Consider the following 288,358-nt stretch of genomic DNA (forward strand, 5'->3'; position numbering starts at 1 on the left):
CAGGGTATATCCTGTGTTAACAGGATCAATTATATATACTCTGTATGTGTGTGCCGGCATGCATGAGCATATTTTCCTATGTATAAATTAAAAACATACATGTTCACGTGTAGTAGTTCATGTGTCTATATGTTTTAGTGTGTGTAAACAGCGTGGAGATTATGTCTTGTGACAGACCCAGACCAGCAGTAAGCTGTTTGAGGCCAGGCACTGGAGGTGTTGACAGGAAGCGGCAGAGGGAGAGGTAGAGGGAGAAGAATCCCAGTCCATTCGGACTGCTCTCATATGCTCTGGACAGTATAAACTAGCTGGCATTACACCCATTTCCTGTTAATGACAGAGTTGGCACTCGAATGGCGTTGTTCCTTGGCAGATTTGAAGAACCTTAGGTGTTCAGTCCTGACAGCATGCAAACACAGTGTCCTTTCGGAGTATCACTAACAGCATTATTCAAGATGCTTTACCTTTTACTTTTACTTTCAATACTTTTACTTTCAATTACTTTCAATTCGCTTTCTCAACCCTCTGAAAGAGCCTCATGGGAATATGGATACATCGCATGGGGACAAGAGTCCTCTAGTTATTCCCATGGACTCACAAGTCTATATGAATTAAGCTATTGTGCTGATGGGCTCACATGCTTTCTCCTTACTTAGCACCCATTGGCTCACTGCAATTCAATTGTGGGAAAAAATAGTCAATATGTTGCTGGGTCAATTTAAGAATGCTTGTCTTTTTGATAGCAGCCAGTGCCCCTTGGCATTTATTTTATTTTATTTTGCCTGCTGGCATAGGAAAAATACAGTGTGTCGGTTTTCTGCAAGCCCCATGGTGTGGCAAGATAGCATGATATTATTGATTGGATATCTTTAACCTAGTTCTCTAATAATCTTACCCAGAATGTGTTGCCTACTCCGGCAAGAAAGTGAGTTGATTTGGGTTGAGAACTGTGCCAGTGAGCAGGTAATCATTTTTTATTTGTCATGTACATTTTGTCCTGCTCTGAAGATATTTGGGATGTGTGTATTACTCCATTACTATGAAACTCAGCTGGTGCTCTATTGAACTTAAAAACGAGAAAACGAAGTGGAACAGCTATTTTATTTCAGACTGCCAAAACCAGTAAAACCCTACTGGCAAAGTTGACACTGAACACATGCCTACTGAGATTTAGGGTGTCCACTCAGATTGTGGACTTGGGAGCCTGTCCTCTCCTTACTCCTGAAGGCACCTTACCACAATAGCCGGGCTCACAGACTATTTCACTGCCAAGAGAAATGACTGGAGTAAATCGATCAGCATTGACCCTAAACTCACCAAAAATGATCAGCCATTTGTCTGTGGTTCCAGCCGTCCTGAACCCAATGGAATGTTCATGACTAAGCATGTTCAGAGTGAATACAAACCATCAAAATAAAACTAAAGTGAATCTGTTATTTGTATAACCAAGAAGCTATAAAAAAAAATACAATCTTATTAACAGCTGACATCATTAACAGCTCATTAACAGCTGATATTAACAACTAACATCTGTGGTAGATAAAAATATACATTTTTATTTAAAAGAGAGGATATGACCGGAATATTTCGCCCAGAAAAATGACTGAAAATTACAGATAACTAGCTTTTTAATCATGTCTATCTACATGATTACTATCTCCACTAGACAGTGATTTGCAGTTGGATCATTTATAATGATCAGCAAGGCTCTCCTATGCAGATATCTCATTAGAATCTCCCAGTATGGGAGCAATAGCTTCATACAGTATAACTACTGTACCTTCACCAATTAACCCTACTGGTTCCCTCGTTATGCTCTATGTCTTCATCCTGCCTAATTCCCTGCCTGTCAACATAGACAGGACAAATCTACTTAGCACCTTGACATACTTTACGCTAGGCTGCATACATTTTGAACCTAAAAGGCCTACTGAAAACAGAAATGAAATGCATAGACTATTGCCTCTGTGCAGCCTATACTAAGTCCGCTGTTTTTTTTCTTTGACAATCTGAAGAACAGTTTTATTGTTTAACCATTATTACAGTACAAAGGGCACTATTTTATGTGAAAACTGAAAATGCTATTATAATGGCATGATGTATGTAATTACAGGGAGGTACAAGCAAAACATGGAGTAAGTTAGGTCCATGCAATTTAATATTTGGACCACTATTAATAACTGAAGACAACAGAGAAACTTGTTGACAGAATGAATGTATTTTGTTCAGTTATCTTATATGTGGAGCAAAGTAACCAGCCTCAGAAAGAAGGTTAATGATATAACAATTTAAATGCCCTTGTCTGAAATCTCATTGGCAGAGAGACTGGCTGCAGGCTCGGGTTGCAAGGATCCAGATGTGTAGGCATCCAACAACTGGACAAAAGTGAGATGTTGAGGGAGGAGTCAAATGAAAAGGTTTGAACAAAACACGTCTCAAACAGGGTTAAAAATAAATAAATTAAACCCCGTCTCAAACGAGGTCTGGTACTATCCCTCCCCCTGTCATTGGACCGACTGCCTGCCAATTCAACACACTAGGGCGTGTATTATCCAATGCTGCTCTTCGCTGGGTGAAGTATGTTGTGATTGCAGTCCAGCTCGAGCGTGCGTGAGTCTCTGTCATGACAAGAGGCGCTCTTTCGCAGCTTTCGCGCTCTGGGAATACAAGCCTTTTTGGAAAAAATAACTAATCCTGTCTTTACGCTTCTGTAACACTGAGCTCTGTCCTGCTAGAATCAAATTATTGACAACGAAACAAGATAGCCAAAACGAAAGAAAAAGGTAAGAATTATACTACGGCACTTTCTCTTTATCAAGCGTTGATTATTTGATTCCGCTGTGTAGTGCTAGGGCAAAAACCAAAACGGGTAAGTTAGGTGGTATAAACTGGCCAAACATGTTATGAATGGTAGGACTTCCTATAAGTACATACTTAGAACCAGAATACGACATCGTTTTGTTTTAAATAGCCCAATGTCCTCTATGTAGATACTGGGGCAAACTTGTGGCACCACAAAATACTCCGAATGCGCAAGTTAAATGTAGGTGCAGCCACGGAGACAGTCGGCTACTGAAGGAGTTAGTTATTTGAATCAGCTGTTTCGTGCTAGGGCAAAACCAAAACGTGTACCCAGGAAGGGCCCCAAGACCGAAATTGGGAAACGGTGTCCTAAACCATCGGCTACAGCTCGATCATCTTTTTCAGCTAAATGCACGCGAAAAGAGCTTTTGTCAGCAAATAAATATGGCAAAAATAGTTTACTAGGAATAGTCTTCGTTTTTGGATAGGCTAAATGACTGTTGTGTCGTTGTGCAGACAGACGTCTGTTTGTATTTGTGTAGGCTATAGTTGACATAAATTAAACGAGACTTTAATGGTCTATATAATAGACCTGCAACCATACATGTCTTTCAAACACTGTTATAGAATCTCAATGGGTCATTTGAACAAAGTGAATACAAGATCGCGTTTGTAGAAAATTGTTGCCAGTTAAAGAGTAAGATGGGGACGCATAGCTGCGTGCGCCAAGATGTATCGAGTTGGGTAATTTCACAGATTTCGCAGTCCTTTGTGTGGAGTGACAAACTTGTTGTTGTGGGCCTAGATTTACCTTACCTGGTTCACCATCTTTATATTATAGAGCAATGTCTTGTCATTTTGACAGCTGCTTAATTAAAATGCGCATTTGGTGATTTTAGTTGTGGATGACTTTGAATTTTCCACAACAACTGCAGCCTGTGACCTGCTAGTTATCTGTCCTAATGCAATGAAACAAATGATGATGCCTTTGTATGTTTAGGCTGATTTAAGTTGATTCTTAAATAGTTTTATGTTTTTTGAGTTTGTGCACATATTTATAGCCTGAAAATACAGCTAGAGGCTATCAATAACAGTGATTAGAGTTACATGTTGATATTAGTTTTTTCATGCAGTATTTAATGCGTTTTGGTAAACACTAGCCAAAATAAAATAGCCAATATTGTGTCGAAGTAGCAAGAATAATGTCCATTAGTTCCGGATGGGAGGACATTGAAGGTACAGGTCTGGGTGACAGTCTGTGTGTAGCCTACAGACTTGGATTGAGACAAAAATAGGCTATATTTTTATGCTTTTTTTTAATGCTCTTTTTATGCTCTTTTTACCACACTCAGCTATGCCCAACAGAGAGAAGCTTTTAGTAGGCTTATATCTGCAATTCAAATATCTTGACAAAAGTATGGCATGAAGTACGTGTGTGTGGGTGGTGGGTTCTACTCAAATCTGGGTAAAGGATTGAAGGGAATGTGAGTCTTATTCAGTACATTTAGTAATTGCTTGCTTTTCTCAAGTCTAGCAACCTGGCCAGCAGGTAGGTTAGACAAGCTAATCTAACTTGATTGATAGCCTGAAATGGCTTGGTAGCTAGTTATGAGATTGGGAGTCTATCTAGCTGGCTAACTAAAGCCAACATTGTAGAATTGCTAGGTGGCTAGTATTCTCAATCAAATGTATTTATAAAGCCCTTTTTACATCAGCAGATATCACAAAGTGCTATACAGAACCCGAGCCTAAAACCCCAAACAGCAAGCAATGCAAATGTAGAAGCAGACAAACAACAGAACATTTTTGTTTTATTTATTCATGAAGAAGAAATCAATAGGCTACATAGCTTGATCACGTTAATTTATAAACATACCTCCTGCCCAACGCCATCAGCTAAAATCAAATCAAACGCTGTGTGTCACTCTACACTCTCCTCCTCCACTGACGATACTCCACGCACTAGAGTATAGTGGCCTGCCTTTCTTTTCTCTGTGCATTTGGGAAGGGACCACTTACTAGGGAGAATTGTGGGGGTGGGGGGGGGGTACTCTTTGCCTAGTCCAGTCAGTGTGTCCCCTCTGCAAAATAATGCTGACAGATCTTTTTATAAATAATTCTGATAAAACATGGGCTTAAAAATGAAGATGACTAATTAATTTAACATCTGAAACATCTCACAACACGACATGTGAGGGGGCACGTGCCTTTGTGCCCCCTATGGGCATGCCGCCACTGGCAGACTGCACAACTAACATAAAGACACATCTTTATTGCCGCTGTGTTTCCCCTCCATAATAGTTTTGGTGATGTGGATGTGTGATAACTGCGTCTATGTTCCAAAGTTTTAGAAGAAATGTAAATATTCATGTTAATTTGGTGCAAATCTCACCAGCTCTAGGGTATCATTATCTTACAGTACACACACGGTTGTTTTTCTCCTTTTTAAATGTTTCTTGCTGCAGATATTTTATTAAAAACAATATTCACCCCCATCTTTTACATGTTAAAAAGGAAACCAAAGTTGCAGTTGGCATCATAGTTTTTCACTGGTGCTTGTCGTTAGGGCTAAGCTACTCTGTCAGAGAAAATGACAATCCTGTTATACATTAGGTGGTTTAGATGTCATAGCCTAATCAACAAGTGGTGATATTGCTTCCCTTCAACACGAGTTGGAATATCCTACTGGTTTGTTGCTTTTTCTGGATTGATCATTTTTGAATAATATGTTTATATTATTTGTAACGCCCACCCAACCAGTATGCCCTCTCTGAACTCTTTTTTACCTTGCTCACTCTCTTTTGCTCTCTCTCTCTTTCTCATTTCCTACCTCCAGAAACACACATATCCGCTTTTTTATTACCCAACTCCATTCAATAAGTAACTCAGGTCTTGCAGGCTGGTGGGTGATGGCTGTAAATGACTGGAGCTGAGAGAGGCGAGTGTCAGCAGCCCGCTCCCTCTCCGTCGGCTCCCAAATTGCATGTTGTCCGGCTCTCATTTCAGCCCTGAAAGAGCCGGCGCTCGGTTAGCATGGCTAATGGTGCATTTAGACCACGGTGTAATTTTATTTCCTATTTCCGATGGCGCTGTAGTTTTTGTATTAAATGACGGGAGGTCTGCTGCAGGGCTGAGCTGGGCTGTGATGTGTGGATGGCTGTGTCTCCTTAATGGTCTGCGGGGTAATGAGGGCAGAAATAGGCTCTGTCCCAGGGGCCCAGAACAATTGTCCTGTGGGACGTACAGTACAGCTTACACGTCCCAGCCCACGGTCACCCCTGTGATGCAGATATTCCCTCATCCAACTCTGCTGCCTCTCCAACTGTTCCAACAGTTGGAGAACTGGCTTCAGAACTGGCCCAGACTCAAGTTACTGTACTGTTTAGAGAAGCAACTGTCTTTTGAGTCAACTGTCTTCCGCAGAAGACTGTGGTACCATTATACTATCCATAATAATATATTGAATGGTTTCAGTTAGGATCCTGATAGAGCCCAGACGCCATGGCACATATCAATTGCAGTGGTTGAATTACTGCAATCTGCCCCTTCTGTGTTGATAACTTACATTTTGAGATCAATATGACGTATATAGTATCTTTTTTTAAAACATTGTAAGTGTGGAGTATTGACAGTAACCATCTGTCTGAGGAGACTCTGAAGTACTACCTACGGCACTGGAGGGCTGCTGGAGTTTAAAAAATGGGCAGTGTGACTGTATTTGGCTTGAAGAAGCAACAGTTAATCTTCGCCTCCCACCCCCAGCATATGGGACTTTGTTTGGCCCTGCACCGGAGTGAAGCACTGGACTGTGGCACCTCATATTTCATATTGATGGTAGTTTGTTACCCATGGCAACTGGGCAGCCAATGGGGACCCCATATCTGGCTTAGGGGGGAGTGGAAAGGGGGGGGGGGAGGGTTTTGCAAGGCCTTGCAGTCTTCCACCCTCCCTGTCTGCCTACCTCGGTTCAGCGACAGGTTCCTGAACCCTGGGGAGTGAATTATTACCTGTCAGCCCCAGAGCCTCCCCATCATCCATAACGCAAGGCTGACACGGGACAGGCCTGTTACTGCTATCTGCTGAGACCACCAGGCCTTGGCCTTCAGGTCTGGCCCCTCCAATGGACAGTGGGAGAAAATCACATTTAACATGTTGCATTAAAAATGGTGGGTTGAGGAAAGCCTCGTGGCTTTGCCATGGCAGCTGAAGGGGGTCTTCAATCATTGTCCGGGACCAGTAGGGGGAATGTACTTTACTGTATTTTAGCTGTTTGCTCTTCACAATGCAGAAACTTGTTTTACTGAGTCCTCATTACATTGCTAAGCATCACTGTATTTGGTCATCATAGATTTTTCATGATTTATTGGATTTTCTAGTATTGGTTTGAATATCACCTCTTTTCATTTGTTTTTCTGTATAACTGTGTTCATTTCAGCACACCAGGACCTTGGTGCCCAAAATAAATGTCTGATTTAATTGACTGTGTTCAATATTGACACCTTTATCCTATTAGCCCCATCAGTAGCAGTCATTTAAATAGAGTCCTTAACAGGGCAGTAATTAGCTCTGATTCTAAAAACAGGCGAGTGATGGCTGCCCTCCTGTCACACCGCCGCGGTTAGCACAGTACGGGTAATTATCCCAGAGCTGATGAGTGCGTGAATTTGGGAGGAAAAAGAGCAGAGTTCAACCAAAGGGTAGAATGGGAAAAAATTAAACTGTTGCAGACCACACTCTGGACAAGTGACAGGCCTCAGTCCTCCTTTCCAGACTGGCTGTCTTCTTGTGGTTTTATAAAGCGTTTGTCAGCAGTGTTAACCCCTTGTCAAACATGGTCTTAGGCTGCTCCAGCTAACCCGCAGCAGCCACGGGCCGAGAATGCTGGGTAACTATCTCGTTAAGCGCCATGAACTGAAGTGGAAGGGTTCCAGCAATTAAAGAGGGCAATACAACCTGTGTCAGCAGATAGTATCATGTTTATGTATTCAGGTCAGTAAACGTTTCCCAACCCTTAAAGTCTTTGTATGTGAACATGTTTTCATCCTACTTTATTTGTGTTATATTAGTATGTAAATCCTGCTGTCTGAGTGGCTTGTCTATGTTTGTTTGAAGCACCTTCCCAAATCACCTAATTACAATCTGCATTTGAGTAATCCTTTTAGATTTCACTACCTTTTGTCTTCCTCAAAAGAGATTGGCCACACACACACGGCTGTTTGATTAGTGTGATGGGAAGTTTGTGCTCAGTACCCTCGGGGCTGGTAAGGGAGAAGAGTTTTGGGCAAGAAATACATCCTGTTGAGATGAAACGTTTTTTCCCTTTGATGCATATTTCATCTGAGGAGGTAGCTACTTCTTCATTTGCACATTGAGTCTCATCACTGAGGATTACTGAGCGATGACTAAGACCGTTGCCTTTTTTAAACTCACATTTAACTGCGACACCCACAATCCCCCAGAGCCCCAAATGAACCATAACAAACACAAAGGCCTATATGCAATATTCAGGCATTGAGATACCTATTGGTACTGTATGTATATAATAGTATCAGTAAACTTGAATCAAAACATTTCCCCATTGGCTTCTTAATGCAGGAAGCAATATATATTTTGCCACAATCTTGTTCCTCTACTGCTCATCTTCTCATACAATGCAAGTTAACGAAACAAGCCCTCCTGTACATTGCTGCCGGCCGCACACACATTGATTGGCGCAGTCCTAGAGGGGCTAAAGGTGCAGTGTTTTTTGTTCCAAATTATCTCTTAATCACTTCATAATGAGGGTAGCCTCCCTCCATCCTGCCTCATTGATTAGCTGCCCATGTTGAAACTGAAGCAATCCGTCCCTTCACTTCACTGAATGTTTACTTTGGATTTGCTGGTGTTTTTGCTTAGCTGTATCCAAAAACCTTATAATGGGTTTATTAAGTTGATTTTGTGTCTGGAGGCGCATTCATAGAGTTTTTGTGATCATGCAATGGATTTCACTATAGCTGAAAACCATCTAGTTCCTGCATGATTTCAAAATATGTTTTTATTTTTAGGCTAGATTTAAAGTACAAAATCAAATATACTAACCACATTCCAGGAATTTAAGTGTGGGTGTGTATTGGAACTTGTTATTCTTGGAAATCGACCCACAATTTCTTAGCATGCAGGAAAGATCTGTTCCGCAGAGAGAAAATGTGTGAGAGGAGGACATTAGTAAAAGAGGGAGAGCGAGAGACATTGGGAAATAGGCAGAGTAAGTAGGAGAATAACATCAACAAACATCCATCATTCATGCCACAAAATACATGTAATCCTTATGCATTAGGGCCCGATTCAGACTTAGGAAATGTCCGCCTTTTTTACGCACGCCTTTCCTCGGCACTTCTCAGTAGTTGTTATTCAGACTTATCTTATGCAGCTGCGTAACGGGCTTATCAGGTGTGATTCCCTTGCAGGCGCTGAATAAATTTAATTCAAGCCCTCCCACTTGCTGGCCAACAGATTTTCTTGTGGAGTTTTCATTCAATAGCGTTTTCAGTACATTTATCTAAAATCATCCCTTTAAGTACTTTAACTTTTTATTTACAAATTTCTAGACAGACTCACTAGAACATACACTGAGTGTACAAAACATTGTACATGTGTACATGCTCTTTCTGTGACAGACTGACCAGTGAATCCAGTTGAAAGCTATGATCCTTTATTTATGTCATCTGTTAAATCTACTTCAACAAAGGAGGCTTACACAAAATTTGCAGAGCAACATATGGGCTACAGCTAGTCAACTAACAGTCCAGTTCAACATTGGTGCCCAAAGACCTATAAAAGAATGCACAACTCATTGTACCTTGACACAAATGGGGTATGGAGGTCGATGACCTTACAGAGTTCCACTTCTTTCAGCAAAAAACAAAGTGGGCTAAATGGAGAACCACATGAGTACATGCATCCATCATGCAGTGTGTCAACATTGCAGGGTGGTGGTGTGATGTGAGGTGTGTTTTCATGGCACGTATTGGGCCACTTGATAACATTTGAGCCACAGGATATCTGAACGTCATTGCCAATCAGGTGCATCCCTTCATTTTTTCCCAGCACGTTAATGCCTCATGCCACAAGGCTTGTTCAGGAATGGTTCCAAGAGCATGACGGTCAATTCAGTTTACTGCAATGGCCGCCCAGTCACCAGATCTCAATCCAATAGAGCATCTGTGGGATGAGAAGGAATGATCTATTCAGAGTAGAGATCCACTACCAGCTGACTTGACACAACTGTGGAAAGCATTGTAGTCAACAGCGGTTTGATTCATCATGAATGTTTCCATGTTCAATTCATGAAATATTGGAAGGTGAGAAAAGGGTACAATAGGGGTTGAACAGCAGTCTTATCAATATACCTTAATAATCCTCACTAATCCCGGAACTGTGATGACAACGCTCCCGTCGTCATGAACCGTGCTCCAGGCTTAAATTGCTATTGTCGTGACTTTGCTTTCATTAATCTAATGACTGTTATTTATTTAATCAACTAACTACATTTTAATTGTCAACCCAGCAGTTCCCTCTTCCCCGTTGCAGGTGGGAGAGGTTCTGGTTATTGTCAACCATTGCCAGGCTGATCTGAGCCATTTGTTCCTCACAGGACACTATGTATGGTCTGTGCTCCATAATGATTCAAATAGGCTACATGTCCCAAATTATGGCACTTGTAATATGTTAGCCTAATGTAAAACACTATTGGCCCTCAGGAACAACCCCACGGACTTGACAGACAAAAGAAAGGTTAACTAACAATGTAAGGGGACGATGCAAAATGTGTCATATTTGTATGAAATGTATCAAAAATAAAACACAATCTTGATTTAAAGAAGTATTCAACCCTCTGAGTCAATACATGTTAGAATCACCTTTCGCAGCGATTACAGCTGTGAGTCTTTCTGGGTAAGTGTCTAAGAGATTTGCACACCTGGATTTGTTGTTGATCATTGCTAGACAGCAATTTTCACGACTTGCAATAGATTTTCAAGACATTTTTAAGTCAACGGTAACTAGGCCACAAAGGAGCATTCAATGTCGTCTTGGTAAGCAACTCCAGTGTATATTTGTCCATGTGTTTTAGGTTATTGTTCTGCTGAAAGGTGAATGTGTCTCCCAATGTCTGTTGGAAAGCAGACTGAACCAGGTTTTCCTCTAGGAAATGGCCTGGTTGGCTCTATTCCGTTTCTTTTTATCCTAAAAAAAACTCCTTAGTTGTTGTCAATGACAAGCATACCCATAACATGATGCTGCCACCACCATGCTTAAATATATGAAGAGTGGTATTCGCTGACGTGTTGTGTTGGATTTGCCCCAAACATAATGCATTGTATTCGGGACATTTTTTGCAGTTCTACTTTAGTGCCTTATTGCAAACAGGATACATGTTATGGAATGTTTGTTCTATACAGGCTTCCTTCTTTTCACTCTGTCATTTAGGTTAGTATTGTGGAGTAACTATGTTTTTGATCCATCCTTAGAGTTTAATGGCTATGACAGGAGAAAACTAACTGTTTTAAAGTCAGCATTGGCCTCATGGTGAAATCTCTGAGTGGTTTTCATCCTCTCCGGAAACTGAGTTAGGAAGGATGCCTGTATCTTTGTAGTGAGTGGGTGTATTGATACACCATCCAAAGTGTAATTAATAACTTAAACATGATCAAAGGGGATATTCAGTGTCTGCATTTGTATTGTTACCCATCTACCAGTAAGTCCCTTTCTTTGCGAAGCATTGGAAAACCTCCCTGGTCTTTGTGGTTGGATCTGTTTTTGAATTTCACTGCTCGACTGAGGGACCTCACTATTATCTGTATGTGTGTGGGGTACAGAGATGAGGTAGTCATTCAAAAATCATGTTAAACACTATTATTATTGTCCAGATTGTGTGACACAATCTCAATTTAATCAATTTAAAATTCAGGCTGTAACGCAACAAAATTTAGAAAAAGTCAAAGGGTGAATACTTTCTGAAGGCACTGTAGGCCTATTTCTCTGGTTATTACTGATGGTGGCTACTGATAGTGGCTAATATTTAATATGATAGAAATGGTAATAAACGTAAATGTCCGGCCATATAATTAAATAATTCTAGAGTGCATACATCAACTCGGTAGGTTCGCCGCTACTGTCAGTGTGTACGGGTTTTCATAGGCTACAGCCTCGGCTTAGGTCTCCAAATTTCAGACCCACAAATTATGAAGCCTTAGGCCTACAATTAGAAATCAGAATAACGGCAAAGCTATTTTATACTTCACTGTGGAAAAGAGTACGAAATACCTGTTATGTTGACATGTTTTTTGTTAGCAGAAATATGACTGGTTTTACATTTGTCTCCAGCGATCATAAGGTAAAACAGATTTTAAACAATTGCCATTTATATGCACAATTCCCTTATCCAAACGGATTACTCAAATAGCTCTTTAAATGTGTGAATTACAGTGCATGGAGAATAGTGTTTTTCTATTCGAACAATGAAAGATGTTGTTGCACTTGGAACCGACAGGTTGCTTGACCTTATTCATCATTTCATTTTGCGTGAAGGTGTTGGAATTATGACGAAATGAAGTCAACGTCAGAATACACCTCTGCCACAACCTTCATTTCTTTGATCTCTACCCCAAACGAATAGTGGCTGAAAAGTATGCTATTCTCATGCGTAACATTAGAATACGCATATAGAGAAAAGCGCATAAAAAGAAAATGACGTTCCCTTTTACGCACGCTTAACTTTGGTCGAAATTCCCCCCTATTAGTCTTTGTTTGTGTTCTTAAAATCTGTGGCACAGTTATTGTGTCTGTTGCCGTAAAGCAATAACTTCATGGGGAAAAAATCTATTTAGAGTTTAGCTACTGCAGAACTTATTCTCAGTCATGATCATGTTTCAAAGTAGCTTATTACAGTTTTTGGAAATTAGGATTTTTATGGGCACGACACGTGAAATGAAGCAGGAAATTAAAAACCTAAGATTGTTTTCCCGCTTAAAGCCGCTGCTTCATGCAGTAATGCCTCATCTTACCTGATTCAGGCTCTGCACGCACTCGAAAGGTGACTGGTATTCATTTACACAAAGTGTTTTGATTAAACCTCTTAGGTTTTTTTTTTTTAGAATGGTATCATGCAACTATAGAAAAATACATATATAAGTCTGTCACACATTGGTGTTAAATGACATGCATACTGCCAATTGGGTTTTTATTAGCTTGTTCAAAACCCTGCATCGAATTTCCCAACTATCCATAAATAGCTGTCTTGTTCGACCTTGTTACTGGAAACTTGGCCCGGGGTCTATCAAGACTTAGCGTGTACTGTACATATATGCACTTAGGGAAGGGATGACAATGGATCGCATTCAAGTGTCTGCTAGTCTTTGCTTTGTTTAACGTCTGTGTGTGTATATATGCATGTGTTGGTGTATGTGCTGGTTTTTACAGTGTAGGTCTACATCTCTGGGTGGTGATAATGCTATCAGTCGTTTGGTTTGGACGAGGTACAAGATTAGTTCAGCAACAGGGTTATTTTTAAACCGGTCTGTGGGGGTAGAGGTCCAGGGGGTAAGTGTCATATAATTCTACCCTGAGCACCAGGCCAGGGTGCGTACAATTGCCCCCCCCCCCCCCCCCCCCTCCTTCTCACTTCAATCATCCCATTCCACGGGTGTGCCAGTTAACCATGTGGGGACTTATCCACGCAGCTGTGTGTGTGTGTGGTGGGTATTTGTGTGTTATAACGGCTGTTACGATGTTTACCATGTGTTTCGTCTTTCACACAGATACAGTAAACATATTTGTGTTGACACACACAAACGCACTCCTACAGGTTCTCTTTCTCCTGCCCAGTGCCTCCAAGGCGGCTTCATTTGATCCTCCTTTATTGCTTTCCCACATTATCTCTCTGCCTCGACAGTCTCTCCCTGAGGGGTGATCACTGGTGACTGACGGTGTGAAAGACAACTCAAGTCTCCAACTGCAGAGCCTGATACTGCTTTAATGCCTGGTCTCAGAGAGAGGAGTGAGAGAGGAGTGAGCGATGGAGAGAGGTACAGTAAACCGGGTATATCTTTAGTCACCTAATTTGAAAGGACCCAAATAGCCAACACAGCGGAAATGACGCCTACCTCCCACTGTCACACTCTAAACATGGTTCCATTACCTACTACTATAATCACAGTCAGTGTCCGTGACCGCTAGATGGTCACAGAAAAAAGGTTCCAACAAACAGTATCTCAAGACGCTTGTTTGATTTGGAAAAAGTGCTAAGAAATGTCTGGTTAGATGTCCCACACCACCGCCATGAACTACACATCTCCCATAGTTTGTCCCATTTCGTCTTTCCTTTTTCTTATTCGGAAACACTTCTGGGTGCTAATGGAGTCGGTAATGGTGAGAGACTGGCTGAGCTCTGAGGGACATATATCGGACACTCAGGTCAGTGATTGCATTGAGGCGACCATTCACACAGAAGACCTTTTTAATTATGTTCTTTTAATTAACCAGCTAGCATTATGTCTATGTCCATTTGTCTACCCGCTCGCCTTGGCAGACTAGGCTGAAATACGCAGGCATTGTGTTCACTTGGCTTCCGAGGTCCCTGTCTCCTATATTTTCCATTCAGTCAAAACAATTTTTATCTCTTTTTAGATTAGCATGATAATACCCCACGGGGGGAGGATGGTGAGGTGTCAGCACAGGGTTGCTAATCACATTAACCCTGTGCACCGCCTGGTTATTATTATACTAAATGCACCATTGGTTAAACTAACAGTCTGAATTCCGGCATTATTCTCCAATATCAATGGGGTAAGAAAGGGGGAAGGAGCACAATGGCAAATTGTGGGCTGTGTCTTGCTCCCTGGTGTCCCACACTATTGTTCCATGGATCTTTCCCCAGGGTAATTATGCTATGCTAATACCCTCCCCTTGGTCCCCAGTTATACCAGCAGCAGGGTTGTTCAGCCTTCATGTTTAGACTGTACTGTGTCACGTTGTTGTAGATAGTGAAACTAGAGCGAAGGTAATTTAAAAAAAATTATATTAATTGTCCTCCAGTGCCAGCCCTGAAACATGAGCATATCCTGAACTGTTTCTCAGACACTCTCTGTGGGGGTTTGATGGGAAAATCATTGGCTGAGCTTGTCGCCATGGTTTCAGCATCAGGGTCAGGTGTGGGTCAGACCACCTTGAACTCCTCTGCTGGATTGATTGTGTTGGCCTTGACAGGGTTAGACCGCTGCTCCTCCCCTTGACACGAGGACTTTGTTAACCTGACACAGGCAGCACAGACAAACCCCTGTCATGGTCTGAGGAGAGCCGGGTGAGGTCAGGGGTCAGGAGTTAAGGTGGAGTTGTGGCTTGACCTGAGTACTGATTGATTTTCTTAGGGGCTATCTGGGGAAGGAGGCCATGTTAGGGGGGGATGAGGGAGGTCAAGTCATTTACCTTAACCACTGTTAAGACATAGTCATTGACATAGTCACAACATGCCTCTCCCTTCTGCTGGACTGTGTGTGTGTGCTCCTTGTGATTTCACTCTCACTGACCCACAATACTACACTGACCCACAATAATAGACAGCTGAGAGGAGGAAGGACAGTTACAGGGTACTCTGTGTGCCCGATGAACATGTTCTTGGTATTCCGTAGGAATGCTCATCTCTGTGGTCAGTTCTTTTAACATTTGATGTAGAGCTGAAAAACTCCCTTGCTAGTCTTGCATTTTCTCCTAGTGTTTTGACAATGGGATGACATGCACAAGAGAGCTCTAGGGTTTAGCTTGAACTCAACTGATGATATTTGGATGATCTTTGAATGGCAATTTGTTGCTCACATATGGATGGTTCTTGATGCATTTCTAGAGGAAGGGCTCAATTATCTGCCCAAAGTCTACATTTTAATTGACCGTTTTAAATGTCTCCTCTTCTCAAGTAATCAAAGATATCATCAACACTGTCAGAACAGAAATTCTGGCACTCTCGCTTTAAGTAGTTTGAGGTGGTCCGTGACATTGAACCGCAAACCGCTGTTACTACATATTTGCTAATATTGACTGTAACAGAAATTAGGGGAGCTTGAAACATACGCTTGATCAACGACCATTTTGGAGCCCCTGCGTTAAACCTTCAAGGGGAGGGGTTGGACAATGGGCACCACCCGCGGTGATATGGTGGTCCACAGCTGTAGATTATCCCAATGTCTTAATGCCGAGCCCTGGTCCTGATCCGGGATAATGAGCAGCTAAGTCTTCCCGCTTTAGTCTCTGTGATTAATCAAACTGCTGCCAGGTCAGTGGGGGGGGACACAGGGTTTGGAAGAAATCTGTCCTCTCCTAACCGCCATCCCTATCATTCATTTCTTCCTCCACTTGGCGAGATCTGAGATCTGTGGTTGTTGTCATTTGTGTTATTTTGCTGGTTAATGAATCTTTTCTGGTTCCTTTGGAGATGTGGTTGTGGAATCTCCTCTTTCACCGTTGAAGATCCATATTCAGAATCGATGCAGAATCGCACATGCTCATGTCAACACATGTTAACATGCAGGTGTCTGAAAAGAGTTGAATAAAGTTGCGAATAAAACAAACATCTTGTAAAATGTTTCAGCTGCCAGAGTTGTACATGATTACGTACCAAGTTGTGATTACGAGCAGTGGATTGTGTAACGGTGTTTACATGTTAACTCAGAGTTGACAGGAAGCCCAGGCTGGCCAGTTTTGTTACCTTAGCTCTGGTGGTGGAATCATTCCTCTACTCATGTTACCCAATCAGAAGAGATTATGCTAGCACCGTTATCTCAAAGCCCTCTCAGATCTTTTTTTCCTTCCAATTTACATTTCCGTTTTTTCTTTTTTTTAGGTGTTTAGCTTATGCTACTCTTATGCGTATCATACATTTAAATTGAGACAATTTTCTTATTTTTTTAAGGAAAATAAGATTGAGCTCCACATACAATGTGTTAAGAGCCTTGAAAGTTTACTGAACCCGACAGAAGCTTGCTTTTTCCCTTACTCCAGGAAAATATTTTTAGAAATTGCATTGATGAGTTGATCACAGTGCACCAATCAGATAGTATGAGCATGATCCTAACAGGTGGCTTATTGATCTGTGGTGTTGATTAAACTGTGCGACCTTCCCCCCCCTCTCCGAAGGAAAATAAAACACATAGCCCTACCCTCTAAAATACATCTACTGGACATTTGGGAGCAATTTGAAGTCTGGGACCTTTTAGTGCCTTGGAGTTAATCATGTTTTGCTGTTGAACTTGAAATGGAATTTGGTTTCCACTGCACACAAGCGTTGAATATGTTATTATTTTGTGTTCTTTCCCAGGCTGTGCTTTGAATTCTGAACTGATCCATTACAGCTCTTACAGATGGCAAGTACCATCATTCATCGATCAACATTTTGCTACAGGCCAAAAAAGAGCAAAACAATAGTATATTGGCCAGAAGCCCACGCATATCACGCAACCCACAAATAGGCTGTTATTGATACACGACAGTTTAGATTTTCTCTCTTTGTGCTCTTGGCCTTTTTCTCTCATACTGGGGGCATAGAGAAAATAGAACAAAGTACAAATGAACAGAGCTATTATAGAATTTGAGACAATAGAGGAACCGGTGTTAGCATGTGGCTGCCAGCTGGTCTGTTAAAAAATATATATATATACGTCTTTACAGGTTGAAATACCTGATGTGTTTTTGGGGAAGTAGGTCACATACCTGACCTTGACCATTTGTCACAATTAGCTTTGTCTAGAATAGATAAGGTCCTAGTGTTGGATTTAGGCCAATGGTCTCTAATCATGGTCCCAAGAATGTTCAATCGCAGATGATTTTGACCGACCAAGTTCAGTCTGACTATAAATAGCCACTGCAATGGGGGGGAAAATGCACTTTCTTGAGGCTCTGCTGAATCGACTGGCAGAAGGAATTTTCCAGAACAATGACCAGGTTAATGTGTTTCCAAAATGTTAATTGTGATTGATGGCCCTCATGTTAATCAAGGCCTTGTCCCGATTTGGGATTTCTGTAGTGTACATTTTTGTGGCCAAGGACTTGGATAACCCTCATAATATGCTATAATTCACAACATGAACCGTGCACTGCAAGAGCATGGAAATGCTCTTGCATCATTTAAAAAATTGGACCTAAATATAGGTGTCAGCCTATCCAGAGGAACAAAATCACTTGCGAAACCAACAGATTGTTCTTTTTCATTGTTTGAAAGATATCTTTGCCATATTGTCAGAGTGGAGAATTCAAAGAAAGAAATCAAAAGCTTTTTCAAACCACTCTGTGCTGAAAGGGGAACTGGCAAAGTGAAGTCTAATTCTCTTTAAACAGATTGCCAGAACAGATTGTGTTCTGAGATGCCCTGTGATTTGGCCATCTCCAACTCTCCCTAGGATTTGTCAACAGATTTTATTCATAATCTGCCCATTATAAATGTAAACTAAGTGCACTTTTGTTAACTTCCCTTTTTATGAATAGAGAAGAATCTGTAAAGAAACTTGTCCTATTCTGCTTCGTTAGTCAATGGAATTTCTCTTCTGACATCTTAATGTCACGATCGTAAAAGGGTGTGAAAAGAATCAGACGCAGAGAGAGAGCCGCTTGGGAAAAAGTATTCCTTTTACTGCTTAACAAAATATGAAGCCCGAACATACAGGGCGCAGAAAAACACTTGCAACAACCCAACATACAACGCACGTAACAAAAAACAATCCCGCACAAAACAAGGGCTGGTCAAACTCCTAAATATAGGGAAGCACATTACGTAACAAAAAAACCACAGGTGCAAATAATCAGAAAACAAAAACAGACAAACGAAAAAGGGATCGTGGCGGCTAGTAGGATGGTGACGACGACCGCCGAGCACCGCCCGAACAGGCAGGGGAGCCAACTTCGGCGGAAGTCATGACATTACCCCCCTCCTGACGCGCGGCTCCCGCAGCGCGCCGCCACCGTCCTCGAGGACGACCCGGAGGGCGAGGTGCCGGGCGATCCGGGTGGAGGCGGTGGAAATCTCTCAGAAGAGAAGGATCTAAAATGTCCCCCACCGGAACCCAGCATCTCTCCTCCAGACCGTACCCCTCCCAGTCCACGAGGTACTGTAGACCCCTCACCCGGCGTCTCAAGTCCAGAATGGCACGTACTGTGTACGCCGGGGACCCCTCGATCTCCAGAGGGGGTGGAGGGACCTCAGGCACCTCACCTTCTTGCAGGGGACCAGCCACCACCGGCCTGAGGAGAGACACATGAAACAAGGGGTTAATACGGTAATACCTAGGAAGTTGTAACCTATAACACACCTCGTTTATTCTCCTCAGGACTTTAAACGGCCCCACACACTGCGGCCCCAGCTTCCGACAGGGCAGGCGGAGAGGCAGGTTTTGGGCCGAGAGCCAGACCCTGTCCCCCGGTGTGAACACGGGGGCCTCACTGTGGTGCTGGTCAGCGCTCCTCTTCTGCCGTTGTCCTGCTAACCTCAGCGATTCCTGGACGGCTTTCCAGGTGTCCTTGGAGCGCTTTACCCAGTCCTCTACCACAGGAGCCTCGGTCTGACTCTGATGCCATGGGGCCAGGACCGGCTGGTAACCTAACAAACACTCAAACGGGGACATGTTCGTTGAGGAGTGGCGGAGGGAGTTCTGAGCGAGCTCAGCCCAAGGAACATACCTCGCCCACTCACCAGGCCGGTCCCGGCAATATGACCGCAGAAACCTGCCCACATCCTGGTTTACGCGCTCCACCTGCCCATTACTCTCGGGGTGAAAACCCGAGGTCAAGCTGACCGAGACCCCCAGTCTCTCCATAAACGCCCTCCAAACTCTGGACGTGAATTGGGGGCCCCGATCAGAAACGATGTCCTCAGGCACCCCATAGTGCCGGAAGACATGGGTAAACAAGGCTTCCGCAGTCTGCAGGGCCGTAGGGAGACCGGGCAACGGGATGAGACGGCAGGACTTAGAGAACCGATCCACAACGACCAAAATCGTAGTACTTCCCTGGGACGGGGGAAGATCGGTAAGAAAGTCCACCGATAAGTGTGTCCATGGCCGTTGTGGAACGGGGAGGGGCTGTAACTTCCCTCTAGGCAAGTGCCGAGGAGCCTTGCTCTGAGCGCACACCGAGCAGGAGGAGACATAAAATCTCACGTCCTTAGCCAACGTGGGCCACCAGTATCTTCCTCTAAGACTCCGCACTGTCCTCTCGATGCCAGGATGACCCGAGGAGGGGAGAGTATGAGCCCAACGGATTAGCTTATCTCGGACCCCCCTCGGCACGTACTGAACCCCCGCTGGACAATTTGGGGGGGTCTGCTCTAAACGTGAGGCTCTCTCTATCTCCGCGTCCACCTCCCATACCACCGGTGCCACGAGACATGAAGGTGGAATGATGAGAGTTGGCTCAACGGACCGCTCCTCGGTATCATAGAGACGGGACAGTGCGTCAGCTTTGGTGTTTTGGGAACCTGGTCGGTACGAGATGGTGAACTGAAACCGAGTGAAAAACATGGCCCATCTAGCCTGACGCGGATTTAGTCTCCTCGCCTCCCGGATGTACTCGAGATTACGATGGTCAAGTCCAGATGAGAAAAGGGTGTTTCGCCCCCTCAAGCCAATGTCTCCACACCTTCAGAGCTTTGACTATAGCTAACAACTCCCGGTCCCCCACGTCATAGTTTCGCTCCGCCGTATCGAGCTTCCTCGAAAAGAAAGCACAAGGGCGGAGCTTGGGTGGTACGCCCGAGCGCTGGGACAGCACGGCCCCAACCCCCGCCTCGGACGCGTCCACCTCCACTATGAACGCTAAAGAGGGGTCCGGATGCGCCAACACGGGCTTATTGGTGAACAGCTCCTTAAGACGACTGAAAGCTCTGTCCGCCTCTGCTGACCAACGCAAGCGCACCGGTCCTCCCCTCAGCAGTGAGGTAATGGGAGCAGCCACCTGACCAAAACCCCGGATAAACCTCCGGTAGTAATTGGCAAACCCTAAAAACCGCTGCACCTCTTTCACCGTGGTCGGAGTCGGCCAATTACGCACGGCTGTAACGCGGTCATCCTCCATCACCACCCCGTCGGTGGAAATACGATAACCCAGGAAGGAAACGGCCTGTTTGAAGAACTCACATTTCTCCGCCTTGCAATACAGGTCATGCTCCAGCAGTCGCCCAAGTACCTTACGCACCAGAGACACATGCGCCGCGCGTGTGGCAGAGTAGATCAAGATGTCATCAATGTACACTACCACCCCCTGGCCGAGCAGGTCTCGGAAAATCTCATCTACGAAGGATTGAAAGACAGCTGGAGCATTTTTCAACCCATATGGCATGACGCGGTACTCATAATGGCCAGATGTAGTACTAAATGCAGTTTTCCACTCATGTCCTCCCCGGATACGCACCAGATTATACGCACTCCTCAGGTCCAATTTTGTGAAGAAGCGTGCCCCGTGAAATGATTCCACCGCCGTAGCGATGAGAGGTAGTGGGTAACTAAACCCCACTGTGATGGAATTTAGACCTCGATAATCAATGCACGGGCGTAAACCGCCATCCTTCTTCTTCACAAAAAAGAAACTCGAGGAGACAGGTAATGCGGAGGGCCGAATGTATCCCTGTCCCAGTGATTCAGTAACATATGTTTCCATAGCCGTGACTCCTAGGAAGTGCAGCGTTCTCCAGGAGGTTTATCGCGCAGTCCCCTCCACGATGGGGTGGTAATTGGGTCGCCTTCTTTTTACTGAAGGCGATAGCCAAATCGGCGTATTCAGAGGGAATGCGCACGGTGGAAACCTGGTCTGGACTCTCCACCGTAGTCGCACCGACGGCAACTCCTATACACCTGCCTGAACACTCCTCGGACCACCCCTTAAGAGCCCCCTGTTGCCAGGAAATCACCGGGTTGTGCTGGGATAACCAGGGAATTCCCAACACCACTGGAAACGCAGGTGAGTCGATAAGGAACAGACTAATCTGCTCCTTATGACTACCCTGCGTTACCATGTCCAGTGGTACCGTGGCCTCCCTGACCATCCCTGACCCTAATGGTCGGCTATCTAAGGAGTGCACGGGGAAAGGTAGGTCTAACGACACAAGAGGAATCCCTAGTCTTAATGCGAGCCCCCGATCTATAAAATTCCCAGCTGCGCCTGAATCGACTAGCGCCTTATGCTGTAGAGAGGGAAAAAACCCGGGGAAAGAGGTTAACACATACATATGACTGACAGGAAGCTCTGGGTAAGTCTGGTGCTGACTCATCTGGGGTGATCGAGTAGTGTTCCGCCTGCCCTCCCGACTCCCAGAAGAGTTCCTCCAGCACCGGTCGGCCGTGTGCCCTCGTCGACCACAACTGGTGCAGGAGAAACCTCCTCCTCCGGCCCCCCTGGACGCTGCCCCCCCTAACTCCATAGGGATAGGAGCAGGAGGGCTAGGGGATGGAAACGACAGGACCTGTTCTGAACGTCCGCGGGCAGCCAGCAGGTTGTCGAGACGGATGGCCATGTCAATGAGTTCATCCAGCGTGAGTGTGGTGTCCCGACACGCTAGCTCCCTGCGGACGTCCTCCCTAAGGCTACATCGAAAATGGTCTATTAAGGCCCTGTCGTTCCACCCTGCTCCTGCGGCCAAGGTCCTGAACTCCAGGGCGAAGTCCTGTACGCTCCTCGTCTCCTGACGCAGGTGGAACAGCCGTTCACCCGCCGCACGACCCTCTGGTGGGTGGTCAAAAACAGCTCGGAATCGGCGGGTGAACTCAGGGTAATGATCCCTCGCCGAGTCTGGGCCATTCCACACTGCGTTGGCCCACTCGAGAGCTCGTCCAGTCAAACAGGAGACGAGGGCGCTCACGCTCTCCTCTCCGGAAGGAGTAGGACGAACGGTCACCAGGTAAAGCTCCAGCTGGAGAAGGAAACCCTGACACCCGGCCGCCGTTCCATCATACTCCCGTGGAAGCGCCAGCCGAAGAGCCCCGGAGCCGGATGTGGTAACAGGAACAGGAGGTGTTGGAGGAGGGGGTGCTGGAGATGAGGTAGAAAGGCCACTCCTCTCCCATCGATCCATCCTCTCCATCATTTGGTCCATCGCTGACCCAATTCTGTGGAGAACACTGGTGTGATGGAGGACTCGTTCCTCCATTGATGGGAGAGGAGACGCGGCTGCTCCTGCTGATTCCATATGTAGGGTGCGGGATTCTGTCACGATCGTAAAAGGGTGTGAAAAGAATCAGACGCAGAGAGAGAGCCGCTTGGGAAAAAGTATTATTTTTACTGCTTAACAAAATATGAAGCCCGAACATACAGGGTGCAGAAAAACACTTGCAACAACCCAACATACAACGCACGTAACAAAAAACAATCCCGCACAAAACAAGGGCGGGTCAAACTCCTAAATATAGGGAAGCTCATTACGTAACAAAAAAACCACAGGTGCAAATAATCAGAAAACAAAAACAGACAAAACGAAAAAGGGATCGGTGGCGGCTAGTAGGACGGTGACGACGACCGCCGAGCACCGCCCGAACAGGCAGGGGAGCCAACTTCGGCGGAAGTCGTGACACTTAAACACAGGACATTTAAAGGTATTTTTGTTTTTTTATTTTTTTGCTGCTGCTCTTGTTATTTCCAGAGTACTTTACAGTTGCATTGGTTGTTCGGGTCTTTCCTTTACTTCAATAATCATTGTTTGCCTTCCACTATAAACCTGGCTATAGTATTACGTTTTTTTAATATATTTATATATATATATACACACACACATACAGTTGAAGTCGGAAGTTTACATACACCTTAGCCAAATACATTTAAACTCAGTTTTTCACAATTCCTGACATTTAATCCGAGTAGAAATTCTGTCTTTATTTTAAGAATGTGATATGTCAGAATAATAATAGAGAGAATGATTTATTTCAGCTTTTATTTCTCTCATCACATTCCCAGTGGGTCAGAAGTTTACATACACTCAATTAGTACTTGGTAGCATTGCCTTTAAATTGTTTAACTTGGGTCAAACGTTTCGGGTAGCCTTCCACAAGCTTCCCACAATAAGTTGGGTGAAATTTGGCCCATTCCTCCTGACATAGTTATACCAACTGAGTCAGGTTTGCAGGCCTCCTTGCTCACACACGTTTTCAGTTCTGCCCACAAATTTTCTATAGGGTTGAGGTTAGGGCTTTGTGCTAGCCACTCCAATACCTTGACTTTGTTGTCCTTAAGCCATTTTGCCACAGCTTTGGAAGTATGGTTGGGGTCATTGTCCATTTGGAAGGCACATTTGCGACCAAGCTTTAACTTCCTAACTGATGTCTTGAGATGTTGCTTCAATATATCCACATAATTTTCCTTCCTCATGAAGCCATCTATTTTGTGAAGTGCACCAGTCCCTCCTGTAGCAAAACCCCCTCACAACATGATGCTGCCACCCCCGTGCTTCATGGTTGGGAATGTTTTGGAGCAGTGGCTTCTTCCTTGCTGAGCGGCCTTTCAGGTTATGTCGACTTAGGACTTGTTTTACTGTGGATATAGATACTTTTGTACCTGTTTCCTCCAGCATCTTCACAAGGTCCTTTGCTGTTGTTCTGGGATTGATTTGCACTTTTCACATCAAAGTACGTTCATCTCTAGGAGACAGAACGTGTCTCCTTCCTGAGCGGTATGACGGCTGCGGGGTTCCATGGTGTTTATACTTGCGTACTATTGTTTGTATAGATGAACGTGGTACCTTCAGGCATTTGGAAATTTCTCCCAAGGTTTGTGGAGGTCTACAATTTTTTTTTCTAAGGTCTTGATTGATTTCTTTTGATTTTCCTATGATGTCAAGCAAAGAGGTACTGAGTTTGAAGGTAGGCCATGAATTACATCCACAGGTACACCTCCAATTGACTCAGGCTAATTGACATCATTTATCAGAAGCTTCTAAAGCCATGACATCATTTTCTGGAATTTTCCAAGCTGTAAAGGCACAACTTAGTGTATGTAAACTTCTGAATTGGAATTTTGATACAGTGAAATAGTCTGTCTGTAAACAATTGTTGGAAAAATTACTTATGTCATGCACAAAGTAGATGTCCTAACCGACTTGCCACAACTATAGTTGTCTACACCGTATTTCTGATCAATTTGATATTATTTTAATGGACAAAAATATTGCATTCATTCAAAAACGAGGACATTTCTAAGTGACCCCAAACTGTTGAACAGTAGTGTATCTCTCTATCGCGCGCTCGCTCGAGAGATCTCTATCTGTGTATACTTTTTAAAATTACCTAAACCAACTGTTTGGAAATTATAGTAAGCCTTCATCATACAGTTTCTTGACTGTCCAGTTCGCTAATAATCACAGAAAAAAAATGTAGTCAGTCAGGGAGCACAGAAAGTTAAAAAAATTATGTATAGAGGACAATTGTTTGCAAATTTTGACGGCGGGGAAATAGGTTGACCGACACACAATTATTATGCAGGGTCGGTACATATCACCTTCTGATATTATTGATCTGCTGCATCTTGTTTTTATGAAATAGTCCACTCGTTAATATACTGTAATTGTGTCGGTGTTCAAAAGGAACTTTATGTAGCAGATGCTTCACTTCACTTCAACTTTATGTAGCAGAGGGATTTGATTGATGTGACATGCAGGACCTCCGAGGTGTGAAAATCTTAATTTGCTCTAAAATACGTTTTTGTATTAAAATGACCAAATAGAGCAGATGTTGTATTTCTTCCCTAGACCATTGCACATGGTGAATGTTTAACTGTAAGTCACTCTTGAATTTTCCCGTTTTAAATCATTCCTATTCTTGTTTTTGTTTAGATTGTGGATGTCGTCACTCGGGGTGGCGATCTTAACCAGCTAGTGCCAATCATCTATCCGTCTCAGCTGGCTGAATCTGTGCAGTCAAATTTGTCAAAAGTTAAGGTAAGAATGCTGTGAATTTTAATTTTAATGAGATTAATGTTGATTGGGAGTTGTAGCTCTGGCTATGAACTTTCTTCTTATTGTTTGATCTTTAATAATTCTGGATAAGAGTGGTTTGATAGGATAGGGGCAAGGTCTGCTGGCTGGAGGAACCCAGTGACAGATTGATAAATGGAAGCACTGTGAAAGGTTATTAAGCCACCTTTTTAAATTCCTGTAATGACCTATATTATTCATTAGATTTTATAAAATATTTTAATCAATCTACAGAGCTGAGTAATTTTCATGAGCAAATGTAGGGGATAACTCCTCTTCATAACTTTGAATTATCCTTGCTTTTTGTTTTTGTAGAAGTAGATTAGATGTATATTATCATGTTATGTGTTTATTAGCATGATAATAGCAGATTGAGGTATAGGCCGTGATGGAAAATGGCTTAAATTGCATGATGGCCAACCCGCCAGTTACGCGGGTATTGAAAAAACAACTGCATGGATTCCCCCATCCTGTCTGGTCTGACAGTCCCTGGTGACCATAACCATGGACAGTAGAGGACAGGGCCAAGGTGTGCTGGTGACAGGCCATCTCACAGGATGGGTCTAAACAGATGGTTGGCCATATGCAATCTAGCTGTGACCTTGGACCAATTTGAGGGTAGAACCTGTGCAAATGTTTAAAAGAAGATGTCTAAGACCCATTTTACAGTACTTTGTTATTGTTTGGTGTCTGTTAGTGAGTGATTTTACATTTATTTTACATTTTGAGGACATACAGGCATAATTATAGCAATTTCTGCACCCTCTATCGCTTAAACCGCAGCTTCTCAATAATTCCCATCTCACCTGCCACTTGACCATACAGGGCTCTCAGAGGAGATGCCCCAACCCTGGCCCAATTCAAACAGCCAGAAACAGAGTAAGAGGAGCCTGGGGAATGACTGCCACCATCAGCCCAACACTTGCCAGCCCTGCTGAGTGATTTAAGAGCGGTGAAGGGAGGGGCAGGACAAGCGCTGGATGTGCGATTGGGGACCGGGGGTGAGGTTAGAGGTGTCAGGCATATAATTGGGGTGAGGAGATCTCGGGGTAGATAGAGAGAAGCTTTATTAAGTCAGTTGAACTCCGATGAGGCCCGTCCACCTCGCTTTCCCACACACCCACACATACAGGCCAATCTTCCATTTCCACAAGAGACTCTGTTCAACAAAGACATAGAGGGCAAACTCCTCAGGCTCCTTTCAATCAGAGATAAGACAAAGACCTCATTAATCTACAAACGCTAGTGGGAAAGCTATCTATGGTCATGTGTCCCAAATGGTTGTCTGCTCCTCTGACACAGTTCCAGTTGAAAACATCTGCTTCTGTCAGATCTGTTTTAATGACTGATTAGTTAATATGCAAGCGTGTTCAGTTGTTTCAGGGCTATTTTATTTGTTTCAAAGCCAGTTTGACACGACACTTTTTCAGTGACGTTGTCAGTTGGAGGAGTGTGTTTTTATTTTCTTCACACAGTAAATGCTAGATTGTTAATGCTCGGTCATTGAAGTCCCCCCTTCGCTCAGGCTCTTATTCTGCCGTGCACTGTAGAGGCTTGTTTTCAAAGCCACTGTCAAGGAGAGGGACATTGACAGCCTGGACACAGCTCTCTTTTCCTGAGAAAATAGTTTAGACTCTGAGCAGCAAAACAAGAGAAAGTTCATGGAGAGAGGTCCCGGGCAGAATTAGCTGCCTCTCTTAGTTTCTCCCACTACAAATTGGTTTCCGAGGAACTCAAAGAGGCTGGCTCCTTGTGTTCTCTGCTTCCTTAGTAGCTTGTTAATCCCCAGCTCTGTCCGGAGGGGAAATGCTTGCACACACACTACCCCCCAAAAACGACCCCCTGTCCTCCTACCCAATCCTACAGGGATTTGCTAATCCTCTGCCTGGTCATGGTGGGGGAGATTGCTGGCTTTTCAAAGCCCGTCTCTGGCCAGACTTCAAAGTCACAGCGATACAAGACTTGAGAAAGTGGGCTCGGTGAATGAGGTCCGCTGCGAGCAAACCTGCTCCGAGAGCCACCTCAAACGTTACCTATGCACTTTCCCCAAGGCAACACAGAGAAGTTCAGTCTCGAGGTGATGGCTTTGTTGATTGGGGTACTGGGTGGGGGATAGCTGGTTCGTCAGATGTGTATGTGGAAGCCCTCTGGCCGTAACCTGTGAAACCTGACAGAAGGATGGCAGGCCAGTGACGCTATTTTTCGCAATTTGAAGAGCTGCTGCCAAATTGAAAGTGAAATGCAGGTGGGGAAAATTATATGAATAGGATGTATCGTGAGTCAGGATTTTGGCTCTGGATGTATTAATTGTGAGACATCTCACTGTTTATAATTCTACTGAATACTGCTGCTCCTTTGCCAAGAATCACTCCAATTACTACCATGTACATTCTTTTTGGGTCTTCATACCCAGTTAGATTCTCAGATAACAATTTGCTTGATTAGAGCTGCAAGGATTCGTGCCAGTTTTGTAGGATTTTCAGGGTCATTGCACTTACTATTTTTTTGTGATCAACAATAGTTTAGTTTACTGTCTTAACAAGCCTGTGATAATTTTTTTGTATGCATTTTTCAGAGTTTTCTATTCAGCATCTGTCGCCCTTTCTTATAAATAATTTAACACAATACCATACTGGTTATTTCAATTGGCATGACTAATCTTGTGGGCTTCAAATTCAAAGCATTTAAGTACAAATGTTTGTGCCCATGTGCTTGTTAGTCCGACTAAGTGGAAATCCAGTTTTCTAAAATATTTGTCCTCGTATTGTCTTCCTCTTGAGTTATTTGTCGCGTTACTTAAATGTAATCAGAAGTCTTTGTTGCTTGGATGGTTGAGAGGGCTTGCTCAATTTAAACCTTTGATTAGAATAAAGGAATGATTACAGTGAAGGAACTGCTTACTCCTGATGTTAACTTGCCTGTTCGCTTGTTTAACGAATGCAGCGTGCCCATGCAAACTGGTAATTATCTTAAGTGGACTCCCCGGGTTCCGGATTATGCGTTTTGCCTTCCCGACCAGGAAAGTGCTGGGATGTGTGGCGAGAGGGATTCAGCCCTAATGCTCTGAGACAGCTTTGCCCTGGGCTAACCCTGTGTAAGAGGTCAGCAAGGTTCAGTAGAATAATGAGGAGGTTCTGTTAACTACGGATACATAAGTATTTGTGATTTTGCAATTCATTGAGCTTATTCAATTAGCAAACCCTAGCCTATTATTTAGTGCAGATCTTTCTCTACAGATTGATGTACATACCTTTTACCTCTTTGTGATAAAAATACTTGATTCCTAGGTCAGCTTTGAAATGTCAGAAATATGACTTGAAACATCTCGATCAAATCAACATTTATTTGTCATATCCTCTGAATGCAACAGGTGTAGACCTTACCTTGACATGCTTACTTACAAGCCCTTAACTAACAATGCAGAGGCAGTTTTTTTAAGTAAGAAAATATTTGTTTAAAAAAATATCATAAACTAAAGTTTAAAAAAAAGTAACAATAACGAGGCTATATACAGGGGGGACGGGTACCGAGTCAATGTGCAGTGGTACAGGTTAGTCGAGATAATTGAGGTGATATGTACATGTAGGTAGGGGTAAAGTGACTATCCATTGATGATAATATACAGCGACTAGTGTTACTGTGCTGTATTGTGTATCAGGGCTCTACGCTTACCTTTTTAACAAGGAGTATGTGTGCGCCTAAGTTGAAAAATGTAGGAGCACACAAATACATTTAGGAGCACAATGAAAAATATTTGAAGTAACAAAATGATTTCTTTGTAGTAATGGCGCAAGCAAGACGGTCATGAATCTGCACTGTGTATTCTCAGTGGCACTCATGGGCTGCGGTATAGTGAAGTAGTCATTGCAACAATTATCATCTGGGTGATTTTAATTTTATACAATTCTAGGTGTACTGGTGCTGCAAAATATATAAATTCCAGGTCGCATAGCAAATTATTTAGGCACATATGCGAGTAAAATGGTCACACTCTAGAGCCCTGTGTTTTGGAGAGTATTCTGTCCAGGGTCCCCAAAAACAGTGCCTACCCTTTTGCGGGGTGCTGGAGAGACAGGGTGTATTGATCTGGTCCATGAGACGGATGGTTTATGTGAAAGACTGATACTGTAAGCAGCAATGGACTTGGAGATGTCTGCATAATGTGGAAGAACCAGTCTGATCAGCGATACTGCCAGGGGAGCAGGGCTCTGAGATTTACAGTGGCAGGTTGTTGTCCACTGAGCTGGGTTGTTTTTCCTCCTCCTTCATCCCTTCTTTATCTGTCAAGGGACTTCTGGGTTATTACAATGTGAAGACTGTTGGTATTTGCAGTAGATCACAAAACCCCCAATCAGAATTTCTCTTGCTTTCTCTTGGAAAAATACATGGTTTTGTCCAGTGAAGCATTTGTTAGTGTTGAGGGGTATGTTTACTGGTAATGGTATCATGCTGTGACTGCTGCAGCAGGCTACAAGTTCTATCTCATTGACTCTCATATTTAATATAATTGATGTTTATAAATTCCCTAGGTACAGCATTACATGGATTTGCTGTATTAATTACCAACGTATGTCTTCTAAATAGGTAATTGCAAGCAGTTTGCTGGAATAGAAATGCACTCTGCTTGTGTTTAATGGAGTTTATTTATATGGAAGTACTACAGGCCCATTTCATCAATAAATAGACAATAAAAGAGTTGCTTTCCCTTACTTGACCTCGCCACATTTCTTTGACTCCTCCCATTTCAGTTCCATTAGTACTTGGCTGTACATTTCAAAGACATTTCCCACGACATTTCCCAATTCCGTGTTTTAGAATGCATTTCATTATCTTGTTCCCTTTTCTACCGAACCACGACCTTGCATTTTAGCAGCCAGTTGAGTTTGTAGTGCAATCCAGAGCCTCCCATTCTTATCGCAAACCTTCCCTCCCCCACTGCCGTCTGTCTGTCCCATGATGAATGACCTCTCTATGGATGCCGACACCGGTGGATTGGACATGGTCACTAAACCTCTTGGTCCGGAGTCCCCTCCCCATACTCAATATTATCGACATGCTCATTCATAGCCCTTGCTCCCTGTGTGGGTGGGTGAAATGAGTTCATCTTCATTCCTCTTCCACCAGGACCCTCGTCCCTTCTTGCATTCAATATCCAATTCCTTCCAGATCATGTACAGTGCCTATAGAAAGTCCACACCCACTTGAAGTTTTTTCACTTTTTGTTGCATTAGAAAGTGGGATTCTTTTTTGTGTCATTGATCTACACAATACTCCATAATGTCTAATTAATAACAATTCAATCACAATAAACTTGTCATTGCACAAGTATTCACCCCTGAGCAAGGCAGTTAACCCACTGTTCCCCGGATGCTGAAGACATGGATGTCGATTTAAGGCAGCACCTCTCTGATTCAGAGGGGTTGGGTTAAATGCAGAAGACACATTTCAGTTGAATGCATTCAGTTGGACAACTGACTAGGTATCCCCTTTTCCCTTTCCTTTCCCTTCTCTTTGTTTAGGCAAGCCTAAAATGAGTTCAGAAGTGGCTTAACAAATTTCATAAGTTATGTGTTGAAAAATAGGGGTTGGCATGATTTTTGAATTATTACCCCCTTCCTCTGTCCTCCATACACACAACATCTAAGGTCCCACAGTCCGGTATTGAGTTTCAATCACAGATTCAACTACAAAGACCACAGAGCTTTCTGAAATGCTCAAAGAGAAGTGCAGTGATTGTTACATGGGTAACTAATAACAAATCAGACATAAAATATATATTTTAATTGTGGTGAAGTTAATAATTATGCTGTGGGTGATGTATTAAACCACCCAGACACGTCAAAAATGTAGTTGTCCTTCTGAACTGAGCTGCAGGACAGGAAGGAAACTGTTTGGGGATGTCACCATGAGGACGTTGGTGATTTTAAAACCGCAACCGAGTTCAATGGCTGTGATTGGAGAACTGAGGCTGGATCAACAACATTGAAGTAACTCCACATTGTAACGGCTGTCTTTCGGTGAGTTAGTAGACCAAGGCGCAGCGGGTGATGAATACATAATGCTTTATTGCAAGACGAAGAACAGACACGAAATACACTTGACTAATTTACAAAATAACAAAACGAACTAGACAGACCTAAACTACGAACTTACATGAAACGAAGAACACATGAACAGGAACGACCGAGACGAGACAGTACCGTGTGGTGCAATAAACACAGACACAGCGACAATCACCCACAAACAAACAGTGAGAACAACCTACCTTAATATGACTCTCAATTAGAGGAAAACGCAAAACACCTGCCTCTAATTAAGAGCCATACCAAGCAACCCAAAACCAACATAGAAACAGAAAACATAGACTGCCCACCCAAAACTCACGCCCTGACCATCACACACATACAAAACAACAGAAAACAGGTCAGGAACGTGACACACATAATAACCTAAATTACAGAGTGAAAAGAATACAAATATACAGAATGCAAAGGAATGTACTTTTTGGCCTAAATGCAAAGCCTTATGTTTAGGGCAAATCCAACACAACACATCACTGAGCCTCCTTATTGTCGAGCATGGTGGTGGCTGCATCATGGTCTGTGTATGCTTGACATCGACAAAGACTGGGGTGTTTTTCAGGATGAAAAGAAACAGGATGGAGCTAAGCACAGTCAAAATCATAGAGGAAAACCTGGTTCAGTTGGCTTTCCACCAGACACTGGGAGAGGAATTCACCTTTTCAGGAGGACAATAACCTAAACACAAATACAAATCTACACTGGAGTTGCTTACCTACCAAGAAGACAGTGAATGTTCCGGAGTGGCCAAGTTACAGTTTTGACTTAAATCTGCTTGAAAATCTATGGCAAGATGTCTAGCCATGATCACAAAGACTTTGACAGAGCTTGAAGAATTTGGAAAATAATAATGGGCAAGTATTGCACAATACAGGTGTGCAAAGCTCTTATGAGACTTACTCAAGAAGACTCACAGCTGCAAAAGGTGTTTCTAACATGTATTGACTTGCGGTGAATACTTATTTAATCAAGGTGATTTTCATTCATCTCAAAAAATATATATATTTATATCAGCAAAAAAAAGAAACGTCCCTTTTTCAGGACCCTGTCTTTCAAAGATAATTTGTAAAAATCCAATTAACTTTACAGATATTCATTGTAAAGGGTTTAAACACTGCTTCCCATGCTTGTTCAATGAACCATAAATAATTAATGAACATGCACCTGTGGAACGGTCGTTAAGACACTAACAGCTTACAGACGGTAGGCAATTAAGGTCACAGTTATGAAAACTTAGGACACTAAAGAGGCCTTTCTACTGACTCTGAAAAACACCAAAAGAAAGATGTCCAAGTCCCTGCTTATCTGTGTGAACGTGCCTTAGGCATGCTTCAAGGAGGCATGAGGACTGCAGATGTGGCCAGGGCAATTAATTGCAATGTCCGTACTGTGAGATGCCTAAGACCGCGCTACAGGGAGACAGGACGGACAGCTGATTGTCCTCGCGGTGGCAGACCACGTGTAACAACACCTGCACAGGATCAGTACATCCGAACATCACACCTGCGGGACAGGTACAGGATGGCAACAACAACTGCCCGAGTTACACCAGGAACGCACAATCCCTCCATCAGTGCTCAGACTGTCCGCAATAGGCTGAGAGAGGCTGGACTGAGGGCTTGTAGGTCTGTTGTAAAGGCAGGTCCTCACCAGACATCACCGGCAACAACGTCGCCTATGGACACAAACCCACCGTCGCTGGACCAGACATTGTTGGCAAAAAGTGCTCTTCACTGACGTCACGGTTTTGTCTCACCAGGGCTGATGGTCAGATTCGCATTTATCGTCAAAAGAATGAGCGTTACACCGAGGCCTGTACTCTGGAGCGGGATCGATTTGGAGGTGGAGGGTCCGTCGTGGTCTGCGGCGGTGTATCACAGCATCATCGGACTGAGCTTGTTATCATTGCAGGCAATCTCAACGCTGTGCCTTACAGGAAAGACCTCCTCCTGCCTCATGTGGTACCCTTCCTGCAGGCTCATCCTGACATGACCCTTCAGCATGACAATGCCACCAGCCATGCTGCTCGGTCTGTGCGTGATTTCCTGCAAGATGGGAATGTCAGTGTTCTGCCATGGCCAACGAAGAGCCCGGATCTCAATCCCATTGAGCACGTCTGGGACAAGTTGGATCGGAGGGTGAGGGCTAGGGCCATTCCCCCCAGAAATGTCTGGGAACTTGCAGGTGCTTTGGTGGAAGAGTGGGGTAACATCTCACAGCAAGAACTGGCAAATCTGGTGCAGTCCATGAGGAGGAGATGCACTGCAGTACTTAATGCAGCTGGTGGCCACACCAGATACTGACTGTTACTTTTGAATTTGACTCTCCCCCTTTGTTCAGGGACACATTATTTCATTTGTTAGTCACATGTTTGTTGAACTTGTTCAGTTTATGTCTCAGTTGTTGAATCTTGTCATGTTCATACAAATATTTCCACATGTTAAGTTTGCTGAAAATAAACGCTGTTGACAGTGAGAGGACATGTTTTTTTGCTGAGTTTAAAATGTATATATAATCTCCACTTTGACGTTTTGTGTAGATCGTTGACAAAATAATAACATTTACAATTACATACAAAGTGGGATTAAAATAGTAGTTATAACATAAAATGTGAAGAAATCCAAGGGGGTTGTAGACTCTATAGGCGCTGTACACTGTGTACCTACCGCTGCTACCATGCTCCACCGGCACCCTCCTTCCATATCTGCCAGGTCAAGCCTGAGAGAGGGGTTAAGCACCCTCCTTACAAGCACCTGTATGACACAGAGAGAGGAGGATGAGTGCAGACTGATGAGACGAGGACAAGGAGGACAGATGAAGAGGTGGAGGGGAAAAGGAGATTACTTCGGGCAGACCAGGGGGGTGAGGGAGGTGATAGATGCCATGTACATTGTGATGGGTATTAGGATGGAGCAACCTGCAACACCTTACACACACACACACACACACACACACACACACACACACACACACACACACACACACACACACACACACACACACACACACACACACACACACACACACACACACACACACACACACACACACACACACACACACACACACACACACACACACAGCCTTGCTCTCTGTCAGCATATCTCTATCAATCTGTTCATCCTGTTGGTGGTTATTTTCAATCACCTGCTCCCGTGACTATGCTAGCCCTCTCATCCACTCCATTATTTATTCCCATCTTCCTTTCTTTTTCTCCTTCCTTATCTCCACTCTCTCCAGATTTTTCAATATGCCTGTGATTGGTTCACTGATGCGGTGTGCTCTCCAATCTCATCCCTATTCATAGTCTTCTGAACACATCTCTTTCCCCTGCCCCCCCCCCCCCCCCCCTCCCTCTGCATCCCTCCAACACTTATGTCTTTGTTTAAGACATTTTGTTTGGCTTTATAGTCACTTTTACTTATTCGATTAACTTCCCTCCAGTAGCTCGTTGACATTGCATCACAAGCGAAAGGCTTTGTGAGCTCTTTAGCACCAGCCACAGTGTACCGTTCACTCTCCATAATTACTGCTGAAACAAGCAGCTCGGAAGTTATGCTGCCTACTGACAATCTCCCAGCCTTTATCACCCACCGCTAAGGCTTTCTTTCACTGTGTGGCTGCCATGATTACCTTGCAGATCAGAGTATGTAAGTGAGGTGCACTATGTAAGCAGGGTTTTTCACACTTCTGAAGGAAATTACTTCCAAAATGGCACCATACCTAATTTCCTCCAAACACAAAAGGGTTTCAATTGCAGCAAGCTCAAAACTGGAAAGCCACCATCTGGGTTTCCATGGAGATTCTCCACTCTCTGTGTTCTAAGTGGAGAACTTCAATTCCATTACTCTCAGATTGCCCTGTCAAGCACACTTTTGCAGAGGTTTTGTTCGGTCTTCGACTCCTGGCCTCCAGCGCATGAGGCTATAGAACATGGGATCAAGCTGTCAAGAGTTGGCCATTGGGCAGAGCAGGTAGACGGGGGACACTTTCCCCAAGGTTATCTGATTCCCAGTAATGATCGCCTGCATTTTTTTCGGAGAAATGTCGCTTGTGCTTATTCCATAGAATGGGTATTGGCATTTTATTTATTTTGTGAGAAATGTCACCTTCTTCCAAAAAACAAAAAAGTTGTTTAGCTTAGACCAGTGAAACAATTAGCCACAGCCATTCCTCAGTCTTTATGGCTTTGTGGCCCGCGTTTGTGCTTCAGTGTGTTGTGAAATAGCTGTTCTTGATCGGTCAGGGTGTCTGCATCCAGCTGTTGAATGGGTGGAACTCATTGAACAACTAAAAAGAAAAGAGGGTGGAACTGCTGATGGAGAACGCCCAACAACAGCAAGTGGAAACAGGTGTCGCTACCTGCTTGCAGGCACCTGTCCTGGGGTGGAGGAGACCAACCAGTTCTCAGAAAAACTAGCTAAATGATGACACCAACACACAGATGTGTGTGACTCATTGAGAGGAGTTCCCTACACTCAATGTTTTGCCCTTCCCAGTGTCTCTTAGAGAGGGTGAAGAGGTTGAGAAATCGATAACACTGGTCTACTGCGGATGCAGGACTCTTCACTCCTCCATCTCAAAACACTTCCCGCCAACCCTGGCTACAATGCAGTGGTGAACGGTGTATAGATTGGATCGGGAGAACAGAACATAGCTCAGCTAGTGGTTCTGCTACAGATCTCAGATTTTTTTTCCTTTATTTCCAGTCAAATGTTTGAATGCACCTTTCACGTGGGAGTTCCAAATATCGCTGACGGTCGCCCCAGTGTGAGTTTTTTTCTTTTTATGCGGATGATGTCAGAATGCACAAACTGTTCCAACATGTGATTGTTATGCAGCAGGACAGTTAACCCGCACTGCCATCAAACCAAGGCACACTGCCTGCTAATTATCTATGGGCTATGTTTCAACTTGTCAATATCAAATTATTTTCTAAAAGCTTTTATTTTCTAACAGTTTGAATTGAGGTGTGTTCCGCCTCATTATAGTTCAGGTGGGTCTAATGCTGATTGGTTAAAAGTGCATTCCAGCTGGTGTCTATTTGACAAGTTACGACCTGCTAAATCTATGACGTTAAAATGCCTATTTACTCTGTTCCATCTGACTGCGCAATCCACTGTTTGTCAGCACAGGCAGGGAAGTTATAAACTTGATCTTCACTATAAAAAGCATCTAGACATTCTCACATTTCTTTGAGACTAACATTTAGTTTTCAACAGTGTAGATTTGTATAAACCTTGCTGGCTGTCTCTCTGGCATTTGCAACATTGTTTCAATATTCTAATTTGATCTCCTGCTGTCCCATGGTAATGAACGTGTAGGGGTCGGGAGTCAGGATGAGAGAGGGGCAGGCATCTTTCTCAGCCAGTCGAAATCGTGAATCAGCTGGTGTCATTTTTATGTGTGTATATATATATATATACAAAGAAATGTCAATTGAAAAAAAGATAAACAAAATAAAGTGCAGCTAGTTTGCAGTCTTTCCAGCTTCAGTTTGAAGTGATTGTGTTAGCTGTGTTGTTGGCTAGCTCCTCTGAACAGCAGTGTCCTAACGAGAGAGCACATTTTCTATGCCAGGCGAAATCGTGCCTCATTAGCTCATTGTTGTGGATCTATCCAAATAAATGTCACTAGAAAAAAGCTTAAACAAATGCAGCTCCTGTTATTCTGGCTGCACTGTTTGACGTGACTGTAAGTTAGTTGTAGTTGGCTAGCTAGCAAGCAAGGCATAAGAATGTTGCCAGCCAGTATGGCAATGGACCATTTGGAATGAATGACTGGGTTGCGTCCATACATACAGAACAAAAAGACTGAACGACTGGGTCACGTCTCTGGCAACCGAACCTATAGAATGAACGACCAGCCGGCTTGGGTAGCAACCCTAGTTTTGTTTCGGGACTATATATTGTGCAAGGATGAAATAGTATGAATAAATTCATCAAAAGAACGTTTTTAATGAAAATATGTCAATCATTATTTTAATATGTTTGTAACCAGTTGTATAAAAGTGATAATGCCCTCGAAGCTGGTGTTTGGAGGATATATTTGTTCGGTTTGCCGGCCCTCAACATTGTTTCGGGCCTAACAACACCAGTGCCAATATCTTCCAAACACCGGCTTCTTTGGCATTAGCACTTAATTCATTCATATAGAAGTAGCCCATTTCACTGTTACGTACAATTGAGGCATTACTGAGATGGACAAACTTCTCTCTTCAAGAGCCCAAGCACATCCTAGTGTTTACCCAGATCAAGTATGCAGACATTTGCATATTTCCATTCAGGACAGAACATTTTCCCCCTGGCACCCGCATGACCTTCATTGTTGTTTTCCTCACTAATGATATCTTTGGACATGTGTGCGTTCCTATCAAAGTAAGTGCCTTATTACGTTATCATTATAGTTTGTATATCATGTTGTTTCTACTGTAGCACACCGTATTTATTTATGGAGCATAATGCATTTACTGTTGTATTCACATGTTTTCAAGTACTGGTGGCAAATCATGCATTCCGGTTCTTGCATTCTTGTACACTTTTTTTAAGGTTGTACTGATTTATGATGAGCTAATGCTAAGCTATTTGCTAGCTATGTGTGGCACCATGTTTGGTGACATTAAACAATGCATTCAGGTTGTCACGTAAACGTCTGTCAGACTAAAGATGTTATAACAAAATGAGGTGAAGGGATAGTTCACTCGTCTTTCGAGTAAACTTCCCTAAGGGAATAAGTGATCACACCCACTTCAACATGCATACTGCAAACAAACCCAACTCATATTGCCACCTCGTATCTTTGGTTGACGTGATAAAAACAAACATGGCGGCGCGCACAAACTACCCGTTGTCAGATTACTTTCGACTTTTAGAAAGTGTTTTACTCAATTATTTCGATCACTAGTAAGCTCACCCGTGTTGTGATGAATTGTAAATAGTAATTCCTATTAACTAATTCATATTATGGTTTCTGTCAGGTGAGAGTTAGCTAAATATAACCGCTTGTGTTAAGTCACTCTTCCCTCAGCGCTAGGACTGATGTGGCCTACATCTTCTGGTTTGGATGAGAATTGTGTTATGCCGTCACTACTTCTGTGAATGTCTGAACATTGCATCCCAAAATAAACTGCTCACATTGAGGACATAACATTGTAAAGACTGTGTTTGTGCAAAAATGTTTCTGTGAAAAAAAAAAAAGTGTGGTCAGCTCAAATTCTGACTGTTGCGTCAATCGTAACTGGACGTTCTAAAGAGGTGTTCTTATTACACTGGTTTGAGCGTACGCTGCAGGGATCACTGTAGAATGATCACACCTGTGTGTTTGTACATATCAAAGGGGTAAAACCAGAGCTTTGAAACGCACACAAGATACAGTAAAAAAAATGGATTGGACTGGGCCTGTGTTCCATAGGTTCCCAGAAGTCAGCGGGATGAAAAACACAGTTTCACCCTCTCCCCCTTTTCTCCGTCTCTCTTTCTCTCATGTCATTTTCTTTCTCTCCTGGTGTGTTCCTCTCCTCCCTTTTTAAAATGGTAATGCTGCGGGAACATGTTAGAGCACCCTGGCCGAGAGTTGACTCTACTCCTAAAAGCTTTCCTTTATGGGCGCTCACGCAGGGTTTCCAAGGCATTGGCCGCCATTTGCTGGGAATCTGGTCTCTGCTAAATCATTTTAGCGATGGCTCCAGGTTTTCACCACAACACCCAGGGTCTATGATTATTGTTATTGCAGTAATGAAGTGAAGGCTGAATAAAAACATGTGCACGGTGTTGTCCTCTCTGTGCACTCACCCCCATTTAGGAGAATCCAGATAAGCCATGAATCTTATTCAGCTGATGTCTATGCAGCTTTCTGCTGGTATTGCCTTGACTAATGCCCAAACCATGACGAATGAAGTTGATGCAATTTTCTGTGGAGTAATATAAACAGCTTGAATCCTTGGATGACTCTTCCTTGTGGGTTCTGGATGGACTTTGGCAAAAGCCAACCATTTTGAGCTCTCAAGTCTGGTCCCCTGAGGTAATTGGGTGGTGGCTTAAAATTTGCACACACACAAAAACAGAGAGGAGGGAATAACTAATTTGCATGTAAATACACTCACATGTCTTATACACCCACACACCTTCTAAAAAATACTAAGAGAAGCAAAGAATAATCCTAGCATTACAAGAAAACAATCACACACTAATGTGGAGGGAGGACATCTTTTGAGGCTTGCTCTATTTGTGATTCATGCCCATTTGAGTGTGTTTCATTCTCTATTAAACACACACACACACACACAGATGAGGCAATGGCCATTGGCGCTGCTGGCGAGAGTACAGTTGAAACTGCTGACTGTCTGGCCCATGCACTGTCAGTGACCCTAATTGATATCCTAGACTTTTTCTTCAGATAACACTGATCTGAATTCCCAGACCTTTCCAGGCCTCATGTCTTGGCAAAAATGCTCAGAGTAAACATTTCACCCTATGGTTGTTTTCACTGGTTGACGATTGAGTGAGTGTGCGTGCCGGAGTCCTGCTGGGGGTGCGTGCGTCAGTTGATTGCCCCGTGTGGACTTTGTGTGTATGTATGTGTGTATGCCGTCTTGGATTCTGCCAAATATTTTGAGTAACAAGCAAATGCAATGTGTTTAAAGACCAGGCCCTTACTTTCTCTTGCTATTCTATCTGTGGTGCTTTTCCCAGTTTTCCTGAAATAATCCTCCACTCCATGAACTGTTTAAAAGGCAGCCAAACATCAAAAGATATCCACTTGAAGCATGTCAGCCCCAGGTTGGCAGCTCTCTGAAATGATCTCCTCTTGTCCTAACCCTCTCATTACCCTCTTACAATCCTCCTCAGCACAAGAGCTTTGTGTGTTTCACTAATTTCAGCCATATTTCAATAATTAATGCGAAGGTTTAAGCAGCACTACTGCCGCATATTTCATTTATATGAATTCATTTTCCGGTGGGGCAGTCCATGGGGACGCAGGCTGGTTTGTCATGAAAGGGGCTCTATGTGACGGCTGATTTGTGCCACATATGCTGTTAAACCTCAGCCTGCTCTCCCATGGCGACGCGGCTCCTGCGCCGGTGTGTCACCACTACTGTATTTAAACACCGCTCCCCCGCGGGCTCCAGACTTGTGATCAAAAAGCCCAGCACGGCACCAAGCCTGAGATCCCCCCCCCCCCCCCTCCCTCTCTCCATCTTTTTTTATATTCAACAGTCATTACGGGTGCATAAATAAGTAATGCAGGATCAATCAGAAAGAACTTGGCCTGGAGGGAAGCTCAGGGACTGTATAATGGAGTTATTTGAATAAGGTGGCTTTGTTTTTTGGGGGCCTCATCAGAAAAGGGCCCCGCTTGTCCCACAATGGATCGGGCTCTTAATTGAATGCCTCCTGATGCAAATTGGTCATAATTTATGGATGGTTTGTGAAGGGACTGACAGAATTCATTTTTTACTGTAAATTGTGCTCGCAGTCTGACTCCAGAATTCAAGAGGCTGTGTTTATCGGACTCATTCACTGCTGCTCTCTCTGTTGCTCCCTCAGCGACTGTATCGGTCTCTTGGTTTTTCTTGTCTCCGACTCACTCCTCAAGCCCTTTTCTCTATCTCTCTCATTTCTTTTCTCTTCTCCCTCTATCCTCACATTGGCAGCTGCCCGTTCCCAGCCTCTAAAGCGCCAATTGACTTTTCATCGGTGTGTGTGCTGTAATTGAGTTTTAATCACCGTTTTACATCATGTTTTGATATTCAAATCAGCCATGTCAGCCAAGAGAAGGGGCTTTTCACCACGTTGCCATTCACAGAATTTGATGCTTAAAACACATTGAAGTTTGATTGCATGTTCAACATTAGCGCCCGGTTCTTGAGCGAGCCAAAACACCTGCAGACACTGTCTTTACAGGACCAGCTGAATGCCACCAAGAGCTGATTGATATGTATCTGAGATAAGGATAACTTTGTAACAGTCACTGGTTCTTGCTCATGGCTCTTTATACCAGTGTGGGCTAGGCAATGAAAAATGTATGTAAGCCAATTCGATTCAAAATTAGAACGAGTAAAATTGCGACCACCAAGTGAAGGGAACAACCCTCAAAACAGAAAATGTGTGGACTCTCTGATACAGAAGGACATTGTCTTGCATATAGAGTGGTTTTCAGCGCCTGTGGGATCCGTTTGGGTAGAGCGAAAGACGAGACCAACTTGTAGAGTCAAAAGATTCTGCTTCTGAACAGTTGGCTGGCATGTCGATGCGAGGTTGAAGCACCGGGTGATCATTCCGGATCATTCTACCACCCCCACTGAACGAATGGAAAAGTTCCCACGTTCCTCACTACTGGTGGAAGTGAGATGGAGATAAGCAGGGCTTTAGACTGAATCAAACTTAAGAAACCAAACCAGGCCTCCGCAACAACACAAACCCCTAAACAACTACCTACAACAGCAAAGTGAACTTTTGGAGACTTCTATAAACACTTGTCTTCTGTTTTCTTCTTATTTTTGTGTGCCTGGCTGGAATGGAAAACAGGTCCAATCCCTCGACATCTCCCAGCTTTGAAACCAGAACTCTACAGTCTCTTCTCAGATTATACTGCAAGCACCACATGAGGCACGGATTAGGATGCATGAGCCTCTCTCGCTCTCTCTCTCGCTCTCTCTCCCTCGCTCTCCCTCGCTCTCCCTCGCTCTCTCTTGCTCTCTCTCGCTCTCCCTCGCTCTCCCTCGCTCTCCCTCGCTCTCTCTCGCTCTCCCTCGCTCTCTCTTGCTCTCTCTGTCTCTTGTTCTCTCCCTTTCTCCCTCCCTGTTGGCTGAAAGATTGTGAGTGACGTTTAGCAAGTCTGCAGCCGTTGGGAAGGCTTTCGGAGTGGGCCCTCTCTTTTTAGCTTGTCCGTGACGGTCTCCAAACAAATTGTAACACGAAGACGAAACGCGAGCTGGCAGCCATCGTGTAAACCATTCAACTCCTCAGAGCTTCGACAGTTTTTTTTTCTTCCTTTATAAGACTCATTCCCTATCTTTCAGATTCTCCCTGTGACATTTAGTTGAGAATGTTAAAGCATTTTTTCGGTCGTGTGTATGTGTGTGAATTGCTGAGCTCCCTCTGCTGGGAGGGTTGGGAACATACTCCTGAGTAATTGATTTGACAGGCTTTTTACCTTTTGCTCCACTCCTGTAATCACTTCATGAAAAACCATGGCATACAATCTGGAATCTCACCTCTGGGATGAATTTGCTGGGATGAATTTGCTCCTTCAAAGTTTGTAAAAATAAATGGTTTCCCCACCCAAGCATTAACCATCATGACAGCTAAATTGCCCCCAGATTATTGCTATGAGTCAGTCATAGTCTTTTCACCTCTGGTAAGGAATGGTTCATTTTTCAATCTTTTTGGTGCCTGTTTGATTAATTTGGTGGGAATTTAGAGGGAGGCAATTATTATTTCAAGTAATTTTTTGCATTGCTTAATTATTCAATGAGTACCCCAAGCTACTCTTTTGATACTGTATCACTAGACATAACTCAGGAAAAGTAGAGCTATTACAAAGCAATGTCAAGGACAGAACCAGAAAATGAACGCAAATAGCCTACATATCCATGGACTGTGGTATTTTGTCATGTATCCTCCGCGACATTGCTAGTTTGGCTAGTTCATTCGCTGCATGTCAGCCCTTAGTGTTCCCCATCCATTAACGATGCTCCCTTTATCTTTGTCTCTGCCCTTCTGACGGTATGAAACCAGCTCGGTAACGAGGCCTGCCATTTAAAAGGCCGCTGCCGGCTGCATTCTTCAAGTGTCACCTCTCATTACAAACCCCTCTGATATTTGTTTCTTCTCTCCTCCCACCTTCTTCCATGGTCTCAGTTTTAAGCACTGTCTGGTCTGCAGGACACCTTTTTAGAACCTCCACTTTTAAGTTCAATGCAACAGGACATGTTTTGGTAAGGAGAGAATACGGTACATCAGAAAGGGAAGGATTTATAAAAGTGCTACTGCTGTCCATTCTTATATTCTTTCCCTTTTTTCCCCCTTTTCTTGGCTAGATCTATCTTGTTTCCGCACAATTGCACAGATTGTAATCTCATTCTGGCAAAAAAGCCCAACTTGAAATGAAGCCATACATCACAGAGTAAACAGCGGAACGGAGAGTGAGAGAGGGAGCGAGAGAGAGTGAGCTGAAAGAGCGAGGCGGACGGAAAGGCGGGGAGGGGGAGCACGAATTGCCAAGGGAAAGGTAAATAAACACTGGCATCAATCAGTTCACAGAAGTCAATCTAACTCGCCGCCATCCCCGTTCTCCTCACAAGGATGTGACATTTAAGAGAGCCATGTCCTGTTTTTCAAGGCCTAATTAAACATTCCACGTTGTGCCAAGAGACAGAGGCACCCAGTCTGCAAGTCCTTCCCCTGTAGTTGTCCATTTCCCCTAAAAGAGCATTCGGGAAACTTCCTGAAAGTACTAACCTTAACTGGCATTCCCTGAATGGCATTAGAAGGGCGATTCTGGTGCCCTCTAGCTTTTTGTGTGTGAAGACCCTTTGCGTGTTTGGCAGTGCCCTCCCATGTGCCCCATTGTGGTCAGTCTATTTGCCAGCAAGGTCAAGCAGTAGTAACTATGGTGACTGTGCTCTGAACAGCTAGAGGTTTCAGAGTCCCCAGGGAGTACCACTGAGCAATCTGAATCTGGGCGCCTAGCAGCCCTTGTTTCCTTGCAAGGACTTTTTTTAAAGGGTCATAGAGATGTAAGAAAAAGCATCTACTGACGTTAATAGAAAATACATTTTCATCTCCATATTTGCTAGTTCGGACAAAGAATGAGGTAACAGAACACTGTCTGCACTGACAAAAGCACACAATACAGGGCAAATTAGCGGTGTGGTAGCACGTTTATCCTTCTGTGCTATGCTAATTGTGTCTGCATGTGTTTTCAACAGTGACAGAAGTGAGAGAGCCTGCATATCTGACCTGCTCACTGTCCAAGGGACACTATTTATACCTACAATGAGATTACCAATAGGTTAAACAAAATGAACATTTTCAGATGCTCTACTCTCTCCCAACTGTCCGTATATCCCTTTGGCATGAATTTTGCAATAACACGGGGTATATGGGAAGCTTTAGCCTGAGAGGTCACTCAAGCAGGCTTGGAATTCTGGGCCGCTACAAAGAAAAGCCATATTCCCTGTCCTCATGGCTTGAATCAAAATGCTCGGCTTGGGTTATATGGAACAAATAGGCGCCCTCCCTGTGACTGCATGTGCTGTATTCTGCCTCGACTAGCACCTGTCTGCTTATCAGTGCGGCAGGCAGGTATTGAGCTTTTGCAGATGACAGAATTGCCGGGTTCCATCTCTGAGCCTTGAACAAAAGAATGAGACTGGAGGGGAGGGAGGGGGGGGTGTAATTTCTGTGAAAGATGGATGTCACATAGAGGCTGGAAGTAGGACAGCTCTCAGAAGGACAGTGGAGTGACAGCGCCAGGGCAGGGATGATACCAAATGGCAGACAGTTCTTTCTTAATTCGTGGGGAATACTGACCTGAGCACACCTGCACAGACATGTTTATTCATCAGTCTCCTGCACTCTGGGGTGTTGCGTCTGCAATGTTTTTCTGTTTTGATAAAGAATTAGTAGAAGTGCTTCTGATGTGGTACACCTTGAGTAAAAATCTCATCCCTCAAGTTCAGCTGTGCATCCACTTCAAATACAACCTTTACTGTTGATTAGCAGATCCTGAAACCATTGTTTTTGTTTCTATAACCGTGGATGCACACATATAGATAGATAGATGGATATATATATCTATGTGTGTATATATATCTATGTATCGTCTGTCTGCTCAGGTCTCTACTGTCTCTACTGATCAATTCCTCAGCCCATCTGTCGGCCAAGCTTACTCACAGGGCAGCGCAGTCGAGAGACGGACCCTCACGGCAGGAGTCTTCATTAAACCAATCCCTCCCTCCAACTCATCCTCCCACACTCCCCGGCCTGGCCAAAGTTAATGAGAAGATGTGATCCCCTTGAAACCCTCCCCCTCATCCCCAGCACCTTATCACCACCAACGTTTTTCTCCCACGGCTGCTTGAATCATGGCTGTAAGGGTAGTGGCTGGTTAGCCACCTCCCAGCCTTCTTTAGCTTTGTCTCATTCCTGCTGTTTACTCTGAAGGAGTGGTAAGGAGTGGTAACTGGCTGCAGGGGGTTGTGTGGGGAGAGAGCGGTGTGGATTGGTTGTTTTCTCCCAGCAAAATGGATTTGCAGTGATGGATTGCATCAGTTGAGCCCTACAGGACGCTGCCTGTAGCTGAATCATAGCTTTAAACAAATTACGTGGGCATAGCGGAGCCGTTGTGCTCCGTGCCCAAACTCAAGACCTGGCTCGTCGAGTGCACTGCCAGGGCATGCATGCCAATTACCCCTGCTGAGTTGCCAAGAACAATGAAAGAGAGAGAAAAAAATAGAGCTATTTGCTCACTTGCTGAGGCAAACACATTTCTAAAGCACCATTTGTATTCACTAAATGAGTCAAAAGAAACAGTCACGCAATGTAATGACCATGTTTTTTCATGGTAGGTTATGGACTGCATCCATAGGCCAAGCCACATGTGGAGGAAACAAAGCCTAACTGCGTAGGGCTGGCAGTTTATGGTCTGTGCTCTCCGGGATCCTTGGAATGTCACTACCCCCCCATTGAAGTGAAAATGGTGTAGGGTAGGGGTGACGGTTAGGATTTAGGGTAAGGACGCCCCAAATATCCCAGACTGCACTGACCAGCAGTTTACCCTCAGAGTTAGAGAGATGAGACTGGTAGGGTTTTTCTTACCTCACCCTGGATAGCAGGATTCACTGTAGTGTGTAGTCACACCATATTACCCTCTATCTGCCAGTGAGTATTTGGATCAGGATTCACTGTAGTGTGTAGTCACACCATATTACCCTCTATCTGCCAGTGAGTATTTGGATCAGGATTCACTGTAGTGTGTAGTCACACCATAATACCCTCTATCTGCCAGTGAGTATTTGGATCAGGATTCACTGTAGTGTGTAGTCACACCATATTACCCTCTATCTGCCAGTGAGTATTTGGATCAGGATTCACTGTAGTGTGTAGTCACACCATATTACCCTCTATCTGCCAGTGAGTATTTGGATCAGGATTCACTGTAGTGTGTAGTCACACCATATTACCCTCTATCTGCCAGTGAGTATTTGGATCAGGATTCACTGTAGTGTGTAGTCACACCATATTACCCTCTATCTGCCAGTGAGTATTTGGATCAGGATTCACTGTAGTGTGTAGTCACACCATATTACCCTCTATCTGCCAGTGAGTATTTGGATCAGGATTCACTGTAGTGTGTAGTCACACCATATTACCCTCTATCTGCCAGTGAGTATTTGGATCAGGATTCACTGTAGTGTGTAGTCACACCATATTACCCTCTATCTGCCAGTGAGTATTTGGATCAGGATTCACTGTAGTGTGTAGTCACACCATATTACCCTCTATCTGCCAGTGAGTATTTGGATCAGGATTCAGTTGCAATTGTGGCAGTCTATTTGGGGAGGGTGACAGTTCTGTGTATAGTGTGGCAATGGTAAAAAAGTGGCAGAGTTATTGGCAGATGTTGGATGGGAAAGTTCCTTGCAGTCTGGGTGGTCCTGAGGGATAAATGGGCCTCTATTACAATGACCCCCTCATCACAACCCTTGGGCGGTGTAGGCCTGTCTTTGTATAGATTGGAGGGACTGCCATAGGAATATGTAGAGAGCACAGGATCTGAGTAATCATTTGTTGTTTGTATTGTCTCATCTTTTTCTTGACCCAGAAAAATGCATACACACTTTGAGCTCAGAATGGCAGTACATAACAAGGTTAAACTCCTTTTAATAGGCCCGCCAACCCCTCCCCAACCCGAACAGGGAGGTTGAGGCAGGGCTGCATGACCCGGGCCCTTGCTTTTGGGTCTGGCGTGAATTAAGACGAATGGAACCATCCGACTGCCAGATGATGAATTGCCGTCTGCGGGAGTATCTCTCCTTTATGTAAAAGAGGCACTCGCAGACATGGCACTTTCATCAATCAGACGGGGCCCACTGTAATTTCATTACAACGGCAGAAAGAGGAGCCAGTGTGCCGATGCAGCAGACAGACTCCTTGACAGACCGCTGTTTTCCTTTTGCTGTTTGGAGACCCTCTCTGGGACTATGGCTGTGACTGGGGATGAGACACTTTCAGTTTATTTGGAGGCAAAAACTATTCGCCCCACTATCTCAGTAAGGTTATACATTGTTGCAAGTTAAAATGTCCACCCACAATTCAGTTGTATTGCTCCTACAGCGATATCTCAGTCTCAATTAAAGTGACACCTGGGTCTCACATTCACACCTTCCACAAAGCCCAGTACAGCTCCCCGACAGCGGCCCCCCATGCTTAGTCAACACTTCACAGGCTCCGGAGATGAGTTTGGCACAGAGCGCTGCCCCAAATGGAATTCCTGTGCGTTCAGGATGTGTTACATTGGGACTATATTGAAATGGCAGCAGAGGAGGTGGAACAAGCCGTGAGTGAACAGCGGAACAAGGCTAGTGTAATCTCCAGGTGAGGGAGCGCAAAAAGTAGAGCGAAAGTGTGATTCCTCCCACCTAGTTTCTCTCCACGCTTTCCAACTTCCTATTTTTTTTATACTGTTTCCCACTATTTCTCATTCGTTCTCCTCCTTTCTCCTCTCTCCCCCTCTCTCTCTGTCTGTCTCTCTGCGTGGGGTCGTTCAGTCGCGGCGGCGCTCACAGCTGGGGATCCGGAGCACTCCAGCTGTTTTGGCAGATAAGCCGCTGCCTGCCCGCCCGGCTTCCTGCCGCTCGTCAGTCGAACGGGACTCGCACTGTCACCGTTATTCACGCGGGACGGGCAGGTTTCTACTGCGATGGAGCCCCCATCGTCAACCATCGCCTAATCCACTGTCCCAGAGAGTGAGATGGCGAGAGTCCAAATCAACAGAACAGCTCCTTCTCCTGCTACACAGATAGTGACGGTAATGGAAATAATGAACTGAAAATAGAAAACCCTTGTCCACATGGCTGAAGATCCTATGCATCACAGCGATGGTATGTTCGAGGTAGCTTGTGTTGCTAAGATAGTCTTTAAACAATAGGACAGAACTTTCTGAATGATAATAATTCAGTAATTTATTTGGACGTGCTCGTACAAGTGTTGCTGTCAAATGTCAAACCAAAAGCTTGTTGCCAAAAAGCTTGTTGCCATAACTTTGCCAAAAGTTTGACACTGAGAAGGGGTGATGCTGAAACGCTGTAGTTCTATAATTTCTAAAGTTCTGACCTATTATTTTTTTAAATTGTTATTTATTATAAGGATTCAGTATCCCATAGACCAGAAAGTGGCTTGCAATTTCACAATGTCATAATATGCCATGTTGACATTCACCCCATAAATGAATGATGTGTGTTCTTATGGCAATCAAAGGGACATGATATGAGTACTCAAACAGTGTGTGCTGCAGTCAGACATTGTCTCTCAGACCCCCTTGTGTATGGAGCCTTTCAGCTCCATTATTACGCTTAATTGATTTGTTATTCCACTAATTATTGCGATATGATATCTCATTGTCACCCATGATGATTTTATCAACTCTGAAAGGTGTGACAGCTGGCAGTACTGAGACGTACAGTCCCGTAGGCGCTCGCAGCACAACATCCCTGACATACCCTGATGTGAATGGAGAATCAGGGTTTGCAGCTCCATCCAACTGGAAGGTGGCGCGTTTACAGCCGAGGGCAGAGGGCTTAGATTATATTTCTGTACCTGGAGCAGGGAACTGATTGCCTGATGAAAGCCCATGCAAAAGGTCAATAAACAGCGGCCCAGTTATTGTGTGGCAGATTGAGAAGGAAATTGTTTTGCTGTGCTGGGAGGTGTGGTCTGTGTGCGAGTGTGTGCAGCCTGGTGCCTGGCTCTTTCCGCTGTGGGTTTCTCTTGGCAGCGAGTCTTCCAGCTGACCTGTCAGTGCTAGTCAGTCTGTGGGACTGTGAAATGGCCCACCACGGGGCATACTCGGGGCCCCACAACCTCTCTAACTTTCTCCTTTTATTTCTCTTTAGCTTGCTCCCTCTCTTGCACTCTTGTTTCTCTGTCCCCCTTTCTCTTCACTAGAGGTTTAGTGTTTCCTGTTGGGATCCCGTTTGCCTAGCTTGAATACAAATCAGTCGAAAGAGAGAGACCAATTTTTCATAATGCGCTGGGAACACGCCAATAATCGGAACAGGCTATCTCAACAGACCATCTTGCTTCCAGTTTTTTGGGGCAGTGTCTGCTGTTGAAGTATCAGGTACGCGGTGAGTTTGTCAAGTTGCTTTTCTCTTTGTATGTGGGTTAGTTTGTGTTAGTACAGATTCTGCTGCAAGTCTCTTCCTCCACGTGCAATACATCCACACAAACTTTTTTGTACAGTATTCTATGTCTGTGTGTTTGTATGTTTGATCATTATGAGTGGGTGTGTGTTTGTGCAGTGCTGGCCAGCGGGACTGCAGTATTTTTCCTCCGGTGGAGCGATGGAAAGAGGCTGGTCCTTCTGGCACTCACATCAGTGGGGCCGACATTGGCAGCCACAAACCCCGAGGACTATTAGCAGACCAGAGTAGTCCTGTAGCGGGCCTGCCTGGCGGCCCGTGTCCCACTGGTTTCCATGAGTCTACTTCCAGAACACTGGCTCGTGCCAGGCCACGACATGTCAGTGTGCATGGGCACCCCTTGCCCCCTGGCCCTCACTGCATCCATTCATCCAAACAGCATGTTGACATAGAGTAGTGCGGTCATTAATGTGCACCCTCCAATGTTTTTTTTGTTTTGTTCTGAAACATTTCATGAGTAATGGTTTATAGTGGCTGTCATAAAATAATTGATTATCTTGTTTAAAAAAAATGTAATCTATGTTTTTCTGGCTCCCGAGTGGCGCAACGGTCTAAGGCACTACATCTCAGTGCTGGAGGCGTCACTACAGACCCTGGTTCGGTTCCAGGCTGTATCATAACTGGCCGTGATTGGTCCCATAGGGTGGCGCACAAATGGCCCAGCGTCGTCCGGGTTAGGGTTTGGCCGGGGTAGGCCGTCATTGTAAATAAGAATTTGTTCTTAACTGACTCTCCTAGTTAAATCAAATGAAATACAACAGCTATTGAAACACGAGGCATCTCCATATCCAAGGCTGGGGAAATGTATTTTCTGAGAAATCTCAGAGCATTTTAGTGTCGTCATGTCCTACATTGAAAACATGCTCCTTTTCCAACTGGATGTGTAACAATTTGTGTTGATTTGATTTTGAGTAAGAATTTCACTGCTCAGCAAGTCCTCTTTCTTTTAATTCTTTCTCTACTGGGTGAGAGGTTAGCCTGCCTGCGTTAATTAACCAAGCTCGGTAAAGAGACATTTTGTTATTCTGAATGTCAGCATGTGTTTTTCCTCTTTGTTTGAGCAGCTGATTTTGTTGAGGATCAGATCTCTATTTTCTTTGTTCAAATATAACTAATGAGTCAGTTATGGGGAGAGAAACATGAGCTAATCCAAACCTGCTGCCAGAACTAGAAGTCTGTCTCTGCTACAGTAACTGTTAAATTAGCAGTACATTAACCCCCAATGGATGTTTTGAAGGGATGAAGTGTATGAAGTAGCCTAATGTCTTTTTGGGACTGTAGATTAAGTTACACACACCCTTGGGTTTAGTAGAACTTCCCTTTCTAAAAGTTTTTAAAAAGATAGGTTGAGTAAATATTGAGAAAGTCCATACTAGTTATTCGTGTTTGACCTTTTTTTAAAGTCATGTTTAATTCACAAGGTGAAGGCAGTTAGAAGTTATAATCACTTAAGCAATGAATATACGAAAAGCTAGTCTGAAAAATGGTCTGTCATGCATATGAAATGCTTAAGAGAAGCTGAGTTAAAAAGTAGAGCGTTAACCTGAGTCATGAGGATGTTTTGTGTTACCTAGAGGTTGAGAATGCTGAAAAGCTCAACCTGTAAATATTTCTCTGAACCGTAATACCAACACATCACACGCATTTCATTCTACATACATTTAAAGACATTTCGTTAACGAGGAAACACAACTTTACAGTTTGTCTGAATTTAAAGTTTTTGTTTTGGAGTGTGGTTGACACCATGTTGTTACGTGGGCATGGAGCAGAATGCTCCCCCACAGGAAATGTCATGGTATACTGTGTCTTCTCAAGTAGAGTGATGAACCTAAGAGGGCTTGAAGCAAAACCAGGAAGTCAACCACTTCTCCTAACCAGAAACCAAGCTCCATAATTACAAGCCAATGTGCTCTTCCCTTTGATGTATGACTTTAGGGAAGTTGGTTGGATACCGCCCTATAGCGATAATTGTGCGGTGAGCTTACTGGTGTAAACTGGCTGTAGTGAGTCACCCAATTGAGGACGAGAGAATTGTTGTTGCTCGGGGTGAGTTCGATCCACCCAATATAAAGGGCTGTTAAATCCTCCGATATAAAACACCCTATTCATTGTCATTGTTATTGCCAGGTTTGATGGCTTTGAGATCTGAGGCAAAGCGTGATTTATTTATTTTTTCCTCAAGGAGCATGTTACATGATCCCCTTATAATCATCATCTGCGTGGAAGTAATCAAATCAAATGGTATTTGTCACATGTGCCGAATACAACAGGTTCACCTTACAGTGAAATGTTTACTTACAAGCCCTTAACCAACAATGCTTTAAGAAGTTTTAAGAAAAATATGTGTTAAATAGAAAATAAAAGTAACACATATTTAAACAGCAGCAGTAAAATAACAGTAGCGAGGCTAAACACAGGGGGTACCGGTACATAGTCAGTGTGCGGGGGCACAGGTTAGTCGAGGTAATTGAGGTAACATGTACATGTAGGTAGAGTTAAAGTGACTATGCATAGATAATAAACAGAGAGTAGCAGCAGCGTAGAAGAGGGGTCCGGGTAGCCCTTTGATTAGCTGTTCAGTCTTATGGCTTGGGCGTAGATGCAGCCAGGGTAGCCCTTTGATTAGCTGTTCAGTCTTATGGCTTGGGCGTAGATGCAGCCAGGGTAGCCCTTTGATTAGCTGTTCAGTCTTATGGCTTGGGCGTAGATGCAGCCAGGGTAGCCCTTTGATTATCTGTTCAGTCTTATGGCTTGGGCGTAGATGCAGCCAGGGTAGCCCTTTGATTATCTGTTCAGTCTTATGGCTTGGGCGTAGATGCAGCCAGGGTAGCCCTTTTGATTATCTGTTCAGTCTTATGGCTTGGGCGTACATGCAGCCAGGGTATGCATGCTCCATTCCTGGTTTCCAATCAGAGATTGAGGGATTTCAGACAATATGAAATCTCATCTGCCTCCTGGATCCCCATGATTACCAAAGAGCCTGGTGGGGAGGGAATGGGCAAATGGGAGCTTAGAGCACGGTGGTAGAAAGGACAGCGTTGACAAGGCAACTAGAGCTCATTATTTCTCGATCTATGCAGGGGCACGGCGTTCCGTTGATGGGCACCAGAGGAGAGGATGGAAGGATGGATGAGGTTACGCCCACGTCTAAAGGGCATCCAGGATATGACACGACTGGACTGTAATCCAGGATTACCTGTCCGATTCTGTCGTCTGTGTCAACGATCCACGTCAGCAGAGATAACGACACCGGCCAAGACTTTGACTCACTGTCTGAGTGTTTGTCTCTGTGATATGGCTCTGCAACATCTGCATAGCAGCGGCAGTTGGTTGTGAGTTGCACAGCAAGCCCAGACTGCACAGTGCCCAGGTTTCCACGGTGGGTCTGGGAGGATGTGTGGTATTGACACAGGTGAGGAGGCTGCTGTCTGGGTGTCTGCTGGCAGAGAGACTGGGGGTGTCTGGTTCTGAAGCATGGCAGGGTGTAATAAAGATCTACACTGTAGCTCTGTGTGTGTGAGAGGTCCTCTGAGACTTGTCTCTTGTGGTTTAGAACTACAGGTCATAATACAGTGGAATGGATTACAGAAAACCCCAAGAACAGCCCTGACTCTTATCTTTGTATAATCCACTTCCTCAATGGTGTATTGCTACAGAATAACAACTGCTATTTAAATATCATGTCTTCAGTGATGTCCTTCCACGGTAAGGCTCGATTTGGAGGTGATGTTCCTCCTGCAATGTTTACAGAGGGGCACTTAATGTGTATACACGGATTGGGGGTGGGGGTAGGAATTTGGGAGGTCTCCTTTCGGGAATTTGCACTATTTTGGTTGAGTACTGAGGCAGGCAGCGAAAGCTGAATTTTTCATTTTGTTGGTGCATACATCGCTCAGTGAGTTTAAGCAGTTTTGCGGCTTTGCCTCTAAAATTAGACACTAATAGATTTATCTACCAAAGTTGGTTCAACTCAAAAATGTCAACTTGAGCGACTTGTACTCTGTGAGGGTTGGTAAAGGTACAATAAGCTTAATTTTTCCCATTGACCGATGGATCTAGTATCTTGACAAAGATTCAGTGAGTCTAAAGTGAAGTATTCCGGTGAACTTTGAAGAGCAAGCTTTCGTAGATAGAAAGAGCACAGAATAGCTGTGGATTTGTTACCAAAATCATTGTCTCCTTCTCAAAATGTTAATGTTTTTATAATAGGCCTGCTGGTCCTTCAGGTTCAATAAGCTAGACCTGTGGGTTGGGATGGCTTATAATTGCCTGTTCATTTAGTTTTATTACGTCCCTGAGCCAATGTTCTCTCTCCATTTTGGATGTGCTATGTTGGAATTTCTCTGCGACTGTGCTATAATTATATTTAAGAAGGAAACGAGAGAGCCTAAGATGGCTATCTTAGACCCTACATTGCTACTGTTTGTCAGAATCCATGTTTACATTGGCATTTTCCAATGAAGTTGTCAAAATGACTGAAAGGAAACAAATGCATGCATGGACCCACACAGACAGGCAGGCAGCCAGGCAAAAACCAACCCTACTGTGTGCATTTCTGCACATACAAACCCACACGCATGCACTGAAATGTGCTTCTTGACTACAGCCATCACTCTAGCATTCATCACCCTCCCCTCTCAGTTCGCAGGTCATACATTTACACGGCATGTATGGCATATGTGTGTGTTTGTGTGTGTTAACGTTCTAGTGTGTGTGTACAGGATGTATGGTTTTCCAATGGAGGATAGTTGGAGGAAAGGGGGAGGGGTCTCCCCCGTATAATGTGGTCTTTAATAAAGACATAGGTTGCCAGATTGGAAGTGTCAGTGTGTTGCAGCATGCAGTCTCTCAGGGTGATTTATGACTGTGCTGCGAGGCTATTAGATTATGGGCTCCAGCTCTGCTCTGTGTGGGTGATAAGAACGGCCTACCGCCATGGGAAAACTCCCTGTTCACGCGCCTCCTTTCAGGGGGACATTGCAGTTTTTTTCACAAGGTACCATCTGAAGGAAATTGTATCTAAGCACATTTGCCTGTCTTGTGGGTGTATCAGCGTTCCCATTTAATGTTTTATCCTTTAAAAGTTTGGGGAGTCTTGCTAAGAAAGGGGAAGTAGTGAATTATTATCATCAGCACTCAAAGTATTTTATCATCACTGTCTATTTTCACCTCTTGGGTTGCTGGCTCCAATAAATGGACCATAATCAAAATAACTTCATCTACTTACATGCAATTCTGTCTAATTTTGACAAGCCGTTCTTACCTTAGAAGCAGAACAACAACCAAATCTGCAACTCTGCAGTTTCTCCATTTCACCATGGGCCTGAAAAGGGGCTGTGGGGGAGAGGGGTTAGGTCGCGAGGACAGTGCGCTGGGGTCAGAGTTTGCGCTGCAGTGTGCCGTGGCCAAAAGGCCAGTTGTCAACCCGCCGGCGAAAGAAAACAATGGGGCATCGGCTGGAGCGCCTGGGGGGGAAAGGACGAGTCAGGGTCGCTTTCAATTAGCGCAGCGGGCCATCTCTGCAGCTAGCCACAGGGGCTGGGAGGAGGTGGCGGTGAGGGGTGAGGAGAGGAGTGGGTGAAGGGGATAGGGGAGCAGGTGCAGCACAGCGCGAAAGAGAGAAAGACAGAGAGCGAGAAAGAGAGAGTTGTGCTTGTCCCCGACTGCCCAAGGAATACCGCTTTTGCCTGGAAGGAAGCAAAGGGTATGTGTGTGTGTGTGTGTGCGCTTCGAGAGTGAAATGTAGAGATAGGCTTACTGTTTGAAACCATGACAGAATCCTGACAACACCTCGTTGGGAAGAAAGCGTAATGACATCTCATACTGTCAAAAATCCTGATGAGGGTCTTCTAATGATTCATAAGACTTGAGAGGAGAAGAGCAAGGATCAGACAAAGGACCTCTTCTGTAAATCCCATTATAGTAGTCTATCACTCTGACATTCTATACTGGGGCCTTTTGTTTAGTTTTTTTTTTTACATAACCTTTATCTAACTAGGCAAGTCAGTTAAGAACAAATTCTTATTTACAATGGCCTAACCCAGACGACGCTGGGCCATTTTCCCTTCAAAATAACCTGATGAGTTTGGAAGTAGGACACTACAGTATGTTGTTTCACACACTGTACACACACTCCTGAGGGTTCTGTGCTCCAGCTGGCAGGATATGACTTGCTATGCTTTAATGTGGACGCACGCACACACACACCCACAATGATATGTGCCGGATCCATGCATAAGTGGATTAGTTTCTATTGTGGGTGTTGGCGTGTTGTAATAATTTTGGTCATACCAGCCAAAACATACAGTATACACACACAAACTACCAGTGTGCACACACAGGAGTTATTCCAACCATGATCTATGCCTGACCACCAGTTACCAAGGGCAACACGTAAGGCTGACACATACAAACACATAAGCACAGCATTGGACGCATTAATATGCACATACATGCAAACATTGCACCGTAGGGCTCTCCAGAGGGTGGTACGGTCAGCCCAACGCATCATCAGGGGAAACTCTGCCTCCCCTCCAGGACATCTACAGCAACCGGTGTCACAGGAAGGACAAGAAGATCATCAAGGTCCTTAGCCGCCTAAACCTCGCCCTGTTCACCCCGCTACCATCTAGAACCCGGAGACAGTACAGGTGCATCAAAGCTGGGACCGAGAGACTGATAGAAGCTGTTTATCTCCAGGCCATCAGACTTTTAAACAGTCACCACTAGCTGGCCTCCGCCCATTACCATGCCCTGAACCTTAGACATTGTCACAAGTCGGCTACCACCCGGTACTCTACCCTGCACCTTAGAGACTGCTGCTGTACATAGTCATTGAACACTGGTCACTTTAATAATGTTTACATATTGTTTAGCCCACTTTAAATGTACAGTATATACTGTATTTTAGTCATGGCTCATCCTATATAACTAATGTTCTATTCACATACTGTCCCAACTGTCTATACACACCATACGTACACTCTCTTGACAGTTTATTAGGTACACCCACCCCGTTCCAGAAAATGGTTAGCTCCTACAGATAGCGAGTCACGGGCCATGGCTTGCTATGTAAAGCAGGCAGACAGGCATTGAGGCATTCAGTTACTGTTCGATTAAGTGTTAGAATGGGCAAAACTAGTGACCTAAGCGACTATGAGCATGGTATGAGCGTCCTTGCCAGGTGTGCCGGTTTCAGTGTCTGAAACGGTCTCACGACAGTGTCTAGGGTTTACCGAGAATGGTGCGACAAACAAAAGCATCCAGTTAGCGGCAGTCCTGTGGGCAACAACAGCTCGTTGATGAGAGGTCGAAGGAGAATGGCAAGAATGGTGCAAGCTAACAGGCAGTTCACAAACAGGCAAGTTACAGTGCAGAACAGCATCTTGGGATGCACAATTCGTCAGTCCTTGTCACTGATGGGCTATTGCAGCAGATGACTACACTGGGTTCCACTCCTATCAGCTAAAAACAAGAGAGCCTCCAGTAGTTACGCAATCACCAACACTGGACAATTGAGGAGTGGAAAAGCATTGCTTGGTCCGACAAATCCCAGTTCCTGTTGCGTCATGCTGAGTCAGGATTTGCCGTAAGCAGCATGAGTCCATGGGCCCCATCCTTCCTGGTGTCAATGGTACAGACTGTTCGCGGGGGTGTAATGGGGTGGAGAATGTATTCCTGGCACACATTAGGTCCCTTGATACCAATTGAGTAACGTTCCCATGCCCCGAATTCAGGCTCTGGAGGTCCAACCCGGTACTAGTGTGTGTGTGTGTTTATATTTATGGATTTTAATATATCCACTGCTGTACATATCATTGTTAGTATATACAGTTAAAGTCGACGTTTACATACACCTTAGCCAAATACATTTAAACTCAGTTTTTTACAATTCCTGAAATTTAATCCTAGTAAAAATTCCCTGTTTTAGGTCAGTTAGGATCACCACTTTATTTTAAGAATGTTAAATGTCAGAATAATAGTAGACAATGATTTATTTCAGATTTGATTTCTTTCATCACATTCCCAGTGGGTCAGAAGTTTACATTCCCACAATAAGTTGGGTGAATTTTGGCTCATTCCTCCTGACAGAGCTGGTGTAACTGAGTCAGGTTTGTAGGCCTCCTTGCTCACACACGCTTTTTCAGTTCTGTCCACATATTTTCTATGGAATTGAGGTCAGGGCTTTGTGATGGCCACTTTAATACGTTGACTTTGTTTTCCTTAAGCCATTTTGCCACAACTTTATGAAGTATGCTTGGGGTCATTGTCCATTTGGAAGGCCCATTTGCGACCAAGCTTTAACTTCCTGACTGATGTCTTGAGATGTTGCTTCAAAATATACACATCATTTTCCTTCCTCATAATGCCATCTATTTTGTGAAGTGCACCAGACCCTCCTGCAGCAAAGCACCCCCACAACATGTTGCTGCCACCCCCATGCTTCATGGTTGGGATGGTGTTCTTCGGCTTGCAAGCCTCCCCCTTTTTCCTCCAAACATAACGATGGTCATTATGGCGAAACAGTTCTATTTTTTTTTCATTAGACCAGAGGACATTTCTCCAAAAAGTACAATCTTTGTCCCTATGTGCAGTTGCAAACAGTAGTCTGGCTTTTTTATGGTGGTTTTGGAGCAGTGGCATCTTCCTTGCTGAGTGGCCTTTCAGGTTATGTGGTTATAGGACTCATTTTACTGTGGATATAGATACTTTTGTACCGGTTTCCTCCAGCATCTTCACAGGTTCCTTTGCTGCTGTTCTGGGATTGATTTGCACTTTTCGCACCAAAGTATGTTCATCTCTAGGAGACAGAATGCATCTCCTTACTGAGTGGTATGACGGCTGCGTGGTCCCATGGTGTTTACTTGCGTACTATTCTTTGTACAGATGAACGTGGGTTCTTCAGGCATTTGGAAATTGCTCCCAAGGATGATACAGACTTGTGGAGGTCTGGTCTTTTTTTCCCTTTGATTTTCCTATGATGTCAAGCAAAGAGGCACTGAGTTTGAAGGTAGGCCTTGAAATACATTCACAGGTACACCTCTAATTGACTCAAATGATGTCATTTAGCCTATCAGAAGCTTCTAAAGCCAGGACATAATTTTCTGGAATTGTCCAAGCTGTTTACATAGACTAAGTTGACTTTGCCTTTAAACGTCTGACCCACTGGAATTGTGATTAAGTGAAATAATCTGTCTGTAAACAATTGTTGGGAAAATTACTTGTGTCATGCACAAAGTAGATGTCCTAACCGACTTGCCAAAACTATAGTTTGCTAACAAGAAATGTGTGGAGTGGTTGAAAAATTAGTTTTAATGACTCCAAACTAAGTGTATGTAAACTTCCGACTTCAACTGTATTGTGTAAATTCATCGGGTATACACCGAGTATACCAAACATTAAGAACACCTTCCTAATATTGAGTTGAACCCCACCCCTTTTCCCCCCCAGAACTGCCTCAATTCATTAGGTCATGAACTCTACAGGGTGTCGAAAGCGTTCACCATGTTGACTTCCCACAGTTGTCAACTTGGCTGGATGTCCTTTGGGTGGTGGACCATTCTTGATACACACAGGAAACTATTGTGTGTGAAAAACCCAGCAGTGTTGCAGTTCTTGACACAAACTGGTGCGCCTGGTACCTACTTTCATACCCCATACAAATATTTTGTCTTGCCCATTCACCCTCTGAATGGCACACACACAATCCATGTCTCAATTGTCTCACGACTAGAAAATCCTTCTTTAACCTGTCTCCTCCCCTCCATCTACACTGATTGAAGTGGATTTAACAAGTTACATTAATGAGGGATCATAGCATTCACCTGAATTCACCTAGTCAGTCTGTCATGGAAAGAGCAGGTGCTCTTAATGTTTTGTATACTCAGTGTATCTACGTATAGATTACCTTTGACATACTGTTACAGGCTATTTGGGTTGTTAATTGGATTTGGACATTTTGGACATTGGACATTTCTTATTTTTAATTTGTTTGATTATATGTGTACTTGTTTGACATTTCACTGCCTTGTTAGGCGCTAGTAAATTAAGCAGTGTTGTTGCACCCGCTATAACATCTGCTAAACTGTGTATGCGACCAATAGACTTTGATTTGTACATGTCTGCGATCAGTGCGATGGATAGGTCAATAATTAGAATCCAATACGGAAAGGCATTGACATGACTGCATGTTTTGGGCTTTGCCAATGTGGTGAATGGGCCCTTCTGGAGAATACAGATCTGTGTGCCATGGCTGTGATGAGGTTTATTAACTTTATCTCAAAGGACGGTTAGAAGATTACAGAAAGTGTTGTTCATCAGAAACAATCATTGCACATTTACCTAATCTACATCTCTGTCTTATCAAACTGTGTAGCCAGATGTCGATGGCTAAGAAGATACCTCCAAAGGAAATAGGAGGAAAGACCTAGCAAATGAAAGTAACGATATCATCAGGATGGGTGATTTGGTATACAGGGGGTTGAGTTAATTTCATTCAGCAGACACACACTGTGCAATAATGGAGAAAGCCTCTATTGAGAAGCCGCTTAATCAATTCCTCGTTTCTACCAAGTGCATGTTGCACAAATGTTCCTGTATCTCAAATGACATACCCTCTCAACCCTGGCGTCAACCAAAGAAACTGAACAGGCTACCCCAGTCTACCCAACCCCCTCAGTTTACGCTACACGTTTCATCATTCGGTATCCCTATCTCTGAATGCCAGCATGTCAAATGCACTCCCCTATCAGTTGCCAGCTAGGTCTCCAGACTATTACATTCTCCTCCCCTAAAAGACGGCAATTAATCCAATTAGTAATCAATCAGCCGTCCGGGCCCCATGTCTCCCCCAAGCTAATGGAGGATATGACAGCCGGGCCCTGCATTATTAATACCTCCATTTCAGGAGCCCAGGGGCCCCGAGGCGCCAGGGGCCATTGATCACCTCTGCAGCAGAGCGAACCAGCGCACTGCGCAATGCCTAATGGGAGATATCTGGAGGGAAGAATGATCTGAGAGATGGAGGGAGGTTGTGGAGGAGGGAGAGAGGGTTTGCAAAGACTTTTGAGGACACTGAAGGGGTTTTTTGGAAGGCGGGAGGAATTGCACATAAATGGTAGGAGGTGAAGGTTGGAAGTGGTAGAGATAGAGAAAGGAGGCAAGAGGTGAGGAGCCTGCCAGGGAAGAAGGAGGGATTTGAGGGCAGAGATGAACTGGGCAGGGGGGGGGGGGGGGGTAGTGTCTTTTCTTTAACCTGGTTTGCTTTCGCCCCTTTGCAGGTTTTACTATTATAATTTCTTCCATCCTAGCCACATGTCCTCATCTGCTTGCATGCGCCTCCCCTACTGTAAGTCAAGGTGTTTTGGTACTTCCCACGCTAACTATACCACACAGGTAAATAGTCTACCAGTCTGTCTATCCTATCCTCTATCCACCAATCATAGTGACAATAGTGGTAGGTGGATTGTTTGTTTGCATATTGCAGATCTGGACAATCATACCACATGTAAAATCATTCAAAGCTGCACCAATTTTCAATATAAGTGGAAAGAACAGTGAAGACATGAGACACGCAGCTCCCTTATTGCTCTTGTTTAGGAACAGTACAATTATCCTACCTAGATTAACCTACAACACAACATTACAATGAATAATTGCTGTATTGTTTTCAAGTGAGTACAACATTCTACTGTAGGCTGGAAACTGCAGTGAAAATATCGTTTGAATAACGGTGCCCTGTGATTTGAATATTTCATTCCATTTGGATCAGAGGGTCTACTGAACTGTTTATAAGGCATAGAAAGGTACAGTAGCAAGCATGTCTGGCTGTATTTTAAGTTGTGATACTGAGATGCGCTGTCTGTTGTGGATCATCATTCTCTCAAGTCGTGCTATTAAAATGTGGCCACATATGCTCCCAGCAGGCCCAGTTATTCAGGAAAGCTTAACACGTGGTCTACCTCCTCCGATATTCCTTACGCACGTAGAACCAATACAGCTTTAATATACCCTAAATATTTGTCATTTAACTTTTAAAATGTATTACCTTTTATGTGTGGCATAAACACAACCAGTCACAATTAGGGGACTGGACGATACCAGTATCGCGATACTTGTTAGTATCGTGGCAAGGAGACAAAACACAAAGTGGATTTAACTTCTTTATGAAATCTGCCCTAATGTTGGAAACAAATATCCCACTGGGGAAAAAACGGGTGGAATCAACGTTGTTTCCACTAGGGAAGGGCATGAGTACTCGAATGGACGTCAAAGCGCAATCTTGAACCAGAGATTATTTGGTTGAATGTGCTTTGTGGATGCCCAAAATGGCATGTGAAATTCTTGACAAAGTTCATGTGCATTTGCGGGGCACAACAAAGAAGAAACGAAGCCAAGCGTCACACAGTCCTTCTCCCTAAATTCCCTTTCCCCTCCCTGTCTCATTCGCTCAATTGTGTTCCGACTGCTCCCTAAACGCATGCGTGCTGATTGCACACACAAGCTCCTGTTAGGACTACAAAAATAAATGCCTATAAAAATGGATCTAACTAATGAAATACACAAGCTACATGCCTTGCCAAATGACAAAAGTTTTATCACAAATTCAAAATGGACTGGTTGATTGAAGTAGGAAAATACACTGAGTGTACAAAACATTTCCATGACGTAGACTGACCAGGTGAAAGCCATGATCCATTTTAGAATTGGTTAGCCTAAACATAGACAGGTTTTACACTGAAAATACACAAACCTGCTCACCAAACAGATGTCATTGCCATATGTTATCACCATGCAGTATTCAATGTGCTCATACCTTCTCTTAGCCTCTACTCTGAAAAGACACATTGTGTGCCAACAAAATCAGCAGACCTTAATTTGAGCTATTCTATGTGTCAGAGGCTGCTAAATTAGCTATTCAACACATGTTGACAGGGCCTCTGCGATGGTTTAGTGTGACTCCAAAATGGCTGCTCTGTGCCAAATGTGACCACTGTGGTCTTCTGTATGTGAAAAGGGAAATCAGTAGAGGGTATTTGTAGTTGAGCACTGACATCAATCCTGTACAGCAAACTTCTGTTTCCCATGATTGGGAACCTATGTCATTTGGCATGTAGACCAACACGCATCCACTTACCGACCCACACCGTGTGAGCGAAGGTTCGCGTCCCCCTCTTCACCACATAGGTTTAGTCACTGTGGGTCGCTATGCCAAGGAACCCACGCTAGCCTAGTTAATGTGGAGAATGCTGGGGTGGTTCTGGGTTTATAGCGTTATTCATGGGTGCATTAGACCACTGTTGGTTAGGCTCCTGAGTCACTCTGCAGTCTATAGAAGCTGCAGTCAGCTGGGTTAATAGGAGACTGATGTCCTCCATCCGCTGGGCTGTGTGAGTCAGTGAGTCAGTTCAGTGAGTGGACATACTTTAGTAATCACAGGATGTAAGGGAGAGCTCCAGGGTCACGACCTGCAATCCGCAGCCATTTGTGTGCGACCCTGTGCGCATGAATGGATGTGCGGCGGGGGCGTATTTGTGGGCACAAGACGCATCGACCACATGACATTAGTCAGCGCTGGTTGTTAGCGATGGGCACAAGACTCATCGACCACATGCCATTAGTCTGGAATGGATTGAAGGGAAATTCATCTGTCACGGGTTCCCATCACTGCAAGGGGGTTTCTTTAGGAGAGATGGTAAAGCCATGATGATACAGTTAGCTGACAAGGCCGGTTATAATTCAAACCCCCAGATGGTTCCGAAACGATGAGGCTCTGAAGCTCATAAACAAGCTTCAGTGGAATAGCCATTTGTAACACAGAGTTGTTAGCAGCACCTTTATATGAAGTACCATTAGGCTGTTAGCGTTACTATGTAACCAACAACCTTAGATGATTGACAGCTCTTTTTTTCATTAGTGTCTATATTACACATCCATTGTAGGCTGTCTTGAATATTCTAAACAATTTGAGACTATGGGGAAATGGGCTATTTAAGAAAGGGATAAGTATAGAGAAGTTCTCACACTATACTGTAGCTCCGCAGCTTCTCTGTCGCCTCACCATCTCACCGCCTCAACCCCTGTGGAGCCCCACGCATCTGGTTCTATTTAGAGCTCATCTGCTTGTGTTGTGCTGCTATGTTATGACAGTAAAGCGACTGAGGAGATTATGCTAGGAGGATGTTTGCCCCCCCCCCACACGTCTTCCTCAGTCATGGGTCAGCGGCCCGTTGCAGTATCCTGCCCAGGCTGTGCGTTGAAAAGGCAGAGGTTATTAGCCTGTGTGTTTGCCGCTCAGCTGTGCTTTTGAGTATCTCCCTCCCGTTGTTTACGTATTGGGCCATCACTGCTGCAGCGCACCGCTCATGTTGTTCGTCTCTTGTTTTTTTTTTCTCTCACAGGAAGTTTGCAGAGGATTGCAAAACTAATTGTGAAAAAATCTGAGGGGGGTTTCAACCCCCTGACCCTCCCCCAACTGCACAACCCCTCCGTACTTATCGGATAGGACCCTCTGAATTCTTCACCTCTGTTGGGAGGAACCAAAGATCGACTGGGCCATTTGACGGTGTAACCAATAACCATCCATCTGTACTGATACAGAAAGTGAGTACTGTCACCATTATTCTTCCCTCTTCATGTCTAAATTTCAGACGTAGAAACTTGGCTTGGAAAGGATCCAAGTAGTCTAACCCATGGGTTTAGATGGAGGATGATGTCAAACATGCTGGCTGTAATAAATGCTGACTCATATCTAATGGGTGTTCTATAGCTCAAAGGTCAGAGAGTGGTGTGCTATGATGCCTGCAGTTGATGTTTCAATGGCCTTCCGGATAACACCCGTAGCTGACTATGTAAGGCCTCACATCATGTAGTGATTGTTGCCCGCTGTGGAAATGAGCCCTTCAGGACTTTCATTTGAAACCTTACCTGTATAGGCCCGGCTTTGATGGACAACCGCCCTCATTGCTTTGTATAACAACACAGCTGCAATTCTGTCTCTGTCACCCTTTTCACTCCCTGGTGCCTGTATTTTCAGCCTTTTGACGGGACGAGGGTTCACATTGGACACACCTGCGTTCATACCCCTTGATGTGCATTGGCTTTGTACTGATAGCCCTCTTTTGGCCGGCTATGTATACAAACAGCACGGGCCATTGTGTAGCGTTGTGCATCAAAGTGAGTGCAAGCCAGCCACTTGCATTGTTGTCAAATATGTTAGCAGGCAAACAATGCATTAGGGTTTGGTGTGCAGGCCATGTAGAAAGAGGATATAGGTGTTGTGCTCAATTGGTCACTGGCAGAGTAGTTGGGTGTCTACAGCTGGCTCTGATATGGTTTGCCATTTTCTGCTTTTCATTAGGGCTGCCACAAACGGTAAAATGGGAAGGAACACCAGTCAGTGGGAGCATAGGCATGTAATGTGATCAGACGGAGCACTGAATGGTGAGAATTGTCACAGCAAACACTGTGTGTGTGTATATATGAGAGGACTGTGTCTCACATTGCTTTCATACCTTGTCACCCACTCATTTTGTAATAAAGCACTGTCCCCGTCCCACTGGCCTCACACACTGGCACAAATGTGTGATATTCTATTCATATCTTCCATGCATCGCTGCAAAGGTTGTTTCACTGCTTTTTCTAGTGAAAGATGGTAAGAAATAAGCTCTGATTTGTAGTGTACACTCCTTTAATACCTCGGTTGGCACCAGTTTATTGCCCTGTCCCAAACCTCACTACTCTAATTCAGCTCATATAAGACATTCATCCAACCGTTTCCATTGCCACTGGAGGGTCTTCACTGATCTGTCTGATAACTCGAAAACACTAATTCCATCCTCAAAACTGAACCCCCTTTCATCCTTAAGACTCAGTCAATCTTACCAAACACTCTAAACCCGTAGCTGATATTGATGTTTTTTTCAGGAGAAAGTCTTGCTAAGGTGCTTTGTGGTCGTAGAATCGGTATGAAAATCGAAATGTGCACAAAGATTTGCTAGCTAACTAGCGACCTGCTTTCTGGCTCAAATCAAATGTTATTGGTCACATTGAGCAGATGTTATTGCGGGTGTAAGGAAATGCTTGTGTTATTTGCTTCAACAGTGCAGAAATATTTGTAACAATTCACAACAACACACACAAATATAAAAGTAAAATAATGGAATTAAGAAATATATAAATGTTAGGACGAGCAATGTCAGTGGCATTAAATAAAATACAGTAGAATACAGCAAATACGTATGAGATGAGCCGGGCCGACTCTTTTCTATGTATACATCAATGATGTCGCTCTTGCGGCTGGTGATTCTCTGATCCACCTCTACGCAGACGACACCATTCTGTATACTTCTGGTCCTTCTTTGGACACTGTGTTACCTAACCTCCAGACGAGCTTCAATGCCATACAACTCTCTTTCCGTGGCCTCCAACTGCTCTTAAATGCAAGTAAAACTAAATGCATGCTCTTCAACCAATTGCTGCCTGCACCTGCCCGCCCGCCTAGCATCACTACTCTGGACGGTTCTGATCTAGAATATGTGGACAACTACAAATACCTAGGTGTCTGGTCAGACTGTAAACTCTCCTTCCAGGCTCATATTAAGAATCCAAAATCTAAATCTAGAATCAGCTTCCTATTTCGCAACAAAGCATTCTTCACTCATGCTACCAAACATACTCTTTTAAACTGACTATCCTACCGATCCTTGACTTAGGCGATATCATTTACAAAATAGCCTACTCAGCAAATTGGATGCAGTCTATCACAGTGCATCCGTTTTATCACCAAATCTCGTTGGCTGGCCCTAGATTCATATTTGTCACCAAACCCACTGGCTCCAGGTAATCTACAAGTCTCTGCTAGGTAAAGCCCCGCCTTATCTCAGCTCACTGGTCACCATAGCAGCACTCACCCGTAGCATGCGCTCCAGCAGGTATATCTCACTAGTCACCCCCAAAGCCAATTCCTCCTTTGGCCGCCTTTCCTTCCAGTTCTCTGCTGCCAATGACTGGAACGAATTACAAAAATCACTGAAGCTGGAGACTCATATCTCCCTCACTCAATTTAAGCATCAGCTATCAGAGCAGCTTACAGATCATTGCACCTGTACATAGCCCATCTGTAAATAGTCCATCCAACTACCACATCCCCATATTGTTATTTATTTTATTTATATATTTTTTACTCCTTTGCACCCCAATATCTCTACTTGCACATTCGTCTTCTGCACATCTATCACTCCAGTGTTTATTTGCTAAATTGTTATTATTTCGCCATTACGGCCTATTTATTGCCTTACCTCCCTACTCTTACGTCATTTGCACACACTATATAGACTTTTCTATTGTGTTATTGACTGTATGTTTGTTTATTCCATGTGTAACTCTGTGTTGGTTTTTGTTGCACTGCTTTGCTTTATCTTGGCCAGGTCGCAGTTGTAAATGAGAACTTGTTCTCAACTGGCTTACCCGGTTAAATAAAGGTGAAATAAAAATAAATGTATAAAAGCAGTATGTAAACATTATTAAAGTGACCAGTGATTCCATGTCTAGGGTTGAGTAACTGTGGGTAGCCGGCTATCTAACAGTCTGATGGCCTTGAGATAGAAATTGTTTTTCAGTCTCTTGGTCCCAGCTTTGATGCACCTGTACTGACTTTGCCTTCTGGATGATAGCGGGGTGAACAGGCCGTGGCTCGGGTGGTTGATCTTTTTGGCCTTCCTGTGACATCGCTGTAGGTGTCTTGAAGGGCAGGCAGTGTGCCCCTGGTGATGCGTTGGGCAGACCGCACCACCCTCTGGAGAGCTCTGTTGTTGCGGGCGGTGCAGTTGCCGTAACAGGCGGTGATACAGCCCGACAGAATGCTCTCAATTGCGCATCTGTAAAAGTTTGTGAGGTTCATAGGGGCCAAGCCAAATTCCTTCAGCCTCCTGAAGTTGAAGTGATGCTGTTGCGCCTTCTTCACCACGCTGTCTGTGTGGGGGCACCATTTCAGATCGTCAGTGACGTGTACGACGAGGAACTTGAAGCTTTCCACCTTCCCCACTGCGGTTCCTTTGATGTGGATAGGGGCATGCTCCCTCTGCTTTTTCCTGAAGTCCACGATCAGCTCCTTCGTTTTGTTGACGTTGAGGGGGAGGTTATTTTCCTGGTACCACTCCGCCGGGGCCCTCATCTCCTCCCTGTAGGCTGTCTCGTCATTGTTGGTAATCAGGCCTACTATGGTTGTGTCGTCTGCAAACTTGATTGAGTTGGAGGCATGTGTGGCCACGCAGTCATGGGCAAACAGGGAGTACAGGAGGGGGCTGAGCATGCACCCTTGTGGGGCCTCAGTGTTGAGGATCAGCGAAGTGGAGATGTTATTTCCTAACTTCACCACCTGGGTGCCGGCCCATCAGGAAGTCCAAGACCCAGTTGCACAGGGTGGGGTTCAGACCCAGGGCCCTGAGCTTGATGATGAGCTTGGAGGGTACTATGGTGTTGAAGGCTGAGCTATAGTCAATGAACAGCATTCTTACACAGGTATTCCTCTTGTCCAGATGGGATAGGGCAGTGTGCAGTGCAATGGCGATTGCATCGTCTGTGGATCTATTGGGGCGGTAAGCAAATTGAAGAAGTGGGTTTAGGGTGTCATATTATAATAATAATATAAGAAATAACACACACAAAAAATGAAATACTGCAAAGTTCCTTAGGAGCTAGAAGCGGAGCTAGAAGCAGAGCTGCCATGTCTGTCGGCGCCATCTTTCCAGTCTCAAATCAACCTATATGAAATTAAAGAGCTTCCAACAAGTTCACACACTCAGTGCTGAATACTCCCGTTAGCTAGTGTAGTGAAATTCTAGCTAATAGCACTAGTGAGTTTTCATGATAAGGCAGTTTCTGTTCTGCCGTGACTAGTGGGCTGAGTTCTGCAGCACAGATGACTGCTCTTTCGCGGCGTTATGGCATTGGCCAAATGTTACAAAGTAGCAAGGCACAGTGCCAGCTGTCAGTCAGACACATGCTGATTTCTCAAAACAGTCCCATAACTTTGGTGCCGTTCAACTTCATCAGCAAGCTGGCAAACTACCTACTCTAATGGCCATTCAAACAGGGTAGCACTGGTTGGCTCAGCTGATCGAGCATTGTTTGCCGTAGTAACCAGTGCATCATAGCTACGGAGAGTGTAGAATTAGCAACTAGTGTTAGGTGGTTGAGCAGAATCATGATTCTTTTTTTTATATTTTTTTTTATTTATTTTTTATCCCCTTTTCTCCCCAATTTTCGTGGTATCCAATCGCTAGTAATTACTATCTTGTCTCATCGCTACAACTCCCGTACGGGCTCGGGAGAGACTAAGGTCGAAAGTCATGCGTCCTCCGAAGCACAACCCAACCAAGCCGCACTGCTTCTTTAACACAGCGCGCCTCCAACCCGGAAGCCAGCCGCACCAATGTGTCGGAGGAAACACCGTGCACCTGGCCCCCTTGGTTAGCACGCACTGCGCCCAGCCCGCCACAGGAGTCGCTGGAGCGCGATGAGACAAGGAAATCCCTACCGGCCAAACCCTCCCTTACCCGGACGACGCTAGTCCAATTGTGCGTCGCCCCACGGACCTCCCGGTCGCGGCCGGCTGCGACAGAGCCTGGGGGCGAACCCAGAGACTCTGGTGGCGCAGTTAGCACTGCGATGCAGTGCTCTAGACCACTGCGCCACCCGGGAGGCCGAATCATGATTCTTAGAGAGGAGTTCCACGTTTGTTTAGACAGATGGCTCCTGGCAACTGTATGTCACGTTAGAATGACGCCATCTTACGTGAGAAAATCCTGGAGAGTGTTCACCTCAATTAGGTCATTCTAATTCAGTTGGGTGCGAACTAGGTTCTGACACCAGTCCAAACCAGTAGTACCTCAATAAGTGTGCTGCCAGTGCTATTTCCCCCTTCCTCCTTTCTTTGCTTCCTTTCTTCCTTCCTTCCTTGCTTCCTTTTCCCCACAGCCATCTTCCTCAATGTTAAAGGAGGGCATCGCCACACATGAATGTGCTGTGACAAATTGGCTTGGGGACAAGGCAGATGGTGACTGGGAGGGGACTGGTTGTCACGCCATTTGGTGACATAAATTGATCTCGCGGAGCGGAACTCATGCTCCGCTTGTGTAATCCTGACTTGCTAACCCCCCTGCATACACACTTTCTCATACACACCCTCCCTGCCTCCTTTACCCCCCCATTACTATCAATGATGTGTGCAGTGGATGCGCACGTAACCTGTCACAGGCTCTCTGCTCCGCTACCCTGGAAAAGAAGGGACAAGGAGGGATTTGACAGAGACGAGTCAGACTAATGGTAGGCCTAGGAGACTCAGGGGTTTACAGCAATATAGGCACTGTACATGTCACGATGTCAACAACGAGATGTTCTGTTTACACAGTTTTCGACATTTGAGCAACGAGTTTGTGTCTGAATGCCCGACGTCCCTGTGGACACTATTCAAATAAATCCAGTTCCTATGTTTCAACGCAGGTTGATGCATGTTGCTTACTTTTGATTTATGCTTCAATATTTACAGATGTAGCTTTTGTATTTTGTAACTCGACAAACTCCTGCCTCAAAGTAGTTTTTCCTCTGTTCATTGATACGATTTGCATTTATCATCTCAACCCGTAGCGTGGTGGGTGGGTGGCTGGGTTAGGATAATTGTGGGCTTTGGCTCTTTTCACCTGGAGCGTGATGGGATAACTTTCCCACGATGACTTAATATTCTGTGAACACAATGCGTTAAGCTCCGGATATTGATCCACAGATCATTGCATCCTGTGGGACTTTCCCCTGAGCATCTGTGGGATCTTCTGTGTGGGAATGCTAATGCACCCCAACCTCGGCTGGTCCTTAGAGACCATGGGAGGCAACACAGTGGAGATGAGTGAGAAAGAAACGAGCTAGGCTGGAGAAGCGTTCACAATATCTCCTCTGTGTGTTCTTCCTCTCAAGGAATTAAATAGCGACGAAGCGAAAACTTTCAACTGTGTTGTTTTCATTTTGATTGCATTTTAATGTAGGCCTATAGGGAAGATGTGGAGATGTTCATATTGAAACATATCCTCTTGTTTTATGTTCCTAACTTGTTTGATAAGATTAGTACAGAATTTCTCATGGGACTCCACATGGGACCCTGACCCCAAGTTTGGGAACAAATCCAATACAACTTATTACTGAGTACCACTCTCCATATTTTCAAACATAGTGGTGGCTGCATCATGTTATTGGTATGCTTGTAATCGTTAAGGACTGGGGAGTTTTTCATGATAAAATAGAAATGGAATGCAGCCAAGCACAGGAAAAATCCTAGAGGAAAACCTGGTTCAGTCTGCTTTCCACCAGACAGGTGGAGATGAATTCACCTTTCAGGAGGACAATAAACTAAAAGGCCATATTTTCACTGGAGTTGCTTACCAAAAAGACAATGAGTGTTCCTGAATGGCCGAGTTACAGTTTTGACTTAAATCTGCTTGAAAATCTATGGCAAGAACTTAGTGGTTGTCTAGCTCTTAGAGACCTACCCAGAAAGACTTACAGCCATAATCGCTGCCAACGGTGCTTCTACAAAGTATTTATTTAGGGGTGTGAATACTTATGTAAATTAGGTAATTCTCTATTTCATTTTCAATAACTGTGTTAAAATTAGGAAAAAAAATACTTTTTCATTATGGGTTATTGTGTGTAATTTTTGAATTCGGGCTGTAACACAACAAAATGTGGAATAAGTAAAATAACTCAGGCCCTCGGCCTGTGCCGCAAGAGGGCCGAGTTAGCCGTTTGTGAGAGTGGTGAATGTGCTGTTAAAAAGGCAGATCTGGGAGGCAAATCAGAGGGATGCAGGTGATCATAACGAACAAACCACTGTTCATAATTCCACTTGTTCGCGAAGGCAGGCGTGATTAGAATGTTCAAATAAATGATTTTAGCGTTCTGAGCTTTGATGAATGCCAGGAACAATATTTAGATGTTGACCCGTAATTTATTTTCTTTATTGTGTACAAAATATATATTTTTATTTTATTACAAAAAATTGAGGTCCAACCCTCGGTGTCCTCCATATGTAGTTACGGACATGCTCTGCTTTTGTACTTTACTGAGTTCAAAGCAACTTGGCGGCCATTTTCCTTCCACATGGAATGTTAAAGGGGCCAAATAAGTGATGCAACTTCTTCATCCAGTTAACGTTCCTCTGAAAAAATATGAACTTCACACAGCATGGACTTTTTTATGAGGTGTCCTCTCAGACACTCCAGGCTGTAGGGTTCGATCCAAACCTCACACACACACACACACACACACACACACACACACACACACACACACACACACACACACACACACACACACACACACACACACACACACACACACCCTTAAGTACTTAAGCTGTGAGGAGACAAGCAGCACTCCCTCTGTGATAACAGCTCTACTGTCAACAAGACTATCTGCAGACCTTACTCCCCCAAACCCTAGGACTCTCTCACTCCGTAAAATCTAGCCAAATGAAAGCTGCAGGCAGAAACATGTAAATAAATCCTCTCACCAAAGTGGAAGAGAAATGCCTCTACAACCACAGAATGAGTTCTACAATGTCAACAGCAAGGTTGGTTATGTATGGCCTATCTGACCTCCACTACCCTCTGTCCTACACTCTCTCCTCTTCTTCTTTCCTCCGTCCTCTCCCCACCGTCAGTTCTGGATGAGGACATCAGTCAGGTAGGAGATGCAGGTTTCCTGATTTGTGTTTTGCTATACCCCACTAAACCACCTCCCAGGGTGATTCTTTGCCAGACTCTTGGTTTGAGGTCTAAATAAATACTGAAAGTGCTCTCATTTCAGAAGGTGGCTATATGATGCTTGTTGGCTCTAAAAGTAGGAGTCCTGGTTTTGTTGCAGATTTAGAAAGTCCTAAAGCCTTTGCGATGTTTTACGTGAAACTAATGAAAGAAAATTCAGTACATTAATGAATGCAGGTTTGCCTTTAACTTTAACTATGCACTGTAAGGTAATGGGACTTGCTTGTTTTTGCCATTTGACTTAAGACATGTACTGAGCTTTCTTGGAATGTAACTTCATGAATGCAAATGTGTTCAGCTATTGAATAATGTTCACTTTGAGGGGAAAAATCAAAATTCATTTAATCATCTTAAAGTTCATATTTGCTTATTAAAATGACATCACTTTCACCCTTCAGATAACTCCTGAACAAATTCAAATTGATTTACTTGGACAGTTGGCTGTCATCCAAAATAGCTACTTTAGTTTTAATAGGAAGTCCTTTTTTAGCTTTTGGCTGTTTGCACTTGTCATCTTGACATTGCCCCGTGTCTGTGCTTTTTCAGTGCAGGGCATCGAGGTGAACCTAGAATGCTTTTAAAATCTACATAATTGGTGGGCGCACATGCATGCACACACGCACACGTGCGCGCACTGTCCTTAAAGTACAGTACATTCTGAGAGAATAGGAATTCTGATTTGATGTTGAACAGTAGAACATGAGTGTGGGTGAAGTCTTTCATCTGCCATCTGCATTATCATGTCAATATTGTCAACATTAATCCGCATCAGCCTGTTTCACACTTGACCTTTCTTTATTGACTTGACTACATACACCCTTGGCTTGGCTGCCTAAGAGGCTAGAGGAAGTTTTTTTTTTTTTTTTTTTTTGTAGCATAAGACTAACAACACAAGGAATTCAGCTACAAGTGACTTTAATTTAAGATATCTGTTCCCAAGTATTCCTATGCATAATAGAGAAACACGTGATCATATACAAATGTACGCAATGTTTGAAATGATTGTTTTCGTAAAAAATTATGCATTATATATCCACAAATGTATGTGGACACCCCTTCAAATTAGTGGATTCGGCTATTTCAGCCACACCCGTTGCTGACAGGTGTATAAAATCGAGCAAACAGCCATCTCCATAGACCAACATTGGCAGTAGAATGGCCTCACTAAAGAGACTTACAACGTGGCACCCTCATAGGATGCCACCTTTACAACAAGTCAGTTCGTTAAATGTCTGCCCTGCTAGAGTTGCCCCGGTCAACTGTAAGTGCTGTTATTCTGAAGTGGAAACATCTAGGAGCAACAACGGCTCAGCCGCAAACTGGTAGGCCACACAAACTCACAGAATGGGACCGCTGAATGCTGAAGCGCCTAGCCTGTAAAAATCGTCTGTCCTTAGTTGCAACACTCACTACCGAGTTCCAAATTGCCTCTGGAAGCAACGTCAGCACAATAACTGTTTGTCAGGAGCTTCATTACATGGGTTTCCATGGCCGAGCAGCCGCACACAAGTCTAAGACCACCATGCACAATGCCAAGCGTCAGCTGGAGTGGTGTAAAACTCGCCGCCATTGGATTCTGGAGCAGTGGAAACGCGTTCTCCGGAGTGATGATTCACGCTTCACCATCTGGCAGTCCGATAGAAGAATCTAGGTTTGGCAGATGCCAAGAGAACGCTACCTGCCTGAATGTATAGTGCCAACTGTAAAGTTTGGTGAAGGAGGAATAATGGTCTGGGGCTGTTTTTCATGTTTTGGGCTAGGTCCCTTAGCTCCACTGAAGGGAAATCTTAATGCTACAGCATTCAATGACATTCTAGATGATTCTGTGCTTCCAACTTTGTGGAAATAGTTTGGGGAAGGCCCTCCTGTTTCAGCATGACAATGCGCCCGTGCACAAAGCGAGGTCCATAGAGAAATGGTTTGTCAAGAGCGTTGTGGAAGAACTTGACTGGCCTGCACAGAGCCCTGACCTCAACCCCATCGAACACCTTTGGGATGAATTGGAACATCGACTGCGAGCCAGGCTTAATTGCCCAACATCCGTGCCCAACATCCGTGCCCGACCTCACAAATGCTCTTGTGGCTGAATGGAAGCAAGTCTCCACAGCAATGTTCCAACATCTAGTAGAATGCCTTCTCAGAAGAGTGGTGGCTGTTATGGCAGCAAAGGGGAGACCAACTCCATATTAATGCACCTCATTTTGGAATGAGATGTTCGACGAGCAGGTGTCCACATACTTTTGGTCATATAGTGTATCTGTTTGGGCTTCTTGCGGTCAATTTGCTGTCTACAAATTATTTGTATTTATTTTCCGGCCCCCCGACCATCCGCTAGTTGATGTTCCCTGGGCTTTAGGGATAGAGGACTTTCCCTCTATCGTCTGTATATTTTCTGTTTGTTAAATGCCAGCCACTAAAAGATGTAAATATAATGAGACTCCTATGGGTCACAGTAACTCACAGTTATTAACTTTTTGCTACCCAGGAATGTGTGTGATGAAGCTCAGCACTGGATGCAGGCAGCCAACCGGCTTAGAGCACGGCTGTATCAGTCCAGGACTCAAAGCTTCAGGCCTAAAGGACACAATGTGGTCCATCACTGAGCTCTGATTAAAAGTGTGCGTGTCATGGACAGGGCATTGGTGACATATGGCTGTGGAGCTTTAGCACACAGAAAAGACATCTGCACTGCCAATCCCAGGAATGAAGAAAAAATAACAGAGATTAAAGTGTATCTCTACCCGGGAGAGAGACTAAATCCATGAGCATGGCTAATTTTAGATGGCACAGGGATGTGAACGTAATGGAAGGTAGTCGTCACTATTGCTACTTCCAGACTTTAATTGACATGGAATTTCAACACAAAGGAAGCTACTTTTCTCTTTTTACTGTATGATTAGTCATTTAATAGGATAGACTCAAATGTAATTGTACCCTCTCCCAAAATAAATAATATTGCTAGTTTCTACTCTGGAAGACAATTTGAACATTAGATCATTTTTATTTGGGTTGTAACTATACCTGGGCCTTGTTAGAGATGTCAGTCTATTTCGATTGAAACTTAACTATCGTAGGGTTATGGTGTAAGAGACCTGACTTGCAAAGTCGACTTTCGCTTTACAAGGCATCACTTGCTATTTGGGGATTTTATGAACCCTAATGCCCAGGCGTAGCACTGTATGGAATGTTTTGACGGGCCCATTTAAAAGTGTGTGTGTGTATATGCACAGTTTCAAATGGATTTGATTTGGATGAATGCCAGACCACAAATTTGAAAGATTTAAGAGGGAAGAAAATGGGTGCAGTCATGAAATGAACATTTTATTGCATGTTTACACATTTTGACTTTGCGCTAATGTAGTCTGTTGGGCAGATTTGTGTAAATAAACAATACAACTATCAGAAGGAGCTGTTTTATATCACGTAGAGTTGAGTTCGCCTCAGCTTTTCATGCTTCAGTTTTCTTCAAATCATATTTCCCTTATTTTCAAAGTAATATTGACCATCCAAATAATTAGTAGCATGTTATCTTGGTCATTCAATGTAAGACCTAGGTCAGATTGAGAAGTGAACCATGAAAATGATATTTAGAAATCCATTAAAAGCTATTTTGATGCCGCCTTAATGACAACTTGAAAATCTAATATCCTGGCACACTTTATTTGGGACACCTATTTAGGAAAAGTTCATTTGTACCCCAGTACCATATTGGTTAATTTGACTCCTTAGACATCCGCAATCACCAAGTAGGGACCTGTTTATAGAGTGTCGTCTTATAGCTTTAAAAATATCTCACTCCATTTAGATTTAGCTAGTTATTTTTCTAATGTGATGATTTGTAGAGCAGATACTGCAAAGGGCATCTATATTAAAAACTCTTCTCATATCCTTCTTAGCTGTTGTGCGGAATGCGTCGCACCACTTTCTATTGGAGTACAATGCAGTCTCCATTCTAGAGGACTTTTACTATTCGAAAATAAATTCAATTCAAAACATGATGCAATTTAACATCAAGGTCAAGATAGCGGTACAGCGTCGCCACATTTCACATGAGGGGGGAAAGTCAACCTCTAAGTGAGCAAATGCGGTCGGTGATGATGAGGCAGCCCAGGAATAGTTTGACCAACCCTATCACCCGAGACAAATTAAAAGTGTCACCGACCTGTACGTGGCTGTTCTCACATTTCCTGTGATGTTCTATGATAAGCCAGCGCTGATATGAACAACTGCCAACAAAGGGCTGCCTGCCTGCCTGCCCGTTGAGCAGGGGGGAGAGGAGGCTTAGGGACGACAGGGTAACAGGACACCTCCAAGTATTGATTGGAGCAGAGCAGACGTCCAGACGACCCACAGGTCGTTCTGCGGCTGGCTGCTGCTATAGCTGTGGCTGTTTGTACCTTGAAGGGAGCATTTGAGAAACCTGACACAACACACAAAGCAAAAACACACGTTCACTTCCTATATACACTGAGTATACCAAACATTGAGAACACCTTCCTAATATTGAGTTGCACCCCGCCCCCGCTTTTGCCCTTAGAACAGCCTCAACTCGTTGGGCATGGACTCTACGTGATGTCGAAAGTGTTCCACGGGGATGCTGGCCTATGTTGACTCCAATACTTTCCATAGTTGTCAAGTTGGCTGGATGTCCTTTGGGTGGTGGACCATTCTTGATACAGACGGGAAACTTCTGAGCGTGAAAAACCCAGCAGCGTTGCAGTTCTTGACACAAACAGGTGCGCCTGGCACCTACTACCATACCCCATTCAAAGGCACTTACATCTTTTGAATTGCCCATTCGCCCCCTGAATGGGACGTGTACACAATCCATGTCTCAAGGCTTAAAAATCCTTCTTTAACCTGTCTTCTCCCCTTCATCTACACTGATTTGAATTTGATTTAACAAGTGGCATCTATAAGGGATCATAGCAGTCAGTCTGTCATGGAAAGAGCAGGTGTTGTTGTATACTCAGTGTATGTAGACACCTACAGAGCATTTCACCATGACACAGAAGGAGATTATTATCAAACTCTTTTACACACCCTCACAGTTGTACATTTGCCACACACAAAACACACGTTCCCTTCGTACACACGTCCAGCACACAACAAAACACAGACAATAGATACAGACACACACTCGGCGCGGTGTCACCACAGCCACAAGAGTAATAGCCTCCGGTTCCCTCCTGCACACAGACTAATGAGAATCTCAAATACGACAAGCAGAGTGCATTTATCACGCACTCACACTTAATGACACCATCGCCCAGGCTTAACGGCACCCATACACCACTATCTAGCCTGTTATAGATGGGCCTGTTGGTCTCCTCTCTTTTCCATTACGGCTGCCTCCTCATACCTTCCCACCAGTGGAGGCTGCTGAGAGGAGGACGGCTCATAATAATGACTTGAAAGGAGCAAATGGATTGGCATGTATTTGATACCATTCCAGTAATTCCGCTCCAGCCATTACCACGAGCCTGTCCTCCCCAATTTAAGTGCCACCAACCTCCTGTGCTTCCCAGGGCTGCTGTGGGAGAGAAGAAGTGGGTAGTGGGTGGTGGTAAGTCGGGGGGACGCTGGAAGCAACAGACAGCTTTTGTTTTTCTCCAAATCTCTCGCTCTCTCTGTTTTTCTGTCCATCTTTCATTCTCACCCTCGCCATGTGGATTTGTCTAGTCTCTCTTTGTGCCTGCCGCGTTTCGCTTTTTGACTTCAGGACAACAAATGCAGATGAGTGTTTGTGCATGGACGGAGGAGCAGCGGGAGGCTTGACAGAAAAATACTACATACAGCGCTTTGATCCACACTGTGACTGTTGTTTTGTTTGAGAGTGGGCAGCGGTCTATACAACGGCTCTCACCTCATCTCGACCCTAACGGAATGTCTGTCAAGAATGACCAGTCTGGTTTATTGTTTTCTATACATGTGAAAGAAAGGGTTGCTGCATCATACAGTATTTAGCTAGCTTGATAACTCATTGATCGTGCTTTGTGAACTGTAGTCAGTGTCTCAACTGAATGGTAGAATGGCTGGATACACAGGCTGTTTTATACTGTATGTCCATCATAAAGATCTATCTAGAAGGAGAAAATGTGTGAACACTTGACACCAGCGTCATAACATGTTATGGTATGGTCATAACTATATCATAATATGTCATAACAGCTGACATAACTTGTCATAACACTGTCATGACCCATATATTTACACCTGTTGTGACATATTGGGTTATTTTATGGCTGGTTGTGACATCTACATAAGTGTCAAAACCCACATTTATTCAATATTTTTTTCCCTGCCAAGAAGTTTTTTGTTTTTTTTAAAGTCCGTTGTTGTTGTAATGAATTATTTTGTCTATTTTTTTCCCCATCATATTTTAGATAACTTGTAGAAAATACACTTTATGACACTGTCAAGAAGCATTATGACCATTATAGTCATATGAGCCAGATAGACCTATCACGTACATGCCCTTATGTCAGTCATCAGTCAAAAAGAGGGTGTCTTGTCCTGCTCCTGAAATCTGTTTATGCATTCATCCCAGTCATCAGCAACAGAGCATTGGGCTAGGTGCATCTCTGATTTGTGCGCAATTACAATGAAAATGTTATATGGTCAATTTCTGTAAATGTTATATAACATAAACATACTGTTTTAAAGTAGGCTATGGTGTAATGGAATGTTTTGCCTTATGTAGGTGTCATAGCCAGCCATAAAATAATGCTATATATGTCACAACCGGTCTAAATATGTGTAATGACAGTGCTATGTCCATATTATGACTAGTTATGTCAGCTGTTATGACATGGTTATGGCCGTGTCATTACGTGTTATGACGCTAGATGTCAGCTAAAGTGTTACCGAAAATGATTTGAACTCTAATTAGTTGGACTTCTAAGCAACTCCGGAGCCCCTTTAACGACTTTTGGGATTTAGCCGAAAGATAAGAGCTTATCCTCCCTAAGGGCTGCAGGATCTACAGTATCTGCACTGTGATCAGAGACTCACTTTAACAGCTCAGAGACACATTTACACACACACACACACACTCTCCAACCCTCAGTCTCCATGCCCATACTTAACCTTAGTCAACAATCTGTAGACTAGAGAAAGCATTGGTGGCACCAGCTAGTAGGGCCGGAACGATACCAGCATCGTAATATTTTTTCCCATGGCAAAAATGAAAACACCAAGCAGACAAAACACTTTGGTCCTTTAAAAACCTGCTGTATGTAAAATATTGTGTGCTGTAGCTTGGGAAATGAATAAATGTGACTGGATGACAACATAATGTTTGTTTCCAACATTAGGACAGTTTTCCTGAAGAAGTTACATCCTCTTCATGTTTTGTTTCCTTGCCACGATAATAACGAGTATCGCGATACTGGTATGCCGGTCCTGCTCCTCAATGACTCCTTTCTCTTCCAGTGCACCTCTAGCTCTGGTCTAGTGCACCTCTAGCTCTGGTCTAGTGCACCTCTAGCTCTGGTCTGGGCACCTCTAGCTCTGGTCCAGTGCACCTCTAGCTCTGGTCTGGGCACCTCTAGCTCTGGTCTAGTGCACCTCTAGCTCTGGTCTAGTGCACCTCTAGCTCTGGTCTAGTGCACCTCTAGCTCTGGTCTGGGCACCTCTAGCTCTGGTCCAGTGCACCTCTAGCTCTGGTCTAGTGCACCTCTAGCTCTGGTCTAGTGCACCTCTAGCTCTGGTCTGGGCACCTCTAGCTCTGGGCTAGTGCACCTCTAGCTCTGGTCTAGTGCACCTCTAGCTCTGGTCTGGTCTAGTGCACCTCTAGCTCTGGTCTAGTGCACCTCTAGCTCTGGTCTAGTGCACCTCTAGCTCTGGTCTGGGCACCTCTAGCTCTGGTCTGGGCACCTCTAGCTCTGGTCTGGGCACCTCTAGCTCTGGTCTAGTGCACCTCTAGCTCTGGTCTAGTGCACCTCTAGCTCTGGTCTAGTGCACCTCTAGCTCTGGTCTAGTGCACCTCTAGCTCTGGTCTAGTGCACCTCTAGCTCTGGTCTGGGCACCTCTAGCTCTGGTCTGGGCACCTCTAGCTCTGGTCTGGGCACCTCTAGCTCTGGTCTGGGCACCTCTAGCTCTGGTCTGGGCACCTCTAGCTCTGGTCTAGTGCACCTCTAGCTCTGGTCTAGTGCACCTCTAGCTCTGGTCTAGTGCACCTCTAGCTCTGGTCTAGTGCACCTCTAGCTCTGGTCTAGTGCACCTCTAGCTCTGGTCTAGTGCACCTCTAGCTCTGGTCTAGTGCACCTCTAGCTCTGGTCTAGTGCACCTCTAGCTCTGGTCTAGTGCACCTCTAGCTCTGGTCTAGTGCACCTCTAGCTCTGGTCTAGTGCACCTCTAGCTCTGGTCTAGTGCACCTCTAGCTCTGGTCTAGTGCACCTCTAGCTCTGGTCTAGTGCACCTCTAGCTCTGGTCTTGGGCACCTCTAGCTCTGGTCTGGGCACCTCTAGCTCTGGTCTGGGCTAGAGTCATGAGATCCATTGTTTACTGTAATACACTATCCAGAAATAAAATATGTCCTAAAATAAAAATCACGAATAGTGTTATTCTAGTGGGCCTGTTTTGTTAGCTTTTGTTGTTTTGGCACCTTAACCTCTCAATGTTGTGTGGAGCTGTCAGTACATCTGCTGAACTGAGATTGAGTGGGATTGATTGCCTGGCTGATTCCAGATCAGTGCACTGCGAGGTCACAGACATCATCCTCATTTACAGCGACTGGTTCTTTCTCAGCACAACAGGGCTAGACTACATGTCCCCAGGACATAGTCTTGTCAGACAGGCCTGCGCTACCAACCCAAGCATTTTGATTGTACTTCAGACTGACACAATGTAGCCTTCAGCACACCGAGAAGAGCCCACTTCACATTCTGTGTATGAGCAGCCAATGTTCATGGACTTTCTTGAGCTGAGAAAGAAGTGCCACAGCAATAACATGAGATATATGGAGCAAAAAGCCCCTGGTGTCTCGGGGATGCCTCTCGATGATGTCATCAGTTGTGAGAAGGCGTTAATGATGTCCGGTTCATCCACTGAGGTCATAACCCTGAATGTAGGGATGCCCTGATAACCCTATGCTCGCTCTCGCGCTCTCCTGACTCTCCCTCAGGCAGTGTGTGATGGTGGTGTTAAGAGTGGCAGCCTGGTGGGTCTGAATGGGAAGGTGCTAGATTATGGGATGCATGTTGGGAATGGGGACTGTTTGTAGCCAAGACAATGATAAAGCGTTTAATCTCCACAGGAACAGTGAAGCACGCAGGCATGATAATACCATTACAGCGAGGAGCATTCTCCAGAACCCCTCCGCCGCTCCTCACCTGATTTATATGTCCCTTCATCAGCATCGACTTCTCAGATTGGAAAATCATTCATTTATTAAAGAGGTCGGCCATTTTGTGCGCCAGATGCTAAAGAACATACTGTTGTCACCAACCCGTCTTGCGTGCCCACTTCCTTTTTTAGAAATTATATTTCCTTGTGACAAGGATGGATCTGGTGGGTGACAGCAGTGTGATTGCGGACGCTATTTATCTTCCTTTCACAACTACTCTGTCTCTAATGTTACGCCTGAGTCCTTGACTAGGTGCTTTCTACATGTTTTGACACGTATCAGTGTGTGCTTGTCCTGCATCATAAGGGCTCTATCTATTGCTCTGACAAACATGGTACAGGTCCTTCAAACAGAATGAAAGAAATATATTGAATTGGCACAATGCACCTGAGATGAGTAAATTGAGGGGTTTGATTCATCTTCCTTCACTACCTCTAAAGTTCACTCGCAAATGAAACCTAACTCCGGAACACCGTGACACTCCAAATTCACTTCGATAATTTATGTGTCTTCCAACTTTCAGAATTGGAATGCAGAGATTGAAGTGCAAACAGTGCACCCATCTAATTGGTGCCTGGGGAGGTTCCATTTGCTAGAGAGCATAGAGAAAGATGGAGATCAAAGAGCTTTCTGTTAATAGAGATGTTGCACTCTCTCATTGTTCCCCACCTTAAATACGGAGATGGATACAAAGGCATCACGAGAGAGTCATCACAGCAGTCCTCAGCTCAAGCACCATTCAGTGCCTTAAAGAAAGGTTGCTCTCCACATGTTTTAAAACATATTATTTACTTAATTGACCCCGTTTCTAAGGGGCTCAGTCTCAATACCTCTCCTTGTAATGCCATGGTGTTGAAAGGTAGAAAGAAAATACCAAAGAACACTCCGTCTCCTTCATGAAATTGTTCCATTCGTTATGTTAGAACATTAGTTATTAAACCTAGTGTACAGTTCAAGGTTGGCCATAACCGTAAATGTTGTTTTTTTCCATTTTTCTCATCGCTCTGCAGTGAGCATAATTATTGTCCTTCAGAATCAGCCTGGCACCGATACGCTGATAGACAGGCTTTATTTCTGCACTGGCAGCAGAACGAGGGCTCGCCAAGCCAGAGAACCACCGCAGTGCCTAATCAGAGCCGTGTGATGAGGGGGATCAGCACCACACACACACACACACACACACACACACACACACACACACACACACACACACACACACACACACACACACACACACACACACACACACACACACACACACACACACACACACACACACACACACACACACACACACACACACACACCCTCTCTCACTCTCACTCTCAACGAGCCCAAATCTAATCACAGGGAGGCAGACCAGCCGCTTAGCTCGGTCACCCCGCCCATTAGCTTGCACCGCCACCCAAGGGGCCCTGGCACCAGCAGGAAGACACATCTCCACCCCGCTGCTGCTCTACTGTACCACCAAGGCTGAACTCAGGGGTCCTAAGTAATAGGAGGGTCCAGGGCTAGCCCCCCCCCCCCCCTTGGTGGTAATAAAGAGCCACTGGAGAACGCTGAGTGATCAGCAACCTGATGAGCACTTACAGTGCTGCTTATTCACCTCATCCTCTCCTCCCTTTCTACTCTCCCTCGCTTATATCGGTGTGGCGCGTTTCATCTTTCCCAGCAGGAGTGTGGAAAATAGCATCTTCATCTGGCTGCTCTCTCTCCTTTACCCGCCTCTCCTCTCCCCTCCGGGCGGTCGGCAGTTCTGGTGAAATAATGATAGGCTTCGCTGGTACTTTAGTCTACAAAGCGTAGTGGGAGGGAGCACTATCTCTGTTCCTATTGTTGAGCTGTCAGAGGAGAGGACACTGCACGACAGCAGCGCTGAGTTTGCCATATTTGTATATTGTGCATAAAAGCGAGGCTTTGAATACCGCTGACTTTGATGTTGAAGATACGTTTAGTGTGAATACTGACAGTTTTGCTATTGTTTAAACTTTAATTTAGCTCTATGACTGATGTATCTTTTTTTTGTTCTACCACCCGCATCAATACTGAAATATTAAAGCTGTTGACATACTGCATGTTATGATACAATTGTATGTCATACTGGTGAGCCTGTTATTTTTAAGCATGTACTGTGGGAGTTAAACTGTTGCTTTGTGAAATCAAACTCTCCAAATGTTAACCTTCTCAGAAGCTGTTACTCCTGCTTGCAATGCAACTCTCTTCACCTTTTGACTTGTGCCAAACAACTGCCCTCTCCAGGTTTGAGAAAGTGCACTACTGCAATTGATAAAGAGCTTCACTGCCCTTCCCAATATGACTCATCCGCAATCCCTCCACAATCCTTTCTCCACGGTGCTAGATAACCAAACACTTTCCCGCCCACCTTTAAAACACCCCTGAGGGGAATGCTTCTGAACACTGGCCGAGTCACTCTATGCACGGGATGGCTCCTGCTGTGTGCTGTTGGTTCTGGAGGCAGCCGGTTTGGAGGACTGAAATAAATATGTAAAAATAGAAACAAACACACCACACACACACACAATGACACCTCAACAAAAAAAACATAAACACAGACTCCTGTTCCCCCGCCTGGGTCTGTAGCAGCAGACTTTGAGGATCCAATTATGATGCCCTTGAGGGAATGACAGTGCTGGAGTTTCTGTCAATAGAGGTTCAGGTAGTGTTTCTCAATAACACTTTGCATTATTGATGATGGGGAGATTGAGAGAAGGAGGTAGATAACATTCAGTTTTAGTTATGAGGTGGAGACGACGGGAGGAGGGTCGAGGAGGGAGCTTGAACGACATCTGCATTTTCCTGCCAGTAGGTCTGATGAGGTGACCCGGGGTTACACTCATCTGAAGATGTCACACTAGAAACAGTAGAGGAAAATTGAGATGGATGGATGGATACTGTGGATGGATGGATACTGTAGATGGATAGACAGAGAGAGGGATTTTCCAGTGAATTACAGGGCTTGTCTGAAGATAAAAAATAAATGAAGATGAGGCAGACAAATGAAGAGGATAACCTTAGTGTGTGTCTGATCCGTCTCTCGCTTATAGCCTTTGGGGCTTTTTTCATCTCAAGTAGACACAAAGACGATGGATGACGCTCTCAGCGGATCTCCCGATCGATCGGACGACCGTCTCAGTGTCTGTGTCTCGCATAGATCCCTGTCTGAAGTCTGGCCAGCTCAACCCGCTGTGGAGCGATGCCTTACAGGTTTAGGCCCAGACTGGTGGCAGAGGCACTTTTCTCAGAGATTGATACCAGTAAACAGAAAGTAATGGGGGCCAGTTATTTTTTTTATGTATCACTGCTGGAGTGTGTTTGAGTTGTCAACATCTCTCGGTCCTTGAACATTGGTGAGATATTTCAAACCAATGTTTAGATGCTCACTTTCAGTCTCATTTTTAGAGAGCCCTCAGCCCACGGTTACTGAACCTTTGCATGGACTTTGTACAGTATCACTTCTTCCTATAGTACAACTTTAGGTGACTCTCACTGTCAACTTGATTCAGCCCAACGTCATTACTAGGGAGAGGAGCTGGTGGGGATGAGTTGGAGGCTTGATGCGCTGCCCGTGGCTGACAAACGGGCTTTAATCTGTGGGGACCCTTCCATGTGGAAGGCGTAGAGCACTCTTACATAGGGTGACAATAGATGGCCCATCTCACAGGACAACCAGTCACTTTGTCTAAACCCTATGGGCGAGGAGGCCATCACAGCATCCCTTTGGGGCAAGTTGAGTGGCAGTGATGGCAGGGAGGGTCCTGACCTCCACTGACAGACACATTTCACCCTGGATGCCATGGTGCTCCGTATCTCCGCTCCCCTCTCCCAAACTCTTTCCTCCTGCCCATGCAACTGTCAGATAAAGACTATAAGGAGAGATTCCACGACACTGCCACCATCCATTTGAAATGCAAATTCCAGAACTAAGGGACTATAGGGGCCAAAAGGAAAGCAGCCAGCCGTCATTCCCTCTTTACCCAGCATGCTAATAGGGCTTTCAGAATGTTGTCACTGAGGCCTCCCTTGAGCCGCTTTCATGTTGCTACTGCAGGGCCTCTGAAATTCCCCATCAACTTCAACTGACATGTTGTTCTTCAACAGCAAGTTTAAGTAAGTCTAGATCAAGTGTTGACTTCATTCACAGAACTTGGCCTGTCAAAGCCTGCCGATATTGCAACTCTGACACTGACATCCAACATTGTTGCACTCCTGCCCCAACTGAAAGTAGAATTCAAAGTAACTGATAAAGAAGTGTTTAAAACTACTGTGAAAGTAGTTAAACCAGCAGAGGCTATAAACGGCCTGAAACCTGCTGGGCTTGCTGGATGTGGTTGAACTTATAGAGGTGCTTTCAAAGACTCCAGTAAGTTAATTTATGAGCAACAGTGGGATGAACTCCTAGCACCACCAGCATGTTGTAGTCATCTGAAAATCACCCATAGAAATCTCCTCCGTATCCTGCGGGAGCTGTTCCCCAATTATTGTCCAATGCTCCTTGATCCCAATTCCAATTTGCCTCGGCGGCGTCTGTGTGGTTAGCCATTGGAAATCTAATTAGCGAAGTTCTTCTTTGAGGGGCTCATGTAGAGAGTTGAAAGGGCCCTCGGGCAGAAGAGGGGCTTGTTGAGAAGTAGCATCTAACACAAAGTCTACAGAAGGCGGAGAGTTGAGAATTCAGAGTGATAGGAGGAGCATCATACTTCCTGAAAACCGTATGTGCATCATCAGCTGCATACAGTGCTGCCACACTGAGCACTCTGTAGGGGAGTGGATGTCTCGAGGTAAGAGGAGAGTTGTCTGTGACTAGAAATCAGTCTCTATTCAGCAGCTAATCGTCAGCCTTGTGAATGTGCATCATGGCACAGTGTTCAGGTATCAACAGTCAGATGAACTCTCAGAGAGTAGAGTAAGGAGGATGTTGCCCAGGCTTAACAACGGAATCTTCTGTAGCGCAAGGTCACTCACAAGACACATGCCTCGGATGAGTTTTCTCCCCAAAGAAGTTGTTTTTGCACAGCAGAAAATGTATAAGGTGTTGGTCAAACTTTGTCGGAATGAAAAGAAAACTGAGTGCCATTTCCTGAGGTAACCTCAGTCTTGAATAAACAATGTGCTTCCTCAGCTATGAGTTGTGAAGTTACCCTGTCACTCTATTTAGTAACTTATAATGAGAAATTATAACAGCATCTGTCTTCTATCAACTTGTAGATTTTCACACAGAACTGCTATTGATCAATGCATGTGCTGTACTGTGTACTCCATGCACTTGGATGACTTTCTAGTTATTTATCAAGCAGAACAATGGCCATTACACAGTCATAATCATTGGATCACTGGAAGTAAACAGACCAGAGAGAAGTCACGATAGCTAGGGGATACATGGTTAGAGAGCTAAACAGGCATCGCAGTGTTCCCTTTCCCAAATGAGGTAGACACACATCCACAAAGGCCTACACACTCCGACCACACACACATTCTGCGGCAGATCATCTGGCCCCCTGTCCCTGCTCATCGCCATGGTGATGTGATAGTCCCCAGCAGAGCCCTGGGTGGGTAATGGTCCATGAAGAGCAGGGGGTAATGTAACTAATCGTGTCTGAAATGACACATGCCAGGGACATGCACCCTCATTATGTAGGCCCATGTATACTGGGGGTGGACTCATTCAATTCCTACTTCTCTGGGGCCCTGTGACGTCCCATGGCACAGAGGCGGGGGGGGGGGGGGGGGGGGGTTGGCTAGCTATCCCCCTGTTATCCAAAACAGTGAAGGGATTCGCCTCCCCCCAGTGAAACGGCAGCGGTGTTCAGTTTGTGAGGTCACAGCATATCAGAGGGGGTGGGTCTGCATTAGGATAATGCGCCTCTATTGAGTTTGTACGACAGGTGTTGGCAGAAAATAAACATCCCTGGAGCAGACAGGTGCATAAAGCGGTTGATTGAGGATGAAATTGGCATTTATTCTAATTGCGTCTTTTTATGGAACTGTGGTCCCTGGCCAAACTGAAGCTGGGTCATAAAGATAACCTTGTTAAGGTTTATGTATGAATTAAAATGGATCCTTTTAAAATATGACACCGTGGCCTCATCCACCCCTCATAAAGGCTCCCATTTTCTCATCATTAAGTTTCATTTTCACACAGTGCTGTGAAAAAGCCCTCAAACCACCAGACTGAAGACATCTCATCAAACCACAGAACCAGCACTGTGGTCTAATCCAAATGAATGTCAGATAATCAATGTGCGGCCCCAGCGGCCCTCAATTCCTTGCCCTACAAAGAGGACCAACTGCCAGTTTCTCCCAGATGGCTTGACAAGTCCAGTTCATTAAAACAAAATGATCCCACACCTCCCATCCAAAACAGAACACAGAGAGAGAGTGTGGGTCGGGATAAGCAGTGGCTTATATCCCATCGACAGCTGTCAGCTCATCAGCCTGCCTCTCCATTCACTCTGTAAAAGGCGATTTTATTAGATAAAGAAAACGGACAGCAACAAATTCCTAAAGGGTGCTGCATGGTTTACATGTTTATGGGGAGGGCGTCGTGTGTTTGACATGGCAAGGATTGGCGGGCGGTATTCAGTGTGGCGGTAGCAGCTGGACCCTGGTATCGGGTTTTAGATCATGCCCCTGTCACTATGGAAATATCCCATTGAGAAGAAGCTGAAGAATTTACGGGTTGAGGCGATTAACAACATGAACACAATAGATGCTCCACATGCAGGGCAATTTGAAGGCAGGCCCCAAATATATTTGTAAAACTACATCTTAAAAGACTGTTAAATGAAGCCATTGGCTTTATGGGGCTTGAGCATAGTGAGCCTCTGAGTTTATGTCCCTTTTGTAGCTTCCAAAGAAGTTGACTTTGTCACTGTGGAATGTCTATGCATGTCTTTTAAAGAGGCGTAAATCGGCCCCTGCTCTCGCAGTGATGCTTACCATCACATCTGTCACTCACTCGGCATGAAAGACTGGACGTGCCTCACATACAGTATGTTTCAAGTCTACATGATAGGGTTTTTTCTACCATGTCACTGTCATCAAGCCCTAGATAAAGGCCTCTTGCCAAATCTCCACCACCAGCACCCGTTTCAAAGTGAACCCCAGGACAACAGTGTATGCAGCAGATCGAAGGGACTTATTCTGGTTTATATTACATTACTGTAGCTAGGATTTAATTGGATTACGTTGGGCATTTCGTCATAGCATTTTCCACTTCCACAAGCTCCACATCCATTCCCAGCTGTGAGGCTCGTCAACGTGTGGAACTTCACAAACAGAAACCGCAACTATTCAGGGTGCTGCTGATTAACACGCCAAGAAGCTCATCCACTCAGTGCCTTTGTGTGGAAATCTGTGGAAGGTCCAGAAGCCTCAGAGGGTCTGTAGGGACAGTGTATCTGTTGGTCTGTCTTGCCTAAGCTCCTGCAGGCACTGTGCTTGTCTTGTTGTGTACTGTGCTTGTCATTTTCCTGGCTTTGTAGCCATTGGATATATACTCTGCATTTGTCGATATTTGATCTCTCCCCCATCTCCATAACCTTTGATTTTCACACTCTACATGTTTATGATCGTCGGTCTGGTCTATGCATATTCATGAGAGCAGAGAGACAGTTATGCAAATAATTTCGTAGTTTTATTGAGTTTATTTAGCATGTTTTTAACTGCAACTTTACCAAGGTTTTTTTTTATTTCAAGATCCCTCAAGCATTTGCATAATCAGTATAAATGTGAGCATACTCTTTAACTTGAGGGCATTGCTCAACCATCAGAGCATGTCCTAAGATCTTGGATCTTCAATGATAGATTCAGATTAGATGGGGTGACAGTGGTGTTTGGGGGACATGCTGTTTGGCCTGCTCAGGCAGGAAGCCACCGCATCATATCCTGTTTGCTCAAGCTGTCTACCTCCTCTGAGAAGCCGAAAAGCCTGTGAGTTAATCCATTGGGAGTAATGTCCTCATATATCGCCCAGGCAGGACACACAGGAGGCAGTAATTCATGAAGTTAACAGGAGCAGACACCGCCTCCCCTCGATTTATGACACTGTGATCATCGCTTGACCTCATCGCTAAATGCAACCGTCTCCTCTGAATCAGAATGAGGCAGCACGTTATCAATATTGATGGCAGTTCATATCTCTGTTGACTTTATTTTCGGCTCCCCATTTAAAAGCTGTGTGGCAGGATCGCATTGGTGCAGTACATCAATCTGGGCTGTGCTGAGTTGAAACCCTTAGAGGACACGCTGCCCTTATTAAGTTGGTGCCAAAACACAGGTCACAGCATTCTGGAGATTTAGTTGAACAAATACCTGCGCAATCCGCATCCATCTGTCCCGGTCTCTCATCCCTGAAATCAAGCAGATGTGGAAATTAGCATTTCGAGACAATTCAGATCTGACGCATAGCTTACCTGAGTGATTAATAATTCAGAGAGTAAACTTTGCTCAAACATGAATCGTCTGACCTTCTTACAGGAGCCACTCGTTTTTCCCATCTAGTCAAACAATTTATAGTTTATTTTTTTTGTATATTAGGTGAAAGTGGGAACCTGTCGCCTCCCCCTTGGGCCTGGTGTCTTGGTGCAGACAGAGGGGGTCGCGTTCCCCTGTGGGGGCGGTGGTTAATTGTGTGAAGTCACCTGTGAAAGACTGAATGCTGGGAGTAAATGAGCCAGGTGTCCCAGTAAGTGGCCCTTGTGGCCTCACCTCTCTCTCCGTTCCTGTCTCTCTCCCTCTCTCTCCCTCTCCCTCTGTGTTCAGGCTGCCATCACAGTTCAGCTAACACTCAATCACAATGCCGCACTGGCAGTGAGCATCGCATGCTAATGAGAGCTTAGCATCCAAACTCAAAGTTCCAACAGCTACTGTAGAACATGATGGCAGAATTATAGTGAGCATTATGAAGCCGATGCTGCTGTTGTAGTCATCCACATTAGCCTGTGACCGTTTTAACAGATATGGGTACAGCTAACTTTCGTTGTAGCTATGTTAACCTGTGTCTCACTCTCTCTCCTCTTCTAGGTGGTGGTGTGCCCGCTGTTGGCCATGCTGTTCTGGTGAGGTGTGGTAAACCCCTGCCAACATGAGGCTGGTGCCCGGGTCGCCTCGGCCCCTCCCCCTTCTGGCGGTGGTCCTGGCTCTAGCCCTCACAGCACTCTTACCTCAACTGGCCATGGCAGTCACACCCTTCCCCCAGGACCTGGAGCCAATCAGCATTGGGGGGAGAGAACGTGAGTGCAAGCCCGTCATGATGCAATGTTGCTCCTTAGTTCAGGGGGGAATGAAGTTCTGATGTACTGTTAAAGGGCAGCATCATGTCTAGTTGTATGTACACATATTTTGTCAGTTGTCTTACAGATCTATGTCAGTAATAGAATGACTTCTTCAAATACATAATTGCCACTATCGAAATAAAATGGCTATACATTTTAGCTATATGACATCATACAGCGTCTGATTGGGCCACACGTCAGTGGCACCTGATCAATAGGTGGTGTGGTCAGGAGGTCCTGACGGTTACAGTCGCCAGCCCCATCATTTATTTAAGAGGTGACAGAGACTGAGGCCTGGCGCTTTAATTGATCTATCTGGAGGAGTGGACCATTAGCATAAATAGCCACGCTAATAGATCTATATGTGGAGCCCATCTCAGGTGTAATGAGGGCCATTTGTCAGCATGTCTGTAGGTGACTGGGCGTCAGAAACCCTCACAACTCCCCAGGATGTCCATTATGTATGGTAATACATCCAGCGCCCAGCTCCACCGCCAGAATCATCTCCCTCACAGAGGCTAATTGAAGGAACTGGGTTAGTGGTTTCCATGGCGACGTGGCGGCCAAAACTTTAAAGGAAGTGAATGTGCTGAGGAGTAATTAAAGGGACGAGCGAGCGTTCGCCGGGGTGGACTTATCCCTCCTTTCTGCCCCACAGCGAATCACTGCTCCGCTTGACCCAATCACTCCGGAGTTAAAATCTTTAAACAGTCGAGCCGGACTTGCTTAGTTGGGGGAAAGATGCTTCCCCTGAGGAGATTGTAATTTCAGATAGTGTCCCATTTTAGAGGTCAAGTTGGACGGGAAGGCCTAAGCCAGAGGTGTCGATCTCATTTTTCCCAGGGGTCGCATTCGGTCTTCATCGAGGTCCGGAGGGCTGCACTGATCATTTGTTACATTTCCTTTCCGTCAAAATGTGCTAGAAATTGCTCCCTGACTGTCTAGTGATTATTAGTGAGCTGGACAATCAAGAAACTGTATGAATATAGGTCCATCTTTTGTACACAGTTTAGATTTTTTTGTCATTTCAAAGTATATTGAGTTAGTTTCTCACTCACACACACCCCAACTCAAACCACCCGCGGGCCAGATTGGACCCCTCCAACCCACAGGCCATATGTTTGATACCCCTGGCCTGAGCAGTTAATGCAGCACAACGGGAGAGAAGTTGATCTACAGGCCAGCCTCGACGGATTGATTTTTATTGATTTTTATTTAACTAGGCAACTCCGTTAAGAACAAATTCTTATTCACAATGACAGCCTACCAAAAGGCAAAAGGCCTCCTGCGGGAAAGGGGGCTGGGATAAAAAAAAAAAAAGGAAAAATAACCAAACACACATCACGACAAGAGAGACAACACTACATAAAAAGAGACCTAAGACAACACAGCATGGCAGCAACACATGACAACACAGCATGGTAGCAACACAACATGACAACAACATGGTAGCAGCACAAAACATGGTACAAACATTATTGGGCACAGACAACAGCACAAAGGGCAAGAAGGTAGAGACAACAATACATCACACAAAGCAGCCACAACTGTCAGTAAGTGTCCATGATTGAGTCTTTGAATGAAGAGATTGAGATAAAACTGTCCAGTTTAAGTGTTTGTTGCAGCTCGTTCCAGTCACTAGCTGCAGCAAACTGAAAAGACGCGACCCAGGGATGTGTGTGCTTTGGGGACCTTTAACAGAATGTGACTGGCAGAACGGGTGTTGTATGTGGAGGATGAGGGCTGCAGTAGATATCTCCGATAGGGGGGAGTGAGGCCTAAGAGGGTTTTATAAATTAGCATCAACCAGTGGGTCTTGCGACGGGTATACAGAGATGACCAGTTTACAGAGGAGCATAGAGTGCAGTGATGTGTCCTATAAGGAGCGTTGGTGGCAAATCTGATGACCAAATGGTAAAGATCATCTAGCCGCTCGAGAGAACCGCTACCTGCTGATCTATAAATTATGTCTCCATAATCTAGCATGGGTAGGATGGTCATCTGAATCAGGGTTCGTTTGGCAGCTGGGGTGAAAGAGGAGCGATTACGATAGAGGAAACCAAGTCTAGATTTAACTTTAGCCTGCAGCTTTGATATGTGCTGAGAGAAGGACAGTGTACCTTCTAGCCATACTCCCAAGTACTTGTATGAGGTGACTACCTCAAGCGCTAAACCCTCAGAGGTAGTAATCACACCTGTGGGGAGAAGGACATTCTTCTTACCAAATCACATGACCTTTGTTTTGGAGGTGTTCAGAACAAGGTTAAGGGCAGAGAAAGCTTGTTGGACACTAAGAAAGCTTTGGTGTAGAGCGTTTAACACAACATCCGGAGAGGGGCCAGCTGAGTATAAGACTGTCTCATCTGCATATAAATGGATGCGAGAGCTTCCTACTGCCTGAGCTATGTTGTTGATATAAATTGAGAAGAGCGTGGGGCCTAGGATCGAACCTTGGGGTACTCACTTGGTCACAGGCAGTGGCTGAGACAGCAGATGTTCTGACTTTATACACTGCAATCTTTGAGAGAGGTGGTTAGCAAACCAGGCCAAAGACCTCTCAGAGACACCAATACTCCTTAGCCGGCCCACAAGAATGTAATGGTCTACCGTATCAAAAGCTTCGGCCAAGTCAATAAAAATAGCAGCACAACATTGCTTAGAATCAAGGGCAATGGTAACAACATTGAGGACCTTTAAGGTTGCAGTGACACATCCATAACCTGAGCGGGAACCAGATTGCATACTAGAGATAATACTATAGACATCAAGAAAGCCAGTCAGTTGATTATTGACAAGTTTTTTCCAACACTTTTGATAAACAAGGCAAAAATAGAAATAGGCCTATAACAGTTAGGATCAGCTTGATCTCCCCTTTTTAAATAAAGGACAACCCGTGGCTGCCTTCCAAGCAATGGGAACCTCCCCAGAAAGGAGAGACAGGCTTGGCGATGATAGGGGGAGCAACCTTAAAGAAGAAAGGGTCTAAACCATCTGACCCAGATGTTTTTTGGGGGTCAAGTTTAAGGAGCTCCTTTAGCACCTTGTGACCGCCTGCAGGGAGAAACTTTGTAGGGAAAAAGAGGGAGGAGTATCAGGGCTAGTCGCATTAGAAGGGGTGGGAGATGAGGAAATGTTGGACGGGCAAGGAGGTCAAATAGGAATCGTGACTTAATGAAGTGTTGATTAAAGTGCTCAGCCATGTGCTCCTTGACAGTAACAACCACATCATCAACATTAAGGGACATGGGCAGCTGTGAGGAGGAGGGTTTATTCTCCAGGTCTTTAACCGTTTTACAGAACTTTTGGGGGTTAGACCCACAGAGAGAGAACTGCTCCTTAAAGGAACTAACTTTGGCCTTCCGGATAGCCTGAGTACACTTATTTCTCATTTGCCTGAACGTAGCCAGTCAGCCTGAGTATGCGTGTGCCGAGCCTTTCGCCAAATGCAATTCTTGAGGTGGAGTAACTCTGCAAGATCACGGTCGAACCAGGGGCTGAACCTGTTTTTTAATTCTCGTTTCCTTTATGGGGGCGGATTTGTTAATAATACCACTGAAAATATAAAAAAATAAGTTTCAAGTGTCTTCGACAGAGGGGATCAAGCTGATTCTATACCATTTTACAGAGGCCAGTTCATGAAGGAAGGCTTGCTCATTAACGTTTTTTAGCAAGCGTCTATGACAAATCAGGACAGGTCCGTTTCACTGAGCAGCCGTTACGGACACAGGCTGTAAAACAGTGACCACTACGGTCAACACACAAAACACCAGACTGATACCGATCAGGGTTATTTGTGAGGATAACATCAAGGAGAGTAGCATTTTCTGGGTGTTTGGAGTCATCCAAACACCCATGGTAATAATCTGAGAAAGATTTCGGGAGTCCCATTGCTTTAGGACTTGGTCAGGTGGTTTAAGCATGTCCCAGTTGTTGCAGTGTTTTTGTTTTGTCCAGCTCTTGTGATAAACTTAGGGTCTAGAGATGCTTCCCGCTCCCCCCTCTTAATTTGCACAGTTAAGTGTATTATCTCTAGCAGCACAGAATAGAGTCATGGGATAGCCCACATTAACAACCACCTGACAGTTAAAACAAATTGCAATCTGGGCATCTGCAGCAAATGTGGGGCAAAGGAAAAGCATACAAAATAGAAACTGAGAAAGCATACTGCAATCAGAGGGTTTTATCAAGTCAACAACCTATTTTCTCTCTCTCTCGTTCTCTCGTACTCTCTCTCTCGTTCTCTCGTACTCTCTCTCTCGTTCTCTCGTACTCTCTCTCTCTCTCTCGTACTCTCTCTCTCTCGTACTCTCTCAAACAATCTCTATTTTTGTGCTTGAATTCACCCTATTTTCAGATTCACACAATTGATTTCTTTAGTGCCTGGTTTGTCGTTATGGAGATGTTTTTTCCCAGATGAACACTGTCACTGAACTGAGCTTGCTACTCTTTCCCCCTCCCCATGCAGACTCCTACCTGTACCCAAGCTTCCAGGGCCTCATGTCGAACAACGATACAGTACGACTGGGCCTGGACTTCCAGAGGATGCTCCGGATCAACCACATGCTCTACATCGCAGCCAGGTCAGTCAACACGCCTCTCAGTATTGTTCACTTAACTTTAATGCGCTGGACTGCCTTACATTATCCCTGTATTGACAGCGCTTCATTGAATCCCTTTGTATTATTTCTGTCATTGTATCAGTCAACCGTATTGGATAGCTCCCGTTACATTCATATTGTCATACAGTAGGTTCATTATCTAAAAGGTTCCTCAGGCTCAGCAAGAAGCCATTCTACATCAATAAGCCTGCGTTAAAGAGCTGTGTGACTGACCCTAATCAATCTAATTCAGGCTAAGAACAGGCAGCTTGGGTGTGGTGTGGTGTGGTTTCAGGGCAGAGAGGAGACAGCTTCAAATGTTTTCTGACCTTTGACCTCTTACAGGGATCATGTGTTTGCTGTCAGTCTCAGCGCCTCCTCTGAGCAGATCGTCCCACAACAGGTAAGCCTTATGTTGTCTCACAAACACATCGTTTACATGAGTCATGACCTCATGGGTCATAGACTAGTGTATCATTGCAGCTGGCTGGACATAAGAGCATTATAAGAGCAACATAAGAGTGGTTCAATGGCTCCTACTTTTCTGCTCATCTTTTAAATATAGCTTATTTGTGTTGTTTTCTTCTTACTCAGCCGATCTCTTCATTCATGCAGATACAAAGTCATTTCACTTCAGACAGATATCCAATAGAAGTCATGTCGTGCACTCCTGGTTTTGAAGTGCTCTCTCTCTCCCATCTGAATCGCATTTGTCAAACATGATTGCACTTAAATAAAAATCACTTTAAGGCTTGGGTTTGTGTTTGCTTGTGCCTATCGTATTTAGATTCATTTACAGCATGAGTCATCCCTATAAGGGACCCACTCAACATCAATGAGATCTAACGTTATTGACGTATATGATTGCAGTGGAAATACATGAGAAGAATGATGTGTAGTGCAGAGAATTGTCGGAAGAGAAAGTATGTATTTTAAAGGAAGTTAGGAGAACTAAGAATATGTGCATTGCATAATACATAGTTCATTGGTCATCAGCCATATTACCAACCTGGCTTTCTCACTTTCCCATGCTTCTTATCTGTCTCAGTGAGCTCATTAGTGTGTGCCTGAGTCATAATCAAAAACATAGGGTCTGCTTCATCATGGATCTATTCCTTTTCTATGGCCCAGTTTCAGTTCTAATCCCCAGTCTCCTCACCAGACCCTTCATGATCCCCCACTCAGAGATACTGTATTTCAAAGGCCTGGATGGGTATAAGCAATAAATATCTAACTCCACCTCACTCTGCCAGAGGTCTAGGGGGAACTATTAGCATATTGCTGACGTCTATCCTATTTATCCTATCATACTGGATCTTCAATAGGGAAGTGAGAAGAGCCTTGGGGGAAACATTTCACTCCACTTTAAGGCCCAGAAGGGTAGCGGTTGAGTCTTGAGCCAAAAGGGGGACTTCACTTTAGTCTCTGGAGAAATCTTATTTCCCAGCATGCCCCATGGTGTTGATGAGTTTGTCGCTCCTGCAGGGAGGACAGCGGGGTCAGTAAATCACCCTCCCAGTCAGTCGGCAGTGGAACAGTGGATCTGCACTGGTGGGCAGTGCATTAAACCACCTTCAACCAGGCAACCTTGTTAACAAGTTGATGGATCTCTTCCTATTCACTCCACTAGCAAGGGTCACTGGGGGGTCAATGCTAGGAGATAAGGACGTCCAGGAGGACCATAGATTGTCCTGATACTAGCTATCTACTTCCCATAGGAATGCATTGCAGATTCCTTTCTGATTCCTTGATCTTCTTTTTGGTCGAATTATCCATAGAGATGTCTTGTTGTTAAGAAGTGCAGGTGGATTGTGATGGATTGTATGGGAGATGGGTTGTAAGAGGAACAATAGTCTTTAGTTGCACGCTGACAAAGTTAGACACAGCTCCTCAGGTGTTTCAGATGTTTGTCTGTCTGATTGTTTGTTTGTCAGAAGCTTTTTTTTTCATCACTGCTGTCTCCTAATAGCATTTGAATGGCTGGGTGAAAAAAGGGTCTCTTTCTTGCTCTGACAGTTGGTTGTCTGTGTGTTGCAGAAATTGACTTGGAAGACAAAGGACGTGGATAAATGCACAGTGAGGGGGAAGAACAGCGTGAGTATCTCTCTGCCTTTCTTTCTTTCTCTCTGTTTCTCGCTCTCCGACTGTCTGTTATGGGATGTGGGAGGGTAGCACTAACAATAGCATAGATTGCTTATCAAAATCAGCACCACAGGTATCTGTAGTTCCAGAACCAGTCTCTGGCACAAGCAGCGTCAGCCACCCAGAGCTCTAGTGAAACCATAGAGATCAGCACAGGGATTATGGGAATGACAAGAATAGGAACAGAAGTATGACCGAGAGGGCGTGCGTGCGCTTAGCAAAATACCAGTCAGTGCATAATAAGCTGTGCAATGACACTGCAGGTGGGGTGATAACACCAGCAGCCAGTAGTCACATTGCCGTCCTCTGAAACCCAGCTGTTTCCCTTTGACAGGATGAGTGCTACAACTACATCAAAGTTCTGGTCCCACGCAACGACGAGAAGCTATTTGCCTGCGGTACCAACGCCTTTAACCCCACCTGCCGCAACTACAAGGTAGGACACTACACCTCAGTCACCTTTCGATCTAAAGCCCCCAGCTCCATACCCAGCACTGTTCTGAAACCTAACAGATGGGGTAAATAAGATTAGTTTCAAAAATTGTTGGACCAATGTCAAAGTGCTCTTTTCCGTAGCATGGGGTGGTTTAGCGGTTAAGGGCGCTGCATTCAGGGCATATGCCTACAGGTGTTGACATCCTGAATTTCTCCTAACTTTTTGGGAGAAAAAAAGTGTCCTCTCTATCTACAGTAGAAAATCATTAAGTTGACGTTGTCGTGCACAGATAGGGCTCCAGATTGCATAACTACTTCAAATGAGTGCTGCTATCCTGGATGTTGATGGAGAAACATGTTGACTCAACCGAGGTTGGCAGCGGTCTGTTGACTGAACACAGATCCAGGATGATAATAACAGTCTTTATTTACACATCTGAGGAATAAACTGCAACCGCAGATTTGAGATCATGTCATCTTCCGAGGGACAGAGTGGGGGAAAGAGAGGGAGGGAGAGAGCGAGAGAAGGGAGGGGAGAGAGAAAACAAAACATGCCTGAAAACTAGAGTCAGAATCCCAGGGGAGCCACTACTTTAGTTCCAAAAGAACTCACGCCACCTACTCTCCATGGCTATCTGACTGCTCAAATGATTAACAACCCAAAGTGTGCGAGAGCGAGATCTCGGCTAAGTGGAAACATACAAAGGAAAATAGCGATACGTTAATCGTGACAACGGTGCGTAGATAGACTCATACTCCCCAGGATGTCTACCAATACAAAAGAAGTCTGGTTGAGCTGAGATGACATCACGGTTCTGGGCAATGATTCACGGTGTGTTTTTTGGAAGAGGGGACATAACGTCTACAGTCTGAGAAGTCCAATGGGGAGCTGGCTAAATCCATACAGACCACTGCAGAGGATTTACCTTTTCCGCCATAGACTCCCAATGGAAGACGTTGATTTACACTTTATCCAGAACAAATTCCTCTCCCTGTCCCGCTCCCTCCCGGCTCGGAAAAACCGGGAGCGATGACTACCCGGAGAACTGGGAATAGTGTGCTGAAGTGGAAATCATATCATGCAATCTGTCTGCAGCATTCCTTGGAAAGACTGAGGAGGGCAGTGGGTTCATGAGAGGTTCTGTTAGGGTGAAGGGGATTGGATTGTGGGTGTGGACGGGTGGAAGATGTTTTATTTTGCACAGAGTGCATTTTCCATGTAAATTGATCCCCACAAAACACTCTGCCCAATGAGCCAGCTGGATCAAAGACAGAGGTTGTGTGATCAGGTGGTAGCTAGACCAGGAAGTGAAAACCTGTAGCCTCTAGTCTAAATCACACTGTACTGAAGCCCCAGAACCATGGTTTAGCAGACAGATCAGAGATATAACAGTAACAGCCACAGTAGCATTGGTGGATTTGTCACTTAGAGCGTGTACCCATAGGGAACACTGAGCAATGACACAGCATTAAATATAAACACACATGTTGACGGCTGTCACTGTGTGTGTCTGTGAAGGCTGGAGTGTGCTGGAGCTGCCGAGAATGACCTCTCCTCCGGGTCGCATTCTGCCACTCCCTCCCCCCACCCCAGCGGGATTCACACGTATTGTCTGAGCTGAGGTTTACGACCTTGTTAACGGTGGTGCAGGAATAGCTGCTAAAGATCTGTGGTTAGGAGATACTGTATCCTCACAGTGCTGCCAGAGTAGCAGCCATAGCACAGGCTGACAGGAGTGTTACTCCTGACCTTTTGACTTCATTGTTTTTACAATGCAGTGTAAAACGTACTAAATAAAAGTTATCTTTATGACACGTGTTTATTTATTCATCAGGATTGACTAGAGGCTCCTTCTGTCCGTGACTTTAAGGGGTCGACTTTATAACTTGGCAGTTAGCAGAAAGTTAACCTGATATAGAACAGAACAATACTCAAGTTTGGATGAAATCGATTTTTCAGTTAGGGGGAAATATTAAACTGAACAACTGCAAACAATGACCTAGTTATTTTAGTTGAGGTTTTTCAATATAAGCTCCGTGGAGTATTTATTTTTAGTTACACTCCTATAAATAGCTTAAGGAAGTACCCTCTTCTCTTTCGTCCCTCTCTCTCCCAGATGTCTACACTGGAACAGGACGGTGAGGAGGTGGTGGGTCAGGCCCGCTGTCCCTTTGAGTCTCGCCAATCCAACGTCGGCCTCTTCGCTGGTGAGTTGCTCTGGACAGAGACAGAGAGACATGTCAGCTGGGGGCAGCAACTTGATCAGTTAACCTGCCCTCAATCTTGCCAATTTGCCAGTGACATTTAGACATAGTTCACACAGTGTTATTGAGAACAGCACATCCCCTATATCAAATGTAGCCATGAGATGAAAATACACATTGGGAGACATGGGTTTCTAGTCTTCACTGCAATTGTGTTCATATTTTAATAAAAGCACGCCTTTCTTAAATTAGTTATTTGTTCCTCTCAGGTGGCGATTTCTACTCGGCCACTATGACAGACTTCCTGGCTAGTGATGCGGTAATTTACCGTAGTCTGGGAGAGAGCAGCCCGGTGCTTCGTACCGTGAAGTACGACTCCAAATGGCTACGAGGTGAGCACCTGGCCTTGGCCTTAGGTCTTAATTTGAACCAACTTGTGAATCTTCCTCAATCTTCTCACTTTTGCATTGCCACATATCATTAAATATTTGTTTGCAGTACATTAAATATTAGAGTGGTATTTCATTCTAAATCAATGTGTGGTATCCACTTGAGTGATGTTTCCTACCAAAACACTGACTGCCTAATGCTTAACTGTTGTGAATACCAAGTAGTACAGTCAGTGTTTCATATTTCTCCCTTTTGTCTCCTCAGAGCCTCATTTCCTCCATGCCATTGAGTATGGGAACTACGTGTACTTCTTCTTCAGTGAGATTGCTGTGGAGTACACCACACTTGGCAAGGTAAGAGAGTTGTAATTCAAGGGTCTGAATATGTAAGTAAATAATATATTTTGTATTTAAAAAAATTGATAAAAATTCAGAAAAACTGTTTTCGGCTTTTCCATTATGGGGTATTGTGTGTAGATTGATGAGGATTTTTTATTTAACCCATTTTAGAATACGGCTGTAACGTAACAAAATGTGGAAAAAAGTGAAGGGGTCTGAATAGTTTTGTGCCACAAATAAGGGGTCAAATACATTTTTTTTAAATTGTAAAAGTTTCCTGATCTTTTTTTATCCCCCTCAGATATAGGACAGACACTTCAACATAAACTTCCTTTTTGATATTTTTGGGGGACTATCTGTTGTGCCATGTAGATAATCTGCTATTCAATGCGTTTGTATGGGCTAATAGCAGTAAGCCAAATTCAATTTTTCATCAAATAATTTTTGTGTATATTTCTTTGATACTTCAAGGTGTCTTAAAATTCTAAATCAAATAGCTAAATGATCCTTCGTATGACCTTAAAACAATTCCATATAGCTTAGTAGAATCCCCCCTTGTTTCAACTGTATGTGTGATATTTGCTGTCTGGAGGGGTTGAGAAGACAAAACTTCTTCTGTTGTTCACTGTAACATATGGACAATAATGTTGGATTCTTTTGGATAGGCTGCAATGTAATGTCAAATGTGAAACCATGTCATGTCATGTCACTGTGTTCTGTTACTGAATGAACACAAAAGGAATGACAATTTGTTGAAAATCCTATAAAAATCTTCTAACTAAAATCCTCTAACCCCCCCCCCCCCCCACACACACACACAATCAGGTTGTGTTCTCCAGAGTGGCTCGTGTATGTAAGAACGACAACGGAGGTTCTCCCAGGGTTCTAGAGCGTTACTGGACGTCGTTCCTCAAAGCGCGGCTCAACTGCTCGGTGCCGGGTGATTCCTTCTTCTACTTTGACGTTCTGCAGTCGCTGACCAACGTGCTGCAGATCAATCTCAGACCAGCCGTGCTGGGGGTCTTCACTACACAGGCCAACAGGTCAGCCACAGTACCAGGCAGCAACATTACAGACGACCATACAGTACATACTCATACAATGTATAATGAGGTTTTACTGTACCTCTTTTTATAGAAAATATAAATTAAAAAACAGCCAAATGCTTTCACAGAAGATAATGCTCACATTTGCAATATCATACCCCTTGATATTGCATATTTTTAAAAGCCTATTTTATAAGATTGTTGTTTAATGTCCTATACAACCTTGGGCAGCAGTCTTGAATGCTTTTATAGCTATACAATCCTTTATAACCTGGGTTAATATGGGCCTTTCCCATGACAGATGTCTCTGTTGTTTTCCTTATCAGTATCACAGGCTCAGCAGTATGTGCATTCTACATGGACGACATTGAGAAGGCTTTCAACGGGAAGTTCAAGGAGCAGAGGAACAGTGAGTCAGCCTGGACACCCGTGCCTGAGGAGCAGGTACCCAAACCCAGGTAAGACCAACACATATGAGTGGGAACTTTGACAGCCTCAGTCCAGACATATTTACTTTATTCCAGTGTTAACACTGTCAACAAAAGTTTGCATCTACAGTATTATATTCCCTCACTGTGAGTTCTTAGTAAATCTAGCCCAGTGACTTTGAAACTCCACTGACTAACTTCTGCCCCTCCTGTCTGTCTCACAGACCAGGCTGCTGTGCCGGCGACGGCTCTGCTGCTGCCTACAAGTCGTCCACGACCTTCCCCGACGACACCCTGACCTTCATCAAGAACCACCCCCTGATGGACGAGGCGGTTCCCTCCGTCAACCACCGGCCCTACTTCACACGCACAACCAGCAGGTAGCTACAGCAGCAGGGTAGCTGGAGGGATGAAAAGATGGATAGGTAAAAGGGAAAATTGATGCGTAAAAAACTTGGTCCCTCAACATGAAAAGCCCATTAAGTATAAAAGTTTGAGGCAGTCAGGATGAGGCCTTCCATAAACACCACATCAAAGATAGACCCAAAAAGGATAGGGCCTCCCCAAAATTATTGATCCAACCGGAAGGGGTCTGTGAAAAGCTGAAAAGCACATCAATTAAAGACACCGTCCGGATGTGGTCTACCAGACTAACACAGGAAATAGCGCCAGTGGCTCGTTAGAAGCCCAGCCATGTAATGGTGCTGAATGTAGAGTGGGTGTCAGAGGGCTGTCAGACAGCCACCTAGCTCGTGCCCCTGCTGTGACTTACATGGTAAAGCCAAGCCAGTCTGACAGACAACCAGGCGTCTTCACACAGCGGAGGGAGGGCTCGCTGTCTGTCTCACATCTGCCTCCAAACGTCACATCTGCTTCAGAACTCTCCCGAGACGAGCTGAACGACAGAACTTTAACGATGAATACCTCACGTTGTTGAGTCATTTAGCTAGCGTAGTGCCAGTCAGTGTGATGCTCTGAGTAAACAACATGTCGTCAACTTGTGTGGGACTGAAGGAAAGTTGAGAGCAGCTGTACAATGGTTTTTACTTACAATAGTGTCCTGCGTATTCTTACGCAGTGTTGTCACTTTGCAGTGCATGCACACACTCCGACAATAATTCACATCTTTAATTGCAGATGCTTTGTCTCTTCGGAGGTATCATCATGTTAACCCCGAACCACAACCCTGTTGTTGTGTCCACCCAGGTTCAAGTTGACCCAGCTAGCAGTGGATACGTCTGCTGGGCCCTATAAGAACCACACGGTGCTGTTCCTGGGGAGCGAGGACGGCAGGGTACTGAAGATCCTGGCCAGCACCCAGCTCAACGCCTCCTTCAGCACACAGCTACTGGAGGACATCGATGTCTACAACCCCACCAAGTCAGCCTCCCTTTCTCCGTTCTTTTACATCTACATGATGCAAACGATCCGTTTTATAATATAGTGCACTCTTCTCATAACGTTCACTTCTTATTGGTTTAGCAACAAACAGAAGTCCCTCATTTTTTTGACCGCTGTAAGAGGATGGTTATTGTATGTGATGCTTCCAAGCAGAGTCCACTGTAATAAGACAGTGATATGTGTTGTGGTGCTGTTAGTACGTGTCCTGAACAGCTTTTCAACTCCACTCTCATTTGCATACAGTCTCCCAGGGTGCTGTAGTTGTCGACATCCATCAGCATAAATTTAGGAAATAATGAGACGTGTTTGTCGTTTCCCCTTTCCTAGATGTAATGTCCGCGGAGAGGACAGACGGGTTCTGGGATTGGAGCTGGACAGGGAACATCACGCTCTGTTTGTGGCCTTCTCCGGCTGTGTGGTCCGAGTACCTCTGAGCCGCTGCAACGACTACGGCTCCTGCAAGAAGTGAGTGATACCCCGTCCATTATATAGAGCTAGTACTGCACTGTTAACAGTTGCCAAGTGTATGTTAATATTGCTGTGGAATTCCGGTTTTCATGCGTTTGCCGCTATAGAGGCTTCCTTCCCCCAGTGCTGCTATGGTGATGTGAAGTTACACATGTGTGACTTACAATCAGTCATGTTTCTATTGTGTTATTGACTGTACGTTTGTTAATACCATGTGTAAATCTGTGTTGTTTTTGTCGCACTGCTTTGCTTTATCTTGGCCAGGTCGCAGTTGTAAATGAGAACTTGTTCTCAACTGGCCTACCTGGTTAAATAAAGGTTAAATAAATAAAAATGTTGCTGCTATCGTTTATGTCAAATTGTAAATATGCTGTATGCAACAGACTATATTCAAATTATGAATCACCAAGAGTTTAGAAGCTGACGTTGTTATGAGGGCAGTGAAAAGGGCTTCCTTGCAGTCAGAGCAAACTGCTGGAGGTGATTTATTTTGTCAGGGATGTTTTTGTCGAGCTAGTATACTCGACCATCTTGTGTCCTATTTTGGGGTTGTGGAGGAATGTTCCCCCCGCCTCTACCCAACCCCCCAAGAAAAACATTTGTATTAAATTTGAACAGGGACGCGTATCCCACGTAGCATGCTAAACCCTCATTGTGAGCCTTAGAGAAGTGCTCAACAGCATTTACGCACAAATTGGAACCAGCTGATTGGCGGCAGGCCAACCCACGTCCAGGGTTTCAACGCGACGACGAGGAGAAGGATAGGGCCTGTCTCACTTTAGAGGGCTTAAAGCCCCTCCATCGCTGGATCACTCCAAAACAGCCCAGCGCACCTCAACCAGGGATTAGGGGCCCCTTAAGCCCCATGATGCTTTGCAGGGGTCAGGTGTCAGGCCCATATCCTCCTCTCCACACCCTCCCCATCTGTCTGCCTCCAAATTAGGTTTGGCTGGTTTGGTCTGTCTCTCCACCTTACTGTAGCCTCTATCTTGGCACAAAGCAAAACCGTTTTTCTATCTCTCGCTGCAGCTGCTGTTTCTATTAGGTTTCAGCAATGGATATGATTCAGACAGCAGAAACACATTGAATTAAATATATAGAGAAAAGAGATTTCGTGAAAAAGATGGCAAAGAGATATCAACAGTTGTGTGAAAGTCTCGACCCTCTGACCCACACAAAATGTTCATAACATTTTAATTTCCCCCCTTTTTTAGTTATTAAAGCACAGAAGTTACAAAAAGTTGTCACATTTGCAACTGTTTTCCCTCAGTGCAAGGTTAATGAGAACCCCCAGAATAGGTCAGCTGTAACCCCACAGACCAGGGGTGATATTCTCAGTAAAGAACAGTAAGTCAGCAAAACAGGACAAGCCACAGGTAGGGAGGTGACATCATGAATTTACACCACAGAGAGAGGAGAGACATGGTGGACCTTTCTTCCAGACAGACAGTTTCTAATGAGTGGTTCCATACAGAGCTATAGATATACACAGCTCTGGTGGTCCATAGGTGAGAGGAACACCTGTGTCTTCATCATGTCCTGACAGGCACAGAGAAAAGGAGCCAGCAGGAATGCTTCAAGTCTCCCCTACAGATAGGGGTCATTACCTTTTAACTCTGACATGTTGTCAATGCCGGTCTGGTGGAGACTCCTCCACTCTCCCTCTCTACACGGCCCTCTGTGTTGTAAACCATGTTGAGCATGACTGACCGAACTCTGTCCTCCTTTCTGGCTCCCTACATCTCTTCTACATACTGGCCTGTTAGTTGGGCTGTGTCACTGAGTCCCTGTCCAAGACTGCCTCTGGCTACCAGCCACCCAGGGGGCTCTCACCAAACACTGCTGTCTGCAGCCTCACAGACCCGACAGCCAGTCACACTACATTGACCATCTCTCATATTCATCTTTGCCTCTTTCTGAGCTCCTAGATATGAGAGTTACAAGCAGCTCACTCTGCAGTGAGCCTAGCTTGTAAATTGAAATGGCAGGTTTTTTGAAATGCAAATTGAAATGGTAGGTTTTTTTCTGTGTGGTAAAATGACACCCTGGCCTGGTCTGTTTTACTTCGTCTGGTGTGACTGTGGCCTGTGATGTTAATGAGACACTCCAGAATATGGGGGTGTTGATAGGTGAATAGATCACATGTCACTTCAGGTCATGCCTCACGAAAGAGTCTTCATTAAAATATGTATTTGGTCTCTTACTTTTTGATAGTGTTCACAAACCGAACTCTGACTGTCTGTCTGTCTCACAGGAGCTGTCTGTCCTCGAGGGACCCTTACTGCGTGTGGCAGAGGACTGGGAGCTGTGTCACGGTGGTGCCCGGATTCAGGTGAGTCACAGATGTTGCGTAAGGACCACCCCACCACGCAGCCAATTATATGACAGCAGGTTAAGAGGCCAAGTACCAAACGCATCCCTAGCCCCTACTCCTTGTTTTGTTGAGTACTATGTGTCAAATATTAGTGTTGAGTCTTCGATCAGAAAAATGTAATGTTACTGACAATTTATCAACATCAAATGGCCATAGACATGACCTTGCATGAAACATACAGTAAAGGAATGAAGTAGCAGTAACTTCCTAGTACTCTGCAAACCACATCCTTGTATGCTTTCAATAATCGATACCTAATCTGGAGTTTGACTTGCCCAGATTGTCAACGTGATGAATACGGCCTCGAAATTCTAGTAAAAACATTGGTCTGTCGTCTCCATTTCACATATAGGACGAGCATCCATCTTGTTTATTTCTAAGTGGCGGACATACATCACGTCTGCAATCACTCGGAAATGAAACCCCAGAAACCCGCTTGGAGGGGTCGTGCGTCACTTGGGGTGGGACTGAAAGGCATCGATCAAAATGACCTCAATGTAATTTACTGATCCATTCTGATGAACTGGAAGGAAGCCATTTGACACTTAGAGCTATCGACTGGCTCAGCGTCAGCGCCAAGCAGGGTGTGTGTGTGCAAACAAAAAGCCAATCAATTCCTCTGCCTGAGACTCCCTCCTGACCCACTGTCTTTCTCTTTCTGCACTGTAGCATGGAATCGAAAGTAATGCTCAGCTGGGTGGATTTCAATCATGTCGTGTGTACCTCACTGTCTTCTGAACGGAGGGAGGGAAGGAGAGAGGTAGAGGAGGAGAGGCAGTAGAACACACTATTTCACCTCCTATGTTGCCTCCTGACACTCAGGGACTGGGCTGTCACTGTTCCTCTGATTTTCAGTGTGGCCTTAAATCACTTGCTGTAGGTATTCGCCTCTGCAAACATGGGCTGTAAACTTTGTGTGGATGGGTGGACAGACATCACAGCAGAGGCAGCTGCCACTATCCTAATAGTCATATGGACTGCTTCAAATGGATTATTCTGCTGGGGGTCGACTCATTGCATATCCTGTGATTGGCCACCCATGGGTTTTATTTGCCATAGCTTCACAGCCAGAGGTTAATGGAATATTCCAAAGGTGTGTGTGTGTGTGTGTACGCGTGCATGCGGCGGTGTGTACGTGCTGGGCAGGTAATCAGAATTGGACTGAGGCTTGATTTATCACATTTTTAACCAGCGGGACAGTGCCATGCAGCAAGCCAATGGAGTGGAACCGAAGAGATTGGCAAATATTATACATGCAGTCAGTAGAGCTATTACGCTGTGCCTGCTCTGTCCACGTCAGAGCGAGAGAGTGATATGGTGTGAAATAGTCAGAACCCGAGCATGGCCATGCCTCCAGAACAGATGCAACAGCTCATAAAGGCTGTAATGGGGCTGGACCGGAGACCAACAGGGGACACATCCCCCTTTACTCTCTCCTCCCTTACTCTCTCGCTCCAGAGGTGGCATAAATTCTGCCGGCTGCTTTGGGGCGGGGGAGGGGGATTGGGGGGGGTTGAGCCAGAGGTGAATTGTTTCCATGGTTTCCTGTCTCTCTCCCCTCACTGTCAGCGCTTGGGGACGGCGTGCCAAAGAGGCCAGTCTAGGACTCTCTCCGTGTCTCTTTCTCTCAAACTCTCTCAGAATAAATAAATTAATTAATAAAACAAACAGAAAGGGAATGGAGGCATACGGTAATACTGGTTACTAGTTGTGGTCCGCATACACGGACACACAATCACGCAAAATCCCCCCAGGCCAACCTATTCACTCACAAGCAAACCCACTCTGGTGTGGTAATACAACTAATGCTATCGGCTGTCAGTGGGTCACTGCTGAGCATGGAAAGATAAGTGAAGTTATTATTTCTTAGAGTTTATTATTTCTCCCCTCTGAATTCCCTGTTGTATTTTTTCACTCTTGATTTGCTCACTGGGTCTGTATTCACTCATCTAGCCCTGCTTCTCATTTAGATGTAATTTGTTTTTGGCCGCGCCTGGAATGTCTGTTTTTGTGTAGATGTGTGTTTGATTGCCCGTGCGTGCGCGTGTGAGCGCGTGTGTTTGCATATGTGTGAATGTTCATGAGTATTTACATCTGTTCTTTTCTTTGATTGCCTGCACAGTCGATACTACGTCGTAGAAGATTCAGTGTCATTGATGTTATGTTCTGCTTGACTAAGGGGCCAGTCACTCCACTGCATCAACGCAATCACATTACTCACCAGGGGGAATGTATGATTTCTGAATGTGTACACGCCTTTGATTCATAGAAGAAAGATGAAGTGTCTAATGCACTGGAGCACAACCAAATGTAAATAAATACTAGAGTATAAGAGAAAAAGTGGAACCATGGATGCAACTGGTGGTGAAACATTATTCGTCCTCGGTGATAGCACCTCGACACATCCATTAGAATTTGGACATTAACAAAACAGTCAGCCTGTGACCTTGCAGAGACAAAAACAATGAAAAAGCTCTGACGAAGGCCGTGTGGCCGATACGTAAGCTTATTAAATATCGGTGATACTATCAAGAGCAGTGTGCGGTTTCCTTTTCCTTCATCAGAGACAAAAACAATGAAATGGTTTTCTTTTGCAGCACCATTTATTTAAGTCTTTGTCTTCAACAGAACCATTTTGGAAAGCTTGACAATGTACCCAATTAATGAAAGCGGGGGTTGTGTTTAAATGGTGAAAGAGGAATGACACATACACGCTGACAGGCCGTTTTGTCCTCTTCTGTTTTTGTTTTTCCTCAGGGGCGGATTTGAGCAGGATGTGGAGAACGGCTACCCTCACTACCCAGACAGCTGCCACGGTAAGGTGGACCAATCATCTGTTCTTAATGGCTCTCCACTAGATGCACAGAGCCATCATAAAAGCTCTTTCATAACAAGCGACGCTTATCAAGTGCATTTAATTGTCCAAAATGATACAGAAAAAGTGATTGCCATACTTGGGGAGTGATAGTACAATGAAATGCATCAGCAAGTCAGTAGAAGTTTAAGTAGCCTGTCATTTCCTAGCTGAAGAGTACCCCGGTGGGAATTTTGCTCTCAATTTTCCTTTGCAGATGGGCACGTTAAACAAGCAGTCAATTATACATTTAACTAAGCACAGTTTGAGTATTTAACCACTACTCAGACTTACACAATGTACTGTTCTGTCAATATGTCTGTTGCTTTCCCTTTTCTTCTCTAGACGTCCTGGCGACCACACGCAAGCAAAGCACTCTTGCTGATTCAGCATATGGTCAGTTGACATTTCTTTATCCTTTATTTTTAAAGCTTGTCCAAACTGTCTGAGGTTGTTAGAGAACAGGCTAACGCTAGCAAAGCCTGATAAGCAACATCTCTTATTCACATTTTTTGGACTTGTTATGCAACATGAGCAGTTCAGGAGAGTTTGTTGCGTAGAACAGCAACACCACCTCTCTCACACAAACAGCTATCTTCAACATTGGAGCTATTGTCCAAAGCTAGTCGCGGCAGCAGCACCAGCATGGATGTTTGACAGGCTAGCAGCGCCAGTGGCCAAGCTGCCCACTTCCCTTTATCAAGGAGAATCATCATCCCTGTAACGCTCCGTTACTCCCCACTGCCTACCATAGAGCAGGGAGGCTACAGAGCTCAGCGGCTGGCAGGAAGCACATTGCTAGCTCTCAGCTGAGATGTAGTCTAACGTAGCATTAATAAACAATTACTGTGGAATTATCTTTGAATTATGATAGTGACATCCCTGGGCCATGACTTAATGATTGTTGTTTTTTTGTTAGAGAGCAGAATTGTTTACTGCTCTTATTGACGTAGCTCAGTGGTTTTCGGTTAGCTGAGTTAGCCGGCTAGTTAGTTAACTAGTACCCATGGGTACTGATGGTGGCTGCTTTTCCCTAGAAGTGATAAACACAGCATTGAGACCATCTTAGTGAGAGTTGCTGGCCATTATATCTCAACAATACCATCCATCCAGGGTCCAGTCCAGCCTCTCTATCTACTTCAGAACACAAGCAATACTTAGCCTCAGACCTCCGCATTCCCACAATGCCTTTGTTCTCCGTATCCTCTCTGCTGGACTAAGTAGTGCCACTCAGTGGGCAGTGGGACTAGATGAGCAACCCCACTGGCTAATTCCGCCAGGCGATTACTCCATCCATGCCTCTGTACTCTGTTTGAAGTACTTCACACACTGCCAGACTTCAGACTCAGACTTGCAGAATGACAAAAGCCTTTGATGGGTCCAAACTGAAGATCAAGGTTTCCCCACAATAGAACACCCCACAATGTTGAACAATGCCATTCTCGCTGGTGTGCATTGGTTCCTAAGTCCTCTTCCTTACTATTCCCCAGAATGGAACAATCCCATCCCATAGAGAAAGCAGTGAGAGACAAATACACAGCAATCTGGACAATCAAATCATTCCCCATTGCATATTGTGCTTTTCTCCTTTCTTTTCTCTCTGTAAAGGAGAAAGCAATGTACACACACAATGTTGATAAATTGAACTAATAATGCAGCCCTGGAGCTGTTGTCTGGCATGCCAAGGCTGAACTCCCCCGATGTGCTGTTTTAATTTGCCTGGCGCAGATGGTGCTCTGACAGGGCACCTTATTCAGAGTGAAAACTATCAACTGGCATCGAGAGCGGGCCTTTCGCTTTCAATCTGGGCTGGCACCCTCCAGTATGCTAACATTATGGCCGGCTTATTAGCGAAACGTCCACGTCAACAGCGGCGTGCTGCACACAAGGCCTCAAGGACATCCACTGTCAGAGAATTAGGAAGACACTCATGATGGGTGTTGTGACGATGACAGTGCTTTCTTCTGCCAGGTCTCTCACAATACAGACTCGTATTGGATCCACAGACTCAGACACCACATAACCCCACAGTACCAGTACAGATCCTAATTGGATATGTTGCCATTGTCACATTTTCCATAAACATTGTCACCTTTTCCATAGACCATTCCCTATGTAGGTTAGACGGTAACTACCTGTAAAACAGTTTAGTGAAGCAGAGAACCGAAAATTGCTGTAAGTCATTACCTACCATTACCTCAGCTACTGGTATCTATTTCAACTCATCTGTCAAACTACTTAGTAAAGCAAATCGGACGTGAAAGGTAACTGTATATCAAAGTTTGTATGTGCTGGAAGAGTCATTCATGCACCAGCTGGTAGCGTCCACAACAACAGGGTTTTGCTGTGTAGAATGTACTGCAGTGCCAGGTGCAAGAGATTCCTCACTGGTTCAGTAACAAAGGTAGCAGGTTTGGAAATCTTAAGGCCGGCACTGCAGCCAAATCATGACCATATTGGCCCTGAGTGTTTTTCTCCAATGTCTCGTAATTTCTGCAACGCCTGAATGTTTTATCTATTAAGGGCATTAAACAGTGGGAAAAACGTTGGTTCTAAAGCACTGAATCATGTTGCACCTATGGAGGAGTGCTTTACGTGTAATGTATAGGCTACCTACTTTATTTATTGCAGTCATGGATTCAGTTGAATTCTCTTCAAAGCGCTCTTTATGTTAATGTCCTCATTGTCATCATCAGCTTAACAGTAATTATGACAGTAATCTTTTTTTCATGCTGGATTTACATATCTTGTTCTCCAAGATACAAAGAATCCTTCCCTTGTCATAAAACAACATTATATTTAGGTGTTTTTGTGTGCTGCATTTCCATTTCACTAACGGGTCACTTTGTTACCCCTCCCCCACATGCACAACAACAGGGAAGACCACCCCCACAACAACTGCCAGCACAACCAATCAGGTGGCCCCATTCCCTAAGGTGGCAGGTGACTCTGAAAGAGGTACAGGTCCTGATGGCGGTCCTCCAGTCCCAGTTGGGGACCAGGGGTCACCTGACTCGGAACCAATCAGTGTGGAGATGGAGGGTAAGGGGGTGGGGTGTCTGTGTCTGCTGAACTTTGACCTGCACTGGATTGCATTGATGGGCCCTGAAGCTTCACTGCACACTACTAACCAAGATGAGCACTAACACTCTAATCTCTGTGTGTAGGACACTAAACATTTAACCATATATCCACTCACTTAATGAAGCAACCATGAGTTAGAGAGGCTTAATCACTTAAATAGATACTGCATTGGATCCAATTAACCCTCAATTAACTCTTTCAAACAATGTCCTAACAAAATGACTCCTGCATGTCTCCTCTCATCTCTTACTTAGTCCATCTACTAGGGTAGCTTACTCTCCGCTCTCCAGCGGGACACACTTTAACAATCACACGACCAAGCACGTCTTCTCTTCTCACGCTGTCTAGTGCGCTGCTTCCTGAATGTCATTCCCAGATTACTCCCAATAGGAAACCAACAGGAGCTCCTAATATTCAGCAGGATGGGAAGACTGTTCGTTGATGCTATTTCTTTTAGCCCAGGCTCTCCTTGCTGCGCTCCTCTGGCGTCTTGTCAGGAGTCCATAAATCCTTGCTAGTGATGGGTTCCAATTCAGGCCAAGAGTCTCCGGCTGCAATGATGAGCCACTCAGGCTCAAATGAGAAAAGCCTGTAACAAATAAATAACCAGCAGCTGGCGAGCGTACAAGGGGAAACCGTAATAGAAACTTGGGCAACGCAATCTATTTCAGCATGGGCTAGTGTCGCCTGGCTGCCGGTTCAATCAAAAGCACGGGGACCTGGCTGATAAGGCGAGAGAGGAACTGTTCTGGAAGTAACAGCTTGGCAGTTCCAAGGAAGGCCTCTCTCTCTCTGATGCACCCACACACTCACACGTGTGTGTGTGTGTGTGTGTGTGTGTGTGTGTGTGTGTGTGTGTGTGTGTGTGTGTGTGTGTGTGTGTGTGTGTGTGTGTGTGTGTGTGTGTGTGTGTGTGTGTGTGTGTATGTATGTATGTATATATATATATATATATATATATATATATATATATATATATATATATATATATATATATATATATATATATGATGCTATTGGTTTCAGTTAAGGAACATCGTGGAAACTTCAGATGAGATGCAGTATAGGTAGAATAGGGGTCAAGAAACTCTGGTCCTGGAGGGCAGCCATGGGTGCAGGCTTTTGTTCTAGCTCAGCACCAACACAACTCATAATGTACTTCTGTAAACTGAGGTTAATTTGAGAAGAGTCTAGTTAGCTCTGATGTAAGTTTAAGGCTATCCTTGAAGCAGGTTTGAAACATCTTTGGCACAATAAGTAAACTATTTACCGCAAGCTACAGTAATAGCAATTCTGAAGCACTCTAGAATTGCATCCCAACAGCTTTTGTTTTTATTTTATGTAAGGCTTACACAGACGCAAATACAAGGTGACATGATTCATCCAGCTACGGATAGAAGCAATGTATTATATAAAGACTATGACTGACCAAAATACAAGTACAAGCACCCCTTGTGAGACCTCGCTGTTATGAACATTTCCAGCAATCATTTAGCTGTGGTTCGGCCCTATGTTTACCTCAAGGGAGAACGCCTACCTCCCTATAGTGTCAGAAAGCTTCAACCTACACGTTTACATACACACATTATTTAGACCCAGCTTTTAGACCTCACTATTGTTTGTTTTCCCAGTGTTATTTCCTGCTTAGCTTATTTTAAACAGACCTTCTCCGGGGTCGTCCGCATATTCAAATTCACCTGTTTGGGTAGGGCGGGAAAAAAACTTGCTAGCAGCTAATTTAGCCGACAAGTACAGGGAAACAACTCAATAATAGAGGCAAACAGGCAGGGCTCTGAAACTCATTGAAGCACTAGGAGAAGAGCAGAGAATGAACTCAGGCTGAACTTCTCTTTGCTGCTGAAGAGGGGTCGGTGTCCTGGTGGGACGGTGCCAGTTCCTTACTCTTATTTATATCTCAGTGGATCGAGGAATATAGACTTCCCGTCTAGCCATAAATACAACTCAACTCTCATATCACCTCTCTTCTTGATTACGACATCATAAGTCATCCTATGTCGCTAAATTCATTTTAAGATGTGCATTATAAACTCAAAAAACATGGATAATTTAGGCATATCAACAATCCTATGCAGCATCCTCCTCCAGCTGGGTGTGTACATTAAGCTATTGATCATAACCAGGAAAATGTTGCCCACCTCACTAAAGTGACTCAGTCACAGCTGTTACAGCCAATTTAGCATCACTACTTAGTCATGTGGTAATGACACTAAATAAAGGTCACTTTACCTAGATCACTGTTTCCTTTCATTCCTCTGCCCGAATTACTCGCTCTTTATGACGGCTATGATTGACATCAGGTTTGACTATGAAAACACACACTGTATAGCTCTGTACTGTACAGCTCCCCATGGGTCATATACAGTACATGCACAATACTACATCTTTCCATACGCATCAAAATGAACACCTCAAAACATGAACTCTACTGAAGTTGTTCACAACATGTTCTTGCCTGTCTGTCAACATTAGGGGCTGGTTTCCCATTCACAGATTAACCCTAGTCCTGGACAAAAAAAAGCTGATGGTGATTCTCCATTGGGCATGCTTTTAAATCCAGCACTAGGCTTAAACTGTGTCTGGGCAACTTCCTATATGTTTTCTGTCACCCTCAGGTTCAGAGTGCTTAGTGTCACCATGACATTTGTATTATCATGATAACACCATGGAGACCAGAGTGTTAGTCAACATCAGAATGTTGAGTGTCCCACAGTGTGAGTGACGTTTGGGCCCACAGTGTACAGATCCACACACGCAGTTGTCCTGACTCCTAAACCCGACCCCTTACCCCTTTCTGTCTCCCAGACCCCTGACCCCTGGGGAATAGTTCTCTATTAACCTGCTTGTTTTTCAGTTGGACTAACCCTTATCTGCCTCCTTTGTTGAATCCTCCTCGCCTTATTTTCCCCATATGACCTCTCTACCCAGTTTCAAAGCCTATGACTGAAACTGTGCTTTGTGTGTTTTTGTTGCCTACAAGCAGTTGTTTCTCTGTGGCTTTAGGCGTGGGTTTCAGGCCACTGTTTGGTAAAGCTATGGTTCTTCCAGAGCTACTTTTCTATTCAGACAGTTAATTTGTTTGTTTAGGGAGTTATGTTAGGGATTGGCTCTGGAATACAGTAGCTTTACCAGGGCCTGAATGGTGAAGGCCCTCTTTATTCTCTTTATTTTATTCCAGATGCAACTGCATGTAAAATGTGTCCCACAATGCATATGGTGCCATGCTTGATTTGATGGTGGATGATGAGGCTATCAGTACATGAACTATGTCTGTTCCAAAGCTGTTTGAAATGGAAAATGTGTCTTTGAACTGTATTATCGCTCATGTTTTGACAGATAATATCTTGGTTTTCAAAGTCAGTGTTGAGTGATGTACTGTACTGAGATATTATGGCAAATTGGTCTCTACTTGCCAGGTTCTAAGGTATTGTACGTTATTTGTAATGAGGGATACCTGGAGAAAATGGATGGCCTTCCCTTCAGTAAAATATATTTTTATCCGACCCTCTCTGAATGCTTGGAGAGAAAAAAAAAACAAGTGACCCTCCGCAATACCCCAAATAATAATTAAAATATAAAGTGGATATCAAAAAACATGCCTAGGGTTTACCCTCACTCCAAGGACAGACGAGAGTCTTAGATACTGTATGCGGTTTTAAAAACTGTTCTTCATTTCGTATGCCTCACAATGCAAAGTAGCCAGAAGGTTGTGGATTTGCAAACCACCACGGATAAGGGGGATGAAAAGATATTAATTATAATAAAAGCACTACATGAATCTATCCTCTTATTTGCGGTCTGCGAAAAACATAGCCTTTTATAATGCATTTCTATGCAATTCTACGAACATGACCAGAGACCAGCAGAATGTTTTTTATACCACAACAGAGCATGACAACGAATGAGCGCATGCTGCAGCACCGGAGGCATTTAGATATCTATTCAGGCTATTGTTTAAAAAAAGAGCATATATTGGCCTCCCGAGTGGCGTAGCGTCTAAGGCACTGCACTGCAGTGCTTGAAGCATCACTACAGCCCCGGGTTCGATCCCAGGCTGTGTCACAGCCGGCCGTGACCGGGAGACCCATGAGGCGGCGCACAATTGGCCCAGCGTCGTCCGGGTTAGGGGAGGGTTTGGCCAGCTGGGATTTCCTTGGCCCATCGTGTTCTAGCGACTCCTTGTGGTGGGCCAGGCGCCTGCAACTGGTCTCCAGTTGGACGGTGTTTCCTCCGACGCAGTGGTGAGGCTGGCTTCCGGGTTAAGCGAGCAGTGTGTCAAGAAGCATTGCGGCTTGTTTTGTAGGACGCATGGCTCTAGACCTTTGCTTCTTCCGAGTCCGTACGGGAGTTGCAGTGATGGGACAAGACTGTAACTACCAATTGGATATCACGAAAAATGGGTAAAAGTACCACAAAAAAAGAGGATAGTCTAAGTTTGGAACAGTATATTATTTTTATTTTTACCAGTTTTCAACACAAGTCTCCTCAGTGAAACCTCTTGATGCTCTACATGCATCAGCACACTTCTAATAAAATGCCATGTTCATTAGCACTATTCTTCAATTGGAGTGAACCAGTTACATTACAGCGTATCATATTACCTCGTGTGTGCATAAATCAAGCTGCATCCAATTGGTTGGGCACTGATGTGTAATATTATGCATATTCTTAATAATGAGAATACATGATTGAATTCATTCACACGATCACCCAGACCCCCTCTCGCACACACTCACACACCACACACACGAACACAGAGCGTTAACTCTGTTCATCATTACCCAAGCATCAGCTATTTGAACTGTCAAAGTACTCCGAATTTTAGTTAGCAGACTCCTGTTCGTGTCTAATTTTGAAAACACTCTCAGTGCTTGGAGTGTTGCAGCCGATGATTTGTTGTTGTGTTTTCCATGGCAGAAAATACATCTCTGGCATTAGTTGGGGTTAATGGTTGCCTGAGAAGCCTGGGGCCATTTTGACTCATTGCGGCACTATGGAATGAAGTACCCTTTAATGGAACTATTACATTCTCCCCTCAGCTGTAGAGAAACAGAAACTAATTAGGCTATTTTGGAACGTCTTTACTTGACGCAGATATAGAACTCAGGAGTCGTTTCCAGTGCTTAGCTACAGTGCCTTCAGAAAGTATTCACACCCCTTGACTTTTTCAACATTTTGTTGTGTTACAGCTTGATTTTTCAAATGTATTAAATTGAGATTTTTGGTTCTGTCAAAGTGGAATTATGTTTTTCGAAATGTTTACAAATTCATACATTTTAAAGATTTTAATCTTTAAGGACTGGGGAGTTTTTCAGGATAAAAATGAAACGGAATGGAGCTAAGCAAGGCAAAATTCTAGAGGAAACCTGGTTCAGTTTGCTTTCCACCAGACACTGGCAGATTAATTAACCTTTCAGCAGGACAATAACCTAAAACATAAGGCCAAATCTACACTAGAGTTGCTTACCAAGAAGACAGTGAATATTCCTGAGTGGCCACGCTACTGTTTTGACTTAAATCTACTTGAAAATCTATGGCAAGACCTGAAAATTGTTGTCTAGCAACGATCAACAACCAATTTGACAGTGCTTGAAGAATTATGAAAAACATTATGGGCAAGTGTTGCACAATCCAGGTGTGGAAAGCTCTTAGAGACTTACCCAGAAAGACTCACATCTGTAATCGCTGCCAAGGGTACTTCTACAAAGTATTGACTCAGGGGTGTGAATACTAAATAAATTTGATATTTCTGTTTTTCATTTTCAATACATTTTGCACACGTCTAAAAACATGTTTCCACTTTGTCATTATTGGCTATTGTGTGTAGATGGATAAGAAAAATAATACGTTTGATCCATTTTGAATTCAGGCTATAACACAACATTCAAAAGGCACTCACACATCTGAGCAATCTTTTTTGCAGGTGCATGGTAACAGTTGAACAAGATGAAGGAAAAAGGAAACCGCAGAGCTCTGACGAAGGCCGTGAGGCCGATACGTAAACTTATTAAAGATCAGTGATACTATCAAGAGCAGTGTGCGGTTTCCTTTTTCCTTCAGGCTATAACACAACACAATGTGGAATAAGTCCAACGGTATCAATACTTTCTGAAGGCACTGTACGTGTGATCTTGAGCAGTGAACTTTTCCATTGTGTCAGTAATCTTTAAAGGGGTAGTTCACTCTGAAAACAACATTGGAATTGTCCCAAAGTCAAGCTGTCTATATTCCACACCATAGTTAGGCATCAGCAATCAGGATTACCATAAACACTGTAGTATCCCAGTTCAATAATCGGTTGATGTCCAGCTTATCCAAAATCCCTGATTCTCAAGACCATCCATTTGGCCATCAACACTGCAGATGGCTAGCTGATTCTATGGTGCACATGCTGTAGAATAAAAACACAACTTGACTCTGAAACACTTTTTAGGTATGTACTGTAGTAGTTCAGTTGGAGCTAAATGAATCTGTATGATCTTATATAACTATCGGTTTTAAGCATCTCAGAGAAGGGTTAGACGTGAGTCACAGGTGAAAACCTCTGCTTTCCTTGTTTGTGTTTCACTTCTTTTGTTTTTGTTTGTTTTGGAGCCATTTAATCACCTGCTGAAATAGCACTTCACACTCCAGAATCGACACGTTCTCAACTTTGGCTCCTGGCGCAACCCATCCCCAATTAGTGACACGCAGAACAGACTCCAGGTTGCGTATAGCTTTAGCTTGGTTACATAATGCACAGCCTTGTCTATTTTTACCATTATGGATATAATCGCTCAGTGTTTCTCTCATGCAGCGCTATGAGAGCATCAAGCGGGGGCCTTCTACGTACCAAAACACAGCTGCTTCTGAGAGCGAGGCTTCAAAACCCACCAGGCTGACAATCTGTCACTCACTTTGACACATCTCTCTCTCCATCATCTTCTCCCAGCCTCCCCCTTACAATCTGTTCCCTGCACATTCTTTCTCACACTCTATTTCTGTCACTTTTTGTCCCCAGCTTTCTGCCACATTCTATTTCATTTTATTTTCTCTAGTTCTCTTGCTCATCTTTTTTTCTGTCCTGTTCCGCTCTCTCTTTTCTGTTGCCTGGCAGTTTCTTACTGAAGTTATATTTTCTCTCCCTACTGTATCTCTCTCTCTCTCTCTCTCTCTCTCTCTCTGTCTCTCATTCTCTCGAGCATGAATGTTTCCAGCTGTCCCCCCCCTCTCCCTTTCTGTCACCATTTCTCTCCTCCTTCCCTCCTGTCCATTCTCAACCATATGTGTGTTTACCTTTTAGAAGACCTGAGAGTTCCTAATGTGTGTGTGTGTTCCTGTTCTTCACGCATTACACGTATAGTAGGCCTCTGTTCAACAGAGATCATGCTGAACCCACACTTTGGCTAAAGTTAGTGTGACAACCGAGAAAAACAAACATGGAAAAACACTCAGTTATTAACATTATATAAACCATTGAGAGGAGGTTGTTATTGTTGCTTTGAGTAGCTTCAATTATCCTGCGGCACCACATATCTTTATATAACACACCTATATTTTACAAAAAAAATGTATGCAACCCCTACCACTACACAGGTGCAGGCAACTCCAATTAATGGTCACATGTTACATTAAAGCAAAGCTCTCAAACCTTTTTGTCTCACCTCTTTATCAGAGGTGTCATACAATATTGGGTCATAAAATTATTAATTGGACCCTTTTTAAAGGAATTTTCTTTCAACACTGTATTGAGGCAATGCATTATACTGTTTGCCTGCATGCTATGCCTCCTGTGTGCCATCTAGCAGCACACCAGTCTCCCACATGCCATGATTCAGTGGGTATTAATTTCACTGTGACCATGCCACCATATGTCACGCATACGGCCCGATTGAGTCATCCACCCCAGCCCCAAACGTGTTGTGACAGGTTGTGCGTGGGGTTGGAGATCTGTGTACCTCCGCTGTGCATTTCCCCACTGTGGCTCTTGACTCATAGCTCCTCGGCCATGTGGAACCCTTCAATAGTCATAGGGTCCTGGTCAGGGGGCCCAGATGAGTCACAGAACTGAGAGCTTGGAGCCACAGGGAGGTTGGGGGAATCCACACAGAGACATGGGCATCCTGACCTGTATTATTCATAAAACCCCCATACTGCCTCGGCTCACTCTGACACACTGGCCTAGGACAGATAGGATAAATGAAGCACCGCCATGCCAAATTGGATGCAGTCTATCACAGTGCCATCCGTTTTGTCACCAAAGCCCCATATACTACCCACCATTGCGACCTGTACACTCTCGTTGGCTGGCCCACGCTTCATACTCGTCGCCAAACCCACTGGCTCCAGGTCATCTATAAGTCCTTGCTAGGTAAAGCCCCGCCTTATCTCAGCTCACTGGTCACCATAGCAGCACTCACCCGTAGCATGCGCTCCAGCAGGTATATCTCACTAGTCACCCCCAAAGCCAATTCCTCCTTTGGCTGCCTTTCCTTCCAGTTCTCTGCTGCCAATGACTGGAACGAACTGCAAAAATCACTGAAACTGGAGACTTATATCTCCCTCACTAGCTTTAAGCACCAGCTGTCAGAGCAGCTCACAGATCACTGCACCTGTACATAGCCCATCTGTAAATAGCCCATCCAACTACCTCATCCCCATACTGTATTTATTTATTTATCTTGCTCCTTTGCACCCCAATATCTCTACTTGCACATTCATTTTCTGCACATCAATCACTCCAGTGTTTAATTGGTATATTGTAATCACTTCGCCACCATGGCCTATTTATTGCCTTTACCTCCCTTACCTCATTTGCACATACTGTATATATACTTTTTCTACTGTATTATTGACTGTATGTTTGTTTATTCCATGTGTAACTCTGTGTTGTTGTATGTGTCGAATTGCTTTGCTTTATTCTTGGCCAGGTCGCAGTTGTAAATGAGAACTTGTTCTCAACTAGCCTACCTGGTTAAATAAAGGTGAACATTTCATTTTTTTTACGCCATAGAAATACAATGGATATAGCACTTGAATGGATAGAACTTGCGATTTCATAGCAGAACGTCAAACATATTCTGTGAATTTAACATTATCACCAGGAGAATGTGATAGTACAGTATATTGCATCTCTCTATAGGGGAATGGCACCCAGTATTCTACTTACTGATGTAGAGCAAATGGCCCAATTGATAATGATAGAGAGCTTTGCAGTGCTCTAAAAGCCTTTACTTCCTGATAGCGCTGGGAGAGCGACAGGGAGCAGACACTTTTCCTGTAACTTTGTGACCTACATATAACTTTCCATCAACGCCAGGCAAAGAGACACTCGTGTTGGCAGTTACTTCAAGACCAAAGAACGAAGTCTTGTTTGATGCTAATTCTGCCACATCTTCTCTCTGTTTGTATTAAGAGGCTGTCAAAGAAAAACGGTAATGGTGACAAGTACCCTTTAGAGTTACTAGCAAAGTGCCAGGAGCTTCAAGGCTGATGCCTGTGCTCCTCTATTGACACTTCGAGGTTTTCCCTGTTGTGCTTTTGTTACTTTTATAGATTCATGATGAGTTTGTGCTTGAAGCTGCAGTGGAGCTTTGTTACTCATTTCTTCAACCTACAATGTATGCACTGAATACCTGTTCTCCACATACAGTATATACCTAAAGACATACTGTGTGTGTGTACTGCATACCTGTTCTCCACATACAGTATATACCTAAAGACATACTGTGTGTGTGTACTGAATACCTGTTCTCCACATACAGTATATACCTAAAGACATACTGTGTGTGTGTACTGAATACCTGTTCTCCACATACAGTATATACCTAAAGACATACTGTGTGTGTGTACTGAATACCTGTTCTCCACATACAGTATATACCTAAAGACATACTGTGTGTGTGTACTGCATACCTGTTCTCCACATACAGTATATACCTAAAGACATACTGTGTGTGTGTACTGAATACCTGTTCTCCACATACAGTATATACCTAAAGACATACTGTGTGTGTGTACTGCATACCTGTTCTCCACATAAATACCTAAAGACCAACACACACACTTGACCTAAGAGCATTTAAAAAAAATATGTATCCAAGGACATTCTGTTCTGTGTTCTGCGTGTACTGTAGATTCATGCGAGTTATTATTCACATCTCCCTTTCCCTTATAAATTAATGAATATCTTTCTTTCAAATGGTATTGGTATGCTGCCTGCATTTACCCTCACAGACTCCAGTTTCCTTATTCAGACAGAATAATGTATTGGCAACCTATTTGAACAAAACCTATTTAAAGAAATTATGAAGTGTAAGACACTGCTGTCATTGAAATTGTTGTACGAGATGTTTGATTCCACTAAACGCCTAATTGTAAATTCCCTCAGTGAAATTCCCTTCTAATCAAGTGCCCTCACTCTGTTAAAGCTGAAGCATGTGGCAGCTCTTTGTAATTTCATCGAAAGAGAAAAACCCTCGACAAGTCTCTCTTAGGCCCAATCACTTAAATCCTCCTCCTCATCATCATCTTCAACATCCCATCACCACCATTACGTCTAAAGCTGGCACTATCATTGCCCATTACTGCCTAACCTGAGCTCTCATTACGGGATGAAATTAGCCTGTTTGGAACACCTGCATTTCTGCTCCTGGGCGGCCCAAATCCCCCCCCAGGAGCAGATCCCATCCCCTCCCCCTCCCCAATTTCACAGAGACTATCATTAAGGTTGGAGAAGGGCCTGACACCACAGATGGCAGCAGCCTTTGTAAATGAGCTCTGATTGCGAGAAAGGTGGCTAGTATCACTCCTCCTGTTGAATCTCAGATGACATGAGGCAAATATAGTGGCAGGGTCACACCATCCAAGGGCGTTTTCATAGTGTTGAGATAACCTTGAGATTTTGAGGTGCTTAGTTGCGGCAATTCAGATGTTTTCCCAGACAACCATTTTAATCAGTCAGACTCTCGTTCAATTAAAGAGTGACGTATTCTATGAGCTGGTTGGTCGAGTTGGTTATTTTTGTCAAGTTCATCGCAGGTGCACTCACCCTGATCCATGCATTTGAAAGCACAGCCTGTGTGAATGACATCAGACTCCTGCCAGTGCACCCATCAATATTTAAAACCCAAACTAATTTTGGAGTTGATTTCTCAGTGACTGGGGAGCTCTTGCCCTCTGCCACTCTTTGCAGTTGGCGACGAAAGCTGAGGTTTTGGCAAGAAATACTTTATTGATTCATTAACAGAGAGGGAGGCAAGCCAAGAGGCTAGTTACAACACCTTTGCAATGCTGCTTCCCACATAGTAGAGCTTCTGTAAACACAACCTGTCTTTTCCAGCTGCTGCCTGCTTGACCTTATAGAAATTATAGTCTCTTCTAGGTCTCTTGTTTCATTACACTAAAGACCATTTTGTTCTCGCTCTCTTTTTCTGTGAAGGTGTCCGACGGCCTCCCGAGATGGAGAAGACCAACCACAGTGTCCACTACACCCTGCTGATTGCCTGTGTGCTGGTGGCCTTTGTCCTTGGAGCCTTCCTCTCAGGCTTTCTGGTCTCCTGCTACTGCAACCACACCGGCCACAAGACCAAGAGGCTGGCCAAGGACCCAGAGGCCCCCATTCCTCACGCCCTGTCCCTACGCAGCCTGGCCAAGCTCAATGGCCTGCTGGAATGCCAGAACAAGGAGGATAAGATGGAGGTGTCCTCGCCCAAGCTCTACAACTCCTTCTTCCAGAACGGGAAGGAGCATCATCAAGGAGCACCCAGACGGAACGGTGGTCACCACCCAGGGATGTCCATGGGAGACCAGGTCCACCCCCATCACCTACACCACTCTTCGGAGCTCTCGGGTCTGCCCACCCCAGACTCCACCCCTGAACTGCCCATCAAGAACATGAAGGCTTTCAAGAACCAGTGGGAGAAGAACCAGAACTGCAACAATGCCAAAGAGCCCAAGTCCCACAACATGGGACAAGGCTCCAGGCCCAGCTCAGGCCAGCTCCACCAGCAAATCTACCCCTACTCTCATAGTTTCTCCAATGGGCAAGCTCTGGCCAATGGGCATGCCGTGGTCGGTGGACCTCAGCACCTGGAGGAACGCAAGATCCACAATACCGAGCGCATGTTGGTCCAGCAGCCTTACCCCTGCTACCCACAGAAGGTGATGGAGGTCACGTCGCTGGATGAGCTGCTCAAACACATCCACGAGGCAAACGCCAGCAAGAACGCCCAGGTCATGACCTCATCCGGCCTGTCAGCCAGCGGCGGGTGCCATGGGGGTCAACTAGCCTTTGCCAACCGTGTCCAGCCGCACATCCCCGAGACGGAGTCTGCGCCTTACTACAGCTCATCCACCCTGCCCCGAGACAGCCTGACCCGCCGCATGGACGTACCTCCGGACATGCCCCCTCACCACCAGTCCACCCTGGAGCGGAGACACTCTTCCCAGAGACACTCACTGATTACCGCTGCCACTAAGATTGCCAACGGAGGGGGTGGTGGAGGGATGGTCCACCGACAGCAAAGCTTCAGCCAGCGTAACGGCCACCAGCACCAACCGCCCCCTATGCTGGCTCGAATGAACTCCACCGGCAGCGCCTGCGAGATCCACTACCCGCTCATCCCCAACGGGTACCTGACACGCCAGCAGAGCTACAACGGAGAGCAACAGGAGGATACCGGAGGATACCTCCACCGGGGGGCCATAGTCCGCCGGACCACCTCCCTCAAACCCGACGTCCCTCCCAAACCCCTCTTCATCCCTGCATCCTCTCCCGTCAACCAACAGGGAAACTTCAACTACTGAGGAGGAAGAGGAGAGGAGAACAGGACAAGAGTGACTGCGCCTCGTCCTCTCCTCTCAATGGGTGAAAAGTGAAAGACCTTTATGAGAAGACGTGCCCTGGATTATGTGGCAGCCATTCTTGCTGTCGACAAACCTTAAACAAACTTGTTATTTCCCCCTTTTTGTCCAATGAATATCTTTGTACCATATTGGTATTGCTCAGCTACTTGCTTATAGAAGGTGAGGGACTGGAGTTGGTGAAACGCGACCCCCTTATATTATGCTGCCAATGTCCTCAGTGTGGATTTACCATGCAACTTAGTTATGGAAGGGTTTGCCATCAAACATCGGACAGTTTAAGATTGAATCTAGATCTTCTTGCGATGCCTATGAAACTTGCTTTTGCTTACCTTTTTCTTATGTAGTGTTGACAAAAAGTCCTGATCCCCCTAACGTGTTTCTATATATGCATGTGTGTGTATATATATGTGTGTTTTATATCTACACCGTATATGTATACATATACATATGCAGTATATGTATCCTGTGGAGCGACATCAACAAAACTCCTTTAAAGGTAGCTCTGTCTTTTTTGCCTTACTTTGAAACTGAACCCATTATGTTGAAATACATTACTGGTTGGTGTTTGGCATCTCAAATATAAGTTCTCGAAATGAGGCAAGGCCCTGCCTGCCCCTGTTTCAGCATGGTTAGTATGTGGACTAGGGGAATAAGTAATCATTTACCATATTAACACGTTCATGGTGATTTTTGCTACTCACATTCAAAAAGAGAGCCAAGCTGGTGGATACTGACAAGCAAAGGAAACTACTCAAAGCAACTATGCTAGGTGTTTCTCTTTTTTGGAAAATGGATACCTTACTATCCTGCCAAGGCCTGAGAAACAGATGAAAGGCATTAATACAGCGGGTCTATGAAGTAGGGCCTACTACAATTCCTAAAGAATGTTTTTATCACATTGGTGCTTAGTTGATCCTCATGAATTCTAATATAATTATCATGTATCATACCCAAAGAGGACCAGACACTCAACCCCCAAAGAATCAGGATCAAGATCAGACCATCCGCCCCCAAAAAACACTCTTAACATGGTACAGACTGCAGTTATTATAATTATTAACTTTGTGGCTATTGGTTGTAAATAAAGGAATAATACTAGCCAAATGTTAATTGTATGTGTAAATGTGTGCCTTATTTAATATAGTATGTGGTATGGGGTAGGGGTAAATGCAAGGCGCCAAGATGCTATATAATAGGTGTTAGATTTTTCTTTTTTTTTATGGTCGTCGGAATGTGTCATATCTATTGTAGATTTGTATTTCTAACTAGGGTTTTTGATATCCCTGAACTGTGAGCCTGCCAGCACTGGCATACGACTACCACAGCTTGAGGCTGCATCTTTTTTGTTTGCCTCCTTTTCATGTGTTTTCACTGGGTTAGCTTTTTCTCTGATTGCTAACTTTACCTTTTGATTGTTTGTAGCATAGCAGGCTACTCAATAGATTTAAAAGGGGGACATCAGTCCCTAAGATGTTAAGATTTTTCAGGCTCTCTGATACTCCCTACATATCACTTGGGCTCAACCTCAACACTACAGGTACACCACAGGTACACCACAGGTAGCAGAAAAGATCCGAAGGGTGGGATTTAGTGTTTTTTTGTCTGATCAGAAGATGTTGAAATTGTTTTAGGTAGAAATGGAATGGACTCCCTGATCCGATGAGCGTAGACCGGAAGGGATCGGAAGCGTCTGCCGGGCATTCTCCTCAGGGAGAGAGAGGGAAAGCAGGCAGATCGGACTCAGAAATATCACTCCCTCTGGAACTCTGTTGTTGCACTTTCTGGGCTTCTTCATGGGTTGCTGGATTCATGGTCAATTATTTGAGAGAGAGAAAAAACACTTACTGTATCTGAAAATAGTATTTATGCCCTAGATTCCTGAAGCTGGTCTGACCCCAAGTTTACCCTTCACACTTGAATTCACCTTGGGACTGACCGATAGATACATGAGCCTGAACTACAACATTAGTTATAGATGGCTACATTCTTGCGTTTTAGGCAAACTAGTTTGGATGCAACACACGCTTAAGTAGAATCCTCACAGACATTATGGATCACTCCCATTACACATGAAACCAGTATTTGATTTGAATGTGACCATATCTCGTAACAGGAAAAGGGCAGCTACAGTACTTATTGGTGAGTTGAAGTGAAGTTTATTTGAGTTTGCATTGAGATTGTATGGGAAAGGGAATGGTCTATTCTACTTTTAATAGCTATTGCACAGAGTGTAAATACATTCTCTTGGGGGGGGGGGGCTCTCGTTGATTCATAATGTTTTCATTCTTTGGGTGCTTATGAATTTGGTTTCACAGAATACCATTGTATGTCTCTTATAATAGAAATAAATGAAAATACATTGCAAGTGTGTCACTGACTTTGATGTGTGTCACATTATTCTCACATAGAAGTTACCTGTTTTATTGCAAAAATATTTAACTTTATAAACCATTGTCAAGAGTAGGGTTGAATAGCGGGAACAGGTTTACCGAGACTTCCCGCCCAAACCCACTCCCCTTTCCCCGGGATAAATCACTGCGAGAACCAGTAAATTGTAATAAATAATTTCTATCAACAGCATGATGTGAAATTGAACTGTTAAATTATATCTGGCTTCTCACCGGCCTTCTCTCTGCTATCTGCATGATCAATCATCAACGCTAAGGGTTGGGACAGAGCGCATCTCAGTAGGCTATGGAGCGCAGTCCACAATGCATTATCTTATCTTGGTAACTTATTTTTGTTGTGACAGGTAGGTTTACATTTGCTGCAGCATAGCCTATGCCACAGTAGGATAATATAAGGACTGAATGCACGTCTAATTTACACATCTCCATTTTTCGGGGTTCCCTTTTTAATTGTAACAATACTTGTTTATATATTTGAAGATGCAGAGTTTTTAAGCAGCCTATCACTCTAATAGAATTGCTTTAAATCAGTGTATACTTGAGCGCTCTGTTTCCCCACTCTCCATCAATTTCATTCAACTTGCATCCCAAATAGATCATCCTGTTCAAGATTTATATATCCTTAACAAAAATATTAACGCAACATGCAACAATTTCAAAGATTCTAATGAGTTCCAAGACATTCAAGTAAATCAGCCTATTGAAATAAATGAATTACCCCCTAATCTATGGATTTCATATGACTGAGAATACAGATATGCATCTGTTGGTCGAAGATACATGTACCTCACAATTGGCCCAGCGTCGTCTGGGTTAGGGAGGGTTTAGCCGGCAGGGATATCCTTGTCTCATCGCGCACAAGCGACTCTTGTGGCGGGCCGGGCGCAGTGCACGCTGATGAGGTTGCCAGGTGTTTCCTCCGACACATTGGTGCGGCTGGCTTCCGGGTTGGATGTGCGTTGTGTCAAGAAGCAGTGCGGCTAGGTTGGGTTGTGTTTCGGAGGACGCATGGCTCTCGACCTTCGCCTCTCCCAAGTCTGTACGGGAGTTGCAGCGATGAGACAAGACTGTAACTACTACCAATTGGATACCACGAATTTGGGGAGAAAAAAGGGGGGGGAAGAAAGATACATGTACCTTTTTTTTTTTTAAAGAAGAAGAAGAAAGGATGGGCGTGGATCAGAAAATCTCATTCGTATAGAGTTGATCAGGCTGTTGATTGTGGCCGGTGGAATGTTGTCCCACTCCTCTTCAATGGCTATTGCGAAGTTGCTGGATATTGTCTGGAACTGGAACATGCTGTCATACCCGTCGCTCCACAGCATCCCAAACATGCTCAACGGGTGACATGCCTGGAGAGTATGCAGGCCATGGAAGAACTGGGACATTTTCAGCTTCCAGGAATTGTGTACAGATCCCTGAGACATGGGGCTGTGCATTATCATTCTGAAACATGAGGTGATTGCGGCAGATGAATGGCACGACAATGGGCCTCAGGATCTCTTTACGGTATCTCTGTGCATTCAAATTGCCATTGATAAATTGCAATTGTGTTCGTTGTCCGTAGCTTATGCCTGCCCATACAATAACCCCACCACCACCATGGGGCACTCTGTTCACGACGTTGACATCAGCAAACCCCTCGGCAACACGACACCATACACATGGTTTGTGGTTGTGATGCCGGTTGGACGTACTGACAAATTCACTAAAACAACGTTGGAGGTGGCTTATGGTGGAGAAATGAACATTCAATTATCTGGCAACAGCTCTGGTGGACATTCCTACAGTCAGCATGCCATTTTCATGCTCCCTCAACTTGAGGCATCTGTGGCATTGTGTTGTGTGACAAAACTGCACATTTTAGAGTGGCCTTTTATTGTCCCCAGCATAAGGTGTACCTGTGTAATAATCATGCTGTTTAATCAGCTTCTTGATATGCCATACCTGTCAGTTGGATGGATTATCTTGGCAAAGGAGAAATACTCACTAACAGGGATGTTAACAAATGTGGAAAAAGTCAAGCGGTCTGAATACTTTCCGAAGGCACTGTATATAGTTAGATTAATAGTTGTCCTAGCCTACCTTTTTCAGGTAATAAATTCAGTTTTAGCTAATGAATGAATGATGGATTATGGATAAGTTTCTCATTTATAGCCTCTTGCTCAATACACACCTGTGCTCTGCTGGCCTCTATCCTTAAACACTCCTTAGTTCTTGGAGTCCCAGGAAAAACTAGACTAGAATAGCTTGATGGATTTATTTTTATACTTTTTTTGCATTTCTTATACTACTAGACTATTCGAAGAAGAATGCAAGCTCTCGTTTGCTGAATGTTAAATACAGCAGCCTATAGAAAGAAACTAAGAGATTGCGATGGTGGTAGGCTATAGCAGTTATTTATTCACCATTAATTCTTGAAGTGAAAGAAAGCCATCTGCATTTTATTCTAGTCCTATATAATTCAAGCATGTCATAGCAATGATAAAGACAGATAAAAGTATGTAACTGTTAACTTCTTTGGGACAGGGGTCAGCATTTTCACTTTTGGATGAATAGCATGCCCAGAGTGAACTGCCTCCTACTCAGTCCCAGATGCTAATATAGGCATAGTATTATTATTATTGGATAGAGAACACTCTGAAGTTTCTAAAACTGTTTGAATGATGTCTGTGAGTATAACAGAACTCATATGGCGGGCAAAAACCGGAGAAAAAATCCAAACAGGAAGTGGGAAATCTGAGGTTTGTAGTTTTTGAACTCAGCCCCCATCGAATTCACAGTGGAATATGGGTTATGTTGCACTTCCTAAGGCTTCCACTAGATGTCAACTGTCTTAAGAACGTTGTTTCAGGCTTCTCCTGTGAAGGGGGGCCGGATGGGAGCTGTTTGACTAAGGGGTCTGCCAGCAGCCTCGCATTTCACATGAGAGGTAGCTCTCGTTCCATTGCTTTTCTACAGACAATGGAATTCTCCAGTTGGAACATTATTGAACGTTTATGATAAAAAAAACATCCTAAAGATTGATTCTATACTTAGTTTGACAAGTTTCTTCGACCTGTAATATAACTTTTTTGAACTTTTCGTCCGATTGGACCTGAACGCGCTTTTGGATTTGTTTACCAAACGCCCTAACAAAAGAAGCTATTTTTACATAAATGGACATAAATTATGAACATTATCGAACAGTCTGTTCAGCAGTCTGCATCTGGGTCTTACCTTGATTCCTGACAGCATGTCAATCTCTCCTGGCTGAAAGTGGAGGAGAGATTGACTTCATCACTACTTTTATTTATGAGAGGTATTGACATGTTGAATGCACCGAGCTGTCTGTCTAAACTACTGGCACACAGCTTGGACACCCATGCATACCCCACAAGACATGCCACAAGAGGTCTCTTCACAGACCCCAAGTCCAGAACAGACTATGAGAGGCACACAGTACTACATAGAGCCATGACTACATGGAACTCTATTCCACATCAAGTAACTGACGCCAGCAGTAAAATTAGATTTAAAAAACAGATAAAGGAACACCTTATGGAACAGCGGGGACTGTGAAGCAATAAAAACATTGGCACAGACACATGCATAGTCACACACATATGATAACATACATTCCCATGCTTACCGTGGAGAGCGGGAGTACGGGCAGACACCGTGTTATGCGGAAGAGCGTACGGTGTCTCCTGTACGTGTGCATAGCCCGGTGCGGGTTATTCCACCTCCCCGCACTGGGCGGGCTAGATTGAGCATTGAGCCAAGTGCCATGAAGCCGGCTCAACATATCTGGCCTCCAGTACGTCTCCTCGGGCCGGTGTACATGGCACCAGCCTTACGAATGGTGTCCCCGGTTCGCCTACACAGTCCAGTGCGGGTTATTCCACCTCCCCGCATTGGACGGGCTACGGGGAGCATTCAACCAGGTAAGGTTGGGCAGGCTCAGTGCTCAAGGGAGCCAGTACGCCTGCACGGTCCGGTATATCCGGCGCCACCTTCCCGCCCCAGCCCAGTACCACCAGTGCCTACACCACGCACCAGGCTTCCAGTGCGTCTCCAGAGCCCTGTTCCTCCTCCACGCACTCTCCCTGTGGTGCGTGTCTCCAGCCCAGTGCCTCCAGTTCCGGCACCACGCACCAAGCCTCCTGTGCGTCTCCAGAGCCCTGTACGCACTGTTCCTTCTCCCCGCACTCGCCCTGAGGTGCGTGCCCTCGGCCCGGTACCACCAGTGCCGGTACCACGCACCAGGCCTATAGTGCGCATCGAGAGTCCAGCGTGCCCTGTTCCTGCTCCCCGCACTAGCCTTGAGGTGTGTATCTCCAGTCCGGTACCACCAGTTCCGGCACCACGCACCAGGCCTACTGTGCGCCTCAGCAGGTCAGAGTCGGCCGTCTGCCCAACGCCACCTGCACTGCTCGTCTGCCCAGCGCCGTCTGAGCCATCTGTCTGCCCAGCTCCGTCTGAGCCATCCGTCTGCCCAGCGCCGTCTGAGCCATCCGTCTGCCCAGCGCCGTCTGAGCCATCCGTCTGCCCAGCGCCGTCTGAGCCATCCGTCTGCCCAGCGTCGTCTGAGCCATCCGTCTGCCCAGCGCCGTCTGAGCCATCCGTCTGCCCAGCGCCGTCTGAGCCATCCGTCTGCCCAGCGCCGTCTGAGCCATCCGTCTGCCCAGCGCCGTCTGAGCCATCCGTCTGCCCAGCGCCGTCTGAGCCATCCGTCTGCCCAGCGCCGTCTGAGCCATCCGTCTGCCCAGCGCCGTCTGAGCCATCCGTCTGCCCAGCGCCGTCTGAGCCATCCGTCTGCCCAGCGCCGTCTGAGCCATCCGTCTGCCCAGCGCCGTCTGAGCCATCCGTCTGCCCAGCGCCGTCTGAGCCATCCGTCTGCCCAGCGCCGTCTGAGCCATCCGTCTGCCCAGCGCCGTCTGAGCCATCTGTCTGCCCAGCGCCGTCTGAGCCATCCGTCTGCCCAGCGCCGTCTGAGCCATCCGTCTGCCCAGCGCCGTCTGAGCCATCCGTCTGCCCAGCGCCGTCTGAGCCATCCGTCTGCCCAGCGTCGTCTGAGCCATCCGTCTGCCCAGCGCCGTCTGAGCCATCCGTCTGCCCAGCGCCGTCTGAGCCATCCGTCTGCCCAGCGCCGTCTGAGCCATCCGTCTGCCCAGCGCCGTCTGAGCCATCCGTCTGCCCAGCGCCGTCTGAGCCATCCGTCTGCCCAGCGCCGTCTGAGCCATCCGTCTGCCCAGCGCCGTCTGAGCCATCCGTCTGCCCAGCGCCGTCTGAGCCATCCGTCTGCCCAGCGCCGTCTGAGCCATCCGTCTGCCCAGCGCCGTCTGAGCCATCCGTCTGCCCAGCGCCGTCTGAGCCATCCGTCTGCCCAGCGCCGTCTGAGCCATCCGTCTGCCCAGCGCCGTCTGAGCCATCCGTCTGCCCAGCGCCGTCTGAGCCATCCGTCTGCCCAGCGCCGTCTGAGCCATCCGTCTGCCCAGCGCCGTCTGAGCCATCCGTCTGCCCAGCGCCGTCTGAGCCATCCGTCTGCCCAGCGCCGTCTGAGCCATCCGTCTGCCCAGCGCCGTCTGAGCCATCCGTCTGCCCAGCGCCGTCTGAGCCGTCCGTCTGCCACGCGCCATCTGAGCCGTCCGCCAGTCAGGAGCTGCCAGAGCCGCCCGCCAGTCAGGAGCCATTAGAGCCGTCCGCCAGTCAGGAGCTGCCAGAGCCGCCAGCCAGTCAGGAGCTGCCAGAGCCGCCAGCCAGTCAGGAGCTGCCAGAGCCGCCAGCCAGTCAGGAGCTGCCAGAGCCGCCAGCCAGTCAGGAGCTGCCAGAGCCGCCAGCCAGTCAGGAGCTGCCAGAGCCGCCAGCCAGTCAGGAGCTGCCAGAGCCGCCAGCCAGTCAGGAGCTGCCAGAGCCGCCAGCCAGTCAGGAGCTGCCAGAGCCGCCAGCCAGTCAGGAGCTGCCAGAGCCGCCAGCCAGTCAGGAGCTGCCAGAGCCGCCAGCCAGTCAGGAGCTGCCAGAGCCGCCAGCCAGTCAGGAGCTGCCAGAGCCGCCAGCCAGTCAGGAGCTGCCAGAGCCGCCAGCCAGTCAGGAGCTGCCAGAGCCGCCAGCCAGTCAGGAGCTGCCAGAGCCGCCAGCCAGTCAGGAGCTGCCAGAGCCGCCAGCCAGTCAGGAGCTGCCAGAGCCGCCAGCCAGTCAGGAGCTGCCAGAGCCGCCAGCCAGTCAGGAGCTGCCAGAGCCGCCAGCCAGTCAGGAGCTGCCAGAGCCGCCAGCCAGTCAGGAGCCGCCCTCCAGTCAGGAGCCGCCCTCCAGTCAGGAGCCGCCCTCCAGTCAGGAGCCGCCCTCCAGTCATGAGCCGCCCTCCAGTCATGAGCCGCCCTCCAGTCAGGAGCCGCCCTCCAGTCAGGAGCCGCCCTCCAGTCAGGAGCCGCCCTCCAGTCATGAGCCGCCCTCCAGTCATGAGCCGCCCTCCAGTCATGAGCCGCCCTCCAGTCATGAGCCGCCCTCCAGTCAGGAGCCGCCCTCCAGTCAGGAGCCGCCCTCCAGTCAGGAGCCGCCCTCCAGTCAGGAGCCGCCCTCCAGTCAGGAGCCGCCCTCCAGTCAGGAGCCGCCCTCCAGTCATGAGCCGCCCTCCAGTCATGAGCCGCCCTCCAGTCATGAGCCGCCACCCAGTCATGAGCCGCCACCCAGTCATGAGCCGCCACCCAGTCATGAGCCGCCACCCAGTCATGAGCCGCCACCCAGTCATGAGCCGCCACCCAGTCATGAGCCGCCACCCAGTCATGAGCCGCCACCCAGTCATGAGCTGCCACCCAGTCATGAGCTGCCACCCAGTCATGAGCTGCCACCCAGTCATGAGCTGCCACCCAGTCCGGAGCTACCTCTCTGTCCTGAGCTACCTCTCTGTCCTGAGCTACCTCTCTGTCCTGAGATATCTCTCTGTCCTGAGTTGTCTCGCCTTTTTAGGAGGGGCCTTAGTGAAGGTTCCTGGACCATGGTCGGGGGCGAGGGTCGCCACTCAAAGGACGCTAAGGAGGGGGACAAAGACAGTGGTGGAGTGGTGTTCTCGTCCACCGCCGGAGCCGCCACCGTGGACAGATGCCCACCCAGACCCTCCCCTTGAGTTTTAGGGGTGCGCCCGGAGTTCGCACCTTGAGGGGGGGGGGGTTCTGTCACGTTCCTGACCTGTTTTGTATGTGTTTAGTTGGTCAGGGCGTGAGTTGGGGTGGGTATTCTATGTTGTGTGTCTAGTTCGTCTGTTTCTGTGTTCAGCCTAATGTGGTTCTCAATCAGAGACAGCTGTCAATCGTTGTCCCTGATTGAGAATCATATAAAGGTGGCTTGTTTTGTGTTGGGGATTGTGGGTGGTTGTTTCCTGTCTCTGTGTTTGTGTTCTGCACCAAATAGGACTGTTTCGGCTTTCACGTTTTGTTATTTTGCTATTGGTTAATGTTCACCGTTTATTCTGTTGATTAAACATGTTGAACACTAACTGCGCTGCATTTTGGTCCTCTCATTCATCCCAGGAAGAAAGCCGTTACACATACACATGGATTTAGTCATGTAGATATGTGGTAGTTGTGGAGTAGGGGCCTGAGGGCACACAGTGTTGTGAAATCTGTTTATGTATTGTAATGTTTTAAAATTGTATAAATTGCCTTAATTTTGCTGGACCCCAGGAAGAGTAGCTGCTGCTTTAGCAGCAGATAATGGGGATCCATAAAAAATACAAATACAAATTAAACATAAGCCCAACCTAAAACGTTACTAGCCTGCATGTGTCTGCAGGTAGCTAACCAACCAGGTTCAATGTTAGCTGGCTCTGAGGTACGAATAATATAACTACACAGATCATACGTTAGCTAGTGAGCCAGCCAGCTAACATTAGCTAGCTAACTAACAGTACACTTTGACTTAAAGAAAACGACTTAAAAGCTAGGAAGCAATGAAGCAATAGAGAAAACGAGGACTTAGGCTAATACACTCATTGCGTCAGCTTACTAATTATAAAAAAGTAAAATAGACCCTATTATATTTCAAAATCAAACTCGCCAGCCTACAATTGTAACTGCACCAGCATCGCATGTTCTCTCCCATCTTCATGCTTTGAACAAGTGTGTAATTCCAGTCCGTATAATACAATTCAGTACAGTAATACAGTCCACACTCAAAAAGAGTAGCCTACTGGAGCTTGTTTCATTTATTTACCCAAGACAGAATAGCTTCATCTATGGGCTTTTCTGTTTTCTGTTTTAACCTATATATTTTATTTTACCTTTATATAAGCAGGAAGTCACCATAGGTCATGTATTGGATGACTGCACAGTCATTTGGGCTTATTTGAGTTTGGGCTCATAAAATGTATTTAATGTAGGGCTAATAAAATGTCCGTAGTGTATGGCACTTCCGGCTTGAATTTTCATGCCAATCAAAGCTCGAATCACATCCAGACATACAGAATGTGTATGCTTTAGAATGACACTTCTGGTTTTGGCGGGAAATACCGGGTTAGCCAGAAGAAAGTGATTTATTTTAGGGATAGAAAATACCGGGAAAATATTCAACCCTAGTCAAGAGGACTGTTTACATGTGTTGATGTGACCTGGGATTGATGTCTTGGCTGTTACCTTCTCCATGTTGTTGATGAGGTACAATAATGCTGTGCTGAAAATGTTTGACTTTGGCTCCTCCTAACAAGCCTGTATTGATTAACGTACATAATTATCCTCAGTGCCTCTTGGGTAATCATGACTGCATTAGCATGGGGGTAGTGGTGGGAGGAAGTAGGGAGTCAAAAGGAACCACTCACACAGAGGTGAGGCATTAATTTATTTAATAGGAGTCTACTGCTGTGGTCAAATAAGTACAGTCGTGGCCAAAAGTTTTGAGAATGACACAAATATACATTTTCACAAAGTCTGCTGCCTCAGTTTGTATGGCAATTTGCATATACTCCAGAATGTTATGAAGAGTGATCAGATGAATTGCAATTAATTGCAAAGTCCCTCTTTGCATGCAAATGGACTGAATCCCCCAAAAACATTTCCACTGCATTTCAGCCCTGCCACAAAAGGACCAGCGGACATCATGTCAGTGATTCTCTCGTTAACACAGGTGTGAGTGTTGACGAGGACAAGGCTGGAGATCACTCTGTCATGCTGATTGAGTTCGAATAACAGACTGGAAGCTTCAAAAGGAGGGTGGTGCTTGGAATCATTGTTCTTCCTCTGTCAAACATGGTTACCTGCAAGGAAACACGTGCCGTCATCATTGCTTTGCACAAAAAGGGCTTCACAGGCAAGGATATTGCTGCCAGTAAGATTGCACCTAAATCAACCATTTATTGCATCATCAAGAAATTCAAGGAGAGCGGTTCAATTGTTGTGAAGAAGGCTTCAGGGCGCCCAAGAAAGTCCAGCAAGCACCAGGACCCTCTCCTAAAGTTGATTTAGCTGCGGGATCGGGCCACCACCAGTACAGAGCTTGCTCAGGAATGGCAGCAGGCAGGTGTGAGTGCATCTGCACGCACAGTGAGGTGAAGACTTTTGGAGGATGGCCTGGTGTCAAGAAGGGCAGCAAAGAAGCCACTTCTCTCCAGGAACAACATCAGGGACATACTGATATTCTGCAAAAGGAACAGGGATTGGACTGCTGAGGACTGGGGTGAAGTCATTTTCTCTGATGAATCCCCTTTCCGATTGTTTGGGGCATCTGGAAAAAAGCTTGTCCGGAGAAGACAAGGTGAGCGCTACCATCAGTCCTGTGTCATGCCAACAGTAAAGCATCCTGAGACCATTCATGTGTGGGGCTGCTTCTCAGCCAAGGGAGTGGGCTCACTCACAATTTTGCCTAAGAACACAGCCATGAATAAAGAATGGTCCAACACATTCTCCGAGAGCAACTTCTCCCAACCATCCAGGAACAGTTTGGTGATGAACAATGCCTTTTCCAGCATGATGGAGCACCTTGTCATAAGGCAAAAGTGATAACTAAGTGGCTCGGGGAACAAAACATCGATATTTTGGGTCCATGGCCAGGAAACTCCCCAAACCTTAATCCCATTGAGAACTTGTGGTAAATCCTCAAGAGGCGGGTGGACAAACAAAAACCCACAAATTCTGACAAACTCCAAGCATTGATTATGCAAGAATGGAGGTCTTGAATAAGAAGGGTCAACACTGCAAATATTGACTCTATCAACTTCATGTAATTGTCAATAAAAGCTTTTGATACTTATGAAATGCTTGTAATTATACTTCAGTATTCCATAGTAACCTCTGACAAAAATATCTTACGACACTGAAGCAGCAAACTTTGTGAAAATTAATATTTGTGTCATTCTCAAAACTTTTGGCCACGACTGTAGACGGCCCTTGAAATAACTTATGATGGCTTATCAGAGACGCATCACTTAAACCACTTTCTTTAATGAAAGAGCTGTCCTTTTAAATGTATAAACCTTATTTTTGTCATGTTCCTGACCTTATTTTCCTTTGTTTAACTTTGTTTAGTTGGTCAGGACGTGAGCTGGGTGGGTAGTCTATGTTATGTGTTTCTATGTTGGGTTTAATGTGTTGCCTGATATGGTTCTCAATTAGGGGCAGGTGTTTGACGTGTCCTCTGATTGAGAACCATATTAAGGTAGGCTGTTCTCACTGTTTGTTTGTGGGTGATTGTTCCTGTGTCTGTCGCACCACACGGGACTGTTTCGTGTTCGTTCGTTTGGTTAGTCTGTTCGTGCGTTCTTCGTGTTATATTGTAAGTTCTCAAGTTCAGGTCTGTCTACGTTGTTTTGTAATCTATTCAAGTGTTCTTCGTATTTTCGTCTTGTTTAAATAAATTATTTATGTCTGCATACAACGCTGCGTTTTGGTCCAATCCCTACTCCTTCTCCTCGACCGAGGAGGAGGAAGATTATGACAACCGTTACAATTTTGGTGCTTTTAACTGCAAAGCTACTTTATCTGATGCAAAGCAGGCCTACACCTGTGTGACTTGAATTCATATGGGAAGACAGTTTTTTTGTGTGTGTCTAGTCTTTGAAATGAGGTGTATGAGAAAGCCTTCTGGCCTCAAATAAAGGAATTTCACCGCTGGAAGTTCATGTGAAACAAATTTGATCAGAACACCACCTACACTTGTTCTCCTGATGAGAAAAATCAAACGCCCTGAAATAAGTCACTGTCTGGCAAATTCCAGAACTAGATTGGTCCTTCAACTTTCTACATCGAAGAAAACTAATAGAATACCGATGTAAGAAAACACCACGTATGATTGACAGAAAAATACATTTTCCAATTACCTTGCATGGTCCCACACCTCCCTTAATCCGCCTGACTGTTGACTTCACAAACCATGTATTTTTCTCCTTCTAAATAGGTTTATATGCTGTCAGCTATTCCATTGTGACCTACCTGCACCCCCTCCCCCCCAACCATCCCGCTCCCCTCAACCCACCCCCTCCCTCTCCCCTAAGAAATACAGCTCCAGTGGAATCATGGAATCGTCTTAAAATGACTTCCTATTCCCGACGTGTCCACCCTAGCGACAGCACACTGACAGCTGGCATCAGAATTCATTACATATCTCCCAACGGAACGTCTGAAAGGCTGGGCAGACGCAGTCACCATTTTTTTTACCAGCGAGACCTGTCAGTGGAATAATCACTGTCGCTGCAAAGTTGACAGGGTTTTGCCTGCAAAAAAAAAACGATGCTGTGAACATTGATCCAGGTTTCAGGACACGTGTACTGCTGCTTGTCCCTTCCTTGTATTCATACTTTTCCCTCCATCAACCTTTCTTGTGTTTTTCTGTGGCGCTTTCATATAGTCCCATTCATCACTGTCACTGGCCTTAAACAAAGAAGGTGGCCTCACTGCACCTGGCTGTCACTATACAGACCACAGCATTGCTGTTTGATAATCCAGGCAACAAATATGACCACAGAATAAAGAAATACAGCTGAGTCTTTTCCCACTGCGAACACTTGATTGAGTTGTCAACTAATGTGAATCCAGGCTTTACAGTATTTTAACACACTTTATTTGATTGCACATTATTTGATGAATGATGAATACTGTGAAAGCTCTAACATCAAAGTTCCTCGTTTTATTTTCACAGTCGGCGCATGTGTGCTTCAACTAAGAGATGTACGCCAGCCTTCTGAGGGCAAATTCAACACTATGCTTTTTCTAGAGAGTAGAATGCAAGGACTCCATTTATGAATGCCCCCAAGACTCGATGGAAACGATCTGAGGAAGCTCCTCATTAAACTGGATATTAATTTGAGCTTGTTTTATACTCCACCACCAAGGCTTTCATCTCATTTGGTGACAGAAACATCTTGCTGAAGTTGACCGTAAAGAAGTTTTCACTTAAAAGTTAGTGGCATACTATCTTCAGTCAGTATGTATCACAAGGGGATGAGGAAACCAAGGTTAGGTTTTTTTCAAGTCAGTTTTAAATTAACTTTGGTATGCTTTGAAGGGCATTAGTACACATCTGATAAGATAGTTGGTTATTGAAATGACTACTTTGGTCCAGTACCCTATGATGCTTATTATACGTTGGTCTTTGATGCAAACGTTCCTTACAGACTCTCTTAGTGCATTTAGTCAAGAAAGCTTAAAATCATAGTTAATCATGTTCCTCTTTGATAAGAGCAGGGACACATCCTCAAATATCTTGTTTTGGTCTTGTGCAATAGATCCCCCTCAGAATGATTTCCTTCTGAAAAATGGAAACATTTATTGACCAGATCATTGCTAAGCTCTGTAGAAGCTACACTCTGTGAAATAAAAATGGATGCCAGAACGATGGAAGCGCTTATAAGCCAAAAACGCTCTATCCACAAGACTAGTGTCCATAACTCAGACTCCTCACTATTTCTGCAGTATTTGTTTTTACAGGAGACCCAGTTTGGCCTCGCTCCCAGAGAGGAGTTGAGAAGGACTAGTAGGCCACAAACCGCAGTGCATTTGGAGCCTTTTAAATGGCCCATAAACACTGGTGGAGAAACACAAGGCTTCACCAGCACACAGAGACAAGCAGCCTCTAGTCTCCTTTCTACTAGGGTGAAAACCATTTCATTTTCCTGAAAATTGCAGTATGAAAAATATTAAATTTCTCTTTCATGCTCTCCTTCCTTTATTGCCTTTCATGAAAGACCCTTTCATTCTGAAAAGAATGTGGGAGAAAATTGCTGTAATAGTATTTCGTCTACACCACATGGATATTATAGGATCCATTCTGTGTTCAAAATTCATTATCGCCAACACAAATGTGTCATGCGAAGGTAATTGACAGGCATACCTATTATGGATTAAGGGTGAAATCCTATCAGGTTATAGGTCTCACGGGGTGAGGCTTTTTACACTAATACTAACCATATAGTGGCCTCTTATGGCCCCTGTTCAGCATCTGACTCTGGACCCATGCAGATCTTACAGTAGCTTGGCCAACACGATCAAACTGAACTTGTCCTCCCTTACCCTCTGTCCTCCTACCACTGCAAAGCAGTCAACCACGTACCTTCAAGTCTCCCTCTGAAATGTATTGGTTTACCAGACAGTTTCTCTGTTTCTCTTCTGTATGTTTTGTGATTGATTGTATAATTCTCTTCAGGGCTTTCTAAATTGCTTTCCTTTTTTTTCTGTCCACAATTCTGACCTCAAGGACTATTTCAACTATTGCCTAAAACAAGATCCTATTTCCTCGACCTAGAACATATAGTATATACAGTACATTTAAAATGGGCTTAGCTAAACATAGTAACTTTCCTGTAAGCTAATTTGATTCAACTTCACTGGCTTATTCATTAATCCTTTGTGAGCTAGCGATTGAGAAAGCCACAGACTGTGTGTATGTTGTTCCATGGGGAATGTGAAGAATATGCCCATATCCACAGTGCTACACTCTCTGTTCCAGCTACGTGGCCTTTACACTGTGGGGTGAGGCTTGTCGCGCTGGGCTCAGCCACAATCAGGGCTTATGTCAGTAGAGAGCTATGCTGTATGGTTGGCATGCCTGGCACGTCTGGCGCCTGTGGACCGTAGCACACCCCCAATGCTACAGTTGGTGGAGGGGGCGGGTGCCGGTTCAATCCGGCCCATTCTGGCACAGTAGAGGTCTCGACTCAGCACTTCTGACACTTTCACCCGGAGACAAGAAGCCACCTGTGCTTGTCCGTTTCTGACAAGTCTCCTCTGCCCCTCCCCTCCTTCACCACCCACTCCCCGCCCTTCGTTCCCCCTCCCAGTTCTTCCCATGTTCCATGCCTGTCTCAACCTGTTCACCCTGCACCTGTCCAGACCAGGACATCCCGCCCCAGTTACAACCCCCAACACACACCACTTGCTGGCCTCAGACCTGCCAGAGTATTGTCAGCCAACTGGAAGTCCCACAGCACAACCAGTCTAAACAGCCTTCATCCAGTCCAGTCCACACTGATACCTATCAAACAAAAACACACTCATAACACACAACCCCAACCACAGCTGCCCCGGAACCTACTCCTATATTTAGACTGTGTCCTTAGACAAACCCAAGGCTTTCTGTTGCAGGCGAGAGCGGACCAAAATCGATGATCCCGACACCAATACCACGACATCAACTATCGATGTCTTCAGGGAGGGTATGTTAACCGTCTTGCCTCGCCATGTGGTGAACACCTCCTGGTTTGACACCTTACAGGGTGATTATTTTTTGTTTGGTTGGTTCTGTGGTGCCCCATTAAAGCCTCTGTGCTGTGAATGGTCGGGGAGCATAAACAGAGAGCCAGAGGAAACAGGAAGAGACAGGTTGAGTGTTCTTATCGTGGGCCGTTAGTGGTGGTCACAGCGAGCCCCGTTATCCTAGTGCTAAACAGAGGCCGTTCTCAACTTGTCTCTGAAGATGATAGGTGCAATAAAACAGGCTCTCCCTCTGCAATGAAATCCTGAATGCAGAGATATACAGTTGAAGTCGAAAGTTTACATAAACCTTAGCCAAATACATTTAAACTCAGTTTTTCACAATTGCTGACATTTAATCCACGTAAAATTCCCAGTTAGGATGACCACTTTATTTTAAGAATGTGAAATGTCAGAATAATAGTAGAGAGAATGATTTATTTCAGCTTTTATTTCTTTCGTCACATTCCCAGTGGGTCAGAAGTTTACATACACTCAATTAGTATTGGGTAGCATTGCCTTTAAATTGTTTGACTTGGATCAAACGTTTCAGGTGGCCTTCCACAAGCTTCCCACAATAAGTTGGGTGGAATTTGGCCCATTCCTCCTGATAGAGCTGGTGTAACTGAGTCAGGTTTGTAGGCCTCCTTTCGCACATGCTTTTTCAGTTCTGCCCACAAATGATTGAGGTCAGGGCTTTGTAATGGCCACTCCAATACCTTGACTTTGTTGTTCTTAAGCCATTTTGCCACAACGTTGGAAGTATGCTTGGGGTCATTGTCCATTTGGAAGACCCATTTGCAACCAAGCTTTAACTTCCTGGCTGATGTCTTGAGATGTTGCTTCAATATATCCACATAATTTTCCTCCCTCATGATGCCATCTATTTTGTGAAGTGCACCAGTCCCTCCTGCAGCAAAGCACCCCCACAACATGATGCTGCCACCCCTGTGCTTCACGGTTGCAATGGTGTTCTTCGGCTTGCAAGCCTCCCCCTTTATCCTCCAAACATAACGATGGTCATGGCCAAACAGTTCTATTTTTGTTTCATCAGACCAGAGGACATTTCTCCAAAAAGTACAATCTTTGTCCTCATGTGCAGTTGCAAACCATAATCTGGCTTTAAATGGCGGTTTTGGAGCAGTGGCTTCTTTCTTGCTGAACGGCCTTTCAGGTTATGTCGATATAGGACTCGTTTTACTGTGGATATAGATAATTTTGTACCTGTTTCCTCCAGCATCTTCACAAGGTCGTTTGCTGTTGTTCTGGCATTGATTTGCACTTTTTGCACTTTTTCAAAGCACGTTCATCTCTAGGAGACCGAACGCGTCTCCTTCCTGAGCGGTATGACGTCTGCGTGGTCCCATGGTGTTTATACTTGCATACTATTGTTTGTACAGATGAACGTGGTACGTTCAGGCATTTGGAAATTGCTCCGAAGGATGAACCAAACATTTTTCTGAGGTCTTAGCTGATTTATTTAGATTTTCCCATGATGTCAAGCAAAGAGGCACTGAGTTTGAAGGTAGGTCTTGAAATACATACACAGGTACACCTCCAATTGACTTAAATTATGCCAATTAGCCTATCAGAAGCTTCTAAAGCCACGACAACATTTTCTGGAATTTTCTAAGCTGTTTAAAGGCACAGTCAACTTAGTGTATGTAAATTTCGGACCCACTGGAATTTTGATACAGTGAATTGTACATGAAATAATCTGTTATTAAACAATTGTTGGAAAAATTACTTGTGTCATGCTCAAAGTAGATGACCTAACAGACCAAAACTATAGTTTGTTCACAAGAAATTTGTGGAGTGGTTGAAAAATGAGTTTTCATGACTCCAACCTAAGTGTATGTAAACTTCCGACATCAACTGTACGTCCTGTCCAGCTGTGGATGATGAAGTGAAATGGATGATGAAATTGGTTTCCACTTCCAGCTCAGTGGGTTGCTTGTCTAGCAGCTATGTGGTTATAGCTCTTGAGGAATACCACCATTTCTAAATTCTTGACATAAAAAAAGGGTGGGTAGATCAACTTTACGTGAAGTTCACTGAGTTATGTAAATGACTTATGTGACTTGCAGGATGTAAAGCAAGGGAATGATATCATTATTATCCTAAAAGTTCAGATCTACAACTAACAAAGCTGAAAGCTCCTCCACCCGTGTGTGGTGATTCTGCGAGACTCAATGCTGCAAGGAGGGAAGACCCTGATAAAGCATTCAACCACTGTTCACTTTGTTCCAGTGTCTGAGAAAGGCGGTGTGACCTGGATTCTAAAGTCACTGTTGAAATGAACAAGATCAAACAGAACCGGGAGTGTAGTGTGACAATAGACCATTTTTCCACTTCCTTACACATCTTCAGGTGTTTGTACGTTGTAATTAAATTGCTTAACTCAGCAGTACGTGTACCTAACCTCACTTAACACGCCATACACTCCCTCGCTCTGCCTTTCATGACCTTTTATGCCGCCCACCGCTCATCAGCTGAATCGGCTCAAAGTCGCCCCTATTAAACTGCACTGATTACTCCTGCCTGGAAGTGGGGCTTCATTTTCCTAGCTTTACAGCCGCCCACCTGGTTATGCTGACGCCGGCGCTTTGAGGCCGACCCAACGATGGCTCACCCAGACACTCAATTAGTCCCGTAACAGCGGCACTTCCACAGAGCTAACGATTCGGAACCTCTTCCCATCCTTCCCCGAGACATGATTCCTTCTTTCTTTTTTTCCCCACACAAATTTGTTCCTTAAATTGCACAGCCTAATGGTCATTACTGTCTTTGGGAGATTGAGGAGATGACAGTTTGGAGAAATGCTGATTTTCTTTTCAGGCAGTAACATTTTAGTCTTTGTCATTTTAAATAAGTTGGGCTATTTCCGGATTCTCTACAGTTCCATCAGGTAAAAAGCCAGAGAATGAGAGAGGGGAAAGTGAAGACCAGAAACACTGCCTAAGAATTGATCATGAAACCTTATCTCATTGATTTTTAAACTTGTTTTTGTGAAGAAGGAATGTACATTGCCCATCGTGCATAGTGCAAGGCTGCTGATAAACGTGTGTATCATGTAATTACTCATTTCTCACTTTCACAAAAAAAATCAAACAAAGAAATCTGTCATTCATCTGGCAATGGATATTACATACAGTAGATTGCCCCCAAAGTACAAAAACACAAAACAAAGATGGGCAACAGAACAGAGGAATCTTTGTGTGATGAAGAATCCTCACCAATAGGGATTCTGTCTGAGAGGCCAATAGTTCCTGTTCTATTTCATTTCTGTTTTCACACCAAATGTATCTGCCCTCTACCTCGTTAATTCAAATGATGTGATACATCATAGAATTCTGTTGCGGCAATCGAAAGGTTGATTACTCATGGTAATTAACAGCAAAATATGTGTTTTAAAAGCGCTTGTGATCCCCTTATTTTACATTGTAAACAGAGCAGGATCAAGTCAAAAGCATCCAGACATTTAAGAGCTCCACATCACCACTAAAGATGAGTGTGTAGTGATTTCTACATTGATTTCTATGGAAGAGCAGCAAATATGCTGTAATAACTCAGAGAGAGAGAGAGCGTGCGAGCAAGCGATTGGGACTTTGATATTTTTAGTGGTTTACTCTACAGTTGTATACAGTGGGCCTGCTCTGCTGCAGAGCTGCCATGAGCATAGAGGCCACAACTCTCCCAGACAGTCACTTCAGGAAATTAAACACTTGTCAAACTTCCTGTACAGTACATGCAGGATATTTTCCAGGCTCAAAAGCCACTTTTAGGGCTGCTGTTGTGAATGAATCACATTTACAGAGCCATAAACTCCATGTTCGACGGGATCTAGGCACTGATCAATAAACATTTGAGATGTTTATTTACTGCTTTATACATGAATGGCGTCTGACTAAATATCTTTTTTGGATTAAGTACATGAGATGTATAATATTATACTGCCCTCTTGTGGATAGAAACGTAGCAACCATTAATCCATTTGTGACGTCCTTCCATGCCCTTATATGAGCTCTTTGATGGACAAATGCAATCTTAACTGTTGCATGAACTGTCAATAATGAATTATCTTTATTTTGACATTCGTGTTCAAGACTCAAGGGTTTACTTAACTTTTCTTCACTACACATTCAATAGACCACATGTTTATTGACAGATCAACACCATCCAACAACATAGCATATTAGTACAATACACACATGAAGTCAGTCAGACTACTGAGACATGGAGTTAGGTATGTTTCCGAATAGAATATATGTTCATCACACCTAGTCCATTCAGGCCCCAAAGCCACTAAACATCATTCTCATAAATAGACCTTTCATTAATACATTTAAATGTTACGCAAAACATTTCTCCTTGTCACTCTTGAAAATGTCTTGGGAGTGTAACGTTAGCTAAGTGGGACACGTGCATTGTAGGTATTATTCTTGGTTCAGATAAACTAATACTTAATCATGTCTGAGCAGCCCCTGACTATTACACTCCTCTCCAAATTACATTATTGAGGTTATTCCTGCCGGGATTTTTGTTTAAGAAATACAGGGATTAGATTTGTTGAAGTGAGCACAAAGCTACTAATTCATGGAAGCTGGGAAGAACACACAGATGAATCTACATGGAATGGAGAGGAACAATTGGTGTCAGACAAAGTATGTCTTAGCTGGGAATGTCTAAAGTAAAGCAAGGATTTGATTGATTGATTTCCTTATTATAATGTCACATCTTCAGGATGCCCAACCCACATGGGGTTATAAGACACTGCATCTGCAGTAGCAAAGAAAGTAATAATATACTGTATATGCACACATACATACACATTAACTATACATACAAAAGTATTGGAAATTCTAGCAACACTCGTTGATGACAGGCATATAAAATCGAGCACACAGCCGAACGGGACAGAAAGGGACCGCCAAGTGCTGAAGCGCATAAAGCGTTAAAATAGACTGTCCTCGGTTGCAACACTCACTACCAAGTTCCAATCTGCCTCTGGAAGCGTGGTCAGCACAAGAACTGAACTGTTCATCGGGAAATTCAATGCCAAGCGTAGACATGAGTGGAATAAAGCTCGCTGCCATTGGACTCTGGAGCAGTGGAAACGTGTTATCTGGAGTGATGAATCAAGCTTCTCCATCTGGCAGTCTGACGGATGAATCTGCAGATGCAAGGAGAATGCTACCGCCCGAATACATAGTGCCAACTGTAAAGTCTGGTGGAGGCGGAATAATGGTCTGGGGCTGTTGTTTATGGTTCCAGTGAAGGGAAATCTTAATGCTACAGCATGCAATGATATTCTAGACGATTCTGTGCTGACCTACTTTGTGGCAACAGTTTGGGGAAGGCCCTTTGCTATTTCAGCATGACAATGCCCCTGTGCACAAAGCGAGGTCCAAACAGAAATGGTTTGTCGAGATCGGTGTGGAAAAACTTTAGCCCTGACCTCAACCCCATCGAACACCTTTGGGAGGAATTGGAACGCTAACTGCAAGCCAGGCCTAATTGCCTAATTGCCCAACATCAGTGCCCGACCTCACTAATGCTCTTGTGGCTGAATGGAAGCAAGTCCCCACAGCAATGTTCCAACATCTAGTGGAAAGCCTTCCCAGAAGAGTGGAGACCGTTATAGCTGTGAAGAGAGGATCAACTCCATATTAATGCCCATGATTTTGGAATGAGATGTTCGACGAGCAGGTGACCATATACTTTTGGTCAGGTAGTATACATACATTCATACAAAAATAATGAAAGGAAATCAATTTTAGCCCACCAGTTTAAAAAAAAACTATTTTAATGGTTATTCTTCTGAGGCTGTGCCTGATGAATAGTTTAGGAAAATCGGGCTTTCACATGAGAGGATATGTCTGTTTTTGTCGAGTGGGCATTTGTGTGTGTGGATGTGTTTAACTATACAAGAATAGTAAACAAACAAACGTTTTGTTAGTCCCCACAAGGTCAAATGCTACTTCTAGGGGGTTTAGGGTTAGGAACTAGGTTTAGGGTTAAGGTTTTGGGTTAAGGTTACACTTAGGGTGCAGGTTAGGGTATGGTTTAGGGTTAGGAAAATAGGATTTTGAATGGGACTGAATTGTGTGTCCCCACAAGGTTAGTTGTACAAGACTGTGTGTGTGTGTGTCTCACAGGAAGTTGTTGGCACCTTTTTTTGCGCTTTGGTACTATTTTCACAAGTATGTGGTGAATTTTCTGAACTCCACACTGGTAACACTTGTTACGCAGCCAGTCCTACATTCAAAACCTTTCATTGTGCATCCATTTCATTTGTATACATCTTTGACCACACAACCATTGATTCAAAATAAAAGTTTAATGTGAAATATGAGTATATTGGTTTAATCACCAAAACAAAACATATTGATATCTTCTCAATTTAGTTTTTTTGTTAATTACAGTACATGACACTTTTTCACATTAGGCAAAACACTTGCACAGCCCATTAAAATTGACTGAACATCACATTTACATAATTTCCCTCCCATGTGTGATCAAAGGTGTCATCATTCAAGACATCTTTCACAATGTGATCAAATTAAAGAAATTAAAGAAGCAGTGTTTAGCAGGCACCATTGCATCAAGCATGTCTTGAGCATTTGGCCATAGGTTCATAGGTTCTCATCAACATCACAGTAAATGTCCTTGGGGAAAAACCTTTTGGCATGGCTAATCCAAGCCTGACTGGTCTGGATTGAAATCATTGCATCCTCAACATCCATGGCCTGAAGGAGAGTGGTACGCTCATGGGGATGGAAGTCATACGTCTTCCACCTGAATTGTAATCGTGTGTTTTATTTTACAGTATTGTACGTATGTATTGTAGTGGTCCTGTACGTGTCTCAGTTCATAAGAGCATGTCATTAGCAACACCAGAGCAGTGGTGTCACGTTCGTTCTCCTCCTCGTCTGAGGAGGAGCATGGATCGGACCAATATGCAGCGTAGGTTGAATCCATAATGATTTATTTAAAGAAAGACGAACACGAAGCACACTTAATAAATTATGAAACAACAAACGACGTAACCAGACCTGAACATAAGAACTTACAGACAACGAAGAACGCACACACGCACACACGAACGAACGAACGAAACAGTCCCGTGTGGCACAAACACTGACACAGGAACAAACACCCACAAACCACACGTGAAACCCCGGCTGCCTAAGTATGATTCTCAATCAGAGGCAGCTGTCAATCGTACCAGCCCGAACACAAATTACCAACATAGAAAAACACACATAGACAACCCACCCCAACTCACGCCCTGACCATACTAAATAAATACAAAACAAGGGAAAACAGGTCAGGAACGTGACAAGTGGGTTCGATTCCCACTGGGGTCAAATATCAAAATGTGTGGACTGTTGTCACTTTGGATAAAAGTGTCTGCTACGTAAATGGCTTATATTCCGGTATACAGTACTGTATTGGTATTGTATTAATGCACTGTAGGAGCAAGAAACACAAACATTTTGCTGCACCTGCTGTAACATCTGCTAATCTGTGTACGTGACCAATACACTTTAATTTGGTTGGATTTGTTACATGCAGTACATCTATGATCTTGTCAATATATTTTTTTGAAAACTTACTCTGAAGTAAAATCATGTCACCTTTTAGCCTATAATAGTTAATTGGAGTACATATCCTACTTTTTATATTTCTACTTTATAGACATACATTTTCATGATGTAGTTCTCAAAATCTGCGGTAGACAAACCAGTTTATATGTCAAATCTATAGGTTAACCAAAAGTTTAAGTGATCGTCAATAAAGAGCCGTCTGATTAAGTAAAATCATATCAAAAGTAATGTGAGCATTGCATTGTAAAAGGCAATTACTTTATATGAACATGTGTTGTTCATATAAATGTGAAACATGTATTTCCGAAACACTGATTAAGTTTGGTGAAAAAGTGACTAGGATTTTGTGTGTTGTTGTTCAATCAGATGTCAGCCGGGAGGGGTAGGCCTACGGCTTTGTGACTGATCAAGAGCCGTTGCTCACAGATTTTGACATCTCCAATGCAGTTACACCTCCGACACAGCCAAAACAGCTATGACACAACTGAAATATCAGCTATGTGGGTGTTGGCTTTTGCCAGTTAACGCTTGATCTAATCAAATCTAGGCCTTAGTCAATTGGAAATGTGCTTAGAGTTTTGAAACAACTGCATTTTTGATGATCTGTTTTGAGTTTTGTACTAAGAGTTGTAAAAATGTACCAAATACTTGTGAAAATTGCACCAAAGGGATTTACAAAAACTGTAATTGGGGAGGACGGGCGCATAGTAATGGCTGGAACGGAATAAATGGAATGGTATTGAACTCATCAAAAACATGTATAATACCATTCCATTCACTCGATTCCAGCCGTTATGAGCCATCCTCCCCTCAGCAGCCTCCTGTGGTTTGTGTGTGTGTGTTTCACATGAAAGGGTATGTGTGTGCACATATGCCCACTCATTTATCAGTAGAAATTTGACTTAAAAGCTCAGTAAACTATGTAGCCAACATGAAAGCATCTATCAAGGGATGGTGTGAGTGCATGTTTGGATATTGTTTCATCTGTTCTGATACCACATACCCCCTGGGTAAAATATATTTCTTATGCTCCTCTTTCAAATGTAAATTCATATGGGTTTGATTTTCGTGTGTGAACTAAAGTGTTATGGTCAAATGTACCCAGCTTCTTGAGTATATAGCTTCTTGAATGAACTATGCAAATGGTATTTGATATGAATTGTGTTCATTTCAATTCATTTCCATAAAAGAACATGAAGTGAAAATGTCTACTAATTAGGAGGGTAGCTGATCAAAGACTGTGTTTTCTGTTCTCTATTGGAAAGAAAGCAAGAAACAGTCAGCGGCTACAGAAGTGTTAACAGTGGAACTTCCATAGGAAGTTTGATTTCACAGAAGTGTGATTGACTTGGAGTTACATTGTGTTGTTTAAGTGTTCCCTTTCTTTTTTTGAGCAGTGTATAAAACAGGAACCCTTGCACCGCCTGCTGGAGGTCATTTTGCAGGGCTCTGGCAGTGCACCTCCTTGCACTAAGGCGGAGGTACCGGTCCTGCTGCTGGGTTGTTGCCCTCCTACGGCCTCCTCCACGTCTCCTTATGTACTGGCCTGTCTCCTGGTAGGGCCTCCATGCTCTGGAAACTACGCTGACAGACACAGCAAACCTTTTTGCCACAGTTTGCATTGATGTGCCATCCTGGATGAACTGCACTACCTGAGCCACTTGTGTGGGTTGTAGACTCCGTCTAATGCTACCACTAGAGTGAGAGCACCGCCTGCATTCAAAAGTGACCAAAACATCAGCCAGGAAGTATAAGAACTGAGAAGTGGTCTGTGGTCACCACCTGCAGAATCACTCCTGTTTTGGGGGGTGTCTTGCTAATTGCCTATAATTTCCACTTTTTGTTTATTCCATTTGCACAACAGCATGTGAAATTTATTTTCAATCAGTGTTGCTTCCTAAGTGGACAGTTTGATTTCACAGAAGTGTGATTGACTTGGAGTTACATTGTGTTGTTTAAGTGTTCCCTTTATTTTTTGAGCAGTGTACATTCAGCGTACGTCACCATTGTGCGCTTTAAACTGCAATGCATAAAATATCCACCAGAGAGCTCTGTGGGGCTTTGTATGCCAGGCCCATCACTGAGTTTTAGATTAGTGAACAACTTCAATGGGGATTTGGTTTTTGCAAGCAGTCTGACCCATCATTCTTAAATGTGGAAGACTAACTGCTTGACATCTGGCTCAGAGCAAATCATGCTAATTGAACACTGAGGTCAAATAACCCACTCTCTGTGACTCAAAACAGTATTGGGCTTCTTATATTATGAATCAAGTAATTCAATCACATCTCACCACTGAGGTATGTCTAATATAGCCTATTACTCACAGACCATTAATAAACTGACTTGCATGGTCATCATTGTTTATTTAGAAAAATAATTAGGATATTAGGCAATAGTTTGGTAGCCTGGACTATCAGGGGACTCGGGGAATGGGATATGAGTCAAAACCAAGATACTAGTGTGTGCAAGGTTTCTCTACATGTTTCTTCCAGCGAAGTTAAAAATATATATATATCAAAGGCCAGAATTAAGTGTTTTCTATGTGTTATATCTCTATTTATCTCTATTTATTGAGATATTCTGCACATTTTTGCAATAATTATCTAACAATAAGGTTGTGGAAGAAACAGTTATTCGTATATGTCTCAAACAGAAGCTTATCAATTTGCTATGTCATGAAATACACAGACAGAACCACACCTTGCTTTCTCTCGTGCACTTACACCTGTAAGGATGGATTACTATGGCAACAGGTTGCCACTGGCGACGAGATATTCTACTACATCGCTTTGGTGGGAGTGAGTGAGGTGGACGACAAAAGCTCTGGGTGGATGAGTAGGCAGAAATATTAACAGCTTGAAAGAAAGAGATTGAAAATGGAGAGCAGGGTATGTTTAGATAAAATGCTTGTTATTGTTTTTCTCGGAAAATACTGAAAAATATGAGGCTATTCATAAATGTATTGCCTTTGGTGCGCGCGCTGACGGAATTTCCCGCGCTCTTCTGATACAACAGGTAAGCGTCACGCCATCTTCTCGCTAGTCTAAAGTAGACCTAATACATTAATTATTTTGAATAATGTTTTGGTCATTTATTTTAGCGTTTAAATGCCATACTGCTCATTGAGTGACATAGAGAAAAACTTGCCTATTTTTGTGTATTGTCATTTTGGCACCTGCGCACAGGCGAGAGAATGCATTGAGTTTTCATTTTGATTTCCCAATGTTGCCCTGATACAATAACACACGATATCAGAAAATAATTCTAATCGTCTATAAAGTCTTATAAAACATATGAAAATAAATATTTATTTAAGGGTGTGTCCTGTTTTCTAAAAATAGCTTGTTTTCTATTATCAAAATGGTGTGGCTTGTCAGTGCGCAACACGTGCCATTCTGTTATATTATTTCAGAAGTCAGTACATCCCAGGCTTGTTTGTTATGAGATATAGCCTACAATATCCATTCTCGACCCTGTAGAATCAAGAACAAACGTATGGAACCCATCATACAATAGTACTATTCTCTCCAGATTGACTAATAAAAACATATATTTAATTGATGCTGTTCACAGCCCACCCTACAAAATGACACTAGAAGTCAGCTGTAGAATCATAAGTCATAAATCAAACCAAAACTCATTCTCTTGCCACTTTGATAGTCAACTCTGTCCATGTCTACACAGGCATGAACAATCATATTCTTTAATGTGTCAACTGCCTCCCTGATTTTTTGTGTGTAACTGAGGCTTCCATAATGCAACGACAATGCAAAATGGTCAAGTAAATGTGAGGACACTTGATTTTATATTGCCTAACAACAATCAGCAGAGTAAAATGCAGTTGCTAGACTTAATTGCTCAACAATTGTACCTTGAAGGGACAGAATTAAAGAACTGAAGAAGGTAGCCTATATCAAAAGCACTGCTTAAACATGTTCTCTTTTTTGTAGTCTAAATTATTCATTTCATCATAGTAAGACATGGTTATTAGCTTAAATTCATCAACAAGTATATTGTATTAACTAATATAGATTTACATCAGACTGAATGTTTTAAAACCGTAAACCAGACATTCATTTTGGTTCCTTTTCCTTACGCTGTGCTTACTGCCACATCACCTGTCACTTTCCTATGGCAACACAATAAGCCAGCAGGGTGAAATATCATTCTTGAGTCCTAAGTGTGATGGATTACAGGATGTTCATCCTCTGCCTGTCACAGAGAAGCAGGGTTGAAGGCTTCTCTCCCAAGAGTCACTGGCAGAGATATGTCTAGAACAACGGGCTCTTTCGTCTTCATCCTCACCATAAGCCATCACATAACACCACCGGCTTTGCCTGTCATTCCCTCCCAGGTGACGTTCTCAATCTCTGTGACAACGCTTAATGCTTACAGAACCATGAGGCCTAAATCCAGCCCAAAAGAGCCTCTTAAAGCTCACAAACGACAGAGCAAAACATTCTAAGACAATGCTGCTGCATGGAGCCTGAACTATTCAAAGCATGTAAATCTTGGTCGGGTGAATTAAGAGGTGAAAATAGACCAAATTGTTGGCACATGGGCTACTAACAGCTTATTACACACCATACACTTAGTATTACTTTCTTAGCTACAGTATACATATCTCCCTGGCATATTAAATAATTTATGCAGCAGCATACCTGACATTTTTGGACTCACCTTGTGATGTACTCACTTGAACAATTTTGTCATCAAAGTTTGGCATTCTATGGATTTATGGTGCTTTCAAGACAACTGGAAACTGGGGAAAAAATGGTTGAATCTTGTTGATGTCTGTGATCTTAAGGTTGTAGCTCTAGATAGAGGCTCAAATTCCGGATATACAATTCCGAGTTGGATGAAAGTTCAAAATATATTTTCCCAGTCGTAGCTCGTTTTACCCGAGTTCCCAGTTGTCTTGAACTCACTAAAGTCAGATTTTGCAATTCTGAGTTAACAGTTGTTTTGAGTGCAGCACAAATCTTGCTTCATTAACAGCATGGCCAATGTTAAATGTTTATCATTTTAAACTAGGAAAAGAGACCCTTAATCTTAGACTTGGGACCACACAGCCACAGCCACTCCGATGAATTGCAGGCTAATGATTGCTTTGCAGTACTTCCAGTTAGCCACTGATTCCTTCCAAACCACTCATTGTTGAATTTGCGATTTCCAACTTGTTCTGTAATGTTTATGTCCAATGGCCGATGAGCACCGATGTGTTTTATCTTTGATTTCTCTTCATTATTTCTCTTCATATGACAAGGATTTAAAAGGATTTGCCTGTAGATTGTCGACTTGATTCATGTTGATGACTGCTAGCTAATATTTTGACAGTATGATGTTGACATGATCAGTTCATTCAAAGCTACTGTATAACAAGACTTTACGTCATTTTATCTGTGGCCAATGACCTTGAGCCTTTTTGGATGGGCACTTCTAATGTAACTCTATGGCAGCACCCAAGGGGATAGAATTTTCGATGTCTACTCTTAGACTTGGCGGTGACGTAGTGTCCCCATGAGTGACAGAACACTGAGCCAATCACGGTGCAATGCTCCGTATTTTCTGCTGGCTTGCCCCACCACCACAGAAAGCACTAAGCTAGGCTGAAACACCTGCATTTTGGAGCTGCCTTACTCAAGAAAACAAAACAGAGACCATGTTTGTATGCAGCTTTATTAACTCAATGATATATTGTTAGGAATTTTGTTAATAAATAGTTAAAACAAATTCTAGCTTTAGATAAAACTATAACTAATTGAACTCTGCATGCCTGGTGAAAAGAGATTTGTGTTGTGGGTCATAAAATAAGCAGAAAGGGTCGTTAAACTATGGTTGAACTGACCCAACTTAGCCCTGAGGTGTTAGATAAGGCTGTGGGTAACTTTTTAGGTCTTCCATTATCTTGAGTTGTCTGCTAAAGTGGTAATAAATTATAGTGAGCCTTCAGGATAAATGATTATATTATGTGTCATGTGAGTGCCCTGTGAAGTTGGAATGAACTTTTGAACCTGTTTTCTATTTGTCAGGACGATGAGACTTAATTCTGTAACCTATGACGTCATATCTTGTATATAAACCTGTGTTTATGATCAAATGGCAGCGTGCTCCGAGAATAAACACTATTATCTAATTTTAATAAGACTGTATCCTGTCTATTTTATGTTAATAAGTATCTTACAAATTCTTATAAATAGACAGATTGAATTTAATTAATGAGTACATTAGAGGAATTATTTAATTCCACTAACATATATATATTTTTGCATTGTTTGCAAACTGATATGTGACACGTATTAATGCCAAAATAACATGCAAAACAGGCAAGCCCCACCTGCCTTGAATGACAGGTCGCCACTGATTATATACATTGCATTTACTCATATTTGATTTGTTTGGCTTTCTCTACAGGAGCCACCAGTGCTTCAGTATCTTCCCACTTCTGAAAGTGATTATCTAAGGAAGGCAGGAGGAGCAGTGACGAAATGGATGAGGGGTCCAGGATGGCTGAGGGGAAGGCTGCCTTTGTCTTCGTCCTCCTTCTCTTCATCGCCCTGGCTTTGCTCATCGTGCGCTGCTTCCGCATCCTGCTGGACCCATACCGCAGCATGCCCTCCTCCAACTGGACAGACCACACGGAGAAGGACACGTTTGACTACCGCATTGTCTAAGGAGGACCTAAGGAGCTCCCTCGACACTGTATTGCAGTGTTCTTCTCCGTGTGGAGAAGGAGCTCCCTTGACACTGAAGCACTGTCAAATATTGCAATGCTCGAGGAGCAACTTTGTTTATCCATTTTGCCCAAGGACCACATGCTGTATGACTGCAGGTGCCAAACCACCAGGGACACCTTTGTATTAGAGGCACCCTTCGAGCATGCATCACCTAAGACCTTTCTTTGTTTGCTCTATTGTAACATGTTATATCAATTGCTTCACCAATTACTGCAGACATAAGCAGTAATTGCCAGCCATTATTACCCTAATGACAACACATGCGAGTGATTCCATACGAAACCAGGACAAAAAAAAGGCCATAATTTTGCAGATAAAAAAATGATTTTATCCATAGAATGGTCCTTTGTAAGAAATATTGTTGACATATATTTGACATTTGTATCTAAAAGCATAATTGAGAAATTATTTATCAAAGTTGTCATATTCATGACATTTTGGCCTTTCCCAGGAGTCCTTAAATTTGCATGATGTGCAATGATGCAAGTCAAAGGAGGGCTGTGATTGGTTACATTGCCTCCAATTTCTCAATATAAAATGGTCCATAAAATTAAAACTAGCAGAGATCCCATTATGGAACTTTGATATGCCCCTAGAGTATATTATGTTCGACAATATATTGAAACATTTGGTAATTTTTTTCAATATTCATGTTTGTATTTTTAAATATTCATAAATGAATGTACAAAAATGTTATTGAAATCATAATACTACTCATATTACAGAGCAAGCGTTAAAGTTTCATATGACACCATTTTGAACCTTTTAGCATCTACAGATGAAACATTACAGAGTCTTAGGCTCAGTATTTCTCAATTGTGCTTTCCTCCAAAGGACCATTCTATGGATTAAATGTTGCGAAAATCCCTAAATCATGGTATTTTATTTGTTCGGGTTTTGTATGGAATCACTTATAAGGAACATCTTCTACCAAATGGCATCATCTAAGGTACCTGCTGTAATACCTATCAAATCTAACTCCCAAAGACACACTCCAGGCTAACTCGTTGCCACTACTATTGCATAATTTCACCACCCCATCCCCTTAACCTTTTACTGCGATGGGCTAAATTAGGGTCACACAGAGTGTTTCTTGGTAGTCTTAAACAAATCTACTTAGAAAAAATGTATACACCTCACGCACATGGTTATGGGTTTAAAAAAAATAAGACAATTTTACCAAGTCAGATATAGAGTTGAAATGTATTCAATTTTAAGTTTGCATCCCAATATTAAATTTGATATACATCACAGAATACTGAAATATAACACAACCGTTTGACATAGCAACACTGGATGTTTATTAATTATGAAAGTATGAGAAATATTAATAACATTCCACCCATGAGACCACTTTTGGTCATTTGACTGCAGGAAAGGTCTACAGGTGCTCTATGCAACAGTTCCTCCTGCAAATAGGCCTACATTTCAATTGTGTACTTGTAGTAGTAAAGGAATAAAACTCCATGTAAGAACAAGAAAAACATTTGAATGCCGTTTGAAGCTATAAAGTTGCTTGTTTGCGGCAAGGTCCTCAGTGTATACACAGTGTATCCTGTGGAATCTTTTACTTCAATTGTCCACTTTGGCCAAGGTACAAAATGCACAAACAATCAATCAAGCATTGCTGAAACAAAAATACACTTACACAGAAAAAACAAATGTAGTTACATTTATGCCAACCAGCGCCGTGTGCACTCACAAAGGCTCTCACCCTCATTGAGCTGGTTAATACTTTTTGAAATTGGAAGACAGATATTTCCTTTAACATCAGCCAGCCTATAACATACCATTGATATCCATATCTTTGTCACCCAAGTTATTTGTTTTCTTGCCATCATGGAAAGAGAGGTAGACAATGTTTCAAAGTATCCTTTAAAGAGACCTCATTGTTTTTTGGGTGGCTTCGATGTTTGATGTCAGCAGTGGGATAAGTGTTAACTATTCAATGTCTGCAATCCAAAAAATGACAAATCACTATTAATGAAAAGGATCCAGAGTCATAAATCTGAATGACCAAATAAGGTTGATTGAAATGTTTACTGTGCCATAACTTGTGCCTAATTATGAACATCTACGAAAGATTCATTCCAGTAGTTCTGTCGTAGATAGCATCTTGCTATAGTTCTATGTAATATCCTTAAAATAAAGCATATCACTGCCCACAGATGGCATGTTAGCAGTGTGCTACATCTGAACAGATTATCACACCTTGGTCTATCCCTTTATGGACAATGTCTGTGGCTCTTTATTTGGGCAACTCCTTAACTGTATGCCTTATAGAGTAGCATGTTTACAGATAGTCAATAGATGACAGAAAAATATGTTATGCACTTCAAGCAGATGTCATACACCTACCAAATGAGTGCTTTCAAACTTTGACATGTCATATTCTTGTGATAAACTGTGGCCTTTTCCTATCACAATGTATCAGTTTAGTGGTACCGTTCTGTGCACAAGTGTCTTTGCATGTTTTTGCAAAATATCCCCTCCAAGCATGTTGAGTGCTTTACGCATGTTGATGCTGCTGTTATTTAGTTGGTACAGTACAGTATTCACTGTCAATGTTTGAGCCTTCTTTTGAACATGTATTATGCTTGCCTTGAGCCTCTTTCCTTTCATAATAAAAGTAATTACGATGCATTACATTTTTAGTTTTTAGTTTTAAGAATCAAACATCAGACAAAAAGTTAAGGGGAAAAAACATAATTATTTTTTATTATGCCCTTTCCAAGCTCATGATACGGGTAAAAACGTTAACATTTTCTCTTTAACACATTCTCAGCTTGTGGCAGGGGTGGCTCGCAGCCGTCTGTATCATTTGTGTGAACCCAAGCGCTTTGTCTGGCTCTCATCAGGCCAATAGACACACCTGCTATTGCTCCAGCCGCAGGCAAGGGCTGCTCTTTCGAGCGAGACGGATCCAATACCATGCAGAATAACAATTCACTGTGACACACAAATGGGGTGCCTTGATATATATAGTTATCGTAAAGACAGACAGTGATGGGGAACCTATTTAATATTACATCTAAAAACATTTATGTACAATCAATTTGTGATAAAAAATTAAACCGCTTGTGTGAAGCAATAAGCAATTGTTATTGTGCCATTTAGTACAATGCTGTTACATATCTTTCAAAAAAGCTGTAGAGGTTTTCGGTAGTTCATATTATCTACCTTACATTTTTTCAAAATATATTTTTGATAATGTCAACACTTCTCTTTGTCTGTTTTTTAAAGATACATATACACTAACATTGGAACATGGATACAAAGCCTTTGTGTGTCTTCCTGCTAGAAGCAGGCATTCCATTCCCATATCCACACAATCTACTACAGTAATTTGAAGTTCTCTGCTCATGGTAAGGACATAAACCTGTGGGGAACAATAACTATCAATTATCAATAACTGATAAATGCACCCATTAATTACATGAGCATTTTAAAGGCACAGTGCAGTCAAAAATGATTGATGCACTTGATAAATAACAAAAAATGGTGTATAAAATAAATAATTCAAATATTGAGTTATATTGTATGCTACGTTTTTGGGGGGAATGATATGGATACTAATACAATTGCTCAGAGAAAATATTTTGTTTAACAAGTAGTGCTTAATTTGGGCAGGAGCTCACTGGAGCTGAGTACTGGCACCTCAAATGTTCTACTGCTTGAGCTCCTGTTCTTCTTATAGAATATTAGCTCAAAAGTATTGTGGCGCTCCTGCACCAAAATATAAACTGTACCGGCACCCAAAATGACTACCGGAACCAATTTCAGTCCAAGTCAAGCACTGTTAAGATGTCATATATTTTCTTCTCAAAAAGGTAGGGGTCAAAATTATTCACACCCCTATTTTCAATACCTTTCGATACCTCACCATGCGAGGATAACAGCACTGAGCCTTTTTCTAAAATGTTTTATGAGTCGGAGAACACATTGGGAGGGATCTTAGACCATTCCTTCATACAGAATTCTTTGACGGGGCTGCAGTGGAGCAGGTCGAGCGATTCAAGATCCTCGGTGTCCAAATCAGTAAAGACTTAAAATGGTCCAAACACAGTCATGTGATTTGAGGGCATGGGCTCTCAAATCCTCCAAAAGTTCTACAGCTGTACCATTGAGAGCATTTTGACTGGCTGCTTCACAGCCTGGTATGGCAATAGCACCGCCCTCGATCGCATGGCGCTACAGAGGGTGGTGCGGACAGCCCAGTACATCACTGGGGCCGAGCTGCCTGCTATCCAGGACATCTATAGTATATCAGGCGGTGTGTTAGGAAGGCCCAGAAAAGTGTTAAAGACTCCAACCCAAGCCATAGACTATTCTCTCTGCTTCCACACTGCAAGCGGTACCGGTGCATCAAGTCTGGCACCAACAGACTTGCTGGAAGATCAGGTTTTTGGTTAAAATGTCCTGGTACTGGGTAAAGATCATGATGGTGTTCACCTTAACAAGGGCCCCAGAACCAGCGGAAGCAAAATAGCCCCATAACATCAAAGATCCACCACCATATTTTACAGTAGTATGGGGTTATTTTCTGCTCGTGCATTCTCATTTCAACACCAAACCCACCATTGGTGTGCGTGGCTAAATGTTGCAATGGCCATCTGTCTCCAGACTTGAAACCCATTGAAAACCTGCGGATTGAATTGAAGAGGGCAGTCCATAAGCGTAGACGAAGGATATCAATGATCTGGAAGGATTCTGTATAGAGGAATGGTCTAAGATCCCTCCCAATGTGTTCTCCAATTTTTTTTAAAGGCTCAGTGCCGTTATCCTCGCAAGGTGAGGTATTGAAAGGTATTGAAAACGGGTGTCAATAATTTTGACCCCTACCTTTTTGAGAAAAAAAATATTACGTGTTAAACACAATCTCTTTCTGTGAGCAATTGTATTAGTATAAAATAACATAATTTCACCCCCTTTTGTTTGCATTCAATATACCTGAGTTTTTAAATTATTTATTTTATACTTTCATTTTTTGCTTATCTTTATCAAGGGTGTAAACAATTTCAGACCCCACTGTATATTTACACACTATTTGATTGGCAAATATTATGAAATTGTGAAAATTATGTTAAGGGCACTTTCAGTGTAAGAGCTGTTTGAAAGATGCATGAAATGTCAGCCTGTCAGTGGGATGGAGTTTTGGCCTTCCATGGTGACATCACCATGCGGTAAATTAGTTAATAGATCAATTAAGAAAGAGCGTTCCAAACCTCTCTGCCAATGGCAACTAACTTTCAGTTTCCCCCTCCCCATACACCATTGGCTCTTTAAGGTCTACTACGCACACTTAGCCACCTTACAAACAGTTGAAGTCGGAAGTTTACATACACTTAGGTTGGAGTCATTAAAACTCATTTTTCAACCACTCTACAAGTTTCTTGTTAACAAACTATAGTTTTGGCAAGTCGGTTAGGACATCTACTTTGTGCATGACACAAGTCGTTTTTCCAACAATTGTTTACAGACAGATTATTTCACTTATAATTCACTATATCACAATTCCAGTGGGTCAGAAGTTTACATACACTAAGTTGACTGTGCCTTTAAACAGCTTGGAAAATTCCAGAAAATGGTGTCATGGCTTTAGAAGCTTCTGATAGGCTAATTGACATCATTTGAGTCAGTTGGAGGTGTACCTGTGGATGTATTTCAAGGCCTACCTTCAAACTCAGTGCCTCTTTGCTTGACATCATGGGAAAATCAAAAGAAATCAGCCAAAAATTGTAGACCTCCACAAGTCTGGTTCATCCTTGGGAGCAATTTCCAAACACCTGAAGGTACCACGTTCATCTGTACAAACAATAGTACGCAAGTATAAACACCACAGGACCACGCAGACGTCATACCGCTCAGGAAGGAGACATGTTCTGTCTCCTAGAGATGAACGTACTTTGGTGTGAAAAGTGCAAATCAATCTCAGAACAACAGCAAAGGACCTTGTGAAGATGCTGGAGGAAACGGGTACAAAAGTATCTATATCCACAGTAAAACGAGTCCTATATCGACATAACCTGAAAGGCCGTTCAGCAAGGAAGAAGCCACTGCTCCAATACCGCCACAAAAAAGCCAGACTACTGTTTGCAACTGCACATAGGGACAAAGATTGTACTTTTTGGAGAAATGTCCTCTGGTCTGATGAAACAAAAATAGAACTGTTTGGCCATAATGACCATCGTTATGGTTGGAGGATAAAGGGGGAGGCTTGCAAGCCGAAGAAGACCATTGCAACCGTGAAGCACAGGGGTGGCAGCATCATGTTGTGGGAGTGCTTTGCTGCAGGAGGGACTGGTGCACTTCACAAAATAGATGGCATCATGAGGGATGAAAATTATGTGGATATTTTGAAGCAACATCTCAAGACATCAGTCAGGAAGTTAAAGCTTGGTTGCAAATGGGTCTTCCAAATGGACAATGACCCCAAGCATACTTCCAAAGTTGTGTAAAAATGGCTTAAGAACAACAAAGTCAAGGTATTGTAGTGGCAATCACAAAACCCTGACCTCAATCCTATAGAAATTTGTGAGCAGAACTGAAAAAGCGTGTGCGAGCAAGGAGGCCTACAAACCTGACTAAGTTACACCAGCTCTGTCAGGAGGAATGGGTCAAAATTCACCCAACTTATTGTGGGAAGCTTGTGGAAGGCTACCTGAAACGTTTGACCCAAGTTAAACAATTTAAAGGCAATGCTAGCAAATACTAATTGAGTGTATGTAAACTTCTGACAAACTGGGAATGTGACGAAATAAATAAAAATGGAAATAAATCATTCTCTCTACTATTATTCTGACATTTCACATTCTTAAAATAAAGTGGTGATCCTAACTGACCTAAAACAGAGAATTTTTACTTGGATTAAATGTCAGGAATTGTGAAAAACTGAGTTTAAATGTATTTGTCTAAGGTGTATGTAAACTTCCGACTTCAACTGTATATGCACTGACAATTTCATTCCCAAAGGGGCCGTTTTAGTTTTTCTGATGTAATCTATTCAAGTTTATTTAATGGTCTGTAAACAGTTTTCTTGGTAATGTTCCCCTGTGAGTGGGAATGGCCATGAGTAGGACTTAAAGAGGATATTGGAATTGCACAATTGATTTTGCAGTGCAGGGGAATGATTCCTCTGTTGGGGTGCAACATTTATCATACCTCCATTTACTGACAAGAGGAAGAAATGGGCGTGGAGAAAACTAGCTACAGGATACATGTCCAGTAGGTAAAAAGGGAAAATGAATCTAACCAATATCCTTTGAAAAGACTCCTGGGCCTTTAAGGTACATGCACTTTATATTACTTTTTTCTTCTAAGCTTCTTGGGTTGAAACATGGTGCACAGCTCATACCTTGACCACATAGAGACACCGATGTACTATGGTACATTGCTGAAACCATCACAGCTGTATAGAGAACAGAATAGACACTGTACATGTATAGCTAAGCACTTTTAAAAAATTGCTTGTAATTTTCCTGATTGGTCACCAGGGACATCATTGTGAAATGAATGCTATAAATAGAAGTAAAGTCGGATGAACTTATTCAGCAGTCCTCAAGAGAAAATATGAAATAAAAAAAACCTCTCAGGCTCAACGAGGCAAAAAAGAAATGCTCCATTCTAATAATTATTTACAGAAGCTATATGGTGAACCTTATACAACCAAAAGATTCATTAAAACTAGTCAGTCAGGGCTAATTCAAAACACATAAGATTTAGATTGTTTTATATTCCTGCAGGTATACACGGAGTGTACAAAACATTAGGAACACCTTAATATTGAGTTGCACCCCCCTTTTGGGGCATGGACTGTACAAGGTGTCGAAAGCGTTCCACAGGGATGCTGGCCCATGTTGACCCCAATATTTCCTACAGTTGTGTCAAGTTGGCTGGATGTCCTTTGGGTGGTGGGCCATTCTTGATACACATGGGAAACGTACTACCATGCCCAATATTTTGTCTTGACCATTCACCCTCTGAATGGGACACATAGACAATCCATGTCTCAAGGCATAAAAATCATTATTTAACCTGTTTCCTCCCGTTTATCTACACTGATTGAAGTGGCATCAAAAAGTGATCATAGCTTTCACCTGGTCAGTTTGTCATAGAAAGAGCAAGTGTTCCTAATGTTTTGCACACTCAGTGTATGTAGATGCATTGTTTGTCGATGAGCAATAGTCATATAATAAATAATCAAAAAGGACAAGTAACATGCATGGAAAGAATAACAATAAGTGCTTATTTATTGAATTCTAAAAAGACATTTGTTAAGAAAGGGGTATTCCACATAAAAAAACAATTCAACATTTTCCCATATTGACTCACTAACATTATTTTGTAGCAAAATGTTTTTTCTTTTTTTTTTATCCTAACCAAATGGAAGATAACCCCTGATAGTGTTCCTTTACGAACATTATAAAAACACATAGTAGGACATAGTGCCAAACTAACGAGTCATCAAAGAGAGCATATGTAAACAATATTTTTCTGAGAGTATTAGTTTAAACTGGACTGCAATGACAGATCAACGTCTATTGACAGACGCTGGTCTATACAGAGTGTAATGCTTTAAAATTTCAAAAAGAACAAAAATAAGAGGTTAAGAATAACATTAACTTACACATTAACTCTAAAATCTAACATTACTTGGAACAAAAAAATGAAAACCTACAGTATCTTAGTGTCTGAGTGGTCTGCAACTAAAATAGTACTAGAAGAGGATATTTAAGACTGAGATTTAAGAAAGCTGGCCAACTAGCAAAGAAACACCGATATCCCACACCTCGATCTCACCCACACATGCCCAAACACTCACACATTGAGGTACGCAAAGAACTACAACTTAGCCAGCCTTGATTCTACCATTTTAAACATGACGCTGATGACAGGAACCGGAAATCCTGTGGATTGAATATCCTATTTAGAATGTGTTGCAAACCTTATTCTTAGGAGAATGAATGCACAGTGCAATCAAACCCACATTTTAGTATTTACACTCCTATGCAAACATACCTTTTCTTACTTTCTCTAAATTCACAGAATAGTTTGTACACTGTGGAGCTATCTGCATCCTTAACTCCTCCCACATATGGCTCAGCGTTAGCTTACAAGTGCTCGCCAATGGCTTCTTCATCAAAAGTATTGCAAGTAAATCAAATAATCTCAAAACCTAGTTACAAATACAAGTACAATGTTATTGTTCTAAAATAACAAACAAGTAATAACCGTTAATATTAATATAAAAGCATAAAACAAGACATATCATGAGAGAACACCAAGAGAACAGAGGGACACTTGACTACCGCCTCCTTCCACGTCCTCGTCCCCTCCCTCTCCCCCGTTTGGGGATTGTTGTGACCTTAGTTGAAGCCTTCTCCGTTTCCTCAGTCTCATCCACTGTTATCTGTTCTCCCTCCCCTGAATCCAGTTCCTCCTCCACTTTAACCAGAATGGTTTCTTCCGGAAATGGGACGTCCTCCTCCCCTTCCACTTTGTCTTCCTCTACAACTCTCTCCTCTGTCTCACATTGTTTTTCTATTTGGACCACCTCTTCCTCTACCTCCTGGACACCTGTGCTGGTAGAACCAGTAGCATTGCTGGTATTGTTGCTCTGTTGTTGCTCTATGGCCTCCTCTAGTCGGAGGCGGTACTGCTCAGCTTCCTGCTCCTTCTGTAGGAGCTGTGTGCGGTACTCCTGGGCCTTCCGGTTGGCCTCCTGCAACTGCTTCTGGAGCTGCTCCCGACTGCTGTCCCCTGACTTCGCTTTCTGAGAACAATGGGCACATACAGTAAGAAGAGAGAAACGATTTCAGAATATTATGCCAAGCAACAAACATGGGGACCATTGCTGACCTTTTCTTTGGGTCTGGTTAGGATGGCTGCAGGCTCTATTCTCCTCTTGCGTGCTGGAGAGGGATAAGGCTCCTGTTCCACCACCTCCTCTGTGATCTGACCAGCCGGGACAGCCACCACTACAGAAACAAAACAGAAACTAATGAATGCATTCATTGTAATGTCTTGAAAAAGGCTGACATGAGCACAATGTAAACTAAATAAATATACACTCAGTGGCCAGTTTATTGGGTACACCCATCCAGTACCGGGTCGGACACCCCTTTGCCTCCAGAACAGTCTGAATTATTCAGGGAACGGATTCTATAAGTTGTGGCATTCAAATGTTGCTCAATTGGTACCAAGGGACCTATCAAGAGGCCTTTTCTTGTTTTTATCTGATAGGAGTGGAACCCGGTGTGGTCGTCTGCTGCAATAGCCCATCCGTAACAAGGATCGTCGAGTTGTGCGTTCCGAGATGCCGTTCTGCACACCATTGTTGTACTGTGCCGTTATTTGCCTGTTTGAGGCCTGCCTGTTAGCTTGCATGATTCTTCATGATTCTTCTTCTTCCATTCTCCTTCGACCAACAAGTTTTTTGCCCACAGGACTGCCACTGACTGGATGTTTATGTTTGTCGCACTATTCTCTGTAAACCCTAGATACTGTCGTGCGTGAAAAGCCCAGGAAAAGCCATTTCTGAAATACTGGAACCGGTGAGCCTGGCACCGACAATCATACCATGCTCAAAGTAGCATAGGTCACTCATTTTGCCCATTCTAACAGTAAATCATACAGTAACTGAATGCCCCGATGCCTGTCTATCTGCTTTTATAGCAAGCCACGGCCACGTTGCTCACTGTCTGTAGGAGCGAACCATTTGTGAACGGGTGATGTGCCTAATAAACTAGTCACTGAGTGTATAAATGGCTATATATGGCTGTGGTTTCCTACTTACTTTGCTGCCCCTGCATAGTGACAAAGAACTGCTGTCCAATTCCTGCAGGCTGCAGGTTGCCGTGTTGGTCCGTCACTAGGGTGATGACCCTCTGACCTCCATCGCCCACTACATGCTGAATGGCCGAGTCCACAGAATCTGCAGCGATCGCATCCTCAGATTTGCCTTTGGGAAAGATAGTTACTTACCATTGCAGTCTAAGAAATATAATACAGATCGTGTTAGCCTTAACGCACAGAGAGTTATCATAATTTTATAGAATGATATAGATCAAAGTACTATTAATTGTAACATGAGTAGCTCAGAGTAATCTGTAGTGTTATCCTCATGGTTATGCATAGACATCACTTACCTGCATTGTTACCCATGGGACCGGAGGCTTCTGCCAGGGCTGCCAGTGTTGCCAGGACTGAGGTGGTAGAGACAGATTCTCCTGGAATAATAAGACAATACAAAACCTCAATCAAGTCATCCCATTTAGAAGCGTCTTGGGTGAGGTCAGGTAGTAACTAAGGTTCCCCATTTATATCAATTATAAATGTCAGTGATTTATATTTGATTTGATATACCTCTACTTAAATTTGTACCCAACTTACTGTAACCTGTGCTCCAGTTGCCCATACCTGACTTGGCGGTGGTGTTGACGAGGTCAGAGAGGTTCACGACCCCAGCAGAGGAGATGATGAACTGGGGCTCTGGGTTCATGTTCACTTGGTTCTGCATGCCATCCTGTGTACATACACAAAACACACCTTGAAGATGTTATCTAACAAGAACAGACACAGTTCCTCCCACATACTGGGCAACAGTTCAACCTTCAGGGTCTCAACACGTGTTACATAAACCAGCGATAAGAACACATACTTGCATGTGTTTAGATGTTTTTCCCCCGTGTTCACTTCCCTTCTTATAGAAACATAAGGGCATTTTCGTGAAAATAAATGAACATCAGAGCCATATAAATACAAAACACACACACACAGTCCCTTCACCTGTAACAGTATCATGAGCTCAGTATTGCTGGTGTCCATGGCGATGTCAAAGGGCGTCTTGTCAAACTTGCTGAGGGAGTGGACGTCTGCTCCATATTTGAGCAGCAGCTCTGCCACCTCTCTGTGACCGTGCTGGGCCGCCCAGTGCAGCGCTGTCATCTTCAGCATGTCCTTAGCATTGATGTCCGCTCCGCTCTGCTAGGAGTACAGCACGCCCCCCAGTGGTGGAAAAGAGATAGGAAAGTGAGACGGGTAGCCTAGATTCCAAAATGAGGTTGGTGAACATTCAACATGAATAAAATAACATTTGTATTTCAGTCACTTTACTAAATATAGAACTGTTAAGTTTTTCATAAAAACAGCTGAATACTGTCAGCTTTGGTTGCCCTTACACTGACTAGCAGCTCCACTATATTGGAGTGGCCCTCCGTGGCCGCCATGTGGAGTGGGGTCCTGTCCACTTTGGTCCGGGCATCCCTGCTAACGCCTGCTCGAAGAAGCACCTCAGCAGTGGAGTGGTGTCCGTACTGAGCCGCTAGATGGAGCGGGGATGTCCCCAGCTAGAACACAGTTTGGTTTATGAGGACCCAGTCCCTACAACACTGTGTCTGGATTGTGTGAAAGAAGCCAGCACTGCAACATAGGTAGATTTGTGATGTACCGCAAAATATCTGAGGAACAATATCTCTGTGTTAGGCTACATGAGGTGAGTGGATGTGAGTATCCCTACAGTGAGACCCTTACCCAATCAGTGGTGAAGGGAGCTCCATTGACCATGAGGGTCCTGACATCATCATCCAGCCCTGCCCGCGCAGCCTCCAGCAGCCGCTTCCCCAGGTCAACCAGTGACATCTACTGGGAGACAGAACGAGTGCTTTTGCGTAAGCGTCAAAACAATAAGACAAACCTCTTGAGTGAATATAAGCCAGGCATTGCTAAAAAGTCTAGAGAAGGTTTTTTTCTGCCAAAATAGTATTGTTTATGCTCTGTGAAAAATGTTGCATCAATATGTTTTATTGGTGTAATATTGATGGTTGTATTGAAGGAAAAATTGCAGTACTAGGAAATATTCAGTTTTTGTAAATGGGAAGCAATCGTAGTCAGAACCCATGTGCAATTGTGGCAGCAATAGGAAACCAACTTGGCAAAAGTGAAATGTTTTATTTTGCTAAAATACAGTGTCAAGTCACAGGCTAGCTGAAGAAACACTGACTGAATGATCGCACAGTTCATTTAGCTGGGCTTGAACTTTTCTCGTTAGCTAGTAATATATCGAATAAATTAACAATCAACCCTATATGCTTTGATACTTGGTTAATGTTACGTTCCGGTGGAAGTCGAATATGAAACTACGGATGTCAAAAAAGTGGGCACCAAATCTGGCTACTTCCACATCCGCACTATTATTGCTAGCTAGCTAGTTACTAGCATTCAGAACTGAAGATGGCTTTGATTTTCACAAGACTTCAAAAGGAGCATATCCACAACACATAATCAATACCATCTTAATAGTATTTCGCGTTGGCGTTTGGGGTATTTCGCTACATTGCAAGATTGTTAGCTGTCTATCTGGCTAGCTATGTCAATGACTTAGTTTTACAAATAGCTAGCTCGTTAGCTTAACGTTAGATAACTAGCTAAATTGCAGAGCTTTTTTATACGGTTTGTTATTTAGCTACAGCTAACTATGGATTCGATTTTCAAGTGTTGCTTACCTTAGATAGTTGTTCGCTAAAAGTGTAACTCTTCTAATTTCTGCCGCCGAATGTGTGTTTATTACACTTTCGTAACTTTGCTAGACAGCTAAACAAATATCATAATATTTATATTTTTTACAGAATCAAATATGGCGGCCAGGCACACCGGAAGTGGTAATAGTATGTAGTGTGCAGCAAAAATGTTCCACAAATGTTCCCACGCTCAAACATGATGATAAAATACATTAGTATCACTTTACATAAGATATACTATTATGTCATGTAGTTATTGCCTAACCAAAAATACTGAATATAGCTAGATGTTTCAAATTCAAACCATCTAGTGAAACAACTAGTCTGATCTAATATAGTGAACTACATTTCCCATAAACATTTGCGCACTGGAATGTTCCTTCGGACGTCACGTCCCTTAGCGTCCATCGTTTCCTGTTGAAGTGTAAATGGAGACATGACACAGTTGTTTGGGGATTATAAGAAACAATATATAGTTAGAAATACACTGAATTAAAAACTGCTGAAGTGATATTTAAATTTAAGTCACTTCAACTCAGGCTCGGTGCAGTCGCTGGCCGCGATGGAGGCGGTCCCCCGTATGCCAATGATCTGGCTGGATCTGAAAGAGGCAGGGGAGTTCGAGTTCAGCCCGTCGGTGAGGCAGGTGAGATTGGTGGGGGAGTGGAGCAACAGGGCACTGCCGGGCGGTTGAGATTGGAAGTCAAGCAGACAAGGATTACGGAAGATAATCATAAGTATCGAGCACATCTAGACAGTTATTAGCCTGACGCATCAAGTAAAGGTAGTTAACTAGCTCGTATCTGGTTAGCTGTGTCAGCCATGACAATCGCCTTTGTTTACAGTTAGTTAGCTAAGTTGATAATTAGTTAGCTATTTATGTCAACATGTAGTTAATGTGTCAGATACCCCAGTCACAATAAATACATAAATTATAGTAGCTAACGAACTAGCTGTCTCGGTTTCTGTGCAGGCCTGATAGTCTAGCTAATAATGATGTCATTGTCACATGCACCCTGGACTAGTTTGCTTTGATGTAGACGCAAGTCTGGCAGGTTGGAATCCTGTATGTTCACACCTCTGTCAGTGGTCATTAAGGGGGAAAAAACATCGTAAAAAATGGCCAAGACATTCAGAAATTAGTGCTGGAATGAGTTAAAATTAGAGAACAGCAGAGTAACGTTAGGTGGAGGGTCATAGTAGAGACAGGGTTTTTTTCTGGCCATGTGATCCGGCCAGGGAAAACTCTGCCATAGTCATCATAACATACTTCTGAGGAAATTCTCCCACACACCCACTACAATTACGCCTTATGCCTTACTATCCAATCTCCTTTCTTCCTCCTCCGCCTCATGCTCCAGATATTACTAGAGAACCTTTGCCCTCTCTGGTCGTTCTTTTTTGCTGCCTTAGTCCCAGATCAATTTTCTAGCAACGTTTGTCAATGACATTCAACGAAGATTACGATTTTTATTATAGCAGTATGGCAGAATGTTTATCTGGAAAGGAAATGAAGGATAACAGTCCATGGAAAGGAAGAGAAAGAAAGCTGGGAGAGGAATGGAGAGAGAATAATAGAGTTTCTTTGTTTAGGCTAGCAGTGCAGCTGGAGTTTTGTAACAGGACAATCTTTGTCCTGTTGAAGCACAATACATATAGACAACCGTGTGTGATTTATTTGGCTACGGCTGACATAAATATATTTTGTTTAAGACAGATATTATGTTGGAGGTGTGTGTGGCTTGTAATAAGGACAAATAATGGTCTTGTTTACCTCCAGACTGTGGCTCCAGTGAGTCTGACTATAAGTGGCTGCTTATTAGAGAGGCTCATCACTGACTGGAGAATACTTACCACAGCAGGGCATGATGGGATTGCTCCAGAGCCATTTGGAGGCCGACTCCTCCCAGTCCAGCCAAAAGGGTCATAGACAACCATGACAAGGGAATGTTGATAAGATTCGGGATTCAATGTTAAGACAGATTGATCATGTATTTGTCATCCAGGTTCAAATTTAGCAGATTACATGTGATGCATGTACAGTGCATTCGGAAAGTATTCAGACCCCTTGACTTTTTCCACATTTTGTTAAGTTACAGCCTTAATTTAAAATGGATCAAATATTTTTTTTCACTCAATCTACACACAATACCCCAAAATTACAAAGCAAAAACAGGTTGACATTTTTGCTAATTTATGAAAAACTGAAATATCATATTTATATAGGTATTCAGACCCTTTACTCAGTACTTTGTTGAAGAACCTTTGGCAGCGATTACAGCCTTGAGTCTTTTGGGGTATGACTCTACATGCTTAGCACACCTGTATTTGGGGAGTTTCTCCCATTCTTCTCTACAGATCCTCTCAAGCTCTGTCGGGTTGGATGGGGAGCGTCGCTGCACAAGTATTTTTAGGTCTCTCCAGAGATGTTTGATCGGGTTCAAGTCCGGGTTCTGGCTGGGCCACTCAAGGACATTCAGAAACTTGTCTCAAAGCCACTCCTGCGTTGTCTTGGCTGTGTGCTTAGGGTTGTTGTCCTGTTGGACGGTGAACCTTCGCCCCCAGTCTGAGGTCCTGAGCGCTCTGGAGCAGGTTTTCATCAAGGATCTCTCTGTACTTTGCTCAGTTCATCTTTCCCTTGATCCTGACTAGTCTCCCAGTCCCTGTTGATGAAAAACATCCCCAGAGCATGATTCTGCCACCACCATGCTAAACCGTAGGGACGGTGCCAGGTTTCCTCCAGACGTGACGCTTGGCATTCAGGGCAAAAAGTTCAGTCTAGGTTTCATCAGACTAGAGAATCTTGTTTGTCATGGTCTGAGAGTCCTTTAGGTGCTTTTTGGCAAACTCCAAGTGGGCTGTCATGTGCCTTTTACTGAGGAGTGGCTTCCGTCTGGCCACTCTACCATAAAGGCCAGATTGTTGGAGTGCTGCAGAGATGGTTGTCTTTCTGGAAGGTTCTCCCATCTCCACAGAGGAACTCTGGAGCTGTGTCAGAGTGACCAACGGCTTCTTGGTCACCTCCCTAACCAAGGCCCTTCTCCCCTGATTTCTCAGTTTGGCCGGGCGGACAGCGTTAGAAAGAGTCTCGTGGTTTCAAACTTCTTCCATTTAAGAATGAAGGAAACAACTGTGTTCTTGGGGACCTTCAAGGCTGCAGAAAGGTTTTGGTACCCTTCCCCAGATTTGTGCCTCGACACAATCTTGTCTCAGAGCTCTCCTTACCATTCCTTCGACCTCATGGCTTGGTTTTTGCTCTAAAGTGCATTGTCAACTGTGGGACCTTACATAGACAGGTGTGTGCCTTTCCAAATCATGTCCAATCAATTTAATTTACCACAGGTGGACTCCAATCAATTTGTAGAAACATCTCAAGGATGATCAATGGAAACAGGATGCACCTAAGCTCAATTTCAAGTCTCATAGCAAAGGGTTTGAATACTTATGCAAATAAGGTATTTCTGTTTTTATTTTATACATTTGCAAAAAATTCTAAAAACCTGTTTTCGCTTTGTCATTGTAGGGTATTGTGTGTAGATTGGTGAGGAAAGTGTATTTTATTTTATTCTATTTTAGAATAAGGTTGTATTGTAATAAAATGTGGGAAAATTTAAGGGGTCTGACACTTTCCGAATGCACTGTATATATACAAAAGTATGTGGACTCCCCTTCAAATTAGTGGATTTGACTATTTCAGACATAAACAGGTGTATAAAATCGAGCACACCGCCATGCAATCTCCATAGACAAACATTGGCAATAGAATGGCTTTACTGAAGAGCTCAGTGACTTTCAACGTAGCACCGTCATAGGATGCCACCTTTCCAACAAGTCATTTTGTCATTTCTCCCCTGCTAGAGCAGCCCTGGTCAACTCTAATTGCTGATATTGTGAAGGGAAAATGTCAAGGAGCAACAACGGCTCAGTCGCGAGGTGGTAGGCCACACAAGCTCACAGAACGGGACCGCCGAGTGCTGAAGTGCGTAAAATCATTTGTCCTCAGTTGCATCACTCACTACCAAGTTCTAAACTGCCTCTGTAAGCAAAGTCAGCACACTAATGCTCTTGTGGCTGAATGGAAGCAAGTTCCCGCAGCAATGTTCCAACATCTAGTGGAAAGCCTTCCCAGAAGAGTGGATGCTGTTATAGCAGCTAAGGGGGGACCAACTCCATATTAATGGCCTTGATTTTGGAATGAGATGTTTGACGAGCAGATTTCCACATACATTTGGTCATGTAGTGTACATGAGTAAATACTATTAATATTTTGTCCACCACTAACTAGATTTGAATAAGTGTTTAATAATCTGTCTGACAAAATCTCAAAATTGATGACATCCTTCCAAAACTACACATCATTGTTTATTAAACATGTGTTTTTTTCAAAAATATTTATCTACAGTACTGCTGTGTATGTATCGTGGAGTTGGTCACCTTTGACCTCAATGCAAATAGAAACACAGTAGGGTAAATCCATTTTAAATTCAATCACTTTTTGACAGCATCCCTTTTGGTTTAAACAAAACATTCCATACATGTTTGCCCATGGAAGAGGTGGTCAGAAAGTTTTTTTTTTTTACCCGAATGCAAAAACATAAAAGATAAAACTGCTCAAAGTTTACCCATTTTGCATACCCCACCATACCATGAGACAGCCATTGTCTTCATCACTGGAAAATATAAACTGTTGAGTTTGATATCATTTAAAAGCTTACAAACAGGGTTGTCAAATTATTTCAGAATTTCTAGATATAACATAAAAACAGATTTGAACCTTTAACGTCAATTATCTAAATGCTTAAACTCAGTTTTTCTTTTCTTCATATTCACATATGTTGTAACTTAGACCCTACTTTACATCATCTGAGGTTTTTGTGTTGTGCCCGCCATCAGTTGACACAACATGCTCTTAAGTACAGGGTGAGTGTCATTTGAATCATAGAAATACAATTCATAGAATGGACCTATCCCTTCAGACCACTGCAATTTATCTGGAACAGTGGGTACACAATTGAAATTGAATACAAATTTGAACTTCTAATTTCTACCACAAAGATGGCCGCCGGTCCACCCACCATTGAATCTCAACTTAAATGGTCATGTTTATTCTATTATCTCTACTCCCCTTAAACAGGAAGCACCAGTGACTCAGGCAATAAGAAAGTGGTCAGATGAAGCAGATGCTAAGTTACAGGACTGTTTTGCTAGCACAGACTGGAATATGTTCTGGGATTCTTCCAATGGCATTGAGGAGTACACCACATCAGTCACTGGCTTCATCAATAAGTGTGTTGATGACGTCGTCCCCACAGTGACCGCACGTACATGCCCCCAACCAGAAGCCATGGATTACAGACAACATCCGCACTGAACTAAAGGGTTGAGCTGACGCGTTCAAGGAGCGGGACTCACACCCGGAAGGTTATAAGAAATCCGGCTATACCCTCCGACGAACCATCAAACAGGCAAAGCGTCAATACAGGACTAAGATTGAATCGTACTACACCGCCGGCTCCGACGCTCGTCGCATGTGGCAGGGCTTGCAAACTATTATAGACTACAAAGGGAAGCACAGCCGCGAGCTGCCCAGTACACGACAAGCTAAATTACTTCTATGCTCACTTCGAGGCAAGTAACACTGAAGCATGCATGAGAGCATCAGCTGTTCCGGACGACTGTGTGATCACGCTCTCTGCAGCCGATGTGAATAAGACCTTTAAACAGGGACAAAGTGCCAGACGGATTACCAGGATGTGCACTCCGAGCATGTGCTGACCAACCGGCAAGTGTCTTCACTGACATTTTCAACCTCTCCCTGCCTAAGTCTGTAATACACAGTGGCACAGTGATGTAATACACAAGGCACAGTGATGCCGAAACGTTGGTAAATACCCATTAAATTGCTGGGAGTTTATACATGGAGTGTGCGACTTTATTTTGATAGTCTGTAATACCAACATGTTTCAAGCAGACCACCATAGTCCCTGTGCCCAAGAACACTAAGGTAACCTGCCTAAATGACTGCCGAACCGTAGCACTCACATCTGTAGCCATGAAGTGCTTTGAAAGGCCGGTCATGGCTCACATCAACACCATTCTCCCAGAAACCCTAGACCCACTCGAATTTGCATACCGCCCCAAATGATCCACAGATGATGCAATCTCTATTGCACTCCACACTGCCCTTTCACACCTGGACAAAAGGAACACCTATGTGAGAATGCTATTAATTGACTACAGCTCAGCGTTCAACACCATAGTGCCCTCAAAGATCATCACTAAGCTAAGGACCCTGGGACTAAACACCTCCCTCTGCAACTGGATCCTGGACTTCCTGATGGTCCGCCCCCAGGTGGTAAGGGTAGGTAAACAACACATCCTCCACGCTGATCCTCAACACGGGGGCCCCTCTGGGGTGCGTGCTCAGTCCCCTGCTGTACTCCCTGTTCACTCATGACTGCATGGCTAGGCACGACTCCAACACCATCATGAAGTTTCTCCGATGACACAACAGTGGTAGGCCTGATCACCGACAACGATGAGACAGCCTATAGGGAGGAGGTCAGAGACCTTGCCGTGTGGTGCCAGGACAACAACCTCTTCAACGTGATCAAGATAAAGGAAATGATTGAGGACTACAGGAAGAGGAGGACCGAGCAAACCCCCATTCTCATCGACGGGGCTGTAGTGGAGCAGGTTGAGAGTTTCAAGTTCCTTGGTGTCCACATCACCAACAAACTATCATGGTCCAAGCACACCAAGACAGTCGTGAAGAAGGAACGACAAAACCTATTCTCCCTCAGGAGACTGAAAAGATTTGGCATGGGTCCTCAGATCCTCAAAGTTCTACAGCTGCACCATCGAGAGCATCCTGACTGGTTGCATCACTGCCTGGTATGGCAACTGCTCTGCCTCAATTACTCTGCACATTGACTCTGTACCTGTACCACCTGTATATAGCCTCACTATTGTTGTTACTGCTGCTCTTTAATTATTTAACTTTTATTTCTTATTTATTGTATTTTTTCTTAACTGCATTGTTGGTTAAGGGCTTGTAAGTAAGCATTTCACTGTAAGGTTGACTACACCTGTTGTATTTAGCGCATGTGAAAAATAAAATTTGATTTCAATAGGTTTCCATTGGAGGATTGCCAGTGTTATTTAAGACAACAGATTCCCATTCAAGTCAACACTATCTGATATTTGAACCTCCAAACATCTTTGTGGTACCATTTGAAAGTAAAAATTTGCTGAAAATGTTAGTACAATTATCAGCCAAACATGACACCCATCCTGTATTCAAGAGCATGTTGTGTCTCAACCGATGGTGGGCAACACACAAAAACCTCAGATCATGTAAAATAGGGTCTAAGTTAGAACAATTTAAGTGTTTTTAGTAATTGACATTTAAGTGGGACTGTGACTGTCTTGTAATTGTCCAGGCCAATGTACACGGTCACCGACATACATAACTGTTTGTACACTTTAACATTGCTATGCTTTTTAATAAAACCATTTTGAAACAAGTAATTACACTTTGTTATCATGGCATTTCATTATTGTTATTCAGATTATTACTTATATTAATCAACAAATTAGGAAATGCCAGGTTGGAGACAGATCTGTCACTTTCTCGTCTTGGCACAACATTAACAGAGATAGGCCAGAGAAGGATGGTGGGAGGGGCTATAGGAGGACGGGCTCATTCTAATGGCTGGAATTGAATTTTTGGAACAGTCAAACAAGGTTTCATATGTCAGACACTGTTCCATGCATACCATTCCAGACATTACAATGAGCCTGCCCTCCTATATCCTTATCCCACCAGCCTCCACTGATATGCCTACCTTGTCCTTGTCTGTTGACTTTTCTGCATATAGCTACATTTTATTTATACAGTTCCTATTTCGACGCACAAAACCATTCAAACAAATTATTCTCATAATGTCACATTAATTTGAATGGTTAAATTAAAAAAAAAAAGGTATTTGTTGACTTACTGTGTGAGGTGAAGAAAATATTACTGAGAAGCCCAGTTGGGCACTCTTCTACATTTGACATTAGCGAGAAGCAGGCCAGGTACTTCTATCGTAGGGATTCCACCGCTTCCAAATTCGCCAGGCGAAATCCCGCCCCCATTCATTTTCAATGGGAACGCGCAGAGAAATGCGCAGGGGATTGTGGGAAGGTGAGCGGTGCGAACTCTGCTAGCGGAGCGATATAAAAAGTTCAGCTCTGCTCTACTTTATGCAAATTGCACGCGGCCACCGCTGCCGCTAATCAATCAAGTGAGGAGCAGATAATCTTTCATTCATGGCAGGTAGTTCCGAGCAAGCTCAACCAAAAAAAGATGGAGGAAAGCCAATCATCGCTGCGTCTGGGATTCCAATTCTATATGATTTTGCTATGCTAGAATACAGTGACAAAATCATAAGGTACATGGCATGGAGGAGGATTGCAGAGATTGTTGAGGGTGGGTGAAGAGAGATTTACACAACAATGTGCGTGTGCTCATAAACCTCGAAACTGATCAAAGCCACCATTCGTGAAGGTGTTGAGTAAATTCAATTGTGAAATTTGCCATCCGAAGGATATAAAACGCCAGTAAGACGCATTATAAGATTGTAAATTATACACTATGCATGCATTTCCCATGTAATATGCTACTAATTGGATAATGGTATTTTAACATTATGATTATCATATTATAGTTTATGGCTCTTCATTATACTTGTGTCATGAAATTGATGATTATAGCTCACTCCCTGTAAAATACATAGGCGTACATGTACACGAATGGGTACTTTGAGTAAAGGAATTCGGGCTTTGACTTGCAAATGTTGTTGTGTAAATTTCTCTTTACCCATCATCAACATCTCTGCAATTGACCATCTGATTTAGTCTCTATTCTAAGGTAAAATTACCAACACTCCCCACACCATATTATTTTCATTTTTTACACGTTTAATTAGCCTACAAGTTGCTAGCTCCTTATTTTCATGTACAATACTGTACTTAGAATATAAGGGTTGGATTTGCACTAAACAATTTCAGGTGAGAAAAATTATGTAAAAATCTGGCTCATGGTTAGCTTCATATACATTATCTACTGGTATCATTTTCAATTGGAGAGCTCACAACTGGACAAAAAGGTCATGTTCATTTAAGAAAGCAACACAGACAAATTAGAGACGGATCCTGTTCACACCTTTATTGCAGAATTGTGATCTGTGATGAATGAACATTGACACTACTGTAGTTCATCTTGAATTATGTTTTTAAGTTAACAATTAAAACAAGTTTAAACACTTCAATGAATCAACATTGAATGAATCAAATTATAATTTCAAAAGTATAAATAATGTAACTTGTTTGTAAATGTTACAAATCTTAGTAATTAGGCTATTATTACTAAAGCATAATTTCAGGTGTACAAAAAAGTCCATACCAGAGGTGACCAACCTTGCTCCACTCTCTGATATACTGGGTGAGCATGCTTCTATTCCAGCCCAGTAATAATACACATTATTATCAACTGATTAGGTTTGGTAAGTTAAATCAGGTGTGTTAGTGCTGGGCTGAAACAGAAGCCTGCACACCCAGTGTACCTCCAGGAGAAGGATTGGCCAGTTGTAATAAGTTTGTAGCCTATATTGTGTGTAATTTTTAAATGTATTGTTGTATACAACATTTACTAACATACCATGCATTTGGAAAGTATTCAGACCCCTTGACTTTTTCCACATTTTGTTACGTTACAACCTTATTCTAAAATGGATTCAATTTAAAGAATGTCCTCAATCTACACACAATAGCCCATAATGACAAAGCGAAACCAGGGTGTTAGACATTTTTGCAAAATACAGAAATACCTTATTTACATAAGTATTCAGACCCTTTGCTATGAGACTCGAAATTGAGCTCAGGTGCATCTTGTTTCCATTGATCATCCTTGAGATGTTTCTACAACTTGATTGGAGTCCACCTTTGGTAAATTCAATAGAGCTCCGAGACAGGACTGTGTTGAGGCACAGATCTGGGGAAGGGTACCAAAACCTTTCTGCAGCATTGAAGGTCCCCAAAAACACAGTGGCCTCCATCATTCTTAAATTGAAGCAGTTTGGAACCACCAAGACTCTTCCTAGAGCTGGCCACCCGGCCAAACTGAGCAATCAGGGGAGAAAGGCCTTGGTCAGGGAGGTGACCAAGAACCCGATGGTCACTCTGACAGAGTTCTTCTGTGGAGATGGGAGAACCTTCCAGAAGACAACCATCTCTGCAGCACTCAACCAATCAGGCCTTTATGGTAGAGTGGCCAGACGGAAGCCACTCCTCAGTAAAAAACACATGACAGCCCACTTGGAGTTTGTCAAAAAGCACCAAAAGGACTCTCAGACCATGATAAACAAGGTTTTCTGGTCTGATGAAACCAAGATGGAACACTTTGGCCTGAATGCCAAGCGTCATGTCTGGAGGAAACCTGTCAACATCCCTACGGTGAAACATGGTGGTGGCAGCATCATGCTGTGGGGATGTTTTTCAGCGGCAGGGACACTAGTCAGGATCGAGGGAAAGATGAACGGAGCAAAGTACCGAGAGTTCCGTGATGAAAACCTGCTCCAGAGCGCTCAGGACTTCGGGCTGGGGCGAAGGTTCACCTTCCAGCAGGACAACAACCCTAAGCATACAGCCAATACAATGCAGGAGGGGCTTCGGGATAAGTTTCTGAGTTTCCTTGAGTGGCCCAGCCAGAGCCTGGACTTGAACCCGATCGAACATCTCTGGAGGGATCTGAAAATAGCTGTGCAGGGACGCTCCCCATCCAACCTGACAGAGCTTGAGAGGCTCTGCAGAGAAGAATGGGAGAAACTCCCCAAATACAGGTGTGCCAAGCTTGTAGCGTCATACCCAAGAAGATTCAAGGCTGTAATCGCTGCTATAAGTGCTTTAACAAAGTACCAAGTAAAGGGTCTGAATACTTATGTAAACATGATATTTCAGATTTTGCTACAATTGAGCAAAATTGAGGTCGCAGAGAGATGTTTGAGGCCGGGACCAGGAGCTGATCAAAGTCAGCCAGCAGCACGTTCCGCGACCTGTACATATTCCTGTAGATGCACTCGTTCATGGTGGTCAGCTGGCCGTTGAGGTGGATTTCCCCTTCCAGCTCCTGGGCCTCCTACCCAGTAGAGGGCTTGAGGAAGTGGTTGATGGGCCAGTCGATCACTTCCAGAGTGCCCTCTTCTGCGTAGTACTGGAGGATGGGGAAGTCCTCCCATCTCTCCCTGTTCTGGATAGTCAGGATAGTTAGAAATGTCTGGCTGAGGGCATCCTGGCTCTCGAGGTGTGTGGTGAGAGTGACGTGTGTGGCTTTGCATCCTGGTCCTTCAAGGCCGGGCATGTCTGCGGCCGCATACAGCTTTCCATAGTGGACCCTGTGCATTACGACATCGGCTGGAGCGACCTGGGGTGCCTGTCCAGAGCAGCAAAACACACAGTACAGAGACGTGGTTCGGTCTTTGTTGACCATGGCAATGATGCGCATGGCTCCCCTTCCCCTGTGGTCCTTGTATGCAGACACTATTAGATGCATTGAAACCTTGACTGGTGTTATAGTGCATTTGGCAGTGTGAACAGGGCAGCTAGAGTGGAAAGGGGGAGGAATGGAGCAAGCTTGAGTAGAGTTGGTTCTGAAAGTCACCAATGGCCCCAGACACAGGATGATCAAACAGACTTTCCCTAACTGACTCCTGGTTTGGTGCAGGTCAGTCACCGGATCTGTAGGAGTATGTGTCCCAATCAACAATCATGATGATAACACAACATTGATAACAACATCATGATTGTTATAAAGATCCTCATCATCCCTGTCATAATCAAAACATTGACAGGAATTTTATCAGCGATGCAATGAACAATCAGGCAGGGAAAATCAAGACATATGGGCTTTCAATCGTGTTAATCCATTTGGTCCACCGTCCCCAAACAACCATCTCCAGATATCTCCATGATTACCTGTCGTCTGTGGGAACCTCCACATCCTGGTCAGTCTGTGGGGCTGAAGGGGAGTCTCTCATCTCTCCGTTGTCAGAAGAGTCAGGCTCGGATCCAGACGGCACTGCTGCTCTTCATCTCAACATCTACAGGAGAATAAAGCGGGGTCTCTTGGCGACCAAATAAAACAAGAGACTAGATTTAGGCCTGGATTCTATTCATAGAGCAGCGTGCTGGGAAGCTGACGATGCAGCTTTTATAGGCATTTTCCCAGACGTTCGCCAGATCTTATTCACAGTAAAAGCTGTGCATGTTGGCTCAATCGGGAATAACCTTTGTATGTCAACCGCGCTATAACCAGAGGAGGCTGGTGGGAGGAGCTATAGGAGGCCAGGCTCATTGTAATGTCTGTAATGGATTAAATGGAACGGTATCAAACACATAAAATATATGGAAACCACATATTAGACTCTGTTCCACTATTCCATTTCAGCCATTAGAATGAGCCCATCCTCCTATATCTCCTCCCACCAGCCTTCTGTGGCTATAATGTAGATCTAACATGGACCTAACGTGGCTTTAGGCTAACAAAGACCAAAAAAATGAATTAAACACAAACTGTCTGGGAGATTCAGATTCATTTCCTTTGTCCACACAATAGGTGCAGACCTAGTCATTTTTTATTACATGGATTAATTGGATTGGATGATGGATTAATTATGAATGTCAGTGCTAAATTCATGCTGCATCCTGCTTGAACAATGAGATGGTGGGGATGCAGGGCATTGAATATTGAAGTTACTTAGGATGGCGTATAGCTCCAGAATGCTGTGGTAGCCATGCTGGTTAAGTGTGCCTTGAATTCTGAATAAATCACAGACCATGTCACCAGCAAGGCACCCCCACACCACCTTCTTCAAGGTGGGAGCCACAAATGCGGAGATCATCCGTTCACCTACTCTGCGTCTCACAAAGACACAGCGGTTGGAACCAAAAATCTCTAATTTAGACTCATCAGACCAAAGGACAGATTTTCACCTGTCTAATAGGGTTATCTTCTGTAAACCACCCCTACCATGTCACAACAAAACTGATTGGCTCAAACGTATTAAGAAGGAAAGAAATTCCACAAATGAACTTTTAACAATGCACACCTGTTAATTGAAATGCATTCCAGGTGACTACCTCATGAAGCTGGTTGAGAGAATTCCAAGAGTGTGCAGTGCTGTCATCAAGGCAAAGGGTGGCTACTTTGAAGAATCTCAAATATAACATATATTTTGATTTGTTTAACACTTTTTTGGTTACTACATGATTCCATATGTGTTGTTTCATAGTGTTGATGTCTTCACTATTATTCTACAATGTAGAAAATAGTAAAAATAAAGAAAAACCCTTGAATGAGTAGTGGTGTCCAAACGTTTGACTGGTACTGTAAATCTATTTCTGATTGAATGAATAGACCTTATTGGTTAAATAAATTTATTTGCTGAGCTCCCAATGGCCCCTCTTATCTGCTTTCCCTCTGTCCTTTCAGTTCATTCTGAAGAACTATGGGGAGAATCCAGACAGCTATAATGAACAGCTGAAGAAGCTGGAGACACTGAGACAGGTATGAACTGGGACTGAGCGAGTTGTGCTATGCAAATGTCATATGTTGTGATTTATTTGTTATGTAGGTCATATACTATACTGTACTGTCTTTCTATCATATAATAAGTAAGTGTTTGTGGCAGGGTGCGGTGAATGTGACGCGGGACTTTGAGGGCTGCAGCATTTTGAGGAAGTACTTTGGGCAGCTGCACTACCTCCAGAGCCGTGTGCCTCTGGGGCCTGGGCAGGAGGCAGCAGTACCCATCTCATGGTATGAGGCAATGAAGTACACATAGGAGCCCTATATTTACACACTTACCCATGAGATGCTTATCATACACACACTTGCTTTCATAAACTCGCAGACAGCTACGGAAAGACCGGAAGAACACAAGGTAACACTTTATTTGGATATTCCATCTGTAGATGCTCGACAGACTATCAGTAACATTTCAACTATCTACTAACCCTATCATTAACCCTCATCCTAACCCTAAACTTAACCCTAGCCCCAACCTTAACTCTTACCGTAGCCCTTATTCTAAACCCTCCCTAACTGGAACCTTAGCAAGCAGTTGCTTATCAGCAGATATCTCTAGAGCATCCACAGAGCATCTACAGATGGACAATCTGGACTATCCAAATAAAGTGTGAGCGAACACACACACACTTTCATAAGCTCTCCCTACCATATGCGTAGACACACACACCACACCCTCGGGTATGCAATACAGTGTGTCGCCAATTTCATTCTCTCTTACCAGGACAGAAATATTTTCTGGAAAAACAGTTACTATGAAACAAAGATGAATGATAGTAAAAAGGTTTGGATCACCTTAAATAATATGTTGTGCAAACTCAGTTCCATCATTCATTGAATCAGATGGCTCATTCATCACAAAACCCACTATTGCCAACTACTTTAATAATTTTTTCATTGGCAAGATTAGCAAACTTTGGCATGCCAACAACAAATTCTGAACCTACACATCATGAACGACAAGCATTGTAATTCTGTAAAGTGAGTGTGGAAGTGGTGAAACAAATATTGTTGTCTATCAACAATGACAAACCACCTGGTTCTGACAACTTGGATGGAAAATTACTGAGGATGATATTGCCACTCATATTTGCCAGAGGAAGCCTAGAGGAAAGTGTGTGTACTCAGACCTGGAGGGAAGCAAAAGTCATTCTGCTCCCCAAGAATAGCAAAGCACACTTTACTTGCTCAAACAGCTGACCAATCAGCCTGTTACCAACCCTTAGTAAACTTTTGGAAAGAATAGTGTTTGACCAGCTACAATGCTATTTCCCGGTAAACAAATGAACAGCAGATTTTCAAAACGCGTATAGGGATGGGCATTCAACATGTACGCCACTTACACAGATGACTGATGATTGGCTAACAAAATAATAAGGAATAAATAAAAAGATTGTGGGACCTGTTTTGTTGGTCTTCAGTGCAACTTTTGACATTATCTATAATAATCTGCTGCTGGAAGGCGTATGTGTAATGTAATGTTCTCTCAATTTTTTTCAGACACTGAGCAAATCTCAGGTCTGCTTAACGTGAACTTTGAACATTGTGAAAATTCTGTGCAACTTCCAGTGTGCGTTTACTGTGAACCCGGAGGCTGTACCCGCTTTAAGTTACAGTTTTAGTGGTGGCCATGTCGGCTACTGTGGCTATTTGATCATAACGTAAGCCTACCAGAGTGGCCTACCATCAAAACAATTGAGAAAATGCATCCCATAACATTTTAACGTGGAAACGGCTGTTCTATCATTCAGCCTAACTTAGCAACCAATGTGTGGTGCTCAATGTAGGCCTACATTCCATGAGACTTTTGAAAAAACATGCAGGGCTTGACATGAACCTGTTAATCCACTTGTCCTTCAGACAAGGAGGTGACTGAAAACGTTGTTGTGTTGTTTGATGCAAGAAACCACTTTACAAAATAAAATGCATGATTATTCCCATACCATTACGACAGAGAATCAGACAAATTATTCTACCCTCTGCCTATTGGCTACTTAGCTTATTCAAGCATGTCTCAAAATACAACACTGCCCCTTTAAGACATTAAAAAAAAGCTCTTTACCAGACTCACTTTTCAAAGACGTCTGGAGATGTATATGTTTTGTGCTCTTGTAAGAAGCAATCACTCCCCTATTGCTGACTACAAATGATCTATAACTGGGCTAATAACTCACTAACTAGCAAAGGATATGAACAAAATGTACACACGTGGCTACAGCAGCTCTTACTTTGACTTCAAGTTAAGTGCATCTACTCACGACCCCTCATGCTGCAAACACAGTCCAGTTCAAAGTAAATGGGAATGAGCTATTTGCATATAGGCCTACTGCAACTCTGATTGTTTATACCGCACCGGGCTAAGTAGTGTGTGTCAATGTAATAGAATCCTACTCTGGTGCGTTCTGCTGACAACAAAATCTCTTACATAGTTTGTTTTGTTTCGGTAATATTGCATTGATTCGATCACAATTGCCATGGCAAATGGATACGTTGATAGTGTTAACAGGGAAAACTCTAGAACAGTGGTCACCAACCTTGTCTGAGTCAAGATCACTGAGTCAAAATGCAAGCCGAGATCTACCGCTCAGATTTTTTTTAACATGACTTTAAAAAACGTAAGCCATTGCAACAATCAATTAATATTAGTACTGTAGCAGTGAGGTTTGTGCAGTAAGTTATAGGTCCAATACATTATCACTGCATATTGGCTTTGCTTTAATTGCCCTGCCAATGCATTGTTGTTCGGGCATTTAAAAAAAAAAATGGCATTGTAACATTTGAGGTGGGCTATATGATCACGCCGGTAATAGATCCGTTGTTGTATTACTTGTGAAGCACAGCTGGGGGGGATGGTGCCTGCATCTGATGATCAGTCTCAGCGGAGGGAGAGAGCAACAGACTGAGGATCTCGCATCTCCACATCCCTCCACTGACACTGACCAGAAGGGACACCATCTTCCATCTGGCGAAACTCGACACGCACCACATTATTTCTGCCTCATGCACAAAGTCATGTTGAACAGAAAAAGTGAAATATTCCTCGATATTAAAAAAGACCCAAGCCGCTAATAATAACAACAATGCCAGCCTATAGATACACTTTCCTACTTATTCATTACTGCTGCAGTGCTTGTTGTAGCTCTGAGTGGATAAAGGAACAACGTGCATTTTCTGGCTTATAAAAGTGTTGAATACAAAGTGTTGACAGTGCTGAGTAAGAACTTAAACATGAACTCAGTCATAAAAACAGCATCTCTTTTCTGCATTCGTTGACAGTCTCTCTAGTCATGGTTTTAAACGTTTAGAAATCTCACAGTAGCAACTTTCTGAAGCTTTCTTTTATGCCACACTACGTTACTGCAGACACGGTCATCTGAGCCATCTGATTGGCCAGCGGTAGGCCTATAGTGCACTTAATTTGCTCTCTGGGCTCGCAGGGAAGGCAGAGTTTGTACCTTCAGACACATTGACTATCCTACCGATCCTTGACTTTGGCGATGTCATTTACAAAATGGCCTCCAACACTCTACTCAGCAAATTGGATGTAGTCTATCACAGTGTCATCCGTTTCGTCACCAAAGCCCCATATACTACCAACCACTGTGACCTGTATACTCTCGTTGGCTGGCCCTCGCTTCATATTTGTCGCCAAACCCACTGGCTCCAGGTCATCTATAAGTCCTTGCTAGGTAAAGCCCCGCCTTATCTCAGCTCGCTGGTCACCATAGCAGCACCCACCCATAGCACGTGCTCCAGCAGGTATATTTCACTGGTCATCCCCAAAGCCAATTCCTCGTTTGGCCGCCTTTCCTTCCAGTTCTCTGTTGCCAATGACTGGAACCGATTGCAAAAATCACTGAACCTGGTGACTCATATCTCCCTCACTAACTTTAAGCATCAGCTTTCAGAGCAGCTTACAGATCATTGCACCTGTACATAGCCCATCTGTAAATAGCCCATCCAACTACCTCATCCCCATATTGTTGTTTATTTATATATATATATTGTTGTTCCTTTGCACCCCAGTATCTCTACTTGCACATTCATCTTCTGCACATCTATCACTCCAGTGTTTATTTGCGAAATTATAATTATTTCGCCACTACGGCCTATTTATTGCCTTACCTTCCTAATCTTACTTCATTTGCACACACTGTATATAGACTTTTCTATTTTGTTATTGACTGTACGTTTGTTTATTCCATGTGTAACTCTGTGTAGTTGTTTGTGTCACAGTGCTTTGCTTTATCTTGGCCAGGTCGCAGTTGCAAATGAGAACTTGTTCTCAACTGGCCTACCTGGTTAAATAAAGGTGAAATAAAATAAATGAAATGGTTCAAAATGGCAACAGCTCGCCTACCCGGCTCGCGGGGCAGCTGAATCGGGTGTACCTACCGCCAACAGCTCAAGACTAATACAAAAAATAGGCTTTATCGTTGGGTTTTTTACAGAAATGTTTGGCAATCGACTAGGAATGTCTTGGAGATCTACCAGTTGATGACCGCTGCTCTAGAAGGTTGAGTGGTTCAATCTCGTGCTTCTCTCTGTTGGCTGATATTTCTGTGTGGCAGTCCCGGGCTACGCGCACAGCATAGAGGGAGCATTGGTATTATGGCTTTACATCCCATGTTATATTGTGGATTGAGAGTTACCTGTATAACAGAACACAGGCCCCTTACTATTCAATCTTTACTAATGACCTGCCGCTGGCTCTGAGTTAAGCCTGTTTGTCTATGTATGCTGATGACTCAACACTATACACGTCAGCAACCACAGCAAGTGAAATCACTGCAGCGTTTACCACAGAGCTGCAGTCAGTTTCAGAGTGGGTGGCAAGAAAGCAGTTGGTCCTAAATATTTCAATACCTAAAAGCATTGTATTTGGGACAAATCATTCACTAAACCCTAAACCTCAACTAATGAACCATTTGGAAATTGAGAAAGTTGAGGAGACTAAACTGCTTGGAGTAACCCTGGATTGTAAACGGTCATGGTCAAAACATATTGACCCAACAGTAACTAAGATGGGGAGAAGTGTGTGCATAATAAAGCGCTGCTCAGCCTTCTTAACAATGCAATCATCAAGGCAGGTCCTACAGGCCCGAGACTACTGTCCAGTCGTGTGGTTAGGTGCCACAAAGAGGGACCTAGGAAAATGACATTTGGCCCAGAACAGGGCAGCACGGCTGGCTCTTAAATGTACACGGAGAGTTAACATTATGTCAGTCTCACCTGGCTCAAAGTAGAGGTCAGATTGACTTCATCACAACTTGTATTTGCGAGAAGCATTGACATGTTGAATGCACCAAGCTGTCCGTTTAAACTATTAGCACACAGCTCAGACACCCATGCATACCTCACAAGACATGCCACCAGAGGTCACTTCACAGTCCCCAAGTCCAGAACAGACTATGGGAGGCGCACAGTACTACATAGAAACATGGCTACATGGAACTCTATGCCACATCAAGTAACTCATGCAAGCAGTACAATCAGATTTTTTAAAAACTGATAAAAATACACCTTATGGAACAGCCGGGAATATGAAGACACACACACATGCACAGACAGACACACACACGATAACATACTCACTATACACATATACATGTATTTTGTGTTGTAGATATGTGGTTGTAGAGTAGTGGCCTGAGGGAAGACACTTATTAATGTGTCGTAGAAATCTGTTTTGTATTGTAATGTTTTTCAAATTGCATATAACTGCCTTAATTTTGCTGGACCCCAAGAAGAGTACCTGCTGCCTTGGCAGGAACTAATGGGGATCCATAATACATACAAATACAGACAGGCCCAAACATGTAGACACACACCACACCCTTATGAATGCAAAACAGTGTGTCAACAATTTCATTCTCTCCTATCAGGACAGAAATATTTTCTGGAAAAACAGTCACTCATGATGACATCAGCTATGAGCAAGCCTGCATCCTCTACAACCTGGGTGAGTTGAACCATTTGGTGGTGAAGTGTAAAAGTGACCTTAGATCCGCACTGAGGGCCTAACCAGCCGTCAAACAGCTATGTCCTGATTGCCATGATGTTGTCTTCTCTGTAGGTGCTCTCCACTCCATGTTGGGAGCCATGGATAACAGGGTGTCCGAAGAGGTGAGCAGAAGCAACACGTTAACCTCTCTCTCCATGACATCTCACACTGACATCCATTGTATTGCCCTCTTCTTTCTATCGCTTACATCCTCACTCCCTTCTGTCTCCCTTCCTCCCCTCTCTCTCTCCCTCTAGGGGATGAAGGTGTCATGTACACACTTCCAGTGCTCCGCGGGGGCCTTCTCCTACCTGAGGGACCACTTCAGCCACAACTTCAGCGTGGACATGAGTCACCAGATCCTTAACCTCAACATCAACCTCATGCTGGTAACTATCGCACACACACACGTGCGCACATGCATGTGTTCTCACAAGCATGAACACACACACACACACACACACACACACACACACACACACACACACTTCATTGTTATTATTTGTCTCCATTCAGGGTCAGGCTCAGGAGTGTCTCCTGGAGAAGTCCATGCTGGACAACAGGAAGAGTTTCCTTGTAGCCCGCATCAGTGCTCAGGTAAATCTCTCTCCTCTCAACACAAGACGTAGTAGCAGGGCACGATTACACCCTCTAGACCTCAGTTGCCATAGAGCGGTCGTTCTCAATAGGCATCAAACGGGGAGGGACTAACTGAACTTATCCAATAAGAAAATGCTACTTGTTTTCTGTTGCAAAACGTTTCGCTACGGTATGCCCTAATGAGTATGACCCAGGTGTGCGACTGTTCTGTTGTTGGCCTGGTCTAGGTGGTGGACTACTATAAGGAGGCGTGCAGGGCTCTGGAGAACTCTGACACGGCCTCCATGCTGGGTAAGATCCAGAAGGACTGGAAGAAACTGGTGCAAATGAAGATCTACTACTTTGCGTCCATCGCCCATGTGAGTTTGAGACAGGACTGTGAGTTGTGAGGGAGTGTATTGCGAATGTGTTCTCAATTTGGTTTACGGATACTCTTTTATTGAATAACATTATTTATTTTCAGCTGCATATGGGGAAGCAGGCTGAGGAGCAACATAAATATGGAGAGCGGGTATGTCACCTTCTTGACTACCCCTATTCCCCCTGTGTATATTCCTCTGCATACCTCTACATGCATACCAATGTCTCTCCTCATACACCTATTTTTCTAAAGCTGTGTGTTTTTGTGTTAACAGCTGGCTTACCTGCAGAGCTCCTTAGACAAACTCAGTGAAGCCATCAAGTTGGCCAAGGTACAGTCACCTTCCAATTGACTCTGTGTGTGTAACCTTTTTCATTTGGCATTCTGAAATGTATTATTTTGTATCTGTTATCAAGCTTACAATAACAAAGGAACTGTCTTTATGCTCCTTCCCCTCATCTCTCATTCTCTCTTCTTTGAGCAGGGTCAGCCGGACAGTGTGCAGGAGGCCTTGAAGTTCACCATGGATGTGATAGGGGGAAAGTAAGCAGCTATATTCATTTCTGATTGTGGGTAGGTTGGTAGAATCTTTGAGATAGGTAGACAGTCACACTCTTTTTGATCTGTCTTCTCCTTTTATTTTGCTCTTCCTTATCCCCTGTCCCTTGTAGGTTCAACTCTGCCAAGAAAGACAATGACTTCATCTACCATGAGACTGTGCCCTCGTTGGAGACTCTTGCTTCTGTCAAAGGTCACATTGAACCCTGACCTATGACCTCTCCTCACACACAACCTCTCCTGCATTTCATATACTATATTTGGATTTTCATTGTCATCATGTCCTCTCTAGGTGCCCCCCTGGTGAAGGCCTTGCCCGTGAACCCAACTGATCCCAGTGTCACAGGCCCAGACCTGTTTACCAAGCTGGTGCCCATGGCTGCCCACGAGGCCTCCTCTCTCTACAGTGAAGAGAAGGCCAAGTTGCTACGGGACATCATGGCCAAGATAGACAGCAGGAATGAGACTCTAGAGTGAGTAGGAGAGTCGGAAGGGCTGTGTGTGTATTTGTGTCGTCTCGGTACGCCTTTTACGATTTAATATAGTGACTTTGTGTGGTTACTGATCTAGCTCTGGGTTTACAGGCAGTTTATGGACTCTCTGGGTCTGGAGCCAGACTCAGTAGATAACCTGGACATGTACAGTCACATCCCCCCTGTACTGATGGAGAAGTGTGCTGCGCTCAGTGTCAGACCAGACACCGTCAAGAGCCTCATTCAGTCCATGCAGGGTGAGTGGTTGGCCTGGGACACACACATACACATGTCACACGCACACACACACACATACTCACACAGCCTTTGTTACTATCCCTATGTCTCTCTCCCTCAGTCCTGTCCGGTGTGTTCACGGACGTGGAGGCGTCTCTGAGGGAGATCCGGGATGTGCTGGAGGAGGACGAGGCCGGGGTGCGGGCGCTGCAAGAGTCGGTGGGAGGAGGCCCCGCGGCGGAGCTGCACCCTCAGGCACATGCCCAGACCCTGGCTGAGATCCGCAGGGACCTGGAGAAGTACATGGAGGCCCATGAGAAGGCCAGCTTCACCAACACAGAGCTGCACAGAGCCATGAACCTGCACATCAGTAACCTGAGGCTGCTGGGGGGACCACTGGATGCCCTGAGAGACGCCCTGCCGAGGCCCCAACTCAACCAGGGTGGGTATAGGAAAGTGGAAAAGAGTTATGGTGTCATTTGGAGTGTTTCTAAATGTGTGTGTGTGTGTGTGTGTGTGTGTGTGTGTGTGTTCCTACAGAGGAGGTGGCAGGGCTGCAGTGCATGAAGAGGATCCTGGGTAAGGTGCAGGAGATGAGGGACCAGAGGAGCACCCTGGAAAAACAGCTGCGTGACCTCATCCAGCAGGACGACATCACTTCCTCCCTTGTCACTACCGAGCGCACTGACATGAAGGTACAGGACATTGTGTGTGGGTTTGATCTTCAGGAAATACTAGACTAATGCATGCCTCTTAACACACTATATGTAACATTTGCCCCTCTCTCCCCCCTCTCTCCCTCCCTATAGAGGTTGTTTGAGGAGCAGTTGAAGAAGTATGAGCAGGTGAAGGTGTACATCGACCAGAACCTGTCTGCCCAGGAGAACATCCTCAAAGCGCTGACGGAAGCCAACGTGCAATACGCCTCGGTCCGCAAGGGCCTCGCCGAGACGGAACACAAGTGAGCAAGGGCTTGGGAAGGGCTTTAGTGGGACACCAGTACTATTGGTCAAAGGACTTTGACGCTGTTCCAGTCCAAGGCCGTAGGGACGGGGCCAATAAAGAGAATCAGAACACACAAACAAATCGGAGCAGACAAATGGAAACACTAGAAACGTAAGCATTCGCCTCATGTCATTGTTACTGAAGAATCTCACCTCTCCCTTTCTCTTCTCCTCCTTCCTTTCTCTCGCTCCAACTCTCAGGTGGAACGGCACGGTGCAGACCCTGGTGGCGTCCTACGAGGCTTACGAGGACCTGATGAAGAAGTCCCAGGAGGGGAAGGAGTTCTACGAGGACCTGGAGACCAAGTCCTCCCGCCTGCTGGAGAGAGCTAAGACTCTGTGTCAGGCCAGGGAGGAGGAGAGGAAGGCCGTGCTGGACAGGGAGACCCAGAAGAATCCCCCTTCTCGGCCCACTGCAGCCAAACCGTCCCTGGGGTCCAAGGGGGGCTCAGACGTGGACTCTGCCTGTTCTAGTCTGGAGGATGCTGAGCTAGCCCAGATCAACGCTGCTATACTGAGCCTGGGAGGAGACCTGCCTGACGAGCTCCGTAGTGTACCCCCCGACCACCCCTCCCTGCACTCTGCCCTTCGCCCGGGACCTGAGGCTTTCCTTCCTGGTGCCAATCTGGGTGGCAATGCTTCGTTACCCTGGCCAGGGGCACCTGGGGCACCGCTCTATACCCCTCAGTTTCCCCCAAACCTTCGCCCGCACCATTTCCCTGGCCCGCTCCCCGCCCAGGGTTTCCCTCGCGGACCCTTCCCTCAGCTACCCCCCCAGCAGACCCCTGTTTCTGGCTATCCTCAGCCGCAAGCCCCCCAAACTGGGGGAGTCGGGCCTGCCCGTGCCCCTTTCCGTCCCTCCACTACTACAGTAGATAGTATCCAGACCCCCATCCCCAGTTATAACTCAGCCCCACGCCACACTGTACCACCTACTGTCTCTGCAGGCTACGCTGTTCCCCCACAGATGGGTGTGTACCCACAGTACATGACCCAGCCTGGGGTGCCCATGCAAGCGCCCAGCCAGGTACCACACCAACATCCACAGCAGCAGTACCAACACCCTCCTGGGCAGCTGCCCCCTGGCTACCAGTCTGCCCCCAGGGCTATGCCCGGGCCCCGACCCCAGGCTCAGCAGGGTTACCCACAGTACATGCCCCCCCAGCACCAGCCCCGGCCGCCCATGCCCCCCCAATATCAACAACCATATCCTGGTCAGCCCCAGCCACAACCCCAGCATGGCTACCAGCCCCAGTTACCACAGGGCTATCAGCCTCAACACCCTCAGCAGGGCTACCTTCCCCAACAGCCCCAACACATGATCCCAAGGGGCCCTCACCCACAGATGCCCCCCACTTCCCAGCCCATGCCCCCTGTCTCTCAACCATACATGCAACCTGCCAACCAACAGATGCCCCCGCACCCTCATCAGCAGATGCTACCTTCCCAACAACAACAAATGCATCCCAACGCCCAGCAAATGCACCCTCATCCACAAATGCACCCTGGCCCTCATCAGCAGATGCCCCCTAACAGCCAGCCGATGCCCCCAGTTTCCCAGGCTTACCTGCCCCCCACCAGCCAGCCCATGCCCCCTGGCCTGCACCAGCAGATGCCCCCTGCTTCCCAGCCCCATCATGTCCACCTCCCTCAGGCTTACCTGCCCAGGGGCCCCCTCCCACCTCAGGGGCCCCAGATGCCCCTCCCTGGTCAACTCCCCCAACATGTCTTCCAGCCCCAGTTACCACAGGGCTACCAGCCACCTATAATGCCTCATTCAGCCCCCCAACAGTCCCAGGCTCCCCAGCCTGTAGCCCCCATGACCCCCACCATGTACGCTACTCCTTTAGGTGTGAACGGCTCTCCCGGAGCCCCACCACAGCCCACCTCTATGGGCCAACCTCGGCCTCCTCCCCAACACATGATTCCACCAACTGCTGGAGCTCCTCCAGTGGCCCTCCCACCTAACGTCATCCTTCCCTCGCCCTCACCTTCCCCTTCCCCCTCCCCAGGCCCCTCTTCCCTAGGCTTGGCCCCCCAGAGGCCCTCCCCAGCCCCCACCCCTGGCGGTCCACCCTCTCTCCCTTCCTCCTCATCCCCCTCCACCTCCCTCTTCCCGCGCCAGAACTCCATCACAGACGACCTGCTCTCCTCCAGCCCAGAGAGCCAGCCCGGCGGCCCCAAGGCCCCCGCCAACGTCCTCCAACCCACCAAGGCTGACCCTCAAGATGGGGAGCGCCGCAAGAAGAGCTCCCAGGGCGTCCGGCTGATCCAGGGCGACCCGTACCAAGCCCCCGAACGCGTAGCCCGCCTCTGCGGCGAACTCGAACGCTTCCGGTCGGCCGTGGAGTCTCTGGAGCGCCCGTCGGTGGACGAAGGTGGACTGTCGCCGCTGGATGCCCGGTGGAAGGAGCTCCAGGAGGGGCAGGAGAGGGATGCCAGGCAGCTGTCCATCGCCATCGCCCGCTGCTACACCATGAAGAACCGTCACCAGGACGTGATGCCCTACGACTGTAACCGCGTGCTGCTGCGCTCGGGCAAGGACGACTACATCAACGGCAGCTTTGTGGAGGAGCTGTCGCCCTACTGCCCGCGCCTCATCGCCACGCAGGCGCCGCTGTCGGGCACGGCCGCCGACTTCTGGCTCATGGTGTGGGAGCAGAAGGTTTCGCTGGTGGTCATGCTGGTCTCAGAGCAGGAGTTAGATAAGGTATGAACACACACTCAGGGGAGAAGGAATGGGCCGTTCTAGGGGTCGCTCATAAAGGCTTACTACCGTGGGTGGTAGATGTACCACCTGTTTGTTTGTTTTTTACCCAAGAAGGAATAAAAGGTAGGATAATTGGATAATGCAGAACTTTGATTCGATGGTTTATTTACTTCCAGACTAAACGTTTGTGAAAACACATTTATTATTTCATTGGAAGTTATCAGTCCATATTTTGATTGACACATTGTCATTTATTGAAAGAACCCCAACTCTTAGTCGGTTTCTTTACTGTGTTTCCGTAGGGAAAGGTTTTGCGCTATTTCCCGACAGAACGAGGCCAGCAGCTTGCTCAGGGACCAATCACAGTCACCCTGACTACGCAGAAGACCACGCCCACCCACGTGGAGCGAATGATTGGCCTGCAATATCGTGACCAGAGCCTCAAACGCACCGTCATACACCTACAGTTCACCTCCTGGCCTGAGCTGTGAGTCCACACAGTAACAACTGAATAACCACTGTATGCATGGAAATTAATATCTGGCTAACGAATACCATTTCACTTCTTCTCTCTCCCCCCCTCCCCCTCCCAGGGGTCTTCCTGAGAGCAAGAGCAATCTAATCTGCTTCATCCAGGAGGTTCATGGATACTACCTGCACCAGAGGCCCTTACACACACCTATTGTTGTGCACTGCAGGTAACACACACATGCTATTTTATTAAGATCACCAAACATCATGATGATTAATCAAAACCAAGTGTATGTGAGTATTGCCACTAACCCGGTCTCTCTCCATGACCTCAGCTCTGGCGTGGGGCGTACCGGCGCCCTCTGTCTGCTGTATGCAGCGGTACAGGAGCTGGAGGCAGGGAACAGCATCCCAGACCTACCTCTACTGGTCAAGAAGATGAGGCAGCAGAGGAAGAACATGTTGCAGGAGAAGGTTAGAGACACACACCTAACGAGCTCATGCTTTACAAGGGGTTTTAAATGTGCAGTCTCGTAAGAGTGACGTCACATAGGCAAGTTCTCTAGTAAAAGCTCATGTTGTCACTCTCCCAGTGCATTGAGTCCGTGTTGTTTGTTGGTGTGATGGCTCTTCAAGGTGTCTCCTCTCTCTGGTGTCTGTCCACAGCTGCACCTGAAGTTCTGTTACGAGGCTGTGCTGAAACACGCTGAGCAGGTCCTCCAGAGACGTGGCTACCTCCCTACCGCCCCCTGCAGCAAGACACCCAGCACTGCTGCCACCAAGGTGAGCCCAGTCTCTCACGGAGCCAGTTTGATCCTTTTGGCATTCAGGCTTTAGGGTCTCAGACACCTGAATGGATAGTGAGTAGTGGGGATTGAAGTCATAAATATGCTCCCATTAAAAATGTAGTTGGAAAAACAATTTTATTTGCTTCGATTTTGGTGGTACTCGATGTAAGCTAAAATTGAGAGGCCTTATAGATGGGTTAGCTGACAACGTCACAAACTATGCGCACACTTCAATGGGGCAGAAGTATATGAGTTGTGATTCTGGATGGCCAGATAGCTAGCAATAATGTCAAGAAACTGCCATGTGGGGAGTTGTTTCAGCTAGTTTTATGTTGTTCTTGATACCATGTCTTGTTTTGAGGTGTTTTGACTGATTTCATGTCAATTCTAATATGGCAAAAAATTCACTAGCTAGCTAACCAACCACTGTAACGATGTAGTTGAGAGACAACAAGTGTTCATTGTGCACATTTATGTTTTCAATAAACATTGGAGACAAAATATAGTTTACATGTTGTCAACAATCTAAGCCAACCCAGTCTGTTTTGCCCCATAGTTGTGCATGTTTCGCTGTCGTTGCTTGACAACCAACCCGTCTATGCTACACTACTACTCACTCCTGTCTAAATATTGTCTGGTTGTCTTTTCCCTGTAGCCTTACTCTCGCCAGGAGTCCCAACAGGACATAGTTCTGGGAGGTGACATGACCATCAGCTCCATTCAGGCCACCATCGCCAAACTCAGCATCCGGCCTCCCAGTGCCACTGACCCAGCCATGGACCCTGTCCTCGACATTGGCGCCCCCTCTGGTATGGAGGACCAACCCTTCATCCCCCCCACCGACCTGCCCTTGGATAGAGAGCTAGAGCCAGCCACCGCCCCCACCCGGGACCCCTCTTCCAGAGAGACCCAACCCTCCTCCCTCAGTCCCCCACTCTCCCCCCCAGAGAAGGTTCAGTCCCCACCACCCAATGGTGTGGATGCCACTGCCCCTTCCTCTCCCCCCACAGCCAATAACCATGCGGTCCCAGAGGTGACCCCTGATCCAGCCCCTCCCTCTGGCCCAGCCCCAAACTCCCTGGAGCTGCTGGCCTCTCTGACTCCTGAGGCCTTCTCCATGGAGGGTGGTGGGTGCAAGGGGAAGCACCGTGTCACTAAGCAGAGCTTCCTGCAGCCTGCCGAGGGCCAGGGCCTCCACCAGGGGCCCCGCGAGGAGGGGGGAGACGACCCCCTGAGCTGCCTAGACCCCCTCTGGAGCCTCAACAAGAACTGAAACACAGGAGCCACGATGCCCTCTTTCTTTCTCACTTCATAGCCGTGTCAAACTGACCTGTAGCCTTTAGGACTAGTTCTTCTTGATTCTCTGATTCTTAGTTAATGAACCAAAATGACTAGAATGGTGGAAACTCCAAGAATCACAACTAGAAGTGCTGAGTGGTAGGGGCTAGGGGTTGGTTTGAACCTGGGCCTTTGTCGCTTTAGGGGCCCTTCAGGGGTCATACAGTCCGCCTCCCATCACTGGTGACCTGGCTGTGCTTCTGGGACCAAATCATGGTGCACTCGTCTTTTCTTTCCTTCTCTTTGTCTGTGTTTCTACCTGTACCAGATGGGTCTGTTCTTCACTCCTTGCTTCAGAGCTGGCCACTCGGCACCACTACAATCCCGGCACGCCCTCCTAGCAGCAGTGTCTATGGTCCCCTCGTACAGCTGGTCGCTCCAGGCACGGGGTTGGCTTGGGCTCTTCATGTGGACTAAGATGATGACGGTAGTGACTGATATGGTTGCACTAAGGTGACGCAGACAGAGGCCAAAGGGTGGCGGAGGAGCTTGCAGGCGAAGGTGTCGTTATGGTAACCGCATACATGAATCGGCACGTCTTAAGATTTTTTTCTTGTCTTTCATTAACACTGTAAATATATCTTGAATAAATGTAGACTACCCTCATGTTATTACGTTGTCATGGTTTTGACTACTGTATTTAAAATACACACCCACAGCTTATGGAATGTTTGAATTGATGTATGGTTTATTTCTCAAGTGAGTATCCACTTTTCTACAAACATCACAGACTACAGACCACATGACAAGGTATCAAAGCCTCTTTATTTGGAAATTAGTACAAAGTTTTGCTCCCATGTTAAAAATAGTCCAGAACATTTGCTACCGCCACCACAGTCTGTGTACCCTAGCCAACCGAAGAAGGGAGGTGGTTCGGGCGGAGGGGGGCAGAGCAGGCCTATGATTCCACAAAAACAATATTTACACCGGTTTCTCTCTGCCCCTCCCTCCGTCAACTATTTTGTTGGACCAAAAGGAACAGATCAAGGGGACATGGGCTGTGTTCCAATTATCTTAAATGTTTCCCTTCTCATCACTACTGATAGTACAGTGGCAGAATGCTGGGAAACATATGTAAGAAAATTCCTGTTCCATAAACGTTCTAATGTTTGGAGCATAGTGCTCGCAACACCAGAGTTGTGCGGTTTAATTCCTGCATAGGCCACATATTGTGACTGAATGTGTGTGAACTGTTGCAATGGATGGGTGTCTGTTAAATAACTATCGCATCATTATTTGCAAGGAGATAAGGAAAGGCAGCTTAAAAGGACTTGGAACACAACCATATTTTACTGCCCAACTCTGGCAGCAGTTTATATCCTTCAACATTCATTCCTTAGAGACCCAAGTCATCATCATCAACCCCCCCGCCCCTCCACCACACTGCCAGAAAGAGACCATTTGGTCAGGAAGTAAAAAATAATCTTCAAATTATAAATCTACACACTAAAGCATTTACCTATTATTTACATTAAAAAACACAAAATAAATTAGAAATGTTACAATAGAACATGGATGCACAACTCCAGTCCTTCTGGGATGCCGTGTGTCTGGGTTTACCTTTGTCTTCAATTCATGTTATTGATAAACCAGCAGACACCGCAACACTTGAGGACTAAAGCTGTCCACCCCTGCATTCACAAGTCTGATGTGTGTGTTTCTATACATTATGTTTCAAAGTGCCTAGTGTGTGTGTATGTGCATTTGAGAGGGTTAAGAGTTAGTGCACAGGTTAGTGTTATATTTCTGTATGCAGAAGTTGAGTGGATTTGCTTTTCAATATCAAGCGTCACGGATCTACATTCAGCTATGGGTGTAAGTAACCAAGTACCGGTAGGCTAATGTCAAGCCCGCTACGCTCTCTTTGTATTACGTGTGTCTGCAGGCTAGGGCTACGGTCACTCAGAGCTAAGGGGCTAGAAGAAAGGTTGAGTTAGTAGAGGGGGTCCAACCTAGAGGGTTCCATCAAACTCCTCATATTCCTAGTCTGAGGCCCTCGCTGACTCCTTTGCTCACTTGAAAAGACTGGCTGGGACAAGGTGGAGTTATCACCGCATTACTGGTACACTACCCATCCTCTCCTTTTATGCCTGATAGGGTTCTGAAACTCACAAGCAGAGAATTACAGAGATAAGACCTAAAAAATAAGGGAAAGTAAAGAGACCGTTTCATTGTATTGGGAAAAACATAGGAGACAGAGAAACTCCGTTGTAAGATGTTTTTCAAGAGGAAGGCATTTAAAAAGTACCCTCAATAGAACCTTTTTGTCAGAGAACAAGACGTACAATGGTAGCATGACAATGTTACTAACGTAAAACAGTGCAATTTAATATATTCACAATCTCAAATGATCTGACATTTCTCCTGGGCCCAGTCAACATGGGAAGAGAGCAGCCAATGTAGAGCTACCACAACTTCAGATGCACATCAGAAAGTCTAGAGGTATAGAGCCTCCTACAGCTATAAGGGCTCTTAGGGGCCCAGATGGGTCCTCTTGCAGCAACAGTAGCCCTAAAATCAGAGCCCGAGGCTTGGTAAGGCAAGGAACCTCTCCCCTTCAATCTCCAACTACAAGAAAACACTTAAGCCTTTTCAGTTCGAAAATATTCATATTACAAATATCATAACCAATGTTTAAAAAAAATAAAAAATCTAACCCTACATTTATGACATCTGCACATTATAATATGCACATCTCAAATTGTTACTTTAAAATGTATCACTAATAAATACATTTCCACATAAAAACAACCCCCTCTCAAGGTGCATTTCATTACAGTAATCGTATCCAGTTATCTCGCACACACACACACACACAATAATGAAGGATTTTTGTCAGCAGTGTTTTCACCATAAAAAGGGACCGTTTCTTTCCCAGGACACAAAACACACGCATGCTAGTAACTGCTTAGCTTAGCCCAACAGCCCTCAGACCTCATGACATGAGCCTTCCACAGCTGCGCTACACTGATTGGCTGGCGTGGTATCAAACACTCCGCCAATGACAGCAGCATAGAGTGCAGTGACGGACTGATTGTTGGATGGTAACCCCTTGGGGTGTGTGTACCCCAAACCATCCAATGCTTGGATACAAACCCCCTGAGCTACTAACAAGGTCAAGGGTCATCTTTCTGGTCAGACAGACCTCACCCTGTGACAGGTTGACCACTATGTATTGCGATAGAAATGCCCTCCCACCTAATCGGGTGAAGTGCTAACGATCTAAATTAGCCAATCACGTCAACTCTTTCCAAGAAGATTGTCCAACTGTAGTGTAGGGCCAAAATGAGTTGCATTTGCATGTATCCCCATTGTCAGTACTGACCATTTCATCTACTCCTCCAGGCCACTGTGTGGAGCCTGTCCAAGTTCTGCTACTGCTCAGTCCAGCTTCTCCAGCACCGAGGGTACGTAGACCAGACTGAGCTCGGAGCCAAAGTCGCAGACGATGGCGGCGTTGTTCAGCACCACGAGCTGGCGGACCCCCTGGCCGTCGCTGCTCTGGCCCAGGTAGACCGTCTGGAGGAGGTCCCCGAAGTTCAGGTCCCAGAAGGACACACAGCCCTGGCCCCCTGTCACCAGGAGAGACTCAGAGATCACCCCCAGACTAGCACCACAGCCCACCTCCTAGGGGAGGGGGGAGAGGAAAAGAACAGGTTAGGTTTAGAGAAGGGAAAATTGGGATGGAAGCAGGCAAAGAGGCATAAAGCATAAACTATCGTTGAAAAACAGGAAACTAGTTTACACACACACACACACACACACACACACACACACACACACACACACACACACACACACACACACACACACACACACACAGAGAGAACCACCTGCTGTATGGAGTAGAGCTTGATGCCCGTGCTGCGGTCCCAGATGCAGATGAGGTCGTCGAGGCCGCTGCTGATCACGCACGATGTGGTGCACACCAGCGAGGTCACGTCGCCGCGGTGACCGTACACGTGGCTCACCCGGCTGCCCGTCAGCACATCCCACAGACAGATTGCTCCGTCCTGCCCCCCACTGGCCAGAACCATGGTCTGCAACACGACAATGACTGATACTTCACATGGGTCATATTCATTAAGTACAAACAGAAAAAAGTGGACTGCTCTGGGGAGGGACTACCTGGAGTTGTTCATTAGAAATCCACATTTTCCGTTGCAAAACGTTTTGCTACGATGTGCCCTAGTAAGGGGGGCTTACACTCAAATGGATTAATGTAAAAAAGATCAGAATTGGGCTGCCTGTGCCTTAGTGACTCATGCATACCCAGCAAGACTGGTACACAAGGTTCGGAAAAGGTGGCATTTTAGGAGCAAGGTGAGCCCATTGCTATATTGCATAACTATCCTTCTGGGGGAAATTATTCAAGGGAGCAGGTTTTGGGTTGGAATGCAGCCAGACAAGAGTTTAGCCATTGGAACACAGCTTTGTGGGACAAGGCTGTACCATCGGACTGATGGGGGGGGGGGGGGGGTACAGACTGTACCATTGACTGACCTGGTCTATGTAGATGGCAGTGATTCCCCCAGAGTGGCCCTGGAGCGTGAAGAGACAGCATGAGTCCTCCAGACGATACACCTGACACACAGGGACACACAGTAAGGTTTTAGTGTGTGTGTGTCGATTTTATTCTGTTTTAGGTTGGTGATTGATATACGCAAGTGTACACGTGTGTGTGTGTTTCTGTGTGCGTATGTGTTCTCACTCACCCTGACGGTGTGATCCTGGCTGCCCGTGACCACTCTGCCGGCAGCGGCTCGCAGCACCGTGATGGGTTTCTGGTGGGCACACTGCACCGAGCGCGTCAGCTGGCATGAGATCACATCCTCACTGCTGTAGCAGGGCGAGGGCGGTATGTTACTACGCCCGGGAGGTCCTGGCACCACACACACACACACACACACACACACACACACACACACACACACACACACACAGCCAACGTAGATAACACACTCATTACAGACGTCTACAGTTAAAATGCTCCAAAACTCGAGACGTCACAAAACGTCAAAAGTAAACATAAGTGTGTCTGTCATGAGTGTGTCACACCTTACTTGATAATTAGTTAACTACACATTTGATAGCTACCGTAGTACTGCCCGGTCAATAACGTCTCCAAGAATGACCAGGTGACTCCAGTTGTTGACATTTTACGGATCGACTTTCCAAGCGTATTAGACATACACTGAGTGTACAAAACATTAGGAACACCTTCCTAATATTGAGTTGCACCTCCTGTTGCCCTCAGAACAGCCTCAACTCGTCGGGGCATGGACTCTACAAGGTGTCGAAAGTGTTCCACAGGGATGCTGGACCATGTTGACTACAATGCTTCCCACAGTTGTGTCATGTTGGCTGGATGTCCTTTGGGTGGTGGACCATTCTTGATACACACAGGAAACTGTTAAGCAGCGTTGCAGTTCTTGACACACTCAAACCGGTGCGCCTGGCACCTACTACCATACCCCGTTCAAATGGACTTAAATATTTTGTCTTGCCCATTCACCCTCTGAATGGCACACATATACAATCAACGTCTCAATTGTCTCAAGGCTTAAAAATCCTTCTTTAACCGTTCTCCCCCCCTTCATCTACACTGATTGAAGTGGATTTAACAAGTGACATCAATAAGGGATCATAGCTTTCACCTGGATTCACCTGGTCAGTCTATGTCAAGGAAAAAGCAGGTCTCTAATGTTTTGTGCACTCGGTGTATATTGACATCATTGGGTCATTTGACAGTGTGTGTGAAGCTCACCTCTGTACTGCAGTAAGCCCAGAGGCTTGTTGATGTCGACAGTGAAGAAGTCTAGAGAGCCGTCGAGTCTGGCCGCCACGATCCTGTTGTTGAGGAAGGCCAGGGCCGTGATCCCTGAGACGCCGTCTTCATTACTGCAGCGTAACGAGCCCTCCACTGCGTCCCACAGCTAATCACATAACACATTAGTGCACCTGCCCTGGCTTTTTCTCACTTTCCCTTTGCCAATTTCTCCTACTCTGACTCTCTCTCCTCTTGCAAATATTGTTTCCTGCTTTCTCATTATGACTACCTCCTCTCTTTCCCCTTCTCATCTCATCCACTCCCTCTGCACCCATTCCGTTCTTTCTTTCTGTTCTACAAGGGAGCATCATAAAGTGTATAGTGACGGGGTAGGGGCTAGGGGGGGGGGGGGGGGGGGGGGTTAGGATTGGGTCTCACCTCCAGTTTGCCGCTGCTCCTCCCAGCAGCAATGAGGTTCCCCCGAAGCTCCATGGCCCACACGGCGCTTTCCCAGTCCGGGGTTCCCTGGCCCTGTGGAGCAGGGGGCTGGATGTACCCCAGGCTGCGTCTCCTCTGGGGGGGGGGTTCCGACGGGGCGGAGGGGGAGGGGTAGGAGGCAGTGAGGCCCGGCGACGGAGGCTCATGCTCTAGGTAGGCTCTCTCCACCAGCCCCCCGAAGTCAAAGCCATCCCTGGGCGGGGTGAGGAGGAGGTGGGAGGGGGGCTGGGAGTCGAAGTTGGTGTCGATGAGGGGGGTGAGGTCGGGTTGGTCCTCAAAGAGGGCCGGGCGTGGGGTGGTCCGCCGCCTGAGGGGGTAGACCTCATCCTCATCGAAATCCCCGCTCCCTGGTTCTGTCCCGCCTCCCAGATTCTCAGGTTCGGCCACACCCACGGCGTCCCAGCCATCCCGCTGCTCCCAGCAGCCACTGCTGCTACTCCGCCGCAGCCTGACAGAGAAACAGTTTAGTGTTCAGGGAAGGAGGCTGGATATGCATGTAGGAGAACAGGAGGGAAGACTATGTTGGAAGAAATAAAGGACATGGGAATGGGAAGAAGGGTGAACACAGACAAAAAGTTCATATTGTACATTTATTATTACAATAATACAAGTTGTACTCCGAAGAGGTGGATGGTGCCAGGCCCAAAAATATAAACATTATGCATAAATACAAGCATGAACTGTCCATAGGTGTGTGTAGGTAATCCTGTATTGGCCAAGATGACCTTGTGTACGTATGCGTGTCTTACCCATGTTTAGGAATGACAGTGAGGCAGTCTCCAGTCTGAGCGTCCCACACACGGATCTGTCCTGCCAGACAACAACTGGCCAACAGCATGCCATCACTAGCCAGACACTCTATATCCTGGGGGGGGGGGGGGGGGGCAGAGAAGCAGAGAGAAAGAGAGAGGAAGGAAGAGAGAGAGAGGAGAGATACTTGTAAATATTCATGCAAATGAACAATGGTATGTGTGTATGTGTGTGTGCCCAGTCTCTCACCATGCTGTGTCCACGCAGCAGCAGGGGGGAGATCTCGCTGATGGGTGGCGAGTAGCCGTAGTCGTCGCAGGGCAGGTCACCGCGGCGACGGCGTCCGTGGGCCACGCCGTTCTGGCCGTAGTTGCGAGGACAGAGGACCCGGTAGAGACAGAAGAGCAGCAGCACCAGCAGAACCCCTGCCGCCAGGCCCAGAGCTGCTACCCTAAAGAGAGAGAGAGGGTTAACCTGTTTGCTGCCTTCTCTATATGTGCCAATAAAGCTGGTTTGGATTGCATTGAGAGAGAGAGAGCGAGCGAGTTAGAGACAGAGAGTACCAATGACGGGGAGACCAAGTCATCTCATGGCCCGCACAGAGCATCTTACAACAGAAAGACTTGAACCTTGAGAGAGATGTGAACTTGACGCAATGGCGTACCGACATACATCCTCAGCTCGTCAGAATGACATTCCATAACATGACCGACTGTTCATTGTCCCCCCATGAGGACTTCCTGGAAAGCAGAGCCATATGGAATGGGTCCAGTGTGTCCCTCTAGTGGAGACGGTTGTAAAGGCAGAAGCCTAAAAAGCACCTGTCGTTTAGAACGAGTCACTGCCATGACGCACGGGTGTGACCAGCTCGACGTGCAATACCAGTCCTGAAACCACGGCAGAGTCTGATTGGTCCAGCACACGTCCTCTCTCACACATGCTCATGCATGGAGTCAGTGTGTACATACTGACTTTATTGTCCCCTTAGGGAAAGGTTATACCCATGTGCTGTGCACAAACTGGCTGCACATAGCACATGTTCAAGCCAATCACACCACCTCAGTGGAAGTATGCAAATGTGGACCGTTAAGAGCCAGGGACAAAATGGTTGTTTTCCCCTCACCTTATGGTTGCACTTCCACTCACACTACAACAGAAAGCAGCACTTCCATTCACACTACCACAGAAAGCAGCACTTCCATTCACACTACAACAGAAAGCAGCACTTCCATTCACACTACCACAGAAAGCAGCCTTTCCATTCACACTACAACCAAAAGCAGCCTTTCCATTCACACTACAACAGAAAGCAGCCTTTCCATTCACACTACAACAGAAAGCAGCCTTTCCATTCACACTACAACAGAAAGCAGCCTTTCCATTCACACTACAACAGAAAGCAGCCTTTCCATTCACACTACCACAGAAATCAGCCTTTCCATTCACACTACAACAGAAATCAGCCTTTCCATTCACACTACCACAGAAATCAGCCTTTCCATTCACACTACCACAGAAATCAGCCTTTCCATTCACACTACAACAGAAAGCAGCCTTTCCATTCACACTACAACAGAAAGCAGCCTTTCCATTCACACTACAACAGAAAGCAGCCTTTCCATTCACACTACCACAGAAAGCAGCCTTTCCATTCACACTACAACCAAAAGCAGCCTTTCCATTCACACTACAACCAAAAGCAGCCTTTCCATTCACACTACAACCAAAAGCAGCCTTTCCATTCACACTACAACAGAAAGCAGCCTTTCCATTCACACTACAACAGAAAGCAGCCTTTCCATTCACACTACCACAGAAAGCAGCCTTTCCATTCACACTACAACCAAAAGCAGCCTTTCCATTCACACTACAACCAAAAGCAGCCTTTCCATTCACACTACAACAGAAAGCAGCCTTTCCATTCACACTACAACAGAAAGCAGCCTTTCCATTCACACTACAACAGAAAGCAGCCTTTCCATTCACACTACAACAGAAAGCAGCCTTTCCATTCACACTACAACAGAAAGCAGCCTTTCCATTCACACTACAACAGAAAGCAGCACTTCCATTCACACTACAACAGAAAGCAGCCTTTCCATTCACACTACAACAGAAAGCAGCCTTTCCATTCACACTACAACAAAAAGCAGCCTTTCCATTCACACTACAACAGAAAGCAGCCTTTCCATTCACACTACAACAGAAAGCAGCCTTTCCATTCACACTACAACAAAAAGCAGCCTTTCCATTCACACTACAACAGAAAGCAGCCTTTCCATTCACACTACAACCAAAAGCAGCCTTTCCATTCACACTACAACAGAAAGCAGCCTTTCCATTCACACTACAACAGAAAGCAGCCTTTCCATTTGAGGCTTGAAATGATGTTAGAAACTGATCATACTAATGTAACTCCATCACCGCCAAAGGCCTAACATAATAAAATAGTGTCTAACATTGATTGGCAACCAGTTTATTTGTTTATGATTATTATAAACAGGCTGAGGGAGATTCTCTGACTGTTGTCTCTGACGGTTGTTTCTACCAAGTCTGTCCCCAAACAATTTGATTTGCTGGTTTTAAGCATTAAACGTTCAAATAGCTCTTTGCTGACTGTTGCTGGGTGCTATCGTCCTCCATCAGCACCGGCCTGTACCCTACCTGCCCTAAGCTCTCTCCTGGCCTCTTACATGCTGACCAGACCGGACACGTCGCGTGCGCAAGCGCTGAAAAATACATTTAGAAATCCATGTTATTTAATTATTACACTCACACTGCTCGCGCACGCAAATGAGCGTCTGCGTTGCCAAGGGCTAAAATAGAACTCCTTTCTATTTCTGACGCAGATTGCGCTGCAAGTCCTGCCTCTCCCATCTCATTGGTTTATAGAAGCAGGTACCCACGTGCCATCGCCTCATTGGTTATACGCACGTGGGTGATTGAAAGACGAACTGTTTTGCCGGTCATTGTGGTAATACTATGAAAGTTTAGATGCCAATCACCATATAAGTTCAAAGATGAAAAAGCCTGGAAGGAGAAGAGATGACTAGAAACGATTCGGTTGACCGTTTTATGTGTGGATTAATTGTCGGAGTAGAGGACCTTGTGCATTTCAGGTAAAATAACAACTCAATGTTTATATCCCAGGACAAATTAGCTAGCAACAGCAAGCTAGCTAAATAGGACAAATTAGCTAGCATGTGAAAGCTAGCTAGCTAAATTGCCATACATGTTTAATGCTTTTCGACCTGTCCCCAAATTAATGTAATTGGTTCAGAGTTTGCTATGATATTTTAACCTGCGTGTCGTGATTGCGTTTGGTGTGGGGGGACAAAATAAATGTGTGCACGATGGCGCACGCGCACAGCCGGTTTGAGTTCCGTGTTACACTAAGTCTGAATTTGTCCTGCTAGGTGACCTAAACTGGGACATGATTAAACCACCTGACCAAGTCCTAAAGCAATGGGACTCCCTAAATCTTTCTCAGATTATCACCAATCCCACAAGGTATGACTCCAAACACCCAGAAAATGCTACTCTCCTCAATGTTATCCTCACAAATAATCCTGATCGGTATCAGTCTGGTGTTTTCTGTAATGACCTTAGTAATCACTGTTTTACAGCCTGTGTTCGTAATGGCTGCTCAGTGAAACGACCTGTCCTGATTTGTCATAGATGCTAAAAAACTTTAATGAGCAAGCCTTTCTTCATGAACTGGCCTCTGTAAAATGGTATAGAATCAGATTGATCCCCTCTTTCGAAGACGCTCCCCCCGCCCAGTGGTATTGTTAACAAACACCCCATAAAGAAAATGAGAATTAAAAACAGGTTCAGCCCCTGGTTCGACCGTGATCTTGCAGAGTTACTCCACCTCAAGAATTGCATTTGGCCAAAGGCTCGGCACACGCATACTCAGGCTGACTGGCTATTGTTCAGGCAAATGAGAAATAAGTGCACTCAGGCTATCCGGAAGGCCAAAGTTAGTTCCTTTAAGGAGCAGTTCTCTCTCTGTGGGTCTAACCCAAAGAAGTTCTGGAAAATGGTTAAAGACCTGGAGAATAAACATCCCTGGGTCGCTCCTCTTTTCAGTTCGCTGCTGCTAGCGACTGGAACAAGCTGCAACAAACACTCAAGCTGGACAGTTTTATCTCAATCTCTTCATTCAAAGACTCAATCATGACAGTTGTGGCTGCTTTGTATGATGTATTCTTGACCTTTGTGCTGTTGACTTTGCCCAATCATTTTTGTGCTGCTACCATGTTGTGTTGCTACCATGTTGTTGTCATGCTGTGTTGCTACCATGCTGTGTTGTCATGTTTTACTGTTATGTTGTTGTCTTAGGTATCTCTTTATGTAGTGTTGTGTCTCTCTTGTTGTGATGTGTGTTTTGTCCTATATTTATATTTTTAATCCCAGGCACCCGTCCCGCAGGAGGCCTTTTGCCTTTTGGTAGGCCGAATTTGTTCTTAACTGACTTGCCTAGTTAAATAAAGGTTAAATAAAATAAAATAAAAGAGTTTCAAAGGATTCTGTCCTTGATTGGACAACCATAGAGATACGATAGAATCTACTTTATTCTGGGAGAACCATCCAGGCCCCTCCTCCTTGACCCAAAGATTCAAACGTTTTATTTTCACCTTTATTTAACCAGGTAGGCTAGTTGAGAACAAGTTCTTATTTGCAACTGCGACCCAGCCAAGATAAAGCATAGCAATTCGACACATACAACAACACAGAGTTACACGTGGAATAAACAAAACATACAGTCAATAATACAGTAGAACAAAGAAAACAAAAAGTCTATGTACAGTGAGTGCAAATGAGGTAAGATAAGAGAGTTAAGGCAATAAATAGGCCATGCTGGCGAAGTAATTACAATATAGCAATTAAACACTGGAATGGTAGATGTGCAGAAGATGAAATAGATAGATAAATAGATAAATCTCCATCTGTGCCTGGCCTGTGTTCCAGAGATGACCTTCACCACTGTGGCCTTTATCTCAGATATGAACCGTGAACACTGATCTGGGTTTCAGAGATAACCATGACCTGATGAATATGATTCAAACCTTCCACTTCCAATGAAAAACCTCCCTGGCGTTACACATCACAGTGGACACAGTTCCAAAGTTGGATCCATTTGAATATGCTATTGGTCAAGGACGTAGTATACCACAGGAAAAACACTGGTGGTCTCAAGCAACACCCTCTGCCCAATTCTGTTTGTTCTAATAGAAACATTGACGTTGGCCTGCCTGTTGCTTTGAGGAACCTTTGTCCCCTACTACCAACAAAATAGAACTAGGGAAAACACAGTTGAGAGACCGTTTCACTCACTCCCGAAACCACACCAAACACCACCCACTCCACCATGACATCGTCAACCCACGGACATCTTACGAGTAACCTGACAGCCAATCAGATGAGCCGGTAGACAGGACCAAAGTCTATGAGTCAGTGAAGGGGTTTATTTTGCATGGCCCTGTGCCCCGGGTGGGTGGGGGCACCGATGCAAAACGAACCTCGCCCAATATCCAGTCAACTCAACTATAGAGATAAGACAAAAACGATTTTCTCTTTCTTCCTACCGTTTTTGAGATAACCATCGACACGGTGACGGACTGTTTGGCAGTGTTTCGTTCACAAGGTTAGAAAGAAGAAGAAAAGAGAGGGGTGTGGGACTAGCGTTGCAAATCCTGGTTGGACCCTTCCGGATTTCCTGCTTATTCCTTCCTGATTCCGGGAATCCTCCAACCAGGATTTGGGGAAAACCATGGAATTTATTGAAAGTTTCCAGGAATTTTGCAACCCCACGTGGGACAAATGCAAACATATACTGTATGAGATGTGGGTTTGGACTGTGTGGATTATCACTGAATCTCTTGGCCTTGACGCCATAATCGTTCACTATAACATTGATCTTTCGCCTGCACAAGAGCATTAGCATGGACTTTGAAGTGGTGTGCACTGTGCATGGGTGTGTGTGTGTGTGTGTGTGTGTGTGTGTGTGTGTGTGTGTGTGTGTGTGTGTGTGTGTGTGTGTGTGTGTGTGTGTGTGTGTGTGTGTGTGTGTGTGTGTGTGTGTGTGTGTGAGTGTATTTGAAAAACATGAAGTGCATGGATTGTAGTAGGGGGAAAGTTAGTCAATCTGTAGTTTGAAGGCGTTGGAAATGGAGGTTGGTGTGTGTGAGAGTGTGTCGGTACTGACTTGTAGAGCGTGAGGTCTGCGGGCAGGTCGTTAGTTTTGAGGCTGGGCGGCGGGGGGTGGCGTGTGTCCTGGGGGTGACGCGTCTCGATGGCCTCCCGGGGGCTCAGGTGAAGCGTGACAGGAATGACAGGCAGGATGCTGATGTATCTGTGGGACAGAAAGGTAACAAAATTACATTTTATAAATTAAACAATGAATTCGACCTTTCTTCCCTTCCATAACCCAAAAGCATGGTAAGTAGGGTCAACAGTGGCACACACACCCAATAACTCATTCCAACTCCCCTGACCTACCTCTTGGCCAGAGTAATATTATAGTAGCTGAAGAGCGAGGGCCAGTGTCTGAAAGACAGCCTCCTCCAGCCCTCCTCATCCTCCGACCCCCAGCTGATCTGGGGCACCAGGGGTGGGGCCTGGGCCTGGTGGGGTACTCCTTCCCTGGGGGCCCCGTGGTGGCCCTGGGACTGGTTCTCTGGAAGCGGGGTGGGTTCAGCGGGGGCAGGGAGGACACTGAGGGTGCTGGCGGGGTCCCCTCCTGGTCCAGGGAATACCGGGGCTACTCCCAGGTGGGGGGGCAGACCCCCGGCCCCGCCCTCCCCCAGGGGGCTCTGTTCAGACACCTGGGCTGCCAGGTAGGTACGGAGGCCAGCGGGGTCCGTGTACGCCAGGATGCCAATCCAGATCACTGTACCCACCTACAATAATACAGGGATAGAGGGACATGTCAATAAATACAGATAACTACTTCAAGGAAGTACTGTAAACATTCAGAGAATCATACAGAGAAACACATACTGACAGGCGAGACAGAAGGTAACACACGCAGACACGACAGCCCAACAGGCAGACTCTCTGTGAAAAGGCCTTGAGACAGTCACCCTCAAGGCTTTTTCACACTGCATGTTCTTAGCCCAGTGCTAACTCACCCTCCTTTCACACAAGTATTTGTTAATACTGGACTAAGTGAAACTGAAGTCAGAAGATTACGGTAAATTTCCCCAATTCCCAGAAAATCCAGTTGGGAAGATTCCGAGAATCAGACGGGAATAAGCAGGAAAAATTAGGAATCTTCCAATCCTAATTTCTGAAAAGCCTGTGCATTTAGCAAAATAATCGTGCAACCCTAACTTAAACGGTCTTTTCAGGAAGTGCCTCTAGCCAGTCTCACCATGATGAAGCGCTGGGCCAGACGTGTGCGGGCCAGGAAGTAGACCACACGAAGCCTCTTGGGCAGACGCAGGTTCCTGAAGGCGGGCGTCTGCAGGGTGATGGTGTAGGGCGAGGGCCGTGGAGGAGGAGGCGCCTCCCGAGGGCGTAGGGGGCCCGGTTTGGGAGGGGGCATCCCCGCCTCGGCCGGAAGACGCCGGTTTAGATCGGCCAACTGTGTGTGTGAGAGGATAGTTTTAGGGTGCGCGGGCATGTGGGAGTGTGTAACATGTATGAGAGTACAAGTACGTGAGTACGAGTATGTGAGTACATGTGTATGGATTAGTGTTAGAGTATGCATGCATCTATGACTGTAACAGAAGAACAAGGTGGATAAAGAGAGACTGTCAATATTTTACTGAGCACTGTAGACAAAGGAAAAGACTCATGTATCAAGAGTGTGTGTTCACCTCCATGCGTCGGATGTCAATGGAAAGAACTGTGGTGAAGAAAAACATCTGAAGGAAGAAGTCAGACACCAGCCCCACCACAGCAAACAGACAGAACTCCTGGAAACACAGAGAAATAAACAGGCCGCTCATAACATACACAGTAGAAGTGTGTGTCTGCATGTTGTGTGGCAGTATGATCTACTCCGTCTATGTGAATGAAAGTGTGTGCGTACCTGTGTTCATACGCCAGTGTGTGATAGATTGGTGTGTGTGTGTGTTACCTGGATAGCGGGCACCAGGGTGAAATATCCTATGAGGATGATGCACAGCTCTGTGGCCATGTTCTTCATGATAGACCAGCTCTCATTACTAAGGCCTGGAAAGGGACAACACAATACCACATTAACAAATGCTTGGATTTCACGCACACACGTTTTGTTCTTATATCCTTGTGGGGACCTAAAATTAATTCCCATTCCAAATCCTATTTTCCCTATTCCTAAAACTTACTATAACCCTAACCCGTAACTCTAACCCCTTACACAAATTATTTTTTCATGGTACTTTTTACCCCTTTTTCTCCCCAATTTTGTGACATCCAATTGGTAGTTAAAGTCTTGTCTCATCGCTGCAACTCCCGTACGGACTCGGGCGAGTCGAAGGTTGAGAGCCACGCGTCCTCCGAAACACGACCCTGCCAATCCGCACTGCTTCTTGACACACTGCTCGTTTAACCCGGAAGCCAGCCGCACCAATGTGTCGGAGGACACGGCGTACAGCTGGCGACCGAAGTCAGCGTGCATGCGCCCGGCCCGTCACAAGGAGTCGCTAGAGCGCGATGGGACAAGGACATCCCGGGCGGCAAAACCTTCCCCTAACCCGGACGACGCTGGGCCAATTGTGGGCCGCCTCACGGGTCTCCCGGTTGCAGCCGGCTGCGGATCGAACCCATGTCTGTAGTGACGCCTCAAGCACGATGCAGTGCCTTAAACCGCTGCGCCACTCAGGAGGCCCCCTTACACTAATTCTAACCTTAAAATAGCATTTGTCCTCATGGGGACATGGGAAATGTCCCTACGAGGGAGAATTCTCCTTGCTTTTCCCATCCTCGTGGGGACTTTTGGGGATTGTAGGTCCCCACAAGGATAGAAGAACCAACCCACACACACTCTTACCCTGAGCGATGCGTAGTTTGACCTCCAGGTCAACAGGGGTGGACACCACAGACTTGGTGAGAACCAGGACGTTCTCCAGCCCTATCACCACCACCAAATAGGGGAAGATCTCACTGACAGAGAGAGACACACAAGCAGAGACAACATGATTACAAAGCTGTTGTGAATAATACTTGAGTAATAAGTGCTCTGAGTGCTCTTAGAGAGCTTATTTGTGGATCAGGTGATAGATGCAAGTTTGGATGTTAGGATGGGAGAGAGGTCAGGTTTTTCAATTTGATTGATTTGATTGTCGTCAAATTGTCGCACAAATAAAAAAACAGGTTAAAAATAGAACACGGGACATTTAGTAGACACGAGTACAGATGATGAAAGAGAGAAGGGACGATTGAAGACAGACAAGGTTTGACAGACAGTAAACCAGTGATATGCTATCATTACACGTGAAGATAAGGGTTGGAGGCCAGTACGGAACAAAACTATGCCACAGAAGATAAAGACCAAACACACGTGTTATTACTTCAACAGGCTTTATTGTATGGCCATTGTGTCAATATGCACGACAGTGGGTATGTAGGTCTGTGTGCGTGTGGACCCTGGAATCTTGATTGATGGTTGGTGAGATTTGGATGGTGTGAGATGGTCACGCCATCCTCTACATTCCAATAAGCTGGGTGTGATTGGCCAGGTACGCCACATCGATATCTATCCCCGCCCTCTTAAGAATCCCTCCTCCCCTTTGAGTCCACATTTGTTGCCATTGGTAACACAGTCCCCTGTCACTCACTGTACATTAACGTCTGCAGTCCCACAGTAATCCATACAGATCAATGAGCAGGAGAGGGTCAGGGGCTTTTAGCGTGAGAATGTGTGTGTGTGTGTCTGTGTGTTTCTTACCCTCCATTGAGTGTGGGCGTCAGGCCGAACAGGGTGCAGAGCCCCACAGACATAAGCAGAGAGCTGAGCACTGTTACCACGGCAGCCAGCGCCAAGCCCCATTTTGACTTCACCATGTCAATCTTACCTGGAGAGAGGAAGGAGTAGAGTTAGCATGGACAGAGTCTACACACACTGGGAGAAAAGAGTTAGCATGGACAGAGTCTACACACACTGGGAGGAAAGAGTTAGCGTGGACAGAGTCTACACACACTGGGAGGAAAGAGTTAACATGGACAGAGTTTACACACACTGGGAGGAAAGAGTTAACATAGACAGAGTCTACACACACTGGGAGGAAAGAGTTAGCATGGATAGAGTCTACACACACTGGGAGGAAAGAGTTAACATAGACAGAGTCTACACACACTGGGAGGAAAGAGTTAGCATGGACAGAGTCTACACACACTGGGAGGAAAGAGTTAGCATGGACAGAGTCTACACACACTGGGAGGAAAGAGTTAACATAGAGAGTCTACAGACACTGGGAGGAAAGAGTTAACATAGAGTCCTAACACCCACACTACAAAGAAGAATGTCTCTCAGCATGAGAGTTTATGCAGCTTTTAGTTTAAATGAGGTTTGTGCACAGTACATATTGCATGTGTGTGTATGTGTGTGCATGCCAGCATATTGTTGGTGTTGGCACACATTGGTGAGTCTTATCATGGTAGATTATTATGGTGGACTATAGTGTTCCTGTGTAGGAGATTATCCCTGGACTACAGGAACAGCCTTGGCTAGGACTCATTCAAACACACACACACTAATCTGGACCTTGGCTCTGTGGCCTTGACTGGGCACCTGGGAACAATATCCCAGTGAAAACGAGAGGTCCCCAAATCAAGACATCCGACTTCAGCATTTCATTTGAAACCAATTTCCCCCTACCGGCCTTAGTAATGGGACACATTACTTCAAGAAAGAAGGGACGGAAAGAAGGATGTATCTTTAACTCAATGAAACTAAGCCAACTCTTTCAGATCAGTGCAGATGAAGGGAAGCTCTTTAGACTATTGAGATGCCCCCGTGGCGCCCAGACTCCAGTCAGAGACTTACGTGTGGAGAAGTAGATGTAGGCGAACAGTATGATGTAGGTGGTGACCAGGGGGATGAGCTCGGCCATGCCTATCTCCTCCTTGAAGTGCACGTGCACCATGTGGTCCTCGCGCAGGCTGCAGTTCACCGAGGGGTGCAGCTGGCGGAGACGCGCCCGCATGCTAGACAGGAACCTGGCGTCGTAGCTGCCCAGGACCATGGTGATGGTGTAGGTGACCACCCTCTTCCTGCTGTACAGACTCACCCCTGTGTGTTTCACCGGGACGCCAAACAGCAGGTCTAAAACACACACACACACACACACACACACACACACACACACACACACACACACACACACAGAGCATGGAACAATATCAGCATTACCAGTCTGCCTGACACTATTTGGGGCCAGAGTATGGGAGCAGTGGGGAGCGTGCCCAATTTGACTGGAGCACGGAGCGAGATTCCCAAAAGGCTGGAGCGTCGGCCATCTTGCCCGCTCTAATTTCGCTCCAAAAAAGTAGCGCTCACTTCAGGAGCTCAGGGCATGTCCAGCCCACCATGCATTTGTAGTCTACTTGTGTGCTACTATAGCCCCATGCTTTAGCTACAGCCATTGAGTTCACAAAATATTTTTTATAAAGAAACTGATAAAACACACAGGTGCAAAAGTTGACTTATCAAGATGAGGACCAAGAGCAAGAGAAGGATTTGTTGATGTAGTGTCTACAACTAGAGAATCGTTGTGCAATCTGAAAAGATACGTATCCCGAAAGCATGACCGTATACTACATGCACATGCTAAAAGAAAGGAACGAGGTTTGTAGATAACTGTGTCATTGTAGTAAAGTATTTATAAACAACAAAAAATGATCCCTTAAATATTTTGGCCCAATAGGCCTGGTACATTCCCACTTTCAAGGAGCTTTCCGTTTTGATTGGGTTATTTTGCCTAAAAACCTTTAGGCCTATCTATAGAACATTTTTAAAACAACTCTACATCTCAGCTTAGCCTGGCAAGAGTGGCCAAAAGGGTGTTCAGCATCCCCAGTTGCTCTGCAAGTGTGGAGAGGATATTCTCAGCTGCTGCCCGGCTCTCCAGGCACCATCGCATGAGCCTGAAGCCACAGACTGGCGTGTATTCAAAACATTTATTAAAAGGCACTGTAGACAGACTAATAAGGCATTTTTCATTTTGTTTGTATTTAATTCTAAGTAAGTCACAGCCTAAATTCCAAATTTATAGACTATAATGATTTAATACAACTAAATGCTGTTTAAATGCTGAGCGCTTGATGTCCCTAACAGCCTGGTGTCGCATTCACAAATGCTTCACAATGTATTTCTTTGTAGGCTACAGCCTTGAAATAATTGAAATAATAGACTAAATAATTTGTTCCTTCTTAGGTTCCATGTCTGGCTCCTGACCTATTTAGTGTTAATATGCAGTTTAATATGACATGTAGCCTATTTGAAATGATGTTCACTTCTTACATTCACCTTCTCATGTTCATTCGAAAACCTTTCATTCAAATCCATATGGTTTGGTTTCAATACTTAAAAATACAATTGGTACACCATAGTGCCCTCAAAGCTCATCACTAAGCTAAGGAGCCTGGGACACAACACCGTCTGCAACTGGATCCTGGACTTCCTTATGGGCCGCCCCCAGGTGGTAAAGGCAGGTAACAACACATGTAATCCTCAACAGGAGGGCCCCTCAGGGGTGCGTGCTCAGTCCCCTCCTGTACTCCCTGTTCACCCATGACCAGGAACGACTCCAACACCATCATTAAGTTTGCAGACGACAGTGGTAGGCCTGATCACCGACGAGACAGCCTATAGGGAGGTCAGAGACCTGGCCGTGTGGTTCCAGGATAACAACCTCTCCCTCAACGTGATCAAGACAAAAGGAGATGATCGTGAACTACAAGATAAGGAGGGCCGAGCGCACTTCCATTCTCATCGATGGGGCTCTAGTGGAGCAAGTTGAGAGCTTCAAGTTCCTTGGTGTCCACATCACCAACGACTATCATGATCCAAACACACCAAGACAGTTATGAAGAGGGCACGACAACGCCTATTCAGGAGTCAGGAGACTGAAAAGATTTGGCATGTGTCCTCAGATCCTCAAAAAGTTCTACAGCTGCACCATCAAGAGCATCCTGACTGGTTGCATCACGGCCTGGTATGGCAACTGCTCGGCCTCCGACCGCAAGGCACAACAGAGGGTAGTGCATACGGCCCAGTACATCACTGGGGCCAAGCTTCATGCCATCCAGGACCTCTATACCAGGCAGTGTCAGAGGAAGGCCCTAAAAATTGCCAAAGACTCCAGCTACCCCAGTAGTAGACTGTTCTCTCTGCTACCTCATGGCAAACGGTACCGGAGCACCAAGTCTAGGTCCAAAAGGCTTCTTAACAGCTGCTACCTCCAAGTCAAATGGCTCCCCAGACTATTTGCATTGAACCCCCCACCACCACCTTTACGCTGCTGCTACTCTCTGTTTATTATCTATGCATAGTCACTTTACCTCTACCTACATGTAGATATTACCCTAATTACCTCGACTAACCTGTGCCCCCGCACATTGACTCGGTACCCCCTGTATACAGGCTGTCATTGTAAATAAGAATTTGTTCTTAAGTGACTTGCCTAGTTAAATAAAAGGTTAAATAAAATACAAATAAGTAAATATAGCCTCGCTACTGTTATTTTATTGTTGCTCCTTAATTATTTGCAAATACTTTAACACTTATTTTTCTTAAAACTGCATTGTTGGTTAAGGGCTTGTAAATAAGCATTTCACTGTAAGGTCTACATCTGTTGTATTCGGCGCATGTGACAAATACAATTTGATTTAGTAGGTCCAGGTAGTCACAAAAATAGACGGGTGTTGGTTAAATTGTGATTTTAATGAATGGAGCGAATTTGGCGCGGGTTTTTAGTGGAAAGGACATGGAGCGCAAGCCCCACTTCATTAGCGATGAGCGGCTCTGCTCACACGCTCTGGTTGGGGCTCAATGAGCATTAGCCAAAGGGATACAAAAAGATACTTCCTTTGCTCTGCCCTCCATTTACCTCACCCCTCCCTTCCCTGCCTCCCCTCTCTACCTCTCAGTGTGGCGGAGGTGTGCAGTCCTTTGGGTTCGTGCTGGTGGACGGTCTTCAGCAGGTCGGGGTCAGAGTCAAACAGCTCCCGTTGGTTCTGCCAGTAGTTGCCGGGGGAGACCAGCAGACAACCGTGCTCCGGCAGCACTGTCTGCATACGCCGTAAACCCGGCAACAGGTCCGTCACCTGCAGGCAGAGCGCCTCCAAGCTCCTGACCCCAGAACTGCAAAGAGACGAAAGGTAAGTCCGGTCAAGTCAAGGTGCATTTTAAAACGGTAGAGAAAGCTAGAGGTGGGGGAGAGACATTGGATGTGCGTATGTAGTTTCCCATACCCGTCGTTGTGTACATGGTTGCGGATCTCCTCCAGCAGGCTGAAAACGCGGCCCAGTGGGGAGCGGAACACGTCCACAGGGACCAGCGTACTGTCCCAGGGAGACACAGCTGCCTTCACCAGGACCTGCTGGATATAGGCCACCGGAGGACCCCGATACTGGAGGAACAGAAACCCATAGAGGGTTTTGAAAAACATGGCAGAGAAACGGATGAGTTAGTTATTTTACAGTCCCTTTTTCAGCTGATATTTCAAAGAACTCAATGCAATTGGTAACTACCTGGTACCAAATGGTACTTAGTGGTGTTAGGTTTATTTTTAAAGATCATGATATTACAAATGTAACATGTAAACAGTCAAGCCATGTAGGTACTGTAAGTGGGGTGATCTTTTGACCATGAGTCTTACCCAGTCAGGCCGCTCGCCGAGGTCTCCCTGGGGCTCATGGGAAGGGACGGTGTAATCTCGGACCCGTGTGGTGAACTCCACCGGTCCGGTCCCCGGCAGAGGCAGCCGCAGCAGGGGGTAACTGAGAGAGGGGGGAGAGAGCGATGACTTGGGAGAACATGGGAGTGGAGAATAAGTGACAGTGTGGTCTGAATATTAGTTACAGGCCTGAGTATTGTGAATTATTATCCCAGCACTAAAATACACACCCTCTACCAAAATGATAATTTCCTTAGAGTTAAATGTACACTGAACAGAAATAAACACAACATGCAACAATTTCAAAGATTTTACTGAGTTACAGTTCAAATAAGGAAATCAGTCAAATGAAAAAAATTCATTAGGCCCTAATCTATGGATTTCACATGACTGGGAATACAGATATGCATCTGATGGTCACAGATACCTTCAAAGAAACGGTAGGGGCGTGGATCAGAAAACCAGTCAGTATCTGGTGTGACCATTATTTGACTCATGTAGCAAGACATCTCTTTAGCATAGAGTTGATCAAGCTGTTGCAAAGTTGCTGGATATTGGCGGGAACTGGTATAAGCTGTCGTACACATCGTACACAGAGCATCCCAAACATGCTCAATGGGTGACATGTCTGGAGAGTATGCAGGCCATGGAAGAACTGGGACATTTTCAGCTTCCAGGAATTGTGTACAGATCTTTGCAGCATGGGGCTGTGCATTATCATTCTGAAAAATTAGGTGATTGCGTCAGATGAATGGCACGATAATGGGCCTCAGGATCTCGTCACGGTATCTCTGTGCATTCAAATCGCCATCAATAAAATGTGATTGTGTTCATAGTCTGTAGCTTATGCCTGCCTATACCATAACCACCATGGGGAATTCTGTTCACTATAGCAAACCACTCGCCCACACTACGCCATCTGCTGGTACAATTGAAACCAGGATTCATCCGTGAAGAGCACACTTCTCCAGCATTTTCCCACTGAAGTTGGTTGCGATGCAGTCAGGTAAAGACCTTGGTGAGGACGACGAGCACGCATATGAGCTTCCCTGAGACGGTTTCTGACAGTTTGTGCAGAAATTCTTTAGTTGCGCAAACCTACAGTTTCATCAGCTGTCCGGGTGGCTGGTCTCAGACAATCGCACAGGTGTAGGCCAATTGCACGCTCCCTCAAAACCTGAGATATCTGTGGAATTTTGTTGTGTGACAAACCTGCACATTTTAGAGTGGCTTTTTATTGTCCCCAGCACAAGGTGCACCTGTGTAATGATCATGCGGTCAATTAGCTTCTTAATATACCACACCTGTTAGGTGGATGGATTATCTTGGCAAAGGCGAAATGCTCACTAACAGGGATGTAAACAAATGTGTGCACCAAATTTGAGAGAATTTCGGTGATCTTTTATTTTAGCACATGAAACCAACACTACATGTTGCGTTTATATTGCTGTTCAGTATAATAATACATGTATGTGTATATAAGCATCCCTGAGTATGCAAGTGTGTGAATGTCTGTGTAAGAGAGAAAAAAAGAAGTCGGTGCCACTGCCTCCCCTGTCCTTTGTTGGCAGATTTAGCATTAACTAGAGACCGACCACTCGTTCCCCTAGGAAGAGGTTGGCTCTTACGAAACACACTGAGATTGACAAGATTTAGTAGACCGATACACTCGCACGTGCACGATTGCACACCCCACACACAGACACAGGAACGAACACACACACACATACTTAATGAGAAAAGGATTGAAGGGGTTTAGCGCTTAATATGTATGCCGATACCATATCCACTCATGAATGTGTGTTTGTAAAACATGAGTCTACTAATGCCCACTAATTCCACCCTAATGCAAGAGTAAGTAACTACAACCTTTCATCCCAGGTTGTCATCGTCTTCACTCAGCTATTCTCCTAGAAAGGACCACTTTCTAGGGCCCATTTGCCCTGTGAACAAACTCATTTTAAATGAGAAAAAAAACTAAGAAAACCAACAAGTGCATTAAGTTCAAGGGCGCCTCCAAAATTCATGGAAAGCTACGAGGCTACTGAGGCTAAGACAAACAGCCAGAGTGACAGTGCTGCATTCGTCTGTCTCTGTCAGGTCATTGGGTACACTTTACCACGACCGGAAATGATGATGACAGCCTGGCAATACTGTAGCAAAGGGATGAAAGTAGGTACAAATTTGGAGAACGCCAACCATGACCAGTTAAAATCTCTTACCCCTCGTGAGGAGACTACCCCACTGTGAAAGGATATAGTCCTAGCTCTGTTGCTAAGAAGTTGAAGCCCACTTCCATAGACAAATAAAAAGCATTTCAAACCTCTTGAATAATTAACTAAAGATTCCAACAGGTCATTGGGAAATTGATTTTCAGGTGAGGACAGAACACACTGAAACGTTTATGGGTGTTCTATATACTAAACACTGTCAATACTGACTCAGTATCCTGACCTGCACCACATCAAAATGTGCAGTTTGCATAGTTCCAAAGTATAGTACAATAAATCAAATATTTTTGGTCACATACACATATTTAGCAGATGTTATTGCGGGTGTAGCGAAATGCTTGTTTTTTAAAATAGTGACGTGACTGACAGTGTTACTCAGTATCTAAGTGCTTGAACACTCTTTCATCCTGTTTCTTTGGCAGCCTGTCAGGCCCGGGACCACGGGATACAGATTTCTCTTTGAGGACACTACACCCTCTCTCCCGCTCGCTCTCCCTCTCTCTCTCTCTAAGGTCACTGTACTGCCACAAAGGGCTTTTGTTTTGCAGCAGGAGCCCCCACCTCCTGGGAGGCAGATGGAGGGCCAGGAACACACAGATAGGCCTATTCTCCAGGGGTCACTTTCTCACAGCCCTCTGCTGTGTCTCTCTTTTTAACTCTGCTTCCACCCCTTTAATTCCCTGCACTCAGTGCAGCCGTCAGCCAGCCGTGCTTTTGGCACTGCACTGCTGCCTCCACGGTTCCATGCTGTACTGTATTCGTTCCATCCTGTCCTGACTTCTCATCTGTGACCTTTCAACTGTGACGGGGTTGACCTCTAATGTGGAACTCTGAGGTGGAAAAGTGTGTGTTCTGTTCCGAGTGCTGATTTATGTGTGTGGCTATGGCCGTTTCATTTAGCTGACTGGGTTTTGTAGGGCCTGCTCAATTTTTTCTCCCACCTCTGTTGTTTACCTCTATTTCCTCCATCTGCTTCTCTTCTCTTTTACTGACCTACCCTCTCACCTCTGCCCATGTGGATAAAAAAATACATACAATCCTTTCAAAACCTCCCATAAACGTGTTCAGAGAAACCAGTACAAGAACTCTCACATATAATCTCCTAAAGATGCACACGCCCATCCCCAGAACCCGCTTCCCTCATAGACACTCCCCTTCCTCAGACGTACCAGCAGGCGAGAATACTGGCGGAGGTGAAGAGGATGATGGGCACCGGATAGGAAGCGCAAAGCAGCCCATGGCGGTAAAACGCCGCCGAGATCTTCTCTCGCAGCCGCTCTCTCACCGTCATCCTGGGGGGCGGGGTCAGCTGCCGGCCATCGGGGGGGCGTGCGAGGACGGAGTGCCGTGGGGCATCCAGGGACCTAAGGAACCACAGAGACGAGAGGTGTGGGTTAATACAAACTCAGAGATACCATGGTTGGGGTCAATTCAAATGGAATGCAGTCAATTCAGGAAGTGATTTGAATTGAAAATTAACAAATGGAAACACCACCACAAGATATTTGGTCCTACCCGTCCATCCCAAGTGCAAATCTCCATTTAGCGACAACCTTACCAGATTGGCTAGGCTACATCACAGTATCTTCTACCCCCCCCCCCCCCCCACCCCCCACCCTCAGACAAACTCAGCCCTGCCACAGCATCTATCTAGCTAGTGTAGTTACTATTCCAGACAAACTCAGCTCTGTCCCAGTTGCCTTTCTTTAATCTGAAAAAGTGCCTTTCTGTCCCAGTACCTGTTCAGGGGGAAGTCTGGCTGCCTCTCACGCTCTCTCGTGCCTGTTTGGCCTAAGTCCTCTAAAAGCACCGGATTTTAAAGGTTTCACGGAGATCTCTGGCTTAAAACAACAGAGCCCTATTTCAGGCACCACAGCCAAAGTGTGACTGACTTGTTCAGCTCTACCCCCTGAGTACTCTGGAAACATTCCTGGGGGAATTTAGCCTACCTCTGGAGCGGCTTGATCTTCCACTATAAATACTCTATATACAGTAAACACAGCAGGCAGCACAACACACACATACCAACACAATGGCTAGAGGGTAAACCGACGGTTGAATTTAATCAGAGGCCTCGAGTGCCGTGACTCAACCCATTTCTACTTTGCTCTACATATTGACCTGATATCTAGCCTGTAGGTCCCATTATGCCCTGTTCGTCCATCTCCTTAGTCCTTCCCTGGTGTTGTGCAGGAAAGCGATCTCCGTCAGTGAGTTCATCTGGGATAGGAAACGCCACAACGAGGCTCACAGGTCTATGCCCCCACCCTCTCTACCTCTTTTTCCCTAGTCTCTCCATCCTGCAGCTACACGGGTGAGGCAGACTTAACGGGTAACACTGTGTACGACACATCAGGCAGACAGTCAAGTCAGTCTGCACATGACAGTGAGTTTTTTATTTTACCTTTATTTAACTAGGCAAGTCAGTTAAGAACAAATTCTTATTTTCAATGACGGCCTAGGAACAGTGGGGTAACTGCCTTGTTCAGGGGCAGAACGACAGATTTTTACCTTGTCAGCTCGGGGATTCAATCTTGCAACCTTCCGGTTACTAGCCCAATGCTCTAACCACTAGGCTACCTGCCGCCCCAGTCGTCAGTGCATACCTCAGACTATAAAGCATTTTAAGACAAAGAAAACAACTGACCCAGCCAGAAATACCAGAGACTTTATGATGCCAAGTCTTGAGACATGTGCCACTATGGATTCCAGTAGCCCAGCTCAGGGAGGGGGCAGCAGTTTACCTTCAGTAGGCCTACCTGCTTAACCACTCATACAGAAAACAATACAGCTTCTGACAAAACAGAGCATGTCATTATGTTCCAAAAGCACTTGTGCAAGAACATTAGGGACAAAAATGCCTCCCAAAACCATGAACCTCTTTTTACATAGTAGCCTGTGTGTACTACATGTTTTTCTAGTTGCAAGTTCCCAGGAAATGAAAATAAGATTTTAATTTAAATGGTGCGTACCGGTAGGCTACATTTTCCAAAAAATGTGCAGACACGCTTCCCTCAGAAACATGTTTGTTAGCTCATGGAGGAATTGGTAACAGAGTTACACAAGACTAGGCTTAAGATTTCATCATATGCTGCTCTGAAGAAGAGTGTGCCTGAAGTAAACCAAATAAATGCTTACCTCCTAACGATGCTTCCTAAAATCCCCAGTTTGAAGGCATCGCTGGATCCTATACAGTCCATTGCCATGATCCACACCTGTGTAAGGGGTCTTAAAACCCAATGTAAAAAAGCTAAGACTCCTGGCAAGTAGCAACATAAATGCAGGGATTTTAGGCTGCATTGAGAAGCAGCAAGATTGTATTTCAGCTCCCTTCTCCCATAGTAAACTGAGCACTTGCTCCTCAACTTTAATGCACCATAACTGTACAGACCATTCTTGAGTCAATGTCAGCTGGGACTAATGCCTGAAGGCTTTATTGCGACAACTCATTTACAGCCACCCATTTACAAACACACAGAGAGCAAATTGGCCCAGTCAATCAGTAACCACTATTATGTCATCGAAAATGGCCAAAACCCGGTCCAAAAACTACAATGAAAACGTTGAGTGACCCGTCACAAAGGCTTTAGTGATGAGACACAATGAACATTTCAATGGAAAATCAGTGGGCCTATGTGTATTGTGCAACAACAACAAAAAAACTCCTTAACATTCACATACTGAGTTGAATAAAATATCCGCTTTTTTTTTTGAAGAAAATTGTATGTAACGTGAATGTGTGGGCGTGTGTGGTTTGAACATGCATGAAACATACAGTAGGTGAATGAATGTGAGAAGTGTAAAAATGTGAAAGTGCACAGAATGTCAATAAGTCTATATTTGACTTTGAGATTTGAATTGACGGCAGATGGTTTTACTTCAACTAACTAAAGTTTTAAGCAAAAAAATATAAAAATACATAGTGCTTGATTGTCTTTGCGACTGCACTTGAAGAAACTTTCAAAGTTTTTAACATTTTCCATATTGACTGACCTTCATGTCTTAAAGTAATGATGGACTGTCGTTTCTCTTTGCTTATTTGAGCTGTTCTTGCCATAATATGGCCTTGGTCTTTTACCAAATAGGTGCTATCTTCTGTATACCATACCTTGTCAAGACACAACAGATTGGCTCAAACGCATTAAGAAGTTAAGAAATTCCACAAATGAACTTTTAACAAGGCACACCTGATAATTTAAATTCCATTCCAGGTGACTACCTCATGAAGCTGGTTGAGAGAATGCCAAGCATGTGCATAGCTGTCAAAGGCAAAGGGTGGCTACTTTGGAGAATCTGAAATATAAAATATATTTTGATTTGTTCAACACTTTTTTGGTTACTTCATGATTCCATGTGTTTTTTAATAGTTTGGATGTCTTCACTATTATTATACAATGTAGAAAATAGTAAAAAAATTAAGAAAAACCCTTGAATGAGTAGGTGTCCACCCCAAACTTGTTACTAGTACTGTGTACACACACACACATACATATATATATATACATACACACACACACACACACACATACAGTGGGGAGAACAAGTATTTGATACACTGCCGATTTTGCAGGCTTTCCTACTTACAAAGCATGTAGAGGTCTGTAATTTTATCATAGGTACACTTCAACTGTGAGAGACAGAATCTAAAACAAAAATCCAGAAAATCACATTGTATGATTTTTAAGTAATTAATTTGCATTTTATTATAGTTCATATAAGGAAAACAGTTAATTTAAATAAAAATGATTGGACCCTAATCTATGAATTTCACAAGACTGGGAATACGGATATGCATCTGTTGGTCAGATACACTGCATGACCAAAGTATGTGGACACCTGCTCGTCAAACATCTCATTCCAATATCATGGGCATTAATACGGAGTTGGTTCCCTCTTTGCTGCTATAACAGCCTCCACTCTTCTGGGAAGTCTTTCCACTAGATGTTGGAACATTCCTGGGGGGAGCTGGGGACTTGCTTCCATTCAGCCACAAGAGCATTAGTAAGGTCGGGCACTGAGGTTGAGCGATTAGGTCTGGCTCGCAGTCTGCCTTCTAATTCATCCCAAATGTGTTTGATGGGGTTGAGGTCAGGGCTCAGGGCTCTGTGCAGGCCAGTCAAGTTCTTCCACACCGATCTCGACAAACCATTTTTTTATGGACCTAGCTTAGTGCATTGTCATGCTGGAACAGGAATGGGCCTTCCCCAAACTGTTACCACACAGTTGGAAGCACATAATCGTTTAGAATGTCATTGTATGCTGTAGTGTTAAGATTACCCTTCACTGGAACTAAGGAGCCTAGCCCGAACCATGAAAAACAGCCCCAGACCATTATTCTTCCACCAAACGGGTGTGGCTGAAATAGCCAAATCCAGTGATGTTGAGGGGTGGCCACATGCTTTTGTATATATAGCGCACCTTTAAAAAAAAGTTATGGTGTGGATCAGAAAACTGGTCAGTATCCGGTGTAACCACCATTTGCCTCATGCAGCACAACATCTCCTTCGCATAAAGCTGTTCAGGCTGTTGATTGTGGCCTGTGGAATGTTGTGCCACTCCTCTTCAATGGCTGTGCAAAGTTACGGGATATTGGTGGGAACTGGAACGCGCTGTTGTACACCTTGATACAGACAATCCCAAACACGCTCAATGGGTGACATGTCTGGTGAGTATGCAGGCCATGGAAGAACTGGGACATTTTCAGCTTCCAGGAATTGATTACAGATCTTTGCGAAATGGGGCCGTGTATTATTAAGCTGAAACATGAGGTGATGGCAGTGGATGAATGGCACGACAATGGGCCTCAGGATCTCGTCACAGTATCTCTGTGCACTCAAATTGCCATCAATAAAATGTAAAATTGTGCTCGTTGTCTGTAACTTATGCCTGCCCATACCCCCATCGCCACCATGGGGCACTCTGTTCACGTAGACATCAGCAAACCACTCGACACCAAACATGTGGCCTGCGGTTGAGGCCGGTTGGACGTACTGCCAAATTCTCTAAAACAGAATTTCTCTGCTTATGGCAGAGAAATTAACATTAAATTCTCTGGTAACAGCTCTGGTGGACATTCCTGCTTTGATGATGATGCCAATTACACACTTCCTCAAAACTTGAGACATCTTTGGCATTGTGTTGTGTGACAAAACCTGCACATTTTAGAGTGGCCTTTGGTCCCCAGCACAATGTGCACCTGTGTAATGATCATGCTGTTTAATCATCTTATTGATATGCCACACCTGTCAGGTGGATAGATTATCTTGGCAAAGTAGAAATGCTCACTAACAGGTAAGTAAACAAATGTATGCAGAACATTTGAGAAATGTGTGCATATGGAACATTTCTGGGATTTTTTATTTCAGTTCATGAAACCAACACTTTACATGTTGCATTTATATTTTTGTTCAGTGTAGATGTGTAACTGATGTGAAATGGCTAGCTAGTTAGCGGTGGTGCACACTAATAGCCTTTCAAACGGTGACGTCACTCGCTTTGAGACCTTGAAGTAGTGGTTCCCCCCGCAGCTTTTGTGGAGCGATGGGTAACGATGCTTCGTGGGTGACTGTTGTTGATGTGTGCAGAGGGTCCCTGGTTCGCGAGGGGACGGACTAAAGTTATACTGTTACAGATGCTCTTTCAGATCTGGAGGAGGAGCTGTTCAAAACATTGAGCCTGTTTATGTGAAGAGAAGTAGATCTTACAGAGTAGGGGTTAAATTAAAAACATGAAGTGCTTGCAGCACTCCAGGACCAGGGTTGTCTAACTCTGTTCTAAAGGGTGATGCTTTGTCATTACTGTATCTGTACGATCACCGTTTCCCTCCTCTATGGCTGCTCAGATAGCACTAAGTGGGACAAAAAACACCCCTCCCCACCCAAGACAATCGCCCCTCATCCCGCTCAATAACATCCTCCTGGTCATTCTCCATGGGCAGAGAAATCCCAAATACTCAGTTACTTAATGTGTAGGTGTTGACCAATCAAATTGCATTTGGTCAACTTTAACCAACTGGTGTGGCGCAACTCTGTAACAATATAAATTCCTCAGATATTAAAATGTTAACTTTTTTTTCTTTCACAATTTGGTATCAATAACAGATACCAGTACTACTGCTAATACATAATTCAGAAACAGTCACCCTCGTCTGTGCACACAGTAGGTAAGGGTGGTGATACAACGCCGTAAATATCCCTACACGTGATCTCATTCAAATCAATTGTGTAAAAATTTGCGCAATGCTTAGATTAATAGTAATTAACTAGATGGCAGAAAACAATGTATTCACACATGCGAACAAACTTTACAGGCCTCCCGAGGGCGCGCGGTCGGCTGTCAAATGAGTCACCAGTAGCGTTAGCTTTAACAGGTGCTAACGTTACTTAGCGAGCTAACGTTAACGAACACAGGGCAACTTAACTTGAATTTACTTTCGTATTACCATATACACCTGAAACGACCAAAAACAATGTTAATCCATAATTCTGCAACATGGAACGTTGTAAAATCAGCTTCAACGCTTGAATCAAGCGTAACGTCGTTAGCTAGTTTCTACTGTTAGCAGATATGGTAAATGCTTGCTAACACATTGCTGAATGATGCCAACCAACACCAGCAACGTATCCATGACAGCAAGGAAGGGTTGTTGACCTTACGCTGATAGTAGTGCAGGCAGCTAGAAATTAGATAATCACATTAGCGTTGCCGAGTAATGCCAGTGACATCGTCTGTCAATAGCTATTAGTTAAGCGAACTTGGCTGGCTAGTTGCTACCACCAAAAACACCTAACCGCGAGTCCCGCGTTCATCCCCCTCGCAAAACCAAGAGAAGTTCTACCCTAGGTCGAAAAAATATATCTTCAACCTAGGTTATAAGCGCCTAACTTCGTTAGCTAGCTTAAAGATGATTATGGGTCGCTTTGCTAACTAATCGAGTAAATTAGCTACCTAAATTAATACACACCAAAGCTAACGTTAGCTAGTTGACTAGCTAGCTACTACGTTACACTTGCCTGGCTGAATAACTTTCTCGTGTCTTCGTCGATAGTGCTGGTCCTGCTATCGAGGAGCTAGTCGTGTACCGTCTTAACCTCCTTATTCTAGTAGCTAGGATTTAGCTAATTTAACTGGAAAAACTGACTGCATCAACAGAACCATGTCACTGTGTTTCAGCAGCAGGGTGAATTGTCGACCTCTCACCCTTTACTTCATCCAAGACAGAAAAGCATGAGGATATAGCGACACGCGCTGGATATATTACTGTAAACCATAGTATTTTACCTTCATGAACAACAACGCCCAAAAACGCATACACTGGTGTTTGTCTTAAATGTGCTGTTTATTTTTTTATTGTTTTGTATAACAAAAGTCCAACCTAGTTAGGTAAGTTCCATTGTCGCTTGAGAAATTACCTATTCACCCAGGCTTCCTATGTCAGCTTTGCAATGCATGTGTCGGGTTGGTTCTAATGCAGAAATCCAATGTTCAATTCAATACCACATCTCCAGTTCAAAACTGATCCCAACCTGTTTCATGACCATAATTCAGCACTTTGGTTGTCCTAAATTGCAAACCTCCCACATGTGTGTTGAGCCCATAGAGATAGATAGATGACTCATCTTTCTAGCTGTGCCATTACAACTCTATAACAGCATTGGCAGCTCCAGAGGCAAAATCTCAATTTTCTTCTTCACGATTGGCTGATCCCTCCTGATGACCCTGTTGGACTTGATTCCAACAGAGTCACCAGGAGGGATCAGCCAATGAAGTTGGAAGTTCCGTGAGGTTGACTATTTTAAAATGTTGGAAGCCCAATGGCCCAATAGCTGCCCATGCTAATACAGCCTTTTGGCCACTAGAGGCCTCTATCATTCTCTGGTTGACCTCAGAGAGCCATGTGACTGAGAGGTGAGGGACTGGGGGTCGACACTGGGAAGGGAGGCAGAAAGGATCCATCGAGGGCTTAAAGGACTGCACTGGATGTCCCCCTGGCGAAAAAGGAAGCCCCCTTGTCGTGGACCTTGTATTGGAAGAGTTTCTTCTGGGTCGGCCGCCTGTCACATTGTCCTCGCTTCCACCTGAAACACACACAGTACGGTTACGCTTAATGCGTTTAACAGTTCTCTTTCTCTCTTTTTTCCCCACTCTCACACAGATAATGTAATCCATCTGACTTGTCCGTGGATGTCCCTGCAGTAGCCGGTGGGGAGACCCTGTACTTGGAGTGTGAGGCTGCACTGGTGTATAAGGCCCCTCAGGAGCCACTCTGAGCGTTCATCATCACTCTCCTCTTCTTCTGCCTCACATCGCACCAACATCACCATGCTGCCCTGCAGATCAAAGAGAAAAGGGATAGTAGATAGAGGAATGTGTGTGATTATTTGAACAGAGACAGACGAACGAGACAGTGAGCTTGTGATACCGTGCGCCTCCCATGTCATACCGCTCATCCGTACACTCCACTAGCTTCCAGCCAAAGCTCGCATCCACTACAAAATCATGGTACTTGCCTACGGAGCAGCAAAAAGAACTGCCCATCTCTACCTTCAGGCTATGCTCAAACCCTACACCTTAACCCTGTAAATAGCCTGTAAATAGCCCAGCCAATCTACCTCATCCCCATACTGTATTCATTTATTTATCTTGCTCCTTTGCACCCCAGTATCTCAACTTGCACATTCATCTTCTGCACATCGTACCATTCCAGTGTTTAATTGCTATATTGTAATTACTTTGCCACCATGGCCTATTTATTGCCTTACCTCTCTTATCCTACCTCATTTGCACATGCTGTATATAGATTTTTCTACTGTATTATTGATTGTATGTTTGTTTATTCCATGTGTACCTCTGTTGTTGTATGTGTCGAACTGTTTTGCTTTATCTTGGCCAGGTCGCAGTTGAAAATGAGAACTTGTTCTCAACTAGCCTACCTGGTTAAATAAAGGTGAAACAAAATAATTTAAAACCTGAGCACTGAGCTAAATGACTAAAATGTAACTGTAAAATGTGATAGACTGTATTATCTGACCTGCAGCTCAGAGCAGACAGTGGCTCTGCAGTAATGACTGAAGTCCAGCGCTGCCCCAACACTGACCCCCAGACTCAGGACCACACTGAGGTCATCCACCAGGAGCACAGGGGGACCCCACTCCTCACCACTTCCCCCTACTGCCAACCTTACATTGTCCCGCACAAAGTCATATAGACCCTGTAGGCCAGAACTGGGGTCTCTGTGGAGGTGGGGGGGAACAGAGAGAGATGGAGAAAGATTGAGGGGGCGAGGGATGAGAGACAAAGAAAGAAAGGGGACATAGAGGGGGAGATAAATTAAGGGGGAAGAGATATTTTCAGATTCATATTATCATTAACTGCTTTGATTACATCAGAAAAAAAGATGTATGAGTGTGTCAAACAATACAGGTCGGATTCCCGGAACCAGATAAAGTCTATGATATTCTAGGACCAAAATGCACTTTCAATGGAGCTTCTGCGCTGAATGAACATGCTTTTTAGTCCAGGAGTAGGCTTGATCAGAGTCAACGCTACAGACAGGTACCTGAGGAAGTCCACTGCCCGGGTTCCTTTGCTGGACTCCCCCTGAAGCAGTACCCCCAAGGATTCCTTTAGTCCCTCTGTGAACACCAGCTGCCCTTTCTCCCTTGCCTGGGCCAAACTCACACCCTGATTAACATGGAACACAGTGAAAGAACCCATACAACAGGTAGTTAATACATCTCCATCAAGCAACAGCAAACCAAACAAAACTGTAAAGACACATTTACATGCACAGTATGTATAAGAGTGGCTAGGGGAAAGTTTAACCCAACGTTTTGGAGAATAAGTATAGTCACCAATCGTTGACTAATTGCACTGTAGTGACTGAAGGACTGCACAAGACCCAGGAAACACACCTTACAGCCCACTGTAAATCACACAAAAAAAATCTGAGCACGTCTGGCCTCACCAGATTTAACTTTTGACCACTTATGAGAGTGCATCAGAGTAGTACACAACTTGGCCCCATATGTTCCCTCTATTACTGACTGTCATTGTTTTTCACCTAACACTACAATCAACAGCAATAATAGAGGGCACGGTGTTACGCACAAGTTTCAGTCAACTAGACATCAGTCCACTCACATAAATCCTCACCTCGTAAATAAAAGGAGAGGAAATGGTGAATGAGGAAGGACGCGTCTGTCTGTTTGTCAGACACCAAGATAAACTCTCCCTGCAGAGAACAGACATAAATCCACAGATGTTAGGATTAGGCATATGGATTTAAATTGGTAACGGTTAGGGGTGAGGTTAGGGTTACCGCCTTGAAGTTGGTGGGACTAGTATTGAGAATACTGTTGAGCTCTGCAAACATCTTGAGAAGGGATGACGACTTCTCATACGAATCTTTGGAATGTCTTCTGGTGAGTTGCTATCTTATAGCTACCTAGTTAGCTAGATAAATACTAACATCGATTGATATAAATTACTTTAATAACTAGCTAGATATCTTACTTGACCAATGACTGTATATATGAACGCTTAACACTCCCAGGAAAATACATTTCGCTAACGTTAGCGCAGACTGCCGAGGGAGGCTATGAAGTTGGCTAGATTGTTGACACGAATTTTAGCGTTATCCAGGACAAACCCCAACAGCTCAAAGTATTTTTTTTGTAAATAATAACCACATTGTTTAAAACAATTCCGCATTCATCGCTATTTCATTTTCCGAATGTTTGTTGTGGGAAAAAGTAGCATGGGTGCATAATCGTAGTTTCTACTGCACAAAGAGAGGGACAATCTGAGCATGTGAAAAGCGTTTCGAATTCTTTCTTGATGAGGTTTAACGGCGGTTGGCATCCAATAAATGTTGCATTACCGCCACCTACTAGACTGGAGTACAACTCCCTTATACACTGCTCAAAAAAATAAAGGGAACACTTAAACAACACAATGTAACTCCAAGTCAATCACACTTCTGTGAAATCAAACTGTCCACTTAGGAAGCAACACTGATTGACAATAAATTTCACATGCTGTTGTGCAAATGGAATAGACAAAAGGTGGAAATTATAGGCAATTAGTAAGACACCCCCAAAAAAGGAATAGTTCTGCAGGTGGTGACCACACACCACTTCTCAGTTCCTATGCTTCCTGGCTGATGTTTTGGTCACTTTTGAATGCTGGCGGTGCTTTCACTCTAGTGGTAGCATGAGACGGAGTCTACAACCCACACAAGTGGCTCAGGTAGTGCAGTTCATCCAGGATGGCACATCAATGCGAGCTGTGGCAAAAAGGTTTGTTGTGTCTGTCAGCGTAGTGTCCAGAGCACGGAGGCGCTACCAGGAGACAGGCCAGTACATCAGGAGACGTGGAGGAGGCCGTAGGAGGGCAACAACCCAGCAGCAGGACCGCTACCTCCGCCTTTGTGCAAGGAGGTGCACTGCCAGAGCCCTGAAAAATGACCTCCAGCAGGCCACAAATGTGCATGTGTCTGCTCAAACGGTCAGAAACTTCCATTTCTCCTCCTGTCTTCAGCTCACACTACTTACACTTTTTACTATTCTTCTTTAAGGGAAGGGTTAGCTAAAATGGTTTGGGGAAGGGTTAGCTAACATGCGAGGTAGTTGCAAAGTTGCTAAAAAGTAGTAAGTTGCTAAAATGCTAAAGTTGTCCGTGATGAGATTCAAACTCGCAACCTTTGGGTTGCTAAACGTTTGCGTTATACCCATCCTCCCCTACCAACCACCCTACTTTAGTTTTTGCCTTAAGTAACCATATGTCTTATGAAACCTACAAAACATAACATATCATACTCATTTGAGTGTTGCCTATTTTCAGTTACTATGTTATGTCTAGTCTATGAAACCAGGCTGCAACTACACCTTCCTTTGTCTGATGCCCTCCTGTACACTTCTCACATCTAGGAATCTCCCTCCTACACACTGCTACAATATGACCGTAAACTTTGCACCTAAAACACCGTAATAGGTTTGGGACTAAAGCGCTCATGGTGCTTGTTACTCTAACAACCGCTAACAAGCCATACCTCTGGTTCGGGCAGCCATTCCTATGGGGGAAATGAATGCGTAAAGAATGGGGTTTTGGGGTAAACGCTGAAAATAAGGTATGTGGTTAACACAGGTTTAGGAGATCTTATAAATATATATATATCAGTCCGTTAACACAACCTTTATGAATTATGAAGCCTTTATGTGCTTGTTTAGATTACATGAATGCAAAACAAAATCTCTAAAAACTGATGAAGATTATCTCCAGTGGCGTGCAGTTTTATAAATAATCTCATGCGATTCTAACATTTGTCCATGAGGCTGAGAGAAAATGTTGCTGTTTTAAAGCTAATCTCCTGCAATTCTACACATATTGCTACATATGTCGCTGCATGTAGAAAATTCTAGGAATTTTTCAGTAATTGACACAAGCTGTCACCAATCAATCAATGTCTGGTTGTGTGTTGCTTTGTTGAGCCAGGGGAGGATGAGTTCTGTAAATCTTGATCGTACAAAACCTATTATTTGAACTCACAGACGTAAGAAGCTTGTGGGAACGTCAGCATGGAAGATCCGCCCATGGAATTATGTTTTTTTTTGTCTAAAAGACAACTGAGGAAGGTTTCGATCTATCGACCTCTGGGTTATGGGCCCAGTGCGCTTCCTCTGCGCCAATCTGCTACAAACCACTCAGATTGACCCAAACCCACAATCCATGGCTTAGAAAGAAAGTGCCTTATCCATTAGGCCACTTGGGCTTGATGACAGAAGTACAGACTGTATGAACTGAAAGAAGCAGGGAAACTGTGATCCCCTGCTCCATATGCTTCCCATGCCGTATGTGTTCGTTCTGTGGTCCTGTGGTTATGAATAGAAAAGTAATCTTTAGATAGCCACACAGAAACCCACAAGAAACAGTTCATGTTAACAGAGAAATTGTTTTACTTTATTGTATAGAAACAATTATTTAGTTTATATCATAAAAATATAAGCATTGAGTATAATTTCACAGTTATTATGGTGCATTCGAAAATAATTCACACCCCTTTACTTTTTTTTAAACGTTCCTCATCAATCTACACAAAATGACAAAGCAAAAACAGGTTTTTATAAATTTTTGGACTGAAATATACATTTACATAAGTATTCAGACCCTTTACTCAGTACTTTGTTGAAGCACCGTTAGCAGCGATTACAGCCTTGAATCTTCTTGGGTATGACGCTACAAGCATGGCGCACCTATATTTGGGGAGTTTCTCCCATTTCTTTTCTGCAAATCCTCTCAAGTTTAGTCAGGTTGGATGAGGAGCGTCGTTGCAACAGCTATTTTTAGGTCTCTCCAGAGATGTTCAATCGGGTTCTGTCTGGGCCACTCAAGGACATTCAGAGACTTGTCTCGAAACCACCCCTATATTGTCTTGGCTGTGTGCTTAGGGTCGTTGTCCTGTTGGAAGGTAAACCTTTGCCCCAGTCTGAGGTCCTGAGTGCTCTGGAGCAGGTTTTCATCAAGAATTTCTCTGTACTTTGCTCTGTTCATCTTTCCCTCGATCCTGACTATTCTCCCAGTCCCTGTCACTGAAAAACATCCCCAGCATGTTGCTGCCACCACCATGCTTCACCGTAGGGATGGTGCCAGGTTTCCTCCAGATGTGACACTTGGCATTCAGGCCAAATAGTTCAATCTTGGTTTCATCAGACCAGAGAATCTTGTTTCTCATGGTCTGAGAGTCCTTAGGTGACTTTTGTCAAACTCCAAGCATGCTGTTATGTGCCTTTTACCGAGGAGTGGCTTCCGTCTGGCCACTCTCCAATAAAGGCCTGATTGGTGGAGTGCAGGTGAGATGGTTGTCCTTCTGGAAGGTTCTCCCTTCTATACAGATTAACTCTGGAGCTCTGTCAGTGACCATCGGGTTCTTGTTCACCTCCCTAACCAAGGTCCTTCTCCCTCGATTGCTCAGTTAGAACGGGCGGCCAGATCTAGGAAGAATCTTGGTGGTTCCAAACTTCTTCCATTTAATTATGATGGAGGCCACTGTGTTCTTGGGGAACTTTAATGCTGCAGACATTTTTTGGTACCCTTCCCCCAATCTGTGCCTCGACACAATCCTGTCTCGGAGCTCTACGGACAATTCCTTCGACCTCATGGCTCGGTTTTTGGATGATCAATGGAAACAGGATGCACCTGAGCTCATACTTATGTAAATAAGGTATTTCAGTTTATTTATAATTAAGAAATTGGCAAACACTAAAAACCTGTTTTCTCTTTGTCATTATGGGGTATTGTGTGTAGATTGAGGGGGAAAACATGTTTTTTATACATTTTTGAATATGGCTGTAACATAACAAAATGTGGAAAAAGTCAAGGAGTCTGAATACTTTCCAAATGCACTGTAATGTGTTCAATATATCCATGGTGAAATAAGATTTTTGTCCTTTTAGAATGTTCAATGGTAGCTGCTCGAGCGACTGTTTGTTTTAAAATCAAGTATCCTCATTGTGTCTGAGACTACACACTTGAGTTGTCACATTCATTTGCCAGTGTTCAAGTTTGTAGCGCATTTACAGCCACTGTTACGTAACTAACTATAGTATCCACCAGATGATGTGAGGTAGTATGAAATCACGGCGACCAGTAACCTAAATAGTCTGAAATAGCTCACTCTCCCAGATCAGCGCAATGGATGAAGGAGAAGAGAAAAGAAAGGCATTTTGGACTATTGAAATACAGACCAGGATTTTTGATGAATATTTCAGCTGCACAGTTATGGAAGAATCCACCTTTTATGTTTTGCAACTCGCCAAAAACCCACTGACGATGGATAAAAAGTTCAGTATGACTCTGTCCATATGAGTATTATTTCATTGTTTGTCAGTACATTCTTTCAGTCTCCAGTTCCAGTACATTGCAACACTTTGTTTTAGCATGTATACTGTATGTCAGTATAGTCCTGTACAGTGATAGATAGAGGTGTGGCGATGTTTGACCCTAGGCTTAGGGAGTGCACACCTTGGCTGTCCGTGGTCGTGTCCTATAACCACTGGGGTCGATGGTCGGTAAGGACCGTGTACTAAGGGAGCTGTACATAGGACAGGATTGCGAAGGGGGGTACATGTCATCCTCCCACCTCAGTACCTTACCCCTGGGCCTGGCCCCTATCCGGTTGACAACAGGTGCTTTGGGCAGGGCTTTGGGCACCTTGTAGAGGTACACATCATAGTGGATCAGGGGACTGCAGGGGGGCCTTGGCTTGGCGTTTTTGGGATGGTAGAGCTCCATCTCGATGGTCACCTCGCCCTGTAAGAACACACGCACAGACACACACATACAGTACAGGGTTGGGGAGGAACTGATTACATGTAATCTCATTAAATAAAAACTGTAATGGTAATCAGTTACATTATAAGAAAAATATTCCACTCAGATTACAGATATATTTTTTAAACTAGATGATTACTTCTTGGATTGCTTTTAAATCAGAAAGGATGCAAAACAAATACATTATGACACCTTTCTGTTTACTCAATGACATTCAATTAAGCCTTGAAAAAAGGTGAAAGTTTAAATTTGTTCCACCTGAGCGAGTCTGACCACAAATCAGAGACCACTATGATAACACACTAAAATGTGTTTGATGCATCCTTTTTGTCTCTTCTAATGCCTCTTAAGGGGAAAGTAATCCAAAAGTAACTGAAAGTAATCAGATTTATGTTATTGAGTTTGGGTAATCCAAAAGTTATGTTACTGATTACAATTTTGGACAGGAGGTAACTAGTAACTGTAACGGATTACATTTAGAAAGTACTGTATCCCACCCTACACATACACACACACACACACCAGCTCATAGACACACATCTGTGTGGTTACTTATACCTAAAACGGTTTTCTACAGAATTGAAACGCCAACATAAAGTTCCTTAATAGGGCATTGGGCCACCACGAGCCAGAACAGCTTCAATGCACCTTGGCTTAGATTCCACAAACGTCTGGAACTCTATTAGAAGGATGCGACACCATTCTTCCACAAGAAATTCCATAATTTTGTGTTTTATTGATGGTGGTGGAAAACACTGTCTCAGGCGCCTCTACAGAATCTCCCATATTGGGTTTTATATATAACGCTAAGCAAGATTGGATGTGAATTGCTTAATTAACTCAGGAAGCACCTGCTTTCAATATACTTTGTATCCCTCATTTACTCAAGTGTTTCCTTTATTTTCCCAGTTACCTGTAGCGTCCAGCTCTTTACAGCTACCCTTTCCTTCTACCCCTAACCTCTATTTCAGCCATACACTGATCGACACAGGATAACACATCAGAGAAAGGCCAAACTCTGTGGTGTGAATCATTTTATCTTTTTCCCCTCCCTCCTTTCTTCAGGGAAAAGGGGGAGTAGGATTGGCCTCAGTGTGGTAACGTATGGGCACATTTCCATCAGAAAGGCTTCTCTGATGATCGTCTGCATTCCAGACGTCCTCATTAATAAACCAGAGTAATGGCAAAATGGTTCAATCAGACATAACTCACCCACACCCTGCCTTTAAGTTTCAACACTTGCTTCCCAAGCTGCTCTGTGAGCTTTTCTGCAAGTGTGTGTGTGTGTGTGCGTGCGTCCGTCCGTGACTGCACGTGCGGGCGTGCATGCTTGTCTGTGTATATATGTGTTTGCGTTGGCAAATCCTGAGGCTCCCTGTGGAATTCACACACTATCATTCCACCACATCCTCAGCCAATGACAGTGTGCGAATGAATCCAACATCCCAGCAGGCTTTGGGAGGCAGAGAAATCTTGACACGCCCTATTTGTGCCCTCTCTTCACCCCCTGCCCTCTCTCCCTACCTGAAGTGTGCCTTTCCTCTCTCCTCTCCAGATAAATGATTTGGTAAAGGTGAGCAGGAGTGCATTCATTGTCAGAACGTTGTAAAAGGGCTATAAGAACACAATGTGGTATTTAGGTCAGCTAAAGAGAGAGAGGGAGTAATGTAAGGGGGTTATGTGGAATCAGAGTGTATTTAACGTCAACATTTCATGTTTTCCTTAGATTACATTAAATCTGCATAATGCATTCTTGATTCTATGTATCTATTATACATCATTTTCTGAATCTCAGTACAACGCGATACAGTCTGGCTGTTGTGTGTGTGTGTAAGAAAGAAAGGAATAGAGAGAATGGTGAGGTCATTGAGTTGGTCCTCTCAAGCTTGGACCGTAGCGACATAATTGGTTTCCATGGCAATGGCGCCCCCTCTGTCTGAGGCTGCATTTGTAAAGACCCTCCAGCAACAGGGAGGGGAGGAGCGATAGGAGAGATAGAGGCGAGAGAGGATTGGTGGAACGATGTGAGAAAAAATCTAGAGAGAGAGTGGGAATAAACCAGAAAGAGAGGGGGAGAGGTTGATGCCAGAAAGAGATAGAGAAAGAACAAAAGGGAGCAAAACGGAAAGAGGGAGGGGTGGGCGGGTGTATGAAAATATATTTAGAAAGGGCGACCGGGCTTTAGAGGAATAGAGATAGACATCTATCTCAGTTCCCAGCTCTCTCAACCACACCATCACCTCTTGTCCTGTGGTGTGATGGACACTGTACTCTCTCTTCCCAGAGACAAGCCTGAACACACACACACACACATGCACACAGAAACACACACGCAGTCAAACCCAGAGTGGCCCCCAGGGAAAGGAGGCTTTCTGGTTGAGTCCTCAAGTGTCAATATAGTCATTGGTGTTGATGGTGAGATAACGTGGAAAATGAAAGAGATGAGGGTAGAAACATAACAGATTCATTGGAGAGTTCTTCGGTCTGCTAAAATGCCAAAGAACAATCCCTAATGTAACGGACGTCAAGCTGTTACTTAGCAAGTACCACTTTCTCCTGATTGGTCTCACACCAAGGCTCGAGCCCAGGCACAATTGAGAAGCAAGTTGTTGAGCTATAGCTCATGCAGGCTGATTGATTTTATATTCTCCGTCCATCCCAAGGACACACAAATAGTTTCAGCTTTACATATTCTTCAGTGTGTGTGTGTGTGTTTGTGCAAAGCCGTTAGGTTTTCTCCTTTGAACCATGAGTGCTATGTGTTGTCTTGCATACCGGCAACATAACAGAGACTAGGGGAGAGAAAATGTGTTAATTGCGGTTGTAGCTGCTTGCCTGCTGTTCATTCCCATAGCCAAACTTTTCCTCTGTAGTAGTTTGAATATTTCCCTGTCCCTAATGATGGGAAAGGGGTCCTCCATCCCCCATCCACCCAACCAAAGGCCCCACAGCTTAAGAAGGGCCCTACAATACCAGACTCTGTCCAATCAGTCTAGAACTCTCTCAATGATCACTCCGACAAAGGCATGGCATTGGAGAGGCCTTCTTCGAGACTCATTGAGAATGCAGGGCAAGGTATGAAAAATGATGTGTGAACGGGGAATGTAACAGAGGGTGGGTGGGTGTGTGTGTGCGTGTGTCAGAAAGAAAGAGTTATGTGTGTGTTGTCCTTCTGAATAAGGCTCTTTCTGACATGAGTGGTGAGAGAAGAGTTTTATTTTGTGTGTTTCAGCTGCAGTTCTGTGAGAAAGCAAACTACAGGATCCATGCAAGCTGTGTGTGTGTGTGCGTGTGCGTGTGCATGCGTGTGTGTGTGTGTGAGAGTACAACCTAAGGAGCTACTAAGCTGTAATAAGCCATGCAAGAGTTTGAGAGGGAAAGGGACAGTATTGTTCAGGAAAACACAGGGACAAAGGTGTCATGTTAAAAAGGTTTATTTCAACATTTGTTAGATTTTGTTCTCTGTTTTGAAGTCTGTATTCCCAAAAAAGTACAAAATAAAACAAGTACATCAAAGGATTAGAAATCACATCAATGAAAACGAAGACACAGTGTGTTGTTTCTTTTATATCAATCCAAGCATTTTTTTCATATATTTATACATACTCACTTAATTAGTCAGACAAACATCGAAACCTCTCAGTAACTTTTATATTTTTTACAATGTTTAACTTCTTTTTTTAAACTCCATATGATTTTTTTCTTTTTACAAAATACACCAATGCAGGCAGGGGAATTATGAGTGTATATGTGAGTGTGTGTATGTACATATATATGTGTGTGTCTGTTTGTGTTTTCTGGTGTGTGTATGTGCGTGCGGGCAGGGGGTAAGGGGGAGCAGAGTGACAGCAACGAAGGGGCAAGGCAGCGAGGCAGGGGGGCGTGATTGGGCGTAAGGGGTCGCTATAGGCGGTGGCAGGTCGGGGAGGAGTTTCAGCTGGGGTGGCGGTTTTTTTTTTTCACCCAGCGGCGTTGCCCGCTTGGTGGCAGTGTTGCCGTGTTGTAGACGGTGGTTGGCTGGTGGTAGCAGTTGTAGGCGTGGTGGCTAGGATAGAGAGCAGGACTGGAGCTCTCATCCCAACCCAGGCTTCTACATCATGTTGTTCTGCAGTGAGTTTACCTCAGAGGAGTTCTCCTCGCCCAGTACCTTGTGGTTCTCGTGTTTGGGGGTCAGGGAGTTGTGGATGTTCAGGGAGTCGTCCTCCTTGGGCACCGGGGCCTTCACGGGGTCCTCCAGCTTGTTCTGGGCATTAGGATCATCCTGCCAGGGACGGACGGACAGATGGACGGAGGGAGGAGAAAACACGGTTAGGCCCACCCAGTCAGACCCCCAAAACTGTTATAAACCAAACCCTCCCTCTAGTCGCCCATGTGGTCTTTTGTTGCATCCTGTTATTGGGACTGTCACAGCATTAGCCAATAGATGGCCTTCAACCTCTGAAAATATCAATTTATAGCCCCTTATAGACAGACCACTGCTATTGCATATGTCATTCCCCTTAAAGAGACGAGAATATTTGAAATATCACCCTAACATCTCAAGATATTAGAGCCTCTAACTCCACCTCTTCCCACCCCTCTCCCCTCCATCCCTCTCTTTAATCCGATTTAATATATTGTTTGGATATAAATATCCCAAAATCCCATATTATCCTCACACTACCTGACTAGCCGTCAACGTAAGAGAGCTGTGAGGAAGCTAACCGTTTAAAAAAGACCCATTGTACAGTGGCCGTGGCTACCCAATTGTTTCAACATCATGCTCTCTTTGCACATTTGTTTTGGTTGAAGGGACATAGAGGTGATTGGAGAGCTGTATGAGCGACTCCCTCCCACCCGTCATAACCCACCAACAAGCACCCCATCCAGGCCAACCAGGAAGCGCATGCATATCCACATGCAAGACCCCCAGAGAATCCAGAATCCCCCTCCCCCCACACTCATCCAGCCCCCATTCACCTCACCTCCAGCCACCCTTCACCTCACCTCTCCTAATGCCCTTATTGGCATTAAACACATTGTCTGTGGAACCACCTTCATACATACCTACAGCTGGAGCTGGAAAAACAATGCATTAGGAGACACCTCTGTTTCACTTCAATTCATCCTTTTGGCTGCATTTAATTAAGGTCAAGAAAAATTATGGATTGGCATTCATTTGAATCTGTTTTTCCCAGCCTGTTATCCTCATTAATATTGCATAGCTTCATCGACCCTGCTGTGCGGAGGTAGAAGTGTCTGTCTGTGCTCAAGCTGACTGACAAACACACGCATGCATACACACATACATACAAACACGCGCATATACACACATGTGCACACACACACACACACACACACGCAAGCACACACACAGGCACGCGCACACGCACACTGCAGACCCTGAGGGCTGTGCCATTACGAAACAGAGCTGAATGTTTGTTATTCAATGGCACACAAAAGGGATGGCGAGAGCATTTACCCATTGGCTGATGGCCTAGATAGTAACTTCGGGCAGGACGTGGGGATACGTCACTTCCATGGTTACAGGATAAGGGCCATCTTTCCTTCCGTCAGCGTGAAACTGGAAAATGTGTTGTTGTTTGCTGTTTTTCATTGTATTGGGGAACGAGGGTGAGAGGGACTTTGCGGGGAGTTTTTGGAACAGAGATATACGGGGTGTTGAGATGAAGATGAAACATGGACAGATCTTTGTATCCTTCCTGCTGTGTGTGTGTGTGTGTGTGTGTGTGTGTTCAGAGTTGATGTGAGTGTGTCTGGATCTGCATCTTTGTGTGCATGATATAAAACGTGTGTGTGTATCTGTGTATGCGTAGTGGAGGAAGGACACGAAGAGGGGGGGACAGGACTGAGTCAAACGATTTGTTACAGATAGATAGAGAGCCTCGATGCTCTTCACTGGCATGGCACAGTACAGTATGGCTCAGCACAGCACAGCAAAGCACAGCCTACAGGGCAGGACTGGACAATAGGGACACCGGTACTGTACATCCCAGCCTTTATTCCACAGCACAGGACTGGCAGTATTATGAAAACATGTCACTATGTGTCAGTCTAACCCTATCATAATCAATTTAATATTAATTCAATCAATACAGAGCACATGAACATATACATGTATTAATGAGTCTAAATATAGACTTTTACTTCATCATTATACTTTTGTCAATTGACAGAGTTTGAATGGAATTGACACAAGCCATAGTTAAATATATACTGTAAACCAGCATGGTCCATAAAAGGACAGGTATTAATGTTGATAGGAGATTAAGGGTAAACGGATACAATCCACCCTACTCAGTCCATGTAATGCTAAAAAATAAAGAAACTATTCTCCCTACAACAATATTTCACTTTCCAGTTGTATTATCTGTGTTTCTGCATATATTATAGTGTTTTTATGCATGTTGGAGTGTGTACAGTTTCTGACCGTGTGTTTATCTGAAGAGAGAGAATCTGTCTAGCGAGATTTCTCTGGTTTGAGTCTCCTGCAGTGTTTTCTCTGCTGCTAAGAACTCATGTGGGAAGGGTCGATATCCCCTTTCTGAAGGACACTACAAGGACAAAAGCGTACTGTTACTGGACTGCTACAACGTTTATCTCTGTGCCATTTAACCCAGATAAAAGTGTACATTTCCTATTTTAAATTCTGTTTATTTCGCAGTTATTTTTAAGAGCCCACAATATGTAAAGATATGGATCATGTCTAAAATCAGCATTTACTCGAATCCGGAAATGATCCATTAAGGTGTAACTTAATTTATTTTTGACTTTAGATCAGCACTTAGGAGTAACAGCACTAGGTTCTGACTAGCCAAGTTTGGGGCTGTGGATTGGTCCGTTGAGTTGAGAGAGGGTGACTGACAGGGTCACAGTACAATGAGAGCCGTTTAAGGGAGAGGGGGGCGGGCCATCTGAGGGGGTTTATCTTACCTCACTGTCGGGCTCCTCTTTGGTCTTACACTCCCAGGTGTATCTGCTCATGGTTTTCTAGGGGGGGGGGGGGCAGGAGGAGAGGGTTATACTCCTCAAAGATACATAACATCCTCAAACAGAGAGAGCGAGAGAGAGAGATTGTGATAGAGACAGAGGGAGGGAGACAGATAGAGAGAGTGACAGAGAAAGAGATAGTTGGATAGAAACCAAGAGAGTTGGCGGTAGAGAGAGAGAATGAAAAAGCAGAGAGAGAAGACCTACTAAGGGGAACTTCCTAAGGATGATATCTGATATTCCCAGCTCACATTGAGAGGTAGAGACTGTCTTGCCCATATAAGGACGCTGAAGGATTTGTCTCAGTAACTATGGTGCTTTGTGGCCTTGACATTACCATAGTAAATGTTGGATGAAATATTTCTGAGGGTACCGTGTTGACATAGAAACACAAGGGTTTTAGTTCATGAACTAGACGGAGGGATTTGAGGTATTGGTATTATTAGTTGATGTTTTCTGAGCTTTTTTAGTAAGACGTATGTTTCTATGGTGTTGGCTGTTCTCTGCAGATGAATCTACATAGTATTTGAATGGACCTTTTCTCCAGATACTCTGTACTGGTGCTCTAAAATCGACTCGTATGGATAGAGAGATGTACTAACACACTGACTGTCGACCTGTGGATCTAAACTGCAAACCCAGGTTGAGACTCAAAGAGCAGACCTGTTTCCGAGATCAGAAGATGTCTGGAAGATGGGGGTGTCGTATGGTGTTTTATTTGGTTGTGGATGGTATCGGGTTGTGGTTATGGTTACGGTTAGTAGTGTTCTGATAGGTGATTGTGCTAACTGTCTCATGTTATGAAGCACTGCAATAAGATGCCCCCCAAGTTGTCACTATATTATATTCACAGAAACATTATCGCAATTACCCAGAAGGAAGAATAACGCAAAATAAACTAACTACAAACAAACACAAAAACGAGCAAAAGAAATCTAAGGGAAGCAATTTGCTTGTGGCTATACCATGTATGACGACCAGAACTATTTGATGAGTTGTGAGACTGTGGCGCCACATCTTATGTCGTAGCACTACTTCTACTCATGCTGCTACGACCGTGTTAGCGCTATGCTACCCCATGCTTCCGTTAGTTGTGCATCTAGGTCTATGCTCTCCCCCGCCACCTACAGGCAGCAGGGGGATGTTGCATCTCAGGTGTTTATCCTGACTTAATACCCCAGCCACCTTGCACACATCTCGCACACCATCCCCTACCAACCTGATAAGAACCCCATAAACAAAATACATTTCATGCCCCCAGATTCCCCGCCCCCCCCCCCCCAAAGCCCTATTATCGACCAATCAAGAGACCTTCTTCACTTTTCCAACCTATCCAGCCCAAGTCAGGATAAACGAGTGCAACGGACGGACAGAGATGCGGAGGCAGAGCGACGGACAGGCTGCTGCAGTGGCTGACATGGCCACCAGGGGGGGCCACCATGTGAGCGATAGAGCAGGCATGCAGTGACATACCGATGCACAGGTGATTAAAGGGAGAGCAGATCAGGGATAGATGGGGTGGAGGGGGTTACAGTGAGGGCTATAGGAGTTCTCTCTTGGTCAAGTCTTAGCCCGGACAAAACTGACCACACCACCGGGTCAGGCAGATGTATAGGTAAGATCAACTTATTTCCTTGCTCCATCTTTCACATTGATAAGCATTTCGCTACACTCACAATAGCATCTGCTAACCGTGTGTATGTGTATGTGACCAATACAATTTGATTTGATCTGCAGTGTGTGTGCATGCGTGTATGTGTTACCTTCAAGTACGATCAATAGCTAACAAAAAAACGGACAATGAGGCAATACACAGTAAAGACTTTACGGCCACGTTGTTGCCATGGTAACAGTGTTGCCTCAGTAACCGGGTGCAGTACTATGCCTGCCTATCTGGCTGTAGACTTGTCCCATAGCGAGAGAGAACGCCCCCACTGTAACACCCCGCTTTGTAACCCCGGAGAGGTGACACTCAAGCCCATGCGGAGGAGGGAAGGAAGAAAAGGGTGAGAGAGAGACGAGAACCACGTTACCTGACAGATAATGTTATCATAGTAAGCCAAAGCACGGGCATGAGGGACGTTAGGAGGGGTGTCGCACAGTTTCCTTACATTTGGGTGGGAGCCCTCAGCGATGGTGGACAGGGAGAAATTATCATTGTGCTGCTCCGATGGAGGCCGGTACTTACTGCTGGGAAGAGGAGGAGGACAGGGAGGGGACCAGAGACGAGAGGAAGGGAGGACAGGGAGGGGACCAGAGACGAGAGGAAGGGAGGACAGGGAGGGGACCAGAGACGAGAGGAAGGGAGGACAGGGAGGGGACCAGAGACGAGAGGAAGGGAGGACAGGGAGGGGACCAGAGGAAGGGAGGACAGGGAGGGGACCAGAGACGAGAGGAAGGGAGGACAGGGAGGGGACCAGAGACGAGAGGAAGGGAGGACAGGGAGGGGACCAGAGGAAGGGAGGACAGGGAGGGGACCAGAGGAAGGGAGGACAGGGAGGGGACCAGAGGAAGGGATGACAGGGAGGGGACCAGAGACGAGAGGACAGGGAGGGGACCAGAGATGAGAGGAAGGGAGGACAGGGAGGGGACCAGAGACGAGAGGAAGGGAGGACAGGGAGGGGACCAGAGGAAGGGAGGACAGGGAGGGGACCAGAGACGGGAGGACAGGGAGGGGACCAGAGACGAGAGGACAGGGAGGGGACCAGAGATGAGAGGAAGGGAGGACAGGGAGGGGACCAGAGACGAGAGGAAGGGAGGACAGGGAGGGGACCAGAGACGAGAGGAAGGGAGGACAGGGAGGGGACCAGAGACGAGAGGAAGGGAGGACAGTGAGGGGACCAGAGACGAGAGGAAGGGAGGACAGGGAGGGGACCAGAGGAAGGGAGGACAGGGAGGGGACCAGAGGAAGGGAGGACAGGGAGGGGACCAGAGGAAGGGAGAACAGGGAGGGGACCAGAGACGGGAGAACAGGGAGGGGACCAGAGACGGGAGAACAGGGAGGGGACCAGAGACGGGAGGACAGGGAGGGGACCAGAGGAAGGGAGGACAGGGAGGGGACCAGAGACGGGAGGACAGGGAGGAGGGAGAACAGGTAAAAGAGGATTAAATGAGGAGGAAAGTAGGAGGGTCACATTGTGGAGGAAAAGGAGTGTGTCGATGAGGAGGGGGAAAATGGAAAAAGAGGGATTCAGTGAGAGGTGGAGAGAAGAGAAAAAGAGAGATGAAAGGAGAATAGGGAGGGCAAAATCAGGATTCACGCACGAGGGGAAAGTATGTGAAAACGTGGGGTAGAGGAGGTAGAGGAGGAAGGAGGGAGAGAAAAAGCAAGAGAGAGCAGCGTTAGTTACAATATAGTGCAAGTGTAAGACTTCAGTTTGCAGATGACAGGGAGACAGATACCCTCGGTGATGCAACAAATCAGCTGTGAATCAAAACTAGACTACAGCTATGGCCACTTTGACACCCAATCCTGGGTTGCATTCAATAGGGTACACTGTATAGCCAAATGTTTTGCAACTGAAAACGAAAATAAAGGTTACTTTCCAAACAGACAACAATGACTCACCATTGAAGCACTGTGATTCACTTTGTGTAACCAAGTAAAAACTTGGAGAAACTTGATATCCAAAACAGACTCCCCAAACAGTCATTTGTCATTTTGTGTTATTCCAGAAACATCTGCTGGCTGGAAAGAGTTTCTCTGTCTCTTCTCGATCTCCTTCTCTCCCTCTCCTCATCATATCCACAGTTAAACATCCTCTGAACTAGACCCATCAGTACAGCCCCAGCACTTCCTACTACTGTCTGATTGAGATGCTGCTCCAACATTTATATTGAATTATTGAATTCTGTTTTTATGACAGGCCAATCAAAGCTCAAGTAATGAGGAGGGAGAGTGTGCTAGAGAGATGGAGTAGAGAAATAAATAAATAAATAAATAAATAGGGAGACAGAAAGAAGTTGACAATATTGATTATAATTATTTTAATTATGTTAGTATTGTAAATCTCCAAAGTAAGCTTTGGCAATATGTACATTGTTACGTCATGCCAATAAAGCAAATTTAATTGAATTGAAAGGAGGACACTGCAGGGCTTGGATACTGATCGTGTGTGTGCTATTTATGTCCATAATTGAGAGAGAGAGAGTAAAGTGTGTGTGGCATGAGAAGTGTGGTTTCTAAGCCGGGGTACAGGGGAAACGGACTAAAGCCAGGATGTGTCAGTTTTAATCTGCCACTTCAGCCAGAACACACACACCCTCCTCTCTGCAAGATAACGCAACCTGCATCTCTCTCTCTGTCCTCTGCCATTCACTTTCTGCCACTCTAGTCACCCCTCTCGCTTTCTCTCTTTCCCTCTCTCAATCCCTACTATTTTTACTTCCCTTTCTCCCCCGTCCTCCCATTCATGACCTCTCTCTTTCCCCACCTTCCCCAGCACCTCCCTCCCCCCGTCTCTCTCTCACTCCATCTTTTTCTCTGCCTCTCTCTGACAGGGAAGCAGACCCCATCTTGACTGTGGCACATACACTGTGCAGCCCACTGCAATTATCTGCAGCAGATGGAGGGAGAGAGCGGTGGGCGCTTCAGGTATACATGAGCCTCATCAGCAGTGCCCTATTCACGCGTGCACATGCACACACTCTTTCTCCCTCCAACAGCATGTCCTTCCAACAACAACTGAGTTTTTCTCTTGCTAAAATCTCTTTCCTATTCCTGCCCTCCCTCTGCTCACCATCCTCTACACATTTCCACTCTCTCTCCTTCACTCCTCCGCCCCTGTGTTTTCCTCTGTTCCATTCTGCTCTCTTCTACTCCACTTCTGTTTCTCCTTCCTCCTCTTTGATTTTTGGCTAATCACTTGATGAGGCTGTGGTGTCTCTCCCATCCCCCCCCCACCCCCCCCCCCCCCCCCCCTTCCTCACACACACACCCCTCAGGTCGCACAGCTGTATGTAGGTCAACTTCGCCTCCCCTCCCCTCTCATACACTCCTGATCAGACTGCCCTACTTTCAGCTGGAGCCAGAGTAGCAATGACATCACTGTTTTCAGCTAGCACCGCGCGCTAGCCATCAGCACGCTATCCCCCGCACTGACTGCTCCACTTTTCTTCTTCTTCATCATCATCATAATGCTAACATCATCATCCTCAGCTAAGAAATGTGCATTGCTAATGGAAGCATCCACACTCATCCACCCTCCTACATGACTTCCCTGTTGCTAGGCAAAACGACAGGCGGAGGCACAGCCGCATCTCATACCGCACTCGTTCCAGCTATCCTCATCCCGTTCTCTTTCAATGCAAACTCAATCCCTCCCTTTTCTCTCTCTCTCTGCTTCTCTCTTCTCTCTTTCTGCGTTTCCTCTCATCTATCTTGTCATCGTGTTTTCCGCCCCCTCCTCCTCCGCATTCCTTCATTGTCTCCTTCGCTCATTTAATATCCTCCCCCCTTTATCTGATCCATCCAATTCTCCCCCTCTGTCTATCCTGTCTATCGCCTCTTATCTTTGTCACCCCCCCCCATCCTCCTCTTTCCAGTCCAGCCTCCCTCCCTCTTCCCTTCCCTCTCTCAGCCTCTTCTCTCTCCTAAGTCATCCACAACCTTCTCAGGTATCTCGAGCTTCACCTCTCTTCCTCCTCCTCCATCTCCTGTCCTTTTATCCTGATCCTTTGTTCACCCCCACTACTCTCTCCACCAGCCCCGAGGTTTCACCCTGAACGGACCTTTGTTTCAATGGAAGTAGTTGAAATGTAGTTGTAATTCACAGACCACATGTCCAATACTCATATAAAACGCCGATCGAATACTAAATCTGTTCATTTTCAATAGTGCTACAAATGCTTATTTCACATACATATGCTGTGAGAATACAAGAGCTCAACCAAACCTGTCTATCTGCTGCCTGGTTTTCTAGTCCATAAGCTCACCTGCGTTTTGCGCAGCCAGGTTCCATGGGTTCTATGATCTATGGTTGCACTGCCTGTTTTTGCCTGCTTTTCTTACACCTTTGTGCTAACTGGTGTTCTCTGGTCCATCAACTCCCCTGTATTTGTGCAGGTTTCCCTAGGGCCACGCTGGAAGCCTACCTGCGTTTGCGCAGCTTGCTGTTCTCGGTCTTGAGCACGTGGAGCTTCTTGGCGAAGCAGACGATGATCATGAAGAGCAGCAGCACCATGAGGGCCGACGCCCCGATGGTCAGACACAGAACCTGGAACTCTGTCACCACCGACTCACAGCGGGAACCCTTGTGCCAGATGTAGTCCTGGACATTACACCTGCATGGAGGAGGAGGGATGGAGAGAGAGAGAGGGGAGCAAAAAGGAGAGGAGAGAAAAACAAAAAGAAGAAGAAGAGGGGAAGTAGTAGTAGTGGAAACAATGAGGCATGTGTAATGGAATACGGAGAGGAGAGAGAAGAGCAGCCAGGGAAAGATAGATGGGTGACAGAGGAAATGGCCAGATAAGGGAAGAGTGGAGAGAGGCCATGAGAGGAGGGTAAAGGGAAACACATCAAGGATGGTGAGAAAAGAAGAGGGTTTATTCACCAAACGTAACACTTCAACAACATCGTGTCTGTGTGTGTGTCTCTGTCTGTGTGTGTGTGTGTGTGTGTGTGTGTGTGTCTCTGTCTGTCTGTCTGTGTGTGTGTGTGTGTGTGTGTGTGTGTGTGTGTGTGTGTGTGTGTGTGTGTGTGTGTGTGTGTGTGTGTGTGTGTGTGTCTCTGTCTGTGTGTGTGTCTCTGTCTGTGTGTGTGTCTCTGTCTGTGTGTGTGTCTCTGTCTGTGTGTGTGTCTCTGTCTGTGTGTGTGTCTCTGTGTGTGTGTGTGTGTGTGTGTGTGTGTGTGTGTGTGTCTCTGTCTGTGTGTGTGTCTCTGTCTGTGTGTGTGTCTCTGTCTGTGTGTGTGTCTCTGTCTGTGTGTGTGTATCCCTGTCTGTGTGTGTGTATCTCTGTCTGTGTGTGTGTGTGTGTGTGCAGGCTCTAAATTCTAAATAGATTAGGGTGAGGGCAGTGCCACTATGTCATTCATAGTTCAAGCTTGAATGGTTGGCACACATTTCACATTTCCAGATTGCTAGGTTTAATAAAATCAAGAATTTCTGTTTATAATTATTCCAAGTGCTTCATTATGTGAGTCTGAAAGCTTTCAGAGCTGGATTCAATCCGTATCGCGGAAGTATCGTGGACAATCTCAGAAAATGCGGGAACATTGTTTTTCAACTTAAATCGAGCTATAACGCGGATCTTCCACGATACTTCTGCGACACGGATCGAATCCAACCCTGAGTGTGGGGGGCAAAATAAATGCTCGTCAACATCCCACATATACAGCAGTGTATATCATTTATGGAAGTGAAATTTCAACTCCTGGTCTAAAACAGACTGAAGTGTCACCAGCAGGCTTTCAACATGGCTCTATTTGAAGGGATAATGTGATCATTCTGTCTGAAAAGAAAATAGAAAAAGACTAAAAACCAGAGGCTGTTTTCCACACACACACACACACACACACACTTGCCGCCATCTGAGCCCTAGACTCTTTTTGCTCCAGGACAAAAATGACAGAGGCAGATGGCTTCGTCTGCTGACTATCTGGCATCTAAACAAGACTGGAACCTTACTAATCAAATGCTTGAAACCACTACGAGAATGAATGGTACTGCATGTAGAATAAGAATAAGACTCTATAAACTGGGTCGATCACACTAGTTAACAAGGGGAAATGGTAATGACTGGTCTCATAGCAACCAGATACTATGTATATTCCTGCTACTATCTAGAACCTAAAAGGATTCTTTGGTTGTTCCCATAGGAGAACCCCTTGAAGAACTCTTTTTGGTTCCAGGTAGAACCCTTTTGGTTCCAGGTTGAACCCTTTTGGGTTCTATGTAGAACCCTTTACACAGAGGGTTTTACCTGGAACCAAAAAGGGTTCTCCTAAGGGGACAGCCAAAGAACTCTTTTTGAAACCATTTTCTTCAAAAGTGTGAAGTGTGAAGTGTGATCACTGAGAATAAAACAGGCTGTTTACAGAGACTGAATGTGTGAAGTAGTTAGAACTCGGGAAAGCATGTGAATGAAACACACATACAGGCTCAAATAGGTACGAGAATGCAAAGGTTCGCACTCACTCCTCAAATGTCTGCATGTGGATTTTTGGGGGAAATCACCACTTACGGAAGGACACACATTCACTTGGAAGAATTTGAATGTGAAGAGCAACAGAAATGCACCTTCCCTTGTTCCCCAAACACAGGCCAAGAGACCTACAGACTCACACAGATGAATGTAAATGTGTAGAATGAATGGAGGTGTGAGTATGGCCTTTCAGATTCACAGTTTCAATTCAGCCCAGTAAGCGGGTGATGGGGGGCTCAGTTCCTTTCAGCACCGCTTCCTGCATCCTGCCCCCTTTGTGCCCGTGCCGAAAGTGCCAACCGAGGGGCGTTGGCTCCGTGCCAGGGGGCATTCTCTAGCAGGTGACTGGACTACTGATACGCCATTCTTAAGGAGACTTGAATACGCTCTCCCCCTCTACGTTACTGTATGTTGGTACAAAGAGGTAGTTTATATAGCGGAGAAAGAGAGTACATTTAAGGAGAGGGTAAGGAGGATGGCTGGTTGCCATGGCGATCCAGCTGAGCCGCACAAGAAGCAGATGCAGTACCGACATGTCATTCCATCACACACACACACACACACACACACACACACACACACACACACACACACACACACACACACACACACACACACACACACACACACACACACACACACACACACACACACACACAGAGCTCTCATGAGACTCTCTCTCGCTTAGTAATCTCTCTTTATTTCTCATTCTTAATGTCCTCTTACTCCCTCTATCACTCTGCTCCTTGAGTTTCTCCATCGCTCTAATCTATCACTGATTTACTACCTCTTCTTCTCTTCCTCCCACTATCCTCATGTCTCTCTCTCCCCTTCCGCTCTCCTGCTCTTTGCCAGCTGCCTCCAGGAGAGTGTAATCTTGTTTCCATTTAGCTGACGGACTTTGGTTTTGACATCATTTAAATGGTGTCCTAAAACAGCAGTCCTAAAAACCCTACAATTTGACTTGAACATTTTGGTTGCAAGTTTTCTCAAGTGTTAAAATCAAACCGAAACAATCCAACTGAAATAAACCCAGTAGAAATATTCATTAGACTTAAATCGACCACATTGTGTTCCACCCTGAAACCTGTAATCCTACAATCCAAAATGTCTGTTTTGTTTGTTTTACCTTAAAAGGCTTGGTTCTTGCCAGGCTTGGTTCTCTCTCTCTCTGAGCTCCTCATTTAAACACTCACGACTCCCCCAGCTTTACCCTAACCGGTTACCCGGTGTAACCACAGAGCCTTCCCTCCCTACCCCATCATTAACTCAATCAAGGTTTACCACAACCTCCAATCGCCACCAAATACAGCCCTCTAACCCAGCGACACAATGGAATTACCCGAGCCTGAGCCACATTACAAAGAGCTCACAAATCCCCTCAATATTTACTTGATTAGGCTTGTAAAGGCTGCTCGACTGCCAATTCCCCCGGGATAGATACCCTAACCTGGCCAAGAGGAGGGGGGCACAGAGTGAGTCGGAAGGTAGAGGGGGGCACAAACGGGACACCCCCCCCACAGTGTTGTGGGGTGAGGTCGAAGGGGGATGAGGGTAAACGGGGGATAGGAAGGAAAGGGGGATGGGGTGAGGGGTACTGTACAAAGGGAAGGAGAACGAGGGATAATGAAAGGGTAATGGAGGGGAGGATCAGCAACGTTAATCAGAGCCCAGCGTGACTGTCACAACATTGAGCAGTGTTTCCCCTAGTTTTACAACTAGAGTCCCAGCCTAGTCAGCCCCCAAACAGATACTAAAATAATCAATTGAAACTCATTTAATAGACAAATGAAGGTGTGGGAAGTCATTAGGTGGGTTGCACCATGATCGGGAAAATGTTAAATCATTCAAATCAGTCAAACTATCACCCATATGCCTCCTCTCGCAATACAAAACCCATTACCCTGCTGGGTAACCCTTTACATGACGCCTAGCGTCATAACACGTTATGGCACGGCCATAACCATGTCATAACAGCTGACATAACTTGTCATAATATGGACATAGCACTGTCATTACACATATTTAGACCGGTTGTGACATATATAGCATTATTTTATGGCTGGCTATGACACCTACATAAGGCAAAACATTCCATTACACCATAGCCTACTTGTCAACAGTATGTTTATGTTATATAACATTTTCAGAAATTGTAATTGCGCACACATTGATGTCAAGACATGCACCTACACCAATGCTCTGTTGCTGATGAATGCAGAAGTAGATTTCCAGAGCAGGACAAGACACCCTCTTTTAACTGATGACTGACATAAGGGCATGTACGTGTTATGTCTATCTGGCAACATGATTCTGATGGTTATAATGCTTAGTCCAAGTAAAGTGACACAGTATTGTCATAATGCTTCATGACAGTGTCAAAAAGGGTATTTACTACGTCCAAGTAAAGTGATGCAGGATGGTCATCATTTCACTAGACAGTGTCATAAAGTGTATTTTCTACAAGTTCTTTAAAATACGATGAAAAAAACATGACTGCAAAGAAATCAATACAAGAACAACGGTTTTAAGAAACCAACTTTCAAACGAAAGGAAACTATTATGGTTTTGACAATCATAATAGACACTACATGACCAAAAGTATGTGGACACCTGCTCGTCGAACATCTCATTCCTAAATCATGGGCATTATTCTGGGGTTGATCCCCGTTTCTGCTATAACAGCCTCCACTCTTCTGGGAAGGCTTTCCACTAGATGTTGGAACATTGCTGCGGGGACTTGCTTCCATTCAAGAGCATTAGTGAGGTCGGGCACTGATGTTGGGCGATTAGGCCTGGCTTGCAGTCGGTGCCCCACACCGATTTTGACAAACCAAAATGTTATTTAAAAAAAAAATGTACCCCCCTTTTCTCCTGAATTTCGTGCTATCCAATTGCGATCCAATTACAATCTTGTCTCATCGCTGCAACTCCCCAATGGGCTCGGGAGAGGCGAAGGTCGAGTCATGCGTCCTCCGAAACATGACCGGACAAACCGCGCTTCTTAACACCTGCCGTTTAACCTGTAAGCCAGCTGCATCAATGTGTCAGAAGAAACACTGTTCAACTGACGACTGAAGTCAGCCTGCAGGTGCCTGGCCCGCCACAAGGAGTCACTAGAGAGCGATGTGCCATGTAAAGCCCCCCCGGCCAAACCCTCCCCAAACCCGGACAACGCTGGGCCAATTACGCGCCGCCCTATGGGACTCCCAGTCACAGCCGGTTGTGACACAGCCTGGGATCAAACCAGGGTCTGTAGTAACGCCTCAAGCACTCCGGTGCTGTGCCTTAGACCGCTGCCCTACTCAAGAGGCCTCGACTACCCATTTCTGTATGGACCTTGCTTTGTGCACGGGAGCATTGTCATGCTGAAACTGGAAAGGGCCTTCCCCAAACTGTTGCCACAAAGTTGAAAGCACAGAAAAGTCTAGAATGTCACTGTATGCTGTAGCATTAAGATTTCCCTTCATTGGAACTAAGGGTCCTAGCCCAAACCATGAAAAACAGCCCCAGACCATTATTCTTCCTCCACCAAACTCCACAGTTGGCACTATGTATTGGGGCAGGTAGCGTTCTCGTGGCATCCGCCAAACCCAGATTTGTCCGTCGGACTGCCAGATGGTGAAGTGTGATTTATCACTCCAGAGAATGCGTTTCCACTGCTCCAGAGTCCAATGGCGGCGAGCTTTATACCTCTCCAGCCGACGATTGGCATTGTGATCTTAGGCTCGTGTGCGGCTGCTCGGCCATAGAAACCCATTTCATGAAGCTCCCAACGAACAGTCATTGTGCTGATGTTGCATCCAGAAGCAGTTTGGAACTCGGTAGTGAGTGTTACTACCGAGGACTGACAATTTTTACGAGCTTTGCGCTTCAACACTCGGCGGTCCCGTTCTGTGTGCTTGCTCCTAGACGTTTCCACTTCACAATAACAGCACTTACAATTGACTGGGGCAGCTCTAGCAGGACAGAAATTTGACGAACTGACTTATTGGAAAGGTGGCATCTTATGACAATGCCATGTTGAAAGTCACTGAGCTCTTCAGTAAGGTCATTCTACTGTCAATGTTTGTCTACGGAGATTGCATGGCTGTGTGTTGAATTGTATACACCTGTCAGCAACGGGTGTGGCTGAAATAGCCGAATCCACTAATTTGAAGGGGTGTCCACATACTTTTTATATATAGTGTATGTCATAGCAGGTGTAAATATGTGGGTCATGACAGTGTTATGACCATGTTATGACACAGTCATAACAGGTTATGACGCTAGATGTCAAGTAAAGTGTTGATGAACCATGAACCCTAATTTAAAAATACACGTAGTACACCTGCCCCATGTTCCATTTAACTGGTGTATGTGTGTGAGTGTGTGTGTGTGTGTGTGTGTGTGTGTGTGTGTGTGTGTGTGTGTGCCACAAATCAACAAACCAGACTCTACTGCCACAGAATAGCTCATCGGATACATTGGACTACCTTACTGTGTCTGTGTGTGTGTGTGTGTGTGGGTCTGTGTGTTCGGATCTGTGTGTTTGCACATGTGCGTCTGTGTGTGTTCCCTGATCTGAGCCCTCTCACTAGATCTTCATCTCCTGTGTCTGACCTCTTGAATGACCCTGTGCTCTCTTACTTCTGCTTATTGGTGGAGGGGGTCTTAATATAGCCATAATCCGAGAGGAGAGGGAGTGTGTGTGTGTGTGTGTGTGTGTGTGCACATGCATGTTTAATTGTGTGTATGCTTGTCATAATACGACCCAAAATTCTAAATCGCCATGACTACATGGGACTCCTGGTGGCAATACCTCTTCTTAATTATATCAAGCTGCAGGACACACACACCCACACACACACACACACACACACACACATGCACATATACACACACACACTAACACACGCTCACAGTTATGACTGTATACACACACACACACACACACACACACACACACACACGCTCACAGTTAATTCAACCTGGCTCGTCCTGATCTGTTTCCATACTGGCAGGCAGGACGAGCTCTGACTAATTTTCTCTATCGGTCCCTCCTACTCTCTCTTTTTTTTCTCTTTTTCTTTGCCATGTCTATCTCCATCCATCTCACTCTTTCCCTCCTACACTCCATTTTACAGTGTTGTCCTCCAGCTATGGGGGAAATTATTACAAATGTTAGTTAGGATAGTAGAGAGAGGTAAACTATTGATAACGTTAGGTAGATCAAACATTCAAATTAGCCTCTTCATGACTGTTACAGACTGTAACTAGTCTTACTAACCATATCCAAACCAACGCACACATGCGCACACACGTAGTATGCAAACGCTTACAGTACACACATACACACCAGGACATGGCTTTGTCGGTAAACCCCAGAAAGAGATATTGAGAGCAGACACAACCAACTACTTGTAGGAGTGTGTTATAACAGAGGGCAGAGCCCTTTGCATTCATCCCACTGTGATTCAATTGGGCTGGTGTATGAATAAGCCTCAGTTCACCATTACACACAGACACACACAGACACTTGTGCCAGAGCTCCACTGACCCATATTGCCTCTTAGCCCAACCTCAGACAGAACTTGGACTGTCCCTCCGTGTAACACAGATCTTCACTGACTCAGTCCAACAGTCTCGTGGGACAGTGTCATCTAATATGGACTTCTCACAGACATCAAAATCAATGTACTTAGTGCATTGTTTACTGTTTGTTTATGGTTTACTATGATCTCTTTAAGCCCACCAAAGACCTTGTCTTCTAAATATGTAGAGATAACCATTTACATTTGAGTCATTTATCAGATTCTCTTACGCAAAGTGACTTACAGAAGCAATTAGGGTTAAGTGCCTTGTTCAAGGGCACCTTATCAGACTTTTCAACTAATCGGCTCAGGGATTTCGAACCAGCGATATTTTGTTTATTGGCCCAACGCTCTTAACCACTAGAGTACCTACCTGCAGCCACATTGCTGTAGTATCCTAGTTAAGTTTTATGGGAGTGATTTGCGATATTGCTCTTGGCTTTCCAACTCTATGGACTGTTGCTCCAATGATTGTAAATGAGGATTATATGGACCGTGGCTCCAATGATTATAAACCAGTATAAAGGATAAGACCAATCTCTGCAAAAATCGGGCATCTGCCATCTCAATCACACACCTCATCTCTGGCCTTTAGGCCTGCTGGGAGATTACCTACTGCTGACCTGCCACAGGAAACTGTCAGAGTCAAGAGGTCAGCGACAAGATCACTGAACAGTTGAACTGTATAGCCACACACTGATGAGAAACTGTGTGTCTGCAGGGGGAGGAGAACAGCGGGTCATTATGTCATGATTAGGGCCTTGCGTTGGGAGAGGTTCTATTGGGCTCATGGTAAAAGCAAACGTGTGTGCGTTTTTGTGTGTGTGTGCGTCCGTGTGTATGCGTACCTGCATGTGTGTGTCTCAACTTGAGCATATGTGCACACATACATTTGTGTGAGCTCTCCTGTTGTGTGAACATAATCGCGTTGGCATGGCGACCCTGTCTGTTCGATTCATCTGCGCCAGCTCTCATTGCCATCATCATCTCCATCAGCGCCAGTCAGGAGGCGATGGCCACCCAGGGACTTGCTACCGCGCATACATTTGCATGCTAATCCACACAGATGTTTGCTAATTTCTGATCTCTCCCTGCTGATTGGTTCGTTCGGTGAGTTACAGGATTAAGGGAAATAAATATCTTGGCATAGCTCTGCATAATGATCCGAGGGGTTTTATAACAATGGGTTGGATGAGTTTGGGGAGGAGGGGATTTTTCCTTCTCATGTAACCTGGCTTACACTTTCTCCTCATGGTGACCTCTATAAAGATCTGTTGGCCAGGTATCAATGCACCAGGATTGGGAACCTTGTAAAACACACCAAATCATACAGTCACTTTTTCACCAAACTTAATCAGTGTTTCATCTAGAAAAACATGCTGCACGTTGCAATACATGTTCATTTAAAGTCATTGCCTTTTACAATGAAATGCTCACATCACTTTTGATATGATTCTCTTCTAATTTGTTCAAATACATTTTACTATTACTTAATCCGACCGCTGTTAATTGATAATCACTTAACCGTTTGGTAAACCTGTAGATTTTACATTGGTTGGTCTACTGCAGATTTTGAGAAGTACATAATGAAAATGTATGTTTGTTAAGTAGAAACATGTGAAGTATGATATATACTGTACTGCACTATTACCACTATTATGAGTATACTTCACAGTAAATTTAAAATAATCTGACAATGACCAGATCAAAGATATACTGTATGTAATGCATCCCCTATACTGTGAACATATATCCAAAATGAAGTTGCTGGGGTATTTTGCTTTACTAAAATTGCATTGGCCCATACAGTACTGTAATATATGCCATTTACGAAGCAGGTGACAACAGTGAGTCCACACATTTTTGTATGTGACCCCAGTGGGAATCAAACCGACCACCCTGGTGTTGATAGTGCCATGCTCTTAATACTGTAACTGAGCCACACAGGACCACTACAAAACATATGTACAATACAATACTGTAAAATACAAGTGGAAGGTGGATGATCGTCATCTCCGTGTGTGTGTGTGTGTGATGGGGAACTGGTTTTCATCCTCCATCTCATTCACTCATCAGGCTAGCTCATACTTTCTATACACATTGTCCAGGGTGTAGATATCTGTTATTGTAATGTAGTTATGGTAATGGGTTTTATTGGGTTCAATGTTTATCTGTTAATAAATTAGATTTCTTCCATCTGGATGCCTTGCCTATGATGTAAGGGCATGATGGCTGTGTGTGCCAGAGTGTTTATGTGTGTGTGTGTGTGAGTGCGCTCATTCCATCTCTCACCTGCAGAAGACCCCCATGCCGTCCAGTAGGTAGCACTGGCCTCCGTTGAAGCAGTAGCTGGGCAGTGTGTCGCAGGGGGAGCGGCAGGTTCCATTCTGCTTCACGTAGCCCTGGCGACAGCCACCGGCTCCGTCTGAGCCATCCACGGGTAACGCTGGAGGGGGTGCCGTAGGGCCCTCTGGAGCAGCAGCGGCATCCCCACTGGGCAGCCTCTTGTCTGGGGTGAAGGAGCCGGAACCTGGGGGATCCCTTGGCCTGGAGCGGGATGGAGGCTCGACAGTTAGCCTCAAGTCGTCATCCCCATCCAAGGTATCAGTAGTGGTACTGTAGGAGTACTCATCAGGGGTGGGCGACGCACCCTCCTCGTACGGCGTGAGGTAGTCGTAGTTGTCTGGCATGGCCCAGGAAGTGGGGTCGCCGCCCTGGAGCTCGTGGGCCAAAGAGGAGGGAGAGGGAAGGGCTAGGTCCAGGCCGCGGCTGCGAGAGGCGGGGTCGAAGAAGTCCACGGTGAGGATATCCGGGCGAGAGGGGTTAGCGGCGGCGGGGGGAGGGGCAGTGGTGGTGGCCAGATTGGCTACTCCTTCTCGGAAGCGGCGGTCTAGGTCAAAAACGTTGTCTCTGGCGTTCAGCCACGGTGGGCCGGTGTGCTCCTCTTCATCCTCTTCCTCCTCGGGGCCACGGGGGTTGCTAGGCAGAAGGAGCTCGGTCTCTGCTGAGTCGGGGCTGATCCTGGGCGGGGCCACCACCTCCTCCTCGGCTGGCAACACCTCTTCTCCCAGCATGCCGCTGCCCTGCTCCTCTTTGGAGCGGGGCATGCGGCCGGCCCTCTGGGTCACCGTGACGATGGGGCTGACTGAGGCGCTGACCCTGTTCACCTCGATAACAACATCATTCACTTTGGCCGCTTCCTCGACCTTACTGGGCAGGGATGTCACGTTGGCTGTGGTGTCCAACTCAGTGACATTGGACCCCAGGGTGTTCCCTGAAAACATACAAGAAAACAATGTTGTCAGGGGTCAGGTCTCATAAACACACACAGCCATGAGTGAATATCCTTTTATCAATCTGTCCACTTAATGTCATTCATAATACAAAACACGGACACAAGAACTAGACCTACTATGAGCGGCAGAGATACAGATGTAGGATCTTAATTTGAGCCAGTTTGCTACGGCATGAAAATAATCCTGCAGCAACAGGAAATGTGAATTATTATGTGCATTAGAAAAAAAAATTGTAGGGGTTGATAGATTTTTCATTAGGGCAAGTCAAGTCTGACATTTCTTAAGTGGAAATTACAAACCTTAGAGGCCTTTTTAAACCTCAGATACATTACAAGTTTGCATTTCCTGCTGTGAGGGAAATTCTCAGCAACAAGAGAGTGGTCAAATTAACATCCTACATCTGTAGTAAACAAACACCAACCGAACAAACTATCAGATGACCAGTGACTTTCTTGCATTGAGGCTTCAGCCAAGAATCCACATACGAGTTGTGTCAATTGAATGACTGAACATATCATGACTCAAGTCCCTAGTCATTGGACGGTATCTGTCTCCCAAGATGGCTCAGCAGTCCAGCATTACCCTGAGGCTAAAATGCAAAACAAATTAAACCAAGGTGGACTGGCCATATACTTATCCACTGGTCAATTACATTAGCCAAGTGTAGCTCCTTATTCCTCTCCTAAAGCAGCTTTGGCGAACCCCATGGATTATGTGTAATGGTTGACTAATGTACTTGAATGGCAAGGAGCTGGGATTAGGGATTATGGTTTGGGGTTTAGGGTCTCCGGGGCTCCCTGTGGGAGGTGGAGTGATCTGGAGGGGAGTCATATGGCATCTTCACCCTGCAGTCTCACAGAGAGCAGCGCTGAGAGAAACACATTACTTGAACCAGACACACACGTCGTTCAGTGAAAGAGTGTTGGATTTACTTGTCAGTAAGAGACCAACATGTTTTCTTTCACAGAAATGTCATCATCATATTTAATAAGCGCTATGCCATTTGTGACGTGGAGTCTAGGTTTCAGCGTGGTGTCCAGCAAAAAACATTCACACAAACCAATATCTCATATCAAACAATATTACCATTTCTTAATAAAAAGTGGTGCATGACAAGCAAATAACTCACAAAGCTTCAACAAAACCAGGTGCTGTTATACTAGCATTATTTGTAGGAAATATACGGTAGGCCAATAGAGTATTACATTACTAAGCAGATAAAGTTAATGGGTAGCAGCCAGGTGGAATCCTGGGCTTATTTCTGCTGTAGTTAGAGAAACAGAGGCTTTTGAAATGAGGGTGAATTTTGGGTTAATCCATCCACCAGATACACTCATTCTGCTACTCACACTGCTGTTAAAGACATCATCTGACATTCTGAGTAGCGTCGCTTCTGCCAAAACCCCTGTGGACCGCCACGCTTCCACACATATTCAAGGAATATACTTTAAAGGGAATATACTGTACACACACACACACAGAGACGCACGGACACACACACACACACACACACACAGAGACGCATGGACACACACACAGAGACGCACGGACGGACACACACACAGAGACGCACGGACACACACACAGAGATGCACGGACACACACGGGCATTCCCTCAGTAAGTGATGGACTCTACAGGGAACAGAACAGAACAGGCTAGCTAACTCTGCGTGAGTAGTCCCCAGGGGAAAAGGCTACTCAACAGACAGCTCCCTCCGACGGTAAAGAGACACTTTAGTCACACTTCTGTATTTGTTCAGCTCTAACAATCACTCAGTCACTTTACGTCTTTAATAGTTGTATGTCTGGAAAACAAACAGAGACAGAAAGTAACGTTCCAAAGACAAGGTCTGTCTCATTGTTTCTGTCAAAATGGCCAAACCATAACCTTGGCTGAGTCTGGGTTTCCTGTTGTTTTCACCATCAACATCTATATCAGTATCATTCAAAGTATGGCCAGTGTAGTGGGCTAACAGCCTTAAAATATTGTTGTGGTGCACGGATGTCATTTGTGTGCAGTATAAATGTCTAGATTTCATGGATGTCGGGTTTGTTAGGGTTATGAAGTCAGGAATACTGGAGTTGTACTACATTGGGCATCAACTCTTTCATGAAGTAAAACATTCCATACATGTGGTTCTCTCTTGTAAAAGGTCATATAATCACCATATAAGCAATGTCATATCATGGAGAATCATAGGCTGTCCAAAATTCGAATCTTCAAGCGATTACTTAAAGGTAAAACTAAATCTTTTTTAAAGGCTTCTTAAAACATTTTACTGCAGTGGGCTAAATCAGGGTCACACAGAGTGTTTCTTGGTAGTCTTAAACAAATCTACTATGAAACAAAAGTATACACCTCACACACGTGGTTATGGGCTTAAAGAAAAGAAGACACCTGTACAATGTCAGATATAGAGTTGAAATGTATTACATTTGAGTTTGCATACCAATATAACACTTTATATACTGTACATCACAGAAGACTGAAATATAACAAAACCATTTGACATAGAAACACTGGATTTTCAGCAGTTTAAAAAAAATAATGTTAATTAATTATGAAATTACAAAAAATATTAATAACATTCCACCCATGAGGTCACTAGGGGGCGATTTGGTTATTTGACTGCAGGAAAGGTTATTAATCACTCATCTATGTAGAGACACACTCTCTCTCTCTCTCAAACCCTTCTGTTTCTCTGTCTGTCTGTCTCTCTCTCTCTAGGGAGGACACCAGTGGTGCTCTTGAAGAGCTGCTCTATTGGAGGCAGCAGTGTGTCTGTCTGCCAGAGAGCTTTGCTGATTCTCTGAAGTGAGTTTCAATTAAAAATGTATCCTCACATAGTCGTGTTACCCTAATTGGATTAACAAGGAGACTTTTGACAGGCCACTGATTTCGCTGGGCACCACCGGCCAGGAGTAGGGTTGTAAAATCCCGTTAACTTCTAATACATTCCCTGGTTTTACAGAAATCCTGGTTGGAGATTTCTGGATTCCGGGAATCCTCCAACTGGGATATGGAGAAAACCAGGGAATTTATTGAAAGTTCACTAAATTTCGCAGCCTTAGCCAAGACCCATAGATAGAGAACTACTGTGAACAGCAGGCCCGTATCTCCCACTGGTACACAGCTATCTCCTCATCACCTGACCAAGCCACAAATATAGGCTTTTGATTCAATAAGGAGAACTTAAGTTTAGTCATAGAGACTTCTGCTCACATGCAGGGAGAGTGGGCCTGGCCGTATATGTGCGGCTGTTTCTGAACTAGAACACATGAAGGCACTTACACCATTCTTGGAGTTACTTGAGTTGAGGTTTCCAATGAAAGACTTGTATACACCAGAGACAAATAGCAGTCTCATTCTCTTTAAACAATGTGAAGACACTGATTTGATAAATCCAGTTGCAAGGCGAGACTACTAATACCAGTCTAAAAATACTTCATATTGCATTTGAGACTGTTTATGATCGAGCAAAGTTTAAGGAGATCAGAGAACAGAAAACCTGCATGTGTTATCTTAAAAACGTTATTTGAGGTAGAAAAACAAAGCTGAAAATGCAGTGTAATTTAATGCCTAACTTGAGGTAGGCCTACAGATGCAAAACTTTTGTGTAAATCATAGATTTGATGTCAAAGGGAGACTTGTGTGAGATTGAGAAAGGTGACTAACCTATTCAGTAGCGAGTAACCATACATCCTGAACACCAACCCAATCCCAGCCAACAAGCTACACTGTGCCCACTATGACACAGAGGCTGTCCAACAAAACGGACATTAGATCCACAGGTGGCAGCCTGGCATGATGCCACAATGGCCTGAATGGGGATTGCCAGGGTAGGGTCAGGGTAGGGCCAGGGTAGGGTCAGATCCCTGTTTAGACCTGGTCTTCTCACCGTTCCTGGCCTCCACTGCTGATTGTCCCCCTGGCCCAGATGGAATGAGGCTCACGGGGGCCACAGCGGACCCCTGGCCAAGGGCTGTTGGAGAGCAGTGTGTGGCGGCCTGGGAGGGTGGGGGGTGGATAAAGTGGTCTTTGTGCTACCCTTTCAGACGGGACTGTCAGACAGTGTTACATAAGGAACCCCCTCACTCCTTAAAGAGTATTCTGAGGTGTTTGGGGGGTATGGGGGGGGGGAGGGACAACAGGGTTGGTGTTGGCTAGCTGCCCAATCTTTTGTTTCCTGGTTAGTTGGGATGCGTTGCCTACCTCCAAATGAAACGGGTGTTTGTGATTGGCTATGACAGACAGTAAAGAGGACGGGGATTGGTTGTGACAGATTTTAGCTCCCAGGCAGTGTCTGCTGACCCAGACAGAAGGATATAGGGGTGAAGGGTCAGAGGTAAGGGTGGCCAGAGCAGTGAGATAAAGTACAGCACAGCTGGCTGTAGCTTCAAATAAATTTATCTGTTTATATGTCTCTGGGAAAGAAAGGGAGGGAAAGAGAGGGAGGGAGGAAAAGAGAGGGATGGAAAGAGAGGGAGGGAGTGAAAGAGAGAAAGCAGTTGAGAGAGAGCGCAGAGGGAGACACTAGGAGAGTAAGCGAGAGAGAGTATGGAGATGCCAAGAGTAAGAGAGTGTGAGATAGGGGGATGGTGTAGTGAAAAAGATGAGCAGACGGAATGGCAGTTAGGTGCGCATGAGAGAGAGAGAGATGAACAGCAAAGGATGATAGTCAAGTGAAAAGGATTATGAGGTTGTGTGTGAGAGAGAGAGTGAGTCTGACTGATCACTCGTTTCCATTGATTGTACAGTGAGCTCCCTCTAAACAATCCTCAAGAGAGAACCTTCATACTGTATATAGACACGCACGCACGCACGCACACACACACACACACACACACACACACACACACACACACACACACACACACACACACACACACACACACACACACACACACACTATATAACCATTATGAATAATGCATTAACCTTTTTCTCTTTACTCAACACCACTCATTAATATCTATGAAAGTGGATATGCATGGGTCTACATTCAGCCTTAATTGAATACCCCTGCATTGATTTCCACCTACCACTCTGCTACTCTCTCCATCTCTCTCTCTCTCTCCATCTCCCTCTCTCTCTCTCCTTCTCTCTCTATACCTTCCTCCCTCCATCACATAAAACCTTTCATTTCTGTGCTCAACAGGTGGCAGGCTGGAGGAGGGATGGGTTGCCATGGCAACAGTCTTGCCCTCACTGTGCAGAGAGAGAGTTGATGCAGCGTTGCTAACCTAACAGATCTGCACACAAACACACGCACGCACGCACACACTACAAGGACAAAACGCTAACACTCACATTTTCAGACATCAATATTAAGTGCGTATGAACAAAGGGTGTGTGTGCAGGTGTGTGGTTTACAGAAGACTTGCTATTTGTGTGTGCCTGGTCGTGTGTGTGTGTGTGTGTGTGTGTTATCAAAATGCAGAACAGGGAGCCTGTCCTCTCTAAGCATGCCCCTCCGGTGTCCATACTCCATACACTACTCCTTTACCTTCCTGCTTTCACCTGATTGGTTCAAGCCAGTGGTTCCCAACCAGAGGTACTAGGACCCCTGGGGTACTTGGCCTATCCATAGGGGGTACTTGAGTCTCATGATACCACAAAATGCCCATGAGGGGGTACTCCGGGCAGAGCTAAATTCAGTAACCAAAAAAGGTTGGGAACCACTGATTTAAGTGATTAGCCTAATTAAAAATCAAGGATTCGATCAACTCCCCGCTTTCAAAGGCATCCAGGGATCACAGACCACATGAATCCAGCTATCAGTAAGATTATTGTCCCTTCTTTCTCTTTTTCTTTCATTCTTTCTTTCTTTCTTGGTTCAGCTGAATGTGGTTGTGTGGTGGATTTCTTTATTAATATACGTCATTTGGCAGACACTTTTATCCAAAGTGACTTACAGTCATGCATTTTACATATGGGTGGTCCAGGGAATTGAACCCACAACCCTGGCGATGCAAGCGCCATGCTCTACCAACTGAGCTACAGAGGACCACCTCTTTGACAGGGGGAGGTAGGGGAATGACTGCTAATAGGACAGGGCTCAACTATGGAAGCCGTCTCGGTGATGTAATACGCTCCGCTCGCATTGCAGAGCACGGTTCGCTTTGAGGAGACTAGATGTGCGCTGACACATTAGGAGGCGCGTGCACTGACATGAACTCGCTGACACGCACACAGACTACTAGAACGTACAAGAACACAAAGATGCACACTCTTTCTTAACACTACCACAACCTATGGGAATGCTCACACGTTTAAACGGCTGGCCAGGTCAAGCCAACTGACACCTATGTTAATGGTCCCCTGCTGGCAACTGGAGGCAGAAACCTGGAGCAGGGGGGTGCAGGTGGTAGGACAGAGAGAACGGGATAACACTATTTTGTCTTCTTCTCTGCTTCTCCCCGTGCTTCTCCTCTGATGATGAGATGCAAGGTCACCCCACAATCCCCCTGAAGCAACACGGAGAGGAGCTGCTTGGGAAGGAGGGTGTGCCTAAAGCGGGTTTCATGTTACACATGCAGAGGCGTCTTTGCGCTGAGCCAGCCATTGTTTGAGATGGAAGGAGGTGGAGTGCAGCATGTGAGGTGCTGGGGGGTTGAGGTCATCCACCCAAGGTTCTAATGATTTCAGCTCTCCAATGGTGATGTGTCCAACCTAGCAGTGAACAAAGCTCATTGTATGACTAATGTGAAATGAGTAATGTATACTACTGGGGCTAGAGAAAGGAGGGTTGGGACTACACCCATTGGCAGGTGTTTTCTAATGAGCAGACCAATGTAAGAAGGATATGTAGGTAGGCTGTTTTAGCATGTGGCAGATCTAACCTGGGTCACATTTACCATTACACAGAGCACATACCACAGTGGCATCATTCAGAACACACAGAGAGAGAGGCGTGTACTATTTCTCCAATTTACTTTAAATTGATTTTAAAATGACTGTTATGATCTAAATTTGTTTTTTTCCCCTAAACTGATATAAAAAAGGCTGGGGGGGATTGGCTTGCAGATTAACACACTGCGCTTCAAAGATAATCTGTCCGCGGCAGATGTGTGTCAGCAGGCCAGAGGAGAGGGAGGGAGGGAGAGGCAGGCAGGAGGGAGAGGCAGGCAGGAGGGGGAGGCAGGCAGGCAGGAGGGAGAGGCAGACAGGCAGGAGGGAGAGGCAGGCAGGCAGGAGGGAGAGGCAGACAGGCAGGAGGGAGAGGCAGACAGGCAGGAGGGAGAGGCAGGCAGGCAGGAGGGAGAGGCAGGCAGGCAGGAGGGAGAGGCAGGCAGGCAGGAGGGAGAGGCAGGCAGACAGGAGGGAGAGGCAGGCAGGCAGGAGGGAGAGGCAGACAGGCAGGAGGGAGAGGCAGGCAGGCAGGAGGGAGAGGCAGACAGGCAGGAGGGAGAGGCAGACAGGCAGGAGGGAGAGGCAGGCAGGCAGGAGGGAGAGGCAGGCAGGCAGGAGGGAGAGGCAGGCAGGCAGGCGGGAGAGGCAGGCAGGCAGGAGGGAGAGGCAGACAGGCAGGAGGGAGAGGCAGACAGGCAGGAGGGAGAGGCAGGCAGGCAGGAGGGAGAGGCAGACAGGCAGGAGGGAGAGGCAGACAGGCAGGAGGGAGAGGCAGGCAGGCAGGCGGGCGGGCGGGGAGGTCCCTCATTCCCAGAGTCCATCACCGTGCTGGCCCCAGGGACATAAATCCTGGAAATGTGGCTACGCCGTGACTACTATTACCCCCTCCATCACCCGTCCAAACCCGCTCACACAGCCATCATTCTGAGTGGGGGAGGGGAGATGCCTCTTACATCCCTCACTACTACCCCCTAACCATCTCTTCACTTCACTATGGAAGACTGAAAATGCCACCAAGAAGAGGAGCCCTGACATGTAATTAACTGTCATTGTTAGGGACACTGTTCTTTGGTCACCACAGTGTTCACAGTAGAAGGAGCAGGTTGTGCCACTGCCACAGCCCACCGGTGAAGCAAGAAAATTAGGGGGATGATGGAGGGCTCACCCTCCCTACAGGAGTATTAAAAGCCTAGTTCACTAATTTTGTGGAACTAATGTTTTAAATTGCATTTTTATCAGAGGGTGCTGCACCCTCAGCCACCCTACTTTCCTGCCGCTATCATTGTATATATTTGGCATGGCTGATGTTATATTAAATATTCACCCATTTAATCAGGGCATTTTGACCTTGTTTGAGCATGTATTGGCGCATTGGTACCGTCTTCAGTGCCCTGTTGCTGGGCGGTGATGGGCATAAACTGATCTTCTTTTTGCCGGTTGGACAATAGCGCACCAACCCGGACCAGTCTCCAGAGGCTACACAGACGTTTTTTTTTTATACTGACATATGGATAAGTAAATATAGCCTAACATCCCATCCTTCCGCAGACTACATTCCTGTAAGTAGGGTACCAATTCACGCTCCCGTTCCTACAATCACTGGACATCATCCTCCCATCCAAGCGGAAGTGGCCAAACATAAAATCTAATGGTAATGGCGACCGAGTAAGGACATTTAAATAAAAATGAATCGACTAAATTAGGTAGCCTATATCCCCATGATGTCACATTGATTCTATCCCTGGGCTATTCATAGCCAACAACATTATTAATATGTAAGAAGTGCTGTGATTCAGCATGAGACAAATGAGGAAAGAGAGTTTTCAGTGTCTTTTCATGTTTTCTATAAAAGCGAAGGCGCGCTGTATCAGAATGTCTGTTCAGAGTGGTTGATGAATAATGCAACAGGGACTCCGACCGTAATCCTGCCTTTGTGTCGCCTGGCTCCATCATTGCCATAGTGACAGCAGCAGCCTCGGGGGAGCAATTTTAGTGCATCGGCTCGCCACTATTACCCCGTAAAACCGATACAGAGAGTGGGTCATTGCTGAAAGGCAATTGTGCCATCCGGCTCTCCAAAAACCAATACAACTTCCATGCAATTGCCTCTCTTTGGAATTGACCCATTGCCCGACAATATCCCACCCATAATGTCATCTCATAACCCAAATAAAATATTGGTTAACGTCCTGGGAAAAGATAGCCTATGGTGCAGTGCTCAATGCCGCTATTCTGAGAGTGAGCGCATGACCAGTCGGCTCTAGCCTACAATAGAAGACTCACTGGCCCCCTTTGTTGGACTGACTCCCTGTGCAAGTGTGTTTAGTAGTCACTGGTTTCACGGTGGTCAGCCTATCATACACATCCGAGGGAAAACAAAGAGACAACCCATGCTTTCTTGTGAGTAAAAACGTATATGATTTCTTACCATGTACAACGAGGGGAATCAAGTGTAGAACCAGAATGCTTGACAGCATCATTTGCCTCCAGCATCCCGTGCAAAACCTCGCTTCCCTTCCGTTCATGCCTGCGTGTGATGGACAGAAAATCTGATGAAAATCCCTCTGAAAATGAAGTGTTCAAAATAGAAATAATCCGAATAGTAAATCTTTTGATTTGATTTGTGCCCCCTATCCACGTTAGACTCCCGCCTCCCTGCGCTTCCCCATAGTAACTTCGTCTTGAGTGGTGTGCTCGTATTTACTTCTCCCGCTTCTTCAATTAGCCACAGTTCAATCGTTCAAGGCCCCGTCGCCACCGAATATCGGCCAGACGGAGACCTCGCACAGCCAAGGATGGACGTTCCGTACTGGAGCTGAGTTGAGCGCAAGCGAAAGCTGCGGCTCCGTTTGTCTTTGATTAGAGCGATGGCACTTCACCATAGGACGACAGGCGACGCTCCGCGGAATGTGATGCTATCGGCACTGCTCTCACCATATGGCAAGGGGAAAAGATTGTTGCTGCCCCCCTCCTCCCGTCTCCTACCCCTCCTCTTCCCAAGACTTTTTCCCTTTCAATAATTTGGACCAATTTGCTATTCAACTGAGACTATTGGATTTTGCCAGTGCACACACTCAGCTCGGCATTTCAGCAGCCTTTTAAACACAATTTATCAACGGAGACTTAAAATAAAAATTATAATAATTCTGCGTGAGTGCGCAGGCGTATGCTTATTTTCCACTGTCAAATGTTTCAAGCATTTCCCTGAAGATATTGATGCTTTGGCCAAATGTTTGAATAAATCAAATTAAATATAAATTATGGGTTTTAAGCACTGTGCTCAAACTTCTATTCGGTGCATGGGCCACATGCCACATAACAGTTGGATGAGAGGGAGATTTAAAGTAAAGTTGGGTTTTAATGCTTTAGAAACAACATGTTTTGGTTAATTGTTTGTTCGGATAAAGAAACAAAGAGCAGAGAGGGGGCGGGGTGTGAGAGACATTGGGATGCAGTGATGAACGCACGAGTAGGGCCCAGGGTACTGACGATGGGGTCCCATACATTCTTTCACAAGCTACCAGCTCTCACAGTCTCAGGTCAGAATTAGGCTACATGTTCATCCATGTTTGTCAAACGAGAAATTTCAAGGTGTTTAAGTTTAGGCATTAACTCTGAATTTTTACGGTTAGGGTTAAGTTGAGGCATTAAATTGATTTTTACGGTTAGGGTTAAGTCCAAATTCTTAAAATTAGGCATTAACTCTGAATGGATAGGCTTAAAACAATAATATCAAAAACAACTTTCTATTGCTGGATTCCAACATGCAACCTTTGGAATCAGAGGCAGATGCTTGAAGCTACTTAACAGTGCTCACTGCTGCCCCTAGTGGGCATTTACACTTCATTCGACGTTCTCAGACATGGATGGACTTAGAATACTGACTTGTATCACGGGTGACCTGGCTGGCCACAAGACCATGGAGGATGACCATGGAGGAAGAGGGGAAGTAGTCCCGGCAGCAGGCTTTTATGTTGTGTGTGTGTGCGTGTTTTTGTGAGCATGTGAATGCTTGCCTGCACACGCATGTGTGTGTGTGTGTGTGTGTGTGTGTTACAAGTTAATAAAAAATAATAAAAAAATTGGAAAATGCTACATTTGTTAAATTAATTGTGAAAAGTAAGTCAATTAGAAATGCAGTGTCAAACAAATTAATAATTGACTGTCCTATTTCAAATTAGACTATTCAACGTTTTCACGTAGGCAGGGTTCAGCTAAATTAAGGATGGTACTCACACATCCTACCTCTCCAACACACCTGACCTGACCTGAGGATGATCGCTTTGCTTTCCTGTGAGGGCTTTGTGTGTGTTTGTGTGTATATGTGCGTGCTCGCACCCTGCAGATTGCCTCAAGCAGTTTGCAGCCCTCCTGCCTACCAATACACCTCTTTGGGGGAACGGACGGACGGACGGACGGACGGTACAGTACAGTACAGTACAGTACCCTCAGACAAAAGGCTGGTGGCCACTCATTCTCCCCTCAATGGACTTTGCTGAGATCTTCAAATCATCTATCAGAACTATCCTTCACCAACTGTTCTCATAGTTTGCAGTCTCCATGCTTTTTAAACACATTAGAGACTTTGTTAGTATCCTCTGAGTGACTCCTCCTTCTGAGTGACTGTGTATATATATCATTTTTAGATGGGGTCAATTAGTTTAGAGCGATTTGACTTTCACTACCCCCTCTACTCACACGATAACCCCCTTTATTTGCCCTTAAGAAACGCACCCACCCGGAGCTGAATCAGCCATTTGACTATGTGCGAGTCAGGTTGATTGGTTAGAAGAGGGGATTCCCCCAATGTCCAAATAGACCCCCCTAAACCACCTCACCCCAGATCTGTCTCTGGGCGTCATGTACTCATTTTGGGGTTAATGCCTCTTACAGCTTTCATGTCTGCTCTAACCAGGGCTGTTGTTATGACAGTCTCACCAATCGGTTTAATTTTGAACACGGGGCCGTCAACAACATTGGGATTAGACATAAATCCTCACTCTCCTCTCCCCAAAAATATGACTGACCCCCCCACCTCAGGGGAAGAATTAATATCCGGTTGCGGTGACACAGGGTTACTGGGTACAGGCAGGCCTGCACGCACACAACAACAAAACAAATAATGTAACAATTAGGCAGTTTCTCAGACACCCTGGGGCAAGACTGAGGTCATCGTAGGTCAGACTGGAAAGGTGGGAGGTTCAAAGGTCATACCTACCCATCTAACCAAAAAAGAAAGACTGGGACTTTTGGATTTTCCCCTCTGATTCCCATTTTCTTCAATGTTCTAGGAACACCTCCGTTCAGCTCTGTTGTTGGAATGTTCTCAGAATGTTTCTAAAGCTATTGTAGATTATACCGTTGACAAACAGACATTAGACCGTTATCCCTAACCTTCAACTAAGAAACACTGCAAGATGTCTGCTGTGGGTAACATATCCTGTGTCAGGTATGAACATGATAAAGTAAGATTGGAGAAGAGTTTAACAGATGACCCCAGGTCATTCAATGACCAACATCACTGTATATACTTACTAATATAATCTCATTATGGTTTCATTATTACAGCTGTGTGGCAGATAGTGCTAATGAGGCCAGACAATGACCTTTTAGGCTGCTTCTCTTCTGAATTCCAGCTATACATGCCCAGTGAACACGCTCACGTGGGAGTTTGAGATAGAGGGAGAGACAGTATGCGTGTGGGGGGCGGTGGGGGTGTCTGTGTGTGTATCTGTGTGTGCACTTACTCGTAGTCGTGTGAGTGGTGTGGCATGAGGTCTTTATTAATGAATTGGAGAAGAGTCTCAGTGATTGTTTTTCTCATGCGGCTTACATTGTTTCCTGGATGAGAGTGCATAGTAACATGCATGGTACTTCTGGTTGTGACATGCATACGAGTCATACAATGCATATTCGGATAGACAGACACGCACAGGTTTTATTTTACAGATCCATGTTCCAGATGTATTTTGCAATCCACTTCCAGTCCAGTTAAAACCCATACTGCCACAGCCTTCCCTTTTTCTCCATCCCTCTTTGTCCTCCTCCTCCCACCTCCTCCTTCTTTCCGTTGCCGTCTGAGCAGTGTTGCTATTCCTAGTGCCGGGTTGGGCTTTGGGGAACACAAGCTGACATGCTGCTAACCAGAGCAGAACTAAACTGTTTGTGCACCCCCTTTTAAACCAACCTCCCGTCCCCTAAAAACCCGTCCCCCGTCCCCCTTCGCTTAAACCCCAAACATAGCACGTTGCACTGGCCGCCAATCATCCAAACCATCGTCCCCCTCCTCCATACGTACTGTACATAAGCTTCAGCCTCACCCGTTCCAATCACCCCCCCTCCCCTCTCCCTGCACCCAGTGCACCCAGCAGCAATATTTTCCTCATCCTTCTCTCTCTCGCACGCTCTCTCTTCCTCCCTCCTCCGGCAGAAAAGCTTCAATAATTTGCAAGAGCATTTGTTACTATGTACATAGCCAAGGCTAACCACCCACTCACAGGTTCCAGAAACTAAGACGGGAGTATACAAGAATGGTCTAATACACAGATGGAAAAAACACACACACGCACACACACATTAACAAACTGACTTCTCTTTTTTTCTTTGTTAACCAGACATTCCCTGGACCAGTTTTCCTCTCTGCAAATTTACCAGTGTCAAAATAAAGCACAGCCTGGCATGTGTCAATATTTGATCGCCTCTCGTACGTCAATTCCAGTAAACCATTGAGATCAATTTAGCAACATTGGCTCCAATGAGACTGGTGGATGTTAGGCTGATGGAAATGGCACAAGGCTAATGTCTGCATGAACCAGTTAGCCGAGGCCAATGACCAATATGAGAGTGAGAGTTGAGAGGGACTGGCTACTCATGATACCACCATTCCTAATTCTACAGACTCCATGTTGACATAGTAAGTCAGTAAATACAAGGTTCATGAATAAATAAGGCATGACAGTGTCATCAACAGCAGAGTAGGGCCTGTTGAAGCGTTGGCGTGGGGGGTCTGGGTAGAGAGAACAATGAGAGGTAAGTAAGTCACACACAACACACATATACTTTGATAGTATCAGGCTGCATTTCTGTACTTTCATTATATCACATAGTCAAAGTGGGCCGTGGATATAGAGGACAATCCTAGCCACTGTAGCCTACTGGCGAGCCACTGAGGATTTCTTCTTGCATAATTTGAAGTTTGAGACAGTAGCAGACAAAATGGATGTAGGTAATGAGGGAGATGGAGCGAAACGGAATGTTTATGTATCCGTCGCCCAGGACGCAATGAAGCGTGGGAACGCAGGTAATAATAGCTTGTGTGTTTGTGTGTGTGTGTGTGTGTGTGTGTGTGTGTGGAGAGAAAGAGAAAGAGCTCTATTGTCATTGTCCCCTCATGTGTTCACAGCTAATGCGTTCTCATCAAATACCCAGCAGAAAGATGACAGACCTGCAGGAATCCATGCGGGGCTGCCAGAGTTGCTTTGCCCATTAGGAAGCACTGAAACCTCTTGTCTACAGCACTTTTACAGCCTATGACTGGGATAATTAGCTAAGTACTGCTCAGCAATGGCTTTCACTCAATCAGTCGAGCGGAAGAACAGAATCGGAGCAATTGAAAGGAACATTTGGTAGTCCTGTGTACAACTAAAAGCACGGTAAGTGAGGCTGATTGTGTGTGTGTGTGTGTAATGTTACTTTATGCATGAGTCATCCATTGCCAGTGTTTACATTGTATCTGTACAACTGAATGGTATCTAAATGTGATTTCAGGGTAGTTCACACTGGCCTTTTTCAGTGTCATTTACAGGTCAAAGTTTACTTCACAGGGGAGAAGGGAGAGATGGGCGACTGCAGTACAAAGACGGCCAGGTTTTTTAAAAGCTTGTTTGACCATTTCCCTCCAAAAATACAGTAAATATTGAGTAATAACTGAGAATTGTTGGGCAATACTACCGTAAGTTAATATGGTCTGATACCTGCATTGGAGTAATTACAACAATGAGACGAGAATGCCTGTGAGGAGCGAGGGATGGTGGGTGAAGAAGATGGAGAGATAAGGAGAAGTTTGCATACGTCACTCCTTTCCCCATCACCCCCTCTGGCAGTGTGAACCGCTGCCCTACTTTAACATCCTCCATCTTTAATAAACCCCTCGCTCACATCCCCCTCAGCGCTTACAGTATGAGACATCAACCTGTCAGACAGGAGCACTACACACACACACAAGCGACCAGCATGTGCACACACACGCACAACACTTGTATTAGCGCAAAAGCTGATGTGTGGTGAAGTCTCTGGCACAAAATGGCTGCCGTGCACCACCTACTCTAAGTGGATGCTATGTATTGGTACTGGATGGAGTTAACCATACAGAATGTGAAGTGCTTGATGCATGGTGAAGGCGCTGTTTCAACGCAGTCCATGATTATTATCATTATAGCAATAAGCCACTGTTCTCTGACACTAACCAGTGTGATAGACTGCCCATGGCGCTACTTGCTCTGGTGCTCTACAGTGAAAAACATGTCGCCATGGCAACATCCTCCGACAAAGGGCAAGGACCCTCTGTGCGTCAGATAGAGACGGAACCTACCTGTTACACAGGCACAGGCGTACGCACACACACACGCTGCTAAAAAAACAGATGTTGCTCACACAGGCTTCATCCGTCCCTACATTTGCATTGCGCTGGTAATATGTTTTCAATGGCACAGAGCCTCTAGAAAACTGGGAAATGACGCCTAGGTTTGTATACATTATGGTAAGGAAATGTTTGGGAGGACACTTCTCTCCTATTCCCAATGCACTATTCATAGACCTGTTTAGGGCCTGTCAACACAAATCACTTCATATTCATGAATCTGTTTATGGATGATAGTTATGAATTTGTTTATGTTTACAGCCACTAAATCAAGCACACAGAGCTGGACTGTCGGCCCAAAGGGAAGGATGAAATTGATACACTATTGACATTACTAGCAAGCAAGACAGCTGGACTGATGCTAAAAACAGTTTGAAACAATAGCAGCATGGTAGTCTACTTCAATTACTAAGGGTACTTGATCTGTTGCCTAAGCAACCAAAGAGAGGAACAGGAAGATGGGACTACAAAGAGAGCAGAGAGGAAAAAGAAAATGTCAAAAATCAAGGTGAAGGTAAAATGAGGAGAATGACATAAAGGGGGGAAATCCGAGGAGAGAAAGGGACTGTGAAGTAGAGCTGTGCTTCAGTTGTGAAGAGTAACGCTCATCGGTGGTGGCAGAATCAGCACAGCTGTGGGAGGGCAGAGGGAGACACTGTGTCAATTATGAAACATCTCAACTCATTCAGGGAGCAGCTAGTCTCTATCCCCGTGCCCATCAGCAGCACACTCTCTCGCTGCGTCTATCTCTACCACTCACTCAGTATGGGGAACAAAAGGAGGAGTGTGGATCGGGAGGTTGATCCCCTTGTCTTCTTTCCTCTGTGACCACTGATAAACACAAGTACTGGATAGGTGTCCTGTCCACCATATTGACATGCTTTTATACTGAACCAAAATGTAAACGCAACACACAACAATTTCAAAGATTTTACTGAGTTACAGTTCAGATAAGGAAATCAGTCAATTTAAATAAATTCATTAGGCCCTAATCTATGGATTTCACGACTGGGAATACTGATATGAATCTGTTGGTAACAGATACTTTAATAAAAAAAGGTAGGGGCGTGGATCAGAAAACCAGCCAGTATCTGGTATGATCACCATTTGCTTCAGGCAGTGCAACATCTCTTTCGCATAGATCAGACTGTTGACTGTGGCCTGTGAAATGTTGTCCCACTCCTCTTCAATGGCTGTGCGAAGTTGCTGGATATTAGCGGAACACGCCGTCGTGCACGTCGATCCAGAGCATCTCAAACATGCTCAACGGGTGACACGTCTGGAGAGTATGCAGGCCATGGAAGAAATGGGTCATTTTCAGCTTCCAGGAATTATGTACAGATCATTGCGACATGGGGCCGTCAAATATCATGCTGAAACATGAGGTGATGGTGGCTGATAAATGGCACGACCATGGGCCTCAGGATCTCAGCACGTTATCTGTGCTTTGAAATTGCCATCGATAAAATCCAATTGTGTTTGTTGTCCGTAGTTGCCCATACCATATCCCCACCACCACGGGCCCTCTGTTCACAGCGTTGACATCAGTAAACCGCTCGCCCACACAACGCCATACACGTGGTCTGCAGTTGTGAGGCCGATTGGACGTACTGCCAAATTCTCTAAAACCACATTGGAGGTGGCTTATGGTAGAGAAATTAACATTCAAATGTCTGGCAACAGCTCTCATGTCAACTGCACACTCCCTCAAAACTTGAGACATCTGTGGCATTGTGTTGTGTCCCCAGAACAAGGTGCACCTGTGTAATGATCATGCTGTTTAATCAGCTTCTTGATATGCCACACCTGTCAGGTGCATAGATTATCTTGGAAAAGTAGAAATGCTCACTAACAGGTAAGTAAACAAATTTATTGCAAAACATTTGAGAAATGTGTGCATATGGAACATTTCTGGGATTTTTTATTTCAGCTCATGAAACATGTTGCGTTTAAACTTTTGTTCAGCGTATATGCTCTTTCAGATCTGGAGGAGAGGAGCTGTTCAAAACATTGAGCCTGTTTATGTGAAGAGAAGTAGATCTTACAGAGTAGGGGTAGGCAACCCTGTTCTGTTTCAGGCACCACACCTGACCATCTGACCTGATTGATGAGTTCAGTGATTGCCTAAATTCAACACACCTGGTCTTCCAGGTCGGTTAAATTAAAAACACGAAGTGCTTGCAGCACTCCAGGACCAGGGTTGTCTAACTCTGTTCTAAAGGGTGATGCTTTGTCATTACTGTATCTGTACGATCACCGTTTCCCTCCTCTATGGCTGCTCAGATGGCACTAAGTGGGACAAAAAACACCCCTCCCCACCCAAGACAGAATCGCCCCTCATCCCTCTCAATAACATCCTCCTGGTCAATCTCCATGGGCAGAGAAATCCCCCCTCCCGCCAGATTACAGTGCTGGCTGCCTGGGATTAGGGCTTAAATGACATCCGGATGAGTAGATGCTGTTATCATTTTTCCTCATATGCATTTGCATCTGCTGCATAAGAGCCTAAGCAGCAAAACAACCACACAAAGACCATCTCTCCCCTGTATCACTTTGCCCTAGACCCTTCACCAGACAAAAGCTGATTGTTTTGCTTTGAGGTGTGGTTTTGTGTCCAACAGTGTTTAATATGAAATATGGCTTTAGTTATTTTTTGCAAGCATAAAATGATTACCCCGAAATATGTATAGAGAAAGATAGGAAGGAAAGAGAATATTCTGAACTATTTCCCAGGATAATATGACCATTTCGACATGCTCTAGTCTCAGTATTGTAGTCACTCCCTGAAATAATACAAATCTATAAATTCAATAGTGTAAGCACGAAATCCAACATTTTGTTCAGAATAAAATGAACTACTGAAAACAGACATCACTTAATACAAAAACAATTTATTAGACATTGTCCAGGTCCAAGTACCAACAGACCTGAATAAACAATAAAATAAAAAAATGCTACAAACTTCCAAGAACAAAGATAACTCAAATCTACACAAAGTTTATTCTTAAAAATACATGACCATAAAACAAAAAAAGATAGAAGATGTAAGGGGGTTCTGATTATTTGTGATATAACAGACTGGAAAGACCTTGAATGAGGAAGTGTGTGAGAGACACTGTGTGTATGTGATATTCTACCTGAGGGGGGGTAACAGTAACGCAGCAGTCACGTGGGCAGCGAATGAGAGAGGTGTACTAGAGGTAGCAGAGGGGTGCGCAGAGCAGAGAGGTAGCTAGCAGAGAGCAAGAGCAGTAGGAGGCAGAGGTAGCAGAAAGGTGTAGAGGGGTGTTGAAATGAATGGAGATGGATGAAGAGAGTTAGCGGTAGCAGCTACATTATCAGCACCAGAACAGCTAGAAGCCCACTCCACAACTGAGGAAGAGCACATTGTTTTTAACTACAACTATAATCACCATACCTAGCTCACTAAAAGGATGGATGAATGTCAGTGGGATTTTAGGCCTGTGTGTGAGCAGCCTCCAGTGTACTAGAGCAGGGTTCAGCTAAGTGTGTGAGTAGTACAGTGCTATGCCTGGCTGGTGGGGGCTATGGGTATGAGTTATGGGCCCTCTGGACACCCCCATCGATCGGTGGTTTGACCCATGTGATAGGAGGGGAGGGGGGCAGAGCAGCCGAGCAGACAGTCAAACACCTGTCTCTGCTGTACGCACATTCTGCTCTTCTGACACACCAACAACGAACACACCAACAACGAACACACCAACAACGAACACACACTTTGGACTACAGTGTTTTAGCTTCAGAAGAGCGAAGTGGAGAGGTAGATTCTCAGTGAGAAGAGTGTGTGTGTGTGTGTGTGTGTGTGTGTGTGTGTGTGTGAGGGGCGGGTTACTGGCCCCCTCTGTGTGTGTCGAAGGAACCTTTATGATCCCATTCATTACAGTACACAACACACGTCCCTAAACGATCAACTAGCCCTCAAACCCAACTAGCTCCCCCTGGTGTTGTGTTGGGGGAAGACGTGAGGGAGGGGGAGGAAGAGGGGGAGTTGGTGTTGCGCTGAAGGAGAGGAAGAGACTACTGTGTCATTCTAAAAAGATGAGAGGGAAAAGTGAGTTTTCAGATTTCCTCCAGGAATATCAGCTTCATATTCTTTTAAAATAGAGAACACACACAATATAGTCTTAAAAATGACTGGGAGGAGCCTATCTGATCTGCCCCACATCAGACTGACTGAAGAGAAAACAGTGTTCTTACTAGGAGGGTCAGAGCCACAGCCCCCTCGACGCTGTGCCCTGAGAGGGAAGGAGGTGTGTATGTGTGTAAGCCAGGAGGAGTTTTTGGAGTTGAGAGAACACCCAGCCAGTAGCAAGGCCATCAATGAGCTGAGGTTTTATAAAGGTGAGTGTGTGTTGGTGTGTGTTTGTTTGTGGGCAGGGATCTTAGCTGTCAGCAACTCGTGCTGGGGCTGCCGCTTGAGGTCCCACAGACGCTGGGGGCATACCATCAGCCTGTACAGGCGAGGGGCCAGGGTCTGAGGACAGAGAACACACTGGTTTGAGAATGGGACACACCAACACACACACTTTCTGGCTGAGTAGGATCTGGAAGGCGGATACGGAGAGTGTACTCACACATGCCGTTGGGGGCTCCAGGGTGGCGGGGACCCATCATGGGAGGGATGCTGCCAGTGGGGGGGCCGCCAGGCATCATGCGTCCTGGTAAGGGTTGACCGGGCCCTCCCATTGGTCCTAAACAGAAGGAGAGGCTTGGTGAGACTCTTGGCCTAACACAGAATCAGTGTGCTGGAACATATTTTTGAAAACAGGCTAATGTTTCCTAGCTGATATTTGGTGTTATTCCCTTGCCTTGGATATAGTTCCAGGACTTTCGGGGTCTTTGTGTGCCTCTTTGCTGAGAAATGGTGTGCTCCTGTGTGTGTGTGTCCTTACCGGTCTGTTGCGGGTGGTGGGGACCCATGGGGTGGAACCCGGGTCCGGGGGGGCCGTGTCCGGAGTGCATGGCGGGAGGGGGTCCGTGGTGGGAGGGTCCGTGGTGCATGCCTGGCCCTGGGGGACCATGGTGGGGTGCGGGGCCCTGGGCCGCTGTGTTGGCCTGCTGCTGCTCCATCTGCTGGCGGGCCTTCATCTCAGCATACTTCAGCTGCTCCATGTGGAAGGCCTGGCGCTCCGTCAGCAGCTGCTGCCTCTGCAACTCCAACTGGAGGGGGGGGGGGTCATCATTTTATCATACTATTAATCAAGATTATCATTCCCCTTCACTTCTCAAAAGCCCACTGTCCACAAGTAGAAGGATGATCATTACTCATAGTATCACTTTGAAAAGATAATCATGTCAATAAAGCTAATTTAATTGAACAGGCAGAGAGAGAGTGGGTGATGATACAGAAACAGCTTCATTTCATGGATTGATAAATCAAAGAATGAAGGATAGGAATAAGAAGAGAGTATAAAAGAGTATACTCTCTTTTAAAGAGTATAAGCCATAGACAAGCTGATCACGATAGCGGACATTATGACAGAGGGGAAGAGCGGTACAGCGGGAGAGGAAAAGCGATGGAATGAGACTGTGGGGAGGAAGAGAGGGGGCAGTGAAACAGGACCACTCTGGAAGCAGGAAGGAGAGGGGGAGCAATGGCTGGAAATGTCAATAAAGGGATTGATTTGCATGCAATAAACCACTAACACTCTCTCTGACACGGAATCAATGGGTGAATTCCATTACCAGAAACCCTACAGAGACACAGGGATGGAGAGAGGTAGAGAAAGAGATTGAAGGAGGTGAGGAAGTCTATTCCCTGTGTAAGTACATTTGTAGAGGAGGAAGAATACGAAGTACTGAAGACAGTGAGGCGTGCCCTCAGTGTTTGTATATATATATATGTGTGTGTACGACGGAGACACAGTGTGTGTATGAGTGTGTATGTGTGTATAACCCAGTGTTTTCAGCCTGTGGTAGCGGTAGGAGGGGGGCAGCCTGGGTGCTGTTCCAGAGGGTTATGTAACGACTGGCTGGCTTTTTCATGCACTATTTATCAGGCTGCGGTCCGCAGCAGCTCCACGCTTTACAGAGTTTTACCCTCCTGACACACACAGCCTGACTTTCCACTGGACTAGAGGCCCACTATCTACCCAGCAGTTAGTTGACTAGCTTATTGTATTGCTCTTAAACCATGTGTATCCAAATGGGCACAGCAACGATGCCTGACCCCTCCCCAAGTGCTTTCCCTTCATGGGCTTTCATGCTCTTTACTCTACTATCCTCTCTGTACTCCGCAACTAACCTCAAAATTACCAGCCATTATTAATGCAAATGTTGTATATTGACACTTCACTTCCTCTGCTTATATTGTATATATAGGCCCACTCCCAAAACCATCTATTTGTTCAGCCAAGTTATCCATCTGTCGTTGGCTCTCCCTCACACACATCTCTGAAATGCCTGGATGGGTGACAACTGATACCGCTACAATCCAGATGCAAATGCAATCCTTTCACATCCCAAAGGGATCTGAAACTACAAGCACCTTCAGCCCGCGTGCAGTCCTCCCATTGAACTACATTTCCCACAATCCACCTCGGGGCCACTACTTACAGCCTCTTTCTCTCGGTCCATGATGGTCTCCAGCTCCTCAAAGTGTCTGAGCTTGATCTCCAGCTTCTTCATCTGAGTCTCCACCAGCAGAGCCACCAGAGACTTGATCTTCCTCTCCTCCACCGCCGCCAGGTGCTACAGGGAAAGCGAGGAATACAGAGGAAAGAGATGTAACGGAAATATAAAGCGTCGCCTTACGGCCAAACTAGACTGGCCAGGTAGTATAAGTGTAGCGCAAGAGCTTTTGAGCCGTGGGCAAAACGGACACACCGATCAATGAGATGCTACACCGGCAGCGCAAGCATAGCATGAGTGAATAGAGCTGGCGAAGCATCTGTTAAGGGTTCATGTCTATTTCATGCATTTCGTTCAAGTTTCCCCAACTGAAAAGCCGGCTCTCGCTTTCGACATCTGCCTCAATTTGCTACTTCTGGTTTCGAACGCCAAAAACAGAGCATACCGAAAAACAGCGCTATGCTTGCGGTGTAGTTTCAGGGCTCGATATAAAAAGTGCTATTCCCTTGGCCCTCTGGAAGAAGCAAACCTTGGCCTTGGTGGCAGCTGAGGCGAGGGCAGCGGCGGCTGCAGTGGCAATGTTCCCCTCCCCCCCGTCCGGCTCTAGCTTCTTCCTCTCCTCTTCCATCGCTCCCTGCTCCTCCTTCTCTTTGTCCTCTGAAGTCTCCATGGCCTCCTCCTTGTCTTTGTCTGAAAACGTTGAATAAACACTATCATTCAAGTGGATGCAGGACTTATACAACCCAAACACAAAATGTATATTCTGCTTAGATCTACCCTACCTGCTGTAGTCTTGCCCTCTCCTCCCTCACTCTCGCCCTCCTCCCGTTCAGACGGTTCGGCCGTCTCACTCTTCACCTTCTCTCCCTCGGCCAGCTTCTCAGCAGACTCACTGGGCTTCTCCGCCTCGTCCTTAGACTCAGCCTGAGACCACAGAGACAGGTAAGACTAAAGTGTTACACAGCTGATTATGTTTACAGTGCCTTCGGAAAGTATTCAGACCCCTTGACTTTTTCCACATTGTAGTACGCTACAGCCATATTCAAAAATGGATTAAATAAATAAAATTCCATAGCAATCTACACACAATACCCTATAATGACATAGCGAAAACAGGTTTTTCAAAATGTTAGCCAATGTATAAAATAAAAACAGAAATACCTTATTTACATAGGTATTCAGACCTTTTGCTATGAGACTTGAGATTGAGCTCAGGTGCATCTTGTTTCCATTGATCATCCTTCAGATGTTTCTACAACTTGATTCGTGTCCACCTGCGGTAAATTCAATTGATTGGACATGATTTGGAAAGGCACACATGCTGCAAGGAGGCATGAGGACTGCAGATGTGGTCAGAGCAAAAACCAAGCCATGAGGTCAAAGAAATTGTCCGTAGAGCTCCGAGACAGGACTGTGTCGAGGCACAGATCTGGGGAAGGGTACCAAAACATTTCCGCAGCATTGAAGGTCCCCAAGAACACAGTGGCAACCATCATTCTTAAATGGAAGAAGTTTGGAACCGCCAAGACTCTTCCTAGAGCTGGCCATGCGGCCAAACTGAGAAACCGGGGGAGAAGGCCCTTGGTCAGGGAGGTGACCAAGAACCAGATGGTCACTGACAGAGCTGTAGCGTTCCAGAAGGACAACCATCTCTGCAGCACTCCACCAATCATGCCTTTATGGTAGAGTGGCCAGACAAAACCACTCCTCAGTAAAAGGCACATGACAGCCCGCTTGGAGTTTGACAAAAGGCACCTAAAGACTCTCAGACCATGAGAAACAAGATTCTCTGGTCTGATGAAACCAAGATTGAACTATTTGGCTTGAATGCCAAGCATCACATCTGGAGGAAACCTGGCACCATCCCTACGGTGAAGCATGGTGGTGGCAGCATCATGCTGTGGGGATGTTTTTCAGCCGCAGGGACTGGGAGACTAGTCAGGATCGAGGCAAAGCTGAACAGAGCAAAGTACAGAGAGATCCTTGATGAAAACCTGCACCAGATTGCTCAGGATCACCTTCCAAAACGACAACGACCATAAGCACACAGCCAAGACAACACAGGAGTGGCTTCGGGACAAGTTTCTGAATGTCCTTGAGTGGCCCAGCCAGAACCCCGACTTGAACCCGATCTAACATCTCTGGGGAGACCTGAAAATAGCGGTGCAGCGACACCCCCCATCCAACCTGACAGAGCTTGAGGATCTGCAGAGAAGGGAGAAACTCCCCAAATACAGGTGTGCCAAGCTTGTAGCGTCATACCCAAGAAGACTTGAGGCTGTAATCGCTGCCAAAAGGTGCTTCAACAAAGTATTGAGTAAAAGGTCTGAAGACTTACGTAAATGTGAAAATAAAAATAACTTTTTTTAAATACATTTGGAAAAAATTCTAAAAACGTGTTTTTGCTTCAT

At 44.9% G+C, this 288,358-nt stretch overlaps 7 protein-coding genes and 1 long non-coding RNA gene across 25 annotated transcripts in view; 3 read left to right on the forward strand and 5 right to left on the reverse strand.

Moving 5' to 3' along the window:
* The first annotated feature begins 2,556 nt into the window (after nt 1–2,556).
* On the forward strand, nt 2,557–128,723 carry sema6e (sema domain, transmembrane domain (TM), and cytoplasmic domain, (semaphorin) 6E). 3 transcript variants are annotated; one of them, XM_055925885.1, is made up of 21 exons: nt 2,557–2,783; nt 25,628–25,732; nt 64,675–64,876; nt 91,481–91,689; nt 96,197–96,311; nt 96,675–96,732; nt 98,367–98,423; nt 98,806–98,907; nt 101,024–101,114; nt 101,381–101,503; nt 101,766–101,854; nt 102,665–102,882; nt 103,212–103,343; nt 103,538–103,693; nt 104,520–104,693; nt 105,042–105,179; nt 107,437–107,514; nt 110,314–110,372; nt 110,756–110,806; nt 113,288–113,452; nt 124,932–128,723. In XM_055925885.1, the coding sequence occupies exons 4-21, from the start codon at nt 91,542–91,544 to the stop codon at nt 126,296–126,298; spliced, it is 3,321 nt and encodes a 1,106-aa protein (XP_055781860.1). In that variant the 5' UTR covers nt 2,557–2,783; nt 25,628–25,732; nt 64,675–64,876; nt 91,481–91,541; the 3' UTR covers nt 126,299–128,723. The 3 variants fall into 3 exon arrangements, with proteins under 3 accessions (XP_055781860.1, XP_055781861.1, XP_055781862.1); XM_055925886.1 differs by lacking the exon at nt 64,675–64,876; XM_055925887.1 differs by lacking the exon at nt 113,288–113,452 and having other exon boundaries at nt 2,559–2,783.
* Nucleotides 128,724–153,754: 25,031 nt separating this feature from the next.
* On the forward strand, nt 153,755–160,984 carry LOC129857547 (uncharacterized). The gene is made up of 2 exons (XR_008759914.1): nt 153,755–154,045; nt 157,445–160,984. It is a non-coding gene; the product is annotated as an uncharacterized LOC129857547 (long non-coding RNA).
* Nucleotides 160,985–165,991: 5,007 nt separating this feature from the next.
* On the reverse strand, nt 165,992–171,395 carry LOC129857550 (GA-binding protein subunit beta-1-like). 4 transcript variants are annotated; one of them, XM_055925895.1, is made up of 9 exons: nt 171,270–171,395; nt 170,299–170,406; nt 169,947–170,114; nt 169,555–169,752; nt 169,159–169,291; nt 168,915–168,995; nt 168,563–168,727; nt 167,626–167,744; nt 165,992–167,539 (listed from the first exon to the last, which is right to left on the reverse strand). In XM_055925895.1, exons 2-9 carry the CDS (start codon nt 170,404–170,406, stop codon nt 167,072–167,074), a joined length of 1,440 nt encoding a protein of 479 aa, XP_055781870.1. In that variant the 5' UTR covers nt 171,270–171,395; the 3' UTR covers nt 165,992–167,071. The 4 variants fall into 4 exon arrangements, with proteins under 4 accessions (XP_055781870.1, XP_055781869.1, XP_055781871.1 ...); XM_055925894.1 differs by having other exon boundaries at nt 170,299–170,409; XM_055925896.1 differs by having other exon boundaries at nt 169,555–169,749; nt 170,299–170,409; nt 171,270–171,394.
* Nucleotides 171,396–171,692: 297 nt separating this feature from the next.
* Nucleotides 171,693–200,066, forward strand: LOC129857548 (tyrosine-protein phosphatase non-receptor type 23-like). The gene is made up of 23 exons (XM_055925888.1): nt 171,693–171,930; nt 184,816–184,890; nt 185,015–185,142; nt 190,797–190,873; nt 190,988–191,037; nt 191,173–191,304; nt 191,432–191,512; nt 191,743–191,874; nt 191,979–192,026; nt 192,151–192,207; nt 192,361–192,419; nt 192,548–192,627; nt 192,727–192,907; nt 193,019–193,164; nt 193,266–193,586; nt 193,685–193,839; nt 193,954–194,105; nt 194,350–196,858; nt 197,161–197,345; nt 197,452–197,556; nt 197,665–197,803; nt 197,996–198,112; nt 198,773–200,066. The coding sequence occupies exons 1-23, from the start codon at nt 171,847–171,849 to the stop codon at nt 199,388–199,390; spliced, it is 5,631 nt and encodes a 1,876-aa protein (XP_055781863.1). The 5' UTR covers nt 171,693–171,846; the 3' UTR covers nt 199,391–200,066.
* Nucleotides 200,067–200,201: 135 nt separating this feature from the next.
* On the reverse strand, nt 200,202–231,756 carry LOC129857549 (sterol regulatory element-binding protein cleavage-activating protein-like). Of its 4 annotated transcripts, none has more exons than XM_055925891.1 (21): nt 231,548–231,756; nt 224,705–224,899; nt 221,287–221,407; nt 220,880–221,037; nt 220,549–220,769; nt 217,452–217,730; nt 216,354–216,480; nt 215,457–215,569; nt 214,563–214,657; nt 214,300–214,398; nt 213,852–214,064; nt 212,978–213,378; nt 212,685–212,831; nt 206,723–206,924; nt 206,473–206,588; nt 205,664–206,171; nt 205,223–205,391; nt 204,171–204,337; nt 203,959–204,039; nt 203,289–203,495; nt 200,202–203,082 (listed from the first exon to the last, which is right to left on the reverse strand). In XM_055925891.1, the coding sequence occupies exons 2-21, from the start codon at nt 224,824–224,826 to the stop codon at nt 202,837–202,839; spliced, it is 3,792 nt and encodes a 1,263-aa protein (XP_055781866.1). In that variant the 5' UTR covers nt 224,827–224,899; nt 231,548–231,756; the 3' UTR covers nt 200,202–202,836. The 4 variants fall into 4 exon arrangements, with proteins under 4 accessions (XP_055781866.1, XP_055781864.1, XP_055781867.1 ...); XM_055925889.1 differs by lacking the exon at nt 231,548–231,756 and adding an exon at nt 226,674–226,980; XM_055925892.1 differs by lacking the exon at nt 231,548–231,756 and adding an exon at nt 225,657–225,757.
* A 98-nt stretch (nt 231,757–231,854) lies between these two features.
* LOC129857551 (elongator complex protein 6-like) lies at nt 231,855–235,348 on the reverse strand. Its single transcript, XM_055925898.1, has 7 exons — nt 234,856–235,348; nt 234,690–234,768; nt 234,389–234,459; nt 234,094–234,218; nt 233,566–233,767; nt 232,686–232,864; nt 231,855–232,612 (listed from the first exon to the last, which is right to left on the reverse strand). The coding sequence occupies exons 1-7, from the start codon at nt 234,907–234,909 to the stop codon at nt 232,498–232,500; spliced, it is 825 nt and encodes a 274-aa protein (XP_055781873.1). The 5' UTR covers nt 234,910–235,348; the 3' UTR covers nt 231,855–232,497.
* Nucleotides 235,349–243,282: 7,934 nt separating this feature from the next.
* On the reverse strand, nt 243,283–273,770 carry LOC129857552 (chondroitin sulfate proteoglycan 5-like). 9 transcript variants are annotated; one of them, XM_055925906.1, is made up of 7 exons: nt 273,147–273,770; nt 262,862–263,843; nt 252,948–253,136; nt 248,966–249,044; nt 246,798–246,854; nt 245,326–245,427; nt 244,036–244,125 (listed from the first exon to the last, which is right to left on the reverse strand). In XM_055925906.1, exons 1-6 carry the CDS (start codon nt 273,241–273,243, stop codon nt 245,341–245,343), a joined length of 1,491 nt encoding a protein of 496 aa, XP_055781881.1. In that variant the 5' UTR covers nt 273,244–273,770; the 3' UTR covers nt 244,036–244,125; nt 245,326–245,340. The 9 variants fall into 9 exon arrangements, with proteins under 9 accessions (XP_055781877.1, XP_055781878.1, XP_055781874.1 ...); XM_055925902.1 differs by lacking the exon at nt 245,326–245,427 and having other exon boundaries at nt 243,283–244,125; nt 273,147–273,745; XM_055925903.1 differs by lacking the exon at nt 245,326–245,427 and having other exon boundaries at nt 243,283–244,125; nt 248,966–249,041; nt 273,147–273,742.
* Nucleotides 273,771–282,227: 8,457 nt separating this feature from the next.
* Nucleotides 282,228–288,358, reverse strand: part of LOC129857553 (SWI/SNF complex subunit SMARCC1-like) — a 23,622-nt gene continuing 17,491 nt past the window's right edge. For both annotated transcript variants that reach the window (XM_055925910.1, XM_055925909.1), the window contains exons 21-26: nt 286,730–286,871; nt 286,477–286,637; nt 285,933–286,067; nt 284,270–284,537; nt 283,952–284,068; nt 282,228–283,851 (exon numbers count right to left, since the gene is read on the reverse strand). In XM_055925910.1, the coding sequence (XP_055781885.1) occupies nt 283,760–283,851; nt 283,952–284,068; nt 284,270–284,537; nt 285,933–286,067; nt 286,477–286,637; nt 286,730–286,871 (915 nt within the window). In that variant the 3' untranslated portion in view covers nt 282,228–283,759. The remainder of the gene's footprint in view (nt 283,852–283,951; nt 284,069–284,269; nt 284,538–285,932; nt 286,068–286,476; nt 286,638–286,729; nt 286,872–288,358) is intronic.

Source organism: Salvelinus fontinalis, chromosome 6, assembly GCF_029448725.1.
Source record: "Salvelinus fontinalis isolate EN_2023a chromosome 6, ASM2944872v1, whole genome shotgun sequence".
NCBI classification, from domain to species: domain Eukaryota; kingdom Metazoa; phylum Chordata; class Actinopteri; order Salmoniformes; family Salmonidae; genus Salvelinus; species Salvelinus fontinalis.

Excerpts from the sequence above, each read along its gene's own strand:
- LOC129857549 (XM_055925889.1), bottom strand. The coding sequence starts at position 226,741 with ATGGCAATGGACTGTATAGGATCCAGCGATGCCTTCAAACTGGGGATT. Across the intron at positions 214,065-214,299 it reads TTGACATCCGACGCATGGAG|TTGGCCGATCTAAACCGGCG; the intron begins GTGAACACACAC and ends TCACACACACAG. Across the intron at positions 206,925-212,684 it reads GCAGACCTCACGCTCTACAA|GGTAGCAGCTCTGGGCCTGG; the intron begins GTCAGTACCGAC and ends CTCTCTCTTTAG.
- LOC129857550 (XM_055925895.1), bottom strand. The coding sequence starts at position 170,406 with ATGTCACTGGTTGACCTGGGGAAGCGGCTGCTGGAGGCTGCGCGGGCA. Across the intron at positions 169,753-169,946 it reads TAGTGGAGCTGCTAGTCAGT|CAGAGCGGAGCGGACATCAA; the intron begins GTAAGGGCAACC and ends CTGTACTCCTAG. Across the intron at positions 169,292-169,554 it reads AGCTCATGATACTGTTACAG|GATGGCATGCAGAACCAAGT; the intron begins GTGAAGGGACTG and ends GTATGTACACAG.
- LOC129857548 (XM_055925888.1), top strand. The coding sequence starts at position 171,847 with ATGGAGGCGGTCCCCCGTATGCCAATGATCTGGCTGGATCTGAAAGAG. Across the intron at positions 192,420-192,547 it reads ATGGATGTGATAGGGGGAAA|GTTCAACTCTGCCAAGAAAG; the intron begins GTAAGCAGCTAT and ends TGTCCCTTGTAG. Across the intron at positions 197,346-197,451 it reads TTCACCTCCTGGCCTGAGCT|GGGTCTTCCTGAGAGCAAGA; the intron begins GTGAGTCCACAC and ends TCCCCCTCCCAG.
- LOC129857552 (XM_055925899.1), bottom strand. The coding sequence starts at position 273,243 with ATGAACGGAAGGGAAGCGAGGTTTTGCACGGGATGCTGGAGGCAAATG. Across the intron at positions 263,844-273,146 it reads GATTCCCCTCGTTGTACATG|GGAACACCCTGGGGTCCAAT; the intron begins GTAAGAAATCAT and ends GTATGTTTTCAG. Across the intron at positions 244,126-248,887 it reads ATGATAACATTATCTGTCAG|GATGATCCTAATGCCCAGAA; the intron begins GTAACGTGGTTC and ends CGTCCCTGGCAG.
- sema6e (XM_055925885.1), top strand. The coding sequence starts at position 91,542 with ATGAGGCTGGTGCCCGGGTCGCCTCGGCCCCTCCCCCTTCTGGCGGTG. Across the intron at positions 110,373-110,755 it reads CTACCCAGACAGCTGCCACG|ACGTCCTGGCGACCACACGC; the intron begins GTAAGGTGGACC and ends TTTCTTCTCTAG. Across the intron at positions 113,453-124,931 it reads AATCAGTGTGGAGATGGAGG|GTGTCCGACGGCCTCCCGAG; the intron begins GTAAGGGGGTGG and ends TTTTCTGTGAAG.
- LOC129857551 (XM_055925898.1), bottom strand. The coding sequence starts at position 234,909 with ATGTTTGCAGAGCTCAACAGTATTCTCAATACTAGTCCCACCAACTTC. Across the intron at positions 234,460-234,689 it reads CCTCTCCTTTTATTTACGAG|TGGGCTGTAAGGTGTGTTTC; the intron begins GTGAGGATTTAT and ends TGTGATTTACAG. Across the intron at positions 234,219-234,388 it reads GTGCAATTAGTCAACGATTG|GGTGTGAGTTTGGCCCAGGC; the intron begins GTGACTATACTT and ends CATGTTAATCAG.